Source organism: Haemaphysalis longicornis, unplaced genomic scaffold, assembly GCF_048455015.1.
Source record: "Haemaphysalis longicornis isolate Haplotype H1 unplaced genomic scaffold, Haemaphysalis longicornis Haplotype H1 scaffold_181, whole genome shotgun sequence".
Lineage (NCBI taxonomy): Eukaryota > Metazoa > Arthropoda > Arachnida > Ixodida > Ixodidae > Haemaphysalis > Haemaphysalis longicornis.
This window is the reverse complement of record NW_027526283.1, coordinates 88,413-374,836: the sequence shown is the minus strand read 5'-3', so window position 1 is coordinate 374,836 and position 286,424 is coordinate 88,413. Positions and strand designations below refer to the sequence as shown.

General features: G+C 48.1%; 8 protein-coding genes, 2 long non-coding RNA genes and 1 pseudogene across 15 annotated transcripts; 7 read left to right on the top strand and 4 right to left on the bottom strand.

Annotated features, from left to right (window-relative positions):
• Positions 1-633: 633 nt before the first annotated feature.
• LOC144166673 (uncharacterized) lies at positions 634-2,898 on the top strand. Its single transcript, XR_013321720.1, has 3 exons — positions 634-811; positions 898-1,020; positions 2,760-2,898. It is a non-coding gene; the product is annotated as an uncharacterized LOC144166673 (long non-coding RNA).
• An 11,729-nt stretch (positions 2,899-14,627) lies between these two features.
• On the top strand, positions 14,628-19,292 carry LOC144166690 (uncharacterized). Its single transcript, XR_013321726.1, has 5 exons — positions 14,628-15,091; positions 16,291-16,432; positions 16,621-16,780; positions 16,868-16,990; positions 17,479-19,292. It is a non-coding gene; the product is annotated as an uncharacterized LOC144166690 (long non-coding RNA).
• Positions 19,293-46,825: 27,533 nt separating this feature from the next.
• On the bottom strand, positions 46,826-48,585 carry LOC144166672 (uncharacterized). Its single transcript, XM_077696190.1, has one exon. The coding sequence runs from the start codon at positions 48,167-48,169 to the stop codon at positions 46,826-46,828; it is 1,344 nt and encodes a 447-aa protein (XP_077552316.1). The 5' UTR covers positions 48,170-48,585.
• Positions 48,586-52,308: 3,723 nt separating this feature from the next.
• On the bottom strand, positions 52,309-114,436 carry LOC144166688 (uncharacterized). 2 transcript variants are annotated; one of them, XM_077696204.1, is made up of 19 exons: positions 114,261-114,436; positions 112,871-113,045; positions 111,276-111,503; positions 106,267-106,387; positions 98,324-98,448; positions 97,196-97,343; positions 93,582-93,705; positions 90,048-90,188; positions 83,570-83,732; positions 79,555-81,510; positions 76,603-77,501; positions 72,346-75,733; positions 71,205-71,405; positions 65,758-65,930; positions 60,396-60,755; positions 60,022-60,206; positions 58,905-59,069; positions 56,553-56,602; positions 52,309-53,224 (listed from the first exon to the last, which is right to left on the bottom strand). In XM_077696204.1, the coding sequence occupies exons 2-19, from the start codon at positions 113,030-113,032 to the stop codon at positions 52,997-52,999; spliced, it is 8,817 nt and encodes a 2,938-aa protein (XP_077552330.1). In that variant the 5' UTR covers positions 113,033-113,045; positions 114,261-114,436; the 3' UTR covers positions 52,309-52,996. The 2 variants fall into 2 exon arrangements, with proteins under 2 accessions (XP_077552330.1, XP_077552331.1); XM_077696205.1 differs by lacking the exon at positions 58,905-59,069.
• A 261-nt stretch (positions 114,437-114,697) lies between these two features.
• Positions 114,698-152,550, bottom strand: LOC144166689 (SRSF protein kinase 3-like). Of its 2 annotated transcripts, XM_077696206.1 has the most exons (14): positions 152,395-152,550; positions 152,205-152,289; positions 146,933-147,036; positions 138,446-138,554; positions 134,674-134,761; positions 134,490-134,577; positions 131,960-132,066; positions 131,203-131,365; positions 127,118-127,459; positions 125,157-125,375; positions 122,967-123,061; positions 120,568-120,675; positions 118,547-118,709; positions 114,698-117,253 (listed from the first exon to the last, which is right to left on the bottom strand). In XM_077696206.1, exons 1-14 carry the CDS (start codon positions 152,459-152,461, stop codon positions 116,904-116,906), a joined length of 2,088 nt encoding a protein of 695 aa, XP_077552332.1. In that variant the 5' UTR covers positions 152,462-152,550; the 3' UTR covers positions 114,698-116,903. The 2 variants fall into 2 exon arrangements, with proteins under 2 accessions (XP_077552332.1, XP_077552333.1); XM_077696207.1 differs by lacking the exons at positions 152,205-152,289; positions 152,395-152,550 and adding an exon at positions 151,356-151,408.
• Positions 152,551-154,358: 1,808 nt separating this feature from the next.
• LOC144166686 (B-cell receptor-associated protein 31-like) lies at positions 154,359-168,995 on the top strand. Of its 4 annotated transcripts, none has more exons than XM_077696200.1 (8): positions 154,359-154,492; positions 155,062-155,167; positions 155,342-155,442; positions 159,784-159,943; positions 165,800-165,914; positions 167,232-167,337; positions 167,457-167,560; positions 168,404-168,995. In XM_077696200.1, the coding sequence occupies exons 2-8, from the start codon at positions 155,076-155,078 to the stop codon at positions 168,437-168,439; spliced, it is 714 nt and encodes a 237-aa protein (XP_077552326.1). In that variant the 5' UTR covers positions 154,359-154,492; positions 155,062-155,075; the 3' UTR covers positions 168,440-168,995. The 4 variants fall into 4 exon arrangements, with proteins under 4 accessions (XP_077552326.1, XP_077552327.1, XP_077552329.1 ...); XM_077696201.1 differs by having other exon boundaries at positions 154,415-154,436; XM_077696203.1 differs by lacking the exon at positions 154,359-154,492 and adding an exon at positions 154,697-154,809.
• Positions 168,996-180,067: 11,072 nt separating this feature from the next.
• LOC144166685 (uncharacterized) lies at positions 180,068-186,386 on the top strand. The gene is made up of 5 exons (XM_077696199.1): positions 180,068-180,397; positions 182,857-182,948; positions 183,054-183,116; positions 183,200-183,310; positions 183,470-186,386. Exon 5 carries the CDS (start codon positions 185,238-185,240, stop codon positions 185,754-185,756), a length of 519 nt encoding a protein of 172 aa, XP_077552325.1. The 5' UTR covers positions 180,068-180,397; positions 182,857-182,948; positions 183,054-183,116; positions 183,200-183,310; positions 183,470-185,237; the 3' UTR covers positions 185,757-186,386.
• Positions 186,387-201,420: 15,034 nt separating this feature from the next.
• Positions 201,421-216,129, top strand: LOC144166684 (B-cell receptor-associated protein 31-like). The gene is made up of 8 exons (XM_077696198.1): positions 201,421-201,512; positions 201,648-201,748; positions 202,966-203,048; positions 209,818-209,909; positions 211,178-211,292; positions 211,996-212,101; positions 212,198-212,301; positions 215,737-216,129. The coding sequence occupies exons 1-8, from the start codon at positions 201,421-201,423 to the stop codon at positions 215,773-215,775; spliced, it is 732 nt and encodes a 243-aa protein (XP_077552324.1). The 3' UTR covers positions 215,776-216,129.
• On the bottom strand, positions 208,118-209,222 carry LOC144166683 (uncharacterized; annotated as a pseudogene).
• Positions 216,130-221,245: 5,116 nt separating the features above from the next.
• LOC144166677 (uncharacterized) lies at positions 221,246-236,874 on the top strand. The gene is made up of 8 exons (XM_077696193.1): positions 221,246-221,337; positions 221,511-221,611; positions 228,641-228,794; positions 230,533-230,647; positions 232,229-232,334; positions 232,444-232,547; positions 233,980-234,055; positions 236,717-236,874. Exons 1-8 carry the CDS (start codon positions 221,246-221,248, stop codon positions 236,872-236,874), a joined length of 906 nt encoding a protein of 301 aa, XP_077552319.1.
• Positions 236,875-248,429: 11,555 nt separating this feature from the next.
• On the top strand, positions 248,430-262,244 carry LOC144166682 (B-cell receptor-associated protein 31-like). The gene is made up of 8 exons (XM_077696197.1): positions 248,430-248,611; positions 248,896-249,001; positions 249,153-249,253; positions 254,676-254,805; positions 259,730-259,844; positions 260,440-260,545; positions 260,677-260,780; positions 262,063-262,244. The coding sequence occupies exons 2-8, from the start codon at positions 248,910-248,912 to the stop codon at positions 262,090-262,092; spliced, it is 678 nt and encodes a 225-aa protein (XP_077552323.1). The 5' UTR covers positions 248,430-248,611; positions 248,896-248,909; the 3' UTR covers positions 262,093-262,244.
• The last annotated feature ends 24,180 nt before the right edge of the window (positions 262,245-286,424 follow it).

The following is a 286,424-nucleotide window of genomic DNA, read 5'->3' as shown; positions in this document are numbered from 1 at the left end:
TGTCGCCTCCTTGAGGAATCTTCGGGGGCCCGAAGTTCACCGCCGTCGTCGCTCGGCCTCCCCAGCACAGCCCTCAAGGCCGACGCCGCGTCCCGGCCGTACGTCCGGCCACCACCAGTTCTCAGCCCATTCTCCTCGGAAACCCCGCGCTGCACCACGCACACCGTCCACCGGGCCGCGCGTCTTCCGAGAATTCGCGGGGCGCAGCCTTCAGTAGGCCGCGGCACTCTCGCCCAACTCTCTCCCCGAAACACATGGCCAGCCGACCCGGGTGCGACAATGGCGGCGAGAACATTCCTCCGCTACGCGGTACGGCTCCTCTCGGCGAACGGCAAGAAATGACGCGCGGCAAAAAAAAAAACCCGTCAAGGAGGGACATGAATTTCGCGACACTCATAAGCCACAAAAGAGTACTTTTTGAGTTGTGCATATTGTGCAGATATTCACCAGTTCGCATAGACCAAGGACATGTGAGCTTAAAGTATGTTCAAATATTTTTATATCTCAGATTGTTTAGCAAGGATAGATTATCAGGGCTTCCGCTGTAAAAAAGACATTCTACTTTCGTGGAACAAATCAGACATTGTTCAATATTTTCTCGTGCTCCCTGGGTAAAGCAAGGCATAAATGTATTCTCTGATATTTTTGTACTGTTTATTTTCTTGGCAATAGGGCGAAGATAGACCTAAAACAGTGGTACAAGGAATGCATATGGCCATTTTAATTGTATTTGGACCCCTTCTTGGAAGTGTATCATCAGAAGGCAACACATTAAAGCTCTTGCACGGGATGAAATCATTGCATTCTACAAGTAAGTACGCACTGCCATTTTTGGGTTTTTCATGGCGCGTTTTTAGGCAGTTTCTTTATAACTGATGGTTTGAAACTTCTTTTCAGTGACAGCTTGGCCTGTGGCTCAAGGTGACAGTAGGAGCTTTTCGGAACACGTTAGCGAAACTTTCCTGGAAGTGCACTTTGAGACGGCCCTGGCAGAAACACCCGGGTCTTAATTTTGGTTGGGTAAGCTGGCATTTTGTTTTTGCGATACTCAATTTCTGGGTCTGTTCGTCCTTATAAAATCTCAGTGTTAAGAAGTTATCGTGAACGCCAATATTGGCCATTGTGTTCACATTCCGCCTATTACGGATGCTCCAACAGTGGCCAAAAGAAACACTATTTTGTATTTTAGTTTTGTAAATATTTAGCTTTTACACCTTGAGAGTTGTTGTGATTTGCCAGCACCACGGACACGCCCAACGTGGTTGCTGCTACAACAATACGGTGGCAACTGACGATTTAAATTTCCCGCTTTTAATACGCCCGTAGCACCAATAATACTCCCAAATACAGGCGTAGCATGAGTAAAGCTTGCATTGGATTTTGACAGGTGGTTAAATAAGGGGTATTTTTTTTAAAGGGAATTGTTTAGAGCACAGAAAGTGACGTCTGCAAGAAAATGTGCTATAGTTGCGATTTATAAGAAAATTGTGCAACAGCCTAGTTCAGCATTAGTCAGCTCAACTTCTGCCTCATACCACTATGAACCATGGAGGTAATACATATCGAGAGGGAAATATTTTAGGGGGAACTAATTCCACAAAAAATTTTTGCCACAGTGCTATATTTATGATTTCCTATGCCTGGCCATTTATTTCTTTGTGGTAGAAACATCATTTATACCCGTGCCACACGTACACGAACAATGACATTAAATGCTTAATGCCTTAAGTTTTAATGCCATTAATTTGCTGCTACACGCAAAAATCTAATGCCATTCGCTTTAATGTCATTTTCGTTTAAGGAGTTCCCCACAACTCATTTACCTTCGCGAACACCTTAAATCTGCCTACCCTCGAACGCGATGAGCACGAAATGAAGCCACCGAAACTCTCAGCACCAGAGTGTTGACGCGGAAATGTAGCTAAACTTCGAAATATGACGATTTTTTGTGCACAATTGGTGACGAAGTTTTGAAGAAGACGAAGTTCACTAGAACAGAGGCAAAAGTAAGAACATCGCGTTACTCTTCGTGTTAAATTTTTCGGTTTTGGCTACCGCTGGCCGGCGACGGCATCCTGAAGCCACTTTTAGAAACGGCTCCCACCATTTTTAAGAAAACACTATTTCTCATAAAATTTTCTTTCGCAAAAAACAGTTTTAAAGCTTTTAAGGCGTTTTTCTCTACATTAAAGACTTCTAAAATATGAGTGAATTTCTCTTTTTGGTCATGATCACCATCATGCCTAACACATTTAATGCCTTTGCATTTTCGCGTGTAGCACGGCCCGCCCAATTAATGACATTGGTATCTTAAGGCATTAAACACTTAATGTCATTTTTTGTGTACGTGTGGCACGGGTATTAGCTGTAAGCTATAATAAGCCAGTTTCACTACAGCATTCTAGGGAGCACATTATACAGTACAGAGAACATTTTTTGCAGAGAGAAGGTGTGTAAAATATAATGCCGAAAGGTGATTATAGTAATTATTATTTGATTAATAAACGAAACCTCTCAAGGATAAAAAAAAACCTTATATTCAGGATACCGAGGCAGCAAAGTTAGATACTTTCCAGAATCAGGGCAATTTCATTGATTGTCTGTGGTGATATTGTTTAGCGCACTTTCACCTTTAGCAGCACTCCCAGAAAAAACCCAAGAAATCACTGATTTTAAATCAATTACTGTGTTATGAAAGGGATTAAGCAACTCACTCATTTAAAGCAACCATGTAACAAAATTTTCTTGTTTCCTTGAAGGTACATGAGGTGAGCAGTAAGTCTTCTCGAGGCCCGGTTATTCTGAGAGAAGGGACTGGCGGCATCAATATTGCCCGCAAGAAACACATCACGGATTCGCCGCCTGCATTGTCACTTCAGGATGTGGTCATCCTCTTCTCCGCATGTTTTTTTTTTCATCGTGCAATCATGTTCATATGGTTGTGTGCCTTCGGAGAGTTCTTGGGACTTTTGCGGGGAGTTCTTGGAAATCATGAGAAGTTTGACAGTGGCCTGGTGTCATTTAAGTTGGAGTCTCTGTTGAAATAGTACTTGAAGTGTGCAGCTCTACCCTACTTGGGATTTTAAATTATTGGTAGAGGTTAAAGTATCTCTTGAAAGGCATGAAGGAGGTCAGATGAAAGGCATGAAGGGGGTGAAATCAGATGAAGAGGTTTAAGTTACTTTCACATGCAAGTTTCATGTCAACTGAACACTGAAGTCGTGCCTTATTTTTCATCATTGGCACAATGCGCAGGCTGCCTTTGAATCTATAGTGGGTGTTAATGTAATTCATGGCACCGCATTGTAACGTCCTTATTATTCAAGTGTAGCTCATGATATTTTTTTTCATGGCAGTGCTGCTGCTGATGCAAAAGTGACAGTGGTTATTTACGCAGATGGCTTCCGCCTTCATTGATAAATTTTAGTACCGGATATGAGCTGACACACATGACCTAGAAGAATTGAAAATGTGCGTATTTGGCTTGAACAAGTTTTCTTCTTTGAACAAAGCTGCATTTCTTGCTTGGCAGAAGCAAGGCTTTGGTCACAATTACACTGATAGCAAGACGGGAGGGTTTTTATAACACGCAACTGTGAATTTCACCTAAGGTAAAATGTTGAGGCTGGAAAAAATGCTTTCAAGTCTGCTTTGTACAACTGGTCACCTGTATGATTCAACGCTGGCTTGTATGCTTCTTAAGGATGTCTGACTTGTTCCCGCTTGAATTGATGACGTATATAATTAGTCTGCTTGTTAAATTTTAATATGTGTAACATACTTCCAGCTACCTGGTTTGCAAAATTATATAAGATTCACGCTGGCTTTTGTGAGATTTCTTGGGATGAATTATTTTAAACTACAAATTGTTTCGGCTAGTAACGTGCCTTAAGTCAAAGGCCTTTTCAGGACGCTCATAAAGTCTATTTTGCCTACAAATAGCTTGATGTTACACTTACGTCTGGTGTCAGGAAACTACTATCTTTAATAATCATGTTTTAATGGTGGCATACTGCCACATGTGACCTCTCGTGTCAAAATGTTTTATAGTTAATCTTGGCTCGAGCGTTGTTTTCCTAAACTCTTGCACTGCACTGTTGTAGGTTTGTGATAATACAACCGTGTATGGCTTGTTTTTAGGCCTTTCCCTACAATTTAATAGCCAACTGCATTTTCCCAAACAGTTATGCGTAAACATAGTATGGCAAGCACAATGAGTCATTCCGCCTTTGAATTACCTTGGTTTATCTGATAAGACAGCATATTTGATGCTCACTGTTGTATAATGTCTGTGTCAGTGCCGCGGTAGACGCACACGTTAATTTATTTGTGAAGCAGTTGCCCCTAATACCGTCTTTATAAACCATGTTTTTGAGTAAAGGTGAATATGTGAAAATGCCACTTGGAGCCTAGTGTTATCGTTATGGTATTTATTCGTTGTACGTTGGTCATTTTCTGTGTCATTTAAAATAGACAGCTATTCAAATCTGAAATGTATGCATACTAACACCCAATAAAGTTGTATAGTATATTGAAAAGCAGTGTATGAGTCATAATAGTTGGTTTCGTGCGTATTTTATTGCAAGTATATTGTTTCCTTTACATGCAGCTGAAAGTCAGAAGAGGATTCTGCGGGTGAAGCCTAAGACTGTGTGCCGCTCTAGGTGCCTCAGACCAACTTTTATATAGAACTGTGCTCCGATAGGCAACTGTTGGGAACTGTCAGGGACCACACTGCTGCGGTGGTTTCTGCTTTCCAATTGTTGGTATCACGGCGGGTCATATATCAAGGCTGTGTTAAAATGGTGGTTGGGGTTTCCTGCTGATAACAATGCATCCGCTAGCCTGGCATATGACCTCGGTGTATACCGACAGGAAAGCAGAAATATGGGAAAAGTGGAGTCCCATAGACAGCTTCCCAATGCCTATAGGAACACAGTTTTATATAAACAGCTGGCCTGAAGGTACCTGGAACGGCGCACCGGATAAATTCCATAATCATTTTACATGGATCAATGTTCCAGTAACCTAAACTACCATTTTATTTGGAACAGTGATCCGCATACTCTTATTTGGAACACTGATCCACATAATTTAGTTGCAAAAATATGTGGGGCACTGTTCCACTTAATTTTCAGGATATGTGGAACACGGTTCCAAATATATAACTGGAACTTTTTTGCAAAAAAGTTCCAGTTACTAAGTGGATCTTACGTGGAACCAGATTAAGAGTGTACATACGTGCACGTTCTAGACACCTAAGCATTTCTATGTGAACTCAACATACAAACTCGCCAGTCCGTCTGCAACGCTTAATGTGTCACACTTTTGCCCCATAAGGAAGTGCTATAGCTAAAAGGTCCTAGGGCCTTCATATTTTCATATAGCACTGGTTGTATTGTGTTACATGGGCGAAGGCATACAAGCAGGCTACAGTTCTCCGTCATGCAGTGGTAGAGTGGTGGGCGATCGGCTTTCAGAGGAGTTGCCTCCGCTCCGACGAAGCAGAGACAAGAGCCAAACTTGTTTAATGGATGGCGAGGAGAAAACAGCGATGATACAGGTAGCAGCACACTGGCGTGCGTACAACAAGACAACTCGAACGGGCAGAGAAACGTTCTTCACAGAGGCCCAGGACGCACTAGTCTGCGCTTATAAATATTTATAACCAGAACAACGGTCAACCGAGCGTTACGCATGGCACCGGAAAGTACAAAAAATTGGCCGCGTGTCTGCTACTTTCGTTGCAAATGTCGTCAAAAGACGATAGTCTTTGTAAGCATTTGCCAAGGAAATGCCCCCCTTTGCTTTCCCGCTCACATTTCATGCTGTTCCTGTACCGTCGCGCTCATCCCAAGGTAAACACACTAAAGGTTTGCGCAAGGCGATTTGAATTTACCGCGTTCCACTGCGACAGGCCGGATTCCTCGATGCCAGCGCTGCAGTACGGCGGAGACGCGCGTGAATCGATGCGGCCGACTACAAGGTTTATAGAACCGCGTGGCCGTGCTCCACGTCCGTTCCAAGCAGACGCGGAACCTAGCTAGTGGAACCTTTCGTTGCGGTTGCCGCGTGATTTTTCATATGCCGCCAGGAGGCGGCGTTTTTCTTCAGTAGATGTAGAATATCATTTTTATCGAAAAACCAAGCATTCATGAATTTTTTTTATTATTGCAACAGTGTAAATATCCCTTGTGTACTAATTACCTGTCTTATATTTGCGTAATGTCTTGTTCTTGTTCAACAAAGTTGACAAGTATGAACGTATAAACCAGGATTAGACGTTTACATTTGGCTGTGAGTATATAAGACTATTGCGCAGTAAGCATTTTACTTTGGCCGGGTGGCTGAATCGTGTTACAGACAGACAGACGGGCAGACAGACGTACAGACAGACCAAAATTTCTGGGTTTGAGTAGGTCAAGAAAGACTATCGTCTATAATACACAAGGCACTTCCTATAGGTGATATGATGCGTCCGAAGAAGCCGGAGAACGCTATGCCATAGAGAGGGGGACAAAGAAGGAGGGCCTAGCGCACGGCCGCCGTTTGTTGGAGGCTTGTTGGAACACGCGTCAATGGAACCGAGACGACAACAACTCACCGACTGGGACAAAGTCAGAGCCACCCGCTCGCAAGTCTCAGCAAAAGACATCACAGAGTGGACCGATCAGCTCAAACGGGCGTGGAAAAAATTTACGCAATATCCAGTACAATACGAAGGGGAACCCGCTGCAGACAAACATTTACTTCACTGCTGGCAAGCTCGGCATAGCTTAACGAAACGCTGGAAAAGGAACAAAACGAATCGCTCACTCCGTATTCGTATCAACAAACTGAACAATTACATTCATCAATATACTTCAAAATTATTAGCGCAGCAATGGTCGGATCTATGCGACAGCCTTCAAGGAACGCTTAGTATGAAGAAGACATGGCAGCTACTTAGACACCTGCTCAATCCAGCAATTTCCAAGAGAGTGGGCACTCAGAAAATAGCCCAACTGGTCAATGAACACGAAGAGCCGCAAAAACTCTTTACAGAAATCCGGCAAAAACATATTCCACCAATGGCCTCCCCCAAGTATGTAGACTATAAAGGTCCTGAAAACGAATACATGGACGCACCCTTCATAATGAATGAACTCAAAGCGGCCATCAACACCATGCATCCCCACACAGTCCCCTTAACATCTATACTGACTCACAAGAAGCATGCACCCGCATACTACACAATAACATTCCACTTAGCGCACACAGCCTCTTTCAAAACATCAAAGGAGACGTAAGGATTTACTGGGTGCCTGGTCATGCCGGGCTGCAGGGCAATGAAGGAGTCAACCAGCTCGCCCGTGACACCGCTCTCCGGGCTCCCTGCAGCCGCAGCCAACCCCAGGAACCTACGCCCCCGAAACCCATTACTCTTCAAGAACTCCGCCATCACCCTAACTCGTACGTTCGCCCACACCCACAACTATCGAAACACGAACAAGTACTTTTTAGGCAAGCGCAAATGGGTACCCTCTTAACCCCAGCCAGAGTGGCCCTCTACAACGGAACGCCAACCCCCAGCTGCCCAAAGTGCTCCAAGGCCCTCAACCAGGACCACATCTTCGAAGGATGCAGCCCGTTCCCCGGAGGGAGAGCAGCACTCCAATCACCAGCCCTAAACGACCAACGCCGCCTTGCAGATTTCGTAAAGAAATTTGTTAGAGGTGCCCTGAACTGAGGGTACCTAACCCGGCTGGTAGTTTCTCAATAAAGCTTTATTCATTCATTCAATGGAACCGGGTTCTGTCGGTTCCTGCAGCCGCTGCCAGCGTAATTCATCGGCCCGAGGGCCCGCCCAATGGAGAGGCTCCGACGCGTCGAAACTTTTTTGATGAGCTGGCTTCACCGTCACGCACGGAACTTCCCGTAATGCACAAAACTTGGCCGGCGAGCGCACGCGGGCTAACGCGAAGCACTTGGCGCTGAAACGCAACAATTGCAACTGATGACATCTTCCACGCAACGCATTTGTGTATAAAAGTGAAGCTGGCTTTAAAGATACTCGGTGTGGAGGTGAGGCGTTTAGCGTCTATCCGACATTGCAATTTTTTTCATTTTTTCTCAGGTTATCATCATGGTCGTCATCACGCGTACGGATAGGGTTTTTTTTTTTTTTTTTCAGCTGCTGCACACGTAAAAACACACCGTTAAAATATAAAAACGCCAATGGATCCCCAATATCGGCCAAATAAAAATAACGACTTAAAAGGAAGCACAGTAGAACGGAACACGATCGCTCCGAAAAGGCATTTTCGTCAGAGATGTATCATTTTCGAGGCACGACCGCAACGGAAAGTTGCGCCTCACGGTGCGCCCTCCACTCTTTAAAGATCTTTTTTTTTTTTTTTTTTTAGCGTCTATCATCTGCGAATTCTGTAAGAGCTATCTTTTGTCAAAAGCGGACGGAGGTGCCGCCGCGCACAGCGACGGGATGGTTTGCGGCTCGCCCAACGGCCCGGTGCCACCTTTCCATTAGCGCCTCCGGTTGGAAGCCGGACCCACAGCAATATACCGTATTCACTCGCGCGTTACACGCAAGTACTGTGGCTTTACGTTGCGCGAGGTAACATTACCAGGACATTGTTTCCCTATTTCGCATCGCAAATCGCAAGAAACCACAGCGCCGGACTACACTTAGGCAAAAGATTCGGTGCAGGCTACAAACACGAATGAATGGACGACTAATGGCGACGAAACATATAAGCGATCGCTAGATAAGGCAGGATAAAAAGGCAAAGAATGGACGAATGCATCTCAAGAGAAGAACAGCTGGAGGAAACGTAGGAAGCTTCCGTTCTGAAGTGGACATGATGATGGTGATGATGATGTCAGAAGGCTTGCGTCTGTTCGCTTAAAGTGGCCATGAGGACAAAATGCAAGTTTGGTTCGTTGAAAAGACTGCTTTGTCCGATAACAACGGGGATAACTATATCGCGAACTTCAAAAAAATAATAGAGATATAAAAGAACACACATTATAAAGTGGTAACTCCACAGCCGCTTTCCGGCAATTTCTCTATGAAGTAAAAAAATATTGTTTGTGAGATTGGCGACCACGACCATGCCCAGAAACTTTACTGGGAGATTGTAGTTGGGTCTCTACAGCTACCCTTAACAGCATGACTTGAATACGAACGTGCAGTTACCACAATAACTATTATTTCAGTGCTTGCCTATAATACGTCACCTCTACCCATGTCACTCGGGCGCGAAATTTGAGTTTTCAATATTTCTGACGTTTCCTTTTTAGTTAAAAAAATGTCTTTCGTGGCTGAAATGGAGGTGAGTGAGTAACCAAAAACTAGTGCTTTCAAATTCAACAAACTTGTATTTGTTTTCGTGACCCGTTTAAAGGGACCCTGCAACACTTTAGATAAGCGCTTTCACTCTTTCCTTCGCGTCTGGAACCAATGCGAAAGGTACAGTCATGGCCAGCACGGAGCGGCACTGCGTGATTTGCTCGTCGCACCAGATACGACTCCCATTTCTCGCTTTTTTTTTTGTGGCTTTTTTTTAGGTTGCTATCGAAAACGTTCATTGCCGAAACTGCAGGAAAACCGGCCAACAGCCGCAACATGGCCTTAGTGACGTACTTCGAGCCTTCGAAGAACGTCAATACCGGGAAAGAAAAAAAAATCTTTTGCGCGATTTTCCAAGTTATCTGATGGGTATAGAGCAGTAATTTCTGGCTGAGGTACTTTGCGACCCCCTAATCTAAGTACTACGTGTGTTCGGTGACTACGTTCTGCAAGCATTTAAGATTTCAAAAAAGGTTAAAATAAAGTGTTGCCGGGTCTTCTTATTGCCGCCATATGCACTCTATAAAAGTACCTAGGACAATGAAGAGTTCAGAAAACAGTTCAGATACACATTTACGTCTATTCTGCGCATGAACACGGTACGCAGGATGAACAATAAGCGCCATATATATCTTTTAAAATCAATGTGTGTCCTCTTAAGCAACGTGTCATTTCTTTTCTTCGATAAGCCGAGCTTGCGTGCACCGTGGAGCAAATGACCATGGAAGCCTGACGAAGTGAGATGGTGTCTATAGACCTGCGCACTCGCAATGGCATCCGCCCGTACGCTCCCTCCGAAAGCGGACGCGTAAATAAGGCCAATCGTCCCGGAAGCGAGCTGCTCCTCGAAAACGCGGCGGCGACCGAGGAGGCAGATAACCCTAAATTAGGAACCAAGTGTGCCATAAAGAAGGCGCCGCTTTAGGACGATTGGGAAAGGAAGATGCCGAAGAACGTTGGGCGATGGACCGGTCGACATAAAATAGGAGGGCGTACATTCCGCGGTAAGCGACGGACATTTTCCAAGAAAGTAAAAGTTGAACGAAGCACCAAGCTCACTCTTGATAGTAAAAATAAATAATATAACGAAGATAATAACACTCATAAGAAATAAAAGACAAGAAATAATATGTATGGTCAACGTAATGATAACAACAGTAATGTAAAGTTAGGAAGAGCGTTGAAAGGGTTAATGGGGCGATAAACTAATTACCGGAAAAAAAAACTCTGATTACTGCTTCCGCTGCCCATTCGTTATAGGATATTTCGTAAGCGAAAAATTATCACGTTTAAGAGTCCCCTATTTCTTCTACTTAGAATAAAGGGTCACGCTATTCTGAAGCAGGGTTGTTTCACGCATAATACACCCTTGCAGGCGCAGCTGTATATTCCGAGAGGAATCAGGAATTAAGCTCGACATGCCACACCTCTTTCCGTTGCGCCCGCAGTTGGAGAAGTTGTTGTTAATAAGATCAGAGGATAATTTTTTTCTCGGTTGCTTGAACTACTCACAAGAGAGACACTCACAATAGCTGCGGCTTTACCGAACTTCAAAGGCGTTCGCAATGGCGTTGAGAACTCCTTTAGCCGGAAGGCGCCTGCAAACCGCGGGTGGTTGAAAAGAACGTCGACTTTCCTGCAAACAGGTTCAGGTTGCTTATGCACTGAACGTTTATGCCGATCCACCAGCTATTCCTCATCATATACGTCTTCAAAAGGGGGTGATCGTAGAAAAAAATTAAAGAGATGTTGGTCGCGGAGCACAATAGTCTTGATGGGCGCCAAGTGAACGTACAGTCGTCAAATCTGTTAACAACAACAAAGCACGAGGTTCCTGCCTACGCACGGAGTGGCAGCTCACGATATATCACTCTTAATCTGGTTCCATGTAAGTTCCAGTTAAACGGGGCGATCCACATATTTTTATCTGGATCCAAACGAAGAATAACTGGAATGAGAGATATAAGTGGATCTTATCTGGAACTGTCCATTTGTTTTCTTTAGGTTTGTGTTTATTATGTGGAACCGAATAAATGAGGGGATGCGCTGTCGGCCGTTCCAGTTACTGTTCCACTTATGTCCCAGTAAAAATTTTGGACAGTGCTTTTGTATATTTTTTGCTCGTGTCTTGTTCCACATAACTTGTGCGCTGCAGTGAAGTATGCACTGAATCGTGCATTAACTGTAACAATGAACCACATATATATTTGACGCGCTTTGGCGCACAAGCGCACGCACACGCCCACAGACATAGATACAGACACGAACGCACACCCGCGCACCCACACATACACACACACATGCGTGCAGTCACACACGCACACACGCACGCACCACATAAAATTTAATAAACTTCGTCGATATCTATGGAACTGTCTTAGAGCAGTTTACTTATATAAGACGGCTAAGACGTATTTTTAGTGACGTTATTTGACAGAAAACAATATGTCCACTGCTATAACAACACCGTACAATGCATGAAAGGTGCGAGAAAAGGGTATCTTAGCGAAAATAGAAATTTCACGAACCTCTTTCAGGTTGTCTGCGGCGCTCAGACCGCTTTAGTGAATATCGTCTTTTGCTAATTGCAGACGCGCAGTACGTCTGAAATCACCAATGACTTGAATTTCAGAAGGACCAGATGTCCCCAGGTTCTCCTTCTGCGTTTGGGATAGAGCCGTGGTAGTGCTGAAGAATTCATTGGACTTTTGTGGATACCTCATAAAGAAATATACAGGGTGTCCCAGCTATCGTGCACCAAGATTTAAAAAAAGAGTAAAGGCGTAACTCGAAAGAAACCAGGTGCATAACGTTTGCAGTACTGTGAAGAAGCGGACAGTATTTTTTTCTTTAATGAGACTTAATTAACTAATTGCAATTAATTATCTAACTCGAGAAATACTCTCCTAATCACTAAAGTGTCAATGAGGCACTTGAAGGTAACCACGAGGGGCATCTAACTGCGGTATTTTCAGCGATGAGCTAATTGCGTACACATTTATTCTGACTGATAAAGGAAACCCGCGAAATATGAAAAATACCACGTGACGGCGCCTCCGCGCGCACCGTAAAGCAACGCCCTCAAACAGGCTGCCTCTGAGTTAGCCAGAATGAAACAGACAAAAGAAAGAAAGAAGAAATCGCGACCGAGTTTGTTCCTTATCTACACACGCGTCCCGCGAATCTTGCTGCTGCTGCTCCTTCCATGCATGCTATTATCAAGGTGATGCGCTGTCTCTTCGGGCGGGTAACACGCGAAGCAGTTGCTTTTAATCAGCTTTGTTTGGGGACGCTGCTTTACAATGCGCGCGTAAGCGTCGTCACGTGGTATTTTTCATATTTCGCGGGTTTCCTTTATCAGTCAAAATAAATGAGCACGCAATTAGTTCGTCGCTGAAAATAGCGCAGTTAGATGCCCCTCGTGGTTACCAACAAGTGCCTCATTGACACTTTAGGGATTAGGACAGTATTTCTCGAGTTAGATAATTAATTACAATTAATTAATTAAGTCTCATTAACGAAAAAATTACTCTCCGCTTCTTCACAGTACTGCAAACATTATGCACTAGGTTTTCTTAGAGTTACGCAATTTCTCTTTTTTTAAATCTTGGTGCATGATAGCTGGGACACCCTGTATATAGTTGTTGAGACTATTGCAAGTTCTGCATTTGGTTCACAAAGCGTCGCAGAAACATTGTTTTTTGATCAATGCTCAGCCATCAGCTCGCTGTGTTGTAGTACGTGCACAATTTTAAGTGCTTTACAGGAACGTATGAATGGCTACAATCTGCTGTAAAATAGGTACTTAGTCCACTTTATTTATGGCCTGATGCGGTATATACATAGTGTTAACCGACTGTGCCGCATTTTACACTGCACGCAGCATGTCACGAATGCAGTTATATATGCTTGGATGTTCGTTAGCATTTTTCGTTGTCTCGTGCATGATATATTAAGGGTGACTCACCTGATCCAATTCATATGGGACTCACTAATTCATGACGCAAATTTACTAATTCAAAAGCACCATGTACCGATACAAGAAGTTTTACAAATTCACTGAAATGACACTAACGACCTGGTTTGCTTCTTCTAGAAATACAGTAGACCCTCGTTAAGACGAACTTGGTTAAAACGAACACTGATTAAGAACCACAACATTTTTCTCTTGTAACGTCCACAATGCAATACACCTCCGCTTAAGACGAATTTCGGATAATACGCATATATTTTTACGGTCCGTTCGGGTTCGTCTTAACGGGAGTCTGCTGTATATCATTTCTTTGCAGAGATAAAAAAAAACAAGAAACGCATTTTGGTTTATCTAGTCTTCACTGGAAGGTGCTGGCGGTCTCACCATGCGAGAGTTTTATTTCTTTGTTTCAGTAGAGAAGCGACATATATCTAAAATAAGCAAACTAGGCCGTTGTGAATATCGGTATGTATTTGTAAAACTATTCGTATTGGTGCACGATGGTTTTTAAGTCCGTTGGTCATGACGTAGTAAGTCCGATAGGAATGCTAACATGTGGGTCCCTTTTAATTTCCACAAGCAAAAACAAGAGCCTCTTTGCAAAGAGCGGTTGACTGGGTGAACGGAACTAAACCTAGATATACCACGTGGTACCTGCATTATTTTGTATGTATTAATGCTGAAATGACATTGTAATTCCTAATTATGCTGTGCAGTAACGGCAAAAATACGCAGAGTTAACTTGCTGTTCGATTCGATGGTGGTTTATTTATCACAAAAAAAACAACATACAAAGGGTATATACAGTTGTTGTGTCTTGTCATAGTAATTGAAGTTCATTGAATGACCCGCCTTCTCCAGCTGCTTCCCCAGTTGCTGTTTTCCTGTAGTATTGGTGTTCAGGAGGGAAAAGGGCTGGGAAACGGGCCGTGGTATTATTACTTACTAATTAGCTGTAAGTAGCTTTATATAACGTGGGTATCTAAGAGCGTCGCAGTATATTTTATTGACTACGGAAAGGGTTGTTGTCAAGAAAAGCAGTAAATGAAGCCACGCCCTTTTGCGTTCATTGTAAACAGTAACGGAGAAATTGTCATCCAAAGTTAAGCTCGGATATCGCACGCACTCACGGCCCTCCGCGAGAAACAACTTTGGCCAGTACTAACGCGCTAACGCGGCTATTATCTCAGCTTTGTTTCGGCCTCAGCGGGCGTAAACGTCCGCTTAGACGCATACGCCCGTTTTCCGAATCCAATAAAGCCATCACGTGTGCCGAGTTTGTATGAGTTCTTATGCGGGCGCATCGCCAAAGCCTCCGCGAGAACGAAAGTACGCCGAAGCCATGAGGAAAAGACCGCCACTCCAGTAGCGCATTCAATGCGCATGCGTCAGCAGCAGCACGGCAGAGCTGTTTTTGCGTTGATTCACGGTACAGTGGGGCTGCAACGGGTACGATGACGACGGATGAAAATCGGGACCGCGTCAACACTTTAAACGACAGCAGCGCTCCCATCTTCCAGGATTCCCTCCGCTAATTTTACGGTCTTCCGCATGCAGCGCCACCAGTGGCACTCCCAAGCGGGTTTCTCAATTGCTCGCGCGATGCGCCTGATATTTACTAAAGAAATTCTCGGTCACGCTGGCGAGAACCGAACGCCGTTAGCAGTTTAAATGGGGTTGGTTGCGGCGTGCAACTACGAATTTTTTCATATCCCTGGGCTGTATTTCCTGCTCGACGAAGTGGAGTTTTGCCAGGAGGCGCAAAAAAGGTCAGTGCTGCTTATTTATGTGCTGGTAACGGTTGTTGTTCAGTGACATCCTTGTTAACTGCGTCCGATAAACATACCGCGTCTATGCCCGTTGTTCGTGTGTCGTTCATGCTTGTGGTCGCGGCGTGTAACATTTTGTGTTGGAGAAACGTTTGCAGCCGTAATTTACCAAAACTCCCGTGTTCGTGGGTCAGAGTCGGCTGGACATTTCTGACTGCGTACGTCAGAAGTTCCTGGTTTGCGCGTTTCATGAGTGGATGTTCCCTCACGGTGTGGCTTTGCTTAGTTGTATATTGACGGTAGCTGTGTATGTCTGCGGTAGCGAATCTTCTCGGGTTAGTCGCTCGCGATAATCGCGCGTGCACACGTGTACAACTTCCAAGCAAGTTTGTCGGAGCGTCCGTCCTTAGATTTATTGGTATTTTTAAAACTTGCGTGGTAATTGCGGCGTTGTGTTAGTCTGATGAGTAGAATGCCATTTACTGTGCTTACCAGACCGGGTGTCTTCTACCTTGCCCGTTGCGCGCAAGGTAGACGCTATTTCGAGTTGTGTTGATGTGCTTTCAAGGCGTCAGCTTACGTTTATCTGTGCAGTGTGTTATGCAGTTCCATGTTTCTTCCAATTCCTTTGACCAATTGAGATGATCTATTTTACATTGCCTGAAGTGTAGAGAAATGGAAGGGACAGTGGTTGTCTTAGCCGTACCGCAGTAACAAACGTTTCTTTTGTAGAGGGGAAGAAATATGTGGAAACACGCAGAGGGTATATAGAAAGTGTGCTGCCGTTTCTATGCTGTTAATGTCAGTGGTAACTTGAGACTTCAGGATAATTATCCAATATCCATAATTAGTGGTTGCTACTTCACGAACCGCGTTAGAAATAAGCCACTCTTGCATTTTTATGCCGTCAATGTCGGTGCACCCAACATTAACATCACTATGTGCACCCAACATTAACTCATTTCTGTGCTTCCTTGAACTTAGAAAATATACTGCGAAAGCAGATTGCTACATTCTGTATTCGATCTGTGTAACCTGTCCAGATGCAGACTATGGCTGACTGTGGAGAAATTTGTCTCTACACTGGTAGTTTGCGACAATTGTTTTCTTTTGTCTGAAGAACAGAAATTAAAACGAATTATTTCCATTCCTTACATATACTTGTGAAATCATGGCTGTGGCATTCACTGTGGCTGAAGACATCTTCGGCACGCCGAGGCGTCGTTGTGACAAGTGTGACAGATTGTGAATGCATTGTGGAAGTCATAAAGCCACGAAAGAGTGCCTCTTGAGTGTTGCGTATTATACAGACGTTCACCACTCCGCATGGAGCAATGACAGGTGAGCCTAAAAATGTTCAAATATTTTTATATTTAAAATTGTTTCGCCTGAAAACGTTACCAGGGCTCGTGATGCAAAATAAGTTTTAGCACAACTAATCAGGCCTTGTACGAGATCTTGTAGTACTCCTTTCTTAGAGGGAAGCGTAAATTTATGCTTCGATATTTTTATACTGTTTTTATTTCTAGGAAATAGGGCAGACCGGGACTTAAAACAATGGAACAAGGAATGCATACTGCCATTTTTCTGGTTCTTGAAGGCGTGTGTTCACCGTTCTTGAAGTCGTGTGTTCAAAAAAAGGAAACACGTGAAAGCCGTTGTACGGGATGAAATCATTGCATTCTACAAGTAAGTACGCACTCCCAGTTCTGGAACTTTGATGGTCCCTTTTTAGGTAGTTGCATTATACGTAATGGCTTCGGAACACCATTTCAGTGACAACTTGACCTGTAGGTGAAAACGACAGTAAGAGCTTTTGGGAACACGTTGGCAAAACTTTCCTGGAAAATCACTCCGAGGAGGCCCTGCCAGGAACGCCTGCATCTTAATTTTAGTTGGGTAAGTTGGCATTTTATTTTTGTGGGACTCAATTTATGGTAGTGTTTATTGAAGCTGGCATTTTATTTTTGCGGGACTGAATTTGTGGTAGTTTTCTTTGTAGCAAAATCTTACTGTTAAGAATAAATCGTGAACTCCAAATTGGGAAATACCTTCACATTCAGCCTGTTTCGGATGCTGCAACATGTGGACAAAAAGACTATTATTTTGCATTCAAATTTTGCAAACATTTTGCTTTCACATTGAGAGTTGCTGCTGTGATAATACGGCGCCACGGCCACGCCCAATGCGGTTGCTTTCCAAAATTAGAGAACTGCCATTGACAGTCTGTGCTAATATTTTTTGTACATTGTTAGCAGCATTCCCAGAAAAGAAACCAAGAAATCGCTGATATTTCAATCAATTACTGTGCTATAAAAGGGGTGTCCTAAGCAACTCGCTCATTTAAAGCCACCGTCTAACAAAATTTTCTTGTTCCTTCCTTAAAGGTACATGACGTGGTCCAGTTATTCTCGACGTCCAGTTATTTTGAGAGAAGAGAATGGCAGCGTAAATATTGTCTGCAAGAAACACGTCATGGATTTTCCGCCTGCATTGTCACATCAAGATGTGGTCATCCTCCTCGCCGTATATTTCATCTTAATCTCCTGAAACTTATGCGACTTTGGAGAGTTCTTGGGACTTTTGCAGAGAGTTCTTGGCCATTTAACAGTGGCCTGATGTCATTTAAGTTTAAAGCTCTGTTGAAAGACTCGATGTGGTCACTCTACTTGGGGTTTTAAATTATTGTTAGACGTTTAAGCCTATTCGGAAAGATATGTCGTGGTTCAAATGATTGGTAGATGCAAGCGGCATGTCAACTGCAAAAGTGAAGTGCGTTCCTTTGCAATTTTTCATTATTGGCACAAAGCGCAGGCTGCCTTTGCCGCTACTCTGTTACTCTGTTAATGTAGCTAATGGCACTGCACTGTAACGTTTTTATTATTCAAGTGCAGCTCGAAATTTTTTTTCCATGGCAGTGCTGCTGTTGATGGATGCAAACGTGAGAGTAATTATTTACACAGACGGTTTGGGGTTTTATTACTCAACTTTTGTACTGTATCTTAGCTGACACCTAAGCCCTAGAAGAATGCGAAATATACATATTTGGCTTGAAAAAGTTGTTTACTATGGACAAAGTTGCATTTCTTGCTTGTTAGAGGCAGTGCTTTGGTCACAAGCATACTGTCGTCATGATAGTAGGGTTTGTATAGCACGCAACTGAATTTTACCTCAGATAAATGTTCGGGCTGGAAAAATGCTTCCAAGTTCGCTTGGTAAAATTGGTCACCTGTATGTTTTAACGCTACCTGGCTTGGTTATTTGGGATGTCTGAATTGTTCTTGAGGGAATTAATAACGTCTTTAGAGTTAGGCTGCTTGATAAATTTTAAAATGCGTAACATGCTCCGAGCTATCTGGTTTGTAAAATTTTGTAAGATTCACACTGGGTGTTATGAGCTTTTTTTTGGATAAGTTATTTTAAATAGCTACAAATTGTCGGGGAAAGAACGCGGCTTCAGTGAAAGGCTTTTTCAGGGCGCGTATATAGTCGGTTTTGGCTACAGTTAGCTTGATATTACAGTTAGCTTGATATTGATATATGGTGTATGTTTTAGTTGTGCAATAGTGCCACATGCTTCCGGTAATTTTTTTTGTGCAAATGTTAAATTGTTAGTATTGGCTCCGGTGTTCTTTTCCTACACTCTTGCAGGTCTTGTGATAATCCAACCGTGTATGACTTGTATTTTTGGCTTTTCCCTACAATTTAATAGCAAACTGCATTTTTTGGAACCGGGATGCGTAAACATGGTATGGCAAGCGCTGTGGGTACTTCCGCATTCGCGGTACCTAATTTCATGTCATAAAACAGCATATTTTATGCTCACTGTTGTGTAATGCTTTTTGAGTTACTGCGAGGGTAGATGTACAAGTCTGTTTGTGACGCGGTGGCGCTTAAAGCCATCTTTATTACCCACGTGTTTTTAGCAAAAAAAAGAATGGTAAATATTAGCAAAAATGGGAAAATGCCACTTAGATCGTTTTGGCCACTTGATATCGTTTTGGTATTTGATCCTGTACGCTGGTCATTTTCTGCCCAAGTGGAAACAGATATGTCTCCGTATCTCAAATGTGCGCAATAATACGAGCGAATAAAATTTCCTTAGTGTTTTTAAAAGCATTGTATCAGTGCTAATAGTTGGTTTGGTGTGTATTTTAATGCGAGTCTTGTTTCTTTTACATGCAGCCAAAACCCAGAACAGGATTCGGCGGATGAAGCCAAAGTCTATGTGTGCCGCTCCAGGTATCTCAGACCAACTTTTATATAGAACTGTGCTCCGATAGGCAACTGTTGGGAACTGTCAGGGACCACACTGCTGCGGCGGTTTCTGTTTTCCAATTGTTGGTATCACTGTGGGCCATATGTCAAGGCTGCGTTAGAATGGTGCTTGCGGTTTCTTTCTGATACTAATGCATCCGCCAGCCTGGCAAATGACCTCAGTTTATACCAACAGGAAAGCAGATATGTTGGAAAAGTGGAGTCCCATAGACAGCTTCTTAACGTCTATCGGAGCACCGTTTTATATAAACAGCTGGTCTGAGGGTACCTGGAACGGCGCACCGGATAAATCCATAATCATTTTACGTGGATCAGTGTTCCAGTAACTTACACTACCAGTTTATTTGGAACAGTGGTCCGTATATTTTTATTTGGAACGCCGATCCAGATAATATAGCTGCAAAAATATGTGGTGCACTATTCCACTTACATTTTCAAGATATGTGGAACACGGTTCCAAATATATAAGTGGAACTTTTTTGCAAAAAAGTTCCAGTTACTAAGTGGATCTTATGTGGATCCAGATTAAGAGTGTAGCCACAGCCGCATCTTCGGCGCCTGGTTATCGGCGCTCACAATGCTCACTCGGTTGCTTCAGCGCATGCGCACAGTCAGGCTTAGCAGCCTCAGCGCTATCGTAAGCTGCTGCTCTGTGCATACGCTAGCACATCGTTCTTTGTTGTTGTTAACAGTTTTGGCGACTGTACATGTTTGAATGCACTTCGCTCCCTAGGAGGCACAAAGTAAGGACGCCTGAAAAAAAGACTCAGCACGAACTAACCGTGTTGATTCCCAAGTAGCAAAACGTGTGCAAGCCTTTGTTCAACACGCATACAGTTTTTTCTCAGAAGTTTCTATGCCATTCCAGACGTTAATTCCCCACAAAGAATTCGAAGTGCAAGCTTACGTTTTGAGGGATACTGAGAGCTTTATGCCAGAAAACTGGCAAAGGCGTTTTTCTTTCTTAGTCGTAAAATAATTCACTCACACTTGAATCTTTAGGCTTAATTTTGCTTTAAATTCATTGCTGCCCCGAACCATTTGGCGATTGGCCAAGAAACTTTTGACCAAGACTGCAACAACCATCTCAAAGGAATGCTTTACTGTAGTGCAAATTTATTAGTAGACATCCTGCTATAACTCACGAAGCTGCTATAACACAATAGCCGCCAACACAAGCGGCAAACTGAGCCGACTCTTCCCGGAGGCCCATCACCGACGGCGGGGCGGCCTGCGGTCGCGCGCGCGCGCGCGTTAATGCGGTGACGGCGGACGGCAGCAATTGAATCGGATAGGGCAACGCTTTGCGAAACGACGCGCGCACCCCTGGGGCAGAAGCAGGATTCTTGAGGGTGCCCATCGACGGGCGACGCGGAGGATCCGCCCCCCGCCGCTTCAGGCGCCTTGGCGCTACCGCAGCGCCACATCGTCGTTGCATCCATCAGCAGAAATCAAGTACCCGCTTTCGCTTTTTTTTTTTTTTTCATCGTACACAGAAGCCTTTGAAAGCGTAGCATTAGATCCGCCTCGAAGAATAGCGCCTCCGGTAGGGATATACTGGCGAGAAGTTCGAGGCGACGTTATTCTTTTGAAGCTGTCTCGTAGTGGTGGCAGGGATCGTTTCAAACCCCCGCTCTGTCGTTCGCAGAAGGCGTCGCATAACAGGCGTGATGGAATTTCAAGGGGGCACGGTTGGAGGGAGTGTTAAACGCGCCTTAAAGACAGCCCATCGCCAGGACTAAGACGAAATCTGCAAAAAGACAAATTCTGTAGTTTCATCAATTTGAATTATTTATAGAGGCCCAGAAAAAAAAATGAAATTTCCTTTTGCGAGCCGAGGATGCGCATAGCCTCGTAGTGCGAGGGGATGCATTAATTTCGACCAACAGTGCTTCTTTAGCGCGCGCCGAAAACTCGTGCACGACGAGAGTTTTCAATCTTTCGTTCCACGTGAAGGCGAAAAATAAAACCTGATTCCGTGGTCGGAAAAGAACCAAGCTCTCTGCCAGGCTGACTTCTCATCATTAAAGGCATTCCTCCTCCTCCAAACCTGTGAGCTGGTGCTCAGTATAAAGCGGCGGAGTACGGCGGCTCAGTCATTGGAGCTCTGAGGCACACAGATATAAGTGAGAGCCCGTACTTGAAGGAGCAGGTAATAATAAAACAAACAATAAAGCAAACGATGTTTGCGTGACGGTCTTATTGTTTTAAAACTTCTGTTAGTATTGTTAATTCACTCTATTTTCAGCATTGATGGCTGCAGGAGCGAAATGTTAAAGAAAAGTGAGTAATTGCCTCAAGAGCCCCGTTGTTGAACCCACGAACCAGGAAAAGTAGCGTCGACGTACTTCTTGTTCAAGCTTACTCTTCTCCTCTCTCTTTTTCTTTATTTTGTTACCGAACAAAAACAAACAAACCAAGTCCGGAGTTAATGTTCATACTTTCGACATTGTTAAACAGGAACAAGACACTACGCATATATAAGGCAGAATATCGCTACATGAGTGATATTTGCACTGTTACCTTTATTAAAAATTCATGGATGCTTGGTTTTTGCGATAGCAAATGAAATACTGCATCAACTGCAGAAAAATCGTCGCCTGCTGTTGCCAGCGCTACCTGGCGGCATTTAAAAAAATCAGACGGCGAAAGCAACGAAAGCTTCCTCTAGATAGGTTCCACGTTCCGCTTGGAACACTCGTGAAGTAGGGAAACGTGGTTCTATAAACGCTGTAGTAGGGTGCCTCGATACCCGCACGTCTCCTCCGTAAGGCAGTGCTGGCATCCAGGCACCCGCCTTGGAGCAGTGGAACTCGGTAAATTTAAACTGACTTGATCAAACCTCTAGCGTGCTATCTTGGGAGGAACGAGACGCGAGAGGAACAGCAAAGGGAGGCATTTATTTGCCAGGGGCGGCAGTCGACTATCGTCTTTCGTGGACATCTGCAACGAAAGGAGCAGATACGCGGTAATTTTTTTTTTTTTAGATGCGACTGCATCTCATTCACTCGCCTTGTCCCTCCATACCGCGTTGTTGTTGTCCGTCCACACCCCTCCCCCATTCTCCTCGCCGCGCGAGCTGCGCTCTCCGCCGCTCACCCCTCTCCTCTCCGATAGCGAACACTCTCACGCGAGGGGCATTGGATTGGATTCGATTGGGTTGGGTTGGCTTGGATTGGATTGGTTTTGGATTGGATTGGATTAAAGTGGATTGTGTTGCATTGTGTTGCGTCATAGCCGCGCCACGTTGCGTCATAGCCGCGGCCGTTCCAGCACCGGCGTTCCGGTTTCGGGCACGTGCATAGACTTGATCTTCGCTGCAAATTGCGCGGTGGTCCCGTTACTTCACCATCCACTACCCGTACACTTGAGCGACCACAAGGCCGTCATCGTTAACGTTGCGCCACGTGTTAAATAAAGAATACATCGTACGCGTTCCTCACACGTTTCACGCAATTAGAGAATCAACCCAACTGAAACACCAAGTGAACACCCAAGATGCGTCGCATCTCCACAGGGTTCCCCTCGCGGGAAGGTGGGGTAATTTTTTTTTTTTTTTTGTGCGCAGCACTTAGGCACCCGCTACTGTGGTTTCATGGCGTCGCCGTGCCTCGTAACAGAGCGAACGAAGGGAACAACGAAGCCTCAGAAGGAAAGCGGAGGAGGAAAGTGTGGCGAAACTGTGAGGGGGAGGGGCCGCGCCGCAGAAGACCAGCACGCGCTGCGCGCTGCACGGGCATCAGTCCTTCATCGTCCTCCTTGTTGCGAGGCTCATCCAAACCACGTGACATTTGCGCGGGAGGTTCAAACACGATTTACAACAGCATTCTCGGCGGCGGCGACGCGGTGCGAGATAACGGCAGAGTAGCGCGCGCCACCGTGAGTTCGCTGATCACGCGATCCTTTCCTGAGACGCAGCAGCCATGCGCCGAGACCGAGAAGACTGCAGTTTGCGCTGCGCACGATATTTTTTTATTTAAAACATTTCCGTTTGTTTAACTCGCGTTAATCCATGCACCGATTCATAAACCGGTGTGGAACAACCATCATTGGCTGTTAAGCCCGCGTAAAAGCTACACATGCAGCGTAAAAAAAACGAATTACAACCCTCCTTACCGTTGTAGGGCGGTGCGCAGCTTTACAGTGCTGGACGCAATTTAGCTAGGCTAATATTTTTCTTTTTATTCTTTCTCTACCCACCCGCAACCGCAGCTAAGCAAATGTTCGCCTCATTGTGGGTCTTCGCTCTCGCCACTGGCGTCCAGTTGATCGTCTAAAGTTGTTTCGACTTCATTGACCCCACCCCAGCCGCGTCACTTAGGTCGAGTCGCCACCCTTGTGTTAAACAGCTTCTTCATTCCTTCTTTTTATTCTTTGCGGGTTCGATTCTTTCGGCTACGCTAACACATCCGCGCACTTACACGAAGTTTAGTTGAAAAAGGTATTTATTAGTTACGAATTTGATAAAAAGAGTCAGTTGCATGAGGCGAAATCGCGCATAGAGAAGAAGTCTATAGCAATACCCCACCAAGGTTTAGTCCATGAAACTTGTTTTTCTAGTTCAAGCCAAAAATAAACAGATACCACCTGACAGCAAATACAGTACATAAGATCAAAAAAGAATACAACGACAGATAGATTAAGGGCCATAAAGGGGTGCTCGCGAAACGGCGAAGAGTTCCAACCGGATTCAAGGAGCCCAACCGCATCCATCCATCCATGTGCACCGGACACCATCCATCTCGAAGGGCAAACAAACGGTCGAAGTCACCCTTCCGCGCATGCCGAACCACTGGGCCGGGCATCGAGACGGAAATGAGCGACTCCAGCAGCAGAAGCAGCAGCAGTCATTACTGGTGCGCAGCGCACGGCGGGGCTTGTTTTTTCCTTCCGCTCCGATTTACCCACACGTCAGTTATATCGTTAACCCATCGTTTCTCTCGCCGCTGATAAATTATAGCGGGATCATTTATAACCTGGCATGTCCCGATAAACGAGTCCCCAAACGGTTCTCCCTCCCTGCACTCGGCCGCATTGCTCCGGGCATGGCTTCTTTCTTCCTGGGCGTTGCTTATCTCGCGTGGAGTTTGTGCTCTCGCGCTCCCCTTCCCCGCCCTTATGTCACTTAAACTTCCCGCCATGTTCAAGCGGGTTAAACTGGCCTTGTTTTTCTGCCTTTTTTTGTACCTCTCTCTTTCGAAACGACGATATTGGGTTTCTATTTTGTACAATCGCGTGCGTGATATTTTTTCTTCGTTGAGGAACAAAACTTAATTGTGGTCCTTGATGGTTCAGTCTCTGTCTTAGGCGGTGACGCCTTGGAACTCATTAACAGTGATAAAGTTACCAGACACGCAGAAAAATTATGTCCGAGAACGAAGTAACTTGAGTTGTCGCAGAGCGCGGCCTTGGGGGACCGTATAGCAGTTTAATCTCAGCGCTTTATAAGACTATTAGTTCCTCGTCGTTATTTCTATCTCGCAATCAAGAAGTTAGGATCTTAATGAGGTGGTCCATCTGACTTCGATGTACATGCTGCGTCGAGTATCAGGCCACCTCGAAAGTTGAGACACGCGTTTTTTTTTTTTGTTGTTTTTTTTTTTTTTTTTGTAGCAGTGCAAACGGTTTTGTCGTGCGTTTTCTGACGACGCAAAATATAACGGAACGCATTAGGCCTCGCTCAACAGTATTAAGAGGAAACTGTTGTTCCGTGCGGCAACAACAGCTGCGCGAGCGGCAATCCCGTCGCCAGAAGGTCGTCACACCGCCCGCGTTTCCTTAGAAAAGACGGAGCTCTATCCGAAAACACGGAGAGTGCACTTAGGTAAGACGATACCTTTAAGTGCACTACGCTGAGAATAGAAAGTGTGATTGCATTGAAATGTACGTATATCAGTGTGCAAAAAGTGAAGATTCCACTGCTTACTACATCCTCCGTATGTTTTGAGTGCTTTTTGTTACTGCATTCCTCTGCACTTCCATTTTAGACCATAACGCAGACGTACCGCCGCATAACGGGAGATTGAGCGACTAATGCCGTTACGCGGGAAAGTCGACGACATATGCTCTTTTTGTTGGCGGCCTTTTGCTCGCTGCGAGGGCGGACAAAAGTTGAGAGCGAATGGACCGCAAAGAAGATTCAGAGCCGTTCCGCATGCATTTGAAAGTTACGCAAGGCGAAAAGGCACACCCATATGTATACGTAGAGAAAGCTTTTAAAGGTGAAGGTGACGTTAGTCGAACTTTCGCGCCTAGTTTGCTGCAGCATATGAGAAAAATGAACTATATTTATATATAGATATAACATAAGAAAGAAAAATAAAATAAAAGAAAATAAAATATAAAATAATACAAAGTAAGAAGATGCGCACAAAATTTCAAACACATTCAAGGAGTTTGGACACCACCGCCATCAAAAGAGCTCTCGCAGCCCGTAGGGCCTGGCGTGGGCCTGGCGAAGCACCCAAAACTGACCTCTGTTCAAGATACACGGCATGCGACATACACAGACATGTAGCGAGGGTTTGCCCTGCCACCGTGAATTTTGAGCGTACACAGGCGACATGCTCGATACCTTTTCTTATGTAACATGTAAGGCAAGGTTGTGACAATACCTGCTGAATTTTGAGGAGGAAATGCCTGCAGGATACCCTCAAAGCAAAGTCGAGAGCCGAGGATCGCTTCCAGGCATTATGTATCTTCTACTCAGACATCGTTACTCAAATTTTCAGTTTTTTCCTTCAAATTTTGGAGGTTTAACGCGCCGAAACTAAACCTAGGATATCAGGCGCACTTAGTGGAGTGCCACGGATTAGTTTAAAGCCCCCTATAAGGGATCTTTAACGCAAGCCAAAATCTCAACACACAAGCGGTTTCATTCCTCACTTTGATCCGAGGAATAGTTGTGGTGTAGCTGCAGTGCACTTACACCTCTGCGTGGAATTAGTGCATACTAAAAGTGAAGTTTCAGGCATTTTTCTCTCTCTCTCTCTCTCTCTTTCTGTCTTCTCCGTCTCGCATGAATATGCGCGGAGAGAAGTGCACATGCAGCGAAGCAGAGCGACCTGCTTTCCCAAGCGCAAACACCTGACCAATAAAGCGAAGGCAGGGACCTCACAAGAATCAGCACGCCTCGAGGAGTTTGTTTGCAAAGCTATCCGCAGTAAAGCACGTGGAAAATACCACGCGAAGATGTTTGTCCTCTTAGCGTCCGCCTTCGAGGGGCCGAGTGCTTTCCCGTTGCAAAAAGAAGAAGAATAAAAGACAGGAGGAAAAAAGTGGTTGCAGAACAGCATTGAAAGCGTTTTCCGCGTATTTACAAGGTGGCACGGGGTGGGGGGACACTCCGTAATAACACTGAAAGCAAGCAATGCACGGCATGGGAGCAAGTGCTGCTGCTCCGCTCTCCAAACGGAGGTGTAAGGCAACGGTACGCACGTAGGAATGGCCAGAATAATTCTTCCTTCTTATACTTTCGTTTCCACGTCCGCTGACCTTCTAGACAAACCGCTGGCACCACATATTCGCTTCGAACACCCAAGAATGTAAAAAAAAATTGCGCGCATCAGTCTTCTGTAGATCACGTGATGGGCCTGGCGTTATGTCGAAGGTGACGGATAGGACAGCAGCGGCTTCCCAGAAGGCAGACCGTGGGCCACTCCCTGCTCGCCAGGTGCCTCCTCGTCCTCGTCTTCGTGGAGTGGCATTGTTTGCGCACCGCCAGTAGAGAGAGAGAGAGAGAGAGAGAGAGAGAGACAGACAGACAGACAGACAGACAGATAGACAGACAGACAGAGAGACATACAGAGAGAGAGACATACAGAGAGAGAGTCGCGTGTCTTTAAAGCCTCCTTAAGGTTAGAGGCAGTTTGTAGATAGGATGGATTCTTCGAATAAGCAGGACTACGCCTCGAATATTTGGCATGTATTAAGGCGAAATCCCTATATGGCTCATCAAACGCGAAAAGTGACCGTCGGCGGCGGCGGCGTCGACCCGAGTGGCACTAAAATGGTGCCTCTGGGAAAGGAAATGTTTAAAAGAATTACACCATCCCGCCCTGAGAAAGTGGATGTACAGCAAAGCTGTTATAAACCAGTATACAAGTTGTGATGGAGGAGGGTATGAAACGTTTCTCGTCGTCTCGGCGGGCTTGTCGCTTGCGCTCGGCTAGTGTCACCAGATAAGGATACAGAGTATCGGCGCTCTCGTTCTATTAGTCCGTGCCACCGCCATGATCATTAGTCAGTTCGCATTACGTGACATTTCTTTACACTGCGACGGTTCATGGGCGCCGCCGTTTTGTTGTTTATGCGTTTTGGTCAGTCAACACTGGCAGGCTTAGCTCGTCCCCCCTGCTCTGCGGCTGCACGCGGCCATAGAGTTAATACTACTGACTCACGCGGCTGACGTCGTTCCGCATGCGAATCAAAGATAACGCGTGGAACAGCATTTCAGCAGCAGAAGTGTACCCAAAGATGCTGCAAAGGCTGGGCCCTGCCTAGCCTGACGCACACACTGGGCGTCTTGGGCAAGAACTGCTCTATTTGGTGACGCTAGTCCTGCCTAACCTCCAAAGATAATCCGCAAACATAATCTTTACCGGGAACACATGGTGGGGGGTCCCATTGTTCACAGGCTCCTTATCATCCGTAATATGGTTTCGATGCTTGTTTTGTGGTTTCCTTAAACGAATGCTGTGTGCTCTATGTTGTATGCCTGATTATCCCGACGCATGCGCTCGTCGTCTTAGGCCTTAGCGCCTTGGCGTTTTTGCCCACGGAGATGAAGCCACTGGGGGTAGAGATATACAACTTTCCTGTAAAACGCATATATGCTCGTGCGGGATTTAGCCGAGGTCTACAGAGCAGGAGTGAAGTGTGTTACCACTGGGCTAACCCGACACTCTGCCAAGGGGGTAACAAACGTTAGCCCAGTGCCTGCCGCGTGGCAAGTGAACGTGTCAGCAAGGGAGTAGAACAGCTGCCCGCCAGCCAGGGAGAGCTCGATTCTGGCGAAGCGCTGTCGCATGAAGTGCGCCCAACCTACCTGTCGAAGAAGGCAAAGAAACGAAGGCGCGGAAAGGGACGCAAACACGATAGCAGTAAAGAAGCCTGTAATAATCGCAAGACCTTCGCCTACAAAGCACGTAAGCAAACTTAAGGGCCGAAAAATTTTCCCCGCGCATTTTTATACGTTCCTTTTATGACGGAAAAAGGAGTGCTGTAAAAAAAGTGGAGTCGGAAGATTCGAATTCCTTTATAGAATACTGATACATTCTCGGCCATCTTTAGAACAATTAATCCATTCTCGTACTTACCCAGGAGGCGCCAACGGGAGTTGTCCTTCGCCGCCATTTTGGTGGTAACGCAGTTAAAAGTCGCGTGTGTTCTTCGGTGCGGTCTTCAGCGCTGCTTAGCTAATAGAAGTGAATATCAGGGCGGATAATCGTTGCTCACCCCAAAATCTCACGAGAGCGTGGAGTGCAAGTTTTCAAGCTGAACGTCTCTCATTTTAGAGGACAGCGCCGCGCCTCGACGGGGGAAGCATGACCAGGCCCTCATCCTTGAACACCCCGTACTTAAAACGGAAGATTGAGCGAGTTGGTACATGTTCATGGTAACAGCGCTAACGAGACAAAGAGTGTAGATTCCTAGCGCAGTAAGCCCCACCGTGGTAATCTTTGTCTTGTTTCCAGACTGATCTTGCGATTACAAAATGGGCTTGTGTTTTGTGTTGATTGTACATCTTGCCCCGCAAGTAGATTAACGTGTAAATAAACGTAAAGTCAGTATGATGCCACGCTCGCGCTCTCTCAAATGTTCACATGTTAATTCAATGTTTCCTTCTTTTTTCCTTTTTGTTGTTTTTGCCCATGTGTGTATAAAAGCCACTGGCCTAAGCAATAAAACTCAATTGTTAGTCAGCGCCATGTTTGTGCCCTATTCTCTTTGTCGCGTGTCGTTAGCGCTGTTACTATGAGCCCAGTACTTAATTAGCTAACTTATATGTCTTGTTTCATGAATAGATCTGTTTTGAAGTGTGAAGTTGGGCTATAGTGCGAAGCGCCTGTGTTCTGTCGTTTTCATCTTTCTAGCGTACTATGCTTAGCGTTATTTTTTTTTTTTTCGGTAGCTCCGTTTGTTTCCACCGACGGTTTAGTGCAGCGACACTATTCATTCACATTGTAGACTTTTGCTGAGCTGTTCACCTACCCCACGTTGTTTCTTGCACAGAGAGCGATTGTCTTGCCGCTGGGCCGTTTTTGCAGATACTGAAATTTTTCAGGGCGCACGGGGTATCTTAAAATAAATTAAAAACCAGTCCCGCAGTGTTCGCAACTTGGGAGCCCCTTGGGAAAAGATTTGCCAGAGCACATTTTATCTTGTCAGTGCATCCGGAGCCAGGGTTTCAGTGTCCGATTTCAGGGGCTTGCTTGCTATTTCTACACGCAGCATGCGTGTGCGACGTCACTGACCGGCTGACACAGAAAGCAGCGTTGTTTGCCCCAACATTTAACACTCGCCCAGTCATTTTCAACAAGCCCTTCACGACCATTTAGTGTGTTGCTGTCAACATTCACTTTGTGTCAAAAATGCGCGCCAATCCACCTTGTGAAGGTGGTTGGAAAGCGAATCTGTAAACGACACCCACAACGATTACCCATGCGACGTCACTTGAATTCCCCCACGTGGCGCTACAAAGATCGAAAGCAGAGACAAGTGAAATGCACTTAATTACGCCTTTTATTACTTCAAAGATACATTCTTTGCTAAGGTTTAATAAATGCATGATTCATGAGCGGTGGTTGGTTGAGTTGTATTAGTAAAGCACATGAGTGGAAACTCTTTTTCGTAAAATTAAAGGAAGCTCAAACCCGGTGTTAGACGACCTCACTTCTCCCCCGTCTCTGCCGCCGCCGACGGAGGTGACGAGGTCGGCGGCAGGGACGGAGGAGAAGTGAGATGCAATGCGTTGGTGTAAACTTCCTTTAGTTTTTATAATTGCTAGCGCATGCGTAAGGCGTGCACACGGCTGATACACGTGCCCTGGACGGAGCGCACAGCGGTGCGAGAGGTCGCGTGACGCTATCAAGTGGCATTCAGCGAGAACTCAGGGGGTAAACCCGCAGATGTGCTCGGTGAGTGCACCGTCGGTCTCCCCCGTCTCCGCGTGGGCTCGTAGCTCAATCGGCAAGACAGCGGGCTCTCGTTCCGTTTCACTATTCGTTCCGGGCGGTGCCCGTAACTTTTATTTGTTCGCGGGAGTTTTCTGTTGACACCAACAGTCGCGACAGAACCCTTGGGGGGTAGAGGTAAGAAGCTTCGCTTCAAAAGAGACTCAGAAAAGCAGATGCCTCCCTGCCCTGTCGCTTTCGTACACGTTCAGCCAAGACCACAACTTGGTGATTCAAGGCGCACGTTTCACTGCCGACCCTGTGCTTGTAATGACGCCGTATACATGCAGTCTTACCGAATTAGCTGCACGAAGCACACTGCGAAGCGAACAGCTACATGGACCACTCCTGTGGACCCCGTCGCACTTGGGCCATGCCTATTTCACTGCATTTCTGCGGGACACTATGCACGAGGATATTCCGTGGAGCGGATCAGTTCTGATCAGTAAAGGTTCCTCGAGTGATGCTTTTTTTCTTTTTTTTTCATATTTGTGAAGCTAGAACGCTAGAACCAATCGATGCAGCAGCAGCAAGGGCCACGAATTATTGGTATCTACAGAGATCACAATATTTTGCAACGTTTCGCAATGGGAGCTTGAAGTTAAGAAGTTATGGATTTTACTCAGCGAATCTATAACACGAGTATTCGCGTGCGTTAGAACAGCTGTAAAAGTACATGGGGCCCTATTTTCAATCAAACCCCCCGTGTTCGCCCAAATACACCCGAGAGACGCGAAGTTCTTGCCCGTTATCCTGCAGCCGACTTTCGGGGTGGTCCCATTGCAGGCGAGTTGCATCTGACAAGCCCGCCTATCTGTCGCAGCAGCCAGGCAGGCCGAAGAGCGGTTGTCAGCGTGCTCCGCTTCCCGACCGCGAGGGCCGCTTCTTTCAACAGAGTTAATGGGTAGATCGCATAGCGCCGATACGGCCGGCCCGTATCGGCGTCCATCTTTGACACGTTGTAGTAATTGCGGCCTGGGACGGCGGCGGGGCAAAGATATCTTTGTTTTGGGCGCTGTTGGCACCTCCCTGCAGGCCCCTAATGCACGACGCTGGAGCGCGCGCACTGCCGGGGCGGGGTCGGCGTGATTTATCTCCGCTCGCCCTCCGAGGGCCAGCGCAGAAACAATGATGAATCTTATCGGACACCATCGCGCCTGCCTGTCCGCGGACCACCGGCCGGCCCAATCGACGAGGCGGATGCATTTGCTCAGCGCCCCAGCTCGGCTTGGCTCCGTTCGGCTAGGGGCCCGGAACGCGGCGTCGACACCTTGTTGCCCCGCGCTCTCTTCGGCCCCGAGTGGAGCGGCCGAGCCCTGCTGCAGTAGTGGCGGCGGCGGCCGTGCAGCGGGCGAAGCGTTGCGGCAGGGGGGGAATTAGCCGTGATTAATGCGGGCCCGCGGCAACACCTCCCGCGTCTCGCAGCGTCCGGGAGAGGCGTGTCCGGCGGCCATTTGTGTGCCTTTCAAGCGCGCGGCGGCGGCGGCCCTCGGTCGCTGGAGTCGAGATTAAGGACGTCTGCGTTGTGCCAGCGCCGGCCAGCACGCGGGGCTCATTTCTTTTGTTGCGCGTCCGCCGCTGGAGATTAATTAGAGGCGTAAAAGGCGCTTGTTTTGCTCTCCTAATGAGCCGCAGGCACTGCGGACTCGGTCTCCGGCCCGATTCGTTCCGCCCGCACTACTACCTTCGACGCCGCGGGGCAGGTTGTCGTGAGCGCTCTCACCCTCCCTCCCGAGCGGCCTGGCGGCTTTCTTGGCCCGCTCATGAAGACGCAACGACGCCGCCGAGCCATTCGATATACGAGCCTCCTTCGTGAGTGCCCTTGCTTTATACCGCGCGGTTATTAAACGCGTGCAAATGGGCTCCTACATTCGCGCGCCTGCCTGCCCACTGCATAGTTGCGCGGCACCCAGTGGAAGGTCTCGTGCCTACGCGTTAGCGGGGCTGGCGGAAAGGAGAAAACAGACCTCGTTATTCGAGTTTGCCAGTAGCGTGTGGCCAGTGACTCCGGAAGTACCCCTTGACTCGGGGGAGGGACTTGCGTTGGTCACTTTAAACTGCGATAGCATTTATAGCAGACCCCCACCTCCCCTTACGATCTATTCTAATCTTTGAACGTTATTTAGAGGCGGATGGTGCAGATCCTGATTCTGATGCTATAAGTGCTCAAAGCAAATACCTCTCTTCCGGTTATTGTTACTCCCAGCGCGTACTAAAGATAATTTTCCAGGAGGAAGAAGTTTAGCGCGGAACCCGTTTTGCTCTGTGGTAACTCCGTATTGCGGGCTTCACCGCACCATCATGATGCTTGTTGTAGAGCACCCTCTACAGGCAAACCTTGAGTTTCGAATTACTTCTCCGGCCTTCTACCTCACCTTCCCCACCCGACAACCTTCCTCTGGGCTTACTGCCTCCAGCCTGGCTCGCTTTATTACACGGTATGGGCATGCCGAGGCATCCACGATTTGCCTCCCCTTCACAACCCCCCTTCGATCAGTGGACGGCTTTCCTGGCCAGCCCAAACCCGGATACCGAGAGAGAAAGAGAGAGAGAGAGAGAGAGAGAGAAAGAGAGAGAGAGAGAGAGAGAGAGAGAGTTAACTGTATTAAGAGCATCGTAAAGTGGTGTGGGGTCCAGTCCGGGACTCCATTGGAGACCCCTGCTGCCACGGCCCTTTCCACCAGCCTAAGCTCGGAATCCAGGCCGGAGCACGTCCTCTAATCGTTCAAATCGTTTTTCTAGCACGCGTACTCGTTCCTGTCTGCGTTTGACGTTGTCGATTGGGTTCATGTTTTGGGAAAGTTGGGGAACGTATAGATACGCTCTCCATTCTGGGAAATCTCCGCTTCCGGGCCCGTATCTTATTCTTAGGGAGCGAAGAACGTGTCTTCCGGTCTGGCTGCACGAGTCTTTCGTAATGGGCCGTCCTCTGTGCCTCTACTAATTCGTCGAGCGTGTTGTGAATGTACAACACTTCTAGCCTATCGTTTGCTGTACTGAGGGCCGATCGCTTGTTTGTACGACTTTTACTGGCGGAGCACCTTAGGGGCTCAGGCTGTCGGCGTCTCCTGTCGTCTCATGTGGTCACAGTAATAAAACACTGGGACATTGGCCTTCCAACGCCTCGCGTTACTTCTTAGCATGCTGCCGTATGTGACACAAAGACAGCTTGCGGCCAGTCTGTCTCTGATTTAATTGCTTAAATTCGGTTCAACGCAAGAGACGGCACCACCGCCTTAGCAAGCGCGCGATTGCTCCTCCCACCGGCGTTTCTCCGGCGCCCAATCAGCGCGCGCCGTGAGGTAAGAGAGAGACTTACAATCTTTGAATACATATATACACTACGTGTTTCGCCCCTCCCCAGGCCTCACGTTAGTGGAGACGGCCCGGGACTTTTTTTACTTAGACTGATTTTATCTTTGATTCTCTGATTTTTTCGATTCAAATCTTTTGATTTGATTGTCTTATCCTATCTGAAATGAAGAAAGGGAGTAACAGAAGTTATCAGACTCAGTACGATGGCCTGAATGAGGCGTATTAGGTTTTCTTCTTTCATGCCTCTGTACCTGTTTGCTACCCATGCAATTATTCGCATGTCAGTTGCGTGCTTTCATCTTATTGGTGATTGTTTCCTTCTTGTGGCCCTTATTTTGAATTCTAAGGCCGCGAACTCTAATACTGGGCACAGTGGGAATTAGTTGTTTACTCGCGTAGAGCTCGATGTTTGGCGTAGTAGGGTCACGTTTACGCCCTCTGCTAGTCGGTCTGTATATTAAGAGTTCGAATTTTTGGGGACAGCAGTCAAGACCTCGAGGGCGCACGTAATCCGTTATTGTGTCGATTGCACTCCGTAATGTGTCTTGCACGTGTCCGTCGCTACCGCCAGCAACCCAGAGGGTCACATCGCCAGCGTAGAGGTTGTGATTCAGCGTGGGAATCTTATTTGGTCTCTTGCGTAATCCCATCATGGCGGCATTGAATAGAGGCGGGGAAAGTACCGAGCCTTGCGGCGTCCCTCGGCTGCCGATCTCAAATTCGTTCGATTCGATGTTTCCAAACGCTAGGGTTGCCGCTCTGTCAGAGAAGAAGTTTCTAATGTAATCGCAAACTTTTTTTTTCTGATTCCCGGCCTCTCCAGGCCCTCAAGAATTGCCTCGTGGCGGACATTGTCAAACGCCTTGGTGAGGTCAAGACCGAGAATTGCACTAATGTCGGACGGGAAGCAGCCTTCACCGTCGATTATCTGGTGTTTGATGCGCAACATGACATCTTGAGTCAATAACTTCGTCAATAAGCAGTTGTGATGGACTCATTTCAAGAGTGAAGCTGAAAAGAACTGAACAACGCGTAAATGTGGGCTATTTGGTTCGAACTGTGAAACATGGTTAAGTAGCGCGGTAAGGATAGTCCTGTGTGGTCTCTACTATTGTCCCGTCCTTACCGCGCTACTTAACCATGTTTCAAAGAACTGAACCCTCATAAGAGTGAACAAGAAGCTGCGCAGTGAAATCCAAGAACTGTACTACTGCCCCAGTTCTCTTACTACCCTCTCTCTTTTCCCTTCCCCTGTTTAGACCAGCGGCCTCCCGTTTTAATAAAAATTGTACTACTACTACTACTACTACTACTACTACTACTACTATCATGGTATGGGGGTATAGGCCGCTTTCATGACTTGGAGCTCTGTTCTTTTTGTGCTTGCTCTCATCTCGCACGTACTGCAGCCTTTCTGCACCCTTTTTAACGCGTTTTTTTTTTCTATCGTAAAAACCTTACAAAGTACATGTTGCTAGTAGCGCACCATCCTGTGAGTCTTTACTGTACGTCGTCGTCTATTCCCCCTTTTTTTTACAAGACGCAAAAACCGCTCGCGGTAGCACTATCTTGCTTCAAATGTGCATGATATTTCAATTAAGTTAAATAAAGGGGGCATGTATGACTTACGCCAGCAGTTTTAGTTTTTGTTTTTACATCAGCACACTCGTCCCTGCCAAGGAATGAACTGGCTCACGAGGCAGCCCGAGACTTTGGCAACCAGGTTTACCTCGACGACGACATCGGGCCCACGTTCACGGGGAGCAGGGGCAGGCTGATCATGTGGACGGAGATAACCCCCACTGCAGGCTGAGCCGCCTCAAGTACCCTGCACCACACTCTTCCCTCAACAGATGGCAGTCGGTTGCGTAGAAGCGAATGCAGTCAAACACGTTCCACAAACCCGTCCTCTACAATTGATGCTTCCCAGACATACTCAGACAGATGCAAGTGGTGCTGGTGTGCCGGAAAGCTACCCTACAACACATCATATGGGCATGCCCACAGAAACCTCACCCACGTAATGGATCATTAAACATCAGGACTTAAGGGCACCCGCCGCGGTGGCTCAGTGGCTAAGGCGTTGCGCTGCTGAGCACGAGGTCGCGGGTTCGATTCCCGGCCGCGGCGGCCGCTTTTCTGATGGAGGCGAAAAGCAAAAACGCCCGTGTGTACGAGATTTCGGCGCACGTTAAACATCCCCAGGTGGTCAAAAGTAATCCGGAGCCCTCCACTACGGCGCGCCTCATCGCCTGCGTTGCGTCGGCGCGTTAAAGGGACACTGAAGTGATATGTAAACATTGCGGGGTTACTAGCGCAAATTGTAGTCCGAAGTCCCCAGGCCATGTTTCGACCACTCTAGGCGCGTTTACGCGATTTTATTTAGTAGAAAAACTAATTCGAAAATGATGTCCTCCTCTCTTTACGCTCGCCCATTTTCTGTGGCGTTTTCGTGTGACGTCAGGAGGGGATGAGCTGGCAATTGGCTGCGCCACGGCTGCGCTACTGCACGGCTCCCCGGCCGACAGAATCAGTCGGCCTAGCGTTTCGTCCGCCGGCCGCCGGCGGGTCGTCGCAATCAAGGAGGTTAAAAAAAATTGCTTGGTCGCAATTCGTTCGATTAGTTGAAACGAAGCCAGGACACGTTTGTGAATGGAAGAATGTGCCTTTCTTTACTTGGTTTGTTTGTACACTGTATCTAGCTCCAAGTCAAGGTCGCTTCACACAAGCGCTGCACAAGCGCACATGCGACGCTTCACTGACTGGTACGCCGGTAGGAAAATATAAGGCCTCTTGAAGGCGGGAGAAGAGTCAGCGAAGTCAATATAGGTACTAAGGAAATAAAATCAACTGATAGTTTTACCGTACAGCGTAAAACTAGGGCGCGGGAAGCACTTTTTTGCGCTGGGCGAACAAGCACAGCGGTCAGCAGCACGACTACGCATCTGCGAACGCTTTTCCGTCTACGAAATGCAATGGCTAGACGTGAGCTACTGTGGAAACTCGGGCGACGCTTACTGCACGATCGCAGTACAACAAGTAGTCACCTAAGCTGCTTGAAATGCCAAAACTAAATAAAAGTGTAAACCGGTTGTACAATATATACCCTATATTAGCAACCCCTTCGCGTCCCGCTCCGGGGCTCAGTGTTCTGGGGCGCTAGGTATGTCACCGCAAATGTTTTGCGAGTCACGAGTTCGAATCCCCGCGGGTACGTGCTTTTTTTTTTTTGTAAGTTAACTTTTTTGTTTTCCGCCGATGTTTTCTATATTGAGTTCACCTTTTTTTGGGCCGCAACGTTCATGGCTACACGAACTAGTTCACAAAACGCGCGCAGGCTGGCACTGGCGCGCTAGCGAGTTCTCGTTGGCGTGCTGTTGCCATAAGCACCGACTGCTTGCAGGCAGTGGGCACAGGCCAGAATAAACAGACCCTTTTCCTGGTGCGAACACGCTTTTTACGATACAGGCATGAGGGAGGCAAGCTCCAAATATGGGGGAAAAGCGCATGACATTTGGGCGTCTGCGGGTACGCGGAGGGCGTTCATGCACTGCGTAGTTCTCGGCTAGTGAATGCTACGACTACAAGCCGTCCTGGGAGGCTTATCTTGTGCATTTTACAGCCGACAACATGGCAGAAGCGCGGTACGATGATAACTGAGATATTGAGAATGCCCATCCAACAACGCCATTGGTTATGTTTTACAGAACCGAAACCGAAACTTGTGTGATTGCTAACCTTGGGCATCGTCCAATCACGGCGCCCCTCCTCCAAACGTCACAGCCTTAGTTGGTGCGGCCGCCGCAAACCGCGCATGGTAGTTTTTCTTCTTTCGCGCTTAGTAAAATAATTACCGATTTGTCAACCGGATAAACGATGAAAAGTGTGCTAATTTGAGCCAGTCTACGCAGTGCAAGCAAAAACGGGAGCTTGACAAATTCACTTCAGTGTCCCTTTAAACCCTACAATCAATCAATCAGGACTTAAGGGCAATGGGAGGACGCCTTGCTCAGCTCTCCTCCCGACTCACAGCATCACAACAACTGTCCAAACTATGAGGGAATTTGCCGCTAGGGCCAACAGGCTCATGGCTGCCATATGACGGGGAAGGCCTGCAGGTGGACCCTTCCACCTACCAGCTTGGGCTCAGAGGGTGAATTCGTGGAGCTTCTGCTTTTGTTTGCGGTGCTCAAATAAACACACTTTTCGTCGTTTATCCGGTCGGTAAAGCAGCATTTAATTTATAACGCCTGAAAGAATAAAAAATACCATGCGACATTTGCAGCGGCTGCAACAACAGCAGTGACGCCTGTTCGAGGTGCGACCGTGCGATGCGATTGGACGGTGTCCAAGAGTAGAACTCAAACTAGTTTCGGTTTCGGTTCTGGTAAATACTGATAAATATATACAAGCAGCTCTTTAGTCACTAAATATTTTTAGTGACACTACAGCTCTTCAACCGCTTCTGGCGTAAAGAACAAATCCTGGCCTACTCGGGATGACGTTCCATGAATTGAAGAAAATTTCTTTTGCTCTCCTTAGTACAATTTTACTATAACGCATATCTCAATATGAGGCAGATATGGCTGTGGGAAGTGTACCGTAAATATCCCCCCGATAAGATCGAATAAGATCGCTTTTAAATTGAATGAAAATGACCACGCTGAGAAAACATGTTACGTTGGCACACCTGTAGAAATGATGGACACCGACTAGCACAGCTCGTCTCCGTACTGACTTTTTACATTCCGCACTGACTTTTTATAAGGGCAGAAGAGCAATAGTGAAAAATTGCTGGGCAATTCCTCGGTCTCTATGATTTGGTTTATACCTACAAATATAATGAGGTTAAACCACGATTTCTTTGCGGATGAAGCTGTTATGGCGCCGTGCCCTGTATGCGACGAGCACAGCCTCCGAGCTTGAAATGACCACGTTATTAGTATCGTGCTCAATTGCTAACATTTTGCCTTGGTAAACCTGCATACTGGTTAGAACCAGCAGGCGCCTACACAAACAGTAGGTTATATGAAACAACCTACATTTTTGCGCCCCATAGTGCATGTTGGCAGACAGTCATACCATGACAACGTAAAGTGATGATACAATACTTTCGAGCGTTCGGGAAGGTTACAAAAACTCTTTCACAATATTCTTGCATACGATTACCGAGTATCGTAACGCCTTCTGCCAAAGCCGACAACCCAGAAGGCCTGGAATCGGTTTTCGTCTTGCATTTTCACTGTTGTCGGTTATTGCAGCTGGCTGTTCCGTTTGTTCTACAGATTTCTCGAGACCGAAGCTGACGCCCAGCTCCGACTCTTCGCGCTACGCACAGGACCGGCTTTGCAAAGAATGGGGCGACGCCAGAAATGGTTCTTCCGTGGCGGTATCAAAAACTGTACTTTAAATCACGCCTTGAGCTATATAGTGGATGCGATTTCAAGAATCTTATTATGATGAATAGCTACACCCACGCAACATCTGGTGCGGACAAACATCAGTTAACCGACCACAAGGAAACAGCCGGGAGAGCGAGCCCGAGCGAAGCAGACGACAAATACGAGAATCCCTAAACCGACGTCACGACGACGATGATGATGATGAGGAGGAGGACGAGGAGGAGGATTAGTCGCGCTCCCTTTGAATCGGGGCGTCGGTTGTCAACAACTGACTTGCCTGTTTTATTACGCTTACTTGCCCTACTCCTAACTAACCTAATAGATTTGCTTCCTCCCCCACATCTCCCTCTCACCCGTTTTAAACTCTCATTACCCCCCCTCTCCTTTTTTTCTTTCCCCGCTGTTCTAAATCCTCATCCGTATGATTACTCCGCTTGCGTACCCATCCCTTCCCTACTTTTCTTCCACCGTAGTGAACAAATGTAGCGCAGCAGAACACAAGGGACGGACAGAATACACACGGACTGTCCGTCCCTTCTGTTCTGCTGCGCTACATTTGTTCACTATGAATTACCAACTAGCCCAGTCTACAGCTTTACTTAGTTATATTGCTTCCACCACCACTCCAGTCGCCCCTTCGTCACCTCTATGGCCTTGAAGTTGAGGTTCCCCCTCACCCCGCGGTGGTCGTATTTCTGTGCAGCCCCTGACAATATGGTCTATAGTTTCCCGATCATTGCCGTAGCATGCACATGTTTCATCCTGCTGCCTGTAGATACCCGTGTATGCCCGGGTTCTCAGGCACCCCCCCCCCCCCCCCCTTCCCGTGCTCCGAAGAGCAATACACTGCCTCTCTCGTATTGCCATAGAATCCTTCCTTCCTTCCTTAATTTCCAGTTTCTCTGTCCTATAAGACTCCAGGGTTTTTTTCGCTTCCATTCCCTGTGCCCCCTTTGCCATCTCTGCTGCCTTTACCTGCTTTTTAACTGTTGTGTAAACCCCACTTTCCCCTACCGACTTTCCGTACCGCTTGGTCAGCTGTCTGGTCCTCCTTCTCCACCGCGTGTCCATGCTCCTCATATACAGGTACTTAAGCACCCTCACGGCCCATTTTCGTCCTCCATGTTACGAAGTCGCTCCTCAAACTTTATCTTGCTCTGCCCTCGCCTCGAAAGACGACCAGCCCATATCCCCTTGTACCGCTTCATGTGTAGTTTTGCTGTGGGCCCCTAGGGCCAATCTGCCCACTGCCCTCTGATTTACCTTCAGACCCGCTTGGGTCTCTGGTTTCATGCACAGAACCGAATTTCCGAAATTTAATCCTGGTACCATGACCCCTTTCAAGACTCCCCTTACCACCTCGTATTAGTTGTATCCCCAGACGGCTCTGTGCTTCATTATAGCCGCGTTCCGTCTTCCTTTCGTCTTAAGCTGATCCTCATGCGCGTGCGTGTAATCTTCGCTGTCGTTCAGCCATACTCCTAAATATTTATACTTTTCCACCAATGGTATTTCTACTTGTTGCACTGATACTGTTTTGTGCTCCGCGCCGTCGTTAGAGACCATGATCCCCGATTTTTCGCTGCTAAAGGATAGCCCTAGGTGCGTCGCTTCTTCACCGCATATGTCAATCAAACCCTGCATACTTATCCGGTTGTCCGCGACCAACAATATGTCGTCTGCATACATTAGTCCTGGAACCCGTTGTTCCACCACCTGCCCGTTTTTCATGAATAAGTCGAACCTCAGCGTACTGACTTCTATAGCTTCCTTCCAAACCCCTTTCTAACCTTCGTTTCTAACCCCTTTCTAACAGACTCGCTTCGCAGCGCTGCCCGTGGTCAATAGGCACCGCCAATAGAAAACATTAGATGCAGTACAAAAGAAATCAAATAAAAAAATAATCAAGTCTTATCGGTGGTCTGTAACAGTAATTTGCGAAACAACGCACCTAGGGGTCAGCGCTTCGGACCACTCAGCTAAAGCGGCCCTTTTTTTATTTGTTGCCATACTTTGACACGTCACACGCACCAACAAACAAAACCTTAACGATAACACTGCCAGCCGAAACCTTGCTAGCAGAAGCGGCTGAAATTGCTTGAGGTTCGTTAGCGTCTCCATCACTGGCAGCCACTCTGTAGGGTTGGACTCAGCCCTGCACACCTCAATCATCATTCGCATTGAATCAGCGAATTGGAAAATCAGCAAATCGGGGGTGGTCTTTCGAGCGCTTAGCATCAACGTCACAATGCCGTATGATTACACTGAATTTCTCTTCGAGTCGCCTCCTTGGGCCCTGGCTTACAACCGCGGCATGGCAAGACGCGCAACAAAAGTGCTCTTAACGTTCCTCCGGAGCACTGGACTTGTCAGTGAGCTGTGAACTCTCAGACAAATGACTATATCGCCTGATTGTGTGTGTGCGTCTGTGTGAGTATTCACGTGTTAGTGAGAGTTTTCATATATTTTCATCACACCTTCACCCCCATTTGGTGTAGCAAGTCGGGCGCACAGCCTGGCTGACCTCTTGCCCATTAAAGATGTTTCTCTCTCTCTCTCTCTAGAACTATATATAAAGCTCTGTGCTCAGAACGACGTGGTTTTCTAGCAGCGTCTATATCTTACGCTGAATCATGAATACATATGCCTACATCTCCGGAAACAGAAATACAACTTGTCTTCAACCCTCCTAGAACTACATCCCTCTCTCCAAATGTGCCGATATAGAGTCTTCCCTTTAATAAAAGTAATCCTCCTGATTCTAATTCTCAGATTAGCAGTTCGGAATGCTGCAAGACAAGTAACCAGTAATGCACACCGAGTAGGGCTCTATTTCTAGGTGGACACGTGTTCTCCTAGTTCAGTGTAACGGCACAAAATTTGTACAAACTTGTTAAAACTTACTTGTACCAGTGGCCCGTACGAAGCACTGCATCAGTAGCAACCCACTATATGTGAATTCGGATCCCAGGCAGAGTTTTGTGTTTTCCTTTACAGCGAAGTTGTGTATGTCAATCCCCTTCTCATTCCGGTCATCATCATCACCATAATCATCCTCAGCACCATAATCACCATCATTAGCCTGTCTACGCCCACTGCAGGGCAAAGGCCTCTCACATATATCTCCAATTATCCCGGTCCTGTGCTAGCTGCGACCACTTTATCCACGCAATCTTCTTGACCTCATCTGCCCACCTTACTTTAAATTTCTGCCGCCCCCTGCCACGCTTGCCTTCTCTAGCCCTTTCAGCCCTGGATTTTTTCTTTACACTTAAAATATTTTCTCGTGTTTTCTTTAATATTTGTACCCCATTAGTTTACAAACAAAAAATTGAGCTTGTGATGCATGTAATTAGCGATCTACAGGCATGACAACTAATTAGGTCATTAGGTATTTAAAATTTTAAAGTCGAGTAGAAAAAATATTTTTGCTTGTTTTCCTAAATTTTGGAAAGAACTTAACCCACATACAAAAATTGAAGCCGGTAGTGCAAATATTTTTCGGTTGACAGCCATGTAATCTAACTATGACTTCAGTCCTTGGAGTCACCCTGACGTCAATTTGGTCTTCACTGCAATGCCTTCCTGTTTAATGTGTTCAGCTATAGCAAAAAACGAACAATAGTTATATCAATCGGAAGGGGCATCCCTAAAGAACTATTTCCCTGAGAACTATCTGTTTTCGTTTTGTTCTCAAATTGCTAGAAGACTTTTGGTTAATGTCCTAAATATAGGACACCAGGGCCGAAAGGGCTAGGGATCCACTCTGTCACCCTTTATGCCGGTTATCTTGCCTTCGCATTATATGCCCTGTCCCCACCTTTTTTTCTTAATTTATACCAATACGTCCTTTACACGCGTTCGTTCCCTGACCCACTGCGCTCTCTTCTTGTCCCTTAGCGTTACACCTGTCATCTTTCGTTCTATTGGTCGCTACGCCGTCCTCAATTAAAGTTGAACCCTTTTAGTGAGCCTCCAAGTTTCTGCCCGGTAGGTGACTACTGGAAAGACGCAGCTGCCTGTTATGCACTCTCCTCTTCAGGGACAATGCTAGGCTGCCATTCATTACCTGAGAATGTCTGCCAAATGCACTCCACCCCATTCTTATCCTTCTATACCTCTGCCTGATGGTTTGGATCCGGGGTCACTACTTAGCCGAAGTGGCCATAATCGCTTACGGCTTCTACTCCCTCGCCACCTATCTCAAACCGCTGTGCTCTCCCGATGCTATTGAGCATTACTTTAGTTTCCTGTATATTAATTTTCAGGCCCATGGTTTTACTCTACTTGTCCATAGCTGAAATCAGGCTTTGCAATTCGTCACCCGAGTTACTTAACAAGGCAACGCCATCAGCAAATGTGAGGTTACTGAGGTATTCTCCATAAACCCTTACTCTCACCTGTTCGCAATCCAATGCACTGAATACTTCTTGTAAACATGCTGTTAATGACATTGGAGAGATTGTGTCTCCTTGTCTGACGCCCTTTCTTATAGGTACATTGCTCTCCTTATGGAGGACTATAGTGGACCCATCGTAAATATCCTCTAGTATTCGTACGTAATGCTCATCCACACCCTTATTCTGCAATGCCTGCATGACTGCTGAAGTTTTGAACGAGTCAAATGCTTTCTCGCAATGTATGAAGGCTATAATAAGAGTTCAGTATACTCCGCGCATTTCTCTGTAACCTAATTGATCGTGTGAATATGGCCCATTGTCGAATAGTCTTTACGAAACCCTGCTTGTTCATTATGTTGACAGAAATCTAAGGTGGCAGAAATTCTGTTACCAATTACCTTGGTAAGTCCCTTGCAGACGACTGACCTGATCGGCCTGTAATTTTTCAAGTCCTTCATGTCCCCTTTCTTATGGATTAGGATGATGTTCGCGTTATTCCAAGATTCTGGTACACTCGCGGTCAGTAGGCATTGAGTATACAGGTTTGCCAGTTTTTCTAGTACAATTTGCCCGTTATCCTTCAAGAGGTCTGCTGTCATCTGACCCTCACCAGGTGCTTTGCCCCCTTGCATTTCTTTAAAAGCCTTCTTTACTTTTTCTGTCGTTACTGGTGGGATGTCTATGTCGTCTGAACTACTTTGTTCGGTATTATCCTGGATGTCGCGGCTACTGTTCAGATCTCTATAGAACTCCTCGGCAACTATAACTATTTTATCCTTGTTTGCGATGACACTGCCTTGCTTGTCTTCAAGTGCATACATCTCATTTTTCCTATGCGTAGACGCCTCTTCACTGCTTTCAGGCTGCCTCCGTTCTTTACAGCATGCTCAATCCTCTCCATATTCTACTTCCGTATGTCAGCTGTCTTACGCTTATTGATTAACTTCGAAAGCTCCGCTAGTTCTATTCTGTCAGCTGGGGTGGAGATTGCCATGCTTTACCGTTTCTTAATTTTTTCGCCTCCTGGGAAAGTTTACCAGTATCGTGTCTAGCGATCTTACCTCCGACTTCTATTGCACATTCCGTGATAATGCATGTAAGATTGTCGCTCGCTTCCTGCGTCGTAAAATCTGCTTCCTTGGTTCAAGCTTAACATCGGTTCTGCAGCGCAATCCTGAATCCTTCAAATTTCTGTCTCACTGTTAGCTAATTAATCGGCTTCTTTTGTACTAGCTTGTTACGGTCCCTCCTCAAATCTCGCCTAATTCGAGATCTTACCATACGGTGGTCACTGCACCTTACCCTTCCGAGCCCTTCTACAGGTTTTCCCGCTCAATTTAATCCAATCGCCATCTAATTTATACAGGCGCCAGCCAATTTATTCCAGGTTTTAGCGAATTTAATTAAAGTGCCGACCAATTTAATCCGGGCGTCAATCCAAATTAATCCAGCTGTCAGAATGTTGTTCAGGGGTGCTTTGTGCGAAATTAGGCGCAGCTTTGCGGACTTTGTTGCGCGTGATGTGGTGAAAACGTAATGTTTCTTGATCTATTATGTGCAAAATATCTTATGCGCACAGCTTAATGGATATTTACTAACGCTCGCAGACCAGGAGAGCGGTATTTTTTAATCCGCTGGTGCCGCGCGCTGTGAGCTGATCGTCTGCGAGAGCGCCGTCGATAACTCTCGTCAGAAGAATCATCTGCTCCTTGCGTAACAACGCCGTCGGAAGTTCCTTTGATAAAAACACATTACTTAAATGTCCTTTGCATTCTGATTTTCAACCAATTAATACTTTTCTGCCGTGTTAAGTATTACTTCCAAATTATAACATCGTCTGCTCGCGTCGAAAATATCGCCTGCTCACGTCGAAGTATCGTCTGCTCGCGAAACAATACGCGAGCAGACGACACTTCTGATGACCAGCACACGGCGCCAACGGATCACACAAAACCGCTCTCCTGGTCTGCGAGTGTCGTAAATATCCATTAAGCTGTGCGCATAAGATATTTTGCCTATAACGGATCAAGAAACATCACGCACGCGTAACGAAGTCCGCAAGGCTGCGCCTAATTTCGCGCAAAACACTCCTGTACAACCTTCTGACAGCTGGATTAATTTGTTTGGCGCCCGGATTAAATTGGTTGGCACTTGGATTAAATTCGCTGGCACCTGGATTAAATTAGATGGCGTTTGGATTAAATTAGATGGTACTTGGATTAAATCAGCTGGCGATTGGATTAAATTGAGCGGGAAAACCTGTATGCCCTGCACGACGCCAGGGCCATCGCACAGTATGAAGTGTAGCTATTTCATTTTTATGCTCCCCATTCGGGCTCCTCCACGTCCACTTCCGGCTCTCCCGTTTGCGAAAGTATTCATGACGCGCAGATTATTCCGTTCTGCGATCGTACCCGAGGTCGTACTGCATGAACGCGGCAGTCATACAAAGAGCGACGCAAACACGAAAGTCCTAACCAACCCGCGCACAACGTGCTATATTGCCTAGAATATACTTTTCTAGGCACTGCAAACGCGCTATAAACAGGCGTGCCGTGGTGGTTGCGAACTCTGGATATCGATGCACAGCCCACCCCATGAAGACTAGAGACTCTAAGTCGCTGCTTCTTCTGACATTGTGTACGTGCGTATTCAGAATATTTCCCACAAAATTTCACACAAGATTCGTAAAATCATAAGACCAGTCGAAATTCGTACATTTTATGGAAAATTCTGAAGATGGCAGGTATGCGCTAGCAGAGTCCTTCAATGCTTTACTGGTCACGAAACTGCTCCGTAACTCAATGGGAGAGCTTCATATGCTGCGTTTGGCCGCCGCGCGGTGGCGCCACCCTCTCACTGAGGTCACTCCTCGGGCGGCGTTGCGCTGGCTCGAACGGCGGAGCCGCGGCGAGTTGTGTTTGTTTTGTGCGGAAAAAAAAATGTAACGTGCATATCGCGCTCTTGTGATGCGACTTAAGTAGTGCACCGACGATGCCGCACATGTGTTGCGTTCCGGGATGTCGTTCCTTGTACAACGATACCATAGACAATGTTTTCTTGTTCTGTTGACCGAGCGACGGGAGGAGGAGGAGGAGTGAAACTTTATTTTTGATCAGAATAAAAGAGAGTTAGGGCATGTGGCCCTCCGCACAGGTGCAGTCCCTATTCCGGGACCCCATTGGTCAAGGCCGCCACCCTCACCAGTCGAAATAGAGCCCTTTGAGACTCCAGCCCCGAGCAATTGAGCAGGGCTGCCTCCCATGCCTCTCTGGTAGGGGAAGGGTTGGGTAATAACGCAGGGTTGCGCTGGCATGCCCACACCATGTGGAAGGTGTCGGACACCTCCCCACAGTGCAGACACCGTCCATCTGTTTTCGGGTCGAAATGCTTTGCTACTGCAGGGCACATAAATGTGTTCGTCTGCAGGCGCCGCAGTATTCGCTCATCGGGCTTGCTCAGACCCTGTGCAGGGGCTGGGTAAAGCCGGCGGTTATCGCAGTAATGTTTTACGATTTCTCTAAACCGCAGAAGTGGTTTGCTAATCTCCGAGCCGGGAGAGCATGGGTGAGGCGCCCGGTGGGTAAGCGCTCGGGCAGCCGCGTGCGCGGCCTCGTTACCTCTCAGACCCTGGTGCCCCGGAGACCACACAATTTCTTTAGGAGCGGGGTATACGAACCGCACCACTCGTTTTAAAATTCTGTAGGCCAAGGGTGGTACCGTGCCCGCTAAATACATTTCACAGGCTCGGCGAGAGTCCGTTATTATTGTCCTTGACTTCGGGTCCGAGGCGGCGAGCGCTATGGCAATCGCCTCGGCTTGCGTGGAGTTTGGAGCCCGGTAGGAGAGCCCATCGACTTGCTGGTCCCTGTGAATTACAGCGGCAGTGAAAAACCCTAGAGGCGACGGTCCTGCCACATCAACATAGAACACACCTCGCCCATTTCCGTATTTCCTTTCCAGGGTCTTAGCGCGTGCTTCCCTCCTGCCTTCGTGAGTGTGCTTTTCCATGTTACGCGGAAGTGGATGCACCCAGAGCCTGTGCCGCCACAACTCTGGGAGTTTGCACGTCTCCTCTGTGATGCACTCATGTTTGATTTGTAGGCGATTAAGCAAGTGACGCCCGGACGCCGTTTGTGCGAGTCTAGTGTACTGATTTGTGAGATGAGCCTCTTTCAGCCCTTGATACGAATTGAGCACTCCCAGCGCCGATAACCTGGTGTTGGAGGTAGCCACCGGGAGGTCAAGGGCTCGTTTTGTGGCCTTCCTAATGATGACGTCAATGCGATTCTCGTGTTGTTTGTTCGTACGGAGGTAGGGTACGGAGAAGAGGATCCTACTGGTTACGAAGGCATGGGCGAGCCGGAGCGCGTCTCTGCCCCGTAACCCTCCGCGCTTGTTGGATACGCGTTGTATCATCCGTCCGACCTGTTCACCTGTTCGCTTCAGTTTGGCAATGGTGGTCTCTGGACTAAGTTTGTTGTGAATAAGCAGGCCCAGGATCCTCATCTCTTCCACTTCTCTGATAGAACCACCTGTTAAAGAGATGCAAAGCCTTGTGTTCTCTTTAGGACGGGCAGCTGTGTGAGAAATGGAGGGGCGCCATTCCAAGGCAAGCAACGGGAGATTTCAGCTTCGATTATAAGTGTGCGACAGTGTGTGGAAATGCACTGTGTGTGAGAATGGAAAAAGCAATGTACCCTTTTGAGAGCATCGTGGACCTAGAATTGTACAAGGCTATCTTAAAGCCGGATTTTTGTCATATCAGTCAGGTTGTAGCGGTGCTTCATTACCTGTTTGCAAACTTCTATTACCTTGCGCTCAGGCTCGCGTGTAAAAAAAGCTTTGGGACGTCTTTATGCTTTTACTTTTCATATTTCCGCGAATTATCCCTTAGGGTTCGTTTTGTTTGTTTTGTAACCGCGCGTGGCCGATTCCGGTTTCTTATCTGGCGTTTCAACCTCGCGGAGCGCCCGTTTGCTCTTTTTGTCGTACGTCCCGCCGGGCAATATTGTTTGATATGGAAAGGGTGCCACCTTGTCGCTAACTTGATTTTTTGTTTCTTCGACAATGTTCTCGATTCCATTTCCATGGATCTGAAATTAACGTTCCAAGAGTAATGCATGCATAGAAACGCCGCGCAACTCACTTTATCGACGTTCATCTGTTCACGTCACACTGCGGACTGCTTCTTCGACGTTTGTGTTTCATTCTAGTCTTTTGTAGTGCAGGAGATCGCTAGCTCGCTGCGTTCAGAAAAGCTTTGCGTCGGCTACGTGGCAGTATTCTGTTTCCTCCGTGTGCTGCACATCGCCGCGCGAAAAAATAAATTTTTGTACGCTGGACCACGGTATTTTGTCTCCCTTCGTAACATTGAAATTTTTTGTTGCGTGTGATAAAATCAGTTTCATTGTTCTTTTTTCGCTTCCTGTTTTTGCAAGGATTGCAAAGCGTGGAAGCAGAAAGATATGGTGCAACTTCGTGTTTTGATCCTTCGCGTTTCTGCAGCGTTTTTAGATGTTCTCAAGTATGTACCCACTCATCGAAACGACAATACTATTGGGCTATCTCTTTTAGCGTTCTGTGCATTCCAGAGCAATCAACGAATTCATTAAGCGTAGTCTGAACGACGCGTACTTGGTTTCTTTCAGTTCTTTTTTTGTATTATCGATAGGCCCGCAGCAGTCCGTGACTACACAGCTACCGTATGTGTGGTATTTACAACTTTGCTTTAAGAAAAGAAGCAATATAGATTTAAAATCCGTAAACACGACGGCGCAGCGCTTGTGCCAGAGCACACAGAAGCCGTTGCCGTTCGCGGCCGAAGTCTACGGTAACTTACTTCGAAAAATAAAACCCCATTGAAGGCAGGTGATAAACACAATAACTGGACTATTCATCGCTAACTACTACGAAAAAAAAAACACACTTAATCAGCGCGCACACACCAAAATCAGCGAGCGTTTGCATGCCAAGAGCTAGCCAATACTCCGCACGCGCGGCGGCTGGATGACCTTCGTGCGGCGGTGGCGCCTGTAGTGGCGGGCGCGGTCCCTATATGAAGCGAGGGCCGAAGTTTCGTGACCAGTAAAGCATTGAAGGACTCTGGCGCTAGTCATCCTTCTTCAGAGTGTGGAAGGGCACTTGATTTTTTATGCTGCATTTACTATTTTTCTTGCGTGATACTGCGCAATACCTCACCCAGTTCGCCTGCATCGTATATTTCCAACTCAATACTCTGCTGTATGCCAGTTTTGTTCACAACCCGGAACTCTAGCTCATGTTGTAATACAGTGTGTGTGCAATCCCAAACTTCCACCTCTCCGATCCCCTCTTCCCACCCCTGAGCTGTGGGAGAACCTGGTGACCAGCGACCGTCTGGACGTCCAGCAGCTCCTGGCATCCAGAGCGAAGGCTCTCTGCTCACTTGATGGATTCCCGGACTAGGGAACCACTCCCACTTTAGAAAGCTCAAATAAACGTTTTCTCTCTCTCTCTCTCTCTGCGCTGCAATGTTGAGCTATAGTGCCTAGAATATTCTAGGCACTATAGTTTAGCACTGCAGAAGCGAGTCGGCCAACCACGTGGAGACGCTGACAGTTGCCTGACGGTTGTTGTTGGCATAAATCGCTGACATGGTGCCCAACCAGCTGACTGTCGGTTTGGTGTCATCGCGCCTTACGGCCCAGTAGGTACTACAGAAGAGACTCAACTGCAGGCAAAATGCCCTGCATTTGAGTCTCTGACAGGGCTGCCAGGTCCTCAAAGGAAAATGCTAAAAGTAGCCACAAAATTAGCCACCTTAAAGTGATTGTTCGAAAAGGGGCCACAGAAGTTATTTTTAGCAAGGCGAAGCTAGCAAGTACTTTTGGATTTACTTTGCGGAAAAAATGCAGAAATTCCGAGAAGTAGAATACAGTATCCCAAATTTCACTCGTTTGCTGTGCAGCAGGAAAGCGACAGTGGTTGAAGTCTGCAAAAAGGCTAAAACATGCAGGTTTGGGCAAAGCATTCGAAGAATATAAATGATTAAGAACAGGCCCTTGCTGCACAGCACGTTTTGCCACTTTCGCTGCCTCTTTACATCCCCGTGCCTCTTGTACGTCGTCATACACACTATGCAATGAAATCTCAAGCTCCCGTAAACTGCTACAGCATTACACTTTAAAGCGGCAGTGTTGCTTGAAGGCTTTGACGCTATTCATACAACACTACAGACCAAGGCCAATTTCGATTTGTGCCGGTACGTAGCACTGTGCGGTTGTGTTTGAGTGACTGATCCGTTGGGACCTATTCTAGGCTTTGGCAGATCACCGTCACTGCCTAAAATTTTGTCTTGTTCTGTTGGTTCACTGTGTCTCGACGGCTGAAATGCGCTGAAAGGCCATATAAAACCCTTTTCGTGGAAAGTGGGGTGTGGGAAAGGCCCGGAAGTGAATAAAATCACCAATGCTCAAAGGAGTGAGGAAGTAGCCAAGTCGCCAGTTTGGCGACAAATCGCCAGACCTGGCAACCCTGGTCTTCGAAAACGCGGAGGGCATTCAGCCACTACGTATGCCTCAGCTCACCTTTTGGCATTGAAAGGTATGCTACTTGCCAGTCTCAAGTGCAGTGAGCAGACCTGGCAGGCTTATCTGGCTCATTATGATGTCAAAAACATGCAGAAGAACGGCAAGCCAATTCTTACAGTATCGAGAGAGAGAGAGAGAGAGAGAGAGAGAGAGAGAGAGAGAGAGAGAGAGAGAGAGAGAGAGAGAGAGAGAGAGAGAGAGAGAGAGAGAGAGAGAGAGAGAGATTTTATTTGAAGCTACCCATGTCCAGGTTGCTGAAGGGTTCTGGAAAGCTACAGAGAGGCCTAACATGCTCCGCAGAATTGGGGGCCCTGCACGTGGTCGATGTGCGAAGCGAGACTAGACATAGATTTGGTGGAGGGGTGGTCAAGCTCTCAGAAGTTAGGTGGTCTGTGGGGTGGTACGAGATTTAGACGTAGGAACTAGGACAATCACGTGGCGCGCGGACAAGTCCAAACGCATGTTTCACGTCAGAATAGGCATCACACACATGATGGTGGGTTATTCCGGGTTGGGGTGTGATGGGTAATGAGATCGCAAGAGAAAGAAAGGGTCTGTGCTCGCACCTTCGCGGCGTGCAAGATCAGGGGAAAGTGGGGGAAGGTCGTGGCAGGAAAGGCCCTGAAGGTCCTTTAGAATGGGAGACCAGGGATAATGTTGGAAGGTAAGTATGTTGTTGCAACGCGTTTCTGCGCCTGTGTCCCTCTAAGGGCAGGGCAAGCAGTGTTACATGGAACTAATCAGCTAGGAAAGCACACCGTGATGCAACGCATGGGCAGGCATCCCCAAAGTCACCCAGAGTCTGCTTTCAGAGGTGTGGTGTGCCAAACGCACTTGCTAGAACAAATTTGTCCTAAAATACACCGCTGCAGTAAATATGACTTGGGTTTTTACATGCCTCAATGAAAACTGCAGATTAAATGTGCCTAAAACCACGATTTTCCATGCGTAAATTTCCGGTTCGTATTTATGGCTCTGATCTGTAACAAAAATGACGCTTGAAAAATATGTTGCCACTAATTCTGCCCAAGCTCGTGAGAAAAGCCACCAACACAAGTACACGACACCATTGCAGCGTTTCTTTTCAAAGAGCACGATTACTTTATTCAGATAATAAATAAATGGCCAACTGTGACTGTGGAATACAAACTGGAATGGAGAAACTGGATGATACTAATTTGGACGATGAAATGAACACGAATTCATCATACAAAATGCATGGCATCGAATCCCGATACCTAAAAATGCATAGCCCTCATACAACCGGAGTCACAAACATAAGGCGATTGTCAAGAGCAAAAAGAAAGAAATGCCATCTATGGAAGGCGCGCACGCAGGTGGCAATGACCACCGATGGCAGTAAAAAAAAAACAATTAAGAGACCAATTAATATGATTTTGCTATATTAGATAACGAGACGTTATCCCTGTGTTCAGCTACACCATAGGCAGAATTAAATTTGCACAAAAAAAGACGTTAAATCAGAGATCATTACAGACAACGAAACATTTAGAGGTGTGTTTGCCCCTTGCATACATACTAGGAGCCACTAAATTTGCGAGTGAAAGGCAAAAAATGGTGACGCATAATTTATACACACGAATAATGTAGCCTGGACCCACACACACAGTGACTACACTGAAGTGCCATGTTCAGGGATCGAATGCAGAAAAAGGGGGGGAACCAGGAGAAGGGAGATGGAAAATGGAAGACGCTCTCAAATTGCAGGTAGGCACATTGCGCTCCCAAGGTTCGGCAGCACCCTCTACTGCTGCTTGCAGTTGTCCTCTTTGGGCGCACGCTTGGGTGCCGCGTCCTTGGTGGTGCCGGCACTGGCACGCTTTGACCGTGTCATGACACCCTCGGACTCGGCGGCCTTCGATGACGCCGTGGCCGAGGGGGCGGTGGGATGGGTGCTCGAGCTAGGCTGCTCAGCTGCTGGCTGCGGCTGCATTTGCTGCTGCTGCTGCTGGCGCAGATTTCGCTGAGGACGCTGCAGGGGCAAGAGATGGGGAAAGTGGCCACGTCAGCGTGAACAAGTAGGCTGAAACGTATGCTTCATTTTAAAGCGAACCTTCATTGTCCTCACTGACGCCGTTGTATGGAAATAAGCCCTGCAGGAAAGCCAACTTTCTCGTGATGACGACGAGTGATCGTGGGTGAAGTGAAGGAAAAAAAACGCTTCCCGTGGTTGGAATCAAACCGGGGTCTCTCGATGTCACGAAGCTGGCGTGTATCCGACTGCATCATTTTGACGTGGTCGAAGCAAACGCCAAGCAGCAGGCACAGACTTGCGCCGTACGCCCCAAACCCAAACGTTAGGCCTAGGGAGTGCACACCCGAGAGTTGCTGTGGGTATTCTAGAGAAGTGGTGCGTATACCTCCACAGTAACACGTACCCGTAGCAGTGTGGGATTGGCCAACCAAAGAATCCATCATGAGAAAGCTTCGCGTTCAGCCGATCCATTCTCCAGGTAATTAGCAATAATTGCCCATTTTGCCGAAACAATAGACTGAGAAGTGTTAGTCATAAATGTCTAATCTTCATACTTTCTGATACTATAAACATTGATGAGTACACTACAGTTGAACCTCGTTATAAGAGACATGGATGTAAGAGACAAATGGGTATAAGAGACACTATTCACCCACATGGCTGGCTGCCCTATCTTTCCCATTAAATTGACCTCTTTTATAACAGACATCGGATGTAGAAGATTGGTTATAAGGGACAAGTCATCCTTGAACTTTAATCAATAATCTCGCTTGTAACAGATATTTTAACTTCAGATCCAGTGCCACCAGTCACTAATTGCAGTTGCTTCCATTGGGGAAACACAGGTGGGCGACAGACGCCTGCAGTAGCTATTTATTATAACTTCAGCAAACACACAGTGGTTCAGTCAGCTATGAAATGACGATGAGAAGCCCTGCCAATGGAAATGCAACTTGCAGAAGTGGTTGAAGCTTACTGCCATCCATTGGAGCGCGACCGCACATGCGGGCTCTCCCACTCGCGTAGCTCCCAATCAAGAAGCATCGCAGATGTTGAGTCCTGCTAGCGTAATGAATAGCATGAGCACACAGTGGAAGAAGCTGTGTGCTTTGGCTATTCATCAGGCTTATGAACTCAACATCTACGATTCATCTTCCACAAACAGTGAAAGGAAAAAGATTGTAGAATCGGCTGTAAAAAACAGTGTAAATACAGTCATGAAGCAAACAAAGATTCAGAACTGTTTCATAAATTCTGGGGGCCAAACATAAAGTAGAATGAGCCTTTTGCAGCATGCTGTAGCGTTCTTTTGAGCTTATTTTAGTCATACGGTGCCCACAATATAGTAGGGTCTGATTAGTAAGTGAAAACATGGTACCCTGCTTATAAGAGACATCTTGTATAAGAGACAGAAACTGCTCCCCGGTATGTGTCTCTTATAAAGGGGTTCAACAGTATATTGATGCATCCCTTGGAAGCAATTTTACAGTTCACTAATCTTTGTGGCACCAGTGGCCACTCACCACTTAAGCCACTAATTTCAAACACCCAAGGCAAGGTTCACCCTCACGCAAGTGATTCACATGCCAAAACTACACCCGGCCTTTGAGTCACACCATAGTGAGAGGGGGAAATAGGGATCGGGGGAGGGGGCTATGGATTAAAGGGACCCTGCAACACTCTTACAGTAAACCTGCAAGTAAACCTGCGCGATGTTTAGATTACACTGCCAGGAATACCCGAGGCAAACCTTACACGTGCACGTGAAGTGGTCAGCGTGCAAATCGCTCTGAAAGACTCTCTTCAATTTTCCTCATTTTGAACCCCTGGCATGGCCTAAACGACGACATTGTGGCCACGGCTGTCTTATCGGCTGCTGCTGGTCAACTTTACGGCTTATTTTTCGCGTTTCCTGTGACGATCCGCCGTCAGCAGCGCTGTGTACCAACCTCTTCTATACCTGAACCTGTATGCACAGTTTTGGCGTTTCTTTTGTGCTTTGAGTGTGCGCGGAGTTTGAACGACGAACTCAATACTCCCCTTTCAACGAGACCACTCGACAACAAACGTTTGTTGCTTCAAAAATGCCCTACCAGCCTGAGCGCGCGCTTGCGAGCAGGCAGTGCCTGCTTTTCTGTGGCACCCGAACGGAAATAGACCCCTCCACGTTCCGGAGAAAACGAGAAAACCCCACGGCCCGTGATATATCGGAGGCCGCCGAAGAGAATGCCGCAAGCCGCCCCCCTCTCCGGGAGGGAGCGTGCAGCTTTCGTCTCGTTGTCTGCGGTCGAGTTGAGAGGGAACAATCATGCGCGATTTCTCATCGCGGGTAGTTTCGGTGATAGTGAACGGATTTTCATCATTCTTGCAGGAGGAGATTTCCGGGACAATAGACTTTACCCCAAAATACATTCCGAGTAGTCGATGGTAAGTGCTGCATGCCCCCTTTAATTTAGGGCACCCGGAATTTTTCGAGGCAAGCCAAAATCTTCCACAAATGCGGCATTTCGGTTTCTAACCTCTCCCGGAGAAGCAGGTGCCGCAGCCAAACCGTTAAATGTGGCAAATAAAATGCACCCCATTTAATTTAAGCCACTAGAGACGCAGCACCAAGATGGGCTCAACAGGCACAAAAGCCTGTTAGCCGTGCTCAACCGTACACTTTGGATGGTTCACCAAAACAGCTGTGCTGGCAGCATGGGCTGACGCGGTTACCAGTTTTTTCACAAACAAAATGAGAAAGCTGCCCTCCACACCACATTGTACTCTGGTCAACTGAAACTGCAGTCCTGTCAAGGCCTTCAAAGCAGTGCTAAGGCACTGGTGTTTTACAGCTCGCTGGTACAAAAGGATCAATAAAAATTAAAGGCGTTCCACTCAATGTGAAAGCTGCCGGAAGTGCAGAGCAGTGATCCGCCATAATGGACTGTAGTGCCATTATCTGCTTGCTGCTACCACAGGGTTCGCACGCCCCCTGCCTAAAGCTGCACCAGCGGGAGTTCTGTTCTTTTTGTGCTTGCTTTTCCTCCTGCACGTGCCGGTGTTGCACTGCCACTTTTTTTCTAACTTACAATGGTAAAAACATACCCAACAAGCGTTCCTAACTAAACGAACGTGGGTGCTGCCAGTTATGCAACGGGGAGGTGTATGACAAGCGTCAGCGGTTTACGAGTTTCGAACGCTTATGACTATATAAACCACTTGGCTTTCAAAGCCTCTGGGTTACGCCGCGATGACAGAACACCGTCTGGCCCTACTTGGATCTAGTGAGCGAGCTATGACGACAAGGCGAGCCCCCAAAGTGCTCTGCCCTTAAAAAACTCACCGTTAATGTTGGTGCCGCCGAGTCACCTCTGGGCCGGATGTTTGATGTATCTAAGGGCACGCAAACACTCAGTCAGGAGATCGCCACCACAGTTTAAAAAACCCGTAAAAACTAAGGGACATATAATCACTGCCTTTTGCAAAAACAACATATTCCAATTGCACAATATCAATGTTCACTCCAGTAGTAAGAAATGATAAGAAAACTGCAAAAGCAGAGCACGAATTTCCCATCCATGAGGCACTCCAATAAAGAAGGCGATATTCGAATCTGTAAGAGTTTAGCTATGATGTAGTAATAGTAAAAAGAAGCTGAAACAGCAGAGGCCAGCTGCCACCTGGGTCTGGAAAATATGCCTAACCTTGATATCTTGTATGCACATTGTAACGTGGTTGTCACTTCTAGTTCGCTTTTTTATATCCTGTTCATAGCTTGCACTCTCCATTTGGCTGGGCCACAAGCATCATTCTGTTGTCCGACTGGCATTCTGGAACACTGTAATGTAAGCGAAAATCTCAATCACGCAAATAGTTGGGTTCGTTGCTGTTGGCAAAACAATAACGATGTTAATTGGCATTAGATAACGCCGGTACGACGAATGCTATGCACAAGTGCCAGATGAAAAAGGTTTTATAGGACCTGATTTTGTTTGTTGCTTCCTAGGAGTGCAGCATTTTAATAAAGCTTGTTTCTAACTAACATGCAAAGCAGGTAAAAAAAAAATGAACAGCACAGTTTGCAACGCTTTAATCAAACATTACTACCGCAGACTCTCAACAACACTTTCCTTCCAACCTGTCCCGCTGTCCATGCAAGTACGCTGCCAGGAGCCTCTCGACACTGAACAGAAAAAAAGAAGCTGAGCTCCTGTCTACACCACAATCCTCCCAACGTATTACCTTTGACAAATGCAACCAACAAAAGGAGTAAAGGGAAGAAGTTCTACACAGTTTGGGCAAGGATGCTTTAAGAGGACACTGAAGAGACTTGTAAACGCCAACCCAATCCCTTTACACGCAAGAAGCACGAACTAGACTTCTTTGTCTCCTAGAGATTTTTGCAAGCCAATTTATCCTATATAAATTGTGCCTGAACAACCCTTACAACACCCCTGCACTATTTCAGAAAGAGGACTATAAGGACTAACCCTGACCAGTGAGCTGGAGTTCCCCAGGGATCAGTTTTATTACCTCTGCTGTTCATATGCCACAGTCAAGCACTGAAGCGCACGAGTGCACACGTGAAACCATTGGAGGCGGCTGCAGTCGCTTCAGTGTCCTTTTTAAAGCCTGTGTAAGCCCTTTTACGTCGAAAGCACGATGCTGCAGGTGCAGTAAAGCAGGCAGTGCATAAAAAAAGAAACAGCAACAACACAAAGGTCCGTGGCCTGTGGCACCCAAGCTGCAGACACTGACGCCGAAAGGTCCAGCACCCAGGCCACTTAGCGTCCACTTGTGACAGGCTGCTTGCAGAGATGAGCGCACCACACAAGGCTTGACGACGACGATGCGGCAGCAAGCCCACACACACGGTGCACACACAGAGAGAACTGCCCCAGTGCTGTACGTGGGCAGGCAGCTGAACATTCTAAATGGGACAGGATGGTGAAACAGCCTGCTCCAAGCAGGCCACAATGCAAGAGCCTAGTGACATGCGTGCGATGCAAGTGAAGGGGACCCACAACCGAGTGCTTTCCCTAGTCATTCCTAGGCTGGGGAAATTACATGCTCCAATTAATCTTTGCTGGCATGCAGAAAAAAAAAAGGTATCTCGCAGCACTTTTCCTTAAGAAGCTAGTGCTTCTTCAACGCACGTCTTCTCTACTGAACACAGAGATTCGAGACGAAGGATTAAGAAGCGCATGAATAAAGATGAATCTATGATAGGTGTCAACTTTGAAAGTTACACAAAACGTGTAACTGGCAGAAAAGAAGCTACAATGTACTTGTTGACTGAGTAAGTAATAGAGACGAAACTGCAAGTTTACGACAGTGTTTAAAGGGTTCCATATTGTTAACCCCATCCTCCAACTAAGTCTGCAGAAATTGGCCAGCTTATGATAGTCCTGTCCATGTTTCTCCGCAGTTTCGAGCTTGCCGTACAGATGTGTACAACTTCTAACCACCTGTAACGCACGGCCCAGCAATCAGGCTTTGACCAAGGACTAGCTCGGAATGCAGTGAGTAGAAGAGAACGGGCACAAGGCCAGAAGCAAGCACGAAAGCAGCAGCATCTCCGAGCGGAACCCGTGCCCCACACATGCGAAAAGCAATGCGGAAGCGCGAGGGCTTCGTCGGCTGTGCGCAGTTGTGCCAGCTACAGACACGAAGCCTGGCTAACGAAACAACTGACCCCTGCCGAATGGAGACAGGCCAACAGCCAGAAGCCTCTGGCGCCTAGTCTTGGGCCGAGCGCAAGGTGACGCCTCCTGCGGCTTCAGCTTCGGCTTGGCGTCAGGGTGCTGGGGTGCTTGGCCAACGTTCTCTTTGTCTGCAACAGACGTCTGCACCGAGCATGCTGCACCCGGCAAAAATGGTTAGGCATCGCACCCCTGCAGTCGACCTTGGGCTGAGGAAGTTTCAACGCATGACGCGTGGATTGATTGATTCTCAGCACTTCCCCACTCCCTTTCAAGCCAACCACACACACACACACACACACAAAAAAAAAAAAAAAAAGAAGAAAAAAAAAAAGGAAAGAACAACGGGGGCCGGGAAAGAATAAAACATGCACCGTGCACAAAAATGTAAACAAATTAGAACGCTTGTGTGGTGGCCCCAAACGTCAGCTTGTGATCTTTAGCTGACTGAAAACATACCCACGACTGAAAAATTGTGGCACATTTCAAATTGGGTTGAGTGTACAAGTGGCCACAATTTGGCCACGAGGCACAAGGTGTAATGAAGGGCTGCATTCAACAAAGGCCTCCACTGGTTTCTCACGCACGCACCACCGACCTTTCGTACTGTTCTCCCACTTCACCTTTGCTAAAATGACAGCCCAGAAATGGCTGCCAGCAACAAAGCTGTGCGCTGATGACATTTCTGCTAACACCACGTGTGGAGTGACACTTCAAAAACTCGGATGACAAGAACAGGATGATGGAAATGCGACGAAGTCATAATTAGACCGCGACACACGCATGCCTCAGAGTTTCTACAGGTGCAAACACTCCCAATGATCCAACGAGCAACACCAGAATCAGCAGATAACAAATAAGCATCAGATGAGGAAAACCGAAGAAAACTTCCTGTTCCCAGTACAAAACCCAAGTGTTGTGGAAATACTTTTGCTTACTATCAGGCGAGATAGGGGGCCGAAAGAAAAAACCCACCAGCAGCTTACAGTCCGAGCAAAGGAAAAGCTGTCCACCATAAGAAGCCACGCCAGACACGCAACCTAACAAGACCGCCTCCCAGTCACACTTTACACTTTATAAACGTTTGGAGCAAGCCAGAAAAGTGCTCACAATTGTGGGGACGCGACTGCTTGGGCGTGGCGCTCTTAGTCCTCGGGGCTGGCTCCCGGCAGAGATTGGACTGGGAAGTGGAAGCCGCAGCCCTGCGCGTTCTCACCCCCACCGGAGAAGGCGGTGGAATGCTACTGCTGATGGAGGTCTTGATCTCCTGCACCGGGGTGGACTGGTGGCCCCGCCTGCAGCAATCGCACACGGGCCGTTGACACGTCTCCCTCGCACTCGGCGCACCCTCGCATAACATTGTATTGAATTAACTGACAACTAGCTGCATTAGTTGAAGCATAAGTGAGCAGGCTTGCAAGAAAGGATAACCCCACCCATCTTTACAGCAGTCACTACAACAGGCCTTTTGTTAAATTTCCTACCCCGTCTGCAAGAACAGGGTGCGCTTGGTCGTGGCGCCTGAGGTCTTGAATGCCTTCGTGGCCTCCGTGCCCATTACAGCCTGCTTCACCACTGGCGAAGGCCTGGCAAGGCTGGAGCTGGCCTTGAACAGCTTGGCGGCCGGCGTTCCGGGGGCAGAGTTCGGGTTCTTGGCTGCAGAGACGGTCACGCAGAACTCCGTTTTGGACGGGCTCTGGGTGGTCACGCTCAGCTTGGTCACCACTGGTCCGTGGGGCAAGTCCGGAGCCGCATCAGCTGGCGTGCTCGGCGTGAACCGACCAGCCGGGGCGTCGTTGCTGTCGTCGTCTTCGCCGTCCATCTTGCCGTCTGGCTTCTTCTCCCTGCATTAGGAAATCATTTTTGTTGCGCGCAAAAACATGAAGGAGCCAGAGTCCTTCAATGTACACTACTTGATTAATTAATTGTGGGGTTTAGTGTGCCAAATCTAGACCTGTGCTCGATTAATTTTGACCACCTGGGGATCTTTAACGTGCGCCTAAATCTACCCACACGGGCATTTTTGCTTTTTGCATCCACCTGAAAACCAGCGACCGCGTGCTCAGCAGCACAACGCCTTAGCCATTGGGCCGCCGCAAGAAGTTGAGGGGGAAAGAGAGCCATCGGACCTCCGATAAGTACCAAAGTACCGTGGACATGTTAAAGAACACATTTCCTGCAGCACAAACTAAAGGAAAACACCGGTGTAATCAATATCGTAGTGCCCAAGCTCCAGCATTTACTGAGAGGACGAAGTTTCAGCTTGAATGTAAAAAAAAACATGGACTGTAAGAGCGAAAACAGGAACACGATGCTACTGGGTGGTTTTTAACGTTCAAGCTGAAATTTCCAGTCTTCATAAAGGAGATTATTGCAACCCCAAGCAATTCTACATGAACTGAGCTTTAGCATCCAACAACTTTTAAAGGGGCACTGACACAAAAATTTTGCATCTTGTTTTTTTTGTTGCGATAAGTAGCTAGTGACCTACTTATAACCTGTAGAAACCTCATTTGCTTCAGCGTGCGACGGTTGTTTAATTAGAGGCATTTTCAATGCGGCCAGACGCAGTTTCGGTTTCAGCGAGTGCCGCGAAACGATGGATTTTGTGTGAACAAAGCTGACCACGTGACCGTCGGAGGGATATCACAGAGCAGAGCCGCCGTAGCACTGTCGAATCCGCATCGACAGCAGTTTCTGCGAATGCCCCCACGTACTGATCTCGTGAGGCGCTTAAGGGGGGAGGTGGGTCTTTAGACAATTTTTTTTATTATTAGTGCCAGCTAGATGAAAATTGGCAGTCTTAAGCAGTTTTTTACACTGATTTCAAATATGTAATTAGTTTTAACATAGCTTCACTTGTTCAAGAAATACAACACTTTGAAATTTATTTTTTGAGGCATTTCTTACGGGGGTTTAGAGCAATTTCGCTTTAGCAAACTCAATGATGATTTATACAGACTTAATGCCAAAGGTCTACTCTGGGGGGCTATGCTATTTTTATTCATTTCGAAGACTTTTGCAAAGCATGAAAGAGGTGAACATTTGATATCAACAATTCGTATAAAATTGCCTCATTTTTATTAATTTTTGCAAATAGGTAAACAATGACAGAGCAATAAAAATAGCATCACCCCCTAGATCAATTCAGTACGAATACAATGGTACCAGTCTTGTCATCCTAGCCTAAGAGCAACATTACAAAAACCCCCGTAAGGCAGAGCTTGGTCTTGCAAAAAAAGAAACTGAGAAAAATGCATTTGAAGTTTTCGATCACGGTAACTTTTGCTACAGCATAGCTACAACAATATAAATAGCATCATTTTGTAGCTCTATTCTTCACGAAGAAAAGCATACCAACTATGTGACTGTAACACAAAAATACCTCTGGAAAGATTGACATAAATTTGCACGAATACCGTACAAATTGCGAAGGAAAACTAAATTTTCTACTGTTACACTTCAGAAACTGTATATCCTCATTCACCTTTTCTTTCAGTGTCTTTACAGAATACAGAAAGGCACAAATACCATGTGCTGCTGTTATTTTTGTGCTACCAATGAGACTAAAGCACAGCAGCCACCCAGAACTAGAGATTGTCCTGCTATGCATCTCAAACCTACAGCAAGGCTGTAGGTGAAATGCACTTTGGTGACCAGTGCTTCAGTGATACAAATAGCATCAGCTGCTAGACCAATTCAATACAAATTAAATTATACCAGTCTTGTTATCCTGGCTAAAGAGTAAGATAAGGAAACACCACGCAAGGAAGAGCGTGACCTCACAAAATAAACTGTAGAGCTGCAGGTGGAATTCGATTTGGCGATGGATACCAGAGTGATACAAACAGCATCATACAAACAGCATCACCTGCTAGATCTATTTATTGCAAATAGTGAAACACTCAGTAAGGCAGAGCATGACGTTGCAAACTAAGAAAGGAAAATCTAGTTTCTAACTCTTGCTACAGCATGGCCCAATATAAAAATCGCCATGTCACTCTGTTCCTAAAGAAAAAAAAAAGAAAACAAAGTATGCGACCGTACCCCAAAAATAACCAGGAAGGCTCTATGCAAGTAATGAAAAACTTTTGTAAACAGCGCTGGAAAACTGCACTTTTTGCTGAACCTTCACGTACGGTAGTTCCTTCTTTGCACTTCCTTCAACGTCGATGCAAACTACAGAAAAGCACAAACATGTTGTGCTGCGGACTTTTTTTTTCCCACAAATATAACCAAAGCACAACAGCTAACTAAATCTGGACGTTTCCACGCGGCGCTTCTCGGACCAGGTTCGTACGTGACAGGCGATCTCGGCACCGCCGTCTACGGCGTCTTCCATCGTGTTTTCGTACGCTTGCAGCGCGTAGTTCCTTGAGGTAAAGGTCTCCAGGCATTGCGGCACGAGACATAAAGACGTTGTGACAGAATCGCAGTCACTAACGGCAGAGAAAACGCACCCGAATTGAAAATACTGCGGAAGCAAACGCGCGCCTGCAAAAAAAAAAAAAAAAATGGCGGCTCAACGGCGCCGGCCAATCAGAGACGCGGAACGGGGGGCTCGACTCGAGCGCGCGTGCTCCTGCCAATCAGCGGCTCCGAAACGACCTTCAGTAAATCGGCGGTAGCGCTCGTTCTCCCCATGCGACGCCATTTTGAGATGGCGCAAAATACGCACAAAGAAATCAGCTACAAAGCGAGCCCAAGATGGCCGCCGCCGGCAGTCTGCTTCGAGTGTGGCGCGCGCGCGAAGTTCGAGCTTTTTTAGCCCGGTTTTCGGCGTTTTGCGGCTCCCGCTGCGTCTTCAAAGTCGTTTTTGAGATTATTCCCGATCAAATTCAGCGGTGAAACTTTTAGAGTAGGTGCTTGAAGGTATAAAGACTTCAAAAATGTGTTTTTCCCAAAATGCGTATTTTCGCGATTTTGGACCATTCTAAGACCCGCGTCCCCCCTTAATTAAAAAGCGACTGTGGATGTGACGCAGGCGCTGCGAGTGCAAATGCTACCGTGGCTAAAGAACGACGCGCGACGCTCGAGACGGTGGGTGGCAAGACGCGCGCTGGGAGCAGCCGGCCGGTCTGCCTACAGGTCCGCCTACAGGTCCGCCTACAGATGTGTTCGGCTTAGCACTGCGGCGGATATTCGAGTGCCGCTCTCGTAAGCGGTGCAAATGACAATTTTTAATGCAACCCGCCATCGCATCATTAGCTCCTTTCTCATGTAAGCCACCATGGTCGGGACTTGGCGACAATTTCGTGCAGCGGTAACAAGCTATCACTCGAGCTACCTGCGCCGGCCTGGGCCACTTCGCAGCCGTGGCCGCCGCCTGCAGAGCGACCGTGCGGCTAGCTCAGTGGGCTTTTCGTGCCTCCGGCGCGTTTTCACATCCAATGGTAATACACAGTAATAGAAACAGAGTGCCTGGAATCGCCGTAGAACTTTGGTCGCGGCCAGCTGCCCGATGAGCTTACGAAATCACGGCGCCTCCGCCGCCAACGATCGGGTCGTTCGTTCTCGAGAGCAGAAGCTCCGCCCTCCGGCCCTCCGATTGGAGCGGCGAGCCGGGCGAGCCGGCGAAAAACGCCGGCAGTGCGGAAGCGGCAAACACAAACTCGTGACGTTGTTTATTTACACAATATCCTCCGGATGTCGATTGCGCGTGATCCTCTGCTGGCTGCTCGGTTGCGTTTCGCACACTTTAAAATTGATTTTAAATATGTTCTAGGCTGTATTCGGCGCTGATATTTTGCAGATGATGTATATGTGTTCCCACCAATCTATCTCCGAAGTTATCTCGCCTTCAAAATTTTGTGTCAGTGCCCCTTTAAGCAATCGTTCTTATGGATAACTCACGAGAGTTCAAGTCTAGAACATTGTGCAGGTCATGTCAGGAAAATTACTGATACCTTTGAAACAACTATGCTGCATACTTACAATATTTGCAGTAACACACCAAAAATTTTACTGTTTTTGAACTTAGAGCCGCCATCTAATTTATGTAAGCTAGATTCAGACATTGGGTGTTCCATGCTCCGAAACATCACCCGGGGTATGTAAGTGTGCCCTAGCAGAGGGGCTTCGAATGAATTTTGAACACTTCAGCGTTTTTTGCCTCCATCGAAAATACAGCTACTGCGTCTGGATCAAACCTGTGTCTTTGAGTTCAACAACACAACACCTCATTCGCTGAACCACTGCAGCACTGTTCGCATAATCCAGTAGTATTTAAAGCTCGGGTATCTAGAAATGTCAAAGCAATAGTTTGGCTCAGCAAACTGCAGAGCTTAAAACTTCTGCTGCACGGACAAACTGATAAACTTCACACTCAGCGTGCTAACCCACACAACACCTAAAACCTCAACGAGAGCTGACAAAAGAAGAAAAAAGCAAAACTAATAGCTTGTTCACCTGAACAACAACAGCCTTACCAATAAACACTGCATTTTTCACACTGTCACACGTATAATCCGCACTGATAACTTAAAAGAAATTACGAGAGTAGGCAAGTTTCCCTTCAAAGTGTTCCTACAGCATGGCAAACAGAGGAGCGCGGCACATGCATTGCCCTCAGCTATTATTGCGACCTTTCTCCTGTGATCTTTCCAGCTGGCTTACTGTCAAAAATGCAAAAACAGAATGAAGTTTCACTCTGTTCACAGTGCTGGGCATTCCTTGAACGTTCCTCTCATATAACGATGAAATGTGCTGTATTTGCTCCGTCACCCGTAACGACCCACAACACAGGGCTAACAGTGTGACCAAGTAAATAAATGACGCAAATGGACGGCACAACACCCATTACATGCACTCCCAGCCAACTAGGTGGTCGGTCCCCAGCGGCCTTACATTTCCGAGATGCGCTTCTTGTACACACGCATGCGGGAGCGCAGCCAGTCGACGGTGACCTTCTTCTGCTCCAGCTCCTTCTTGAAGGCCGAGACCTTGTTCCAGGCCTCCACTGCACTGTCCCGCTTTTCGCTCAGCTGCTGCTGGAGAACCTCCACCTCAGCCTCCAGCTCCTAAGAGGGAAGAGGAGCGGAGAGGAGGAACAGCGGTTGACCGATCCTCGCCTAGACTGCAGTGAAGGCTAGCGCTAGAAAAGTGAGAGACGAGGCCATCTAATGGCCTGTTTGCGCAGGCTTGTTCGAGAAGGCAAAACGTTTCAGTGGTGCTAGGTCAACAGAGTTACCTGGCTTAAAAGCCTGGTGGTGTGGGAGTGATGCAATTCGAAGTGATTCATGTGTATAAGGCATGGCACAAAACCTACGTGAAGCAGCTCATGGTACATAACGGACAATGGCACAAAAGAGTGCAAGTGTCCTGAAATACGCGTGTAACAAAATGGTCTGCAAAAATACGATTCTGTACCTCTAACACCCCTACAAATGCCTCCAGGCCTCCACTGCACTGTCCCGCTTTTCGCTCAGCTGCTGCTGGAGAACCTCCACCTCAGCCTCCAGCTCCTAAGAGGGAAGAGGAGCGGAGAGGAGGAACAGCGGTTGACCGATCCTCGCCTAGACTGCAGTGAAGGCTAGCGCTAGAAAAGTGAGAGACGAGGCCATCTAATGGCCTGTTTGCGCAGGCTTGTTCGAGAAGGCAAAACGTTTCAGTGGTGCTAGGTCAACAGAGTTACCTGGCTTAAAAGCCTGGTGGTGTGGGAGTGATGCAATTCGAAGTGATTCATGTGTATAAGGCATGGCACAAAACCTACGTGAAGCAGCTCATGGTACATAACGGACAATGGCACAAAAGAGCGCAAGTGTCCTGAAATACGCGTGTAACAGAATGGTCTGCAAAAATACGATTCTGTACCTCTAACACCCCTACAAATGCGTTTAAGTGAAAACACAGGCTCATTTGCCAACGACTGGGCTGGACGTAGTGGAATGTAATGTGTCGAGAGTTCTAAAAAATGCTTGTGCCGTTCACAGTCATCGTGCAGTTTGGTAGTCTGTGTCCTGCAGTAGGCATGTGTGTCCCATGCATGTGCCCTATTCCGAGAATTTCACAATTTTTTTTTTTGTTGTGCATTTTCGGTTTTATTGTGTGAAGCTTATTCTCCACAAGTGGATCCCATTATTCTCATTCATTTTTAATAAGTGGCCTGAGCTCACAATAGGGAACACAAGTTACACCCACAAAGCTATGAAGGGCAGCCGACACTGCATTCCTGGCTGCTATTGTAAGTACTTCATTTTCTGAAGACCTCAGTGAATCGGAACTCAGCAGATGGTAGTTTCTGGACAAAGTGCATACAAAAACCGTCTATGTAATGAGACAGGTAGAAATCCTCATTTTTGCAGGGCTTGCTTATTTAAAGGGGCCCTGCAACACTCTTTGAGCAGTGCAAGTAAACCTGCGTGACGTTTAGATTACACGGCCAGGAGTACCCGAGCCAAATATTACACGTGCACATGAAGCAGTGAGCGCGCAAATCGCTGTGAAAGAAGCGGAAAAGCCAACCGCACTCTCTTCAGTTCTCCGCATTATGCACCCCTGGCATGGCCTAAGCGACGTCATTGAGGCCATGGCTGCCTGATCGGCTGTCACTGGTCAACTTCGCGGCTAATTTCTCCCATTTCCGCCGTCGTCATCGCTGTGTACGAATCCCTCTACGCCTGAATCTGTAGACACAGTTTTGCCGTTTCTTTTGTGTTTTGAGTGCGCGCGGAGTTTGAGTGATGAGCTCGATACTTCCCTTTCAACGGGACCACTCGACTACAAACGTTTAATGCTTCACAAACGCCCTACCAGCCCGAGCGCGCGCATGCGAGCAGGCACCCATGCCTGCTTTTTTGTTGCACCAGACTGGAAATAGGCGCCTGCACGTTGCGGAGAAAAGGCGAAAATTCCCCAGCCTGTGATATATCGAAGGCCGCCGAAAAGAACGTCGCGAGTCGCCCCCATCTCCGAGAGAGAGCGCGCAGCTTTCGTCGCGTTGTCCACGGTCGAGTTGAGAGGAAACGATTATGCGCGATTTCTCATCGCGCGTAGTTTCGGTGATCGTGAACGGATTTTCATAATTTTTGCGGGAGGAGATTGCTGGAACAATAGACTTTACCCCACAATACATTCCTAACTGTTGATGGTAACTGTTGCAGGGACCCTTTAAGACAGTGCTACTACTAATGCTAAGAAATTTCGTGCATGTGGATGCTCTGGGTGTTTGCATTGTGTATTCAACGGCGAAGCTGATACAACCCCTGCTCGTGTAAATACGGTCACACATCAGAATTCAGCGTTTTTTAATCTCGACAAAAATTTGGCCGTGAGCAGCACAAGATGCCGCGCAAAGTTGTTTCAGAAGCGTCTGTGAAAGATTCATTTGTTACATCTGTGTTTAAGAGCATAAGACGTGTTGGCGTACAAGGGTAGTAGTGGACATTCGGTTCTTCATAAACGAGTCCCACAACACTGAAAAAGTTTCCATGGAGCAATGCGACGAGAGGAAGCCGTTGTTATTGTTGCTAAAGGCAACTGCCCCGTCAGATGTGACAGTATCCACAGCTATTGCATTCTGGTTGGGAACCACAATTACAGATTCAGGGACGCTTAGAACAAACCTCCAGGTAAGCGCCATTTAGTAATGTGTTTGAAGAATGTTGTGCCAGAGGTGTTTTTACTGCACGCATAGTGGCTATGAAATGGCCACACTTCAGACTCTGCATACAATCTTTGGGCCGAACTCGTTTTCCGAAAGGGCCAGTACACAGCGCCACATTCCGCTCCAAGATAGGGTGCAAGCCCAGCACTTCCTCTATGCCCCAAATGCCACCTACTGATCCACTTGGAACATTCCTATTCTATTGAACAACTGCCAAACGTGCTCCACTGTTCGGAGTTCGTGGCCATGAATTCGAGCCCCGGCATAGCAAATTTTTTTCCCAGACACCCGTGATTTTTTTTTTTTAAGGGGGGACACTGGTCTTGAAGACTTTGTTATTTTTAAACCGACCTCCTTGAAATTTGCACATTAAGTGTGTTTTAACATCCTGAGCACACACATGCAGCCAGTTTTCGTCTACATAGTCTAAGTTCAGAGTTGTGCAACATGTTATGTCATTCCATTTCGGGCAATTTTTAATTATCTGCTTATCATATACTTGAATACTTTTTGTTCCTTTGTGCTCTAGCAGGACCAGGGAGTGCAACTATACCACAGCAGTAATTTTATCACTGCTTCTGCAATTGCTGTAGTACACTTCATAAACGTCAGGTCATCAATTATCAGTGTTTTCGTAAAACGAAATGCATAAAAATTATACTAGTATAAAGAAATTCCACATTTTTGTGGTTTTATTGCACTCTTCAGTTCTTAAGCTTGCGAATGCAGCAAGAATGACGCAAATCTGACCAGTACATCCCAAGATATCGTACCCAACAGTTGACCGCGTGGGAAAAAACTGGTTTTGAGAAAACAAGGCACGAAGTTCGGAAATGCAGGGGAAAATGGCCATTTAGCCAACTTCAAATGGCAACAGCTTTGTAAATACTGATAGTACAGCCATAATATTTTGCAGGTACATGCTTTGTGACCTATAGACAGCAAATAAAATTAATACAAAAAATTGATTTTTTGGCAAATTTTTTGTCCTAAGACCAGTGTCCCCCCTTAATTAAAACGTCCTCTTATTCCAATGTTACGCATTTTTTTTTTTTTTGCAAATAAGGATGATTGGATACGTTTCAGGTGAGTTTAGCCACAAGGTGGAACAATGTTTTGCACCACAATGGAAGCACTGGGACTGAATGGAATATTGGCAGTCTCGCGCGTCTCAAGTGTCTCATGTTCAGGAACGTGCTTAGACACTGGGAAGCGCCGTTCCATTCACCGAAAAGCAACCACGCCTTTTTTATTTCTTTCTCTAGCAGCAGTTGGCTGCCATGAGACAAATTCAACCAAGCTTTTTTTGTTGGAAAGCTGTTACCAAAGACAATCCCATGGCCTGCGTCGAAAATATCGCGACTGTGCGACAGCTGTTTACTAGTTAAACGGGAGCTCTGGCTTAATTTCTTGTAGTATTAGCATGATGGGGGTCATCTGCAAGATCGGTATGCGATGAACAAACGTTATCGCGACCAGAATATCTGAAAAACGATAAAAACAACCCCCGCACATAGACACTCGTTGATGCCCAGGCATTGTACGCCAGGTTCTCGCACCTTCTTCGTTGCTAAAATGGCCGAGTGGTTAACGCACCAGGCTTTGCTTTTTAAGGTCAGTAATTCAACCCCGCGGCGGCCTAGACTTTTTTTTTTTTTTTTTTTTCTTTGAGCATCTCCCAAGTTCTTTTTTGAAAAACAAGTGTATGCAACTCTTTCTCGCCCCTCTGTGAATCTACAAGCAAAAGGTGCCTATGTCAAGTCTCAGTAGCAAGGCAGCGCACACCCTCCCCCCTTTCAATTACTTGGGGCCTTCAAGGTAGGTCTTGTTACGAACAGCTTGAAGAGTATGGCAGGGATCAGAAAAGTTAGCCTAGCAACACACATCAACGCAGCGACAGGAAGGTGACTTCGGCGGTGTCCGCTTTCTACTCATTGGCACTGCATCAACATGGTTGTCGCGGTGCCGCTGAACAACGCCGTCAAAAAGCGCAGAAAGGGGCTTCCAAGGTCAGACAACCTCCGGAAAGCGGCGTTTTTCACTGCCCTCACTGGTCCTGCCATTCGTTGTCATCAGGGAGAGTGGGAAGCGAGCAGCAGCCCCCTGGTTTTCAAGAAACGGGGATTGCGATCATCTGCACGACCGATAGCCGTTTTACAGTTGGGCACAAAACACGCGGTGCACTCGTCTCGCCATTGTTCCGCTATCCCCCTGGTTCACGTCACCACTGCACCGGCACATTACTGGTTGAAGGTTCTAAAAAGGGGTAGAAATTTTAACCCCTATGCACCTACAACAAAACTTCCGAGCGCCACAGCAATGTAAGGTTAGGCTGGCCACCGTAGATGCTGCAGCCGCCGTAGCATTCCTCTTGCTGGTGGCGCCCCTACCGGCCCACCGTGATTTTCTTCACAGCAGTGACCCCTCCACTCCCATTGTTTGGCCCTGTGGACGACACACCTCCCAATTATAGTACACTATGGCGAGGCGTAAAGTGAGCGTCCCAGTGTGTTCTTTTAGTACGTGTTACGTTCTAGCGTAAGCGTTACAAAATGAGTGTCCTGATGTTTTAGTGCCGCGACTACATAAAACGACGACAGGAGACATCGACAGCTCGAGCCCCTAAGGGGATTTGTCCCTAAAAGTGCCCTCCCGTGCTCGTTTAAACGAGTGGGTGAAGGGTGCATACCTGGATCCGTTGAGGACCACCCAACTGGTCGAGCTGAGTTTTGGCCTGTGCCAGGTCGTCGCGCAGGCGTGCGTTCTCCGCGTCCAGCGTCCGCCACTCCCGCTCCTGATTCCGCATTCCCGCCAGGGCAGTGGCGGCCTTGCGCTCCATCGTCGTGCACTTGGCCTGCGACGCCTCCAGTTGGGCTTGCAGGGACGAAACCTGCATGCGGCCAGTGGCCCACCCCCTTTAGCAGCAGAGGCCACAATCGGGCCGCGGAGGACAGTTCCGTTGGGAACTGCCACGAGGCGAGGTAAACAAGCGGACGTGAAGATAATGGCGCCGTCGCTTTGTCCCTCAAGAACCCCAAAAGAATGTGAGCCAAGCAAACAAGTGTTCTGCGCACGTTGTAAGATGAGCAACCTGATCCTGCATCCACACAACACGCCATTAAACGTGCATTATCTCCTTCCTACAACAAGTGCTTCCTCCCTGTGCTGTTGGATGTGTTCGTGGAGCGCACTGACGCTCACATGCAAAGGTGGTGCACGCTTCTGTAGTGTGCGGCAGCCAAGGAGCTGCAAATAATTCCACTTCCTTCTACAAGACCATAAAACCTTCAGGCCAAAAGCTTTAGGTGTGAGGCCACCAGGAAGAAAGGAGCGTCCCCCAACGCAGCGAAGGTCTCGAAGTACACAAGCACTTAAGGGGGTTAACGTTCCCTGTTAACGTTCCCATGGGACTTACTAATTCATGACTTACAGGCTTAAAAACCATTGTGCACCTGTACGAAAACTTTTGCTGGGCCATGAAGATGCTCCAAATGCACCAGCTTGTTTATTTCGTAAATATGTGACTTCTGTACTGAAATAAATAAAACGCTCCCTTGCTTGACAGCTAGTGGCCATCTAGTGAAAACGTTTTTTTTTCTCCTTATTTTTAATTTCTGTAAAGAAATTATGTATTTCTAAACAAAGCAAACTACCATCAGGAATATTTTGATGCATCTGTAAAACTTTTTAGATCAGTACACGGCGGTTTTTAGGCCGGTGGGTCATGAATTTGCCAGTCCCATAGGAACGTGATCGGGCGACTGCCCCCTTAAAACGGCAAAAACAAGGGATTCAATGTTTTGCAACACCGCATTTTGCGCAAATCTCACCTTTGCTGTCAGCTCATCTCGCTGCTCCGTTGCGGCCTGCAGCTCGGCACTGAGCTGCTTCTGCTTGCTGAGCAGTTCTTCATGACTCTTTTCCTTCTCTCGCAGTCTCCCTGTGGCAGTCTCGATTTCATTCTGCAACGAAGCCTGGATTTCAGCGGCTTTCTCCTGGTGGGCGACATGAGCACTCTGCGCGCGCTCAAGCTCCTCTTGCGCCCTCCGCACTTCACTGCGACACTCCTCCACTTCCGTGCTTTTGGCCTCTAGCAAGCTGTTCGCAGCGTGCACTTGCTCCTCGGCAAGGCGCTGTGCCCTTTCTGCCGCTTCGGCACGTTTGGTCCACTGCGTCACCTGCTGTTCCAGGGACGACTCAGTTTCCAACAGTTTTTTAATTTCCTTTTGGGTCTGCTCGAGGCGCTCTTGCTGCTGTGTTTGTCGTTGTGCTTGGTCTGCCGCCATTTCTTTCAGCTCTTGCAGCTGGCGGCAAATTATGTCGTAGTCGCTCTGCAGGCATTCTGCTTCGGACGTCTTCTCCTTGAGCGATTTCTGTGCTGACTTCGCCTCGCTCTCCGCCCGAGCGCAGTTTTCCTTCGCGGCGGCTAAATCCTGTGACAATGCAGAGACAGTGGCCTCCAGGGTTGACTTCGAAGCCGACAGCTTGCCAACTTCCTCTCGTTCCAGCTCCAGAAGTTGTTGGTGCTCGCGCTGTTTTGTAGCCAGCTGCGCCTTCGACTCTTCGAGCTCTCGTGCAACATCCTCAAGTTCGGCGCACGTGCGCTCGACCAGCGCCGTCTTCTGCTCCAAAAGAGATGTTAGCGACTTATTCTCTTCGATGACAGACTCAAGTTGTCTTGAGATGGCTTCTTTCTCGTCGGTCAACTGCCGAAGGTCATCCTCTAGGGAAGCCAGGCGTGAAGACTGCATTCCAATCTCTTCTTTCAGAGATGCCAGATCCCGCTGCAGTTCTTGCTCGGTTGCTGCATGACGAGCCACGTCAGCCTCGAGGGCATTGGTCCTGTCTTTCTCGTTTGAAAGTTGGTCCCTCAAGGCCTGAAGCGCCCCGTTGGACACTTCGGCGGTAGCCTGTAGGCACTCGATCTCCCTCGTCAGCTGCTCAAGCTCCTTCGCCTGGCCTTCGTTGCGTTCCTTCAATGTCTCTGCGCGCTCCTTCAACTTGGCCTCCGACGCCTCGAGACTCTGGATCTTGGCATGAGCGGCAGACAGTGCCAACAGCTCCTTCTGGGCCGCTTCGTGCTGCAGTTTGAGGTCGGCCAATTCATCCTGCAGCTTGGAAGCGAGCGGCTTGACTGTTTGAAGTTCCTGTTCCTTCAGTCTCAGCAGCTGAAGCTCCTCTTCCAGTGCACCGAGCTGCTTCCCCTTCTCAACCAGATCCAGCTGAGCCTGCTTGGCAGAAGCCTGTGCAGACAGGAGAGAGGCAATCTGCTCCTCCTTCGACGCCTTCTCTTCCTCGAGGGAAACTACGCGTGATCGGAGTTCCTCCATTTCTTCGAGCTTGGACATTAGGCGCTCGACGTCGGCTTGCATGGCCCGGTTCTCTTCGATCAGCTGGTCCGACTTCAACAGCTCCTGTTCCTGTTCCTCCGCCTGCCTCAAGACCGCGCGCTTCTCCTCTTCAAGCCGGTCCCTTTCGGCGTGCGCCTGGGAGCACTTCTCGCGATACTCAGCCGCCTCCAACAGCGCGGCGTTCTTCTCCTCTCCGAGCTGTTCCAGTTGGCTGCTGAACTCCCGCTGCCTCGTGCTCAAGGCCTCTCGCAGAACCCCCAGGTCAACCCCCGTATCTCCAGTCGCAGATAGCTCCGTAAAAGCCACGTCCATGGCTATGCAGATGCTCCGAATCTCGGCGACCTGGTTTTCCTGCACGGCTCGCACGTGCTCCAACTCTTCTTTCAGCGCTTCGGCAGATGCTTCGAGGGTGCCGTTGGACGAAAGCAGCTCTTCAATCGTCACCTTTAAGGCGGCCAGCTGTTTGCTTTCTTCTTCGAGCCTTTCTTCGATTTCTTTCTTCCCACGCCTCGCTTCGAGCAGTTCTTTGTCGAGTTCGTCCACTCGTGCAGCCAACTTCAGGTTCTCCCCTTCCAGGGCTGCCTTGGCTCCCGTCACATCGGCGAGTAGTTTGCTCTTCTCGGCGAGAGCCTCCTCGGAGGCATCCTTCCCCTGTGAGAGCTCGGCACAAAGTAGGGCACGCTCCTCGTCCGCTTTGGAGCACCGATCCTGCAGCGCCGCAACCTTGTCTTCACACTCCTTTTTCTCTGCGAATGTGGACTGCAGCGTCTCCTCAACTTCCTCCAGAGCCCCATTGAGCTGCTTGATTGTCAAATCGCTGGATTCCACTTTCTTCAGCAGGTTCTGATTTTCATCCTCGACAATCTCGTTTCTCTGCTGCAACGATGACAGGCCAGCACGCAATCGATCCAACTCCTGCTCTCGCTCTTCCATTCCTCCTCGCAGCGTCTCCGTTGCAGCTTGCTCATCCAGAAGGTTCTGGCGAAGGGCACTTGCGTCCTTCTCAAGTTGGTCCGTTCGCTGAACGGCAGCTTCCACAAACTGGCGGAGCAATGCGAGGTTTGTCTTGAAGACAGGATTCGGCTCACTCGCCGGCTCCACAACAGACGCGTCTTCAGACAGAATCCGCCTGGCTTCCGTCGACGTTTCTTTCACCTCCTTCAGAAAGTCGTTCAAGTTCGAGGCCCACATTTCAATGCAGTCAAAGAGCTGCGCGTAGTTGCCACTCTGTTCATCACCGCCTTCTTCGGGCAAAGTTTCCCTGCTCTCAAATCCAGCCAGGGCCGCCAGGAAGACATTCAGCCTCGCTTCAAGCTCCACCAGCCTCACTCGCAAGGTCTCGCTTCTGCCAACAGCAGGAGCGGGGTGCGAAGACTCCACATCCTGGAGGCTGGTGCCTGTTGCGTCGGCAGAGCTCGTCTCTTCATCGACGGTGGTGAAAGAACAGAAGCCGTCCTCTTCATCTTCGCCAGGCGGAGATGAGAAAGAAACTGAGGCCGCCGCTTCAACAGTGCCGTCGCTCTGCACGCGAAGCTCCGACCGAAGATTGACGGTGCGTGGGGGAAGAAGCTCTTGCTGGTCTGCCGGTAACAGCCTGCCTTTGAGGAGCTCCACCAGTTCTTGCAGTCCATCGAATTCGTCCTGAACTTGCTGGGTGTACTGCGACAGCAGTGGTGTGCAGGGCGGCGGAGGCGTTTGGCTGAGCATGCCTTGCAGAGACCTGCGCTGGGCTCCCAGCAGGTTGCACACCTGAGCCATCCTCTCAACGAGCTCGTCGCCGCTGCTGTTGCTTCCGCTTGACGAGAGCGTCAGCTGGCACGTGGAAGCGTTTGTAAGGTCTGTGCCACCGATGGTCAAGTCGGTTACACTGGGGTTGAGTGGGGGGAGAGAGCAAAGCATACTTTCAGACAGTGAGAACAGGATGTCAAGAGCTGGTGATAGATAGCGAGAGGTACCTGCAATCTTCCTGATCTGCCTGAAAATGGACTATGTTAAAAGCACGGAAGCCTATAGCTCTGAACTACAAAGTTTGAGCTGTCAAGGAGCACAAGTGGACCTTTTATGGATTCCTGTAAACACAGATTAAGCCTCGCCTTTCACTGCTTTTTGGAAAGGAAGAACGCCAACTGTGCTGCAAAGCTCATGCCATGTCAGGGAGAAACTGTCATTAAAGCCTGTAGTTCCCCCTAATGCTGGTGCATATATTATCTTTTGAAATGCTTCCGTAGGTCACCTTGTTTACTGGTCACCCCTTGCGATAAACTGTGTTGTTGACATCTCTTATTTTAGCATTAGTGCCCTACTTCTGTACATCCTAATGTTCTGTGCTGTACACACCCATACATTAGCCGTTTGTGTACCTCAATGCGATGGGTTGCTTCCATCATCGCAAATGCATTCTGCAAACAAGCTTCACTGCCAAGCCTCACACACTGCAATAGTGTGGCATACCTTTAGACCGTCATACATAAGCAACTGCAGCTATGTTAAATATCTGGTCTAACTATTAAACTCTGATCTTTTACCCACTTTCTGGCCGTTCCGGTCCGGGAAGTGGGTAAAAAGTTGAATGGCCGGACCTTTTACTCACTTGTAAGAAAAAAACGAGGAAAAACCGCGAAATTTAACCTTGAACACCCAAGTTGCACGTACCCTGACAGCGGACCACAGAGGGTTAAAGAACCTTAAATTTGACTGAAGCAGAACACTTGCTAGGCATGGAAAAAAGAAACTTACTCTTCAGGCTCGAAACTGGAGAACTCGCCCGCCGACTCCACGTCATTTTGCGATACTTCCGGCTTGCCGCCACTCTCCAGGAGGGAGACATTCTCCTCTCTGACGCTGTCCATTTGGTCTGCAGCGGCAGGCATGGATTCCGCCCAGCGTGTCGCGGCTTCACCCATCTCCTTTACCCTGTTCATCCTCTCCGCCATCAACTGTCTCAGAGCCGGAGCCTCCTCGGACTCAGAATCTGTCTCTCCGTCTCCAACTTGCGGCTCTAAAGCAGCTAGGCACCGCCACTCTTCCTCAAACAAACCAGCGGCGATGCGGTACATCTCCAAAAGCATCGAGACAATGGCAAGAAGGTCCCCAGATGACCCCGCCTGTCGCGTGGCAAGCAGCTCGCTGCTCCGGATACGCTCCACCACAGTCAGCGCACCCACCGCTTCCCTCTCCAAAGCTTCCAGCAGGGCCAACTTTCCCTGCCGCTCCCTGGCCGCAGCTTCCTTCCGGACTCGCATCAGCGTCAGGCACAGCTCGTCCCTCTCCCCGTTGGCCTCCACCAGCTGCTGCCTCAGCTCCGGAAGCTCCCCCAAGCTCGCCTCCACGTCGGCCAGCCGCTCCGACAACTGCTCCGCGTTCTCCGAGTTCCGGTGCAGCTGCATGCTGATGGCGGCCACGGCGGAGTCCTTGTCCTCGAGCTGCTCTTCGAGCTTGCGCCGCCTGTCCTCAACTTGTCGCGTCTTGTCGTCCGCGGCCTTGACAGCTGCGGTCAGCGACCGGAGTTCCCCGTTGCACGTCTCGATCGTCTCTGCCCTGGCATCGGCGAGCTGTTCAAGCTCGAGCCTTGCCGCGAGGGCCTGCTCCAAGCGGTCACGTGCAGATGTCAGTTCCAACAAGGCCTCGTCCCTCTCCTGAAAAGCAAAGAGAGAGAAAAGACTGCTGCATCTGCATACAGTTATACCTTATTATAACGAGATAATGAATGCAATGAATAAGTTCCTTGAGAGTCCCTGTAGAAATTATGTATTCAGCAACTCGCTTCAATGGAGTAAAATTTGTCTAGCATACACTGTGACAATCAGTTCTGTTTGCACGCTGTAATTAGGTTGTGGCAAAATCGTGGCAGCCTAATTTTTAATCGTGGTTTTCACTTTGGAGTGCCTTTTTTTCCATCTACGCATGACACGCCACAGCAGCACATAAGCCTTATATGAAGTGCAAGATGATTGCACCAAATTGAGACCATTCAAGGAGTATGCAGTCAAGGAGTTTACATTGCAGATGCAGCAAGGAGTCTATTGCAGTTGCTTTCACGCATGCCGTGAAAGCAGGCACAGAAAGATTAGCTTCTGCCTTTGAAGTTGTAGGAAGGGCTGCCTATGACCAGTCCTGCCACGTCTTGCGATGCCAGTCCGGCGCACACAAGGATGGCAAAGATGGCGTAAATTTAAATAAGCGCCACCATTTCCTCTAGGAACATGTAAGATGCATTCACCAACTTTTCAGAAACATTTGCCTGAAAGACAAGCTGGTTGTGGGTTCAACAAAGAAGGCACATGCAATGCAAGTCTGGAAACAATGTAAGTGGGAAGAGGGCAAAGTTATTATTTTGCCCAATGATTGCTAGGGGCATGTACAGAACACACAGCGCACATCTGTTAAACATGTCCACTCCGGCTATAGAAAAATAACGGTTATAACAAAATGTTGCGCCCCTTTGATTTTGTCATAACAAGACTTGACTTTACATCATTACAATCACCACCACCATCACCCATGCTAGCCACGGCAGTCCAAATGTTCTCCGTTCCCCATTTATCTGGCCCAACACAATTTTTTTTTGTTCTAGTCTGAGTTAGGATGTTTTCCACGAGAATTTGTTCTCTAATCCATGGCACTCATCCTTTGTCCTTAAGCATTAGACCTACCACCCCCACATATGCCTCTCTCAGCTGATCAGGTTCTCGTTTAGTGCTGCTTGATCAAACTCTGTTTCAACCTCTTAGGTCACACCAAAAGTGTGCGGTGGCTGTCACATCACACACTAATCCTGAGCCTCTCTTCCAGGAGTAGAACCCCGTCACGAAAAAAACAGATGCAAGAAAGGATGATTTAATAGAGTAGTCCTCCCCGCATCTCTTGCCTGCCAACCTAACAAAAACACCCCCAAATCTTTCTCTAAAACCCTTCAACCTAACATTTTTACCCAGCGGGAGTTGGTGCACACCCAGAGGGGTTCACATTTTCTTTCAGTCACTTCTACCTCCAAGCAACGAAAGTCTGAATAGAGTAACTGCGACACCGCTTTTAAGGGGGCACATGGGTCTTTGATCAAAAACTTTATTTTAATAGTTATGATCGTTAAAATTGGAGGACATATGTAGTGTTTCATTGTGATTGCAGATATAAAATTTGTTTTTGTGCAAAAGGAATATATTGGAATTTATTCGGGTTCTATTTGGTTTTTTTGACAGCTTTTGTAAAAAACTGCTGGAGTGCAGCTGAATAAGGTACCAGTTAACAGTGCACAAGCAAAGGAGTGCAGTAAGACTAACACTACCATTCTATCTAGTCTGTAGCAGAAGTTACAAACGTTTGAAGTTTGGGCTTGGAAGGCAAAACCAGTTTTTCTGGTTCCTACCTTCCAAGCCCAAATTTGAAACAGTCGTTACTTGTACTACCAACCAGATAGAACGATACTGTTAGTCTTACTGCACTCCTTTGCTTGTGCACAGTTCACCGGTACTTTTCTCGGCTGCAATACTCCAGCAGTTTTTTTTTACAAAAGCTGTGAAAAAAATCAAATATGTATATCTGAATAAATTTGAATGTGGTCGTTTTACACAAAAACAAATTTTATATCTACAACCAGAATGAGAAACTACATATATCCTCCAATTTTTGTCATCATAACTGTAAAAATAAAGTTTTTGATTGAAGACCCTTTGATCCACCAGGGCTTACCGCGTTCCGAGCCACCAGTTCATGCTCCAGCGCCTGCCGCTCAGCGGCCGTGCGTTCGCACTCAGCCTTCCGGGCCTCACACTCTTGCCGCAAGGCATCGCACTGCTGCTCGAACTCTGAGCACTGCTCCGAGACACGTGCCACCTGCTCCCGCATCACCTTGCTCTCCTGCTCCTTCTTGTACAAGTCCTCAATCTGCCGCTCGAGCTCCTCGATCTTCGTCACCTTCTCGCGCAGCTCGTGCAGGATCAGGTTGTCCACCTGCCTCTGCAGGTCCTCCGCCTCCTCCCGTTTGATCGAAACCTGCTCCTCAAGCGTGGAGCACTTCTGCTGCAGGCTCGCAACGGCGCACTTTTTATCCTCCAGCTCTTCTCGCGCGGCGAGCTGTGCAGACACGGCTGCCGCCTTCTCGCGAAGCGCAGCCTCCATCGACGCCTCCATCTCCGCCAGCTTCGCATTCAGCGCCTCGATCTTGTCGAGGGAGGTGGCGTGCAGCTTGAGCTGCTCGCCCAGCTCGAACTTCAAACTGGCCTCGCTCAGTTCAAACATCGACAGCTTCTCCTCCAACGCTTCCTTCTCCTCGCGCGCCTTGGCCTGCTCTTTCGAGTCCCGCTCCTTGGCCCGGACGAGCTCCCTTTCAAGCTCGGCCGCCTTCGCGTGCTTCTCCCTCAAGGCGGCACCCAGAGAGACAATGCTGGCATCCTTCGTCTCCATGAGGTAAGTCAACCGTTCGCGTTCTTCCCTGAGAGCGTCGCACTTCTCCGTCATGGCCGCCAGCTCGAGCTCGACAGCGTTCTTGGAGGTCTCGATCTCCGCCATGCTCTGGGAGGTCTGCTGCTCGAGCAGCCGGGAGAGCTCCTTTTCGGCCGAGATGTCGTTCTTCAAGGCGACGATTTCGGCTTCCTTTTCTTCCGCAACCCGTCGCATGTGTTCCTCAGCTTCTTCCAGGCTCCGCTGCTTCTGCACGGCGTCGCCAAGCTCCTGCTTCATCCTTTCAAGCATGGTCTCTTGCTCTCTGAGCGCCGTCTCGCGCTCCTTCAGCGCCTCGCTGTTCTGCAGCAAGCGATCGCTGCTTGCCTTGAGGTCCACCTCGGCCTGGTCCACCTTCTTCCGCAGTTCTTGGGCTTCATTCTCGAAATCTTTCAGGGCTGCTTCCTTCTCGGAGAGGTCTTTGAGCAACTTCGTCTTCTCGCTCTCCCTCTCGGACAGCAGCTCCTCGAGTTGCCGAACGAGAGCCTCGCTCTTGGCACGAGCACTCTCAAGCTCCGGTATCTTCTCACATTCGACATCTTGCCTGGCACATTTCGCCTTCAACTCCTCCCTCTCACGCTCGCTCGCTTCCAAGCTGGCCTTGATTTCATCGCAGCGGCGCAACGCTTCCTGAAGATCGTCCCGCAGCCTGCCAGCACTGGAAACGAGGTCCTTGCCGTCTGCAATCTCCTTCTCGAGACACCCAACGCTCTCTTGCTTCTGCTCCAACTCCCTGGTCAACTCCTCGATGCTCTTCGAGAGTTGCTGGACAGTGCCTTCAAGGGCCCGCTTCGAATCCAACAGTGCAGCCACCTCTGCTTCTCTCTCCCGCAACGTCTTAGCTATGGCTTGGCTTTCTTCGGCCTGCTTGCGAAGCGCCTGGATTTCCTGCTCCAGGGTGCAGGCCTTCTGAGAAGCCTCTCGCTCGAGTCGCTCGGTCGCCTCCAACTTGGCCTCCAGCTTCTGCACCTTCACAGCGGACTCTGTGACGGACCTCTGAGACTTGTCCAGCTCTCCCCTGAGGTGGTCAGAGGATCCGGACTTCTCCTTGACCACCTGCAGCAGTTCTTGGATCTTTTCTTCAGCCTTGCATAGGCGATTCTCCAAGTCCTGGCAGCGCGCAGCCTCACGTTTCAGCTCCGAGCGGCTCTGGTTGAGTTCTTTATCCAGGCTCTGCTTTTGTTGCTCTAAGGACAGAAGTTGGTTCTGCAATAAAGCAACAAAGGCCACACAAAAGAGCCAGTTCAAAATTGTAAAAATAAGAAAGGAACAGTTTTCGAATGGTATCACACCTATGGTTCGGCATACACATGACGAACGATAGAAAAGTTAACACCTGAAGCTGTTTTCTTTTCATAAATCAGTAAAAAACACTCAGAACAAAAACAGAATAGAGCCATCGACGAATAGGAAAAGCCGCCCACATCGCGAAAATCCAGCATCTTTACACTGAATGAAATACAGTCTAGTCCACTTATAACAATATCCAAGTGCCAATGAAATCCCACCGTTATAACCGATAATTGTTATAAGCGGGTTGCGAAATAAAAAGAGGGAGCAGAGCTCAAAACATTTCATTCGCATGCCAGAAAAGTCGTACTACTACTAATTTGCGGAAAAGGAGCCACAGCCGGTCACCTTTGTTTGCCGCGTGTGAAGCTAGCACAAATCTTTTCCAAGAGCATCTACAGGTGCTTCACCTAGCTGAGGTTAATGTCCTTGGCGGAAACAAAGTCCCCGAGGGACTGTGTCACGCATTGGGCCTCCTACGAAGACACTACCTGAGTGGGCTGTGCAAGCGCGTCATTAGAGTCATCACTGTTGCACTTTTGGTGCACATTATAACTGGATGTTTGAAAACTGCGCTTGAGGTTACTAAGGACACATTTGAAAGGAATACAAACGGACAACGTGGACAGCACGAGCGCATTGCACTCATGCTGTCATTGCGCTTGGCTACAGCACAGCATTGCGCTCGTGCTGTCCACATCGTCCGTTTGTATTCCTTTCAAATGTGTCCTTAGTAACCTCAAGCGCAGTTTTCAAACATGCAGAACCAATCAGCCCAATTCATCACCTTACTGATTATAACTGGACTCAATCGTTATATCCGATATCGTGGCACTGGAGCATTGTAATAAGCGGTTTACGTTACCATAGAGAGATTACAAAAGTTGACGGTGCCATAGCTGTTCATCGTTATATTCGATATATTGTTATAAACGGTATCGTTATAAATGGACTCGACTGTAGCAGTTTTCGCTGGTCTGTCACTCAAAAAAATTAACTCGAAATATTCATCAAATAGTTTTTTTCTGCTCAAGTCTGCTTTTGGCAGCTTCAGTGTTCATAGCAAGGGTTGATTGACCTAGACAACATCACTTGATTCGTTGCAGCACCAAGGGTGAACATGCAACAACCAAGCTTCGGTTTGCATTTCCCAAGCAGCCACTTAGCACAGGTGACAGAAACGCATGCAGTGAACACCTTTACATTATTTCAAAATGTTAGGAACGGAGTTACTTTAGTTTACTTGGTGCATATTTTGTACACGCATTGCACGCGTACGGTGAGAGCGTTCGAAAATTTGGGCAATGTGAGTTGCTGTTAGATTTTCTGCGGCAACGATGCTCACAGGTGCAGTCGTAAAACAACGCAAGCCTCGACAAACGCCGATTTTTTTCAAGCATCGGTCTCAATTGCCAAAAAACGCCAATTTGAAAGGAAGGCGAAAATAAACTTGAACAACACAGAATCCTAATCATAATAACAGCAACCATTAGCTTGAGATAAAAGGCTGCCACTTCAGCTCAAGTTATTCTTGACTGAAATGACAGACTGACCGAGTGAACTTGTTACCCGACTGAAGCGACAAAAATACTGCTTCACTTGGCACCCTCCTACTCTCTTATGCAGCTGCTAAAGGACCTCCTCTGTTCTGCTTCAGAAGCCTTGGGGCAGAATCGTGGGTTTTCGAACGAACGTCCCAGGTTCGAATCCGTGCCCTTCCAATATTTTTTCCCGAGACTCGTCAATTTTTCATTGTGAAATGTCCTACCTCAATTTTGCGCATTCTTTTCGTAAATAAGTGATTTGGTATGTTTTAGGTCAGTTTGGCAGTGCAGAGTCACATTCTGCATTGCACCGAAAGGACCGGGCTTGTACGCCTGTTGGAACAGAATGTCGCCCCAGTACAAAACAAAACACGATTTGTTACAATCGACCCTCACAGCGCTTGCGCAGAAATAAGAGGTGCCGCGCACACCTTGGTGTTTGCCAGCTGGCTCTGCAGTTGAGCCACCTCCTGCGCCTGCTGCTCCAGGCTGCACCCGGACTTGTGCAGCTCCGTCTCCAGCCGACGGACCTCCCGGTTGGCCGCATCACCAGCCGCCCCCAGCTCGCGGACCTTGGCCTCCGCGCTGGCGTTCCTGGAGGCAAGGCAAACAACCACACTCGGTTTTCCTGAGCAACCTTTCCAATTGGCAACCGTCAGTGGGGAGAGGTTGGCGTCAATAACCCTGAATGACCGGCCACGGACCTCAAGGGCACTCGGTCGCACTTGCAGGATTTATTCGCACAGAAGAAAACCATCTCCCCGCGAGGGGGACTCGAGTAAATGCGTCGCATAGGGGGTGAGTGTGTTGTGTTAATGTTTAGTGTTTGGGGGGTGGTGCTATCACGTGTACACCACGCAGCTATCACGCCGCTAGCACGCCGCTGAGTCGCCAACGCACGCCGCTGACGACGTAGTTTGAATGAGTCAAGGATATAAGGTGCATTCGTAGCCTTTCATTCTGTGTCGGTTTTGTGGCGCAGTGGGAAGAGCACCATGTACCTCGCGTTCCGCCCACAGGTAGTGAATGCGTTGTATCAGCAGCTTCTTGACGTAGTTTGAATGAGTCAAGGATATAAGGCGCGCTCGTAGCCTTTCATTCTGTGTCGGCTTTGTGGCGCAGTGGGTAGAGCACCATGTACCTTGCCTTCCGCCCGCAGGGTCGTGGGATCGAAACCAGGCGCCGGTAACTGTTATTTCTTTTTACAGTGTAGGGGGAGGCTGGCTGCTGCGGACGCCGACGCACGGGTGACATCGTGAGTTATACAAATGTTCTGCATTTAAAACGAAAAGCATCATGCAGGGTGCATTCAGAATATTTAAGAGAAAATTTGAGAAGACTTTATTAATAGACCAAGCTCAAATTGAACAAACCATTCAAAAAACTGATTTTGCAACAGAGTTCACAAAGTCACCTTCACTTTAGAGAGGTTCCTTCACCATACAGCAGCCATTTTAGCTTCCTTTTCTTATCTGCTTTCGACGAATGCTGTTGCCTTTGCCAAGAAATGTAGCCAGTTCTCATCTGAGTGTGTAACACCTCGTACACCTTTAAACCTTTAAAACCATGTTTTTCTTGTACACAGAGCCGCTCACTTTTCTAAGCTCCACTCAAGCTCGACCTCAGCCGATGTTTTAGACGGTCACCACTACTTCCTCCCAGTCTTCGAGGTAGGTATACAGGATACGTTGCCTCACCAAGCACTCAGAAAACAGCCGCATCTTCAGATGGCCCCACAGACCATAAAGTTTCATACCAATATAATCTAAACGGAAATCTGTCGCCACAGTTCTCGCCAGAGCATGCCGTCATGGCAGCCTCCATAGCAGCTGACATTCCTTACCTGGCCTCACAGAGATTCATACAAAAATAACTGGACAGGAATCTCGCGCTGTGATCATCCACCTTGATGGATATGACGGCTAGTTGTGGATTCGGATTGGCTATCAATGGCTTCGCGGAAAGTACCATGGATTAGATTGTGCAACCAGTTTCGTTTTCGTCGCGGTCTTGCATGAACGACTTTGCTTATGCAGGGGTCGGGAAGAAGCATTCAAAACCATGTTTCCCCTTGAAATCTATGTCACTCGCGCACTGATGCCGAGTGGAAATGTTCTATAACCAAATTCAATACAAATTCAAATTTCGGTACTTTCCGAGCGCTTCTGGACCTCTAACGCCATTCAAATAGTCAAAGAAAAATTATTTCGATTCATCAGAATTTCCTACGGTCAGCAAAAGTGCGCCAAGTCACCCCAGACCATCACCAGAGTGAACCCTTGAGTTTTGCTTTGTTCTCCGGTCGCTCTATCGCCGGCGCGAGCTGTTGTAAACAGATCCGGCCCTGTTCTAAAGACCCCAGCTTTCATCTGCAGCGTGTTGACGACGTTCGGGCGAAACTGTTTGGCGCCAGCTGCAGAGAGGGCAGAGTTTTCTCCACGAAGACTGCCAGCTGTTGAACTTGGCGCAGCGCTCCGGAGCAGCGCGCAGCTGTTTGTTGATATTTTTGTCTGTATATAACTTTTGCACTTACACTGTTCCTATTTGCAATATTATTCTACAACCCTTTTTTTGTTCAAAGCGTATATTTCCAATTCTTTTTATGTATACTGTGAGCAAAATAGCTTTGAGGTTATAATCAATTTTTTTGTTAGTTTTTTTTTGTTTTAACAATTTTTTGATAAAATTCGTAATACATCTTTTGTTTGAAATTATTACTGTTGGAAAGCCCCATTCTTCCTCTATCATTTCATAACTTACACTTTAGCATCCATAATTTTCTGTAGCAAGAAAAAAAAATATTTCCTAGACTACCCGAAAACAACCGGTAGGCACTAGTGTTTACATAATTGTATGTATGTAAATAACTTTTGTACTTATAGAGCTAATTTCTGCAGTGTTACTTTATATGGGTCTTATGCTCAAATTGCACATCTCAGATTTTTTTTATGTGTACCCTCTGAAAAGTGGCATTGATGTTTTCTTCATTTTTTTTTCTTTTTGTTGCTTTTTCTTGTTTTGAACTGTTGTTTATAAAATGTGTAACAAATATGTTTTTTGAAATTATTACTGTTGCAAAGCCCTATTCTTTCTCTATCATTTCATATCTCACACTTCAGCATCAGTGATTTCCTGTGGCAAGAAAAAAATATTTCCTGGAACACCCAAAAACAACCGATTTTTCTGCAGTCACGAAAGTGTCCACGTCCCGCTGCAGTTGGCGGCAAATGGCAAACGTACTCCACCAGCCTCCTTAACACTTTCGTGATCGCGCCTATTCCCATGGATAGTATGCTACCGATGAATACAAATTCAAATTTTGGCACTCTCCGGCACAGAGAGTCGAAGTTTTCTCCCCGAAAACGGCCCGGAGTTTGCCTTGCATAGCGCTTCGGAGCAGCATGTGGCTCTTCGTGTATATATTTATGTTTTTGTATGTAAATAACTTTTGGACTTACACCGCTCATATTTGCAGCATTATTCTGCAAGCGTTTTATGTTTAAAGTGTATATTTCCAACTCTTTTTACGTCCACCATGTGCGAAGAAGCATTGAGGTTATCAATTTTTTTCTTTATGTTTTCACAATTTGATAAAATTTGGAACACATCTGTTTGAAATTATTACTGTAGGAAAGCCCCATTCTTCCTCTATCACAATTTCTGTGGCAAGAAAAAAAAAAAATATTTTCTGGACTACCCTAAAACAACCGATAGGCACTGTTTATATAATTGTATGTATGTAAATAACTTTTGTACTCACAGAGCTCATTTTTGCAGAATTACTTTATAAGGGCCTTATGTTAAAATTGCATATTTTCAATTTTTTTAGGTGTACCCTGTGAAAAGTGGCATTGAGGTCGTCATCTTTTGTAACTTTTTTGTTTTGATATTTCATTAAATAAAATGTGTAATAAATTTGTTGTTTGAAATTATTACTGCTAGAAAGCCCTATTCTTTCTCTATCATTTCGTATCTTACACTTCAGCATCAGTCATTTTTCTTGGCAAGAAAAAAATATTTCCTGGAACACCCAAAAACAACCGATTCTTTTGCGGTCACGAAAGTGCATTTTATCTAATGCGCTAGTTTATTTTGTTCAGCACCAGTTTTTAGGAACTAAATTTCCTGTGCACAAAGTAATTTCTAAATAGCGAACCATGCAGTACTAAACAATTTCTAGTAAAAAAATGGCCGCGTATCTACCGTAAAATTCCGAGCAAGCGCCCCCCCTCAGCAAGTCGGAATTACCGGCAAAGTGGAGGGGGGGCGCTATCCCGGAACGGCACCGAAATTCAAGATGGCGGCGACAATTGTTTTTACGAAAAAAAAACGCATCGCGCGTAGTTTTAAACTTTCATTAGGAAGATCAACTTTATTACGCAAAAGATGTTACTGTTAGTTACTGTGGAAACCATTGCAAAACTTAGCAGCAAAAAAAAAAAAAAAGTTCACAGCACTCTGTTGCCCCAGTCTTCGGGTGCCACGGCTTGATCATACTGCTGTTCGTCACTTTCGAAACCATCGAAAGACTCCTCAGAGTCTGTAGCAAAAAAAAAAGTTCGGCGCATTCGTCTTCCAGTCCGCCCCGGTCTTCTGGCACCACGGCTCCGACATCTGCCAGCCCGCCGTGCAGGTCGCCGTCCTCGGAGCCATCGAGTGCGTTTGCAATGCCGCACCCCTTGAAGCAGCGCGCCAGCAGCCCACGCCTCGGCAACAAAATCAAGGACCTCCTGCCGCGACGGCTTCTTAAAGTTGCCTTTTCGCGTCGTTTCGCCATCGCAGGGAGTTCGCGGAAGTCCGGAAGGTGCTTACTGCTTCCGCAGATTCCTCGGGCGTCCTCTGGCTCTCGTTCATGGCGCGGCGCATTGCAACGCCGAACCGCTGCTTCCAAACCTGCTTATGTAGTGGCTGGAAGCTACAAAGTTACCTAACTGCATGCTGTTTGCTATTTTCACAGCCTCTTCAGACAGCAGCCGGTTGCTAACGGCGCGTCCCGCGCTTCTTTCGAGCTCTAAGAACTCGAACAGCGCATCGTTCACGTACTCGCTGAACACTGGGACGCCGTTGCGTAGCTTCTGTCGAAGTTTTGCTTTTCCGAAGTTTTGCTGCAGGAGATTGTCGAAATTCTTCACCCATTCTCCCGTATGCGCTTTCGGTCGAGCTTGAACTGTCGAGAGGTCTGGTGCACGTTTTTCCCGTGCTTTCGGCGCCATCGGATCACCTCGATTTTCTTTGCAACTGTGTAGGAATGCATGACCTACCACCGCCAAAACAAAGTAACAAATGGCGCGTAGCGTTCGGTTGAAGCAGGATTGGATTGGATTCTTAGACTGGCTCCGGCAAGCCAGTGTTGCCTGCACGCGGTGCGCGATAACTGCGCGGAGGGAGGGGGGGGGGGGGCGCTTTCCCGGAACGGCGCGGAAATTTGAAATTAGCACTGAAGTGGTGGGGGGGCGCTTGCACGGGTGGGGGCGCTTGCTCGGAATTTTACGGTACTCCTTTCGTTGCAAATGTCGACAAAATACGATAGTCGACTGGCGCTCCTGGCCAGTAAATGCCTCCCTTCTCTTTCCCGCTCACCTCTCATGCTGTTCCTCTCTCGTCTCGTTCCTCCCAAGAAAACACGCCAGGTCAATTTAAATTTACCGCATACCACTGCTCCAAGTCGGGTGCCTCGATGCCAGCGCTGCCGTACAACGGAGACGCGCGTTAATCGAGGCACCCTACTACACCGTTTATAGAACCGCATTGCCCTACTCCAAGAGCGTTCCAAGCCGAACGTGGAACCTATCTAGTGGAACCTTCTGTTGCTGTTCCCGTTTGATTTTTTTTATATGCCACTAGGTAGCGCAAGCAACAGCAGGCAACGGTTTTTCGCAGTTGATGTAGTATTTTATTTGCTATCGCAAATACCAAGCACTATTGAATTTTTTAATGAAGTAACACTGCAAATATCACTTATGCATTAATTTGCTGCCTCATATTGGTGTAATGTGTTGTTCTTGTTCAACAATGTTGACAAGTATGAATATTGCCACCGGACTTGGACGTTTCGATTTATCTGTGAGTATGTAAGACTATTGCACAGATTCAGTTTCACTTTGACCAGGTGGTTGAATAGAGTCGCAGACAGACAGATTGCGTCTGTCTGTCTAAGTAGCCCAAGAAGGACTTTTGTCTTTAAAAAAAACTTAACATGTTTAGCTGTAACAACACTTCGATCCTAAGCAATCCAGTTCCACTACTACTACCCCTTGTCCCCATCGAAGCATAAGCGCCGTTTTGGAGATCACAATGACACTGCGCCAGATTCCTCCCTAGTTATTAGAGTATGAAACTTATTCCTGGCCTAGCTTGCAACCTGCCTTCTTGTGGAACCTGATGACAAGGATATTTGAACTGTTTCATACTTGAAGCCCCTTGACACGCCAGCTGTTCATCTCGGGCAATCAATGTTCAATGATTGAATAGACGTTCAATCAATATTTGAAACATTGAACATGAATTGAAAACACCTTATTATCAGGTTCAACAATCGAGTAATTGTCATCCACAAATTTTCGGTTTGGGCTCATTATTAGGGCACATACCAAATATTCACGCTAGCGTGGGCTGCTAAACACGCTGCAGCCTCAAAGCTCAGAATCCAAGAACGAATGACACTAGTGTAGCAACGCTGCCAAACGTGAAACAAATGAACAGCCCTGCATGCTTTTGAACAAACGACAGCACAATGCAAAATCAACTTGAATGAACATTCAGTTTGGAAAATTTCTCGCAGCAAACGCCCCTCATACGCAACTTCAAACAACTCCCACTTTGAAGTGCAATCGCAAGAGCTAACCGCTCTGCAACAACATTCCCCGCTAGTGAGGAGTGTTCTCGTTCGAAATTCGCCGCAGCACTCACTTGGCCTCCAGAGCCTTGGCAGCCTGCTCTTGGTTTTTGAGAGCCCGATTCAGGTCGGCCAGCTGGCTCGAAGATTGACGGTCCAGCTGCTCCAGGCTGGCAACTTGCTTGCGCAGGTCGGCCAACAGGTTCTCCTGGGCCCTGCCAAGCAAGAAAGGGGACCCGAGAAACTATCAGCATCTCGCTTCCATTTCCTCGGACGTGCGACAGCAATGCCTGTGAGACGGTGATTGAAGACCAGGCAGTAGTGGCCTGGAATGGAACGGCAAGTTTGGCTAGTTAGTTCAGGTCCAAATTCAAAATGAGAAACAGCACAAGAAACACAGGGACAAAAGACGAGGGGACGACGCACAGCACTGTGCATCGTCCCCTCTTTCTTTGTCCCTGCGTTTCTTGCGCTGTTTTCCACCACGAGTGGCCTGGAACCAAGGAATGGTATCATTAAGGAGGCCATGCAGACAAAATATAAGTCTGTTTTAATCGAACGTTTTCGTGTTTTGTGGTGCCCCCATCGCTTGTCCGGAAGCAAACGATGCTTTATTCACTGCCAAATTCATCAACTTAAATTAAAATTTTGATTCTCCTGCCACATCGTGTGTTTTCGCGATGTCTGCAATGATGTCATGTGCTGGGGAGCCTTGTTTACCGTTAGTCAACCTAGATGGCGCCACCATATTGCGGTGGCCCGTTTTCTGCCTTTGTTTTTGACTGTATTTGCACCTGGCTTGTTTTAGTTGAGGTAAAAAATACTCGTTTCGTGTAACATGGTGTTCGCTCGACAAATTTGGTCACGTAAGACTCCTCCGCTTACGCCAATTGGCCAGTGTCATCTGAGACAACCCCACAGTGCCACAGGGCTGTGCAGCTAAAAAAAGCATAGTGTATGCAGTACCGACAGCGTTGCGGGAAATGAGCTAGTGGGTCGCATAGCCATTCCTTTTTTTCTTAACTATGTAGCTTATTTGAGCGTAGTTTACGTTAAAAGTGGTGTCAATATGATTCTAATGAGGCAATCTTCCAAATGAACCAAACTTGTGTTTTGTCTGCATGACCCCTTTAAGGGGGGACGCGGCTTTCAACTTCGGAAAAATGACCAAAACATCGTTTTTTTGAAACCCACATATTCGGCTTCTATGTTTCCTATTCTGTGCGCCTGCAAAGTTTTTACGCTGAAAAGCGTCGCAAAGTGGCATAAAAAAATACTTTTGTCAGGCGCGGTGACAAACTATCAGCGCAAAAGGGCGAAAAAACGGCAATTTTCGGAGCGCTCTATCTCCGCAACGGTGCCACCGGGCGCGGCCATTTTGATATGGTTAGATCGGCCGAGCGATCGTCTTTCCGGTTCCGCTCGTCTCTTGTATCTTCGTTTATTCACAAACGCACAAACGGCAGAAAAGAAACGACGCACAAACGAAACTAGAAATAGATGCTGAAGCGCTATTGGTCCTCCGGTCGGGGCGCAGAACATAGACCCTCCTGATTGGATGTCGCGGGCGCAACGCAAGATGGCGGCCGCCTGAGCTGCATAGCGAGCGGATGGAGTTCATTTTCGCCGCTTCGCTCGGCCGAGTTTCTGTTCAATCTGTGGTATTCAACACGCACGTTATCGCGATGGGAATGCCAGAGATAACGAGCCAGATTACGGGAAGTTGTGTGGCTCGAAAGGCGGAGGTCATCGAACGCTTCGTGGTGCGCGTGACTCTACAGTCGCCAGACCTTGGAGGGTGACGCGGTGTGCGCGCTTGCGATAGCGGTTCGTGAAGTGAACTTTTAGTCGGATTTGCGATGTTTACACGCTTAGTTATTGCTGTGTTTTGACTGTGGGCTCGCTAGCCTTGAGAAAGAAACGGTCGACGCGTCAAACGCTGCGGCGCGCACGGCATAGCCGACGCGCATTGGAGCATCACATGACTGGGCAACCGGTTACGATTGAATGCCAGTAGTTGTAATTAATGCCTGCGACGTTAGATTTAATCTTAAAAGCGACCGGACAAGCCATATCAGGGATCATCAAAGTACGATATGTCGCGGTAAGCGTGCGCTGCGATGCGCGCGAGCCATATCGCCTTTCTTGCGCTACGTTTTTTTTTTCCTGTGCACTTGTAATTTTCATGCAAACAGGTTTGAGTTAGTAATATAGGAATAAAAATATGCTCTGTGCGTTAAAAATGTACGTTACTGTGGCAGCATTTAACAGTGATTTTTTTTAAGGAAATTATTGATACCATTGCTTAGGGCATACTGGCTGTGCTGCGAGAAATATTGGATGCCTTGAATGTCAAAAGTAGTAAAAAAATATGCTCTTGCATTGAAGTTGGGAGTTATGCAGAATACTCTACCAAGCTTCAAAGTAGCTCATTTTCATCCTTGTGGTATGCAAACTTTTGGCAATGAACACCTGCATGTATGAGTACTAAGTTGCTGTGCCAGGCAAGATAAAACATAAAAAAAGCCAAAAATGTTCAAATTTAAGTAAAAAAAATGCTTAACTTGTTGCCATGGTGACAACACTGCAAAAGGAGGTTGTCCACTGCGATACAGCCAACCAGCTAACCTACTTTGCATTGAAAGCCCATTGAAACCCATCTTCCCCTCCGTTTGGTTTGCAAAGGGGGTATGTACTCTTCACGGAGGAGCTGAAAATGATGTTTTCTGGAAAGAGAAAGGCTGTAAAAGGCACTCCAATTTCAAGGCAAGGCCTTCCAGAAGCCCCATGTTCAAAAGGACATGAAAGGCTGCAACCGTGGCGACTTTTGATAAGTGAAACCTATGTTGCAACTTCGAAAGCCGTTTTCTCAAAACAGTTTTTTTTTGCCACCTCTGTCGCTTGTACCAGGGATTTCTTCGTGACCACTGGGTCTATTTTGATTCCGTTTCTTGCATGACATTCCTTGATGAACAGTTCAGGTCGTGACACTTTTGGTTTTCCAGATTTGTTTTTTGTGACTTTTTTATTCAAATAGTCGTTCACAGTCGACATGCCTGTTGCACATTAACCTCTAAAAAAATGAAAACTAAAAAATATTGTTTTGTAAAAAAAAAATTCTAAAACTGTCACGACCTCGCCCATTCATTTGGGAATGCAAAGCACTTCGAACAAGTTTTCTATCGTGTTTTATAAGTCGCTCAAGCTCGGTACAAGCGGAACAGAAAGAAAATTTAATAAATAAAAAAGTTATCAAAATATTATCTTGAAATTTTTATGGTGTTATCACAGAAGCATTTCCAGTTGCTGTGCCAATTTTCATCAAAATCCACTCAGAAATAAAAAAGTTGATTTTGAAAGCCACGTCCCCCCTTAAGGAGAAGGATGCATCTTGAACCCACCGTTCGCCATACTATCCGTTAGTTACCTATACCTCCGAAAAAGAAACCAAGTTCCCCCCCCCACCCCCAACTTCTCCAGATTCCTTGCACACAGACAGGCTGTGCGGCAGCATCCCAGGCCCTAAATCAAAGATGCGTCCCCAGAGCTGTGGAGGACATCACCGAGGACTGCACAAATGCAGACGAGTGAGGGACAACGTCACTCACAGCAACTTGGCCTCTCCCCGTTCCAGCTGGGCCTTGGTGGCATCCAGGGCCTTGGTGGAAGCCGTCAGTTCCTGCTGAAGGCGCGTCTGCGTCTCGTTGAGCTCCTTGCGAAGCTGGGCGCTCTCTGAGGAGAGAGGAGGGAGGAGAGGGCACAGCCACAGTGAATGTCAGGCAGCTGCGAGAGGAGGCAGCAAAGAACCAAGGCCAAGGAGAAAAACAACCCTTTTCACAACCACGTCGCACAAGAGTAACGCTACAGGTACTCCCAGTGCACCCAATAAGCTGCTATGAAACGTCTCAAACTCTTCTTCTAACTGTTACACATTGTGCTTTAAAAGAAGGCACCGGGGGAAAGGCATCAGGTCTTCCTCTTAATACAAATTATAACGGGCCCTGGTTGTCAAGACAGTAAATGCGAATTAACACCAGTCCTGAAAACAGCCGTCAAAAATTTCTTGATGCACCCGCCCTTGCAAGCTATACAGCACTCACCTTTCACGACTTACATCAATGATCGCGGAACGCACAATAGTTCGGGGTTGTAAATATCAGTCTGTGCTTTTTTTTGCTGTTATTAACTAAAGAAAGAGCTGACGGAGCGTGCACAATGCATTTGGAAGTCGAGCAAGCTAAGGAGCACTTGCGCAAAGTTTTTGCGATTTGCTTTTTCTTTTCTTCCACTACTACTGGTACCTATGGGCTCTTTTGCGCATTGTAAAGATTAAAATTTATTTAAATGAGGCCACACTGAACAGTTACAGCCTGAACTTCCTGAAAGATCTTCACATACACAAAAAGATACATACTTGCTTGGAAATTTCACATTAGCACTTCTTTAACCTACCCAGATAACGAAGGCAAAAAGTTGAGATAGTTGGTTATAACTTGAATACATTTCACTAACGAAAAAAAGACGAGGACAAAAAAAGAAGCACACAGGATGCTCAGCAAGCGTCCTGCGTCATTCCAGCAAGCGTTTAGTGTGCTTCTTCCTTCAGCCTCGTATATTTCCACTAGGGAAATCCATCCAGCTAGTTGAAAAACTACTAGAAAAAGACATCCCCCTCGCGAGGGGCACGATCAAATGCACAGCATTTCCGAGGGGGTGCACCGGCAAATCGTATCTCTCGATCGCGGGACCCGTGTCGCCATCTTTCGGAGGCGCGGGACAACTTGTGGCGCTTTCGAAACAAACCAGAAATGAGTGAAGGATATAAGGCACGTTCGGTGCATCGAAATCTGTGTCTGTTTCGTGGCTCAATCGGTAGTGCACCGGGCACCTTGCGTTCCGCCCGCGGCGTCATGGGTTCGAAACCGGGCGCCGGAAACTGTCATTTCTTTTATAGTGTAGTGGCCTGGCTGCGGACTACGACAAGGCGCGCCTGCAGACTACGACAAGGAGCGCCTGCGGACTACGACAAGGCACGCCAACGCCGCGTGACATTATGAGTTACTAAAATGCTATGCATTTAAAAGAAGAAAAAATATCCAGTTTCACATGCATCAAGTAGGTTCTCTTGCTTGCATTAGTAACTGGAATTCACTCCATAATTTCAATCGCTTGCCTAATGCTACAGTGGGAATAACTTCAACTTGCACGCAGGAGCCCTGTTTGTTTCTCAAGAAAATATACAAATGCTCCAAAGCTACAACCCTTAATCAAACTTTTACCAAAGTGCAAGAAGGAGCCAAGTGCCCTAGTTGAAAATTGTCTGCACAACACAAACACAGAGCTGCTCGTCACGTGACAAGAATGCGATTGGACTGTGTTGTACGGCAACACTACAGCTATCACAATACACTTATCAGCTACCAGGGGTGAGACAGCTGAACCAGATTTGGGAGCAGCTTTTGGAGCAGCGAAATTTCGATTTTGGAGCAGAAGAACCTTGATTTGGACCAGAAGAACGACATTTATTATGTCACCTTAGGAGCCTAAAAAATCAAATTTTTGCCCACTCAGGTGGGGGGAGGAGGAGGAGGAGGAGGAGTGCACTGTTTAATCGGTTTTGAACGTACATAACACTGAAACAGCCTTTCAATAAAGTTTTTTCTACCTGAGTATCACAAGGAACGAACTACACTACCTTTTTCAAGCCACATTCTTGGGCTCTATGCATAGATAACGCGGAGTCCCGTTGAAAATATCGAATTAAAAAACTAAGCAATTTTAAGGAATTTTTGATTATCCCGTGAATGCTGAAGTTTTCATTTTTGTAATCCCAGACTCAGCGTTACGCACAACTGAGAGCCACGGCAAAAGTTGCGCAAAGCAAGGTGACAGTCGTCGCACCCCACCAGCCCTCGTAATTAGAGTATTGGTGTGTTTTGGCATTAAATTTCAATTCAGATAGATGAACCATTATTGCTAGCGTGCAATAATAGCCCGTCCCGCTATTGGACACTGCTTGAACATTTGGCGGTGATGCAGCCTGCGCCGCCACTTCTGCAGTGTCCATTGTCCCACTCCCGCCGCTCGCAAGCTCACTGTCAATAGCAACAATAACTCGGCGTAATAATGCCGTAATGAGTGCAAAATTTCACTTCAAGCATGCACCGCGCCTCACACTCAATGCCGAAACACGGCGATATCGCGGGTACCCCGTTGTTTTTGATGAACCCCCGTCTTTCGAGTCACGTAACTTCCTGCAATAGGTGAAACGACTAAATGTAAACCCGGCCACCCCCATAACCAAAACCGCAATAGAAATCGGCGAAGAGCACTCTGCCTGAACCACGAGATACTGCTTCGCCCAGCGGCCATGTTTTCCAATCTTCACCGCACCAAGATGACGGCACCCAGTAATGTCGTTTGGAGATGCGGCGCTCCCAAAATTGCCATTTTAAAATCAACTTGCACAAGTAGTTTGTGAAAACTTTATATGGGAAAACTTTAAAAATTCGCACAATATAACATGTGCAACCTGACACTGACTTTCGAAAATACTATCCCGTGGGCAATTTTATGCGGGTTTTTTATTGAATGATCAATCAATTCAACCTTTGCAAACAGCATCACCTTCAAGGTGCTGGAAAATTGTGCCGTCAGTAAGCATTTTCCCCGACTGAAATTGACGGGAGCGTTAAAATCCTTGGCTCTCATACTCTTTCGGAGCAGTTTGGTGCAATTTTTGCAATTTTCCAGCTTTTGGAGCAGCCTGGCGCAGGAAAACGAATTTGTATCAAATCTGCGCAATATGCACAGCTGTCTCACCCCTGAGCTACTGATTACCACCCCTAATGTGACCCCTAATACTGCACACAACTTGCAACCTGTCATAACTGTCAACGCTTGTTTGTGCACCTTTTCCCCCCATTTCTCTGACCTTCAGGCCACATTTGTAGTTCTCGGCTTGAATTCTGGCTACTGTGGATGAACTTGCAGTAGGGAATGATTTATCCAAACACGAAAGGGCAACCAGTGCTAATTGAGGTACAATCACTGACAGAAGAGATCACTTGTGCTTTAATTGTTTCTCAGGGTAATGTAAGGCTGCACTGTTTGCACTTACAGAAGAACTTTACTGTTAAACCTTCCCTAGAGGCTCAGTGAAATAGCTTTCATTCCAGTGAGCGCTGGGAACAAGTGGGGAGAAGTTGTGATCACCACAGACCCTGGGCCTGCAGGCGGATCTCTTCTTTCAGCTCGAGCTCCTTCTCTCGCGAGCGCTGCTCCAGAGCCTTGCGGGCAGCCTCACTGTTGTGCAGTTGACAGTCTACCTGCTGGCTCACCTGGCGACTGCGCTGTTCGAGCTCTTCCACCTACGAAAAAGGGAAGAGCGGGAGCAGGAGAGGAGAAGAGATGGTCGACAACAGGAACGCTGAGAGAAATGGAAACTTTGTCCACGCATGCGCTTGCTTATGGCAAAAAAATTTTGACTCGGGGTTCAACGCACCCAAGCTACACCTTGGCAATATGGCGAGCCATAGCGGAAGGCTCCGGATTAGATTTGGACCACCTGGGGAACATGCGCTAAAGTCTCAATACAGAGGAGTTTGCACTTTTCGCCTCCATTAGAAAAGCAGAGATCGAACCTGTGCTCTTGGGCTCGACAGCACAATGCCTTAGCCGCCGAGCCACCACAGCAGGTGTGTACACGAAGAAAAGCCCCTCAGCAGTGCCTTCCATTTCAAAAGTCCACTGACTGAACATTCCTCGGCTCAAGACGACAGTTCCACAGTGCTCTTTTGCTTTAAAGGAGCCATGAAGACAAAATACAAGTTTGGTTTATTAGAAAGACTGCATAGTCCCGATAACAGTGATACCAATATCATCACAATCTTCCAACGAATAACGGAGATATTGAAGAAAACGTGCGAAGCAGTCGCGACCCCCTAGCCAATTTCCTGCAACTTTTCTACGACGTCACGGAACCTTGTTTGTGCGATTGGCGGCCGCCTAACTGACCTGTCGCGACCACACATGACTGGACGTCTGTAATGGGGCCTCTAGTTCCATTTGACCGCATCACTCGAATGCTAACGTGCAGTTAGCGCACTGAAATCCTGTTTTATTGTTGGCCCGTATGACGTCATTCTTGCTCATAACACGTCACTGTGGCGCAAAATTTTAAAGTTTTTAAATCCTTCTTGCTTTTTTTTCATTAAAAAAACATCTTTTGTGGCTGTAATGGAGCTGAGTGAGATACTGAATCCTAGTTCTTTCAAATTAAACGAAGTTGTGTTTTCTCTTCATGGCTCCTTTAAACCACGCGGGTAGAAACAAGGCGAGGAGGACTTGCCTTCGCCTGAAGCTGCGCCTTTTCGTTGCGCAGCCTGTCAACCTCTTGAACGCCACCACGGTCAAGGGACTGGGCCCGCAGAGGGGTGGTCGGTGCAGTGGACACACCACCTCGATCCTGGGTCTCTGCAACCATCATTGCCGTCATAATCATCATCATCGCCAGCCTATCTACGCCCACGGCAGGGCAAAGGCCTCTCCCATTAATTAATCTCCAATTATCCCGGTCCTGTGCTAAATGCGACCAATTTATCCCCGCAAACTTCTTGATCTCATCTGCCCGTCTAACTTTCTGCCGCCCCCTCACACGCTTGCCTTCGCTAGGGATCCACTCTGTTGCTTTTAATGACCAGCGGTGATCTTGCCTTTGCAGTGCATGCCCTGCCCACGCCCATTTCTTCTTCTTAAGTTCTTCTAATATGTCCTTCACATGCGTTTGTTCCCTGACCCATTCCGCTCTCTTCTTGTCGCTTAATGTTACACTTATCAAGGTGAAACCACACTCTGCAATCAAGGCGAAATCGAATCTTTCAAGTGACGGGACCCCGCAACACATCCAGCATGTTTTCTTTGGTAGGGAGAGGACAACGTCCTGCTATCCAGTGGATGTTAGTGGGCAGCGAGATCATTTTCATGCAGTTCAGTTTCAAAGGGCACTGACACAAAAATTTGGCATCATGTTTTTTTTTGTTGTTGTTGTGATAGGTAGCTAATGACCTGTTCATAGACGCTAAAAATGCAGCCACGATCCTCCAAAACACAAACACAACAGAAGTTAAAGTCGTGCTCGCTCTTTGTAAGACCGCGCTTGCAATGTGTAAGACCCTGCAGCAGCGGCTGATGTGAAGAAAAAAATACAATATAAACACTAGGCCTTCGCTTTTAAGTTCCGCACATTTGAGTGATGATAAATAAAGGATGACTTCAGAGGTAGGTTGTTGCGATGTGGTTGGATTTGCGCATGTTTTGGTCATAGTGCGATACCGCTTATAGTGTGGAATTCTTGTGGCTCCCGCAACATACGTTATAAGCAGTCTATACTGTACAGTGTATATACCGCTCATAGCATTGTGGGAATCGTGGAGAAGAGTGACCCACGATCCCAAAACGGCGCGCACTTCAGGGAGAGACGCACTGAGCTGAAACCGGTCCGGCACTCCGCTGATTCGTCGGCACCCCCTACAGATGGCACCACTGGTCCATGTGCGGCATAGGCGTGCTGGTTGCACGAATAGGACCGCGCGGAAGACAGAGAGATAGTCTGATCAGAGGTCCAGGCTGGGAAACATGGGCGGAGCATGGCTGCGGCGTACCAAGTATCTCAGGTGGGGACTTTGTTGTAGCGTGCCGCGAGTGCCTGCCTCGTGTTCGAGATCACAACCAGGACGGCATGATTCGTGGCCGCCGTCGAGCCTCGTGCTCGCACGCTGTGGTAGTTCCCAAATAAACGGCTGTGCTTCGCACTACTGTCTACCGTGTTCTCGTATTAGCGAACCTCGCCGGGCTGCTGTAGGTGCAGAAGCCCCTGTGGTTGACACGCCGGAAGCTAGCGTGGTGGCCTACGCCGGAGTGCTGGCTAGGTTAGGTCGCCCCTAAGAATCCCACATTATTCCACAACATATTTCGCGGGAGCCGCAGAGTACGCTAAACAGTGCAGACCATTTTTTATGTAACCACTTTCAGTGCGGGACCGGACATAACGCGGGTTTTTGTGACCACCGGTTTTCCTCCCATAACTCAATGCATATATAAGCATACCGCTTAAAATGCGGTTGGCCGAAGCTTTAATAGTGCGGGTTTCTGGTGGGTCTGCCGATCGACTGGTGCAGCTGGGGCATCATTTTAGGGTAGCAAAAGAAAAAAGAAAGGATGAAATCGGTCATCTGACGCAGCGTGCACCGCTTGCTCTCCTCTAACTTCGACACACAAGACAAAAATAGGCACCCTTTAGTTCACGCGTATACATGACAACCACAACTATCCTTGCTTGACGCGATAGCGACCCCCTTCCCTGTCCGCGCTCGGCAAGTTGTTTGTATTAAGTGTGAACAGCATGGCCCATTTTCATGCACGATTCGTGCATGTCGACACTGCGCGTGCATTTTTTTCATGCTCCTGTCGACAATTTGGCACTTGCGGTGACTTGTGCACGTGGCAGTGGGAGGAGCCTGACGACTTGCCCTAATGGGGAGACGTGCATCTAATGGCGGGAGACTCGAAGTGCTCCGAGCAGCTGGCTGGCCGCACCAAAGATGTTTAGGCTTATCACCGCAGTATTTTTTGATGAGCACTTTCACAAGCAACGTGAATGCCAGTTTACGTTCCACTTTTCGCCCAGACTATCAGCCCTTTCCTTGAATGAGTATCTTGCCTCATGCGGCATATCAGCGAGCGGTTAGAAGCGGTCACAGGAGCTTCCTGCACCACTTCGCGGCCAGTGCCGACGCCATGTTGCCGCCCGTTACCGCGGTGCACACACACCAGTTGTATCTGTGCCAGACTCACGGCGCCTGCGGCGTGCACTGCACGTTTTCACGAGGAGAAATTGCTCCATGCAATTCATGCTTTACAACGTTGTGCAGATAAGCCACCGCTCTTTCCCTTTCCGAACAAGCGAGCCGCGCGAAGCCGAAGATTTCAACCATCAGTACACTGTGCTGATAAGCAGTTGCCTTTGGCATCGCGAACACAAGGCGGGGTAAAAAAAAAAAAATCCCGCTGGCGGTCTTATCACATCCCGCGGCATCTGTTCATAGACGCTAAAAACGCAGCCATGGCCCTTCAAAACACAAACACAACGGTTGTTAAAGCCGCGCTCCCCGTTTGTAAGACCGCGCTTGCAATGTGTAAGTGCCTGCAGCAGCGGCCAATGTAAAAAAAAAAAAAATACAGACAGTGCCGTTGTTTTTAAGTGCTGTGCGTTTGGGTGATGATAAACATAGGATGGCTTGAAAAGTATGTTGTGATGCGATTGGATCCGCGCATCTTTTGGTTATAGTTGCGGGACCACTTATAGTGCGAATTTTTGCAGTTCCCGCAACATACGTTAAGGGGGGACGTGGCTTTCAAAATCAACTTTTTTATTTCTTTGTGGATTTTGATGAAAATTGGCACAGCAACTGGAAATGCTTCTGTGATAACACCATAAAAATTTGAAGTTAATATTTTGATAACTTTTTTATGTATGAAATTTTCTTTCTGTTCCGCTTGTACCGAGCTTGAGCGGCTTATAAAACACGATAGAAAACTTGTTCGAAGTGCTTTGCATTCCCAAATGAATGGACGAGGTCGTGACAGTTTTAGAATTTTTTTTTTACAACACAATGTTTTTTAGTTTTCATTTTTTTAGAGGTTAATGTGCAACAGGCATGTCAACTGTGAACGATTATTTGAATAAAAAAATCACAAAAAACAAATCTGGAAAACTAAAAGTGTCACGACCTGAACAGTTCATCAAGGAATGTAATGCAAGAAACGGAATCAAAATAGACCCAGCGGTCACGAAGAAATCCCTGGGACAAGCGACACAGGTGGCAAAAAAAACTGTTTTGAGAAAACGGCTTCCGAAGTTGCAACATAGGTTTCACATATCAAAAGTCATCACGGTTGTAGCCTTTCATGTCCTTTTGAACATGGGGCTTCTGGAAGGCCTTGCCTTGAAATTGGAGTGCCTTTTCAGCCTTTCTCTTTCCAGAAAACATCATTTTCAGCTCCTCCGTGAAGAGTACATACCCCCCTTTGCAAACCAAACGGAGGGGAGATGGGTTTCAATGGGCTTTCAATGCAAAGTAGGTTAGTTGGTTGGCTGTATCGCACTGGACAACCTCCTTTTGCAGTGTTGTCACCATGGCAACAAGTTAAGCATTTTTTTAACTTAAATTTGAACATTTTTGGCTTTTTTTTCATGTTTTATCTTGCCTGGCACAGCAACTTAGTACTCATAGTGCAGGTGTTCATTGCCAAAAGTTTGCATACCACAAGGTTGAAAATGAGCTACTTTGAAGCTTGGTAGAGTATTCTGCATAACTCCCAACTTCAATGCAAGAGCATATTTTTTTTTACTACTTCTGACATTCAAGGCATCCAATATTTCTCGCAGCACAGCTAGTATGCCCTGAGCAATGGTATCAATAATTTCCCTAAAAAAATCACTGTTAAATGCTGCCACAGTAACGTACATTTTTAACGCAGAGAGCATATTTTTATTCCTATATTACTAACTCAAACCTGTTTGCATGAAAATTACAAGTGCACGGGAAACGTTGCGCAAGAAAGGCGATATGGCTCGCGCGCATCGCAGCGCACGCTTACCGCGACATATCGAGCTTTGATTATACCTGATATGGCTGGTCAGGTCGCTTTTAAGATTAAAACTAACGTCGCAGGCATTAATTACAACTACTGGCGTTCAATCGTAACCGGTTGCCCAGTCATGTGATGCTCCAGTGCGCGTCGGCTATGCCGTGCGCGCCGCAGCGTTTGACGCGTCGACCGTTTCTTTCTCAAGGCTAGCGAGCCCACAGTCAAAACACAGCAATAACTAAGCATGTAAACATCCCAAATCCGACTAAAAGTTCACTTCACGAACCGCTATCGCAAGCGCGCACACCGCGTCACCCTCCGGGGTCTAGCGACGGTAGAGTCACGCGCACCACGAAGCGTTCGATGACCTCCGCCTTTCGAGCCACACAACTTACCGTAATCTGGCTCGTTATCTCTGGCATTCCCATCGCGATAACGTCCGTGTTGAATACCACAGATTGAACAGAAACTCGGCCGAGCGAAGCGGCGAAAATGAACTCAATCCGCTCGCTACGCAGCTCAGGCGGCCGCCATCTTGCGTTGCGCCCGCGACATCCAATCAGGAGGGTCGCTGCTCTGCGCCCCGACCGGAGGACCAATAGCGCTTCAGCATCTATTTCTAGCTTCGTTTGTGCGTCGTTTCTTTTCTGCCGTTTGTGCGTTTGTGAATGAACGAAGATAAAAGAGACGAGCGGAACGGGAAAGACGATCGCTCGGCCGATCTAACCATATCAAAATGGCCGCGCCCGGTGGCACCGTTGCGGAGATAGAGCGCTCCGAAAATTGCCGTTTTTTCGCCCTTTTGCGCTGATAGTTTGTCACCGCGCCTGACAAAAGTATTTTTTTATGCCACTTTGCGACGCTTTTCAGCGTAAAAACTTTGCAGACGCACAGAATAGGAAACATAGAAGCCGAATATGTGGGTTTCAAAAAAACGATGTTTTGGTCATTTTTCCGAAGTTGAAAGCCGCGTCCCCCCTTAAAAGCGGTCTACACTGTAAACGGTCTCTACCAGGGGCTCAAACTCGGCCTGCGGCAGAGTTTGAGACCCCTGGGACGCATGACGCGTGCGGACTGTGGAACTTACAATTGCAGCCCGGCCCACCCATGAGACTCTTCATTCAGCTACCGTATAAACTGGTATATAGGTAAAGTTTTTTTTCAAAAAAAATCCTCAAAAGTCATCCCTCATCTTATATGGCGGTCATTGGCAGAATGTAAATTGTTGCCTGGCAACAATGTGCAAGCGAAGTCCGTTGCCATCGCCATTCGAATGTCGGACTGCTCTCTTGCACTATCAGGACTTTATTTGCTTTTCGCTTTTCTCTAGTTTTTCATCTTTTACTCGTCTATTGTGTGTGCGTGCGCACATTTCTGTACGTGTCTGTTCCGAGACGAGTTGCGGCAGTCGACGCCAGTTCACTGCAGCGTTTAGGCTGAAGGCGATTGAGTCGCCGAGCAGAATGGGAATATGGCAGCACAATGCCAGTTTGGCGTGCAGTACTGGCGGAGCCAGAAAGCCAAGCTGTGCGCGTGCAACCCGCAGAACAGATCGTTCCGTGGACGTCAAGCGGTGCAACCCGAGTTGGAGAACAAAGTGGCGGACTTCACCCGGGAACTTCGCTCACGATCGCTCCCGGTTACAGCGGAGGCCATCCGTGGACCGGCTCCGCGAACTGTACAATAAGTGGATAGCTGGCAACAACAAAAAGCCCCATACGGGCCGGCTGTGAAGACCATCCCTCGCGACCGTGTCAAGCTGGGTGTCCTTCTCTTGGCAGTCGCTGCCCGACGACATGGTCGCACGAGGGTTTGGGAAGTGCTCCATCAGCAACGCGCCTGACGGCACGGAAGATGACAGTGAGAAGCAGTCATCCTTGGACGACTCTGAGAGCTCGGACGAGTGACTTCGGCAGGCATAGTGAGTGGCAGTGACTGACGGGCGTCGGAAATAAATATAAACATTGTGTGTGTGCTTCTGTGACAAATTTTTTTTGTCAACTTTTCCCACCTCAAGGTAGGGGGTCAACCTATGATCCGGTTTATCCGGTATACAGTTTACGCCCGTTACAACGGACCCTCTTAATTCGAAAAAAAAAAAAAAAAAAAACGTCCGATGTAGCCGAAGTATGCAGTATCCGACGGGGTTGGGGGGTGGTGGGGGAGTATGAGCCCTAATGTGGGTACTTTGACCGATATTGTATATACATACTACATGCACTTTGTTCTTTCTACACGCCTGCAGCACCTCTGCACAATGTTCGCGCAAGGGCAAAGAACCACGTAAACACCGCTTCCAAAGCTTAGCACTGGCACTTGGAAAAGGCCTAGCGCATGTGGTCAAGTGTGTAAAGACGCATGATAAGCTGAGCAAATAAAGCAAGAATATAACTAGGCTCAATTATTAACCAGCTACAAAACATCAGTCTTGGTCATCAGAATTAGCTAGGCTCTTGTAAATCCCTTCACGACGAGGCAGGTTTTCCCAAAGCCGTTCGTCAAACAAATTGGATCGCTGCCTGACGTTCCCCCCAAAATCTGATGACGGACAGCTGTGAAATCGAAAGTTAGACCAGTTGGACTGCACATGGTTATTGGCACATTGCACACAATGGATGGGAACTTGAGGCATTTCTTACCTTTTTCCCCAAACGAAACGGGAACGATACATGCGTGGGAACAACAAGACTGAACTCCACTAAACCCGAGTTTTTAATTACATAAAAAAAAAAAAAAAAACTGACGAGGGCAGACTCGCCTCCGGGTGCACCACATTGTGTATTTTGATAGCGCTGTTAATCTCACCGGAGTTTATCGGCAGCGGCCTTGTTCTTGACGGTAGAGCGGACCATCTGCTTAGACAGGCCTGTACTTCTGGCGATGTCAGCCTGTTTTTCCCCATCTTCGACATCATTAATGACGCTTAATTTACCCGACAGTGAAATTGGCTACCCTGCCGCCCATGCCGCTGGCTTGGCTGTGCCTACGACCCGACTGCCAGCAATGTTGCCAGACATAACAGTTTTCTTGCCAAACTAAACAAAGAAAATGCATATCGGGTGCCGGCCCCGCAGAAGTCCACAATAAACATTCAGTCAAAACAATTTTCACCTAAAATTTAGTCTGCTGTAGCCGATGTCTGCTCTAGCCGGGTCCGTTATGAGTGGAGTGAACTCCATTTAAAATACATGGGGACCAGACAAAGCAACAGAAATGGTCTGTTGTAACCGAAAGTCCGTTGTTGCCAGATCCGCTCAACGAGCGTAGACTCTGTTTTTTTATAGCATGCTGAATGTGGTCACCATGTGTTGATGCATCACCCTGGAACAATATTTTATATTAACGTTTCTCGAATCCGGAAGCCAAATTCCATTCAGAAATGACCTGGCATGTTCACAACACGTGGGAAAGGACTTGTGTCTTTCAAATGGCAGCATTAGCTGACATTTTGTGATCCCCCCCCCCCCCCCCCCCCTCCACTTCCTTCGTTTCAACCTTCTTTGTCGTCCCAGCCCTTGCGGAACTAAATTTCATGACTGCGAATGTGCTCACTGATGCGAGCTTGAGGCCCCTGGTCCACACCGTACATTTTTTCATACTTGGCCAACGTCGGTGATTCCCTTCTTCAAGAAGGTCACTCACCCTTCAACTTGGCCTCCAGTTCAGCAACTTTGGCCTGCAGGGCTGTGTAGCTGGCAGGGGCAGACGGACTCTCCTGATGCAGCAACCGGCTTGACGGAGTGTCGCCGTACGACCCGAACATCTGCGAAACACAAGGGACAACAGGTAAGCAAGGCTTAATGCACAAGAGCAACAAACCCCAAAAACTCGAAGACGGCTACGCCTCAACCAAGCAATGAAAAAGAAGGCAGCTGAACCCCCTATGGTGGAACCGTGATCATCCATTCTGTTTTATGCGATGAACGACATTTCATGGCAGTGTGGTGCGGTTCCATACAGATGTATTATATACATTTAGATCATACGATGTGCAGATATGCCTTTTGCCTCGTACTATGGCTCAAAGTAACGCTGACAGCCATACAACATGGAGTTGATGCAGACAAAGTGTTTCTGCCACATCGTTATTCTGTTCCGTCATTCATTACCCTTTTATCTCACAAGCAAGCACGTCGACGCCTCAGCGCTTCTTTTTTCTGTCTCCATCACAGATGGCCGCAGTTCCACCTTCTGCTGCAAGCGCAAACCTCACCTCTATTGATTGATTGATTATTGGGTTTAATTTTGACCACCTGGGGATCTTTAACGTGCCCCGAATGCTCGAACACACGGGCGTTTTTGCTTCCCGCCTCCATCAGAAAAGCAGCCGTCGCGGCCGGGAATCGAACCCGCGGTTTTGGGCCTAGCAGCACAATGCCATAGCCACTGAGCCACCGCGGCAGGTCAGCCCTCACCTCTGGCTTCACAACTCCCCAGTATAAACTAGAATTGCCGCCACAGCCTACAACGCAATGATGGCATCACTCGGTGGAGCGCAAAGCAATACTACCGACTAACTGCTGGATTCAGCTTACCTCAACGTTCCCTCGTATCTACAAACTCAGTATAAAAGCTGAACTCGGCCTAACCGCTTACACATTCCCTTTGCCAAGCAGCCCAATACACCTGTCCCCAGGTCGACCGGGTTCACTCCGATTGCTTCTCAACTGAGCCTAAATGCTGAACTGCTTTTTATTTTAAAGGAAATATTCTACTGTTCAAACCTGCGTTATGTGGCAGCCATTACAGCTTGAGCTGTGATGAACGAATTGTAAACAGATTCCTTATTTTTGTAAATAGATCAACCATCCCTCGTCTTACTTGTCCTGCTGCCACATAACACCTGTTTCGGCCCTTTGTTTGAGAACAAACAATGCTTTGCTTGCTTAGAAAACCAAAAACACTAAAGCTGTCATTTCTCAACTGTTTCCCTTCCATTTTTGTGACAACAGATGACGTCACACACCACAGGAAGGGAGTGCCTACAAGTTCATTCAAGGGCGGTGCTGAGGCCTAGCAGAAACCGTAGAAACTACTTGCGCAATCTCCCAGCTTAGTGGCTAACAGCCGGAAACACTGTTTAGTCACTGGCTTTAAAAATCTAGGAGCACTGCCACTGGTTGTCACATATAAACAAACATGGACAGTAAAGAGGACGTTAGCTCTCCCTTTCACTCGTAAGACAGAACTTACAACTACGAAAGCATCAGGCCAAAATTTTAACTAAAAACAATCCTACCAGCAGTTATAGTAAAAGAACCTGCTTGATGATGTTTTAGAGCTGAAGTTTGTGCCTCTTTCAAGGACACATGCTTAGCATGAGCTTCTGCATACAATAGTTTTATACTTACATGTACCCTGCTTGTATGTTTCCTTCAGCAGGGGTGAGACAGCATAAACAGATTAGGGAGCAGTTTCTGGAGCAGCGAAATCTCAATTTTGCAGCAGAAAAACCTTGATTTGTAGCAGTTAAAGGAGCCATGAAGACAAAACACAAGTTTGGTTCATTCGAAAGATTGCCTCGTTAGAATCATACTGACACCACTTTTACACACACTTCACTCAATTAAGCTATATAATTAGGAAAAAAATGGAATGGCCATGCGACCCACTAGCTCATTTCCCGCAACAGAACCTATGATGTCATATCAGTCAGCTCTCTGATTGGCGGAGGTCGGCGAAAGCAAGCGCAAATTAGGCAGAGCTTATATATAAGCTTGCCGGACGAGCTATTTGCGCTTAAATTTAGGGCACATACTCTTTATAGCAGTAAGAATGGGGGGATAAACAGTGGAAGTAACGAAAGCACACGTAAACATAGAAGTACCGATACGTACTGTTGTTGGTACTGCGCGTACTATGCTTGTATTAGCTGCACAGCAGCCCGCCGCTTTCGAGTTGTCTTACACGCACTGGCTGGCTGGCGTAAGCGACGATGTCTGACGTGACCCTGCTTGTCGAGGATATTTATTCCATGTTTCATGAAACGATTACTTTATACGGTAACAAAAACAAGCCAGGTGCAAATACGGTAAAAAAAACAAAGCAACGGCAGGCAAGGTGCATGAGTATGGTAGCGCCATCTGGGAAAACTGATGGCAAGCAGCGCTGCAGCCGAATCACGCAGTGCAAGCTCATTTGCATACGGGCACTTATGACTTCATAGCTGACGTCCCGAAAATGCACGATTTGGCGGGAGAATCAAAATTTTAACCTAAATCGATTAATTTCTCAGTGAATACGGCATCGTTTGCTGCCGGACAAGCGCTAGGAGCTCTACAAAACAAGAAATCTTTAGAATAAAACAAACTCGCATTTTTCCCTCATGGCTCCTTTAACAACATTTTTATGTCATCTTAAGAGCCAAAAAATTGTTGTTGTAAAATTTATTATGAATAGGACGGCACTAGGCCTGTTGCGGTGGGAGGGGGATGAGGGAAGGGGGTTACGTGCGTTGCACTATAGAGGCTTCACATGCAAATGCCAAAAAAACAAAATTTTTGGCAAGTCGGGGTGACAAGTGCGCTTTTAATTTGCTTTTGAAGCTACATAACACTGCAACAGCATTTAAAATTGAAAAACTCAGCAACCATAAGGTGTTTTTATTATCATTTGAATGCTGAAACTTTTATTTTTGTAATCCCCGGCTGCGCTGTATGCGCAAGTGCAGAGCCACGGCAAAAGTTGTGAAAAGCAAGGTGACGGTTGTGCCACTAACAGCCCCCTTCCATTTCAATCCCCGAGGGGCAAGTTCACCACGATCGTAATTCAAGTAAGTACGGCGGCCACTTTTCTGATGGACGCGAAAAGCAGAAACACTCGTATGTTCGAGATTTCAGCGCACGTTAAAGATTCCCAGGTGGTCAAATTTAATGCTGAGCCGTCCACTATGGCGTGCGTCATCACCGGAATAGCGTCGGTGCACTAAACCTCATAATTAATCAATCAATTCAAGTAACATTGCTATGTTTAGCCACCTCGCTTTTGCCAATAAATTTCCCTTCAGAGAGGAAAATTATTATACTAGTGTCCAGTAATACCCAGTCTTGCTACCGGACGCTGCTTGAACATTTCACGGCGATGTAGCCTGTGCCGCAACTTCTGTAGTAGTGTCGATCGTACCATTCCCACTGCTCGCGAGTTCGCTGTCAAACGCAGCAATAACTCGGCATTTTATAACACCGCAATGAGTCCAAAAGTTTCTTTCATGCACGCACCACGCCTCACACAAGGACAAACTACGGCGAAGCGTGGGCCGCCCATCTTTCGAGCTGTGCAACTTCTTGAAACAGATCATCTGACAAATGAAAACCCAACCACCCGCACAATCTAAACCAGAGTAGAGAACGGTGAAACGAACCGAGTGCCTGAACAATGAGCGGCCACTTCGCCCTACACAATGCTTTCCATTCTCCATACCAAAATGGCGGAGCCCAGTGGGGCCGTTTCGGAGATACGGCGCTCTGAAAATTGCCCTTTTTTCATCAACTTGCACAAATAGTTTGTCGCCTCAGCTGACGCAAGTATTTTTCTACAGCACTTTTCAGTGGTTTTCGATAAGAAAACTTCAGAAACGCACAGAATATAACATGTGCAACTCGCCAATGCAAGTGAGGTCGGAAAAAAACTATCGCTGGCACATTTTTTTCTCGATTTTTTTTTGACTCATTGATCAATCAATCAAACCACTAAAAACAGTGTCACCTTGGGTGTGCTCGAGAGTTATGCTGTGAAGTTGGCATTTTTCCCCACTCAAACTGACATGTACGTCAAAATTGTTGTTCTTAGACTGTTTTGGGGCAGTTTGGCGCAATATTTTTAATTTTCAAGCTTCTGGAGCAGCTTGGAGCAGGAAAACTGATTTGTATCAAAGCTGCGTAATATGTGCAGTTGTCCCACCCCGCTTCAGGAAACTGCTCGCACAAGCTCCACTATCCCATTTCAAGATTCAGGATTTGTGATGTAACAAATCCTAGAGCAGAAAAACGAAGGTGGCGACACCTGTTTTCAGGTTTTTGGCAATTCCTGCATTACTACTGCAAAACCTTCTTACAAGAGACACTCAAGAAACCCGGAAAACGTGTCTCTCGTAGCCGAAAATTCTAAAAGCACCGTGTAATTGGATCTGACCACTTTGTTATACACCAGCATCAAAGTGTATTTTATTCAGAGTGGTCAAAAATAAAATGCTCAGCATGACTTATGGAATCCATCAAATGGTAATTTTAATGGGCTGCAAACTGTGTAGGCCTCCTTCCCAATATTTGTAGGTCAAGCCCTTCATTTTGCAATCCTTCCTGTTCTTACAATACCACTGAAGTGCTCTTAAACGTTTCTCAGCCTCAACTGCTGACACTTTCTGCCCTGCAATATCATCCTCGCCATCCTGCTCTGGTTCATCCCGTAGGGAACGCGAGGATCACGTGATCCGCAAGCTCCTCGGAACACACGAGGTCTACATCTGCAGGCACAAACTTCTCTAAAGGCCCTGGAACTTCAGCGGCCGCTTGGATGCAGGCCCAATCGTCAAGGCAGTTTTCCACAAGGAGTTTCATATAAGAGCCCTCTTCCATCGTGTCTCCTCTAAATAGTGAAGCATGTACCCTAGGGACCAAACAGAAGAAGCGAGGAGGCCCGAGCTGGGAACCCACCTGGAATCGGCTGCGCCCGCCAACGGGCGTGCTGAAGATGCCGGTGGTCTCCATCTGCGACTGGCTGGTAGAGGCCCTGGACTGGGTCTCCAGCTGCCGCAGCTGGTTCTCCTTGGTGGCCAGCTCCTGCTGCAGCCTGGCGTGCTTCGACTTGAGGTCACTCAGCTCCGCCTCCTTGGACTGCAGGTCTCGCATGAGCCCGCTGCTCTCGCCCTTCTCCTCCTCATGCTGCACAGGGAAGAGCAGGTGCCAAGGCGTGGGGGGGAGGGGTAAGTGAAACCTGGCGTCCGAATGCCATTCGAACCGAATGTATGTTGACTCAAATGAGAGGCTTCGAACGCCATTCAGAATCTGCCATGCTCCACTACAATTTTGACCACATTTGAAAGCTTTAACAATGGCTCGTTGTGCTGCGTGGCACAGCTGCTGTCGAGTTCTGTTTTTACACGATAATTCAACAATCATATTTAGCAGCCGTCTTTGGCAGTAAAATACCAAACTATAAATAATGTTAAGCTCTGACACAGTTTTTGCTTAATTCTGAATTGCTATCGAGGTTTTTTGTGCTGTCTGGCCACACTGGTTTGTCGCTTGCTCGGACTGGTGCTGAGGGTATGGAATTATTACATCTTGATTTCATGATTTAAATGAATTACAAGTAAACAAAGTCCCACAATTAAGAATACTTTGTTTGTTTTAAGTACGCCAGTAATGTGTTTGTTTATGCTGACTCTCGAGTGCTAGAAATGGCATTCGAGAGCCCCACATGTCTCTCTGGGTGCTCATTCGGCTCGGCTGTCATTTGAGCCAAATGGCATTTCAAAACCCAATGGGCCAGTGCAACTTTGCATTTGAGTTGAATGACATTCGGACGCTAGTGTAGCAGAGGTATAACTTTGTTATTTATGCTCCACGTCTAATCAGACTTAGTGCACCAGTGGACTATGAACAGTGTATGGTGTACAGTGGACTATGAAAAAGTCAAAACAAAAATCAGTTTGCAGCTATCTTGTGTAGTTTTCAAGCTGTGAAGACCTCCTGCCAAATAAATTCATCTTTTAATTCAAGAAGTAATTCAGCCTAAATCCAGATTTTTGCACCACTGTGTCGCAAATATTCAATTTGCACTGGGTAGCAGCAAACACGGTGGAACTTTGCAGAGGCGTTTTTTAAAATGTGAATAAGTAGAAATCGCAAGCAAGCAATCAATTTGCACTGGCTAGCAGCAAATGTCGTGGAGCTTTGCAAACGCGTTGTTTGCCTTCTTTTTTAAATACAAACAACATGCAGCAGAAAATATAATTTACTGATAGCTTTCAGACGCAGTGCTCTTTAGCATATATTGAACTTTAGTTTAGTTGCACACAACTGCTGTCAAGGCTAATCAATGTGGTTCGGAAGCTAATGCGAATGTTCCCCAAACTGAATGCCACTTGCCCCAAAGGTCATTTGATGACCTCACACAGCGCCTAACTAGCGGCACTAACTGGGGATGTCATTTGCTGTAAATGTCGTTAGATTTGATGCGTGACAGGGGTGTAGATGTGCTTCTCACTTCAAGCCTTGACATCAAGTGATGATACCGTACAACATACCTTTCTCTTTTCCTTGTCCAGCTGCTGCTGAAGATAATCTATTTTTATCTGTCGCTGCTGCAGATCTTTTTGCAGCCGCGCCGCTAGTTGTTCTTGAGATTCGACTTTTTGTAGTTGGAGGGCCGAGAGGCCCTCTTTCCAGCTGGAACCAGCCCAGCTCATGGCGACAGGGAGTCTGCATAAAAATGAGAGAAGCAAAAAAGGCAACTCTGAAGAAACTGCTCACACAAACCCGGTGCTAGCAACCGATTGTTAAAGAACACGTAAACGTTTAAAAGTATGACTCAGTGCTAAAGGAAAAGTCAGAAAAGGCGACCCTATAGTGAGTTTCGAGGAACGAAAGCAATAGTGTGTCAGACGGAACGGAGAACAGACAAACATATGAAGATACACTGTCTACAGTGCGACAGACATTTAACAAACTTAAACTCTCCCTGTCACATCTGACGCGCTGTTGCTTGCATCCCGAATTCTCAGGACAAGTTCAGATTCCTTTAAATCTAAAAGTTACGGACAAAAACACTTGAAATTCGAGGCTCGAAACAGACAGGCTCAAAAAGACCATTGCGCGCACCCTGGGTGGTTCTTCAACGTTCCGAAGCCTTCTCACGTCAGGATCGACATAAACATGTCGAGTGGAACTGGTAAACAGTGTCACTAAACCCTTTAAAGGCCACATGAAATTTAAATGCAACGGCGTAAAACGCTGTCAGGTTTTTTCAAACGATTGCAGCATTGTATTGTTCACGGGACATCCATGGTGTTTTCAACGCCGAAGCGTAATGAATTTGCTCGTACTAGTTAAACCCTGGTGGACCTATTGTTCGCTGTCCTGATGTTTACACCACGCAGCAGTGCAAAAGCTCGACGCCGACACACTGCCCCACGCAGTCAGCTAATTCCAAACCGTGCCGGATTTTGCACTGCCTACTGACATAGCCCTTAGCAAAACTGCGCAGAAATAGAATGCTATCGTTTCGTGCCGTGACACGAAGTACCGGAAATGTCTACACATCAGCATAACGCAAAGCTATACGCCGACTTCAGCACACGGAGTCACGAAATTTCGACGAATGACAGCAATTGCACAGCGCGCGACTGCGTTTGAACGTCTAGTTGACAAACTTCCCAACAGTGGCAGCGCTTGCGTAGCGCGCTGCGCCGTTGACAACGGAGTTTACTCCATTGCTTGGTTTCACTAACATGTTTACACAGCCACACCAGAACAACGAAATGCAACACGTTTACTAAATGACTGCGTGTAACGTACGCTGTACGTGCGAACAAAGAGTTCAACTCTTCGACTGCGTCTCAACGACTGGGTTACCAGTTACTCGGTACTGCTAGACAAGCCAAAAAGTAACGATAAATAATGGCAACGCGCACTTACCACCTATGCGTCCATGAGCAGAAGATGAACGGGTTTTGCCACGTTTACAGTAGGAAGTCGCAATCAAACGGGCAGAGTGTCAAAGTGTTCCGGACGTCCACTCGCAAATCTGCGTCGCGCGAGCGCCGGCTGACAACGGAAAACTGTTCGAACGGCGCGTTTCAAATTGCGCAAGCGCAGTGCGCAGCTCTGCCATTGGCCGGTGATGTTTTTCAACCGCCACTGACACGCACCACGAGCCACGCGACAAGCCACTACAAGCCGCTCCCGAATCCAGTTTCGGTTTCGATTTTGTTCGTACTGCGCGGGTTCGTGGGACACGTGTTTACGACGCGAATTTTTTTTTCACGAACGGTTGGTTACCAGCTTATCTTTTGCCCGACCTTGATTAGCAGTCCCGGTTCGAAATGCTGAGTAAGGCACAAAGAACCACCAGGTTACTCTTTGGCGGGTTTTATTAGCATAACTTAAAAAGCACTTTTCGAAACGAATAAAAAAAAAACGAAGTGCAACCCCTAACTTTTTTTTTTCAGTATCTGACGCAAGCATACAGCATACACACTTTAATACATATACTGAAGCATCAACTCTCGGGAATAAAAATGCACGCGCGGCCCTCGTAACGCAGCTTATTCCACACAAATGTGCAAGGACACATTGAGAGGTATACACTGCACGTGAACTACAAATTAAATGTCCGACACTACCAGGGCACGTCTACGCTTTTCGTCCACAGTGCACAGACAATGGGCCTTGCACCGCATACATTCAGATCGCCCAACTCTCGTCGCAAAAATACAAAACCTGTGTCGCTAGGAGCGAATCACTTGCGCCTATATGACCATACACGTCGCCCGTGGCCCTGCTTTTGTGACGTCCATTTTGAGAACAAGTCACTAGGGAGTAATTTGTAAACTCTGATGTGGCACTAACCCCCCTAACCCTGGAAACTTCATGGAAAGATTGAACGACAAAATTTATAGTCACATTCTCATCAAATCCATCCCTACCTCGACGAAGCTGCAAGCACCCTAAGATGCAAAGGCATGACGATTCGGCGATTTTGCCGCTGTACAGTATTTCATCCAGCATCTTTCACAATTTTGACAGCGGAAAAAAAAAAAAAAAAATACACGCCCCAGGTTTTCTACAGCTCGACACAGACCAGCAAAAGATAAGGTGAGCACTTTCTTACTCATGGTATGCTTCAACGAGTCGATTTTCAGCACGGCCACATATCGCGCTAGTAAATCGCGCAGCAGGAATTCACATTTCAAGGAACCACTTTTTGCACAGGCTTGCAAGTGTAGACATCTCTTGAAAGAAAGCCACTGCAGGAACAGATGAAAATTAAATAGCGGGTTTTCATATTAAAAAAAAAAAATACAACCCCATCCTGAGCTTTACATACTGTTCGGTTACATTTCTCCACCAAGCAAACACTGAGCTTCAATTCTGCAGATACAAAACCTAGAGGCTACACATCAGCACATAGGCACAAAGCCGATAGCTTCTACTTACCCCAAGCCTTCCGGAAAAGATGACAATCATTGAAGACAACGAATGTGTTGTATTGCCAGAAAAGAAAACAAAAATACACTGCTGGCAACAAACAAAAGCAGGCAACATTTTTTTTATTAGCCTGCCAGACATTATTTCATTCTCCTTGATCTGCAAGGCTCTTATCAGAAAATGTACACAGGAAAAAAAAAGGAACGCAAGGAGCCAGCATTGTAGAATGCCCACTTCGCAATAGCAGCAGCCAACTTCCCTTCCAAATGCCTGTTCATGTCGTCTTTTGTTAACACAAATGCCAACACACATTCGAGGCACCTGTTGCACCAATTTTGCGTTCAATTACACAAGGTCCGGGTATAATTTCATTCACACTTCGTAACACGACCAAAGAAAAAAGAACTCGCTGGATTTCTCCCTCCCCCAAAGCTGGCCAAAGACATAAGCACCAAGACAACTGATGAGGCCCCAATTTTTCAGACAATTTTTCTCGGCACAGTCCAGAGTGCATGCACACGCAAAATTCGCGACGCTCATTGCATCCATGCCCAACCCCACCAAGTTTGGTACATTTTCACGCCATCGAAAAAGCGACAGCATACACCACAGTCATTTCGCCTCCTCCTCCTCCTACCTTCCTGGTGATGCACATCAAGATGCACACGACAAAAACAACTGAACACACCAATGCACTCCAAACACAAAACAAATTTGTTTCAGCCAGAATTTATCTTTCTCAGATGCAAACACCGAGAGGCGGGATGATTGGGGAGCGGAGGAAAAAAAAAGAAGAGCCAGGGGGGTAGTGCGCAATCGGCACGGTCTACCAGATATGAAGCCCAGACCAGACCAGCGGCAGCGCAGCAATCGTGCCCAAGCACGGGTCGGGGGTGAGGGGGAGGACAGAGACGTGGCCGGGCCTTTCTACTTCGAAGAGGTTCCAGATAGAGACGCGACGCATCTCTCGCCGCGTGCGCGCGCGCACACACCACACAGTACATGCTCCCGTTGTTTCCGCCCCGCAAGCGAGTGTTGTTGGTTGTTGCGGGGCACATGTAGCAGCTTCTTCTTCTTCGACGCACAGAGAAGATGACGGTGACGGGCTGGGAAGGAGACGACGCCCGACTCTCAGGAAGAGGACGAGGAGGAGGAAGTGGAGGATGAGGACTGCGGCCGGCACTGGCTCGAGGGGAAGGAGGAGGGGCGCCCGACGAGCGGAGGGGCCTCTTCCGTTCCCCCTGCCCCTCCCCCTCGAACAGAGGAGGCGCTGGGAGACTGCCCCGACTGGCCTCCGCCGTTGGCCAGCCACGGGTGGCGCAGGCAGTCGGAGGCCCGGGCCCTGGCGGCGGGGTCGTAGGCCAGCATGGGCAGGAGGAAGTCAGCGAAGGCGCGCGCCTCAGAGGGGCTCCAGTCGTACTTCTCGGTCAGCACTTCGTACAGTCCCCAGGGCTTTAGGTTGCTGATGTGCCGCAGGTCACCTGCACAGAGGACACGAGAGAGAGAGAGAAAATGACATTTATTTGTGTCCAGCGTGCAGGGGCGGGTCAGGCCACGCAGGGCTTCACCGCCCCCTATCGGGAGGCTAGACCTCGGCACCCCTACTAAGACTCGGACAACGAGCAGGGCGCGACACCACTCGGCTGAGAGCGCACGTGCGGGAGCCAAAACCACGCAGTAAGAACAAGACAGGAGGGAAAATGCCGCTTTCTAGGACAGCCAGATAACGTCCCAAGTGCTTGGACTAGGTTAAGCTTGCAGAAGGAACAGCGCAGCCACCGTGATTGGAATTTCACTGTGCAGTTATGGAATCACTTATGGCCGATATCATTTCATCCATCAGGTGTCGCTACCCCCTCCTTTGTCATCGCAGCTACGAATCTTCGTAGGACGTGTTCGTTTTTTACTGTGACATTACCCGGTACCCCGGCCGTGACCGTCAGAATGGGCTGTTCCGTCTCATACATACATTCTTGCTTCGTGGCCAAAACCAATGCTGAAGCGAGGTGTAAACATTGGCATCTCACGAGATTATGTAAAAGCGTGTGCTGACAATTTACGACCAGTTCGCTTGCATTCTTCAAAGAGAAAATTCCTGTCAGTTAAACGGCATCAGCTATGGCGATGCAGAGGCAAGCCAGCGGGGGTAAATTTTGCAAATTGGAAATGTGTGCCTGTACAACCGTGCACGCGAATGCTTATCTTGAAAAGGTTGAAAATGGGTGAAAGTTTGCAAAGCAGATACAAATAAGGCAAGTGCCCTTCAGTGTCCTTCAAGGGGCCCAAGGCGCCATCGAAGACCTGACGTCCAGCAATGGTTGCCGCAGACAGACTGGGCTCTCTCCTCCCAACAATGCCCTCTACAATTACAACCCACAAGTGGACCCAGCTACAGAAGTGCAGCAGAGCTACCCCCACTGATCAAATTTCTAATTTGGGGGCTTTGAGACATGGTTTATCACAGAGGAGGAATATGATTTCATTTAGACCACCTGGGGATCTATGGTGGGCACATCAAAACCTCAGCATGCGCGCATTTTCGTCCATCGAGGCCAGAATTAAAGCCCCATCCTTCGGCCCAGTAACCCATCTTGGACTGTTCCGCTGCACCAACCCGTGTGTTCCCTTGCCACAGCCAAACTGCCCGCAGCAGTCCCCAGCGGCCAAGCACATGTCAACAGCGTGTGCCTGGCCTAAGGGGACTACGGTGGGCAGTCTGTCTCAGCAGCATGCTAACCAGCAACACTTCTCTCGAAACGCGACAGCGCACTGACCTCGCCTGTTGAAGAACTCCCTGGAGTATCTGCCCGAAAAGGCGATGTTCCGGGGGATGACCCCGAGGAGTTCTATGATGTGGGCGAGGTGGTCTTCGTCGCGGCTGTAGTCCTCCCCCGAGTGCGGCTCAAACAGGTAGTCGCCCGTGGCCAGCTCAAACGCCTGCAATGAATGACAGTCGTCTCGTCCGAAAAAGGCGACACTTTTTACGCCCCCTCTTGACTCCTGTTACGCAAACAGACTTATGGTCAAGTGAAACCCTCGATGAATACACCACTTCACCACCTTCAACGACATGTGCACAAGTACCGTATTTAAAACAAGTACTGTACATAAAAACAAATGGCAAGTAAACTGGCTTATATAAGCCAGTTTACTCGTCATTTGTTTTTATTTGACGAAGGCTAGCGCGAAGCCGAAACGTTAATGAACTTTCATTCATTACCTGTTAGTCTTCTCGTTTACAGTATATATCAATATACAGTCGAATGCCGTTACAACAAAATTGAAGGGACGTGAGAAAAATTTTGTTGAAGCGGAAATTCGTTGAGGCGAAATCTACCCCAAGACCATCCCCCGGAAGGGCAACAAAAATAGCCCCGTGTATTATCAGAATCATTGCCCGCATCATGCAATGTTTAGAAAAAGGAGCGACGCCAAATTATGCCGTTTATTCCACAAACGTACCAACGGTTATCTGTTTTTATACTTGCACATTTTTTAACTTGCGCATTACCCCGGAGGAGAAGAGGGGGGGAGAGGCAGTCTCTGGGGGGGAGAGGCAGTCGCAAAACATATTGCTTACAAGGCGCGTCTACCAAGCTGATTACTTGCAGATGGCTGCTAGGCGGTCAGAAGCCCCTGTCTAGCTTGTGGCAGGAGCGGGGTCCGTTATCATATCTCCCAACTGGGACCGGCTGCTGCTGACCTTGGCAGGCAAGCCCCACAGCGCTAGTAATTAAGATAGGATGTCATCGGATACGACAAAATTATTTTTGCTTTTTGACTTTGCAGAATGTTAGTTAGGAGAAAAATTGCAATGACAGCTGCTCACGGTGCATTACATGACGGCACAGCGCCTTAGCGCGAGCAGGGCACATTCACGCGGCGAGATTTCAACTGGATACGGATTGGTTGTAGGTCCGGCTTAGTGAACCGGCCCTGCGCCTCGTGCAAGGACGGCCAGCCGCATCGTCCTCACCAGCAAACAATGGCATCCATCTATGTGTTTGTTTTCGTTAACGAGTGGTAGTGTAGCCCCACGGTGCACGTTTTAAATAAAACTAAGCGCCCTGAACGTATAAAAAGCTACAGACGGCTAGCGTTACGCTTATTTTATCTTAAAACAAATCATCAACTCCTGCCTCACTGAGCGGAAATTTCGTTGAAGCGAAAGCAAGCCTGACAAATGGTTCGTTGTGGCGAGGACTTTGTTGCATTGACTTCTATGGCTAGCTGACGAAGGATTGGAAATATTTCGTTGAAGCGGAGTTTGTTGTAGCGGGGTCCGACTGTATATATATATATATATATATATATATATATATATATATATATATATATATATATATATATATATATATATATATATATATATATATATATATATATATATATATATGTGGCAATTTCTTTACCCTCGAAAGTGCACCCTCACCTCCTCACCTTATATTCGAATAAATATGGTAGTGGTGCCCTTGAGAAGGAGTTTTACACGACAAAAGTTTCACCAAAGCCCACTAGGAAGATCAACGACTCGCACACATTTAAGCCTACTCGTACGTAGTGAACTCAATGCTCAACATCCCTCTGCACATCACAATTAGGGTTGACAATGGTTGTGCGAAGTTCAGTCGTCGTAAGTTGAGAGTTTCTTCGTAGACGTTACATAGTACAGCTTCTTTGTGCATCTAGTGCTCTGACAGTAAAAAGAGGGGAAAAAAAAAAAAAAAAAAAAAAAAAACGGAAGAAGAATTGAGGAGAGAACGGAAGGAGAGAAAGAAAAAGCGCGATCACGCACCATGCAGGCTGTGCTCCATATGTCCGCTGGCGTGCCGTACCCAGACCCCAGCAGGACCTCAAGGCACCGGTACTGCCTCGTCTGAATGTCTTCCGTAAAGTGGTGGCTCTGGTGATGACCAAACATGGCCCAGGTGGGGGGGAGAAGAGAGAAAAGAAAACTTGACATCCTGAAATCAAGGGGCACTAGAATGCACATCCACATGCACACTGCAACCCGTGACGCAAACAGTTCGGGCCGCAGTTTCCCAACACTGACTGGCTGCCAGAGAGGAGGTATATGCACTGGCAATCTAAAACTACTGCCACATTCTTTCAAATTTTACTCAGTACTACTCATTAAAAAATTAAAGCCGTTCCACTTGATGTGAACGCTGTCGGAAGTGCAGAGCAGTGATCTGCCATAATGGGCTGTAGCGCCGTTATCCGCTCACTGCTACCACCCAGTGCATTTCAAGTTTCCCGCCTCCACAGTGCTAGCGCACCCCCTGCCTGAAACTGTGCCAGTGGGAGTTCTGTTCTTTTAAGTGCAGAGCACTTTAGGCGCTCGCCTTGTCGTCTTAGCTCGCTCACTCGACCCAAGTATATAGAGCACCAAGGCGGCGTCCCGGGGTAATGCTGCTGTTCACGGCGTACCACAGAGGCTTCGAAAGCCAAGCAGTTTATATAGTCATAAGCGTTCGAAACTCGTGAAACACTGGCGCTTGTCATATGTCTTCCCATTGTTTAGCGCAAAGAAAACTATAGGTACATTTGAGGAAAAATATACGTTATTCACCGGCAGCACCCGTGTTCCTTTAGTTAGGAACGCCCGTTGGGTTGGTTTTTTAAACACAAAATGTGGCAGTGCAACGCCGCACGTGCGGGAAGAAAAGCACAAAGAGAACAGAACTCCCGCTGGCGCAGTTTCAGGCAGGGGGCGCACGAGCACTGCGAAGGCGGGAAATTTGAATCGCATGGGGTAGTAGCAGTAAGCAGATAACGGCGGTAGAGCCCATTATGCCGAATCACTACTCTGCACTTCCGACAGCTTTCAGATTGGGTGGAACGGCTTTTATTTTCGCGCTTCCTTTTCCTCCCGCACGTGCCGGCATTGCACTTCCACTTTTTTTTCCGCTTACTATCGTAAAAACCAACCCAACGAGCGTTCCTAACTAAATGAATGCGGGCGCCGCCGGTTAATTACGTATATTTTGCCTCAAGTGTACCCACAGTTTTCTTTGCGCTAAACAATGGGGAGATGTATGACAAGCACCAGCGGTTCACGAGTTTCGAACGCTTATATAAACCGCTTGGCTTTCGAAGCCTATGGCTTACGCTGCGAAGACAGCTGCTATGATGCAACGCCGTGTGGCTGTACTTGGGTCCAGCGAGCGAGCTATGACGACAAGGCTAAAGTGCTCTGTACTTAAGGGGGCAGTTGGGTCTTTGGGGCCGAAAAACGGTAAAAAAAAAGCTTTTTCTGAAAAATGGCATTTTTGGCCTCCATGGCCATTTTTCTATCAGTCTGTAAATTTCCTCATCAAAAGCCACCATATTTTGTTGTTATTATATTATAATAGCATTTTAAAGTGCACTCTACAGCTCAGTAAGCGCAGAATTCGATGGTGAAACGGCACTTTTCTTGCAATGCAAAGCTAGCATTTCATCCTCAGATATCTTGGCACCCAGAGCAGGTTCAACTTTAATTCTTTTTGCTTCTGATACCCAAATGTGTGGGGAATACAATGTTGGAAACAAATTTTTCATATGGAGGCTTTGGAAAATTATTATTGTGTTCAATTGGCACCACATGCGAGCAATTTCTGGCAGAGCACGGGAGAAGTGAAGTTCCCTGTGTTGTAGAACAACCAAAAATTGCTGAATCAAAAAATTTCTTCCTATGTTGTATTCTTTAGCCACTTGTCTGCCTAGCCACGTGGTAATTGCCATTCTGTATGGAGTGGTTATTTTGTAACTGTGACCCAAAATAATGGCAATTAATCATTAATTACCTCAAAATATAATCAACTTACAAAAAATCTAATGGCAGATTTGAAATCAGCACAAAAAACTCTAACGCAGTGCAGTTTCATTAAAATTGGTTGGTAAATAAAAAAAATAGCTCTAAGACCAGTCTGCCCCCTTAAAACAAAACTGTGTTTAAGCAGGTTTTTCAAGTATGCTGCACTGCCCCATCTCCATGCCGGTAGATGCGCTTATGCCTACACAGCTCCATTAGGTTAGATTTCATTTTTCTTTGAAAAGGAGGGGACAGGACTAAAAGCCATGCTAGCAGCTGGATTAGAGGCATCCGAGTTGAACAGTACAGCTTCAACCACACCTCCAGAAGATATGCTTTCTTCTTTTCTTTTTTTTTTTAAGGGGGTGGAACTGAGGGAAAGGGAAAAGTCCACTCACCACCCAGCAGGCATTTCCAAGGTCGGCTATTTTTACAGATATATTACAAACTTCGTGGACAGGGTCCGCCATCTTCTCCGGAGCTTTCTGGCTCTCTGCACAAGAACAAAACGAAACAGGCATGAACGACCACACCAACCGAACAATGGCCAACCCTTACAGGCACAATACAGCGATGACATTTGCTTCCTGCAGCAACAACTTCTACGTAAGGAGGAGGGCTGTCTGCGGAGCCAAATTATTGAAAATTTTATCGCATGAAACATCCAACCCAGGCTTGACAACTGCACATAGTAAGGACAAGAAAATAGATGCAAGTTATCAGGCTTTATTATGCAGCTGCATTGACTGCGTATAGTGAAGGCAAAACAAACACCGCCTTGTTTAATAATCGTTCCTGGAACCCAAGATGCACATTATTTTTTTTTTTTTGCCTTGTTTTCTTTTGCTGGCTGCGATCAGCCTTCAAATCGGATTGGAGGGCCGCATGGTACATCTGAAGCTCCACAAGCGCAAAACTCCAGTTTTCGAAGTTCTGTCCAGAACCACACAACACCGATGGGCACTCGCTGCAACCATGCGACTCCATTGCACACACAGTGTATTGTAACAGTCATGCCACATATACTCAACGCAACCACACATTCATTGTAGCTGCAGCTATTGCAAGTGGGCTCAACTGCGGTGAAACATGTCCCCATTAACAATGCCAACTACGCAAACCTCTGCACAGCAATATTGGACACCTTAACTCTAAAATACTTCCCTTTTTCTTTTCACCGTGTTCACCAGGAACCCTCGATAAGCCGGGAGCACTACATACCTCTTTTCTCCCCATTCCCACCTCCCCACCCCTGCATGTCAAACTTCTTTCACCTGTTAGCCAATAAGCGGCAAGCCCCCAACCCTTGCTAATCTCCTCCCCAGGCTTTGCTTTCTCTGGCTTCAGACAGAGTTTCGTACTAATATATACTAGAGGGAAATCTGTTGCTGCCGTCGCGGGCGGTGCCATTGCTGCTAGCGACGTTCCTCGCCTGCTTGGCTTAGCTAGCCACACGGCTTCTTTTTTGTCTCGAAGCCAAAATAAACGAAAAAAAAAAAAAATTTTTTTCTTGTTCATTGTACACTAAGCTTTAAAAAAACTACTGACATTTGGAGGTTCAATTTTATAACAAAACAAATTTCATGAACCATCTATGGTAATATTGTTGCTTTTTTGCAGCCATAGCCAACATTTCAGCCTGTTCATGAGCCATGCCAAGGACAAGTGGAACGTACCTGCCGGGCACATGACGGAACGCCCGCTGAAGCACGGCTCCCCTAGACAGTGGTGCCAGATTTCCCACTAGTATATATTAGTATGAAACTCTATGGCTTCAGAAAACATTTGACGCTATAAAATTTTTTTCAAGGGGCCATGAAGCCAAAAACAAGTTTGGTACAGACTGCTCTGCCCCGATAACCATAATACCAATATTATACTATAACAATGATACCAATACCATGATACTAAACTTCAAACAGACAATCTAGATTAAAAGAAACAGATAAAGCATAACCCTGCTTGTACGACAACAGCCTGCGACAACAGCGGATGTACCGTATCTGCACGATTCTAATGCGCACACTTATTTACTGAAATTACTTTTCAAGTTTGTGAGCGTGCTACAAATGGGCTCAAAGCTGAAATCGGCTTCAAAGGGGGCCAGCAGCACTGCCACGGGCACAAACTCCTCCAAGATCGAATTCCAAATCTGCGCGGTAAAATCCGGTGAAGTAATTTTATCATTTCGTACGTAAACTTACCTGCGGGTTAAAATTGGGGGCGCATTAGAATCGTGCAAATACGACAAGCCACCACCAAGAAGTGCAAATGAGCTATTGTGGTGGGAGTTCCGTTTGGTCGTACCACCTGAATGCCCACGTGCAGTCAACACACTCATAAGTATGCTTTTAGTGCTTGCCCATATTATGCCACTGCAGCGCAAAATTTCAATGTTTCTCAGCGCTTCTTGAGACTTTCGTTTAAAAAAAGAGCCATTTGTGGCTGGTATGGAGCAGAGTGAGTTGCCAGAGCCTGGTTCTTCCAAATTAAACAAAGCTGTATGTTTTGTCTTTACAGTTACCTTAAGGGTGCACTAATAAGGCAGGTGGAACGAGCCACTGGCGGCCGCCGCCACCGGTACTCACCGGGGCAGGAGGCCACCCTGCGGAGCTGCGCGGTGGGCATGGGCGGTGCCAGGGTGCTCTCGGAGCGCTCCAGGCGCCCCGTCGTCCCCCTCTGGGCCGCCCCGTCTCCCCTGTGACCGTTGCAGACGTCGCCCGCCTCGGCGCCCGTCAGGGACCACGCGGGCTCCCCGCCTTCCGCACCCCGCGCCCACTCCATGCTCCCCTCCATCAGGGCACCCTCTGAAAGGGGGAGAAGAGGGAGAAAGGAGACACTCGAGCATCTCCACACCACCACTTGCCACTGCTCCGCAAAATGCAAGGTTTTCCAGGGTGTCAGTGTTATTTGATCCTTGGTCCAGCTGCAATACGCGGACCCCTCTTTTCGGGTGCCGGCAGGCCCACAGGTTATGACGCCAAAGTCTATCTGATTCCCTCATTCCAACCCAGCCAAAGCAGTTTGGATTTGGAGAGGGGTGCATGGACGTGCAAAATCAGAACGAAAAATCATGCAACTCTCCGTCTAACGACAGCGGTAAGTTAACACTAAACGTTCTTCAGGCAAAATCAAATGGCCCATATACTGACGACAGGCTTCTCATCTGGGCAAAAATGGGGCAAGAATGCATCCTTTGTTGAAACTTTCCAATCACCAAGCGACGAAATACTATTATCTTCCCACTGGTACCTACAATCCAAGGCTGCTTGCTGCTCATCACAGGGCATGAAAGCTGCATAATGCAAGTAGTGGCAGCCAACATAGTATTGTCAGTAGAGTCCACCGTATGTGCCGTAACACACATCCGGAAATTCTAACCCTCTCGAAATGAAGTGGCACATGCAAAAATTCCCCAACGTTGATCCAACCTTTCAGACTTCTCAAATTTCCCAGATTTATTCCCGGTTTTCCCAAATGGCAGACAGTCAGCAAATGCCACAAAATCCCCGTCAATAGCCCGATACAAAAGGGAGTGCGGCACCAACTCCTAATCTTTTTTTTTTTCCCCCCCCTGAATGTTTTCCATATGCCACAAACAACTGTACACACAGTGCACTCCAGATTCCCAAAAGAACCAGCTGAAGTAGTAAAAGTGTAGGCATTGCAGGGCCTGCCAGTCCCACACAAGGGCCCACTTGCTCAAAGCCCAATAAGACCAACTAGTTGGCAGTATAATCTAGCTTGCACAATACTTCGGGGTCTAAACTTCCCTTAAGCTCCTAGACACTTTCCGAAAACAAGCAAATGAGAATCTCAATAAGAATGCGCTAGGACCGCAAACTGCCTGGTCCGAACAGTCTAGTTCACAGACTTATGATGACTTGGTTGGCCATTTCACCGCAAGTCAATGGAAGTGGAGTCTTTATGGAAGGGGAGCGCCCACGTGTGTACGAGATCGTCTGCCACACCAGCTGTCGGCGCTGTGCACAGAATGATGAACAGGTGGCACAGAAACGACGAAATAGAAGTTTTTCATAGAATCCCGCTCATCAACTCTGAAACAACAATTCGGCATTCATAATGTAGGTGCAGTGTGATACCAAAATTATACATTACAGCATACTAACAGCCTGCAATGGCTCTGCCCGTGAGGGTGAAATAAAATCCCGTTTTTGGATGAAAAACTGCGCAGCTTTCGCCGCATCCACTCCCCTCGAAAGTGGTGGTTACGTCGCTCGGCTGTTTGGGTTTGCGCTACAATTGTGCATTTTGCTTGAGAAGTGAGGGCTTTTCTTTGTACAAGCACGCGTGATATCAACATTCGGCTGAACTACCGAGCGGTTTCTAACAGCTCAGCCCTCGCTACTGATGCGCAAGACTGCACGCAGCTATCCTTCCCACCAGCTGTGATTGCAGACCGACCCTTAGAGGATGGTACGGAATTTTTCAGCGCATGTGCTAGTTTGAACAGAGCAATCGCCAGCCTTCAATCACATCCCACGCGTCAGCCCTAGACAAACGGGACAAGGAAGAAAGGTGGCCTTGCCTTGTGGGGGCATGACCGAAGGGGGGCTGGTGGGCGAGGGCCCTCCCCCGTTGAGGGCCCCTGCCCCCTCCTGCTGCTCCCCCTGCCCCCCTCCCCCTGCGTCCTCGTCGTCCTCCTCCATGTCCAGCTCTTCCAGCTGCTGCATCTGCCGCTCCAGAAGCTCCTGCTGCCGCTTGGCCCGCCTGCGCAGCTTCTTCTTCTTGTTCCTCGACATCTTGGCCATGGCCGCCGCTCCGCCCCCACCCCCGGCCGCTCCCCCGCCGCCCCCCGCAGGGTTGCCGCCCATGCCCCCCTCCACCACCAGGGGGGCCACCGTGCGGAGCTCCTTGGGCGCTGTGCTCACTGCGACAGAGAGAGAGGGGGGAGGAGAGAGCTCAGAAGGCACCACAACGCACTCGAAACAACCCACTGGCTATGGGTCACCCTTATGTAGGGGCGACGTTTGGTGTTGCTCTGCAATGAGCACACGTACAATTGGAAAAAATAGATTTATTGCATCCACTTTAAGATTTCAGTCCATGCAATTGAATAATGGCCTAGGTGGGTGACTATACGAATCTCAGTCTGTTCTCAGCAAGGTAAACGCTTTATTAAACTTTTCTGGAGAAAAGGCTTTCTGTCCACGATAGCGCAGCAATGACACTGTGCATGCATTTGCAAAGTTACAAGTGTACAATTTTAAGGTTTTAGCTGTCCTGTATACAAAAAAGAGAAAGTTGTTTGTTGACAAAGAAAAACATTGTAGATTATCTCCTGTAGGCAACTGGTGGGGAATCGAAAGTAGAGGAAATCTTGTTGATGCGGACTTTCAGCTGCCTCATGACGAGGATTAAAATATTTGCTACGAGTGCAATCTTCTACACTGGGTGTTTTGTACCTGACATATAACACAGCTGCAAGCTCAACACAACAACCATACAAGCAGCTTCAGACAAAACCTTCCAATTAGTGTGACAGCAAAGCTTGTCAATATTTTTGTTCCCAAAGCGGCAACACCGCTTTCAAAAAGCCCCGACAAGACCTATTTCGTGCAAACTGCAAGTCATTCACAAAACACACAAAATGTTAGTCCCCCCTCTCTCCCTCTCTCTCTCACACACACACACACACACACACACACACACACACACACACACACACACACACACACAAAAAAAAAACCTCCTTCAGAGCACAAAATGTGTGCAGTGGTGGAACAAACAATTGGCTACTTGGAGCAGAGCTTGGAGCAGCCAAAAGATTACACCATCTTCCCGTGGGGAATCCTGATGAGGATGCGAAGCATCGTGGCGGTTCCGTGTGGTTCCATTGTGTTGCCGTTATGTTGAGTGATCTGGTTTTTACTAGCGCCAGAGGGAATTCCGCGCCCGGGTCCACACCGGTGGCAAAGGCACGCAAGTGCTGTTGTGTTATGATGAGTAGGTGGTGGTTCTCGAGGCACCGAAACTCGTCCATCGTGTTCTTGTCGATGTTGTCTCTGTGGTAGAATCGGTAGTCTCCGTCAGCTTTGGTGAGGTAAAGGTTGTTGACATTGGTACACCGGCTGAAAGCAATGCACACGCCCTCCTCTTCGCAGCTTTGTCTTCTCGTTCTTCTGCTTCTTCGGCGGTTCCCCTACGGGAAGATGACGACGGTGGTTGAACGCGAACCTATCTCGTGATGGATTCTTTGGTTGGCCAATCCCTTGGGGCATCCTGCCACAATCAGCATCAGAGGCGCTGCGGACGGGGCTGGTTGAGCTGCAAGGCGCGTGGCGCTTCCCGCCACAGCTTTCCCACGGGAAATTCAGCATCCCCCTCTAATGTTTTCAGTTTGCCGTTTCCGTTGACGTTCAGCTTCGCGTGCCTTCGTTGTATCAGTAGCTTCTTGACGTAGTTCGAATGAGTCAAGGACATAAGGCGCATTCGTAGCACTTGCTCCTGTCCCGGATTTGTAGCGTAGTGGGAAGAGCACCGCGTACCTCCCGTTGCGGCCAGAGAGTCGTGGGATCGAAACCGGGCGCCGCTAACTATTTCTTTTTTTTATAGTGTAGTATCGCGGAGCTGTGGGTGTAAGGAGGAGAGTTACGCATGCGCAGTGAGCGTGTGGACGGTGCCGCCATCAACGACGGAGGACCAGGCGAGCCTAAGAAATGCTCCGCATTTAAAATAAGGATTCGGGGCACATTTTCCAGCTTTTGGAGCAGGTTGTTCTGGATAACTTAAATTATTTCATAAGGGCTACTACTCAGAGCCATGCAATACCTCAACTTGCAATTAGACTGAAAAAAGAGAGAACCACACAGACCATAAAAAGCACTAAAAGAAGCTTTTAGCTGGTTTTTCCAAAAAAATTATTTCGAGCACAAAAACACTAGTTCAAAAATACCAACATTGTACAAGCAATATATGCGCCTAATTATTGACATGATAGGTTTTGATAGGTTTAGGACTTCTTTTTCTGCAAAGAATGCAGGCTAATCTGGCCCTCCTTCAGAAGACTCTAGCCACTTTGCACACGAGCGAAGCACTTTTTGCTCATGCCTCTTGAGATGAGGAGATCAGCACTGCAAAACATCTTAGCAGAATCAATTTCGGCCTGCAATTCTTGCTCTTCGCCAGCCTTGCTTGTAGTGCTAGAATCACCCGGCTTTGATTTCTTGTCACGTGGTTCTTCCGATGATTGGCCTCTGGCCTTCAAGCCGCTGCATCTGATGTTTCCGAGAGCCCTTCACAGCTCTGATGAGCTCTCCACTCAGGGGCACTGCTGCTGCATTGCGGCCAAACCTTAGCGAACGGCCTTAGCGATCAACCCTTAGTTCCATAGACACAAAGTTACGTGCTTTAAGCACGGAGGCTCGCTAGTTTTCGACGTCTTAAAAAATTCTAGCGCGCAGCCTCCCAGCGCACGCATCTTATCTCCCAATCTTCCCAACGCAGGCATGACCAAAGACGTCAGCAGCCCTACACGGCCGTCTACAGTCGGTCAGTCAAACCCGTGGTCAAATGCATAGCATGTGCGCACGTCACAGCCAAACAGGAAATAGAAAAACGGAAACTCTCAGGCGTCATTTCATGGAAAACGGCAGTACGACATTCAGTTTCGTTTTCGTTCCTTGGTAGAAACTGCCATTACCCTGCAGCTGTTTTGGATCAGACACAGAGCAATTATTCAAATTAATACGCTTTCGGAGCATAGAGGAGCAGGATGACCCTCTTGGCGCAGCTTGGCGCAACTGGCGCAGCAGTTTTGCTTCTGTGTGTGCTCTCCACGACATGTTTAGGGCACTTTCCCAAACTTGACAGATGTTGCACAAGTTGAGGCAGCGTGCGCAAAAATAGAAGTTACAAGCCACTGCTAGGGATCAGATGTCGCAGCAGAGCCAGAGAACCTGGTTCCCACTGACACTGATACATTGCAAGCAAAAGGAACCCAACCAAGGAAACGCACGCAAGAGAAGGGAACCAGAAAAAGGAGAACCCAAACAAATGAACCCAATCAAACAAAAAGAACCCATCCCATAAAAACACATGCAAAAAAAAGGAAAAAAAAAATGGCAGCATCTCCACTCCGTGGATGATGGCGAGGGTGCGGAGTACGCGGACTGGAAATGACATCGAAATAGCACCCCGAGTGACATCCAATTTGCTCCCCGACCGTCACTCGATTTGAGCCGTGAGTTGCACCTTCGTTATTCCCCAAATGAAACTGCAACTCACAGCTCAAATCGAATTTCGCTTGATTCTCGCTTGATGGTGGTGTGTATGCAGATGGACGCGGACGGACACTGGGAGGTCCTAAGGTACTCCGCACCGTCACAGACAAAGGAGTAAGTCATTTGACTCTCGGGCACTAACTCACCGTCTTAGCCCAATGGGTAAGACAACTGACACTAACTCTGTCTGGTCTACCAGACACAGGCTCGAATACTGCCGGTGCCTGTGTGATTTTTTGCAATTGTAAGTGCTATGCGCACGGACGCGGACGGACATTGTGCGGTCCTAAGGTACTCCGCAACTAAAAGAGAACCCAGCCAAGAAAACCCAACTCCAGAAAAGGGAACCCGCCTGACGGAACGAACCCATTTCAAGGAAAGGAGCACCCACCCAGAGATCCCGGCAGGCGCAGCCCCATCTTCTGCCACTGGGTGGCCTCGTAAGCCAGCTTGCGCACGTAGGCCTCATCAACAGCGATCAGGATGTTCTCCGGCTTGATGTCTGTGTGGATGATCTGGCACTTGGAGTGCAGGTACTCCAGGCCCTCCAGCACCTGTGAGAACACCACACACAGGGCCCCAATGACACTGGAGGAGGAGAAAGTACGGGAGCGTCCCATCACACGAGTATATTTAAAACTGCATGAAAAAAGAGCATACGTAAGCTCTCGTAAGAACCTAACTCCACAGGGGAAAAAGTTGTTTGCAAAATAGTGGTCCAGTTCTTCAATTATCCTGCATTACTCAAATGGCAATACCAAAAATTTGAAATGCACAATTCTGACAGTTGACAAGAAACTTGACATGCCACCAAGGTCTGACAAGGTTTAACTGTATCTGTACCAGAGGAGGAGTAGCTACAGTAACGCTGGACTAGAGGACCACCATTAGAAATTGCAATGAAACAACAAACTTTTGTGAAAACACACAACATTTTGCCCTGGAGCTATATTTCTTTCTGGTTACAATTATAATACATTATATATGCAGTAAAGATTTCGAAAAAGGTACTTAAATATTCCAAATCTTCGTTGTTGACTTTGGCAATGATTGCTTATATTTGCTAACAATGTACTTTATACCCAAACGTGACTGCCAAAACACACCACGAACACGAGAACACAGGCATAATGAGGCCGTCAGCTCACCTGTCTGATGATGGTTCGCACATTGGGGAGTGGAATGCCCTGGTAATTTGACCGAATGATCAGCTTGAGAAGGTTGTGTCCCAGAACTTCAAAAACCATGCACATATCTGGAAGCAGCAGCAGCAGCGCTAAGGAAAAACACACCATACGCAACGGTTCACAAGAAACCACATAGTACAGCCAAACTCATTCACGCAAGAAACCAGGGCCACAATTTTACTTCAAAGCCACACTGCTTGAACGCAACAGCTTTGATGACCCCAAGTTTATTTTACCGTAGTTATTTTCTAAAAAAAACAAATTACTTTAGGTACAAATGAGCTACAGTCTAATCCTGCTACAACAAAGTCCGCTTCAACAAAATATTTCCAATTCCCCGTCGGCTAGCCATAGAAGTCAATGCAACAAAGTCCTCGCCACAACAACCATTTGTCCGGCTTGCTTTCGCTTCAACGAAATTTTCGATGATTTGGGCTGGGTTAGAACAATTATTTTACAATAAAATAAGCATAGCACCAGCCATCTATAACTTTTTATACATTCAGGACGCTTAGTTTCACTGAAAAAATGCGTAGTGCACCCACACTGCCACCGAAAACAAAAAAGCAGAAACGGAAGGCGCATCTGGTGCGACGAGCAAATCACGCAGTGCCGCTCCGTGCTGGCGATAACTATAGCTTTCGCAGCGCATCCAGACGAGAAGGAAAGAGTGAAAGCGTTTATCAACCGCATCTTCCCACGGGGGGAACTCGAGTAAATGCGTCGCATCTACTCGAGTCAAGCAAAGCGTCACGTCAAGCGAAAGCCAAGCAAAGACACCCTTGACTGAATTCGGAACGCGTGCTCCGCCGCTTATATACGTTGAGGGGACTGCGTAAGCCGGTCCCAGTCGACGACGTTGGCGTACTTGTAAAGCGAACGGCACACCGGTTATATGCGCAGCGCGCCCGAAGGAGAGGAAACCGCGGAAGAGAGAGTACTGCACATGCGCCGGCCCCAGCGCGTGTGTCGCGGCTATGACGCAACACAATCCAACACAATCCACTTTAATCCAATCCAATCTAATTCAAATCCAATCCAAGCCAATCCAATCCAAAGCAATCCAATCGAATCCAAACCAATGCCCCTTGCGAGAGAGTGTTCGAATCCAATCCAATGCCCCTCGCGAGAGAGTTCGCTATCGCCTCGACTCGACGCGCATGCGCAGGGAGCGTGCGGACTACGGATGCCAACGCGGGTGACATCGTGAGTTACTGAAATGCTCTGCATTTAAAACAAACACATAGGCGGACGCCATTGTTTGCTGGTGATAACGATGTGGCTGGCTATCTCTGCGCGAGGCACAGCTCCAGTTCGCCAAGACAGAGCTATAGTCAATCCGTATCCAGTTGAAATCGCATGAAAGTGCTCTGCTGCTGGCGCAGCGCCGTCATGTATGTATTGTGAGCAGCTGTCCTTGCAGTTTTCCTTATACAATTCTTTGAAGTCAAAACTGTTTTAGTCTTGATCCCGCGTCATCCTATCTTAGTCGCAAGCGCGCAGTCGCTAGCGCGCACGCGGCTTGCCCGCCCAGGTCAGTTGCTGCGGTGCCTAGTAAGAGGATAAGATAACGGCGTCGTTCCTACCACAAGCTTCCTTCCAACCACCTAGCAGCTATCTGCAAGTAATCAGCTTGGTGGAAACGGCTTGTACAGCAATACGCTTTGCGCCTGCATTTCTTCATTTCTTCACCTCTCCCCTTCTCCTCAGTACCGCGCTCTTTGCGTGCTGGTAAAAAAAAAAAAAAAACAGATAGCCATTGGTATGTTTGTTATCTGAATAAAGACGTTACTGCGCATCACTCCTTTTTCGAAAACTTTGTATTATGCTGCCAATGATGCAGAAATATCTGGGGCTATTTTTCTTGCCCTTCCGTACTGTGTTGGGGCAGATTTCGCCTCAACAAATTTTCGCTTCAACAAAATTTTTTGCATGTCGCGTCATTTTTGTTGTAGCGGGATTCGACTGTATAAAGTTTCACAGCAGACAAGAAAACATTCTTTCTATCCAATCACAATGGCTTGTGAACAATGCCACCTCACACACTTAATGTGCCGCCCGCACTCGTAACTACCAATGCTCTCAATTCTTTCAGTAAATTATAACTCCAAATATCTAGTGTCCTTAGCGGTATACAACAAATGTAAATGGCTTTCCCCAAAGATTTTTTTTTATTCTGTGCTCACTGAAATAATGCTATAGTAAACAGAGAAATATTGCACCACCTGGAGTGAGGAGATATCAATGCCAGCACCCACGCTTTTCCATCTCCAAAAATTGTGCCAACTTAGCCGAACTCTCGAGTGTGCTCACCTACTTCACCAACATTCAGCATCTTCCACAAACTGCTCAGCAAAATGCTACTGTACAGCACAGCCAGTTAAATGTTGTTCTCGTAGAGTTCAACCTCAACTTAAGATTTGTGCAAAGATTTGCACGAAAGTTCGCAAGAAAGAAGGGGGGGAAAAAAACCCAGGCAGGAGAAGGATACGGGTCCCATTGACTCCCGAGATCTTGAAGTCGTCGAGCAGCTGCACCACCCGCTCTCTACATGTGTCGCCTGTGTCGCTGTCTCGAACCTGAAAGGAAAGGGGAGGGCGAGAGAGAGAGAGGTTGAGACCGAGCCCCCCTGCTGTTGCGCTGCCTCTCAAAGGAGAGCACAGCCCTGCACTCACCGCCTTGAGAAGCTTGATCTCGTCCAGGGCAGTGTCTGTGTAATGCGAGGCACTCTTGACCACCTTCAGGGCCACAAACCGCTTGCCCCTGCAACCAACCGACACAGAGGGGAACGTTTCTCACATCACCACTGAAGAGACACGGCCAAACGAGAAACGCTTCTACAGTAAAAGCTCGTTAATTCCAACTGACGCCCTGGTCCCGGCACAGCCCTGTATATTTTAATGGGGGAAAACTCTAGACAATTTGAACGCATCGCTATCCAGAGCACTTAATTCGAACTGGGATCCACCTGTAGAAGTCGGTCCACAGTGATTACAATGTGTTGCAAATCTAATCCAAACCAAATTCTAGCACCCACCCTCTAATATGAACTTTGCTTAATTCGAACAATTTTATGGGCCCCTTCGAGGTCGAACTGGCGAGCTTTTACCGTACTTGCAAAGCCAAGCAAGAAGTTCTCAGGACAACATGAAGGTAATAATAAACAAGACAATAGATGTCAGCTGAATCTGCTACAATGCACTGCATCGATACTACAGTTAAACCTCGTTATAACGAGACGGGCTATAACGAAATAATGGATATAACGAACAAAGTCCCCATAGAAACTAATGTATTTAAAACCTCGTTTTAACGAGGTAAAATTTCCCAGTTACGGGATATAACGAACAAATTTCGTTGAGAAATCAGATTTTGAGCTAATTTTACAACAGGGCGCAACGCGGATTTGAGACAGTGCGCGACGCGGCAGCTGTATTAGCAGTTCAAAAACGCCCGCCACACGCGCGAAGCTGCATGGCGCGCCATGCGGACGCTGCGCCCGCGAAGCCCCCACCCTCCTCTCGCTGCACACGGCATGCAGACAATGGGGCCCTTCGATTTACAGTCTCGGACTCGCCGCGGGCTTCCCGAGAAGCAGTCGGACGTTCCGATTTTTCCATGTATCCCTATCCGTGGTGAGTCCGAGAAGAACCCCAATGCGCACGGCGCGCACAGTTGCGTCGGTTGCTGCGTCTTCTTCCCCCCCTGTTCGTATCGCCGACGTCGCTGGGTAGTTGTGTGTACGTGGGTTTTGGCAGTCTTCAGCCTTATCTTTGATCGTACTGCCCGCGTGATTCGAACAACGCGAGTGCGACAGGCGGGAAGCGAAAGCGAAAGACTATCACACTTGAACAGAAGACGGCAATGATAAAAGCCGTCGCATCGGGCGCGAAGGAAGGAAAGGTGCACTCCGTGGTAAGGTGGCAAGACTGATGTGTGGACGAGTACGCTGTCCACCGTCATGAGCAACCGAGAGTCCATCATCAGCGCTGTTGCACGTGGCATGAAAAGAAGCGCTAAGGACGGCATCGGGGGCACTAGATGCGGTGGACGTGCTGCGCCGCTACTTCAGCGCGCACGAGGGCGGCGAAGATGGCGTGAACATAGCGGCCGCAGCTGAGGGAGCCATCGCTCGCATCAGGAAGGTGCATCAACGTCCAATTACGGACTTCTTCGTAGCCAAGTCTGTTTGAAATACGAGTTTTGAACTGCAATAAAGTAGGTTCGTGAGTTTTCATTTTTACCTCCGGAATGTGTTTATTTTACTGACTACCGCTGTGCGGCAAGATGCTATTTCGCCCGCTTTTTGTTTTAGGTAACTACAATGCATATTATTTGCAGTAAATGTCGGCTACAGCTATAACGAAATATTGGCTATAACGAGCAAATCGCGGCGCCCCTTCAATTTCGTTATAACGAGGTTTAACTGTACATTTACAACGGGCTACTACAAACAATTTCGCCAGTGCAGAGCACCGCATCACCATCTCAACTCTGCATACATCACATCACGCCACCTGCCAAGGTCACCACAGAAACCGACCGTGGCTTCCTGGAGCGGTAACACACAGCTCAGCACAAGTCTCCTGTTAATTGCAGAAATTGCGCAATAAAAGGCTGCTACGGCAAGCAAATCTAGGAATGCACGCAGTTTTTTCAAGTGCGCAGCACATGAATCTTGCATTCACACAACGGGCACGTTTCATCTCCACGCACAAACCTGACTGCTGGAACAAGAGCACCAGCCATGATTATAGAACCTTCCCCAGTGCCACAGGTTGAACCAAAACAGCAATGCAGACGGTAATGGCACAGCAAAGGCACACACGAGAAAGCAATGAAACAAAATTGCACCTATCAAAAATACGCACAGCCTCCAAAGTCCCTCGGCTCGAGACGGAAACACAAATGTGAGGTTAGCGCCCTCAGTGACAAAAAGAAAATGAGCATGCACCAGGGAAGCTAACAACAGCACAAAAATGCGCAAGTTCTCGGCATATCTCGCAAGGTCTCGAACTAAGCAAAACCCAAAATTCAAGTTAAAATTCAAGCTGGGGCTTTGCATGCCAAAGCTATACACGCGGGTTACGAAGCCAGCAGTGGGGGAGGGCTAGAAACTAATTGAGGCCACCTCTAGCGCGAGCCTTTTAAAATCTCAATGCACAGCTGTCGTGTTCAAAATGCAAACCAAAAAATTGAAGAGCAAGTTTCACTTGCAAAAACTACACCAGGGCTGCAAGGCGTGCCCCGGTGGATAATAGTGCACTACTAATTAGGCAACCTGGAGACAATTACAATGGACATGGTTCCCCCCTTCCCAGCAGAACATCCTGCATATCACACCCGCAATGGCTCCGGCCACCGTGCCACCCACGGCGGTAGGTACAAGAACAAGAGATGAGAGCTCAGACAGACACGCTTATAAGGGGGCACGCTGCTCTTAAAACAGCTCCTTAATTTTCAAGTAGACTCTGAAACTTGCCAGTCTTGCTGCTTTTGCTCCACTGATTCCAAATATGCCACTATTTTTTCAGTTGGTCAATTAGTTCAAAGATAATTAGTTATTTTGGAGGAACAATAGACAAAACCGTCTTGGCCATAGAACTGTAATCTTTATATTTTCCAGTGCTATGAACCCTGGTGAATGCAATAGGAGTATTGGCTTTTTGATGCACCGCTTGGAACTAATTTTACAGCTCATTAAATTTGGTGGCACCAGTGGCAAGAAACCATTTCGAACACCCATCTCAAACACCAAAGTTTAATGAGCTGTAAAATTAGTTCCAAGCAGTGCCTAAAAAAAAAAAAAAATTCTGTTATTGCATTCACCAGGGTTCATAGCATTGGAAAATATAAACATTACACTTCTATGACTAACTCCGTTTTTTCTTTCTATTGTTCCTCCAAAAATGGCTAAGTATCTCTCGTTAGGAACTGACTGACTGACTCAAAAAATAATGGCATATTTGAAATCAGTGAGGAAAAAGCAGCAAGACCGGCAAGTTTCACCAAGTTTACTTAGAGATTAAAAGAAATAGTTTAAAAAGATAATCAAAATGCAAAGCTTTCTCTTGTGCAACCCGAGTGACAGTACAAAATCCAAAACTGCTATAACCGTGCCAGAATGGCGCAATAGGGTACATGTTTGCTTCACAATGCAAGGGAGCCAGGTTCGATTCCGGCCACAGCAAGTGCTGTTCTTTTGAGGCACTTGATGCGCCTCTGCGGAAACCCATTGTCTAAATTGGCTTTCCTGCATTGCGTTTCGACCATAACAATTTGGATTTAGGACTCTGAAGACATCGGCCTTGGACCAGAGAAAGCATTGCGTTGCGACCACCTTTCCCTTCACCCCCGTCGCCATCAGCGAGGCGTAGAAAGCTTCACTTCCAAACAAAACAACAACAAACTCCTGCAGGCAAGGTAAGCGGGGAGGGCGCTACTCACATGAGGTCCCAGCAGAGCCAGACGGTGGAAAAATGGCCCCATCCGAGCTTCCGGACCACGTGGTAACGGCTGTAGAAGAGGTCCCCAATTTTGACTGGATGGTAGCCCCCTGCACACACAGAGAGAGGCATCCACACAGGGTGTCGTCAGCCAGCGCTTGCAGAGGGAACCTACAAGATTGCAAGCGGCCGACCAGGGGCCTTGCGAAGAACCAAAAAATTCATCATGTAACCCAGTTTTCCCTTCCCTTACACAAGACTCCTTATAAAGCAGTGGAATCGAACAAACACACAACTTGTCACCCAGTTAACTAAGCATGTTGTCCAAGCAACTGGTCTCATCAAAAGGACTGCCAACCGCCGGTTGTGAGTTTGAGATAGCGTGAGGCCTTCGCGATCAGCAGAATGTACTCCCTCCTCCCCTAACATTCATCATGCCAGTGCTACTGAGTTACAGAGAATCAATTGCCTCATCAGAAAAGCCTACAAAGCGGCACTGTGGATACCCCCTGTGCTCGTCCACTGCCAGATTTGACCATCTGGGCATCCATAATGCCGAGGAGCTTGTGGAGGCACACCTGACCGGACAAATGCTTGCTTATAGACCACCTCAACCGGTCTGCACATTCTAGACCAACTCAGGGTTTGTGCCCCTACTTTGCCCATTCAGAAATCCTTTCATTCACTGCGCTATTCACGCTCAACTAGTCGTCAGCCCTACACCAAGCCCCCTTTGTGCCATGCGAGTCGCAGAATGCAACGAGTGCAAGCTCTTGAGCAACGCCTACCTGTGAGACTGGATATCTTGATTGATTGTAGGGTTTTAATGCGCCAACGTAACGCAGGCGATGAGACACGGCGTAGTGGAGGGCTCCGGATTAATTTTGACCACCTGAGAATCTTTAACACGAGCCAAAATCTCGCGCACACGGGCATTTTTGCTTTTCGTCTTCATCGGAAAAGTGGGCACCGCGGCCGGGAATCGAACCCGCGTCCTCGTGCTCCGCAGCGCAACGCCTCAGCCACTGAGCCACCGCGGCGGGTCCTAAGGCCAAAAAGTGCCAACTACGTTGTTATAGGTAATCATTCAGTGTGTATCACATGTGATTAAAATATGCATGACATCAGTATGACATCAATGTGACATTATCAAAGGGGCTTAATAGACAGGTGCAGAGAGCGCTTAATCTAAAATGTGAAGATGGTCATAATGATAGGCGACGTTGACAACTGTAAACGGCACCTGGCACCTTAAGCCACACTCCACAAGCAATGCTTTAGTGCCCTCACGACCTACCCCAAACCAAGAGCGTCGAGAGCTACATGCCGTAAGAGGTGAACAGTCCAATATCAGCGAGAGAGGTTAAAAGACATTCGTCTGTGACCAGTGGTAGGTCTGCTGAAAATAGCGAGGGGTGCAGTGCAGTTCTGTCTTTTCAAGTGCATTGCTCAGGAAAGCGTCCCCATCAGGCAATGCCCCAAAACATACACTAAGTTCAAATGCTAAGCACTGACAGCCTTCCTCCACATTTGTGGAAGTATTTCATTTAAATGAATGTGCAGCATATTTGCAGTCTGCATACAGACCATTCTGTTCATCTGTTTTGTGTGTCTGCAATGTATGTACCCACTTCTGGCTTTATAATGTGCAGTTTGCTACATTTGCGCATCCTATAATTTGCATCCCAAAAATATCCTCCAGATAAGTGGTGCCACTGCCTGAAAATAGTTTCAGCGAGTGTTTTTATTAGGGTGCCCCGAGTAAAGAGCATAGACTACACTCAAGAGTCAGTAAAAATAATGTTTACGTTTTGGGTAGTGTTATGCGTTGTTTTCAAAATTATGGGGTTAAAATTAACACACCAGGGTTCTGGAATAATTCTGACCACGTGAGGTTTTTTTTATTATCTGCGTGTTACGTGTTGTACTGTAACCAAAACTGCATATGCTCCAGTTTTAAAAATACTCATCTGTTCACTGTTTTCGGAAACAATAAAATAAATATAGTGCAACAATAAGCTTTCCACATCAACAGCCCAACACAAAGGGGACGAATAAATAAAACCATACAGTGAGGTTAAAAAAAAAAAGTATGTGTCTTGCGACAAAGCCAACATTTATTGCTTTTTCACACCCTACTTCCGAAACTTACAATAGTAGAAGAGCATTGTTCGTCAAATGAAATAGAGAACGCTCGTTGGGAAGCACTAGAAGTCTCAAATATTCACTTACCTCTAATTAAAACCTAGAATTTACTCATGAAAATGAAATTAAGAAGGTATGCTCATGTAATTCCATTGTTATTCATTGAATATCATTAAAGCTGTATAATGGCTGAATTTAAAAAAGGAGCCTAAGCAAACAGGAAATGGGCATTTTCGTTGCGGCATTGAAGGGGTAATACCGTATTTATTCGAATCTAAGCCGATAGTTTTTTTGAAATACTGATATATCAAACTCCAGGGTCGGCTTAGATTCGAGGATTTTGAAATACACGCCAATTTCCAAGTGAAGTAGCGCGCAGCTAGCGCCACCTAGAAAAGAAAGTATTGTAGCCATTACTAGACGAGCCAGTAGCCACTTAAGGGCCATAGGCTGCCATTTTGAATTGTGCGGACAGTGGCCTGCGTGCGGTGTGGCGTTTGGTTTTGACAGCGCAAAAAGAAGCGGTGCCATTATAGTGCCGCTTTTAAAAGAAAAGTTGTTTTAGCCGCGGAGTTGTCGTCGAACGTTCAAGCCGGGCGGGACTTCGGCGTGGATGAAAAAAATGTCCGTCGTTGGAGGACGCAACGGGAGAGGATATTTGCGTGCGCCGCAATGAGGTTGGCAATCACCGAACCACGAGAATGCCGTCACCATGAAATGGAGATGGCATTGGCTGACTTCGTTCAGACGCAGCGAGCAGCTGCCCTTCCAGTAACGACGGAAGTGCTCCAGGCAAAAGCAAGGGAGCTTTTAAGGGAACGAGGCTTATCGCACTTATCGCGGGCACACTTCAAAGCCAGTCGGGGCTGGCTACAGAAATTCATCAAGCACTTCGGCTTTAGCCTCCGTCGTCGAACCTCAATCGTCCAGAAGTTGCCCGGTGATTTTCAAGAGAAACTGATTGAGTTCCAGCACCACATCTTCCTGTTCAATAAACGTGTTTTCTTTTTGTGAACGCTGACCTCGCCTTTTTGTTCGGCCTACATTCGAGGTAAGTTTTTTTTTTTTTTTTTTTCGCGCCTTCGGACTTTCGGGGGTCGGCTTAGAATCGGGGCCGGCCTACATTCGAATAAATACGGTATTCCAAAAGCAATTAAAAAAATGCAATCCCTATTGGTTAGCACCCTACAGTAAAACCGCGTTACAAGAGACACTCGAGGGACCCAGGAAACATGTCTCTTATAACCAAGGTCTCTTGTAACCAAAAATTCTAAGAACAGCGCGGAGCCGAACATGACCGCTTTGTTACAAATCAGCATCGAAGTGTATTCAGACAGGTCGACAAGCAAATTCTCACTATGGCTTATTAAGAAAGTCATTTGAAGTAGTTTTAGGGAATGCAGACTGTATTAGCTTCCTTCCCAACTCTGGTACGTAAAGCACTCCGCCTTGCAAGTGTCGCTGTTCTCACAATACCGTTAAAGTGCTCTTAGACAAATGTCAGCCTTAACTGCCAACACCTTCTGTCCTAAAATACCCTCGTCACCGTACTCCTCTCGTTCATCCTCTAAAGGCACCATTAACTTGCGCCAGGATCACATGATCTGTAGGGTCTTCGAACGCACAAGGTCCAGATCTGCAGACACAAACTCCTCGAAAAGTCTCTCAGATACAGGCCCAAGCTTCATGTTCAGGGCAGTTTTCCACAAGGTCCTTCATATAAGGTCCCCCTGTCATCGCGCCTTTTCTAAATAATTAAGAATTTACTCTAAGGACTCACGACCCTCCCCCCAAATTCGTACCGAATTTTCCAGGAAAAAAGTGGGTTCATTACGCGAGTAAATACGGTATCAATCCCAAGCTGAGTGCGGGTGTGTAGCGTTAACTTTACTGCCGGAGCATTCAAAGTACGTATAGTGGGAAATAATGCTCATGCCTGACATGTGTAAGCGACATTATTTACGGCTGCCATGACGCTATCACGGCTGCTGCAACGTGAATCAACAATGTGTAATTTTAGGTAAGGCAGGCAGGCATTACTCGCAAAAGAAAGTTCGGTGTTTCGCTTCCTCAAGGGTACAGGGTAAGCCCTATACTTCCCCATGCATTTTTGGCCATTTTGAGGAACATTTTTCTCGGCGTCTACTAAAAATATATACACAATCATATGATCATTTTCTTTCAAATTTTGGGCTCTTTTAAGTGTACCAGAATTATTTAAATCAGACAAATTTGAAATATTCCTATATTTTGGCCTAATTTTCATACTGAAAATTCTGCACCAAAAAAGCCATTACGTGCACATTTTCAATCCTGGCACAGTAGATGTGACAACTTATGTAGACGACAGGAAAAAAGAATCAACCAAAGAAGAAGCCCTGGAAGATATATGAAATAATGGTACCTATGTAATAAAAAAAACATTGTTTTGAGATAATTGAGTTTTTAAGGCAAGAAATGAATAAAAACACTTTTTTTGCTACAAACACTATTTGAGTCACTTATTTAGTAAGCACCAGCTTCGTAATCACTGTCGAAGCCATTTTTTCGCTTTTCAGCCTGTCGTCTGTCCTGCCTTGCCTCTTTTCTGAGCTGTCGTGCAGCTCTGTTCGCTAAGTATCTTTGCTTGTGGTCAACCTCTTTCAGCCACTTGATGTTGGTGTTGCGCCCAGGGTTCAATACAACTTATTTCGAAATGCTGGCTCGTGCAATGCTACCATCACTGAATGAAAGAACAGCATCCAATGTTGCAATCTTGAGAGAATGAAGTCCAACAAGGTCATATTTGGCGTGCGGCTCCGAAGCACAAATGTGGAACAAACATGCACAGCGTCTTTGCATTGCCTTGGCTGAAAAATCAGCTATGCAGTGGCTGCAGCTATGCAGAATTTCTTAATACAGCTGCTTCCAGACTAGCGTTTTGATCTGGAGCTGGGAGTTTATTGATTGAAGAAATGAAAATAAACGCGGAGCACATTCCAAAACGGGACGTGACCGCTTACTGCTTGCTTATGAAAAAACTGTTTTTGGGCCAGAAATACAACCTTGTAAGATAAGTGTGATTACGGAAAATGTGCACAGGGAGGTGAAATTCCGTTAATTATGAAGAAAAAGGATCAAAAGCTCGCCCCCCACCCCCCTTTTTTTTTCCAAATTTCGCCTTACCCCGTGCCCTTAAAGATGTGCGTGAAAAAGCACTGCAGTCTCTCACAGCTCCAGCTATTTAGCTGACACTGCAAAATTGCACTGTCAGTGCAATTATTGCCTGCGAATTGTCATTGACGGACGCCATGCCCTAAATTCATACCAGGCCGCACTCATGCACATCATCAAGAGCCAAAATATCAGTGGCACAGTCCTGCCCACGTACAATGTTTCAGTCAACGAATGAGGCAATAGGTAAAGCCGGACGACACGTGGCCGTAACCCACCAAGACGTGGTGCGATGTAAATAAGCCTGTACAATTATTCAAGTTCAGGATTCACTCATAGCAGATGCAAATTATGGCAAATTTTCTTCAACTACCACTGAAACAGGCCTTGCGCTGCAACCACATGCCCGCAAGATCAAATTTGGACCTGGTTGCATCATTTTGTTAAAAAAAAAACGTTATCAAAAGACAAAAAAAGTATAGAATGATGGATATTTGATCTAATAAAACTCGTTATCTGAGCAGGCATTGTAATGGGTCCGAGAATTGACGACACCTCAACCACTCAAAAAACATCCGAGGAATCATGACGAAAGAGAAACGGCGGGGAAGGATCTCGACAACACTAAAAAGGATGTGAGAAGGCGTCAAAGCTGCGTCACCCCCCCCAGTGCAACATCCTTGAAACTTTCTTTTCCTCCAAGCCCTTGTGTCGTGTCAGACAGACAAAAATCAGTTCAGTTCTCACTTTATACGACACCGGCGGCACGTCAAATGGCCAAATTGATATCACACAACTAGAATTCGCTACACAAAAGGCAAGGACACGGACAGGCCGCACAATGCCGTGTCACGTCCTGTGCCTCCACTCGTCCTTTCCTTCTGTTTCACCATGGATCGACTGGCTGGCATTCAGTCGTCCATTTACCCTTCAATTTTAGCAATCGCAACGGTCCAACTGGCATTATTATGGTCATAACCAGGGGTGAGACAGCTGAATCAAATTTGGGAGCAGTTTTTGGAGCAGCGAAATCTTCAATTTGGAGCAGAAGAAGCTTGATTAGGAGCAGAACGGCATTTATTATGCCACCTCAGGAGCCTAAAAAATCAAATTTTTGGCAACTCGGGGGGAGGGGTGGTATGTGCACTTTTTAATCGGTTTTGAATGTACATGACACTGAAACAGCCTTTCAATAAAGTTTTTTCTACCAGGGTATCACAAGGTACGAACTGCACTACCTTTTACAAACCATTTTTAAATTTTTAGGCTCAATGCATAGACAGCGTGGAGGGCCATTGAAAATATGGAACTGAAAAAAATCAGCAATCGTAAGGCATTTTTATTATGTGAATGACGAAATTATTATTTTTGTAATCCCTGATTCAGCTTTACGCACAAGTGTAGAGTTGCGTAAAGCGAGGCGACAGTCGCACCCCACCAGCTTTCCCATTTCAATCCCCAATGTGCACTTTTACTACGATTGTTATTTGAGTAACGTGGCATGTTTAGCCACCTCCCTTTTGGCATTTAATTTCACTTCAGTTAGATGAACCATTATTACTAGAGTGAGATAATAGCCTGTCCCGCTATCAGACACTGCTTGAATATTTTGCGACGATGTAGTCTGCGCCGCCACTTCTGCAGTGTTGATCGTCCCATTCCCGCCGCTCGCAAGATCGCTGTTAAAGGCAGTAACAGCTCGGTGTTTTATAACACCGCAATAAGTCCACAACTTCCCGCAACAGATCAACTATTGTAAACCCAGCCACCCCCATAACCAAAACCACGGTAGAAATCAGCGAAGAGTACTCGGCCTGAACCACGAGCAAGTACTTCGCCCGGCAGCCATGTTTTCCAATCTTCACCACACCAAGGTGGCAGAACCCAGTCATGGCATTTCGGAGATACAGCGCTCCAAAAATTGCCATTTTTTTTTCATCAACTTGCACAAGTTAGTTTGTCACCTCAGTACACACGTATTTTTCTACTAGACTTTGCAATGGTTTTCAATGAGAAAACTTCAAAAACGCACAGATTATAACATGTGCAACCCGACATTGTGAATTTCGGAAGAACCATCTCGGGGACAATTTTATGAGGGTTTTTTACTGAATGATCAATCAATTACACCTTTACAAACACATACCTGCCAACCTGGTGACATAGAAATTCGTAATATCTGCGGACTGGGAGAAGTGGTGGGCAGCACACTTTAATTTTTAAGTCTAAAATGATTCACGTTTTCTTCACGCGTTGTCATGTTTTCAGAACCATACGTGAAAACCGTCAGTGTTGAAGAGTAATGAGCAGCAACTTCATTGGGAAGGGCAGCAAATTCGGATATCTACGATTTCGAGAACACTTGGTCGTGCTTTCGCAGCTTCCAGCCCGCCTTTGCACTGCGAAGCGACTACCGCAGTCGTACCACGCACCGGACGCGACAGTCGTACAAAGAGCGCCACGAACACAGAAGTCGTAACCGGCCCGTGAACAACATGCTATAAGCAGGCTTGCCGAGGTAGCAGCGAGTTCACCTTGCTGCGTAGCCCACCCCGAGAAGACGACAGAAATCGCAGCTTCACAGATGGTGATAACAAGACTACGTATTGCTTTCTCGTGGCGGCGCAGGTTCCACAGTGTCGTTTAAATAGATGGTCCCAGTTTTTTCGAAAATTCGTAAAATTTCAGGCAGGATTCGTAAAATCGTAAGACGCGTCAAAATTCGTACATTTTATGGAAAATTCGGAAGAGTTGGCAGATATGAAAACAGCATCACATTGGAGATGCTGGAAAAGTATGCTGTCAGTTAGCATTTTCCCCCACTGAAACTTACGGGAGCGTTAAAATCCTTGGCTCTCAGACTGTTTTGGAGCAGTTTGGCACAATTTTTGCAAATTTCAAGCTTTTGGAGCAGGCTGGCGCAGGAAAACCAATTTGTATCAAAACTGCGCAACATGCGCACCTGTCTCACCCCTGCATAACCCCTGACCTTCACACACAACCACTGCAAGGTATCTCTAGTGGAACCCAGCCCTCCTACTTGTCTTCCACATCTAACTCTGCCATCCACAAAGCCTTTCCATTCAGCAGTTTCAAACGGACCAACCAGTGGAACTAAGCCGCTACAAATGGATCACCGGTCCGCGCTCCCTCAGCCCCGAACACTCAAGCGAGAGAGATGAGAACAAACCTTTGCAATAGTCCCTCGGGTCCTCTTGCTCGTCGTCGTCCGATCCGAGAATCTCTTCCTCCTCCTCCTCATCCTCCCCAGCGTAGTCGTACTGGGACTCAATCCTGCAGAAAAAAGAGCACGCCGTCGAGATGATTTGAAACAAAAGAACCATGCAGAACTCCACAGCAGTAGGGTTTTCACCACACTACTACATCAGACACAACAGACAAGCCCAGTTCCATCAACCTCTCGACTCAGACAGAAAGCACATGAAAGAAAAAAAATGGCAAATGATTCCTCGTGTCAGTTCTTTCCACCCACAATGGCTCAAGCACACGTGCACCGCAGCATTTTGTAAGATCAGTTGCTCATATAACATAAGTGATTCGGAAGACCGTGCATCAACCCTCTGCATTGTATAGATCTTCGATTTAAGCTTCCACGGACAGATACACCCTCTGCACGTAGCGGTTTTTTTCTTTTCAGTGCAAAGCTCGAGCAACATTTTGACACATCAGCAATATCCGCAGGATGAGGAAGTTCTACTTCAAAACCAAGCAAACAAGCAAAGCAGGCTACACCACAAACAATAAACAAAGATCTTCATTGGAATTCATTTGTTTTTTTCTACCACCAGTTCTACGTTCTGAACACTTTGACCAAATTTTGCAGCCCCGCGTGAAAATGATTGATGATGATGATGATTGTGGGGTTTAACGCGCCGACGCAACGCAGGCGATGAGGCGCGCCGTAGTGGAGGGCTCCGGATTATTTTTTGACCACCTGGGGATCTTTAACGTGCGCCGAAATCTCGTACACACGGGCGTTTTTGCTTTTCGCCTCCATCAGAAAAGTGGCCGCCGCGGCCGGGAATCGAACCCGCGACCTCGTGCTCAGCAGCGCAACGCCTTAGCCACTGAGCCACCGCAGCGGGTCCGCGTGAAAATGAATGCATTGGTCTTGAGAACCAAAAAATCCCCAAATCAATTTTTTTTGCATTAATTTGATTTCCGGTCTACAAGCCCGGGGCCAAGCATGTGCCTGCAAAATGTTAGAACCATAGCTTGAGTATTTACAAAACAGTTGCACCTTTAGGTCCTCTAAATGACCATTTGCACATATATCCAAGCTTCTTGTTTTCCCAGGAGCAATTTGTCGCCACAACGTCATGGGATGTACCGGTCAGATTCATAAATTCTGCAGTACTGGCAACTTGCGAATCGGATGGTGTGATAAAGCCACAAAGAAACTTTTTGCTCTTGCTAGTGTGATAGTGCAGTTCATTTTATGAAAACAGCACTTTTTGACCTGATATTTTGTACGGTGATCGCTTTTGCAGTAACAGTGCTGAAACTACAACAGTGGGCAGAATACATGAAGCGTTTAAGTATTTCGAGAATAGACCACAAAAAAATAACGGCACATGGAACCGTGTAATGCAGTATGTAAATTCAAACTTAAGTCCCAAAGTCCGGATTAGACGGAAGTTTATCTTGTCAGGTTGTGAGTTCATAGCAAAGTTGCAGACACTGACCGTGTCAAATGAACGCTTTTTGCTGTTTGTGAGCAAGCATCCCTTACGGGATCTGAGAAGTCAAAAATTGTGCGTTTGACTTGGTCAATGATCGCTGCTTTGCTACAATCACACTCAGGTCACAGAGACAAAAACTAACAACATAAATGAGCTCAAAATGACAAAATACACCACACATAAGAATAGGACACACAATGCGTATGTCCTCAAGACTGGTGTGCCCCCCCCACCTACAGTAAACGAGAACACAGAGTGGTCCAAACGCCTATACTTCTCATACATCAAAAGTGAAGCCAAAAGCGGTTAAAGTTCGTTAATGGCGCTGCGATTGCAAGACATCAAAATGTGGCGCAGTGGTAGAATACTCGGTTCACACGCGAAATGGCGAGGTTCGATTCCCACCAGCACCGTACTGTTACTGTTATGTCTTTTTTTTTAGTTTTTCTTTTTTGATGTCTGCGGAAATTTAGGTAACTACGCTTTAAGGGGTACATTACCGACCTTTACTACTTATTTTCTGTTCGGCGCGACGTGCAGTAGTCAAACTCGGACACTGAAATCAATATTTACGCTTCCTTGGAAAAAAGACACTCACGAACAAATTTGTAGCTTGCGATTATAAGAAAAAAACAGCGCCGCAATTTTCTTAGCACCGAATACGTCGTATACATATTTAAGCCTACCTACACAGAAGGAGTTTCGTACAAATATTATGGTATGAAACTCTATGCCTTATACAGGCTTTCATTTTATGCGACGTCCCGTTTGCTCAATCTTCGCCTGATGAGTGTGTGTTCATGCGGCAAGGTGCTAGTCTGAGCTCGGCAGCCCATTTCACCAAACGTGGAAAATCGAGGGTAGATTAGGAGAAGAAACTTATTTGGCGAACTGCTGTGCCACGGGTACATATTCTAGCCCAGAGGACTACTTGCTTCAAGCCCGGTTTTGAACAGTTATGCACCGTCTTCAAGCCACAGGGTGCATTATCTTCCATGCAACGGCATCGTGTCGCAGAAGTTCATGTAGCAGACGACGCGAAAGTTTTTTCCGGCCGCCGCAAGAGTACCGGGAATTCCTCTTGCACATTCCCAGTAGTAATAATAAAGTGCATTTATTTATGTAAATGATTATGTGATTGTTTATATTTTTATATATTTTTATAATTTTGATTTGTTTGTTTGTTTGTTTTTAAATTATTCGCGCAGAAGCTGGAGTTGCCACTGACCACCGCGTGGCGGCGAGATGATCGCAAGACTTCAGAGGATTCCCCTTTTGTTAACCTGTTTTTGCTTCATTTTTGGCAGCTCGTTTGGAGTTCACTCTATCCCACCGAAACCAGCAAAGCCTGAGATGTCTGCTAGAATGTGCTATAATCACACAAGCATAAAAATAGGTCAGAAAGTAAAGATGACCCTGCAAGCATACACAGCCCCATGGGTGCGATATCTTTGGAAACGAAGTATCTTTGACACAACGTAAAGTTTCAATTACTAAACTGGAGAAGGAATAGTTGGGCAGTGACGTTCTGTAAACAAATTTCTCCATTTAACGGCTCACAAACGAACTTGCTTCCAAAGGCCATCAAAGGGTGCAAGTTGAACCAGAATGGAACAGCTTGGAGGGCAGCAGGCACTTTCCAATTCCTGTTTTTAGTATGGTCAGATTTGCAAAGACGGCTATTGAGACTATAGTCACAAGTGTGGCTAGAGTGTTATCACATAATAAAGCATCCATTACAAACGTGGTGAAATTTCGTTTTTTTTTTACCTCCAAAACAATATTCCAAACATTGCACATCTCCTCATACCACAGACAACAACACTCCAAAAACATTACACACACCCACACACAGGAAAAGACCAGGCAGAGAAATTAAGATTGCCTCAGTACATTATATTAAACAATACGAAAGCCAAAAACGAATATAAAAACGAGATAGCGCTCAAACGAACGTGCTGTCAGTTTCCGGCAAAGGCCGCAATTGCGATAAGCGCGGGGAACGGCTTCACCGCAGAGCACGGCAGCTCGCACCATCAGCGAGCTGACGCCCACCGCGGCCACAAAGTTCATCGACCACAAGGCAAAGGGCCCCCGTCGTCGGTGACCTCAGTGCCCCATGGCGACGTGAAAGGACGCATTATGCGCCAGGTACTACGAGCACGAACAAACGATACCCCCCACGCCGAAAAAAACGAAAAGAACCGGCCGAGATCCCCACCAAATTAGCTGCCGATACATGCGCCAGTAGTACCGAAGAAACCTCTATTCGCGAACCTAGAACCCCACACCGTCGACACTCATTTCGATTTCCGCTATTTGTATTCAGCGCCACACGTCAGAGTCGAACCGCTCTGCGATATGGGAGCAGCGGTGACGAAAGATCGCCGGAAATTCACGCCGAGAACAGTCGCACTCGCAAGCGCCGGCCGCAGCTCCAAGCACTACCAATTGCGTGTCGCGCGACGCTAATCCACGCACGACGCAGCCGAAGAAATTTCAGTGACCAGTGCATCAATTACATTTCTACCAGACACAAACGACGCTAGCAGGCGGTGTTTCCCCTGCGGAACATCCACCGCATTTCCAACAAACACTCATACCCCCCACCCAAGACCGAGCTCCAGCGTAGCGTAGGTGTCTTTCCCCGTGACGACATAAGCAAATCGATTCGACCAATCGGGACTGACCAGCGACGCTTGGTCGCACAAAATTGTCATGACAATGAATGAAACCCCCACTTCGCATGACAATTGAGGGAATTTCAGCGCACGTCCCGAGAGGTGCGTATTCCACGAACAAACGCGCCGCTACTGGGGCGAGCCGGCGCAACTGCAGCGAAAACACACAATCAGCCATTAAGCGGCCCTTTCAATTTCAAAGTTGCTAAACGTTAAAAAGAGTACTGACGTAATCCTGACGCGATGAACCGGCGCAGGAGGGAACATAGTTGAACAGGATGACCGCGTTGGATGGAAGTCTCTCGGTGGCCAGGGGTCGGTTCGCAATTAGGTAGCGTGCTGCGCGTGGCCCCGGGGCGCCCCCGATGAAGCAATGATGTGAAGAAGAAAAACGCGGGAACAGATACTGCCGAGCATCGAAGGCGACGAAGTTACGAACAAACAACGAAAAAAAAGCGCGGAAGAAAAAAACGAAGCGTCATTATTGTTGTCACGCAGCCGGTGCGCACGAGCAAGTTTCGTCCGCTTTTTCTTTCCGTGGAAGCGAGACCGTACACACGCAACCTTCACGGCACTTCCGTCGAACATTTTTACGCGTCTAACAGTAAGCTACGTTCACTGTAGTCACCATCATTCCAGCAAACAAGAAATACCGTTCTCTTTTCCCTTCGGACACCTCGGAAACCCAGATTTATTTTATTTAGGCTTACATTCAGCTACGAGACGACCACTTTTCGCATCACCACTGACCCGATCGTGCCGACACTATTCTCAACACGGAGAGGCGACGGGTAATTCTTTAAAAGCACGTCAACTCGTTGGCGTCGCATCTGAGGCGAGGTTGCGGACGGTGATTTCAGTTCGTACGTGCGTACGGCAAACGCAGCCGCGGACCTGTCACAAAACCATCCGGAGTAAAGGCGGTGACGCAGCTACGAACTTTGGTCGTCCGCGAAGTTCGTACGGCTGCTGCGTAAAAACACGACACCGAACGGAACTAAGTGTTCAAAACGTGTGAGCCGCCGCTGGCAGCCAACAATCGCGCAATAAAGCGGCGTAAGCCAATGCCTAGGCCTACCGCTTCTTGTCAGATGTATCGGAGCGACCCTTGAGTTTGGACTTGGGACCCTTGGACCGTTTCTTTTTCGCCTGGATGGCCATAACTGCAACAAAAATAAATTTTCGAATGTATCCGGAACGTAACTGTAACACGTAAACAGCAGAGAAACTCCATAAAGCAGTTTTGTTTCGTATAAAACTATTCATACCTTTTCGGTTCACATCGGCGTTCATCTTGCAGCGGGGGTCTACAGCTTCAGCTGCGGCCTTAATCATAACTTCATCGGTGAGCTTGAGAGGACGCTAGTAATGGGTCAAAAATCTTGCAGTAATACGGTTAGGATATTTATGCTACGTCATTTGTCATGGAGCAATCTCATCATAATAAAGTGTAAAGTTTGAAAGAATATTTGGCATTTTTTTATACTGTCACGATTTTCAGCTGCCAACTACGCCAACTTTGCCTAGCTGGTCACGTGTATGCATAGGTTTGTCCTCCGGCTGTCTGAAGCCTGCTCGACTGCTGGAACTCCCGCCGATTGCTTCTTTTTTTATTTGAAAAAGGGAGGAGGGCAGGTTTTTGTAAGTTTGTATCTATTCTGGGGATACTACGGTGGCTAGAAGGAAAAGTGAGACGTTGGAGGGTACCCCACGGAATGCGAGCGATGAAAAACTTGGCCGCCGCTAGGGCCGCTGTCGTGGACAGATGCGCCTTTTGATGTGCTTTTTCAGGCCCGAGCTGATCCTTCTGAGCACGGAACAAGTGCTTGTTCGTGGAAAAGATGGTCGTGAAAAGGATACGGAAGCACTCTAGCGTTACGTAAGAACTATTAGAGTATTAATGAAGAAAGAAAGGGCAAGGAAATGGGAGGTTCAGGGCCGTCTTTAGCGAGCAAATATGACCCATATAGCTGAAAAAGATAACACTATAATACGCAGGCAAAATAAGTTCACACAAAAAGCCTTTCGTTATCATTTTGTCATATGATATCATGGGGTCAGACGGAAGACGGAAGACAAGTGCAGAGATCGCTTCCAGTTAGAATTGTTCCCCATCTTCACGGCCAGATCATTATCAAATATTATTGTCATTTTGCTGAATTATTTCTCTTTGCCTGCAAGCCCCCCCCCCCCTTCCCCCCCCTTCACTCCATTGGCCGTCCGGCCCTCCGCTAGCGCCGCTAGGGTGGCTAGCCCTACCTCCGCCATGTCGGCTTCATGGAACTCGGCCCTCCACCTCAAAAGATAATGAATGAAAATACTACCCCATGGCCGTAAATAACTACGCGGCATTACGCTACAGGCTACAGTTATTTACGGCCATGGGCAACGTTACTAGATCTAGTAACGTTGGGCCATGGGGTAGTAGATCCGCTTAGAGGAGGCACGATGATTGATAATTGATAGTGGTATCCCCTTTGTAGCGGGGTGATGGCGCGTCATCTTATTAAAAAAAAACTAAAAGTAATTATTATACCTATATATGTTTTACCCAGCGCTGCTCTTAGGAGGCACAAAAAACTTATTAGGCACAAAATACTTATTTTTTCTGTTACGGGTGGTAGCTGTCCTAGACAATATTCCCCTCTCTGCTTTTCGTACACCAGCATTCTAATCTTATTCTCGTCGCCTTGACAGCCTTAAATCCTGTGGCCTCTGAAAACCGAATATTTTCCACTAGATTTAGATAGATACCCTCGCATTCTAACATGCCGCATAGTTTCTGTTTCTTTCCCGCAGACCACGCATACTCCATCATTTTATGTATGCTTCCGAACAAAGTTCTTAGTTCGCAAGCAACCTACTATGGCCTCAAAAAGCAAAGCACTGTCTTTGGAATTATCGTAGCAATTTTCCTTTCTGATGTCTGATTCCTCAGCCTTGTACATCTCTAACGAAGTTTTAGCTTCCATTTTTTTTTTCCCTCCATTTATTCATTTCTATCTGCCTTGACCACCTTGACTCTTTCTTTGGTTACCCCTTGGCTGTCTTGGATTCTCCACTGTTCTTTTCTTCCTTAGCTATCCACCCACGTTGATCCATTGCTCTCAACCTCCTCTCAAAACATATTTTACTCTGCAAATCTGGCGCAGGGAGCGCCACCTAGAACGACCGCCTTTTTTCAGTGCAACCTTGGGCCACGGCTAACGCGGTTATCCCGTCTGCCGCACTTATTTGTTTTACCACAAAATCCTCCCTGTTCGCCTGTTCTGTGATACGGTCTGTTGTAGCTTCAGATTCTGCGAGGAAGGTAAGCAGACAGGCGTGAGTCACTCTATCGTAGTCGTCATTGGTGGTTTGCAAAACGTGAGTTTTGTTAACTCTGGTATTTCAGTGGCTCTTGTAGGAATTGTAGTTGCAGTTTAGAACGGTCGTACTGTTCTACTTCTACTAGCGTCTACTGACTGCGCACGTACGTTCGCTCTTGAAACATCGCAGGCTTTAGCGGGTAATGACCCGTATTCTTATCACGGTGATGTCAAGATATAACCAATGTAATTTTTGTATTTCCAATTACGTTTACTCCCAAAAGAACTCGCCGTATTGAACCGCCTGCCTTCGGAACCTCTCGATGTTTGGCTAGGAGTTTCCTCGTCTGGCTGCGCGCCTGCCGGTCACGCTAGGTCATGAAATTTCCTGCGTAATTTTGTTTTAGTTCGTCGTTGCCGTACTGCGACGGGTTCACATAACTTAGTTGTAGCATTCCGCTGTCCGTGGACGCCCCTGAGCGACGTGTCACTTGCTTGTCGCGCTTTTTTTTTCGGACTTAGTGCTAGGAATCTTGCCGGCAGCGGTGCGTAAGGAATGCACTGCTTATCGCAGTGGCGCACTAAGTGTCCAACCGGTGTGCGTTTTCCTTTCCTGATATTTTTCAGACTTCAAGAGAACAATGAGTATTCAGTGGACCATCGTCGCGGCCTTCCTTTACGCGGAAATCGCCGTGGTCCTGCTCCTCATGATTCCGTTCATCTCGCCGAAGTCGTAAGTTTCGTTTTTGAAACACACATACGATTATTTCGCCGAACACTTTATATAAGTTGTGTTCTCACGTAAGTTGCGTTCTCACGTAAAATTGGCACCGATGGGCCGTGTGTGTTCTGCTGCAAGCTACACGACCGATTGCGTTTGCTTTTTCCTTCTTTCTTGCCGTCAAAGATGGAACAAGGTATTCAAGTCACGGTTCTTCAAAAGCCTCGGCGCCCAAGCGGACATCTACTTTACTGTGATGATAGTAGTCCTCGTGCTGTTCTTCTTCGGTAAGCCCTTTTACCCTGAAACAAACGTGTCCTTAGTGTTAGTCACGCTGGCTGAGGTAATAATGAGAGTCGAGGTGCAACGTCCCCCGTGAAAATGGAACGAGCATTTCTAGCAAGAAATCATAATTTCCGGCTTCATTTCTGACTAGACTATTAGATTCTAGCTGGAATCGACGGTTTCTAACTAGAAAAATTCTTAGTCTAACTAGAGACGATTATTTCCAGCTTGCGGGGCTTTTTTCTTCTAGCTGGACTGACAAATGCTAGCTGGAAGTAAATCTCAATCTAGCTAGAAATGAGCTAGAAACTGAGTTTCTAGCTAGAAATTCTGCTATTTCTTGCTGGAATATTTCTAGCTAGGGGAAATTTCTGGTTCAATAATCCAGCTAGAAAAAAACATTTTCACCAGGGACGGTTGGAACAGAAACGCTTTCGTTTCCTTGGCAATTAATGCAGTAGCGTTTTTTGCGCGCGCTTTACGCATATTGCAAAATTTGTCTGCGTAGACGTAATTGGAATATAAGCAGATCGCCCAGCTTATCAACTCGGGTAGCCAAAGAACCCAGTGGCGGTACTTTCCCATCGTACCGTCACCGCAATACAACCGCCTAGAGAATTGATTTTTCGCTCCCAGAGATTCCCAACACTACTACTTCCTTCTAGGTGGCTTTAGAATATCTGCAATTTCTTAAGGTGCCTGAGGCATTTGACACTAGCTTTTGAGTTGCGTCATGGTTTAGTAACCTCCACTCACAAACTTGTCATATTCAACACACAGACATTTTAGAAACTCTGCCGGTATAAAATGAATTGTTTAATCTGCCAGTGATGTAATATTAGGGGACAAATAATTGTATACCTCAGGAGAGAGTGGCAAACTGTGTCAAAGTGGCACCCAACAGTGCCTCGCCTGGTATTGAGACCGACTCCTGGTATCTTGCCGGAGCAGAATTTTCGGAGATCATTTCATGATCTCCGAAAATTCCCGTTGCTCCCAAATTTCTGTCACGATTGCTTACTCCAGAGCACTCGCTTTGTAAAGCATAACTGTTTTTAGCGAACCGGCCAACAGTGCAGGACTTGCTGCCATCTGAAAAAAGGCTCATTGCCGTGGAAGGCTCAACGTCGTGCTTTTTGCATATCTAGTTTTTGTGTGGCCATTACACTGCCTCCTCTTCCAGTATTTGTCCTAAGGGAAAGGCAGATGGTGAAGCAATTGTGCTTGTTGCTCGACTACAGTCGAAAGTGTTATGACAGCAAACACAGGAGCACATGCCACTCTGTACTTGCAGAGCGGTCTAGTTGCTGGTTGGCGCACTGCAGAAGCTCGTACGTTTCGCGAACCCTCCCCCTACTAGTGCCTGATCGCTTGGCTGTCTACCGTGGTAGTTGCATGACGATATCCGCATATGTTTGCAGCGAAGGCACGTGCAGATCAAGCAGTGAAAGCCTGTCAATACTGTCAAACGTTTTGTTTTTTTGCGGCCTCATTGGGTGAAGAAAAAAAGGTTTATTGTCACGCCCTCATATCTCCTTGTGTGTGACGTAACTACCGCAGCTGGCATAAACTACTGCATAATCAAATGCTCCGGGCAGTCTGTCCGGTACACATACAAACTGTGAACGCTCTGCAGGTACGGAGCAGAACGCACTCTTGTGTTTACTGTTGGTAGGCTTTTGACTGTACAAATTAAAAATGGAACTCTAGAGTGTAGAAACAAACAAAAACGTGACTGAACCTTTATTGGAATGAAATGTTCACTCGCTGTTAGACGTCCTTAGTGTGCAGTTAACAGTGGCATCTTGTGAAGTATTTAGCAGCAGCAATGGCCAGCTGTAGTCAGCGTGGTGTTGGGGCCTACAGAGATGCTGCCAACATGATACATTTTCTGAGTGATTCTCAGTTGTCTTTTATAGCAATTCAAATGATAGGTCTGCAGGATGAAAGTTCCCCCTTCATACATCCGTACACATTTTCTGTAGTATAGAGATTGGCCACTGCAAGGATGTTCTCTAATTGTTTTCAAATGCAAGTGTTCCAGTGGTTTTACCTAATTTTTGCAGAAAAATTTGGTTACGGCGAACAGCAAGAATGGTTTCACATTGAATTACCTTTGACCAAGGAAAAAAAATGGACGTTCTGTAATGCGATAGCAGTATCTATGCAGAGGTTTCTCTGTGTAGCAAATGGCGTCCATTCATGAAAACCCACTGATATGGGGGATAGGCTAAGTAGCGGTTTGCTTGCTGGGAAAAATCCCACTTTCGGTACACCGTTGCACCTTTACAGTCTCATTGCAGCAGAAGGCATTCAACCGCCTTGGGCACTGTTGTGTGGGCAGAATTGCTCCAAAAATTGCCAGATAGAGAAAGAATGCCCAAAACCACCACCACATCTTGTGAAAGCCGCGGGGATGGGCTGTCTCTTGATACACAGCCCATGCATACTTAAAGAAATGGAAGGAAAAGGAAAAGGGAGGGTGAGATATCTTTCAGCAATGGGGCATTTCTCAGGATTTCAATGGTACACAAATAAATTCTCTGGAAAATCTTCCCTTCTACGTGCAGTGGGGCATTCAGCAACCAAACGGCGCTGCACATATGGGATACTGCAATTGAATTCTGTGCCAAATACCTGTCTCTCCTATCCCCCCTTCAGTGCACCACCCACATGAGTCATTTAAAGGAGCCATGAAGAGAAAATGCAAGTTTGTTTTATTCGAAAGATTTTGTTTTATAGTGCCCCCAGCGCTTGTCTAGATACAAACGATGCTTTATTCACTGAGAAATTCATCAATTTAAGTTAAAATTTTTATTTTCCCGCTAAATCGTTTGTTTTCGGGGTCTGCAATGACATCACAGGAACCGACCGCTCTGCAGCCTAGAGTACCTTCATTCATGCGTCCGCCGTTCAGGGTAGAGACACGTATACGCTGGCGCCGCCATTTTGGGTCGCTCGCTCACTGGCGAAACAAGTCATTGTGTCAAAACCGCGCTAACATTATTGCCGCAACGTGGTTTAGTGGCGAAGTTTGAATCATATTACCTGTTTCGCGTTGCCAGGTCTTGTGGGAAACGAAAAGAACAACGCGTTGAGCACGTTGGCCCAAAGCACGTTGGACCGTTCAAAGGGTGTCTCCACCCTGTACGGCGGTGCTGGTGCGTTGCCGCGTTTCTTTACGTTACCCGAACCTAGATGGTGCCACCATACCGTGGCAAGCCTTTGGTTTGTTTTTGACCGTATTTAAACCTGGTTTGTTTTTATTTTGGGAGAAAATAATCGTTCCCTGAAACAGTGCTAGCTCGACAAATATGGTCACGTAAGACACCGCTGCTTTCGTCAATCGGCCAGTGTCGTCTGAGACAACCCCAAGCTCTGTAGTGCTGTGCAGCTAAACCAAGCATAATGCGCGCAGTACAACAGCAGTACAACAGCAGTACGCATCAGTACTTCTATGTTTACATGTGCTTTCGTAACTTCCACTGTTTGTCCCACCATTCTTATTGCTTTGTGAAGAATGTGTCCTAAATTTAAGCGCAAATCGCTCGTTCGGCTAGCTTCTAAGCTCTACCTAATTTGCGTCTGCTTTTGCCGGCCTCCACCAATCGCAGAGCTGGCTCGAATAACATCATAGGTTCTGTTGCGGAAAATGAGCTGGGGGGTCGCATTCCCTTTTTTCTTAATTATGTAGCTTATTTGAGTGAAGTCTACGTTAAAAGTGGTGTCAGTAGGATTCTAACGAGGCAATCTTTTGAATGAACCAAACTTGTGTTTTCTCTTCATGGCTGCTTTAACTATGCAGGCGTTGTGCTTTGACGAGATTACCTTTCAATTTTGAGCCAAATTGTCTTTGTCCACATGTCGCGTTATTGGCTGGGAAACACTCAATAAATGCTGATGCATTTATTTTTAGGGGCGAAGCCCATTAGGGGCTGGGGCTTTGGCGTCTCCTGTCGTCGTCGTAATCGTCGTTTGTCTCATGTAGTCACGGTACCAAAACATTTGGAAACTCTTTTACGACTCGTGCTATAACGTAATGCATACTAAAAAAACACCGGGACACTCGTTTACGTCTTGTGCTAGAGAGTTCCGTGCTTCAAAGACCAGAGACTTTTACAGCAATGCTGTATGTATACCTGTACCCCCCATTGATTTCATCTTCAGTGGCAAAAACACCAAGGTGCCAAGAATGCACTTATGCACTGCATGCTTTGCCCCTCCCCAGGTGTCACGTTAGTGGAGATGGCCTCAGATTTTTTTCGAATGCCTTTCCACAGCTTGAAAGTGTTGTCCGAGAAGCAGTTGCTGAGTGGGTGGAATGCCTCTCAATGCGCTTGCAGACTCTGTGCGCGAGATGCGCAAGTACGGGGCCCACCGGGAGGAGGCCCAGTCTGAGTACCACCACCATGGCAACCTGGACGTGGAGATGCAGCAGAGCATGAAGATGTTCCGGGCCCAGCGCAACTTCTACATCGCCGGATTCTCGCTCTTCCTCTGGCTGTGAGTGGAGAACCTCTTCGTGGCCCGTCTTCATGAGCAGTGCAACTCCTAAACTCCTTCACTGGTGCGGGAAATCGACAGTTTCGTGGGGGACCAAAACAAGACGGCGCTTGGGATGGGACGAAGAAAGAGGTTGCACACACATGGCATGTAATCTCTTTCTCGTCCCGTCTTGAGCGCTGTTTAGTTCAGTGATACGAACCAACAGGCCCAAAAGCCCCCATTGCCTCTTGGGGGAGTCTCGAAAAAGTTATTTTTGTCACACTTGATCTTTCGACATTTTTTTGTCAGGATTCGGTAAAGCAGATAGTTAAGCAGCATTTTTAATGGTACAGTCGAACCTCGTTATAATGAAGTAGTATCGGGGCAGCAAATTAGTTCGTTACATCCTATATTCGTTGCAACCGTGGAGGTAAAAATCTGCTCTAATAAATCGACGATCGAGCTCGCGCAACAATCCTAGATAAAAAACGCATTGCTCTAGGCTTCAAACCCATTATAAATGAGGTAATCCTTATCTCTCTCCTTGCGGCATTTCGAACAAAGCAGACCGGGATGTGAGATTGTGAAATTACAACAGAACAAAGTTCATCTGGCAGAACAGGCCTGCGTTCTTATTTACTTGAAGGACGGTGTGGCCATCACCTGGTGGCTTGGCACAGTCTGTGCGAAATGAAATTTTTCACACGCAATAAAGGGCCTTTTCTACTTGGGCAGTTTTTCAAGCTACTAAAAAATTGTTCTTTTGTCCGAATTTTCCTTAAACTTTGCTTTTAACTCTTTCGGGACCGCTCCATAGGCCATCGATCGCATATGATCAATGGTTTCGCGAGCCTGCAGAATACAAATTTTCGCTCGATGGAACACCTAGCGACATTTAGGAGATAGTTTGAAAAGTGGAGTTTCCTCTTTTGTGAAGTTTCTTTTTTTATCGCCAGGCGGCAACGCATCAGATATTTTATTCTGACGGGCAGTGGTTTCGAATGTAAACAAACATGGCGTCATACTCACGTGAGCGCGATAAGAAATCCGCCTCGTCTCGTCTCGCATATCTTCGCCTTCTACTCTGGATTTTAACGATGAGAGTGGCAGTGAAGAGTCGGAATGCGGCTTTAGAGATCGGATTTCAGCTCGAGTGAGGATTCGGGTGTCGATCAGCCAGGTACATCAAATTGCGCTCGAAGGTGGGTGTTGGTTTCGGTTTCAATTGGCTCTGGAGTAGATGTGTGCGCTCGAAATATGTTCTGGCTGGTTTATATTTGTTCGCTAGGGTGTTAACTACCTATGCTGGTGATCTCCTGCCACCAGCACAGAAACGGATCAAGTTTTCGCCAAGACAAGAGCCCGGCGTGTACCTGGGCGACGACGTAGCCATGGCCCTAGTGCCAAAGAGATCACACACAAAACAATAAACCGGTTACACCTAGCCGCATCAAACTTTCGCGATGAAGAAACAAAGCATTGTGTTAGATTTTGTATATCCTGAAATAATTTTATTCTTTGTTAATATTTTTATATTTACGATTTTTTCTATCTTTTTCTGTAGTTTTTTTACGAAATTATTACTTTCAGATTTTTTCATGCTTCTATCACCAGTGTTGAATTAAAACTTGGTATTTCATGTCAAAGAACATATAATTAGCTGCATTTTGGTATATGCTAAGGCAGGATGGTGCCTTTGCTTTATGTAATAAAAAATTTGTACCGAGACCTCCCTTTTTTATCACTTTTTCCAGCGGTCCCGAAAGAGTTAATATGCTAGCTGTCGAGTTTTGAGTCTGGCGGAAACCAAATATTTCTTCACTATAGCCGATATCTCGAGGTCCTATAGCGGCTCTCGAGGTTTTGGTTTTGTTATCAAAAGAGTAGGTGTCATTGAAATGAAGCGTGACTAAGCAAACTTCTTATTTAATTAGTTTTATAAGATAAATTTGCTCAGTGTTCGCCGTAACGAGATTTGACCGTATCAGTCAAAGCGCTGCAGTAAAGTAATATGTATGCACAAAAAAAACATGAAAAACTTAATTTTTTGTGGCGACTTAAAAATTTAGGAGTTGCTTTGCTCTGTGATAGACCATGATAAAAAGGAATCTGCAATGTCCTCTTCGTATGTATGTGTCTCAAGAATACATACTGAAAAAAAAACAAAAAGTGATAATCGGCATACGCCAGCTTTTCTCGTACAAAAGAACGGGACGTGATTGCTCTCTTGATTTCAAATAGCTCATTTTCAAAGGGTCTTAAAAAATGACGTAAATACTTACTTGCATAAAAACCTTGGCAATGCCCAATGTTGCATTTGCATCATGCACGTGATGCCTAAAGCTGGTGGCAAGAAATTCACTTGGGGCTGAAACTGAAACGAGGTGGTTAACACGTCCTGCCATGCAGTGCCAGTTTATTGTCATTCAGCTGTCAGAACTCTTATCTGAAAATTTGCTTTGACCTTTCGATTCGCTGTCACGCTCTAATGGGTGGCGTCAGTTGTGCATGTGGTACTAGTGCCCGGTATGCTTTACCAAAGAGCTGTCACGTGACAAAGGTGACTCGGTCACTAAAGCCTCCTGCACCTCAGACCATGTAGTGTTTCCTTTTAAGAAACAGCTATGAAACTGTTGCAAACTCTGTGAGAATAAACAGTTGTAGTACTTACAATGGCATTGGACTGTCAGCAAAATTGATGAGGTTGAAATCAGGTGAGACTTGCTGGCAAACGTCCGGTGCCATTCCATAGCAATTTGGAATGCTGTAGCTGTCGTATCTGATGTTCAAAGACTGTCTGTTATCTTCTGACTTGCAGCTATAACAGTTATTGCAGAAATCAAGCATAGAGACATACCTTTTTCCGAGCACAAGTAACATGTGACAAGGGCATGGCCAACTTGGCTCACAGTTAGGTGACTGCCTATTAGCGCCAAATGTTAATTGTATATCTCTGCGAAAATGAGCCAGAAGTGATAACTTCCTGAGAGCTGTCCTAATTGTACTTAAGAGACCTCCAGCAGTGCGAGCAACAGCAAAGAAGCAAGTTAGAATCAAAAACGAGCTTTACCCAAACGGACACCTGTCAATATTTTTGGTCATTTATTCCTTCGTCAGTTCATAATATGACAATAGAATGCCCTCTTACAAATATCAATCCGAGACTACAAGCACTGCAATATTTTCTACTTCGTTAGTTTTACCGTAAAGTTGCAAGAGAACGCCCTCCCCCGAAACATCGCTCCACCCCCCCATGTGGGTGAAGTATTTAATTTACGAAAAGACCACAAAGATCGCCTACCCCCTAAAATCGATGGCTTTAGCGCCGATGTCACTTGAACAGAATAAACGCGCATCATTTGTTCATGTGTTGATGCGGTCACTTGTTTGTCCTTTCCGCAATTGACCCGAAAGTTAGCCCATCTCACATTTTTTCTTGATATCTCGGCAGTTTTGGTTGGCCGTACGTCCACTTAATTTTTCGCTCCTTACCCAAAAGTTCACCCATCCGGTGTTTTTCACTTGATGTCAGAGCACTTGGGGTGGGCGTCTTTTTGGAACTTTACGGTAGTTCCGTCATTTCCGAAACCTGGTCAGCGTTGTCTATGTGAAGGTTCACCGAAATTGGACAGGTCGGCAAAGTATTGGGAAACTGAAAGGAGGGTAGAGGGGGAGATGAGGGGGCAAGGGGAAGGATGGATGAAGTGGGCAAAGGGAATTCAATTTACCAGCGCAAATTTGCTTCACAGCCAGAATGGAGCTGCCTCGTCCACGTCCCATTCTCACCACTCTGGTCAACACTGGCATTTTTGTCATTCTAACAAAACTGAACATGGCCCTCAAAGGTCTTTTCCGGAGCTAACTACTTAGTAGCGCAGGGCAAGAGCTAAGGGAAAGCCCTTTCGCCAGTGGCAGACAACAGTGGATTGGTTAGCAATGCTGACCCGAGAATTAAATACATGTTCATAACCTTACACTTGGTGATGGTGCTTGTCCATTCTAAGTACTCAAATACACAGCTATACGGTGTATGGTGCGGTGAACATCTTGAGCTCGTGTGATTCTTGCGAAGATGGCAAGGGACGACTTTTAAGACATCAAATGTCAGCGGGCGGGCATTTCCAACTACTTCAGAAGTGCAATCGTAGTGGCCCCTTTGTGCAGGATATTTCAGTGACTGCGTTTGGTTGCTTTTGCAGGTGCTGCAAATCCCGTATTTAAATTTATGTTTTGCAAAACACTGGCTCACACTGGTTGGCATGTATGCTGAGGCATTTTTGTCCATAAAGGGCACCAATGCACTGTTTCATTCTCGTTGCTTTGACACGTACTTAGTAGATGCCTAAATACTTGCGTTAACTCTATACAGCAGTGGTGGTTGAACTGCGCCACAACTGCGCCGAATTGTGCTAATGTCTACAGAATGTTCCTTACAATGGATTTGTTTTTTATCTAGCAATGTCCTCAAAGTGCGAATACGGTTGGCTCACATGTGCCCATTGGTTTTCTGCGCACATATATGGAGCAGAGGAAGTTTTCCCTTCACTTTGGCAGCACTCATGTGACAGCACACTTCTGATCACGAGTACAGAATTTGTAGTTCGGCAGACAAGCTGGCGAGGAATAAAAGCAAATTTTTTTAGTGCATGCACATGCATAGTGCATAGTAATTGAACGCTCTGATGCTAATAATCTCAGTTGCATTATAGACCTCGACTTCCTTATCGGCTTGGTCGGCTGAGTTCCACACAGTTTAAATATTTTGGTATTTGAACTTGCTTTTGTAAGAGAATGATGAGCCGCAGTCATTGACAAAGCTGTAATGACCGAGTGACGACCATTGTTACCCGTGATGCTTTATGATGAGCCGCAGTCATTGACAAAGCTGTAATGACCGAGTGACGACCATTGTTACCCGTGATGTAGCCCCTACGAATGAACAGGTGCAGTACCATACAGGATGCCACTTGAAGTGAATGCGTTCTTTTAAAGTAATGAATGGTAATCATATTAATTATTCAAGGCCAGCTCGGGGTTTTCATACAAGCACGAGTCGAAAGATATTTTTAGGGGCTCTCCCAAGCAGAGAAGAGCGTGGTGTCTTGTATATTGAGATGGCACTTTGTCTGGAGCCTTCAATCTGATTGAAGGTTGAAGATCCCAGGTGTCAGCATGGTGTAGTGTGTGTATTCTATAGCAACATTTTATGGTAGTGTAGCAATATTGTGAGGGCTACAAAATTGCCTTTGTACAGCTCCAACGGTTATCAACAACTAATTTTGCTGCTCTAAAATGGCTAAAAAACTGCTTTTTTGTGCTTCAACCCTGCTCCAGAACTGCACCCAGTCTGTGTTTTATGTTTACGAGTGGAAACGTACAACGTGCCCATTCAAGATCCGTGGTGTTTGCCTGGTCGTTTTTTTTTCACTGGCCAGCCAGTGCGGGTCAGAAGAACTTGCGAAACTGTATCTTCAGTTTCGTGACAGTGGATGCTCTAATTACAGACCGTTTTGCTCATGCACCATATTTCATGAGAAATGCAACCTTTGTTATTGCTCATTCATTCATGCCCGTCAGGCTTGGTTGATTTTGTGTCCTTGGCAGCTACCAAGATTCTTCAGCAGTACCACCGAGGAAGCAAGTTAGTTGATTTAAAAGGAGAAACTTAAACAGTTGACCTTTGATCTTTGAAAGAGTTGACCTGTGACCTTTCAGCACGGTTTTGGGATTTCTCAAAAAGGATCCTGACGGGTGTTTTGAGCAGGGCGAATAAACCCACAGACCTACTGTTAGGATATGCGTGTCGAGGAACATCTGGAGCAAATATCGGTCTCGTGCGTGCAGCAGAACTGACGTCGCCTACTTGTGTTTCAGGGTGATTCGCCGGCTGGTGACGCTAATCTGCGCCCAGGCCGTCCTGCTTGCCGTCAACGAGGCCTCCATGAAGCAGGCTCAGTCCGCCACTGAGGCTGCCCAATCTCTCCTCAAGGTTCGTTGTTTCCCAGTCCTGATTCCTTTTTTAGACCACGCAGTAGCGTCTTTCGTTTTGGCGCTGCATTCATTATGTACTGCATACCTCTTGGCTACAATCTGTGATACTTGTAGGTAGTCGTTTTTCCTTTTACTCCTCATGGTTGAGGAACTTCCAATGATTGCATGCTTGCTTGCGTGACCTCTTGTGATATTTTTTTAACAATTTGATGCCCAGTGTTGCTCAGGAGCAACAACTCAATTTTTTTTTCTCTCGCACTTTGTGGTTTTTTCGACATTTATCACCATCTATCGACAAACAAAGGATCCTGGACCTTCCAATTCAAAAAGAGGAGAGGGCGTACTTCCGTGTGCTAAAAAATTTATTCTTTACACATGTCAACCCGCAGCAAGCCTGGGTGGCTCAATAGGCTAGTGACAGGTAACCAAAATTGTGCAATTTCGTTGTCATTACAAGTTATGGCAATACAAAATTTACGTTACTGTCTCCACTTGAACCACAAATCATATAGATCAAGGTAGCTCTCTTGTTCAAGTGATATATGGGCAGCCAGTGCCCAGTGTTTTCCAGTGTGTCCTAGTGTCCGTCCTATTGAACCAATTTTTTTTCTGGCTCTGTGTTTGTGATGTCTGAAGTCCTTATAGATCATAAAAAGCTTCTCGCACGCTTAAAGGGTCCATGAAGAGAAAATACAACTTTGTTTAACTTTAAAGAGCTAGGCTTCAGTACCTCTCTCAGCTCCATTCCGTTTTTCAGTACCTCTCTCAGCTCCATTCCAAGACGTTTTTTAACCGATAAAAACGCAAGAAATACTTAAGAACTTTCAAATTTTGCACCACAGTGACGTGTTATCAGCGTGAGTGACGTCATATGGGCCAGCACTAAAAACCTAATTTTCAGTGGGTTAGGTGCACGTTAGCATTCAAGTGATTCGATCAAACGGAACTAGCGGCCCCACTACAATCGTCCAGTCATGTGTCCTGGTGATTGATTAGTTTGGCCGCCGTCAATCGCCCAAACAAGATCCTATGACATCATAGAAAAGTTGCCGAAAACTGGCTAGCGAGTCGCCACAGCTCCACACGTTTTCTTAATATCTCCGTTATTTTTCGGAAGTTTGCGATGAAAGCGGTATCATTTTGATCAGGACAAAGCAGCCTTTCTAATGAACCAAACCTGTATTTTGTCTTCATGGCTTCTTTAAGCAAAATAGTGAAGTTTTGGGCATCAAAGGGTTAACGTGTGATCGCTAATTGGCACCCTGTTTCATGTCTCGTGTGTGATCGTTCCCCATTGCTGCTTCCCACACCACAGAAGAGCGGCGAGAGTGCCAAGCAGAACAACGAGGGCAACGTGAAGGCTGAGGCTCTCGAGAAGGAGATCAAGGAGCTGAAGACCCAGCTGGAGAAGGCCCGCAAAGGTGGGTACCTTGGCTGCGCAGACAGACCGGCTGTGTCCAAGCTTGCTTGTTGGGTTAGCTCGCAGGAATTGAGATACCTACCTGCATCTCAAAGTGGCGCTCTTTCCACCTACCTGCAGATGTGGACCACCTGACCTCAGACCGCAACGCCTTGAAGGTTCAGGCCGAGAACCTGAGCAAGGAGTACGACAGACTCTGCGACGAACATGCCAAGGTCCAACAGGTAATTTCGAAAATGACCTCACTCTGAGTGGACTGAAAGCTGTGTGACTAGCACGCAAAGGTTTGCCAGTGGCGTCAAACTTGTATCCATAGGCCACTACAATTTCTCTTGTCGCCAGGCGGTTCAAGCGTCTTTTTAGCTTTTAGAATAGCCAGCTCAAAGTGTCGGGTGATATTTTCCCCTTAATCTGACCAGGAACAGACTCCACGCAAGGTCATCTACAAGGTATTTCAAAAGTTGGCTGTCTCAGGTCTGAGTGATTGGCATTGATTTTGTTGGGGCAAGGTGTACTAAAGTATTTATCCTCTCACACACACTTGTTGTTATGCTTATGCATGAAAGCAAGATAGCATGAACTCTAATCCAAAGGGAATATTGTTTTAGATGTGCTATTTGTAAGAATATGGCTACAACTTTGCGTTCTACGGAAACTGCATTGCAAGTCCACACTGAGTTTCAGATCTGCAATTCTGCCTCCCAGTGTTCTATTGCCCCCCTCTTTTTCTGCTGTCCCATTTTAATTGAATTTTTTCCCCTTTGTGTTACAAATGTAGTAATAGCGGGAAAAGAATTTTGAGTGTGCTTTATTGCGCTTTTAGACTGGTGCTGAAAGGGGAGAGGTGACCAGAATCGTGTCAATATTTTAAATTCATTGTCAGAAAGGTCAGTGTAACCGGGGGATGAAGGTGTTTCATGAAAATTGGGACCTTAAAGAATTTCTTTCATTTTTTTTTTCTCACACATACAGTCTTACAGGGTAAAGAATTGCATATTTTATACCCCTATAAAATTTATTGCATGCCTAAGTTGAATTGACTTTTTTTTTTTTAATTTTTCTTGCAGAAGGTGGAAGCTGGGGGCGATAAGAAAGGCAACTAGAGACCGCCGAAAGTCAGCATGCGAGTGTGTGACTGCTTTACGTGGACTGAGGTTGTGCGAATGATGCTATTTTTTCTCCTCACTGTACAAAACTTGTCTTCGCCATGGTTGGGAGTTGGAGATGCGGACTCTAGAGAAGCGTTCGTGTAACAAGCGTGATATTTAACACATACAGCACGTGTCACATCGGTGTTATGTATCCTTTCAGCGAGTGTGTTCTATTTTGATGCATTGCTTTACCGCACAATGAGGCATTATTAAGTGCTGTGGTCTGTTTTGTAGCTTTACTTTTCGCGGCCATGCAGTGCATATAGCTTAAACGCCGCACAGTTCAGGCTACCAGCTTTTTCTGCTGCTAGAATTGGGGGAGGGGAGATATTGAACGATCTGTACAGTGGCAAGCCACTCCACGCGCAAGCAACACTGCAGTGTTCGTCTTGGACTTCGTACCTGGTGGTGGAAAAAATGTCCGCTTCTCATTGTTCTAAATGCGTTTATTAAAGTGTTTGTTTCGTGCTCTTTTTTTAACCTGAAATAAAGACGGTATAGGCGTGAATTGGTTGTCTTGGATAGTTGCATGTCCACTGGAACAAAACTGTTGCAATAATTAAGGCTTACTCTAATTCTGTGCAATGCATGTGGCTGTACTTTCATCAGAGTAAGGTACAAATACCCCAAGCAGTTGTCGCCTAAACAACTTTTAAGTGCGAATGCACTTTATAAGCGACCCCAAACCTTCCACCGCCGGCGGCGGCGGCGTCGGCGGCGGCGTCCGCAGTCCTCCTCTCTCTATATAAAAAAAAAACAGCATCCGGCGCCAGGTTCCGATCCGAGGACCTTGCGGCCGCAGCGCGACGCTCTACCGACTGAGCCACGGACGCGACGCTGATATCAGTGTTAGTAACGCGCCTTATATCTTTAACGCAGTCCTCCTCTCTATATAAAAAAAAAACAGCATCCGGCGCCAGGTTTCGATCCGAGGACTTTGCGGCCGCAGCGCGACGCTCTACCGACTAAGCCACGGACGCGACGGTGATATCAGTGTTAGACGCGCCTTATATCTTTAACGCATTCAAACTACGTCGTCAGCGGCGTGCGTTGGCGACTCAGCGGCGTTATAGCGGCTTGATAACTGCGTGGTGTACACGTGATACTACAAACCCGATGGAAGAGATGGAAGAGAAGGCGGCGAGGCGGTGGGCTGCGGGGGCCGAGCGCAAGCGCCGCAAGCGGGCCGACAACCGTGCATTCGCACTTTCACATTCTCCCCCTCGGGGAAATGCGGGGGAATTTTTTCTCCTAACAGTTGGTATGCTGCTTGGATACTTGTTTATAAAAAAAAGCTGCAAATGGTTCGTATTTTAGTACGAGTCGGCATAAGGTCACTAGGTGTGTAACTAGCTTGGCTTGAGCTCTACACTCTCGCTACATCGATCATTCTGTGGGTAAGAAGGATCTTGCAATAAGACACTGGAAGTTCGATACTCGGTGAAACTTCGGCAGTTCCAGTTGAGCTGGTGGGGGCCTGCTAATGTGATGGCTTCACAGATGAAGGGAGAGCGACCCTAAACTAGTCTGCAGTTGAGGTTGTACTTATCAACAAAGATTTTTTCTGCACGCAAGAGTGGGGTAATCCTGAAAAAGAATCTTGAAGCGATGTCATTGTAGTGCCGATTTTTGGCATTTTTGTGCCAGATGAGTCGCAGGACTAGGGGTAGCGGGGGAGGAGTCGATTCCGTGGGAACCATTGGTGGGGCGCATTTGAGTTGTTCTGTTATGCGGCGTGTGCATCATAAAAGTATGGCAAGCCGGTTGGTTCAAGCTTCGTAACTTATTGCTCAAAATATCGCTCAAGAGAAGAGCTAACCAATTCTCTTGCAGTGAATTAGGTGGGATATAGAATGTGGACCTTTAATGCTAGAAGCAACACTCAAGCATCTGCAGAAGAACAATGTCGAATCTCGGTGGCATCAAAACAACTCGTTGACCGGGGTAGCGAAAAACATGCTGCCGTGAACATCATCATTTCATTCATTTTTCTCGAGTACTTACGGAGGTGGTGTGCAGTGGGGTTACAGATGACTAGGAATAAAAAATAAACACGATTAGCAGAGAAATGGAATTCGCGTAAGTGACAGTAAACATGTTTATTGTGAACAGCAATGGGGCCAGTCTCCGTGCAACCAAAGACACCTTGAGTTCTTCCACCTCGACGGGCCTCAACAGCAGGTGCTGATCATTTAGGTTGAAGGTGGTCAGAGTTGTCTGGCAAAGCTTGGTAGAAGACGAACAGATTGTGTGAATGTGGTGCGGCACGGTCGCAACTCCCTTGCCATATGAAAGAGCGACTCGAGGGCCTCGCACAAACGGCAAAGCGGGGAACATGCATTGGGGTGCAATATGTGGCATTAAGTGTCCTGAGGAAAGGTAATTGTCGAAGTGCGCGCAGCTGCCATTCCTTTTCTAAACTGCACACTTCCAGCAGACCTTTAGACACGCCTTCTTACAGCAAACATACAAGACCTGCAGATCTGTGCTAACAAAAAAAAAAAAAGCTTTCACAATAAACACTGAATGTAAAAGGGCGAATATGAAGACAGGTGAAATGAAGTATTGCTGCGTGTTAAAATGTATGGCGTGCGAGGTCATTGTGATGGATTTTTAATGTGCTGGTGTAACGTTTCCAGAATCCGAGATTTAAGCAAGTTGGTTACATAGTACTAGTATGATTACTATGGCACTAGTACCACAGCTCCTTTGTTCTAATAGTGTCAAGATTAGTTCTTGTTACCAGTTCTGCCAGTATTAGAGAGTTTTAGCTGACCGTTTTCGACGGTCCGCTCCGGTATCGGTGGCCCGCTCGGCAAAACCGGAGCCAATGCCGTTCGCGGCCAAGCGCGCCACACATGCGCAATGGCGCTCCCGCTTGCTATCGGAGCGTAGCGGAACGTGAAAGACGGTTAGCTAAAATTCGCTATTATGGAAAATCCTTTGCTGGTTGGTTTAAATGGCAAAGTCCAGCGGTAGTATGGTACGGATGCATTCGTGTTTCATAATATATAGACGTACTCCTATATCTGTACTGACAATTTTTGAGGGCATCAGTGATGATGGTTGGTGGAAGCCGCTACCCCAGGCTGCTTGGGGAACCCATATTTCCCAAGAAATCCAAGCTGGTTAGCGCTAAAAAACATTGCCCACATTAGATCGCGAAGCTGGCTAGTATCGCAGTAACACGACTGATGCACAGGGAAGAACCAAAACACCATGAATTTTTTTAAGGTGGAGCTTTTTTTTACCTCGCTGATGCTGACCATTCACTCCCAAACACACTGCAAGAAACCCAACTTTCTCAGACGCTGGTGGTGATCGGTGGTGACGTGAAGATGGTTGCAAGATCTTTGTCGTTAGACGAAGGGGCATTGATGATGATGATCATGGATGAAGTGAACTGCTAGCGATCAAAGTCCAAATTCAGACGACATCGAACGAATCGTGCACGAGATGGGACTTTGATTCGGCTCGGTTTGCGGTGGCAGAAACCTCATTTCAACCATCTTTGACGTTAGACGGAAAGGCATGTGAACTTTTTATTGATACTTCTGGCTTTGCTGCGCTGCCGAGGGACACATTGCGATGGAAGGCTGTCTCGACAAATGCTTCATATATTGTCCCGAAGCCAAAGATGACGCAGTTGTTGCTGTACGGCCGGCCGCCGTGGCGCTGCTACCGCGCGCCTGGAGAAAGAAGAAGAAAACACTGAGTGGTAATAAACCGTGTTCGCTGTAGCTGGAGTCTTGTACTACCCTAACAACTCAAAGAATACAGAGGCGACGAAGCAGCAGTCAACAAAGTGACGTGCGCAGGCGAGTGTCGGTGAATCGAATATCGCAGCGTACGCTCTGCGGGCATTTATCTCTCGGCGCGAGTGGTTCTCGAACCGTCGAATTGCGCCTGGAACACTGCAGATCAAAAAAGATCATTCTAGGCTGGTGATGTTAGTTGGGAAAGCACGCCGTCCCGCCGTCGCGCCCGCCGATGCAAGGAGGCACCTGCGCGGTGGGAACGCTGGGTAACCATTCGCCGCGCCATCTACACTGTGCTCCGTGAGTGAAAACCGCTCTCCCCCTCATCAGCCGAGTCGGGAGTTTCTTGTCCCGCACGCCACGAAAGAACCGTTGGCTGGTAGAGGTAGAAAGCTTCGCTTTAAAATTCCCAACGATCATTAGACGTTTCCCCGCATTGCACATGGCACCAAAAGTATAAACACACAAAACACCCTTCACAGGTGGTCGCGGGTTCGATTCCCGGCCGCGGCGGCCGCTTTTCTGATGGAGGCGAAAAGCAAAAACGCCCGTGTGTACGAGATTTCGGTGCACGTTAAAGATCCTCAGGTGGTCAAAATTAATCCGGAGCCCTCCACTACGGCGCGCCTCATCGCCTGCGTTGCGTCGGCGCGTTGAACCCCACAATCAATCAATCAACCCTTCACAGGTCCTGTGATAGAAGCCGGCAACACTGTGCCAAAGAGAGGGCGGGAAAGGAGGAGTACAGCGGACGTTCGCCCATTGCAGAGACAATTCCGGAACATGCCGCCGCTGAAATACGTCCGTTCAAGATCGTAGCTTCGGCAACAGACGTGACTTACACGCTTCGGGCCGCTGCACGGCCGCCAGGCTCCGACTTGTCGACACATGACCTAGCTCGTAATGAGCTGGCTTCACTGCCACACACATAACTTCCCCGCAGTGCATAAAACGTTTATCACGCGCTCAGTGTAACAGCGTAGCAGTTCGCGCTGATTCGTAACAGTTAACAGAAAAGAAGACACGGCGCGCGCTGTATAATGCGGCCCTGTACACAATTGGCACTGGTCCAGCTCGGCCGTGCACTCAATCTCACTCCCCGTTATTCGCGGTTTTACTGCGAAGCAATATTACCTCTACCAGCCGAGGAAATGTTTGTGTCCGCGTCAGCAGAAAACGCCAGGCCAAATGAAAGAAATTACAGGCATCGCCAGGAATCGAAGCATGACCCGCATAGAGAAACAGAGCGAGAGCCCGTAGTCTTACCGACTGAGCTACGTTCACACGTGGATGCGGCGAGACAGACGGTGTAGTCAACGAGCACAGCGGCGGGTACACCACCTGCGCCCATTAGAAGCCCTCGTGTGAAGTGCAAGGCAAACCGCATAATTTATGACAGCGGCGTTCATGTGGTTTAGATTAGTGGCGAACGGAACAGCGTCTGGGAAGGGGGAGGGCGCTCTTTGGTGGCGATGCACTGAGAAAGTGTGATAAGGAGGCAGTGAGATAGATGGCGCCATAGCCGCACGTGCCGCCCTTCTCACCCTTCGCCATACGCTCCTCTCCGTTTTAAGTGCGAATGCACTTCTTAAGCGACCCTGAACCTGCGTCCACCGGCGATGTCCGCGCACGTGGAGATGGGCGCGCGCAGCCTGGCAGCTGACATAGCACATACCCACGTGGGGGATTGGCCAGGAATCTCCTCGTCTTCCTTGGCAACGGGGGGAGATGGGCGCGCGCTGCCTGGCCGCTGACATGGCACGTACCCACGTGGGGGATTGGCCAAGAATCGGGCGTGAGAAGGGCTAATGCACCCGCTTAAAGGAGTACTGACACGAAATTTCAAAGCTGAGATCCGCTCTAGCAATCAAGTACAACGACAACACAAATAGGTGTCTGTGAATAAATGCATCTTTCTTTCTTTGTAGTTCTGTGTGTGTGTGTGTGATCTCTCTTTCGCGAACATTACCGAACCGCGCAAATTCAACTCGTGCATTCGCACTTTCACATTCTTCCCCTCGGGGAAATGCGGGGAATTTTTTCTTTCTGCCGTCGCTGTTTCGTTCGGTCACTCGTTTACGCAGACGCCGCCCCAGCGAAACCCAGGTAGGAGGGTTGCAAGCTGGGATAGTTTTAAAGACATTCTATAGGATAAAACCAGCGCGAACTCAGACAAAGACGAAGGAAGTGCGGCTGTCCTTGTGTTGCACTTCCTTCGTCTTTGTCCGAGTTCGCGCTGGTTTTATTCAAGAAACCAAGGTAACCGCGGCCGGAGCCTCTTTGTAGAGCCACGTGTGTGAATTCAAGTGACGTCGTATGGGTAATCATTGTGGGTGTCGTTTACAAATTCGCAGTCCAACCACCTACACAGCGCAGATTGGAGCCACATTTTTTTCTGTGCGTTTTTCTACGAGTGGTACGAGAATGCCGAGACTACGTTACGTAAAGGCAACGCTGTTCGTCGTTGCCTTTGCAAGATTCGTTCGAAACATATGATCAGTACCCATCTGGTCATTTGTGCAAAAGGGGCAGAACGAGTAAAAACTAGGGCTTACGTATTACTGTCGCGAAAATCCCATTGATGGCCCTTCCATTCTAATGCCAAGCAACTAGATAGCTCGGCAGAATTAGGTATCCCGGCAAAGAGATGGCTGCTGTATGGCCAATAGCTCAAAGAATAAACTATCTGAAAGTACTCTCGGTCCTTTCCGAACTCCTCTAACTGTTGCCATGGCGCATTACATGCGTGTTCCCACGTCAATCATAGCGAAGTACACATCATCCGTACGCACTTGAGGCATAAGTACATAACCGAGAGTATCAATATTGCATTGCTTTTTACAATAGGAAATAAAAAAACACCGGGCCAAAGAGGTCATCGAAGAAATGCGAGATGAAAGAGAGAGAGAGGGAGAATAAAAAAAATAAATAAATTTAACTGCGAGATGTTTGGTGCAGGATGGTGTGAAAGCAAACACAAAAGTAAAAAAGTAAGATATGTTGGCTCAAGCTGGTCCGAACACAAACATCGCGGGTCAGCTCTACTAACGTGAAACCTGGGGAGGGGCTAGGCATGCAGTGTATAAGTGTATTATTGACGCCTTGGTGTTTTTGACCGCGGTGATGAAACCGGCGGGGGGTAGACGTATACAGCTGCTGTAAAAGACTGGTGTCTTTGAAGCACGAAGTCTTCAAATGAAGTCTTCAAAGGCACGAATTGTCTTTGAAAACGTGTGTCCCGGTGTGTTGTTTTAGTACGCGTTACGTTCTAGCGCGCGGTGTTGGGAAACGAGTGTTTTAGTACCGTGACTACATGGAACGACGACGACGACAGGAGGCGCCGATAGCCCGAGAGAGAGAGGGAGATGAAACGTTTATTTGAACTGAAAGGTCTTGATTGAACTAGGGTAGGTTCCCTCCTTCCAGGGCCCCTGTTTCCTCTGCCCCAGTCTTGGCCCTAAAGATCAGATACTTCTGAACCCCAGGGTCAGAGCTGGCCAGAGCTGCCTCCCATAGCTCATATAACTTGGTGTTGGTGTTTACTGAGGGCCATATAGTACGACAACCCCAGGATGCATGGAATAGGGTGGATATTTCACCGCACTTATTACATGCGTTTGTGAATTTCTCGGGGAACATCTTCGATAGCCTGAGGATGTTGGGATAGGTGTTCGTCTGTATTTGTCTAAGAGACTGATGCTCTGCAGCTGTTAAGCTTTTATCTGGTGGAGGAAAGAGAGCTCTGGCTTTTCTTTGAATGTTGAGTCGCTCACCGAAGGTATTTGGGAGAGGGGTGAGTAAGCTAAGACTACTGGCTGAGCGGTTAGTAAGTTCTCGCGCAGCTTGGTCTGCTCTCTCATTACCCTCAAAGCCCCAAAAGGGTTTCGCCCCTAAACCAAATTAGGCGCGTGCTGTCCCAACCAACGGCCGATCATCGCGAGCGCGGGAAAACCAAATGGCATAAACTTCGCTGCAAAAAGGATGGCCTGAGTGGGGGAAAAAAGTGGAACAAAAAGGTGCAAAGCTGGAAAGGGAAATGGATGGGTACGATGAGGAGAGAACACGTTCGGCAACTTGACGCTAATGCTCTTGTATTCCCTACGTCATTAAAAGTGCACATAGGCGACCTCCTAATTTTTCCCCATTGCTTTCGGGAAATCTATGAAATTCTGGGATTATAGCTTGGGGAACATGTGGCTGTGTAAATGCCAGAACTGCGATCATTTCATCCTCAGCTGCAATCGCCGCTGTTCATTCCCTGTGAGTGTGCATGAGCGGGGTGACCGCCGAATGTTGGCGCCTGTGCGCGATTCACCCGCTCCCTCGCAGTAGTCGTTGCCGATCACTGCATGAGTTCCATTACCTCTAGCTGCTAAATCGATGGCTCTTGCAGAAATTTCACTACTTCGAAAAATTGGCGCAGCTTGCACTATTGGAGCAAGGTTGGAGAAACAGCAGAGCTGGCGGCCCCTTTCCTTTCGTCGGAGACCCGGCTGCTGCACCTCACATGGATTTCCGAACTTCTCGCTGAAAGTTCTCCATGACTGGCAGGCCCGGATCGTTTTTACCCCAGGCTTTCACATCTTTCCCAAAGTGGACCGCGTTCGCACGCACTAGAACCTGCGGAAACCGGCTTCGCGAACTCAGCGTCTGTAGCACGAGCTCTTCTGTGCTTCCTACTTGAGGAGCAGGGACGCCGGAACCGGGGGGGCAAGGGGGGCCAGAGCCCCCCCAAGCATTTTTATGTCAGGGCTCGGCCCCCCCTACTTCCTGCCTCATTGACATTTTTTTGCGCAACTTACGGTCTCCAAGTTTCTATAAATTTGGCTCCATCACTGACGTGAGAGTAGCCAATTTTGCGTTGATAATACTCGCAAAACGTGACAGCTGCAGCCACGGATTACCGAACCGACACGCTGACACTGGTCTGCGTGGCTGCAACTTGCGCTGAGGTAAAAAAAAGCGGGAGCTGTTTTCTCGTCTCCCTAGGCCTGCAGTCTCAGACGTTTCTTGTGCGGGGTTACAATAGGTATTGTACTGACTCAGCATCGCGACGTGGAATAATTGCCACCACCACCACTACCAACAACATCATCATCATCATCATCGGCCTATTTAAGTCCACTGCAGGACGAAGGCTTCTCCCATTGACTTCCATCCGCTCCTGTCCTGCGCTGTTCGAGTCCATTCTTTGCTTCCGAACTTTCGTATTTCGTCCCTCCATCGAGTTACCGGCCTTCCCCTCCTTCTGGTCCCGTCTCTTGGTAGCCACTCAGTTACCCTGGTGGTCCACCGGTTGTCATTTCGTCTCATTACATGGCCTGCCCAAGTCCATTTCTTCTTATTTTGAATTATGATATCTTCTACTCGAGCGTGTTCCCTGATCCAGGAGGCTTCGTTTCCTGTCCCTAAGTGTTACTCCTATCATTATTCGTTCCATGGCTCGTTGAGCCGACCTAAGTTTTCTTTCCAATTGTTTAGTAAGGCGCCAAGTTTCCGCCCCATATGTCAACACCGGTAGTACGCATTGGTTGTATACTATTCTTTTTAGTGATAGAGGTAGCTTAATTTTGAATATTTGGGGGTGCTTGCCGAATGCACCCCGTCCCATTCCTATCTGGGCCAGATTTCTTTCTCGTGGTTAGGGTCAGCACTGACAACCTGTCCAAGATGGATATAATCTTCTACTTCTTCTAGTATTTCGGTACCTAGGCGGAAGAGAGTGCTTCCAGCATGTTTATTTAGCATTACTTTAGACGTATTCATGTTTATCTTTAATCCGATGGCCCAGCTTTCTGACTAGGTCTTGAAGCATTTTTTACAGGTGTTCTGCAGTCTCACTGAACAAGACTATGTCGTCCGCAAACCTCAAATGGCTCAAGAATTCTCCGTTTGCCCGTAATCCCACCTCTTCCCAGTTAAGCTTCCTAAATATATTTTCCAGACATGCTGTGAACAATTTTGGTGCTCCCTTTCTGATCGTAAACTTTTCGCTTTTCGTGTGGAGGATTTTCCTGCCCGTACACCCCTTATATATGTCGTCTAGGAGTCTTATGTAAGTCTCCTCGATTCCCTGGTCTTTTAATGCTTCCAGCACTGCTGCGGTGTCTAGCGAATCGAACGCTTTTTCATAGTCTATGAATGCCATGTGAAGGGGTTTATTATACTCCGCTGATTTTTCAATTGCTTCATTGATGACATGGATGTGATCTGTCGTCCTTTTCTAAAGCCGGCTTGTTCCCTCGGTTGTTGGAAATCTAGGCTGTCGCTTATGCGGTTAACTATTACCTTGGTAAACAACCAACACACCACCGAGAGGAGGCTGATCTCCCTTCTTGTGGATAAGAACCCCCCCCCCCCCCCGTAGGTGCGCTGCGCCACTGCTAATGGTGCTTTACATTACCTGCTTGTAGGGAGGCGGCGGCAGCAACGAGACGAGTGCATTGAACCTTCGGGTCGGGTTATAACTATGCGAACTGACCCCTTCTTCTGGCGGCTTTTCTGTTTTAATCCGGTATTCAAATCCATCCACGCTCTTTCTCCGTATTTTTCCACGAACAAGCGCCCTCCCGTTCCCCAACGGCGTGTCGAGGGAAAACATGAAGTACAATGGCTAATTGTGTCTTACTTTACCTGCCAGTGGCGAGGCTGCGGTAGCGCAGACACAGGCGGCGGCAGCAGAGAGAGGAGACGAGCCGTTTGAACCTTTGGGTCGCGAACTGACCCCTTCTTCTGGCGGCTTTTCTGTTTTAATCGGGTATTTAAATCCATCCGGGCTCTTTCTCTGTATTTTTCCACGAAGAAGCACTCACCGTTCCCCATCGGCGTGTTGCGGGAAACGCATGAAATACAATAGCTAATGGTGTCTTACTTTAACTGCCAGTGGCGAGGTTACGGTAGCGCAGACACAGGAGGCGGCAGCAAAGAGACGATAATTGCCTGGTGGGGTCATTCTCCCCGCGCGAGAAAGCGGCAGAGGGGCGCGCAGCTCCAAGTCAGTCTGGTCGGAAAAGGGGATTGACTCGTCACGCCGTGGCGGGGGAAGCAAGGCTTGAGAGTGAGTGGAGGAGACAAACTAGAAACGACTGCTATTGATCCTTGAGGAGTGCTACCGAGGCTGAAAGGCGACGCCGAGCTTTTTCTGTCTTATCAGTAATGCTTGTCAGTAAGTGACGGCGGCAAGCGAGGTACACCAGCTTTTGATGGGTGAAACTGAAGAGAAACCGGCGAGCAGGATTTCGTATTTGTGTTGCACCGGAAGGGGCGACGGAGCGGACAATGTTACCATGCACCAGAAGCCGAGGCGGCAGACAGACGACCATTCTTGCGATGGATGACCATAGCTCTCGAAAGTACGGAGAATTCGGCGCGTCATCGTAAAAGCCACGTGGAAGACCTTAGGTTAACGCACCCACCGGCATGTGTGGTGGTTTGGCGGCAAGATAAGCCGCCAAACGATGCCGCGCCGCCGTGCAGAAGCGCCAACAACAGTTGTTCTGTGCCACCCGTTTCTCCCCTCTATTCCACGTCTTTGTCGAAACCGCAGGAGCGTTCTGTGTACATTATAGGTGTGCAGTCCTCACGTTCGTGCACGGCGTGTTAGCTCTCTGAAATGGGGAGGAACGGAGTGTTTCTATGTAAAACGCGTATGGCGGCACTTTAGCTCAACGCATCCAGCGGCATGCGTATTGTGGCGGCGGAAGGGCTCGCACGTGGGCCAGGTCCTTTAGCTTTAAAGAATAGCGCGAAAATAGCACCAACGATGCCGCGGCGGCGTTGAACATCCTGTAAGGTGCTGCAGTGTGTCCCCCCCTTTCTCACCTATTTCCTGCGTTTTTTTCTAACCGGCAAGGGCATTGAGCGTAAGTTTGTTGTGGGTATGCAGTCTTGCAGTGCGCCCAAGGCGTGTCCCTCTTTTGAGGGTGGTGCAGCAGAGAGGGGACCTGTCACTTTTCCGATGGGACAGCATTGTTTGCGGAGACTTTCTGACGTTGGAAACCACGAAACGATGGGCAGATTAAAAGGCCCTGCGGCGGGTCACAAGGTGTTTAAATAAGCAAGTTCAGCTTGTGCGAAGCTGCACTAGTCCTTCGCACAGGAGGCACGACGGCGACCGGCCCTACTACCGGACCGGCAGACTGCGCTCGCTACGGTATGTACCGTCCTTTACAATTATTATCAGTTCGGTAGGCCTGTTTAGTCTTCCTTTTTTGGACATAGACAATCAGTCACTTATACACGCTACGCTACAAATTCACTAGGCCCGTTGGCGCAGTTTGTGAGCAAAATAGTCGTCATTTTCCATTTAGGCGTTGGAAAGGACGTTCTTATGAATTTATCCACATGTTGCCCTTAATTCTTGAGACGCGACAGCCTGTTCTGATCTTATGTTCTACTTCCTCCAATCAGCATGTAACGGCTTTGGCAGTACTTTTAGACCGAGTTTACTACATAAAGATCGGTGAGATACTGTAGGCTTTTAGAAGCAAGATGCATCCGCGCTAATACCTTGATGGACGTGAACGGAGAACGAAAAGAAGTTATGATATAAAGTTCTCATTAAAGAGCATTGCTGGTACCCGGTAAGAAAGTCGAACGTTATTTAGCTAGGTCATGAATTTTACTTGATGTTTGTTTTTATTTCTTTTGACGATTTGATATTTACGCTTGATGTAGAAAAAGAAGACTGTTTCCTTTTGATCGTAAATCTTGATCGTAATCTTCTTGCACATGAACTGGAATTCTATGCTATTCGAGGTATGGCTTTCAGCCTTATTACATTATAATTTAGTCATCGTTCCCAGTTTGTGACAATAATACAATTGCAAGTCGGATATTCAGGAAACATGTTCTGGTGTTCCCCAGGGCAGTATTCTAGGACTGCTCTTATTTCATATTTATATTAATGACATTGTGCAGATAGACCCGTCAGTGAAGTTCGTAATTTACGCCGACGACACGAGTTTGTTTATCGCAGAAGAGGCTAGCGAGAGATTACTCCAAACGAGGTAATGAGGTCGTTGAAAAATTAGCCGTATGGGCTTGTTGCAGTGGGTTCAAGAATAACACTGAAAAATCTAAGGCAGTTATTTTTGGTGCAAAAGGTGAATATGTCAATAAAAACCAATATTTAGTTTTAAATGCGTGTCCTGTAGAGATTGTAGCCAGCTTTAAAAATCTTAGGAGTAGTTTGGGAACACATGCTTTGGGAATTGCACGTTGACCAAGTTGTCAACAAACTGTCGAGAGTAACGAGATTGCTTTACAAAAATAGTGACCTATTGCGGACGAATACAAAGCTACTCATTTATTATTGGCTGTTCCTGTCGTACTTAAACTGTTGTTTTCTTGTTTGGGGCCCAACAACGGTTACAAATATTCCTACAATATCTAGGTGCAAAATAAAGCTGTTCGATTTATACCCAACGTTGCAGCAGACAAGCCAACTAGATCTTTGTTCAAATAGTTTGGTTTAGTCAACACGAACAATTACTATAATTACCGTTTATGGAAGGCGTGGGTTGCTGAGAGAATAAGGGAAACGTTTTCTAATTGTACTATGTCCAACCTAACCGTTAAAGAGCATTCCTACAACACGAGACGACCTGATTATTAGACTCTCCGTCCCACTAGAACAAATTATGACGACCACTTGATGCAAAACATTGTCCCGAAACTTTGGATGAGCAGTGGAAATCGACTTACATTCAAAGATGGGCTTGATTTGTATGTATAGCGTAGTGTTTGAGCGCCATTGTCGCTAATGTAGCGTTTGTTTTTAACTTTACCACCTTTCTTATTTTTTTCCGTTTCCATTGTTTGCGAGTTGTACATCTCCCATGCAAGTGTTGTATAGGTGTTTGTAGCATGCAAATTTTGGTTTTTCTCTGATGTGAATAGCTTTGCTTGAATTATTTATGATTTCACTGTTGTACGCCATTTTCTTTTCTCCGAGTGGGAGAACTTTAACAGTTTGGTTTGTCACCGAAGCATCCCGTGATTTTCTCACATATGTGTTTTTATGTTAATGTTTTTAATACGTTTTCTCATGTGGTATTACAACTATGTAGCTGCTGACCTCGTAATCGGGCGGGGGGAGGGGAGCAATGTCAAGCTACGAATGTTTCTATTTGCAAACATTAAATAACGTTTCTATGACGACGTCTATGACAGCCACTACTTGGGGGGTCTCGGGGCCTTTGGGCTGTCTTTCAGATTTTTTTAAATAGGCCATAAAATATCCCGAACCCGAATTACCGAATTAAAAATACTTCCTAGCTCTCATATTATAACAGCCACATGCTGCTCGACATTTCCTAATACAAATGCAATTTAAGTTCCCATTATTCAAATTGATATAGCCCTCGGATTACGGATCACCGCTTTTCTATACAATAAAATATTTGGCCTCTATATTTTCTTTCGTACTGGTCACAAACTGTTCAAAACAGAAAAAGAAACAGGACAGAGGTCTATCAACGCTGAGTTTTGTTCAGCTCGATCCATGTTGCACTGTTAGTGCAACCAAACCAAACGAACTGGGGCATTGATCATGCCGACGTGTGTTAGGTGTGGGCAGCGTCAACTAACGGCTTTTTTATTTGATCCCAGCCCTCACGCAATGCCCGGCTCCCAAAGAAAGATCAGTGGTTTCTTTCTACCAGCTCCAAAGCGTGCATGCCTTGGAAGCAGAGATTGTCAAGGTATAATAATGCACAGATTTTTGTATATAATCACGAGTTCTGTTTGTGTGAATGCCTCCGTTCAACAATTCTCTTTGCTTCTACGCTTTTCTCTGTCGCTACCAGATATTTCTTCTGAAAGACCCGGCCTACAGTGTCATCGCGCAGAGCAAGGCACAGGCCATGATGGTAATAATTGATATTTCATTGATACATTTTTGCATTTTAAAAGTGGCATTTTGAGACAGTTAAGGACGGTGCGAATTTTGCAGAAATTGGTCCATCCCGTACCGACAACACGAACGCCGTTGTTGCACAACCATTACCTGACGACAGCGCCCGTCCTCCGGACCTGTCACCACTGTCGACTGATTGCTCAGCGGGTAAGTAGTTTCAGTATATCCAAATTAAGGTCATGCCTATCGGTTATGCCAATAATACTTTTTTGTTAGACATAGGCTAGGGAAAATAGTGTAAACTTGATTTAAAAACCGAATAGGAACAGAAGAAGCAATGAATGCCTTTTATTTCATTTGTACAAGCCCAAACATCGCGGCCTGCTAGCCGGACGGAAGAAGCAACCAGCTCGGACGAAATGAGCAATCTGCAATCGCTCGCCTTCAAGAATTCGAGAGAGAGTTCAAGCGAGGACGAGTCAGCGCTGAACGACCATCCGTCACTTCCGGCAAAAAACTACAGGTTCCCAAAAAACCAAGGAGGTAGATCATGTCAACGTGGCTGGTTTGAGCGATTTTCTTGGCTGTCCTACCAAAGCAAGAGCGACTTAGTCTTTTGTCAAGAGTGCCGTCGACATTTCAAGAAAAAAGGGGACAACACTAGAAATGTGGAGCGAGCTTTTGTTAAGACTGGTTTTAACAACTGGAAAAAGGCTATCGAAAGGTTCAAATCGCACGAAAAGAGCCAATTTCACGTTGACTCCGTGAGCCTAAACTTGTCATACCAGAGAGGCATTCCTGTTTTGAGTCTCCTTTCGCAGCAATGCAACAAACATCAGGAGGATGCCAGGGCAGTACTTCGCGTCATAGTTAGCTCTGTGCGCTATCTCTGCCGCACAGGGCAAGCTCTTAGAGGACAAGGTAAACTGGATGGAAATTTTCTCGGTTTGCTTCATGAGAGATCAGAGGATGTCCCGGTCCTTAAGACGTGGATGGCTAAGAGGGACAAATGGGTGAGCGGGGACGTGCAGAATGAGCTTATAGAAATTATGGCGCATACCGTACAGCGAGAGATTGTGGAGGACGTGAAATCCAGCCCGTTCTACGGTATCATCGCTGATGGAACAACGGATGTGAATGGTGACGAGCAGTTCACCTTTTGCGTGCGGTGGGTGCAGAGCAAGACGCTTGAGCTTCGGGAAGAGTATATTGGCATGTACAACGCGCCCGACAGCAGAGCTGAAACTCTATACTCTGCCATCAAGGACATGCTTTTGCGCCTGGGCCTAGACTTTCACTGCGTCCGTGGCCACTGCTTTGATGGGGCGGCAAATATGTCCGGTCGTTTTTCGGGTGTACAAAAAAGAATTAGCGATTGCGAACCGCGTTCTTTGTATGTCCACTGCAGTAATCACTGTTTAGATCTTGTACTGCAGGAGGCTAGCAGGAGCTGCGACATAATTGGAGACGCTCTTAGCACTGTTAAAGATATTTCCAACGTAATCCTCGACTCCAAAAAGCGCAAAAGTGCTTACGCCAACATAGTAGTTTCTACAGGGGGCGAAGTAGATTTGGAGAACGGTTCCAGGCCAAACAATTCACTGCCGCTTTACCCTACGCGATGGACCGTTAGAGTTAAGTCCATGCAAAGGTTTCTTGACAACTACGCTAGGGTACAGGAGACGCTCAAGGAGCTTTTGGAGACACCAGGTTCAGTGACAGATGGCAGCAAGGCCATTTTCAGGGGTTACTACACCCTTTTGCAGAAATTTGAAACGTTGTTAGGGATCAACATTTCCATAGCTTTTTTCGGCCCTTGTGAAGAATTGGCAAGGGCTTTCCAGAGCTCAACATGTCGAGCGGCGGGTGCAAAAGAGGCTGCAGAGGCTCTCCGCGAGGCGATCTCTCGGCTGCGCTCTGATGCCGCGTTTGAGGAGCTGTGGCACGGCCGCGGCCGTGGCTGTGGCAGCACACGAGCACAACTGCAGCACGCCTATGCCTGAAAGAGCCTCGAGTGTCCAGGCCGGCAAAACCGCCTAGGCGGTACGAGGCGACTGACAGGCCTGTTCAGCCAGTTACACTCGACGTTAAAGCAGCACTGCGCAAGGAGTATTTCGCTGCTGCCGATCGGATTATGAATGAAACGCAACGACGTTTTGAGCAGCCGGGCATGTTACAGCTCGTAAAACTGGAAGGCATTTTAGCCAGCGCTGCAAGGGGAACTCAGTTCACAGCTGATGGGCTAAAGGCGTCTTTGGGAGTGCATGCAGTAGATTTTGACCTGTGCAGACTCTCGGCGCAGTTTCTGCTTCTACCAACTCTTCTACACGATGCCGATTCCACCACATCCCTGGGCATTTTGAAGATGCTGCAAAGCAAACCGGAAAACATTCGCGAGCTAATGGACCAGGTCGTGCGGTATGTTCAGCTTTTGCTGTCCATACCTGCATCGTTCGCTTCTGGGGAGCGCTCTTTTAGTGCTCTGCGCCGAGTAAAAACTTATTTGCGCAACCGAATTACCCAGAAGAGGTTGTCGCATCTTCTGATTTTGAACATTCATAAGGAAAGAACGGCGGCCCTCAGGTTAGAGGACATCATCAAAGAATTTGTGAGCAGAACAGCGGAGCGAGTAGCAACCTTTGGTCCCGTCTAGCTGTCCGAAATGCCTGCTGCTTTTGTGCATTTTTGACATTCATGTACAGTCATGGTCACATGAAGTGCGAACACAAAATTATGAACAAGAACACGCAAAATTGAAAAATGCTGTTCTTGGAGGTCCAAAAATGGCGCACTGTTGGTATATTTTGAAAGCCACATTTTCCATCTTTGTTATTGTTATTAGGCCACACATCAATGTGACTTGCATGGAGAGAAATCGCGCTATTTATGTGTTCTGGTTTATATTATCCTGGTCGCGTTTCATTTGTCCGTGACTATACATACATGTATTATAGCGTGCTTGTTCGTATTGTTGCATTTCCATTATTTTTATGTCATGTTTTTATATGCGTCAATATACAAATAGAAACAGACCTAACTTTACAGGATGGCATCAAAGAACTTTGGAGATAGCAGCAACCTTTGGTTCCACCTAAGCCCCTATAGCAATAACACCACTGACTGATAAGTGTGATGCTTGTGTGCAATATTTCCAATTGTATGTATGTATTATAGCGTGGCTGTTTGTACTGTGGTATTGCAATTTTTGTATTTGTATTACGCTTGTTTTCTGCGCCATTGTATAAACGTACCAAACATTCTGTTGCTTAAATAATATGTCAAATGCGAATAGATATGTGGTCACTGAAAATTCACTCTATTTTCTGCTTAATAGTACGCGGCCTATCTTGACTAAGATGGCCACTCGCAACACATTCTCTTTCTTCCCCCTTCCCCATCCCGTTTATTTTTTATTCAATGAACGTATAATAAGCACAATTTAAAGTTAAGAATAACCAGTGGGTAAAAAAAGATTTTTGCACGTGGTTAATAGAAAAGAAGTCGATTTTTTTTCTTTCTAGCGAAACTCTGATTTTAATCGCGTAAAAATTTCGAAGTACATAAAAAAATAAAAAAATTGCTTCAGCCCCCCCACTGAAAATATAGTTCCGGCGTCACTGTTGAGGAGGCAACGCACGCGAACTGGCGAGAAGAACAGGGCTGCCAACCTGCGAAGCCACTTTTCCCCTAGCTCAGGTGAAAAAAATTCCCTAGATTTCCCTAGATTTTTGCTGAATGCGGTTATCAGATGTTTTCTCTCAGATATTGGTTCTAGTTACGCGATATGAGTGCCGAATTTACTTTCAAGGCATAAGTATGAATTCGTTTGAAAGCATTTTTGAAGTAGCGGAGATGAAGGTGAAAAAAATGTTGAGGCACAATTTTTAATGCTTTAAATATTTCATTTCATCAATCCACAAAAGCAATAGAGGGTCATTACGTGGAGGGGCGGACATGTAATAGTGAATAATACATATAAAAATTACCTAGAAAGTAAAAGCAATCGCTCGGCGCACACACAACGATACGACATTCCAAGAAGCACTACGTGTTACAGCGCCCTGTATATAAGCCGAAGACCTGTTAAATTCTAAAAATAACATAATCAAGAACGCCGCAATTCAATGCAAAACACAAAAAATGAATTCAATGCAAACCACACAAAAAAAGGGCCACAATGAAAATCAATGTGATTGCAAAGCTTCGTAGCTGTGACGACGAAGGAGAGGGTAGCGGCACCTGATGGAAAAAGTGATACCGGCCTCGCTTATTCCGGGGCTAAGCAGTGAAATGCTGATTGCGACGGCCGCGCCGTTTCTTCACCCGCGGCAGATACCGCTAGCTTAGCCTACGACGAGCGCTTGTGACATTATCTGATCGCTCTATGAAGCCTAGTTTCGCCTCCTATCTTAATCTTGCGGCGTGACTACGACACAGGGCACTTGTAATAGCATCCAAATATATATGAAAAAAGGATAATAGGAACAAGCACAGACGATGCGCAGTGCATAAGATATTCGAGCGAGCAAGTTTTTGAACTTCATCAGTCATGTTCTTTTGCTATTTAAACCAGCAGTGTCAAACGTAGGATCGATAGCTTCGCTCGATGCCCATTAATGGAAAATAGACATCTGCGCTTCATTGAGAAACTGAAATGCAAAGGGTACATAAAAAATAATAAATGTTGAAGTCAACAAAGGACACCATTACACGACTGAAGGCATAAGTCCATGTGGACGCAAAAATTTCCTTAGATTTTGACAAATTTCCCCTTTTCCCTAAAGACAACCCTAATCCCCTAGATGTAGGGAAATTTCCCTAGAGTTGGCAGCCCTGGAGGAGGAGAGCACGTGAGAGATTGCGCCGCGAACGCTGGGCAGAGTGTTCTCGAAGATCGAGCGGTGCCGGCGCGATCGATGACGTCATAGCTAGGCGAGGCTTGGCTCCGCCTACGCGGCTGGGCGAAGGTCCTGCCGGGCGGCGCGCGCTAGGGGAGTTTTTTTCTTGGTATTTTTTTGGGAGTGCCAACGGACCAACCTCAAGCTTTAAGAGCTCTGCTGTTAAAAGGCCGTACCACTACCGTGTACCGATGCGGGTACCGACATGGATGCTTATCTCTGTGATGGGAAATCACACTACGTAAGTCTTGTCTCCGAAGAGGGTCTGCACACGTTGTTATGGCATGCAAGGATGACTCCAGACCAGAGTAACAACGGTTATATTTGTGGAAATCAGAATACAGCAGCTGCTGGTGGTGGTAACACGGATTTATTTTATGTAGGGATACAAAGACGCCATGTCACGCTTTAGCGAATATTGGTGTCTATGGGAGAGAGATTAGGATATTGTAGTTGGGGAAAAAGTATGATACATCCAATGGGGTATGAAATCAAAGGAAATGGTGAAGGCTAGAGTTCTCGACGAAGTTTCGTAGAGCGGCGAGCAGGCGCCGTTCTTCGCTCTGATTGGAACGACTTGGATAAAGCCAGTCATTAAGGCTCGTTGGGATTGCCAATCCTACGTTTTTGAAGGCTTGTTGTCGACAGTCGGGAAATCGAGGGCAGTCCCACAGGATGTGTGCAATGTCGCTACTGGCTGAGCACCGTGAACACTCGGGATCATCTAGGCTGCCGTATCTTGTAGTGCGAAAGTGTGGTGTCCTTGCCGATCCAGTTCTAATCCTGTGAACGACAGTGTGCCATTTCCTAGGCCAATGCTGAGGAATGACTGGACGCTTCACTCCTAGAGCCGCTCGTAGCTCGAAGTAGGTGGAGGTTCCTCCGCTGTATTTTCACAGTTCTCATCCGTCTGCTCATCCTGAGAAGCAGATGCTGGCACTATAACAGAAGGAAGCTCAGGAGAATGTCCATGCTCAGAAGAGAACGGGTGAGCCCGGGTGATGCAGCTTTCCCAGTCTATGTGTCCCTTGCGGCTTGTTGCGCAAGCGCGTGGGCCTTGCCATTGCCTGAGATTCCCGCGTCAGCCGGTATCCAGAAAAAAGGTCACAAGACGTCCGCGGGTCCGCAGCGTGCTGACTCGTTGCCGGATATTTAAGACGACCTCTGAGGTTTCATCTGGTCATTTTAGAAGACGTAGGACGCTGGTCGCAGACAGCGGAGTAACACCTGGACCTAACGCTTGGAGTGCCAGGGCTGTGATCCCTCGTGTCTCGACGCTCCGGCACGCGCCTGGACCGCGAGGCGGCTGCTTCTGCACCGTAACCCACTGTCCGGTACTTCCTCTTCTTCAGCGCTGCTGTTACGCGTGACAACACACGCCCATTTTTATCGCAGAATTTCTAGTGACAGCTCTCGTTCTATGTAAAGTACCGCAACACGTATCAGAAGTCATCGTATTATCCTATTCGATGTCCGTTATATCAGCACTAACTTCCTCTTCCGACTCTCCATTGTACCGTACATTATTGTTTTTCGTCCCGAGGCACGTGAAGAAGGTACGTTTGGCACGGGTCCCTGGCCATACGGGGGGGGGTTGTGGTTTGCGACCGGAAAATGAAAGGAAATTCACTGGGGATATTTTGAGCTCGGCCGGGAGCTCACCTGCATACAACCCAGTGCAGGGGAAGGGAAGTAGAGGGGGAGTGATAGGATAAAGTAGAAAGAGAGAGAGAAGGAGAGAAAGGTATAAAGAGAGCTGTCAGTCCGGGCACACCAGTCAATCACTGCTCTCCGGGCTACAGCCGCTGCGTGAGGCCGGTCGTCTCCAGGAAGTGAAGCAGATAAGTGAACACTTCCCGTTGGGTTGCCGCAGGTCCCTTCGGGAACAGAAGGTCCTCCATGTCGGCGCTGGGAAGGCCTCGACGCTGGAGCGCTCGGTGGAGCTCTGCTCTCGGGCCTGCGTGGTGGGGGCAGAAGCAGAGTAGGTGCTCGAGCGTCTCCAGTTCGGAACAGTCCGCACATGTAGGGGAGTCCTTGCGGCCGTGTCGGTGCAGACGCTCCGCCACATTGCAGCAGTTCAGCCGCATGCGGAGAAGCAGGCAGCGGGCGTCCCTGCTGATGCGTGCGGGCAACGGTCTGGGCGCCAGGCCGCTCACGACCCGAGGGTCGGGGTGCATCGTCTGCACCATGCGGGCCAGGGCAGTGCGGGCCTCGTCGAACGCGGTGACGTCTTCGGAGACTGGGGTGCCCTCCTGGTGGGCCTCCCTGGCGAGGGCGTCGGCGTCTTCGTTGCCCCGGATGCCACTGTGGCCCGGCAGCCAGTGGAGCCGCAGGTCGCAGCCTCGAGAGGCCACAGTGCGCAACTTGATTGCAAGGGAGCGCTCCGGGTAGCCGCTGCTGTTGGTGGGTTGATCGGCCGCGTGCAACCGCAGCAGGGCAGTCCTGGAGTCCGTGAGGATGACCGCCCCGAGGTGGTTATGGGGCCCCCTTTCGAGGAGGAGGTCGGCGGCCAGGTGCAGCGCTGCCAGCTCCGCCCGTGTGGAGGAAGTGGGGAAGGGCAGGCGGCAGCTCCGGCTGGCTCCCAGCTCAGGCACCACGCACGCAGCCGCCCCCTTGCACGTGCTGTGCTTGACGGAGCCGTCCGTGAAGAGATGCAGGTAGCTGCTCAGCTCGTCCTGCAGCAGGACGGCCGCCTCTTGGCGGATGGCCTGGGGTGGTGTGGTCCGCTTGTTGCGGACCCCGCGGAGGGTCGTGGTGATCTGCAGGACCTCCCCGGTGTCTGGTTGTGGCGGCTCCAGACAGGGTCAGTTCGGAACCTCGATGCCCTCCTCGAAGATAGTGAGCAGCGCTCCCATGTGCGAGTTGGGCCGGCTACGGAACCTCTGCAGGAGCGGAGCCCCGTCACGTACGGCCAGCAGACGCTGGATGTGCCGCCGCCCCGTCCGCAAGGCCCGCATCTCGATGGGCCAGGTGCCCGCCTCGGTGTAAGTTCCCGCAATCGGCGACGTGGAGGGGAGGCCCAGGCAGAGGCGGATGGCGCGGCGTTGGTCGATCTCCAGCTCCTGCCAGCGTCGTGGTCCCAGGTAGGCGAGTGGAAGCGCGTACAGCACAGCTGCGGAGGCCATGCCGTGGAACACGCGCTGCGCCACTTGGTGTGAGCAGCCCTTGCCTCGTGACAGAAGCTGCCGCACCCCTTGGAGCACCTGTGCGCTGCGTGCCCGGAGGGCCTTGACAACGGGCAGCCATGTGAGCCGGCAGTCAATGAGCAGCCCCAGGTAATTCACGGTCAGCCGCCAGGGAAGAGGTCGCCCGTTGAGTGTGATGGGCGGTGTTGCCTGTCGAGCCCTCCATCCTCCCGGGTGCAGCATAAGGGCCTGCGTTTTGGCCTCCGAGAGCTGCAGGCCACGGCTCTCGAGGAAGACCGCAACTGCGCCCAGAGCCTCCTGGAGGCACGCCTTGACTATATGGCAGTCTTTGGTGGGGCCATGGGTCCAGAGTGCCACGTCGTCAGCATACACCGCCACCTCTACTGGGTGTCGCAAGCCTGGAGGGATGCAGTCGGGGAGAGGAGCCAGCACCAAGTTGAAAAGAAACGGGCTCAGCACGCTTCCCTGGGGCACCCCGGAGCGGACGTCTCGAGGACTGCTGGTCGCCCGGCCTACCTTCACCCGCAGGGTCCGGTCACGCAGGAACGCCCGGATGTAGCCTCCTAGGCGCCCCACAACGCCCATGCCGTCCAGGGCCTCCAGGATGGCCCCGTGGGCAACCGTATCGAATGCCGACCGCATGTACAGCAGGAGCAGGAAGGCCACCTCCTTGTCATGGCGGGCCTGTTCCAGCATGGAGATGACGTCCCCCAGGGAGTCAGCCGTGCAGCGGTGCCGCCTGAAGCCGCTTTGCTGCTCCCGGAAGACGCCGCTGTGGTCGGCAATCCACTCGAGACGGGCAAGGGCTGCACTCTCCATGACCTTCCCAGCAGCCGACGTCAGGGACACGGGACGGTAGGACTCTGGCTCCGTCGGGGGCTTGCCGACCTTGAGAATTGGCGATATGAGCCCCACGAGCCAGGGTGGAGGGAGGACACCAGTCCGCCAGACCCGATTGAACAGTCGCAGAAGCGGCTCTAACTGAGTCATGTCCAGGTTCCGCAGCATCTGGTACGTAATCCCGTCCATACCAGGAGCGCTCCGCCGCTTGGAGCATCGATTCAGGGCGGCCTGCAGCTCACGGAGCGTGATGTCCGTGGAGCACAGGGACACCACTTTCTGGTCGTGTGGGGCGGCTGGCTCCGCGTCGGGTGAGGCCGCAGGAACTGGAGGCGGGGTTTGAGCGGCCTTGGCAAACTGGTCGGCGAACAGCTCCGCCAGGGCCCCTTCTGTGATGCCCAGGGATATGGCGACCGCATGCAGGGGACGCCGGCTGGTGGTGGTAGGCCCCAGCAGAGCCTTAAAGATACGCCAGGCTCTGCCCGAGTCCTTACGAGAGTCCATGGACGAACACAGCGACTCCCAGCCCTGCCTGCGACGCTGCCGTGTCCGTCGGCGGCATTGGGCGTCCGCCCGCCGGTACTCCGTCCAATCATCTGGGCGCTTGCTTCGCAAAGCCTTCCTCTGTAGCTGGTTGCGGCGGGCCCGAAGCCGTAGCAGCTGCATGTCCGGGAGTGGCGTGCAGAGAGGTACCTCTCCCCGTACCGTTGCCTTGTCGGCGCTCCGCACGACTGCTGCGAGCAAGTCGACTTTAGGATCCTCGGTGCATTTGATCATTTCCTTGCGGAAGTCGACCCAGCTAGTGACTGCGTAAGCCCTTGTGTCGGCTCGCTTGCGGTGATTCCCGGGGGTGACCAGTATGGGGTAGTGGTCAGAACCCCACGTGCTGGCGGCGGTCTCCCAGGAATAGGCGCACCGCTGCGTCACCAGGGTTAGGTCGATGCATGACTGCTGGACCGTGCCACTGCGACGACATGGGCGGACGAAAGTAGGGCTGCCGGTGTTGGCCACGTGCAGTCCACAGCTGGTGATGGCGTCTAACAGCTCTCGTCCCCTTCGGGTGGCTCGATGACTTCCCCAGGCAGGGTGATGTGCATTGAAGTCGCCGCACAGTACAGCGTCCGAGCCCAGGTTTGCGCGCAGCCGGCACAGCGCCACGGCGTCCCATGGTTTCTGCGGCCGGATGTAGACGCTGGCCACGGTAGTGTCCGTTGTCCCCATGCGTACTGTCACGGCGGCACACTCCATTGGGCCGTCAGCAACTGGGGCCAGGTCAACAGGAGCACTGTTGAGGGTGGCGCGCACATAGACCGCTGCCCGCGACTTTCCCGGTGGGTGGCTGGCGTCGCGGCACGGTGTGCTGCTGCAAGACCTCAGGCGGCAGCTCGTGGCGCTGAGATGGCACACGTAGCCCGGCTGACGCGGCGTGTCGCTATAGATGTACACTTCCTGCAGTGCCAGCACGTCGAAGGACTCCCGCAATAGGTGCTCATTCAGCTCCGCGCTGCGACGGCCTAGGCCGTTGCAGTTCCACTGCAGGATGCGTGGCCGCTGGCCTTTCCCACTGGGTCTGCTAGCCATGGTGTAGGTGGGCGGGGGGGCTAAGTAGGGCCAAGGCGTATGTGGCCGCCATCCTTGCCGGGTCATCGGTAGGCAGTCGGCCCACCAAGCTGTGCGTCAGGGCCAGGAGGATGGGCATCAGCTGCTCTGGGCCGGGGGCTGCAAGCGCAACGATTGGGGCTGCGGGCGGGGCGGGCTGCTGGGCAGTGGCGCGCCTGGCTGCCTTCCGCTGGGCTGCAGACCGGGGCTGCTGTCGTCCCTGGGGAGTCTGTGGGCCAAGCCGTGACTGCTGCTGGGTGCTGCACCGCCTGACCATCTCGGCGTAGCTGGGCTGCGCTGATCGAACCGACGCCTCGACCTCAGCACGGGGCACTGGCTTTAGCGCCTGGGCCATGGCTGTGGCCACACGGCGCTCGTGCTGCCAGCGTGGGCAACGGGGGTCCGTCACACTGTGGCGGCCACTACAGTTGGAGCAGCGGGCAACACCTGCGGTGCACTGTTGTGAGTTATGTCCTCCCCACAACGCGCACACCTCACGGTACCCTTGCAGCCGGCCGTCACATGATCAAGTCTCCCACATCGGCCGCACTAGCGCTCGTCCGTGTCCCCTTCGTCCTGTGTCTTGCCTACTGCGCTATACGGTGTTTAGACGCACTGGACAGGTCTGGGACGGCAGGCTCTCACGGGGAGCAGCAGCTTGTAGACAGCGACGAAGGCGGGTGGGACCGGTCCCGCAAAGTGCATCACCACTGCACCATTGCGCTGCCGGGACGCTTCACTTATCGGCACATCGGATTTAACGTTGGCCATTATCTCGTCCGACGTGAGTTGCGGGTCCACGCCGAAGATCAGGCCACGACTTGTGCCGCATTCGACGGGTCGATAGGCTCGTACGGGTATACCGCATATTTCCTCCGTTGCCAGCAGAGAAGAGAGACACTCCGCAGTCTCGGCATCGGCGGCAACAACGTTTAAGCGAGTGTTCATTCTCACTTGGGAGACACCGGCGACAGCGGCCAATTCACGGGCGACTGCCTCCCTCGATACCGCAAGGAAGGAGGCAGAGCGGTCAGTGGGACGAAATAGGCAGGTGCCGACAGCAGGCTGGTGTATCGGTCGCGTGGCAGCAAGCTTCCGCGCTTTGCGACGGTGTGCCTTTGAGATCTTCTGCGTCCACTGGCCCTCCACGTCGTCCGAAGAAGGTTCGGCATTGGATCGCCCTTCTGTGGGGACGCCTGTGGCGGCAAAATCCATCGGCGTGACCACGCACTGCGCCGCATCACCATCTTCTTCCTCGGCCAGAAGAGCGGACGCGGCCGCCGCTCTGTCACGCAGCTCTGCGGCGCGCCGCGCAAAGCGCACAAGCTCGTTGGCGAGCTCGGCGCCACTCGGCGAGGTAGCGGGGGCACCATTCGACTAGGCAGCGGGACGCTGAGGAAGCTCCCTCGCAGAAGCCGCCATCGCAACCTGTCCAGTGGAGGTAGCAAGGGGCCGGTAATGCGCAGGAGAGCTCACGTGAGAGCGTGACCTGGCCTTTCGTGTTTTGCCGATCTGCGCAGCCTGGGACATTTTCACCCCTTGCGGAGCATCGCTGGTCTGGTTGCGGCGCTTGGGGATGGGGGCGCGCGCATTGGCCGCCGTCCCTGGGTCCACTGTTGAAATGTCACCAGCTCTATCCTCGGCGTACTCTTGTTCTTCTCCCGAACCATCGGCGGGGTCTCGGCCGCGTTTTTTTGGCGGCGCAGAGTCCATGCTGACCACCTGGTCGTCTGCATCGGCGTTGAGAGGGCTGTGCTGCGCTTCGACGCCTGCACAGTGGCCGCCAGACGTAACCAGGGAGGGCGTGGTGGTCGATGATACAGCGCCGAGAGGGAGAGGTCTCCTGCCCCGAGCTTGCAGCAGCTCAGTGGCGCGTGCATGGCTGGCCAGGATATCGCTGCACCTGGCTAAGAGAAGTTCTAAGCTGCGTGCACAGTCGATGCTGCTGGTTCGGCGGTGCCGCGTCACTTGGCGGCGTACCTCAGCTGGCACGAATGTCGTTAACGGCAGGCTGTCTTGAGGCAGACTGTGGCTGGGCGGGCTTGCTCCTTGCGTGGGCATGCCGATGCACCGAAGATGAGCTTCTTCGGTGGCACGAGGGGTTTCCTCGGTGGTGAGAGCGCGTGCTTCAGCTGGAGATGCATCGGCGGCACGTGGGGACAGCGGCGATCGCGCCGTTGCCATGACACCGAATTCGAACTCCTTGGTTAGGCTTGGCGAGTCCCGGGCATGACTACGCCTTCGGAGACGGGGTTCCCAACGTGTATGCGGTCAAATGCGACAAATGATGGATCAGAATGATCCTGGAGACTTGCCGAAGAGGGTAGACCGGGTGGTTCAGGTCCCAGGATCGATGGCCTGGAGCGATGAGCATAGATTGCAGAGCTCAGTGTTGCGCCGTCTTTCAAGCGAGCGACGCACGTGCGAAAACCCCTGGCCATACGGACATCAGGAACAACGAGTTAACGGACCATATAGTTAATCTCGCTGTCACAGTTCCCGTTAAATTCGGCATATCTAATGTGGCTCTTCTTGCATCTTCAAGATTAAAAAAGATAGTAACATCTAGACGCTACTCGTTCAGGTGCGCTCCTATATTAATTGAAGAGTACAAACATTTAAAGTTCGGGTGGAATCTTCGTTTTTGTGGCCCGTGGTAATGCGAAGTGACCTTCACCGAGCTGCGCTGCAGGATTCCAAGACTAAATTTCTATCTGTTTAGAACAGGGATTTCACCTACGGAACTATGTGTGCGGTGCCAGGTCGCGCTGAAACAGTCGAACATTTTTTTCTCGCCTCCGCTTCTCGGCAGCTAGAAAGCTATTTTTGAAGGACCCAATTGAGCGTTTGGGGTTGACTTTATCAGCTCCCCTTATATTATCTATTGGGGCCACAGATTTGGGGTATGAAAAAAGGGATATTTGTATTCAAGCTTAGCTTTCTGCTCCAGGCCGCTTGAATTGCTGAAGGCTCAGTGGCTAAGGCGTCGCGCTGCTGAGCACAAGGTGGCGGGCCCCGATTCCCGGCCGCGGCGGCCGCTTTTCTGATGGAGGCGAAAAGCAAAAACGCCCGTGTGTACGACATTTCGGCGCACGTTAAAGGGGCACTGACACAAAAATTTTGCATCTTGTTTTTTTTTTGTTGCGATAAGTAGCTAGTGACCTACTTATAACCTGTAGAAACCTCATTTGCTTCAGCGGGCGACGGTTGTTTAATTAGAGGCATTTTCAATGCGACCAGTCGCAGTTTCGGTTTCAGCGAGTGCCGCGAAACGATGGATTTTGTGGATTTTGTGTGAACAAGGCTGACCACGTGACCGTCGGAGGGATATCACAGAGCAGAGCCTCCGTAGCACTGTCGAATCCGCATCGACGGCAGTTTCTGCGAATGCCCCCACGTACTGATCTCGTGAGGCGCTTAATTAAAAAGCGACCGTGGAAGTGACGCAGGCGCTGCGAGTGCAAATGCTACCGCGGCTAAAGAACGACGCGCGACGCTCGAGACGGTGGGTGGCAAGACGCGCGCTGGGAGCAGCCGGCCGGTCTGCCTACAGGTCCGCCTACAGATGTGTTCGGCTTAGCACTGCGGCGGATATTCGAGTGCCGCTCTTGTAAGTGGTGCAGATGACAATTTTTAATGCAACCCGCCATCGCATCATTAACTTCTTTCTCATGTAAGCCACCATTGGTCGGGACTTGGGGACAATTTCGTGCAGCGGTAACAAGCTATCACTCGAGCTACCTGCAGTGCCGGATTAAAAAAAAATCCCTCGCACTTCCCCGAGGGGGAGAGTGTGTAAGTGCGAATGCACGGTTGTTGATTGCGCGATTACGGTGGATATCGTGATCTTGGAGTGGAGAGGAGGCGCCCAACACCCGCAGTCACTCAGCGGAGAGAGGAGGAGGAGAGTAGCGCCCGCCGTTACGGCGAGGGCTACACGAGCGCCCTCACGCGTCGGAATGCGGAGCGCCCGCTACGCGAGCGAGAGCTCTCCCGCCCGAAGTGGAGAGGAGGCGCCCAACACCCGCAGTCACTGAGCGGAGAGAGGAGGAGGAGAGTAGCGCGCGCCCATCTCCCCCCGTTGCTAGGGAAGACGAGGAGGAAGACGAGGAGCGCGCGCACCCGCAGCTGTTGCTATGCGGACGACGGCGGCGGACGATTCAGGCTCGCTTAAGAAGTGCATTCGCACTTAAAACTTTGGGGCCCGGGGCTACTGCATCCTTGGGGGCCCTAATGATGATGATGATTATGATGGTGACGACGGTGATGATAATGATTGCGCTTTCATATGCGAAAATTTTCGAAGCCCATGTTATTTATTTATTTATTTATTTATTTATTTATTTATTTATTTACATACCCTAAAGGCCCGAATGGGCATTACATAGGGGGGGATACAGTGGGGTTATGATCAAAAGTACAGTACATTTTTCCAGCAGAACATAAATGAAGGCAGAGATGGTGTACATGACTATTGCAAAGTACAATCCAGAAACAACGCCAAACAAAAATACATTTTTGTTCTCTGCTCTCTGATCAATGATAAATTATACATAGTTTTACGCTTTCCGGAAACTAATTTCTTGGCTTGATGTCCATTATTATAAACGGATTTTATCAGGTGTAAAAGTTTTTTGATTGCCGGTCCATCACAGATTCCCAATTAATCGAAGCGCCGTGTCGGCCTGCACACAACATGGTACAGAATAGTATTTTCTTACAAGAAGCATATTTTATTTAGCCTGTAAGGTTTTAATTTTTTTGTAAGTTCTCCACCTGCATATATGGGAGGGCTCAAAGTCCGCGCAGGCAGCTGTCACTCACAGACATCTGCCAAACAGTTAGCCGCCACGGCTTACGAACCAAAATCCGGTAGGTTAGCCGCGCAGACGCGAAAACACGCGGCGGTTAGAACATGCGCAACCTTCCTATCGCAGCACGATTAGCACAAAAAAAATTTCGCTTTTTGGGCTGGGAAGCGGTCGACTTCGTGCGTGAGTTTGCGCATGGCTGTCGAACTTTCAGCGGCGAGGAACTCCTGATGCACAGCTTTGATAGTCTTGCTAGTCGGCAAGCCGTTACACACGGGTCCCCTTTGGGTTGGAGAGCGACGGGTGAGTGCGGGAGATGGCATCAGACAACAGTTTAATAGGGATAGAATGTCTCTGCTCACCCCCGCGCTGCTGCTCCCGTCGGTGCCGCGCAACAGTTCCAGTAGTCAGTAGTTCGTTGCCGATCGGTCGGATGGTTGTTCGGTCGTAACTGGCAGTGGAAACACGCTGAAGCTTTTCGTCTAGATTCGGGGTCTACGACGGAGGCGAGTATGCGTGGACCTCTCGTTTTCGAGTCCTCAACACGTCTGCCGCGTCCACTATTTTTCCCGCGCTCCTTCGGGGGTTCCTCTCCTTCTGCCGCCACGCCCAAGCCGGACCAGAACTGCGGGCCGCCCTTTGGTCCGCGCCGCGCCGTCCGGCGGCTCATTCCAAAGCAAAAAGCGCCCACGGGGACAAGCAGCTTAACGTCCCCGAGTCGCGGCGGAGGTCCGTTTTCAAGACGGCATCGAAGGGACCGCACGCAGGATGTGTTTTTAAGTGGACACAGCTTTCGTCATCGCGAAAGGAAACAGATGTTGTTGTTGCTTTGTTTGGCGTCCACGCCTGAGCTCTTCACACCGCCTAGGCCTGCTGATTTCCCAGCCCGAAGGGAGCCGGGTCGGGCAGGCCCGGCGACCTCTGCGTCCACACGGAGTGGCGCTACGAATGGAGTCGCACGGACGTATAGCTTCCGTAACGCTTGTTGCTCAGACAGCCTGAAGAGGCTACAGCACAAAGGCATGGGCTGAAGCCGAACGACCCCACGATTTGGCCTACACAACTTTTGAACATTTAAATAATCATATATACGCTGACCATTCAGCTTGTAATATCGAGTCGATATCGCGCTTATGCGATTCAACTGATCCACTAGCTATATTTAACGGGTCGTCATCGCTATGAACTTTCTTATCAAGCGCTGTACATTGAAATTTCTGGCAGAAACTATGTATGATCCCGTAGAGCAGTGCTTAAGTGGTCAATAATGACATATAACGACCCTCAGGTTTAAACTATTTACAATGTTCTTCAGAGATTATTTCATTATTCGTATGTCTGGCCCTTTATTATACCGAAACGTGCGTGCGCCGAAACGTCCGCGTACTTCGATGTGCGTGTACCAAAAAGACTACCGAAACGACCTGTGCCGAAAAAGACCGAAGCTGAGCTCGGGGCCTGTTTTATGTGGCTTCTTAGGCCCGGTCAAGCTGTGTACCCACGACTTTTGGTCCAAGACGTCGTCTCATAAACATCGGGAAAACAATGAAGAGGAGTAGGAATAACTAAATTAAATTGAAATGGACTCAAAGGTCAACCTTAAGATGAGGGGCCCCCACACGTCTCTACCTGTCACGAATTAGTCAGCTTCGGTGTGAAGGTGAGGTTGAAGCTTCTGCCTTCAACTTGCAATGCGGGCAGCGAGCACACTCAATAACTTTTTTATATGGTCGAGCGGGCCCCTGACAGCTGGGGGCCCGGGGCTGCAGCCCCCGTAGCCCCCACCTTAATCCAGCCCTGGCTACCTGCGCCGGCCTGGGCCACTTCGCGGCCGTGGCCGCCGTCTGCACAGCGACCGTGCGGCTAGCTCAGTGGGCTTTTCGTGCTTCCGGCGCGTTTTCGCATCCAATGGTAATGAACAGTAATAGAAACAGAGTGCCTGGAATCTCTGTAGAACTTTGGTCACGGCCAGCTGCCCGATGAGCTGACGAAATCACGGCGCCTCCGCCGCCAACGATCGGGTCGTTCGTTCTCGAGAGCAGAAGCTCCGCCCTCCGGCCCTCCGATTGGAGCGGCGAGTCGGGCGAGCCGGCGAAAAACGCCGGCAGTGCGGAAGCGGCAAACACAAACTCGTCACGTGTTTGGATGTTGTTTATTTACACAATATCCTCGGGATGTCGATTGCGCGTGGTCCTCTGCTGGCTGCTCGGTTGCGTTTCGCACACTTTAAAATTGATTTTAAATATGTTCTAGGCTGTATTCGCCGCTGATATTTTGCAGATGATGTAAATGTGTTCCCACCAATCTATCTCCGAAGTTATCTTGCCTTCAAAATTTTGTGTCAGTGCCCCTTTAAAGATCCCCAGGTGGTCAAAATTAATCCGGAGCCCTCCACTACGGCGCGCCTCATCGCCTGCGTTGCGTCGGCGCGTTAAACCCTACAATCAATCAATTGAATTGCTGAAGGATACGTGATTAATAGATAATTGGGGTTTTAACCACAGCGAACTTTCCTTTGATGGCCTCTAACCAATTACAACAAGTAATTTATCCCTGGCCAAATCCCCCGTGTGGGTACGTGCCAAAAGCATTGAGGGCATCATCATCATCATCATCGTCGTCGTCGTCGTCATCATCATCGTCATCAAAAAAGGAATGCGCCGTTCTGAACCGCTTGTCTTCGGAACCACTGTCAACTTGGCTCGGCGTTACCCCGTCTGCGTCTGCTCCCGCCGGCCACGGTAGGTCATCAAATTTCGTGTAGCCCTATGTGATCTACTGCGTCAGTTACGCAAAATATCGTTGAAGCATTCCGCTGTCAGTGGAATGCCTTCGCCCCCCCCCCCCCCTTCTCCCCCCCCCTACCTCCACCGGCAACGCGTCACTCTGTTTATTCGATTTTGTGCTAAGAAGCTGGCGTGATGCATTCGAATATATAGCTTCTTAGAGTGGTTCCTCCCAAGGTGCTGCAAAATATTGCACGTTGTGCTTTGTCTGACATTTTTTCAGAGAACAAAATTACAATGGGCATTCAGTGGACTCTCGTGGCCACCTTCCTTTACGCCGAAATTGCCGTGATCATTCTTCTCTTAATTCCGGGCATCTCCCCGAAATCGTAAGTCTCGTTCTGATACACCGTTTAGTCCACTGACGTCCGCATATAGGCACCTTTTCCCGCGTAAGATTTTCCCCAGTACTGCTGCAACCTGCCTGTTATCTTGTCTGTTTTCATCCTTTTCTGTCATTGAAGATGGAACAAGGTATTCCAGTCACGGTACTTCAAAGGCCTCAGAGCCCACGCGGAAAGCTACTTCAAAGTGACGATGGTAGTCCTTGGGCTCGTCTTCTTCGGTAAGACTTCACTCTCAAACGTCTATGTGACAGTTACACTGGCTGAATCGCGTGCACGAGGCGCGACGCTGAGCAAGATGATTATCTTTGTTGGGGTACACCCGAACGCGAAAATGTGTGTCTGCTATATTTCAATACACATTATACCAGTCTCAATCCCCTTTAATACCACCTTACTAGTGATTAGCATCAATCACTAATTAATCATTGACGTTGGTATAATGCACTCCTATACACGGCTGGAATGCTTCGGTTCTCTCCTTGCCTTCCTTGAGTTTTGGTACCGTTCGTGCCAGCGCCGCGGTCATTCAAGGTCACATTGCAATGCGACATTTAAAGCTTCCGCCTTGAAAAACTTCTGCTTGCAGCCGCGCATTATAACAGCGTAGCGCTAGCCAGCCACGAACACAAAATCGTCAAGGGAAGAGTGAAGTGTCAATGGCAAGCATCAAGCGCTAAGTCGCAGGTTAGGCCAAGGCCAGAATTGAACGGAGTTCTATAAGGGGCGGCATTTCGCCGCCGGATTTCCTTGAAATTCCATGAGTGCATGCCTCATGCCTCATAGCGCTTGAAATCTGAATTTGACGTTTTTAGTTCACAGCACCTAAGCGCCCGCTACTGTAGTTTGGCGGCGGCGTTGTCCTCGTTACCGAGCGAACGAAGGGAGAACCGAAGACAGAAAGAGCACGGAGAAGGAAAGTGTGGCGAAAGAGTGAGGGGGAGGGCGGTATGCCGATCCGGAGCGATACGCTCCTCAGCGGCGACACATGGCGAAAGTGCGAGGGGGAGGCATTGAGACATGCTGGGTGGTGGCGACGCGCGGCGAGATGACGCCATAGCAGCGCGTGCCGTCTTTCGCTCGACGATAATGTGCATTCATTTCCTGAGACGCAGTTCGCGGCACCGACGCTAGGCTTACCTCGCTGACTTTTGCGCGGGAGGTTCAAACACGATTTACAACATGCTCGGTGGCGGCGACGCGCTTCGAGACAACGGCAGGGTAGCTCGCGCTGTCGTGCCTTCGCTCATCACGCGATCACTTCCTGAGACGCAGCAGCCTTGCTCCGTGACTGAGAAGACTGCAGTTCGCACGGCGCACAAATTTCGCATTGCGGAGTATATATTTTTTTGCAACCTCATTCGAAGAGTTGTGAATGGAAATGGGGCCGACCAATTTAGAAGGCATTGGTGATGGTTGAACTACTGTCCGCTTGCAGATTCGCTGCGAGAGATGCTCAAGAGCACCACTCAGCGCCAAGAGGCCAAGTCGGAGTCCCACGACGATGGCAACGTGTACATTGTTGCGACTGGCCACCCGAGCGCAGTCAGCGGTGTAGCGATGTTGCCTTGCTCCGTCCGCTATCGACGCGGCGCAGAGCAGAGCGACGAAGTCCTCGAGCCGACGAAGAGTTGAAGTAACATTTATATACAGTATTTACAGGGAAAGCAAACGTTACATCATTCGCACAAAGGCGACAGCACCCTTTCACTCGGTGCTTCCGAAGAGACTGGTGCCGGAGAGAAGCCGCCGAGAAAAAGCCGGCGATGAGAGCCTCCGAGCTTCTTTTATAGCCCGGGAAGTTCGTTGTGGCCCCGAGAAGTTTGAAAAGCTCCAATCAGGGCTCTCGCTGCCTAAAGTTTGAATTCCGACGAATGGTAGCGAAGCGGTGAGTCAGATGCGCCGCCAATGGGGAAAGGGAGAGCGATGCCGCCGCCGTCTCCGTGACCTCGCCTCCGGGCGTAGCGACATGCCCTTGTTTGGGTCGTTCTCCGCTGAGAGATTCAGCCGCGCCGCAGCGTTTCGAGATGCAGGATTCGGCCGCGCCGCAGCGACAAAAGGGAGAGGCGTGACTCAGCCTCGCTGTCGGCGCGTCGCCTCGTGCAACGCCTTTGGGCCAGGCGCTCTGGCACAACAGCACCCCCGCCGCCAGACAATGCGCCGTGAAGACGAGCTGCCTCCACGTGGCTCGGATGCCGGGCGCGCTCGTTCGCCAGGCTCATCCCGGTACACCTCCAGTGCCCCAGGAAAAGGGCGACTCCACCAGGTCCCTCTCCATGAACGGGTACCGCCTGCCAGGTCTGGATCGCAGGTACCTCGCCGTGCTGCCCAGGTGTCTCGACCAGCTTCGTCCGGCCCTTTCGGTTCTGTCCTCGGCCCCGGTGCTCATCGTTCTGGAGCTTGCAAAGAACCGACCGACAACAAGCAACACCCAGCGCAAGCAAGCACCCTCTGTCCTCCGTCAGAACACCAGACTCTAAAGCGTGACAAACTCTCCTAGCTAAGTATCTATCCCAAATTTGGACCCTCTACACCAAGAGGCCCATGCGGGACGTAAAACTCTTAAAAGAAGAACTCACACTAAGTGTCAAACGTAACACACGACATTAAATGATAACTAAGGTTGATTACTTGAAATCACGCGGTGCGGAAATAATCAACTGAGGCAGCAAATGAGGGCAATAATTTTGCTCCCATCTACCTGCTAAGATAAAAGCTGCTCACGAAGAGGCGAAATGAAAGACACTGGGAGGATGAACGCAGCCTTACTTAGAACGCACGGCTTAGTGCGTCTGCGTTAGCGTTCAACTTTCCTTTCTTGTAGCGAACGACAAGATTGTGCTGCTGGAGTATCATACTCCACCTTAGCAAACGACCGCTTTTAGAGGACATGTTATTCAGCCAGGTTAGCGGGCAATGATCAGTTTCCACAACAAACTGGGAACCGGCTACGTAGCACGCCAGCTTCTGTATTGCCCACACGACGCAGCCACATTCCTTTTCGGATGTGCTGTACGCCTCTTCTCTGCAAGTTAGCTTGCGGCTTAAGTACAAAACTGGTCGTTCCCGGCCATTCGCATCCTCTTGGCATAGTACAGCTCCCATGCCACGATCGCTCGCATCGCACTGAATCACGAAACCCTTCGAAAAGTCGGGGGCCATTAGGACTGGCTCCTCGCTCAGTGCTCGTTTGAGCGTTTGAAAGGCGTCCTCCTTCTTGGTGTCCCATGCCACCTTTACTGGCTCAGTCTTTCTGAGAGCGTCAGTTAAAGGACTAGCGAGTGTGGAGTAATCTCTCACATAATGCTGGTAATATCCAGCCAAACCCAAAAAAGCCCTTATCTCGGACTTAGTCGTTGGTCGGCGATAGTTTAGAACCGCGGCTACTTTGATTTCCGACGGTCTGCGTCGGCCGCGCCCCACTACATGTCCTAGGTACGTCACTTCGGCGCAACCTAGGTGACATTTCGACGGTTTGACTGTTAGGCCGGCTTCTTTGAGCCTGCTCAGCACGACTCGTAAGTGCTCTACATGCTCCTCCCATGTGTTCGAAAAGATGGCGACATCATCGAGGTAAGGGAGCGCGTACTCTGAGAGGCCGCGAAGTACATGATCCATTAGTTTCGAAAAGCAATACGGCGCGTTCTTGAGACCGAAGCTCAACATGACGGGACGGAAGGTTCCGAACGGGGAAACGAACGCAGCGTATCTGCTGGCACGCTCAGAGAGGGGCACTTGCCAATAGCCTCGTACGAGGTCTAGTGTGGAAATGTAATTCGCCTTGGATACGGTCTCCACCCGCTCCTCGAGGTTCGGAATCGGATACGTCTGGTCTCGGGTTATCGCGTTGAGGCGTCGGTAATCGACGCACGGCCTGGGGTCCTTTCCAGGTACTTGAACTAGTATTAGAGGGGAGGTGCAATCGCTCTCACTCGGGACAATGACCCCAAGGTCACACATGCGCTTGATCTCGTCCGCCATAATCTGTTTCTGTACGGGAGAACATCGGTACGGCTTGCTACGAACCGGCTCGTCCCGCGTTAACTCAATGTCATGCTCGATTATCGTAGTCTTTCCGGGCCGATCAGAGAAAACATCCTCAAACTCGAAAATTATCTTCTCCAAGTCCTTCTTTTGCGCTTCGCTTAGAGAGGGTTCTAACCTCACTTGCTCCCGCAGGAGATCCGAAGTGCCTTCCTTCAGGTCCGCAGAGGTCAGAATATCTGCGCCTTCCTCATCCTCGGCATTCAAAGCTATGTTCACCACAGCATGACGCTGAATGTAGGGTTTCATCAAATTGCTGTGGTAGATTTTGTTCTGCCGTTTGCCTAGCTTTACTTCGTAGTTTGTGTCAGATAGCTTCGACACTACTTTCGCTGGCCCCTCCCAATGAACTTCTAGCTTATTTTTCTTCGAAGGGCGCAGCAGCATCACTAGGTTACCCACTTCGAACGTACGCTTCCTAGCCGACTTGTCGTAGTACGCCTTCGACAATGCTTGTGCCGCCTTCATGTGGCTCTCAACAAGGTCTTTACTTTTCCCGAGCCTCTGCAGTAGATTAAGAACGTACTCCACCACGTTTGGATCCTCACTGTAACCTTCCCAAGACTCGCGCAGCATTCGCAGCGGGGTTCTGAGACTCCGGCCGTACACCAGCTCCGCAGGGCTAAACCCCGTACTTTCGTGTGGAGCAGACCTCAAAGCGAACATAGCGGCAGGTACGCATGCTTCCCAATCGCGTTTTCGCTCAAAGCAGAGGGCTCGCAGTATTCGCTTTAACACTGAGTGCATTCGCTCCACTGGGTTGGATTGCGGGTGATAGATAGAGCTGTGCACCACTTTGATCCCGCACCTTTCAAAAAAAGTCGAGGTTAGGCAGCTAGTGAAGACGCTACCGTTGTCGCACTGAATTTCAGCCGGAAATCCGACTCGAGCGAATATTGAAAGGAGCGCGTCAACCACTTGAGGAGAATTGAGCTCTCTGAGTGGCACTGCTTCCGGGAACTTTGTCGCGACACAAAGGGCGGTTAGAATGTACCTACAACCGTTCTCGGACTCGGGCAGAGGCCCAACAATGTCGATCACCAGCCGACGGAATGGTTCAGTTATGACTGGTACCAACTTCATAGGCGCCTTCCACTTATCCGTACTCTTGCCGACCCTTTGGCATGTGTCGCAAGAGCGCACAAAGCCTTCGATGTCTTTCCAGCATTTAGGCCAGTAGTACTCTAGCGCAAGTCGAGCTTTTGTCTTTTTCAGACCGAGGTGCCCTGCCCACGCGTTTTCGTGCGCGAGTTCCAGTAGCTGACGGCGATACTTTTCCGGGATCAAGAGCTGCTCGTACTTCTGACCCTTTGCATCCGTGTAACTGCGGTGCCACAAGCCGGACTTCTCATGAAATGAAACGTTCTTTTTCTTTGCGCCCCGTTTCACATTCTCAAGCAAGGCTTTTATCGAGCTATCATTTTGCTGTTCTCGAATGAACGTTGCTCGATCCACCTTGATTAACTCATGCCAGCTGTCGGAGACTGGGGACAACGTATCGTTCGCCTCGCACGGCGGCGCCGCTTCGGTTTCTCCGCCGAAAGGGGTGACGCAATCCGCTTCGGCCGCTGGCGGTTCAACCAACCTATCGCGAGAGTGTGCGGTCGGCTCGCAGCTCGGGCTACATTTCTCCCCCTCCTTAACCGTTTCGCTCGCTGGGGTAGTGTCAAGTTCCTGGGAGAGCTTCCGCGCCTGCGATCTCGTGAGTGCCATGCACGCCAAACTGGTAAAGAACGATTTTCCCTGTTCTTTGAGCAGTTGCTCCGAGCTGTTAGAGAAGAGATAAGGAAAATGCTCGGGGAGCGCTGCGGACACGGCCGCCTCGGTGTTAAGCTTACCAAAACCGCCTTCAATGACGACCCTCGCAATCGGCAAGCAAACGCTCTGCTCCTCGGCAACTTGCCTTATCCACGCGCATTCTCCTGTGCAGTCGTTTGGAGAAACAAGTGACGGGTGGACTACGTCCATAGTTGCTGCTGAGTCTCGGAGTGCTCTGCACTTCTTGCCGTTCACGTTTATCTCCTGCATGTAGGGCTCGAGCAACCGCATGTTCTTTTCGGTTTCTCGGATTGTAGCGAATGCAACCTTCTGTTTACAGTTTGCCGCGATGCGCCCTTCCTTTTTGCAGTTGTAGCAGATTATCTGCTTCCGCGACTCAAATGCCCGGGCGGCATCCGCGCGCTGCTTAGCATCGCTGTTCGATTTTCGAGACTCATCTATGCCTTCCCCAACCGTTTCTTTCGTAGGAGGTGAGTCTTTTCGAAAACTGCGACGCGCTAGCTGTTTCCCTTCCTCAGGCTTCTTCCTAAAAGCGTCCTTACCGTCCGCTTTTTCAATGCGCACCGCCTTATAATGCAACTTTCGGCGGGTGTAGTACTCCTCAGCTAACTCTGCTGCCTTGTTAAGCTTTACTTCTTGGAGCTTATCCTGCAGCCACAACCTGACGTCGTCTTCGACGCAGCGGTAGAATTGCTCAAGCGCTATGCACTCAACCACTTTGTCGCGGTTGTCATAGGCGTCCTCGCCTTTGAGCCACTCAATTAGGTCAGCCTTCAGACGAAATGCGAAGTCTATATGCGACTCATTGCCCTTTTTCGCAAACCGAAACCTCTGCCGGAAAGCCTCAGGCGACAACCTGTATTTCCTCAAAAGAGCCTCTTTGACCTCGTCGTAGCTCTCAAAGGCCTCCTTCGACAGGCACGTTATCACGTCCGATGCCTCTCCAGGAAGCAGGGCTAACAAGTTTTGCGCCCACAGAGACCGTTCGATATCGTTTCGCTCACAAACGTGCTCAAACTTAACGAGGTACTTCGCCATGTCCTCGCCAATAACGAACGGAGGCAGTTGGTCCCGAATTCTCGGACCGTTCGCAGGAGCCGTTGCAGAAGCTACGCTAGGCGCCGGCGAGCCCTGCTGGAACTCTAACTGCTTCAACTCGAACTGCCTTATGGCTTCCCGTTCCTGCCTTTCGGCTTCCTCCCTGCGTTCCTGTCTTTCCGCCTCCTCGCGCTCACGGCGCTCTTTCTTTTCGGCTTCCTCGCGCTCCCGGCGCTCTCTCTTTTCGGCTTCCTCGCGCTCGCGGCGCTCTCTCTTTTCGGCTTCCTCGCGCTCGCGGCGCTCTCTCTTTTCGGCTTCCTCGCGCTCCCGGCGCTCTCTCTTTTCGGCTTCCTCGCGCTCGCGGCGCTCTTTGATTTCAGCCCTGGCCTCATTGACTTCCTCAGCCGTTACGTTCTCCTTCCGCAAGACCTCAAGAATTGCTTGCTTCCGTTTCGCACGGCCTAAGTCAAGGCCCAGCTCCTGGCAAATTTCGATGAGTTCCTTCACTGTAAGGTCCTCCATCGTTTGCACTGGCCTCTTGCTGCTTACCCGCTTTAGAATTCCCTTGCCGTTCCTGTACTATCGAGCTACTAGTAAGGCACGCGCAAGTAATTCTCTACGCTCCTTTGTTTACCTCTCGGCACTAGCTTTGGTTTCAAACACTTTCTCTAGGCTTGAAACACTCAAAGCTATACACAGTGCTTCACCCAGCCCTTCTCTAAACTACCATAACCTGTGCTAGAGAAGTCTGGTGAACTGAGAGAAAACGTCGAGCGCTTACCACACCAGGTAGTAGCCGTTGCCGGTCGATCCCGCAGCTGCCATCCACTGTTGCGACTGGCCACCCGAGCGCAGTCAGCGGTGTAGCGATGTTGCCTTGCTCCGTCCGCTATCGACGCGGCGCAGAGCAGAGCGACGAAGTCCTCGAGCCGACGAAGAGTTGAAGTAACATTTATATACAGTATTTACAGGGAAAGCAAACGTTACATCATTCGCACAAAGGCGACAGCACCCTTTCACTCGGTGCTTCCGAAGAGACTGGTGCCGGAGAGAAGCCGCCGAGAAAAAGCCGGCGATGAGAGCCTCCGAGCTTCTTTTATAGCCCGGGAAGTTCGTTGTGGCCCCGAGAAGTTTGAAAAGCTCCAATCAGGGCTCTCGCTGCCTGAAGTTTGAATTCCGACGAATGGTAGCGAAGCGGTGAGTCAGATGCGCCGCCAATGGGGAAAGGGAGAGCGATGCCGCCGCCGTCTCCGTGACCTCGCCTCCGGGCGTAGCGACATGCCCTTGTTTGGGTCGTTCTCCGCTGAGAGATTCAGCCGCGCCGCAGCGTTTCGAGATGCAGGATTCGGCCGCGCCGCAGCGACAAAAGGGAGAGGCGTGACTCAGCCTCGCTGTCGGCGCGTCGCCTCGTGCAACGCCTTTGGGCCAGGCGCTCTGGCACAACAACATGCAGCTGAGCATTCAGATGTTCAGGGCCCAGAGGAACGTCTACATCGCCGGTTTCTCCCTCTTCCTCTGGCTGTTAGTAGAGGAAATCTTCCCAGTATGTGTGCGAATATTCAAAAGGACATACAAACAATTTTTGTGGAGTTTGTGCCCTCTATCCCAAATGAAAGGACATCACTTGAAACATTTTGAACCGAAACGGTTTTTCTGATAGGGCCCTAAACGTTTGGAAGCGGAATTGTTTAGATCAACCAAACTTAGGTATGCTGCCAAAAGGAACACTGGCAACTGTGACAGCCGTGCGGCAACGAAATTTTGCTGTACGTGAGATGAAAGGGGGTTTTAAAAAGTTGTGCTCAGCTAAAACAACAGCAAAGTGAAGCCTTTCTTTTTCCTTTATGCGGTTTTCGAATCACGCATTGAAAGCGACGGAACTATTTGTATGCATGCGGTAATGTCACGTTTAGACAGTATACAAGGCGCCACCTTTTCAGACTTCAGAAAGTTTCAAGCCAAATTGAAATTATTTCGGTCTGTTTGTTTAGAAATTCCCTGTGCTTACCCACTGTATAAAACTCTGGCTTTCGTATGACCTGGAGGACATGTCCGCCACAAACATCGGTTGTCTGACCCTTTAAGGCTTTAACCATTTCGTTTTCTGTGGTTCATCTCAACTCAGCCACCGCAAATTATTCGCGGCATCAATTTAACGTTAAGTCCTAAAATACGTAAATTGTATACTCTCGGAAACACATATTATAGAAGAGCCAGAACAATATTTTTGTCAGTGTCGCAAATGATAGTGATCAACTTTATTTAAAAGACCATGGCCCCGTAAATACGAGGTGGGCATGGGAGGCGAAAGGGTTCACAGCCTGTGGTGAACGCTGGTGGAGCGCGCAAGTGGTTTAGCTGTATAAAACAACTGCATCGTGGTTTACGCACTGGTGACTTTTTAAGGCCGTTGAAATGTGATTTTCTTTAAAAAAAAAAAAACCTTGAAACGTGCCTCTGGCACGGTTATTAAATCCGCCCATGCATTGGAATATGCATGTTCAGGAACATCTGAAAGAAATAGCGGAATGTTGCTTGCGCCAGGAAAATCACTACCTTGCGGTGGAAAGAAAAATGTCATAAAAAAACTTAGGGGCTCAACAGTCCTCTTCTGCAGCAGTCTTGAAATATCCGAAAAAATGCAAAATCATGGGAAATTCTTCTGTAAGAGGAATTGAACAGCAGTTGTTATAGGTGATGGCTGTGTTCAAACATTCGCGAGCGCGAAATTTTGCGCATCGCGAATTTTGCGCATTAACAGGTGAGCTGATGTAGTCTTCTTGTTTCAGGGTTATCCACCGGTTGGTGACGTTAATTCGCGATCAGGCCAGCCTCCTTGCCGTCAATGAGGCAGCCGTGGCTCAAGCTCGGCCTGCCGCTGAGGCTGCCAGGTCTCCCCTGAAGGTTTGCTGCTTGGCCGTCCTCATTTCTTTTTTTTTCCTGCTTCGCTCGCACCTGCAGTCGAAGAGATCCTTGAAAGCGAATTTCGCATGAAAGACCTCTGGATGTTTTAAAGGCAAAAAAAAAAAATTGCAGAAGCGTAACAGTGTCATTTTTTTTCTCGTTAATGGGTTCTGTTGCGTTGGTCTTTTAAAATATGTGTATGAGATGCAGGGTACCATGCATTGTTCTTGATATTTTTATTTCCTATGTCTCTTCCGTACTCGTCTCATTACTATGTTTTGTAAAGCCCCCCCCCCCTACTTTGGTCAAAGTTTTGACTCGCAGTATCTAGATAAATAAATAAATAAATAAATAAATAAATAAATAAATAAATAAATAAATAAATAAATAAATAAATAAATAAATAAATATGGTATCCTCCACAGAGCCGAGATGAAGAAAAACTCAGAATAGTCATGAACCTTCTTTCGTTGTGATGCGCTGATGCGTTGATATGCACTGATAATGTAGTATACCTCTTAATGCATGATTTAATACCTGTATTTTTCCTTCTCGTGGAAAAGCAACTCCCATCGGATGAGGGCCTGTTTCCCTTATTGTCCGATCCATTATGATGCCTCCAATCTGACATTTAATTCCGAATTTACAATCTGACACTACTTGTGAGTGGGATAATTGGTCCATGCTGTTTTCCATTTCACAGAAGGGCTCCGAAACTGCCAAGCAGAAGAAGACGGTCAGAATACAGACCAAGACCGTCGAAAAGCCAAAGGAGGAGCCGCAGGCTGCGTATGAAAAAGCCTGCAAAGGTACCTCAGGCAGACCGGCCACGTTCGAACTTGTTTCTGGCGCGAGCCAGATGGCTATTCGGACACTTCTGTAATACCCTTACCGTGTACACGCAGATGTGGACTACATGACTTCGAACCTTGACGCCCTGAAAATGCACGCCGAGGACCTGTGCAAGAAATACGACCGACTCTTCGACGAACACGCGCAGGTCGAACAGGTGACGAATGCCGTCAAACGTCTCGCTAGAAACGGGCAATGTGCTACAGAACAATTATCCTTGTAACCAGTGTTGAAACGTCCCTTGAGATTAGGTGGAATATACCAACAATTTCGTAACGTGATTTTTCATGCGTAAGCATTCCTAGGCGACTCGACCCTGAAATGTGTCCATTTGTTAGTCAGTAACGTGTGACACGATGCCCTCAATAGGAGTGCATGAACCATGTGGTGTATTTTTTAAAGGGGCCCTGAAAGGCATTTTGAGCACACTAAATGAAGTAGCGCAATCGTTAGATTGGGTCGTCAAGGTCATCTGGGCCAAGTATTACTCTTTTACGCGCAGCGGAAAGCTCACACTTTTGTTGCAAAGTTTGTCGTTTTTTTCTCACCCTTTCCTTCGTGTTTTTGGACGCCGCCATCTTCACATGTCTACATCATCGATTCCCCGATGTTCGTCATGAGCTAGACATCCTGCTATTGGGCGGCTTTTTCACGCACTTCCGGCAAAGAGATGAGTCGTCTGCTCAGCGTCGACTCGCCGGCTGATCTGCCAGCGTAGTGCCGGAGTGCGTGGACATTTTACAACAAACAAAACAAGTGTAAACAAACGCTTAACCGTTCGTATTGAATGCAACACGGCCATAACACGACATGGATATTCTCTTACCGGAGTACGCCCCATAAAGAAAGCCCCGTGGCACTTCTTTCGTGAAATCGCAGAGAACGCCCTGAGCCGAATGCCCGGGTTTGACGGATACATTTTTTTCCACTTCAAAACAATCCAGAGATGCGTTTCGAACGAACACAACGTCACAACATGCGTTGCAAGTCTGAACCGCGATTGACAGACGATGGGCTGCCTCCTCCTGCCCCTCGTAAATTCGGCACTCACCTCGCGCGCGGTTTGCGGGGACGAACAGCAAGTCACTAAACTCTGGCGCGCAAGCCGAGATGGCTTTTAGCCACGCACACTGCACATACCCCATGCGAGGTTGAGTCGTACGTCGCTCGAGAAAGATAATCCAGGCCATGGGAAGCACTATCCACCCGCAGAAGCACAACGTCGCATTTCATCGCGAAACAAAGGCGTCCACAACACACACACCATCGCCTCCTGTAATGCCAAACGCATCTCGCACTTCCAAATGAGAGTGAGTAGTATGCCTGCAGTGCCCATATGCCGCGAGGTGGGGCCCCAAGCTGAACCGGGATCACGCAACCGTAATTGACCTCTGGGGCGGTTTGTGCCTTGTTGCCAAGGCAACCGATGTTTGAGATCGTCAAAGAAAGGCGCTCGCTCCAGCGCTAGAAAGCTCAGAGCCGCGCCGGAGCATGTTAACGTTGCCGCTCTCCACCACGCGTCGCCCCAAGCTGAACTGGTCACATGATGGAAGCGTTTTGTGCACGGGTTCTGTATCGGCTTAAAATGTCGTTTTCACATGGCGCCGGCAGGAATTACCACCACCGCAAAATAAGACCCGGCACCAGCGGGGCCACATCTGATACGGCGCTTTTTGGATAAACAGTGCGCGGTGCATGAAAGGGACCGAGCGCAAGATCCTCCCCAGCGGCTGCGAGTTCGCCGCCGATTAAAAGTCACGTGCTGCACTGCAGCAACGCACACCGCGAAAGGGCAAGGCCAGGCCACCGCACACATGCGGCCAGATTTTTCGTTCGCTTATCCATCCTTGAGCGGAGTGCGGAATTCATGGTGTCAACAAAACTTGCCCGTAGCAGACGGCAGTCGGAGGAGCGTAATGCGGAAGTACGTCACCGCTGACTAGCGCAGCATCATGGGAGGCAGTGCTCGCGCGCCGTCAACAGTTGAAAAGAGGAGGAAACGCGGCGCGACGATAATGCGCGGTTTTTGATTTACGATTTCTCAGCTACTACTCATCGCTTTAACAAAATTCTTGCGGGAGGAGATTGCTAATACATTGTCTTATTTGGTTACATGTAGATCCATGCATCGGCGGAAGGTATTTCAGGACCCCTTTAAAATAGTTCTGGAGTAGCAAGCCCTACCATTAGTGGGGCTGACCTCTTCAGCTTTCATTAAAGGTTTTCTCTCTCTCTCTCTATTAAAAGGGCGTTTACTCAATAAACAGGCATTTTAATAGGAGTATACCTTGAGTTGAACAGAAATAATAGGCTTAATGAATGGAGTACCTTCAGTACAACTTGGCAACTCTGTCACCCAGAGTTCACTTCGTTGCCTTCATCACCTTTCCGTTGCTCCGCGTTGGTAGAACTTAGCTCCTGATGTACTATTCCGTAGAAAGCGTTTCGGGTGTGTTTTTGCACATGTAGACTGATGCCAAAAAAGAAGAGCCTGCCAGAATTGTAGCTTATTATATTTTCTGTGCATTGTTAGACAGATCAATTTAATGTGTGTTTCAATTTCATAAAAACTGGGGAATTGATCTTTCGCTTTTTTAAAACGACAGTCCTTAAAGGGACCCTGCAACACTTACCATCGACTAATCGGAATGTATTTTGGGGTAAAGTCTATTGTCCCAGCAATCTCCTCCCGCAAGAATTATGAAAATCCGTTCCCTATCACCGAAACTACGCGCGATGAAAAATCGCGCATAAATGTTCCCTCTCAACTCAGCCGCGGACAACGCGACGAAAGCTGCGCGCTCTCTCCCGGAGAGGGGGGCGGCGCGCGGCGTTCTGTTCGACGGCCTTCGATATGTCACAGGCCGGGGAGTTTCGTCCTTTTCCCCGCAACGTGGACGGGCCTATTTCCGGTCTGGTGCCACAAAAGAGCAGGTATAGTGCCTAGAATATACTGTATATTCTAGGCACTATATATTCTAGGCACCAGTATATTCTAGGCACTATAGAGCAGGCATGGCTGCCTGCTCACAAGCAAGCGCTCAGGCTGGTAGGGCGTTTTTGGAGCAGTAAACGTTTGTTGTGGAGTGGGCTCGTTGAAAGTGGAATATTTAGTTCGTCACTCAAACTCCGCGCTCACTCAAAACAAAAGAAACACCAAAAGCATGCGGACAGGTTCAGACACAAAAGAGGTTCATACACAGCGCCGACGACGGCTGATCGTCACAGGGAATGCCAGAATTTAGCCGATAAGTTGACCTGCGACAGCCAATAGGACAGCCAGGACAGCCATGGCCCGATTGACGTTGCAGAGGCCATGCCAGGGGTGCATAATGAGGAGAATTGAAGAGAGAGCGGTTGGTTTTTCCGCGTCTTTCACGGCGATTTGCGCCCTTACCGTTTCACGTGCACGTGTAGTATTTGGCTCGGGTGTTGCTGGAAGTCTAATCTAAACGTCGCGCAGGTTTACTTGCACTGCACGAAGAGTGTTGCAGGGTCCCTTTAAGTATAGGTATGCGCACTTTTCATCTTTTCGTAATTTTTTGGGTTACTTCAGTAGCAATTGTTTCCTTTTTCTTTGTTTTTCCTGCAGACGGTGGCTGCCGGTGCCGAGACCAAGAAGGACGACTAGAGATGGTCTAAACTCAGCATGCCAGTCTGTGGCTGCTTTGTGTGGACTGAGTCTGTGCTCAAGGATGCCATTGTTCTCTTTTCGCAATACGGAACGCGTGTTCGCCATGGTTTGATATTCAACACATACGGAACATTGCACATCAGCGTTTATAGTGTACCTTTTTCTGCAAGTATTTATCTGTGATGCATTTTCGCGTAATTAGACGGCGTATATGTTTCCCTGTTAGTGATGTAATTCTGGAATATATTCGACCGATATATATAGCGCTAGCCACGTCCACGCACGACACTGGAGTGTGCTTCGTGGACTTCGTACCTGCGGACGAAAATCGTGTCTGTATGTTGTCATATAAATGCGGCTTTACTAAGTTATTGGTTTTGCAACTATTTTTCTGAACTAAAATAAATACAAAGGAAATTGACGTGCCTTGGTTGTTTTTTGGGGGACGGATGCACGTCAAGAGAAGCAAAAACAAACAAAAAAAACTGGCGTAGTGTTAAGGATCTACTACATTATACGAGACTCTGGTTTGTACTTTGCTGGTAGCAACGTATAGTAACCCCAAGCTATCGTTGTTAGCCTAAGAGCTTTCGGTTTTTAAGAGCGGGAATGTTGCATGTGGACACACATATAATGAGAACTAGTGCGTTGATCATCCAGTAACTGTGTTGAATTACACTAAAATACAAACCACCCGAAGTCAGTTTCACATACATGAAACAGACGGCGAATGATGTCGATTTTAGCGTCGTTCAACTCAACGTTACTAGTTGGTCAGCACACCGGTCTTCATTTTACGCTGACCCTGTTGCTCCCTTGATCAGAGTAAACCAGAAGCAGCTTGTGAAAATTTAGAAAAGGGCTATCAGAGCTAACAGAAGCATGTGGATAGTTGAATCCTCTGCATTATTCCGAGCGCATATTGATAAAATTTCTGCACTTTTACTGTAAGCACAATGCACCACATTCCACATATTTCACATTACATGGAATAACAAGGCAGGCAAGGTTCCTACAGGCCGTTGCTTTGAAACACTTCTTCTCATAAAAATGGCAGCAGGATCATCACAGCATGATTTTCAATTCCTGCATCTGCAGTAAAGCTTCGTATTGGGTTATAGTTGGCAAACTTAAACGCTGTCCGTTTAGACATCCTGTGTGTTTCCTTTCTTAGGGGCCGACATCGCCAATGTGTTCCGCGCTTCCCGTTGCGACAACGTCTGGATTGTGCCCATAAATGATGCACCACTCTTTGAAACCTTACAGACAACGAAACCAAACTTTAATCCCGCATAATTATAAGGTCTAGTGCAGTTATTACAGGTAGGCGTGCAGGTAGTACAGGTTTCGTAGAGGTAGAATTGTTAGTACAGGTAGCAGGTAGTATTATAAGGTATAGTACAGGTAGTACAGGTAGGCGTGCGCTGCTGTCGCGAGGTGCACGTTATATAGATCGCATACGTGTTTGGACAATGCAAAGGTAGGCAGGGCCTTCCCAGAGAAAAGTATCGCCTGGGCAGTTTGGTAAGCCAGTTCATTGCCTCAGTATCATCTGCACTGTAACGTACCCATTCGAAATATATGTATAGATAAAAGCTTTATTGGTCGTGGGATGGTGGGGACGAATCAGCCGCCTCGGTCCAGGCAGCCGCTGAGGGCCCTGATGATCTGGTCCGACAGCTGCCGCTGCTCTTGGAGACTGGCCGCAACAGCCAGCCACCCTCCGGTGCAATGGTGTGGTTCGGTAGGGTTGTAAGGGCACTGCCAGAGGATGTGGCCCTGGGTTGGGGGAATAAGGCAGTGGGGACAAAGTGGGACAGGGGCGCCTGGCGTGCGTTGGAATAGATGGAGCCGAGTGGGCGTGTGCACTGTATATGTTAGCGCCTGCCGAATGACTACTTGCTCGCGACGGGTAAGCCCTGCCGCGAGCAAGTAGTCGTATTATTTCTCGAATTATTGTTCCTCCAGCTCTGGTTCCCTCGAGACGCATTATCTCTGTCAGTAACCTCTGCGACGCCATCAAGCGGGGTGTAGAAGACTGGCTCTCCCGTATGACCTTCTTATTCGCCGCTCCGTGAGGAACCGCAGTTGCTGTCCTCAGCCCTTTCCTGTGCAACGCTTCGAGGCTCTCATACTGGGATTCTGAAGGAGAGATCAGAGGCAAGTGGTAAACAATACGACTCAAAATCAGTGCTGAGGGCAGTTTAATTATAGACGCCGGGTTATTACACCCCCCCCCCCTCCATAGCTCCAGCAATCCTCCTCAAAATGCTCTCACAGGGAAGCAGAGCCGAAATAGTCATGTCATGTCCACTGCCCGTCGCCATTACAGTCTGCTGTACAGGGTTACACCAACTAACCGCACTTGAGTGGCTTGACGGATAGACAGGCTGCACAGTGTTAAATTAACACGGGTGGACCGGCGCCGGTTTCCTGGGAAACGAACAAAACAGTACTTCTCGACCGAGAGCGTCAGTCCGACGGAGGGCAGATATTTCTGAATGGTGTGAACACTTCGCTGAGCCATCACTGTCAGTCGCTTATGTTGATATCCGGACAACCAGACACACATAGTCAGCGTACACAGATACGTGAGCTCGTTGTCGAACTTCTTCTAGTGCTCCATAAAAAAAAAAAGGCAACGGCATTATGCAACTTGTTTCAAACTTGTTTCAACTTGTTTCAAAGACCTGTTTCCAACCTTTAATCAGTGTCCGTCTGATTATTCCACACACGAGGGGCGGAAAGAGGGAAAACTAACGCTGTCGCATTACTGTCCCGATGATCCCATCGGCTGTTCTTCCAATATTGTTTGTGGGTGTCTGTAAACCATTTTACGCATATCTAAAGAATTCTTCGATGAAACTAGACAATTAGTGGCCACTGCGGTTGGAGGCACAACAATCATTATTTCCATCGTCAAGTGTCATCGTCATGTTTAGCGGATATGAGCGGGCTGACCGGCAAAGGGGCGCATGTGGGCCATTTACCCAGTCCTTGTACTCCTCATTGCCCGCTTTTACAACAGGAAGTTCAATAATCCAATTAACCATGTGATCGCTGCAGGAATTTAAGCAGTTTATTTCAGATGGTTGAACCATGCACTTTCACTATACCGTGAACTGATGCGAGCAGAGTCTACGTTAGAAACATTGTAAGGTAGTAGTAAAGCACTGAATTCTTATCTCGGTGGTGGTGTGCTGCGCAAGTTTTACAACAAGCTGTATATGGGTCTGATCTCGGGATATTTCGTGTCCGTGGACAGAAAATCCCTTTAGCGTGAGCGCCGAAAGCGCGAGCACAGGGATTTTCTCTATGGAGGACATTCCTCCATGCCGGCGCAGGGAAGGCCTTGATGCTGAAGCGCTCGGCGGAGCTCTCCTCTCGGCGCCGCGTGGTGGGAGCAGAAGCAGAGCAGATGCTCCAGCGTCTCTGGTTGCGAACAGTCCGCACATATCAGCTAGGCATGGCTCCGCCGAGCGTCACCGGCGCCCCTCAAGACGCGACGCAACACTTAGTATAAAGGCTTGCGTAAAGCGGTATCGCCCACTCTTGCGTGCGGGCTTGTGCAACGTGACGAGGTCGCCGCAAAAATACAAAGGAAAAAAAAAAACTCCCACCTCCCTCGCGGGGGCGAAGGGACCGCGTTTTATAGCGCGCATAACGTTGAGGGGACTGCGTAAGCCGGTCCCAGTCGATGACGACGTTGGCGTACTTGTAAAGCGGCGTGGACTCTAGGTGTTTGAGCCAAGCGTGGACGTTGCTTCGCCGGAGAACGGCACACCGGTTATATGCGCAGCGCGCCCGAAGGAGAGGAAACCGCGGAAGAGAGAGTACTGCACATGCGCCGGCCCCAGCGCGTCTGCCGCGACTATGACGCAACACAATCCAACACAATCCACTTTAATCCAATCCAAGCCAAGCCAAGCCAATCGAATTGAATCCAATCCAATGCCCCTCGCGAGAGAGTGTTCGCTATCGGAGAGGAGAGGGGGGTGAGCGGCGGAGAGCGCAGCTGGCGCGGCGAGGAGAATGGGGGAGGGGTGGACAACGCCGACGACGACGACAACGACGACGACGCCGGAGGGACAAGGCGATGCATCTAAAATACCGAACGCACGTTAGCGTGCGCCTCGCGAAGAGCGAAGGGACCCGGCCATCTCGCCACCTTCGAGAACGCTCTGCCCAGCGTTCGTGGCGTTATATTGGCGTGCTGCTCTTGCCAGTTCACATGCGTTCGCGTTTGAAGTGGGGAGCACAGACGCCGAGTTCGCAAAGCCAATTGCCGCTGGTTCTAGATCATGCTAACGCGGGCCACTTTGCGGACAAGGCTATCCGGTCCTGCAGTCATGAAGAACTTTCAGCGGCAAGTTCGGAAATAAATGTTAGGTGATGACATATGAAGAAGAAACTTGGGGGCCTTACTGAACAACTTGAAAGCAGACTTGGGACGGCTCAACGGGCCATAGAATGAATAATGATCGGAGTAACGCTGAGAGACAGGAAACGAGCTTCCTGTATCCAAGAACTAGAAAACTGTTGCAGTGCCAGGGCCTTGACGTTTCGTGTCTCGAGGCCCTGGCACGTTCCCGGTTCGCCAGGTGGCTGCTACTGCGCAGTAAGCTTGTCTGGTTGGTGCTTCGTATTCTTAAGACGGTGCTGCAGCGTGTAACAACTTTTGGTCTTTTTTATTTGAGTGCCCGAAACTTCTCGGAATAGTTCGTGGGCAGTCCAGGACTTCTCCCGGAATAGAGATTCTACGTGCAAAAACGAATGCGGAGCTGATTAAAAAATGACAAATCAAAACAACTGTGTGGGCCATTATCATTGTTGTTATTAACATCATCAAAGGAACGCGCCGCACTGAACCGCTTGTCTAAATTGGAACACCGTTCAGCTTGACTTGGTGTTTGCTCCCCTGCGTACGGCCATCCCAGCAACGGTGGGTGATACAATTTTCTGTAGCATTGCGTGTCACTTCCTTGTCGTACTGCGTCGGGTCCGAAAAATTTCGCTGAAGCATTCGTCTGTTAGTGAAGGTCCCTGGGGCATGTGCCACTCTTCGTTCCATTTAGTCGTAGTGATCTTGATTGATTGTACGGTTTAACGCGCCGACGCAACGCAGGTAGTAGTGGAGGGCTCCGGATTAATTTTGACCACCTGGGGATCTTTAACGTGCACCGAAATCTCGTACACACTGGCGTTTTTGCTTCCGCCTCCGTCAGAAAAGCGGCCGCCGCGGCCGGGAATTGAACCCGCGACCTTCGTGCTCAGCAGCACAACGCCTTAGCCACTGAGCCACCGATGCGGGTAGTCATAGTGATCTTACCGGCAGTGATGCATGCTAACGTATAGCGCTTGAGCCCAATGGTGTATTCTCAGAATCCCAGAAAAATGTCTTCCCAAGTGCTGCAAATTTTTTCACGGTGTGCTCCACTTCTAAGATTTTTCAGAGAACAAAATTACAATGGGGATCCAGTGGACGCTTGCGGCGGGCTTCCTTTACGCAGAAATCGCCGTGGCCATTCTTCTCATGATTCCGTACATCTCCCCGAAAGCGTAAGTTTTTTTTTTTTTTTTCTGATACATATACATTCCCTTCCGTGGACCGATGATCGGATATAGGCAGACTTTTTCCTGCGTAAGGTTTGCCCCAGTACGTGTGCCGTGTGTATACTGCTGCAACCTGTCTGATCTTTTATGTTTGTCTTCACCCTTTTTTGTCATCAAAGGTGGAACAAGTTATTCCAGTCAGGGCTCGTCAAATGCCTTGGGACCCACGGTGAAAGCTACTTCAAATTGATTACGGTAGTCCTTGGCCTCGTCTTCTTCGGTAAGGAGTTACCCTTATACGTTTCCGTAGCAGTCGCACTGGCCGAATCGCGACCACACGGGCGCGACGCTGAAACAGAAACGTTCATTGTTGCCTTTCGCAAAGCACACGCATTTTATGAAACAAACAAACCATTAAACAAACCACCATTCACATGCGAACATTCGGCATACATAACGGGAATATAAGTCAATCACTGTTTTTTTGAAGTTGTATAACCCGTCGTACAATTCACCACTTCCGTTGTACAACCATGAGGCGGACCCACCACCAAAAAGTGTGCACTATTTACATTTTCCCACCTCATGTTGGCTTTAGAATATCAGCGGTGTTAATTTTCTGAAGAAAAAAACGCAGTTCATTTACACTAGCCATGAAATAGTGCCGATTTAGCAACATATGCACCCGCAAGCTTCCTTTAGAAGTATGTAACATATTCAGCTTCTTGAGAGTTTAGGAACCAGTTAAAATGCAATGATTCGTGGCACTTGCCAATTGATTAAATATTGGGAAACGAAGTTTTAGATACTTCGGAAGTCAGCTGGGAACGGTGTCATACAGCGCCCAAAGGTGGCTCGCATGGCGTCGAGGTCCAATGTTCTGCGCGATCCCTCGCACTTACAGACCAATTAGTTTTTAAATGCGATTAATGTAATATTTGAAAAAAGTTCAGGCAAGACTCATTAATTTATTTCTCAACAAATATCACATCTTTTTTTTACCAGAACAGCATGTGTTTTGTAACTTTTGTTAAATTACTTAAAATCGTCCGCTGCATAGTCATAATTAATTAAAACAATCAATACAGTCCGAAATGATAAAAACTTGCTACAGTTTTATTTATATATTTAAAGCCTTCGATACTGTCGACCACCGAAGTTTGCTTACAAATTACATGTTATGGATTTACAGTTAAACTGTGTGACTTCTTTTCAAGCTACCGCGATTATCGCCGACAATGGCTGTGGTTGACCATGTCAGCCCCTCCCGATTCCTCCGCACGGGCGTTCCAAAGGGGTCGCTGCTATGACCGATGCTGTTTTCAATATATGTAACTGACTTTCACAAATTCTTAACCTACGCGGAACTAAATATGTACGCTAATGACACGGCTCTCGTTGTCACTGGCTATAACATAAAGGACATGCAGACCAGGATTAACACGGAACAAGGAAAGATTTCTCTGTTCCAACTGAAGAGACTCACAATCAACACAAAAAACTGTGGTTGATTTCTCTGTCATAGGAATCGGTAATACACGAAAGTGAAATGTGCAGCGAAATCTGCAGCTGAGCATGATTCACGGGTAGGCGGCTGTCCTGTGGGTGTGCTTGGCGAGCTACGTCCTGCTGCCGGGTCGCTTCTGCAAAGGTGTACTAGCGTCATTTCCATGACGGATATGACGTCAGTGATTAATCTTAGTGCATACCGGCATAAAACACTGTCGTGTTAAAATGTAATACCCGAAAACGAACAACCATAAGTCGAACGTACTCTTTAGTACTAAAGGTTGCTTCCCCGCAAGCAGACCCTGTGTGCAGTGGTGCAGCCTTTACAGGCCGCTTGCTCCGTTGCACTGGCGTCACTTCCGTGACGGACATGAGGTCAGCGAAATCTTTGTGTTTCCGGGAATAAAACATTTTCGTGTTAATAAAACAAAATATACTCTATTTCATTCCCGGAACAAGCTAATCTAACAACGGCTTTTCAGAGAATTTGTTTACTGCTTACTTGAACAGGTACTCAATTAAATACCTGGGAGATGTTATATGAATACGTGGATTGGCTATGCAAGGTCGCTGCCGTCTGTGCAAACGCACAACATCTGTTTGCTATTTACTACAAGCCCGAGGCATGTTTCATGATTTTTTCAGCAGCGTTCCACCACATTGAGTAATGTCATGGGGCTGGGCTGATACCTATCTTAATCCCGTTCCTTGGTTAGAAAATCGGGATTTGAGAATACTGATCCACCGAAGACGAAACGCACATCGCGAACCGCTCTTTAATGCACTTCAAGTTATATTTTTTAAATTACCTTTACAAAACCACTGTTCTTGTACACAGCTTAAAAATAGTCATCATTTCCACACATCAATCTCTCTTCATTGCGCACAAAAGCATTGATGCTGTAGGTAACCTGAACCTAGCACCCATAAAAATGTGTACGAATTCTATGGGCAGGGTCGGCAACAATTCACTGGTCCCAAAACGTAGGACGATATGCCCCGTGAAATAAAGCCATCAAATAATTTGCCTGCAACGTGAAAATACGTCCCCTTAAAGAAACACTCGGGAGACGAATGCGAGTCTACACCAGTGGCGGTCCCAAGGGGGGGGGGGGGGCGAAGGGGGCGATCGCCCCCCCCCCCCCCCCACCCAAAGAGGTCCTCAGCTTCTTACTTTTTTGTTTTTTCTAAGCATTACACTTGCGCGAGGTTAAATCCCACTTGCGCGAGGTCGCAAACGTGTTGCGACCGTCAGAAATGAGGACTCGAGACAGCCGTTACACCGCCCAAGGGGCGCCAAAAACCACTGTGTCGCTAAGTGATTTGTGCACAAGCGGGTTACACCGCATACGCGCACACTCCTGCATGGTTATCACCTCCTCCGCAGAACTGGCCAAGGAGGGGAGCGGTTCTTTATCGCCCCCCCCCCCCCTAAAAAAAAAATCGCCCCCCCCCCCCCAAACCCAATCTCTGGGACCGCTACTGGTCTACACTAGCATATTTCACTTTAACATTTTATTTATAATTGCATATTCTTCTTGCGCCTATATTGATTTTGGTTGTACTTTGTAATGCATAAGAAGTGGCAGTTTACTGTAACTGAAAGTATTTTCTAAAAGTGCCCATGTATTTTGTCTATGGACCCTAAACCAGCTTTTGTTAATTCGGTCCAACACTGTTCTTTCATATTTTTCAGCACAAAGGGTAAAAAATAATGCGTCAATCAACCAATTAGGCAATCCAATACATAAGGTCCTTCTCGAAACTCTTGATAGATCTGCATACTTAGGTATCAGGAAGATGCCAGCGGGCACATAAAATCCTAGAGGATTACCTGCTGCTTTGTGGCTATAATGGAAATAGAAGAAACTGGTCAATAAGCATCCCGTAACAGTACTGTCCTTCAGAGATCCTCTACCACGGTGACTCGGCGGCCATAGCATGTCGCTAGGTCGAAGACTCGATGCCGATTCTCGGCCACTGGGACTGTCTTTTTCTTTCTTTCTTTTTTTTTCGAGGCGAAAGACTGGATACGTGTTTTTCAAGATTCCAGCGCATGTTAAATATTACCGGAGGGTTTGAATTTTCGTGCATCCGTGCACTACAGCAGGAATAGAGAATAATAAAAGATAAACTTATAGGGAAACCTGGCATTATCTCGGCGTACTACACCTTGACCAGCATAGAAACGCAGGTATCGGTTAGCTTCTTGCTTGGCTTGGCTGGCAAATGAGCTCGAATGATGCCTGTGGCTGTTCAGATGAGTTTAAGTTACGTTGCAAATACGTCTACAGAGACTTCCCTGGCAGGAATTTTTTGAAAGGACCGTGAAGACAAAATACAAGTTTCGTTCATTAAAAGGCTGCTTTGTCCCACCAACAACGACACAAATATTATTGCAAACTTCACACAAGTCGTCGTGATATTAAAGAAAACAGATGAAAGGTGGCTACTCCCCAGCCGCTGTCTGGCGATTTCTCTATGATGTCACAGAATCTAATTTACGCAACTGGCAGCCGCCGACCTCTGTCACCGTCAAATAACATGGTCGATATTGGGGCCTGCAGTTTCCTCTTGATTGAATCATTCATATTCCGTCTAACAGTTTGCACCCCAGTAACTATGTTTTAGTGCTGGCCCCTTACTACGTGACTGTCACGCGAAATTTGGAACTTTTTAAGTGCAGAGCACACTAGGCGCTCGCCTAGTCGTCCCAGCTCGCTCGCTCGACTCCAAGGCGGCGTCACGGGGTAACGCTGTTGTTCGCGGCGTACCCCAAAGGCTTCGAAAGCCAAACGGCTTATATAGTCATACGCTTTCAAAACTCGTGAAACGCTGGCGCTTGTCATATATCTTCCCGTTGTATAGCGCAAAGAATTTAGTTAAGGATGACCGTTTGGTTGGTTTTTACGATAGTAGACGCAAAATGTGTCAGTGCGGCGCCGACACGTGCGGGGAGAAAAGCACAAAGAGAACAGAAGTCCTGCTGGCGCAGTTTCAGGCAGGGGGCTGCGCGAGTACTGCGAAGGCGGGAAATTTGAATTCCATAGGGTGGTAGCAGTAAGCGGATAACGGCGGTACAGCCCATTATGGCGAATCACTGCTCTGCACTTCCGTCAGCTTTCACATTGAGTGGAACGGATTTAATTTTTAAATGCAGAGCACTTCTTTAACTCACGATGTCACCCGGCGTTGTCGGCGTTGGCGTGCCTCGTCGTCCGCAACAGCCGTTCCAAGTGCGCCCTCTCTCCCACTCCTCCTCTCCCGCATCACGCTACCCTCCTCGCTCTCAACAACAGGTCCGCACCCCTCCCCCTACACTATATAAAAAAATAATACTTACCGGCGCCTGGTTTCGATCCCACGACCCTGCGGGCGGAACGCAAGGTACATGGCGCTCTACCCACTGCGCCGCAAAGCCGACACAGAATGGAAGGCTACGAATGCACCTTATATCCTTGACTCATTCAAACTACGTCAAGAAGCTGCTGATACAACGCATTCACTACCTGTGGGCGGAACGCGAGGTACATGGTGCTCTTCCCACTGCGCCACAAAACCGACACAGAATTAAAGGCTACGAACGCGCCTTATATCCTTGACTCATTCAAACTACGTCAAGAAGCTGCTGATACAACGCATTCACTACCACCAACTCCCCAAACACTAAACGTTAACGCAATACACCCACCCCCTATGCGACGCATTTACTCGAGTCCCCCTCGCGGGGAGATGGGCCCAATTTTTCAATATTTTTTGCGTTTGTTGAGTTAAAAAAAAGTCTTCCGTGTCTTCAATGAATCTGAGTGAGCTAGCAAAGGATGTCATCATAACAGAGGTTAGCGCTTCAAGAAACAAAACACACGACAGAAAACGAACAGGACGGGGGGACGCTCTCTGTCGTTTTCTGTCGTCTGTCTTGTTTCTTGAAGCGGTAACCTCCATTATGATGACCTTGAACCAACCAGCCCAGCAGCAAGGTTTATTTAGCGAAGGATGGTTATTCCGCACTGAACAAAGCTGTATTTTGACTTCATCACACCTTTAAACATGGCATGGAATACGCAATAAAAAAAAAGTTATTTCTTTTGCAGTGCGCAGCCAGAAGTGGCGAAGACCGGAGATGCCGAGCGGAACGCGTTCCGCTCCCCGCTAGCAGACGACGCTCGCTTTCCTAGTGCAACTCGCAACCGCAGCGCCGCGGTGGCGAGAGTCGTGGCCGGCCGCCTTCTCTCCACGGCCGCGGCGGGGAGATACGGAACTGAAACTAAAGCGTGGCAAACTGTTCGCATGGCGACGCAGTGAAACATCCCCCTCGCGAGGGGCACGATCAAATGCAGAGCATTTCCGGGGGCGCACGACGTTGCATGTTGCACTTGTGGCAACTGCTGACGAGAGAGCGCTCGTCAGCAGTAAAATTGGCAGCCTCGGCGCACGTTGAGTCCGAGAGAGGGGAGAGAGTGTCCTTGAAACGTGCCTGGGTGCGCTATCGAATGTTGATCGCGCCGATAGCGAAACGTCTGAGCCGGGCATGTCGAGGCGAGCGATGCGGACAACTACGGACGCCAAGAACGGGTGACATCGTGAGTTAAAGAAATGCTCTGCATTTAAAAATAATTGCGTCCTTCCATGTTTCCTGCTGTCTGTTTCTTCGTCGTCTGCCTGCCACCGTATTCACAGCCCCTTTTATGATGTGCGTTATGTTTACCGGTATCGCCAGATCGTATACTAACTGGAAACAATGTCATATCACATCACAAGTAAGCTAATAATCCTTCCGGGACAAAGCAGGTCTTTGGGGACAGCTTCCTGTTAGTGAGTCACACACACACACACACACACACACACACACACACACACACACACACACACACACACACACACACACACACACACACAAAATCGCCGGGGGAAGAGTTGAGTGCCAATTGCAAGCCACAAGCTGAATAGGAGGCGAGGCCAACTAAGAATGGAACACTTCCCATAATCCCAAGTAGGCGTCATATTGCAGTGCCGTATTTTTTATTTTATTTATTACATACTGCAGGCCCAGTTTGGGCCCAAGCAGGAGTGGCGATACAGCGCATACAACACACGCAAATAAACAGCACAAAAATGTAGCCGCACATAATGGCAAACAAAATATCAAACATGGAAACAACAATACATAAAAAAAACAATTCACTGCACAAATCAAGCAATCGCTAGTTAAAGAAAAAGAACTATACATGGAAACAAGAATACGTAAAAACAGTTCACTACACAAATCAAGTAACCGCTAGTAAAAAACAAAATCACTAAATTAGATGTATGCTATGAGTAAACTGTAGTGATGACAAAGGCAAGCTGTTCCAATCCGTTATCGTACGGGGCAAGAAGGAGTTTTTTAAAAGATTAGTTCTAACATTTTAAGGTGTTTACGATTTTTCATGTCGATGTCGTGTTAGTCGTGTCACCAAAGGTTGTATAAATGGCTCAGGATCCAACGAAAGCTGCCTGTAATGCAGCTTAAAAAGAAACTTAAGTCTGATAATTTTTCTCCGCTTTTCAAGGGATTGAATGCCAAGTTCCGTCATTAATTTTGTGGGCGAGTCGCCGTGGACGAGTCGCTGTATGTTCTCGTATATACTGTGCACTCCAATGACTGTACACGCATAATAGTCTACATGTATGTTCATAGCGTTACATCCGAATTTTAACTTTTTTGCAACCTCATGTGGGCGAATAAAAATGGTTCGGAGCGGGTTAGTGCTCACCTAGAAGGCAGTGCTGGTTTCGGAGCTACTGTGTCCGATTTCAGACTCGTTGCGAGAGATGCTCAAGTACAGTGCCCAACGCTCAGAGGCCAAGTTGAAGCACCACGGCCATGGCAATGTGTACATGCAGCTGAGCATTCAGATGTTCAGATCCCAGAGAAACGTCTACATCGCTGGTTTCTCCCTCATCCTCTGGCTGTGAGTATAGAGAACACCTTCTGTCGGTCTGCGTGTGTCAACATTTTGGCCGCTTGATCTTCTCTCTACTGCGGGTTTCTCAAGAAAACCGGCACCAATAATTCGTATATTACCGTATACGGAGCAAAAGATGACGCAACGTTCTTTTCTAGGTATCATTTGTTGAAAGCAAAAGTCACCCGCAAGAAAAAAAATAGAGATATAAGTTTTTGTTTAGGCGTAAAATACAGTCGACACAGCTCGGTGGCCCAAATAATAAAAGAGATTCGCTACTCGTTTTGTAGGAATCAAGAATCATAATGACACATTTTATTGAAAGAAGAATGGAATAATAGCCTCTCAACAACGAAGTGGTTATGGAAGGAGAAAGGATTCACAGCCTGCGGTTAACGCCGGAGGAACGCGCAAGACAAACACCTCTTATCGTAGGCTCTGAGAATCATGCGTTCTTGGAAAATTCAAACTCTGGATCTAAATGTGCTCCAATCGTTCAGCTTAAACGTCACAGCCGTCCCACGCAGGTGTTTTATCGTGGGCCTGACGCCGGCCGTGCACAGAGTGCAAACTGGAAGCTCCGACTCTCCCTCGCTTTCTGAGCTGCTCCAGTACCGACCGTCTAATAAACACTTGCGCCCCCTCATGTAAGCCCTTCCCTTACTAAAGCTTGATCAGGATCTTTGTCTACCCGACATTTATTATGCGTTTGTCGTAACTACGAGTCATATTGGTGTTCGAAACACTACCGAATTAGCGTACGAGGGAACGGTATCCCTATTGCTTGTAGTCCGCGGCTCGGATTGTGCTTGGATGTCTGTCATGATCCCGTAGGACATAAGGGCTTTTCTTCCTCATGTCGTCTTCGCGCGTCGGCTTTCTCCCTTTGTCTAGCGCGCTGAACGAATCGAGCTGGGCAAGAATTATCAGCGGCCAAGTGCACTGCCTTCTTTTAATTGTGAAAATACTTGCACATGCGGACACGTATACGGCGGCTGTTGATGTTGCTTTCCATACCTGCTGCAGACCGAAGTTTCGATCAGGCAGACTCAAGGTTATGTACGGACGGTGACAGCACGCAAGAGACCGCTCTTCGTAGCGTTGCAGCCTCTTTGAAAATTTTTATACACAACTTTGCGTGGCTCAAAATTTAGCCCGAATCGGGGCACGTAGAAACGTTAAATTTTTTGGGGGTTTGTTCAACTTTTCATGTATCTGTCAGGCCTGATGCTTGTGGCGTCTTTCGACATACCCTCGGTAAATGACGAGATCCTTCGAATATGGAGCATCAAACAAGCGGATTAGATAACCAAAAAAGCAAAAAAAGCGGCACTGTGTTTTATGTCCTGGTGACATTTCCAAGCTTTTAAGGGCCCTTTTAAAAAGACCCTAGAACGGGTTTTGAGCACTGTTATATAACCCACTCGGCCTTTAGAATGCATGTCTAGGGACACCTGAAACAAATATCAAATTCTGCGTGAGATGGAACATCACAATCCTTCCGTGGAAAGAAAAAGTATCAAGTAAACACTGATCGCGATTGAACATTCTCACTGTGCAATAGTCGTCAAAAATGAAAAAAAAAAATATTCAGCGGGAGTTCCTCCGTCGAAGGAATTCGTAAGATATAAGGCTATAGGTGATGGGTATGCCCAGATGTACGTACATGCGTTTTTGCCGGGGCGTGCGCGCGTTTTCGACGCTGCGTATCAACAGCCGAGCTTGTGTGACCTACTTGTTGCAGGGTAATCCACAAGCTGGTGATTCTGATCCGCGATCAGGCCGTCCTCCTCGCCGTTAGTGAGGCTGCCACGGCGCAAGCTCGGCGTGCCCCCGAAGCTTCGCAGTCTCCCCTGAAGGTTTGTTGTTTCACTGCCCTGATTTCCTTCTCAATTCTCACTGGATCTCATTCTTCCCTGAAAAGGTGACTCCGCAGCGAGCTCATTCGCAGAGGCTCTGCATGTTGTGAAGCTAGATCAGCGAAATGCAACGTACTATTTTATGCCACTGAAGCATAGTTCTACGAAAGTGCGTTGCGGCCGAATCACCGCTGCGCATGCGCACGTGCCACGGGGGGAAAACCACGGAAAACTCCACCGTTGCTAGTGCATCAGTCGGAGTTTAGTTTGTGTGGGCTTGATATTGGTTGTAAAACTTCGAGTTGAGGTATGCTTAAAGCGACCATATTCTTCAAACCCCAAAGCGGGACGGGGGAAGCGGGGAGGGGTAAGGAAGAACATGGCCCATAGCTTGAAGGGAGACTAGGGCTCACCGCAATTTTGTTTGAACTGAAAGATCGTGTAGTTCTCGCGGCCTTTGTCTGACGAGCAACGATGAGTTATTTGCTGAATAAGCAAATAAGTACTAAAGCACATCCACCCACTGTTCGTCAAACGCAGAAGGGTGTGCTGAACGGATTGTTGGTATACACCGTAACATAAAGAAAACAGCTCAGACATGGGGACTAAGCAAGGAACACAACAGTTTCTTGCTCAGTCCTATCGTGTGCGCTCTTTTCTTGAAGTTCCTCAAACGGTTTCCTGTTTCGTTCCTCCAGATTTTTTTTAGTGCCACTGGGGTTGATAACCGTTTTCCATATTTCCGGCCGAAAGCGGGACAAAACACCGTCCCACAAGCACGCTGTGGGACAGCAGGACCACAGGCGGAAAAGCGGGACTTGTCCCGCCTAAATTCGGGCGTCTAGTGCCTTTAGGTATGCTTAACAATAGGAAAAATTGTAACAAAGTGTTCGACGGTGGGCTAGTTGAGTCGGTGCGTATCGGGACAGAGTTCGAGGACATCACTCTGCTTATTTTAGTTGTCATGTTGTCACACCCCCTGTGCTGTATCGTCGCTCATTTCTCCTCACCATTGATTAAACGGTTTTAAGTTTGGTCTTTGGGTCTTCATCGTTGGAATGGAGGCAGCTCTCCTACAAGCTGCTCGCCAGTCGCGCTATCTCGATGACCCCGGACGTATTATACTCGCACGCCGAGTCCGGTCCGTAACAACGCGTAACAAATGCAGGTTTGCATGTGATATCGACCGGTTACTTATAATGCCTTTTCATTGGCATCCTGTTCCGTCCGTCCGTCCGTCCGTCCGTGCGCGTGCGCGCGCGCGTGTGCGTCCGTCCGTGCGTGTGTGCGTCCGTCCGTGCGTGTGTGCGTCCGTCCGTGCGTGTGCGTGTGCGTGTGCGTGCGCGCGTGTGCGTGCGTGCGTGCGTGAGTGCGTGCGTGCGTGTGTGTGTGTGTGCGTGCGTGTGTGCGCGCGCGCGCGCGCGCGTGTGTGTGTGTGTGTGTGTGTGTGTGTGTGTGTGTGTGTGTGTGTGTGTGTGTGTGTGTGTGCGTGCGTGTGTGTGTGTGTGCGTGCGTGTGTGTGTGTGTGTGGAAAGGCATTGGGACAGACAATTCTTTCATGCTGTTTTTTGCACACCACAGAAGACCAGTGAATGGGCCCAGCAGAGTAACCAGGGCCGCATCAAGGTGGAGACGCTTGCGAAGGAAGCCAAGGAGCTGGCGACCGAGTACGAGAAAGCCCGCAAAGGTATTCCGGCTGCGCAGACATGCCGGCTACATTCGAGCACGCTTCTCCCGCCAGCCAAGTTTACATACAAGAACTTCGTTGCATCGTGGGTCTTTCCGTGCACCCGCAGACGTGGACCGCCTGACCTCGGACCGTGACGCCCTGAAGATGCAGGCCGCAAAAGCGAGCAAGGAGTTCAACCGACTGTACGGCGATCGCGCGAAGCCCGAACAGGTTACGAGTGACTTCAGATCTCTCCCTGGGCAAATACGGACTATGCACGACGAAACAACTACACTTGTCACGCGACAGCTAAAACGTTACTTTATGTTTAGGAGAAATCAGCAAAAATTTTCGGAACGTGATTTCTAATGCCCAAGCATTCCTAGGCGACTTCCCCCAGAAATCTGTCCTATGCGACCTGTCACGATGCTCTCAAAAATATACACGGGCCATATTGGATATTTGATTATTTAAAGGGGCCTTTAAAGATAAAGGGTACCGTTGTAATAAAAGACCCCTTGATAGAGTTACCTACGCACTGAGTATCAACTTGGCGATTCAACCAGGCTTCACATAATTGCTTTCCTCTCGCTCTGTTGCCCCACTTAGGTAGACTTTTCCCCTTCTTTTCGTTGCCGCTATACTTGTGTGGAAAGCATTTAGCTTTTAATTTTGCACATTTACACTTATGCCAACAGCAGAGGAGCCTACCACATTTCTTCGATTTTTTAAAGAGATCAACTTAACGCGTGTGGCAGGCATTTCCTGAAAGTTGGAGGCTCAAAAAACTTACCTTATCTCAACCCCCTTCTCCATTTTTTTTTTTGCATGCACAGTCCAGAAGAATAGATATGTACATGTTTTATTTACCTTAAAATTTCATTATGGGGTTTCAGTTTCATTGATTCCTGTTCTTCTTTTTTTCTTTTTTCCTGCAGGCGACGGCTACCGGTTCCGATACCAAGAAAGACAACTAGAGATCGTCGAAGCTCGGCAAGCCGCTGTTTGAACGCTTTACGTGGACGGACGTTGTGCGAATCATCTTATCGCTAGCCGCTCCACGTACCCCACCAAAATATCTGTCATGGAATTCGCACACGGTGACGAATTGATGCGTGTTTCTCGTCGCAGTAATGTCGGTTTAATAAATTTGTGTTTCATACTCGTTTTTAGCACTTATTAAAGGAAAATAAGATGGATGTGTTTTGACTCTTTGACATCGTTGCATGTCACTCGGCACACAGCTACTGCAGTGGCTAAGGTCTACTTTAATATGCGAGGCCTTTAGCTATACTTCGGTGGGAGCAGGAGACGGAAGCCCCGAGCATTCGGTAGTCTCGGCCCTTTGCTCCTTGATAGTCGGCATGCTTCTTGAGGGCACCAGCGTGATACAGGCTGCCCGTTGTTTATCTTTTAGTGCCTTTCCTTCAGCACAAAATGCTACAAGGTTACGAGTTTGGTTTTATTTTATCATGACCTTGTTGCTCCTTCGTCCAGGCTGTAAACAACGAGCAGATTGTGCGAGCCTGAAAAAGGGCTAGCAAAGTTGCTAGCGGAAGTAAAAAAAAAAAAAAAAACTGAAACCTCTCTTTGTCCTGAGCCCGAATTAATTTTAAAAAATTACTGAGAATTAAGGAAAAGGGGATTGTGGTCAACCCCCCAGGTGCTGGAGGCCGTGAGCCCGCGCCCAGTGCAGTGCCTGGCCAACCAGGGTTTGGTAATGCAGCGGTTCCGAGACGGTCAGTATTGACTCCTATTGCTTAGTCATTGGGCTGCATAGGTAGTTTCGGTGGTCACGGTAAGAATGCGGCACCAGGTGGTAAGTGCTGAGAGGAACGTTACAGGTAAGGCAGTTACATTGAAAGATGGAAGGACATAGGTGAGGGGAGTGTGTAGCTAGTATGTGAACCGGGCTGAAGCCTCCGCCAGAAATCAGTTGGTGAGGGAGGGGTGAGCAGGACAATGTGCTATTGTATGATGATTATGGGCGAAAGAAGCAGTGTAGGTCCGGTGTACACTTGTATATTGGAACCCGAGTCACTCGAGTCGGCTTGTCTCATCAGGGTAAAATGACCGGAGGTGAAGTCCACGGGGGGCAGCGTGTGCTGCCTCGCTCCTGGAAAGTTCCGAGTGGCCTGAAGTGCACACGATGGTAATTTTAACGCGAAGCTTTGTATTAATAGGTGAAAGGAAAAACTGGCGGTCCCTTCTAAGCAGAAAACTGCTCCAGTGCAACCCAATGCGCACGCGCGAAAAAAAAAAAAAACAGCTTAGAGAGGAGCTAGAAATAAAGGGAGAGAGATTTACTGTGTGTATAAATGTTGTAGCTACGCTCTGTCATGCATAGCGATACTGGTGAGTGGGAACGACGCATTGGAGAGGGCGAAAGGGCGGCTCTCGCAGCAGAGCACGCGCACAGCGAGCTGCTGCGTGAAGCACAGCTCAAGCGACAATGGAGGGCAGGTGCGGGGCGGTGCAGCGTCAAAGCGTCAACGGCGAACACCGGCCTCACGTTACTTCAAAATGGGTAGGACACGCGACGTACGTAAAACACTGACCGCACATTCACCATCATCATCATCATCACCAGCCTATCTACGCCCACTGAAGGGCAAAGGCCTCTCCCAGTAATCTCCAATTATCCCGGTCCTGTGCTAACTGCGACCAATTTTTCCCCGCAAACTTCTTGATCTCATCTGCCCATCTAACTTTCTCCCACCCCCTGCAACGCTTGCCTTCTCTGGGGATCCACTCTGTTACCCTTGATGACCAACGGTTATCCTGCCTGCGCATTACATGCCCTGCCCACGTCCATTTCTTCTTCTTAATTTCTACTAACATGTCCTTAACAGGCGTTTGTTCCCTGACCAACTCCCCTCTATTCTTGTCCCTTAATGTTACACCTATCATCTTCCGTTCCATTGCCCGCTGAGTCACTCTCCATTATAGTTGGACCCTCTTACTGAACCTTGTTACGATTCGGCCAGCGCCGCCGTACTTTCCCGCAGCACTCCACGGCTGTGCGGCAAAACAACCTCGTGCGCCTTTCTGCCGTCAGGCGCCACCATGTCGGTGACAAGTTGCGACAAGCCGCGTCAGACGCTTCGCTTTGAGCGCATTTCAAAACTTCGGCAGCTGCCAGCGAGGCCCGGCTCCACGCTCTTCAAGAACACAGAGGCCCCGTCGATCGCAACAGAGTCCTCCTCTCTCCCATCTCTCGAACGTGCGCGAGGCTATGAACGGTTAACGAACTCTGGAAAAAGCGTTGTGTGTCTGTGACGTTCGCGGCGTGTTGCCGCTTGTTGCGTTTTGACCGTTACCACTTTTGGGTATAAATAGACCACCGCAAGCGCTGTAAACCATTCCTGTTAGAGCAGCGAATCGATGCTGTCGCTCTGCTCGAGTCCTGTATTGTAACCTCGCCCGTCGGGGCATTGTTCTTTGGCTTCGGCTCACCTCTCGCTATGAAGTACAGTTACGTTGGCCTATCAGCTCTGGACCTCTTCCCGGCTGCGGCTCGGCCCGCCCGGTCGCAACAACTGGTGGCAGCGGTGGGATGGCAACTTCGTAACACCTGAAGCCAGCGGTGCGAGACCCAACACCACGGACGTCAAGGCGGCTTCGGACTTCGCAGAATTCACGGCGGTCAAGGGTGAGTGCGGGACTTTTCTTCACTGAGTTTTACCAGGCTTCTGAGGATAGCTGGTAGGGCGTGTGTTTTTGTCGCGTGGGTTATTCGCGCAAAACATTTTTGGAGCAGTGGGAAAGCAGTACTCTAGACCGGCCATGAATTTGAAAGCGTTGAAAAAACCGCAGTTGTTGGAGCTTGCAAAAGAGTTGCGCTTGGATGTTACGGACGCGCTGAGAAAGCCAGAGCTGATACAGGCTATACTCGCGGTTGGGGCTGACGATGAGGAGCTGTCGGAATGCATTGAGCTGATCAATGGCAGGGAGACCGCGAAATGTCAGGCTGCAGAGGCAGAGCTCCAGCGCGAGGAAAGAGAGCGAGTACAGGAGTTCGAGTGGCAGAAAGAGGAACGAGAGCACAAGCTTCTACTTGAGCAAGAAAGACAAGAACACGAGGAAAAGATGCGAGAGTACGACCTCGAGCTCCAGCGCCTTGAACGGGAAAGAAAGGAGCTCGAGGGAGAGAGACTCCAACGGGAGAACAAGAACCTAGAGCATGATATTCAACTCGAGCAGGAAGAAGTGGGCACGGGCGCAGTCCAGCCGACATGGCTAATCGCCCTCCTTGCTTGTTGCAGGCTTTGCTTGCAATCATCAGCTGTTTATTACCGCGCCCCTCCCCTGGATTTTCTTCTCCTGGACCACTCCGGCACCTGCGCGATGGCATCTTCGTTTGCTGCTCGCCTCCTCCCCCGCTGGATGGGCCGCTGCAGCTGTCCTGGCCGTGCGCTCCGCGTGTGGTGGCGCCAGTGAAGTTCTGTGTCGTACCACCTTCCTCATCGACATCGACAGCCTGGGAAAAGGATATAAGAAGACTTCCCACCGCTCCAATCTTCACTGGGCACGGGCGCAGTCCAGCCGACATGGCTAATCGCCCTCCTTGCTTGTTGCAAGTGTGTATGCCGTATTCACTGTATGCTAGAAAGTCCGATGACAGGTTTCTATTAGTTTTCCCGTGCCCACAAGTGCTCTGTGATTCTGTTTGCAATTGTGTTTCTATGGTGGTTTTTCTATTGCTACGTTCAGGCGATATAAAAAGCAACCCCGGTCCGTCTACACGTTCCCAGTCCGTACTAGACCTAGATACCCTACCTGATGACCCCACAGAACAAACAAAAGTCATGTTTCACCTCCTCAAGGATTTACACTCTCGAGCTCTGCAAAGTTCTGCGTGGCAAACCGAAGTTGTGGCTGAAATGAAGTCTGTTAAGGATGGACAGAAAGCCATTGAATCCCAAATGTCAAATTTCCAAATTAAACTCAATAAAGTAGAACAAAAATCGGAGCAGATTGAAAGCCAACAGCAGTAACTTTTGAGCTTGCAGAGCACAACCCACGAACTAACAAGTCAAAACTATGAACTCGCATCTCGTTTAGACGAACTAGAAGACCGATCTCGCAGAAACAACTTGATTTTTTACGGCATGCCAGACACAAAAGAAACGTGGGAAGAAACAGAAACCAAAATAGTGACCGAGCTAACATCGGTTCTTGATGGGTTTTCGCCTAATGAAATTGAGCGCGCACACAGACTGGGTAGTTTTTCAAACGGCAAAGTCCGGCCAATCATTGTTAAATTCAGCAACTTCAAAACAAAAGATAAATTCCTCGGTTTGAGGAAAGAACTGAAAGAAAAAGACCTCACTGTCGGTGAGGATTTTTCACCCAGTACCCGTCTGATACACAAAAAACTGATTGAATTCGGCAAAAAACAACCTGGATCACCCAAATTTCAGCTAAGGTACAAAAAAATGAAGCTCAACAACAAATGGTACACCTACGATCTTATCTCGAATTCCATACGCGAAATGTAGGCAGAGGATCGAAGACGCTTCTTCCAGCCGTCAACCACAGGCCCTAACATAGGAACGCGTGAGGGGCAGTGGCTCGTCACTTTCGCCCACGTGTCCATCTGTCGTATCCATTTTGTTTGGCAACGTTCGAAGCACAGTTAACAAACGCGACGCACTGTCATCAGTCATCGACACCTGCAACGCTCATATTATCGCCCTAATCGAAACGTGGCTATCAACTAATATCCGGGACTCCGAAATCTTTCATGATGCCTCTAACTTTTCCCTTTATCGCTGCGATAGAACCATACGACGAGGCGGTGGCGTAATGCTAGCCATTTCAAAAGATCTTCCGTCATTATGCGTGCACATTAAAAACACCCTCGAGATGGTTTGGGCTTCAGTCACAATCAATCATCAAAAAGTAGTAATAGGTGTTTGCTACAGGTCTCCTTCTTCACCACCCGGTTTTGTTAACGACTTACATGACGCAATTAACAATATTCGAAACCGTTTTTCTTTGTCGCCTGTTTTCTTACTCGGCGATTTTAATTTTCCTAACATAGATTGGCACGCCGAGCAGCCTCACCTTACCTCGTTTTCTCAGGAATCCAGCGACTTTCTTGAAATGTGTTCTTTATTCTCTTTAACACAATTAGTTTCTGAACCGACTAGAATTGCGGATAACTGTGCAAATACCCTCGACCTTATCTTAACTAATCGCCCTGATTTCGTTTCCCCAATCACTTACTTGCCTGGAATAACCGACCATTGTCTTCTCACTCTCGATATTCACGCACCGATATTAAAATCAAGACGAGTTAGAAAAACTGTACACAACTACAGCAGAGCTGACTTCGCTTCCATAAATAACGCCTTGTCACAATTTATTGAAGTTTTTTTTGCAAAATTTTGATGATCGTTCGGTAGAAGAAAACTGGGACATTTTTGCGCGTAAAGTTCATGAACTAACCGAAAAGCACATTCCACAACGTACAATCACCACTAACACGCATGCACCTTGGTACAGTATTCATATCAAACGTCTAGCTAACAAAAAGAAGCGTCTTTATCGCCAGGCCAAACGAAATCCTACAAACACGCGCTGGTCCACCTATAATATTGCTTCAAATATTTATGTTTCAGCTATTAAAAATGCAAAATTGTACTTTTTAACCAATACACTACCAGCCATGCTAAAAAACAACCCTAGACAGTTCTGGCGAGCTATTAATCCGTCATATTCTGACAAAATTAGCTTGGTTGACCCGTCAAATAACCCGATCCCTGAAGATCAAAGTGCTACTGTCTTGCAAGAGGTATTCGTTAACATTTTTTCGGATGCAAAACACAACGCCCTTCCTGTGACAAATCACTATAACTACACCATCATGCCTCAAATATTTTTCGACATAGCTGGTGTATATAAATTAATTAGTGGTCTTTGTAATCATTCCTCCCCTGGTTATGACAACATCACAACAAAATTTCTAAAAAAACACGTCCACCTACAGTGCCATCCTACTAACAAAAATTTTTCAACAATCATTAGATATGTCCACTCTTCCCACATCATGGAAAATCGGAAAGGTGGTTCCAGTTCACAAATCGGGGAACAAATCTAATCCAGCTAACTACCGTCCTATTTCTCTTACAAGTACTTGTTGCAAGCTTTTAGAACACGTCATTTACTCCAACTTGGTAAAATTCCTAGAATCAAACTCATTTTTCACATCGGCACAACATGGATTTCGCAAATCATACTCATGTCAAACTCAGCTTGCATTGCTAACTCATAAGCTGCATCAAATCCTAGATCGCTCATCACACGCCGACTGTATTTTTCTGGATTTTTCAAAAGCATTCGATAAGGTATCACATAAACTACTACTCCATAAACTAGGAAAACTAAACATATATCGGAATGTCCTTAGATGGATTGAGTATTTTCTAACTAATCGTACCCAATTTGTTTCAGCTAACGGCCATAACTCCAAACTAAGTAATGTTGATTCTGGTGTACCCCAAGGATCCGTCCTTGGTCCGCTTTTATTTCTTATCTATATTAACGACCTTCATAATGTCGTGACTTCTAATTTACACCTTTTCGCAGATGACTGTGTTATATTTCGGGAAATAACCAGCGAAATTGATAGTCGAATACTTCAATCTGATCTCTCTGCTATTAATAACTGGTGTAATACCTGGCTAATGGAACTGAATACAAATAAATGTAAAGTCATGCATGTTTTTAGGATTAACGTAACTCGATGTTCCTACTACCTCAATAACGTATGCTTGCAATCCGTTGACTCTTACAAATACTTAGGTGTCCATATTACTTTTAACCTAGCGTGGGATGCTCACGTGGAATATGTTGCTAATAACGCTAACAGAATGCTGGGCTACTTGCGTAGGAACTTCCATAACGCACCATCATCATTCAAACTACTACTGTATAAAACATTAGTGCGCTCTAAATTAGAATATGCTTCATCAGTATGGGACCCCAGTCACGATAAACTAACCTACCGTCTTGGAATGGTCCAGAATAACTCTGCACGCTTCATTCTTTCCAATTATAACCGTACAGCCAGCATAACTACTATGAAGTCCAGTCTTGACCTGCCGTTGCTACAGACTCGTCGTAAAATTTCTCGCCTCAGCTTATTTCACAAACTATATCATCATAATGAGCTACGCGATAAATTAATTCCCTCTCCGTCCTACCTTTCCCATCGCATTGATCACGCTCACAAAGTAGGTCTCAATTCATGTCTTACGAGAACGTTCGCGCAATCATTTATACCCCGTACATCACGAGACTGGAACCACCTTCCTGCAGAAGTTGTATCGATTACTGATAACCATTTTTTTCACAATACCCTACCTAACATTGTATAATAAGGTGAACTAATCTTTACATAACAAACTGATTGCTTTATTTGCGTTTGTATTATATCTGACTGCTTTTGTTATTTACCTGAATTGTTTATTTACTTGAACTGAATGTATCTTTATATAACAAACTGATTGCTTTATTTGCGTTTGTATTGTAACGGACTGCTTTTTTATTATGTTTGTATTGTAGATTGTAACCACTCCCCTCTGTAATGCCTTCCGGCCCTGAGGGTACATAAATAAATAAATAAATAAATAAAATAAAATAAGTGAAGCTCGAGTTAGAATTGCTGCTCGAGAAAGACCTCGTTGTCGAGGGAAGCACCGTGCCAGCGCTGCCAGTAGCAGACGCTCGGGAGCGCGAGTCGGAGGCGACGGTTGCGGCCCAGCAGCGCGGCAAGGTTGCTGAAAGAGATAACGACGGCGCATTAGCTCTGACTGTCGGCAGAGGCGGCAGAGGGCAATGTGAGTCCACTGAGTGCGATAATGTGTCGGCGGTTGTTTTGGAGATCTCGGCGGAGTGTTTGGACGGTTCAAATTCGCGGGAGGCCTTGGGAACGGCTACCTACTTGAACGTGAACATTTCGCGAGATAGCGACGTTTCGCAGGAATGCGTAAACGATGAGGTTACCGAGAGGCCGCAGGAGTCCGCTGAAACGGAAGTTGTTCCTTCGGACGGTAGTGCGGAAGCGAGCGACGTGGTGGGAAAGCCTGCAGCCGAGGCAGCAAACGGTTTGCACGGTTCAGTTGGGAGTCATGACGATCTCGCCACTGAGCAAGCTGATTCCGTCCTAGCACCAGCTCAGGTAGCTGACCTCGAGGAACGGGCAGCCGAGCTCGTAGAGATTCAGGTGTCTGGGACGGCTGAGCCGTCTTTCGAGACAGGGCAGCCTGGCTGTAGTGTAGTTCTGGCAGTGAGGAAGGAGAACGGGAGCACGCTTCGGTCTTCGCGTGCCGAGGCTGTCGCTGAAAGCGCGAGGGACGACGAGGTAGTGGCTGTTGGGAACTACAAGGTGTCTAAAGAGCTCTTCGTGCCCGTTTCACTCCCAGCTGATGCTCCCAACGTTAGGCCAACATCGGCTTAGCTAGTTGAGGTTCCGGTGTCGCCTGTGGCTGAGCCAAAGTCGGGAACCGACCAGCATAGAGGAGAGAACGCAAACGCGTTCCGGCGTTTGCTTGCTGGACGCGTACGGGAAAAGGTGAGCAACGAGGAAAGAGGGAAAACTTCTGCGCGTACTTGCGGCACGTGTTTCAGTGCGGTCACGCCCAGGGGTAAAACCGTGAGCTCGCATCGCGCCAAGGGAACGCCGCCTAGAAGCAGTTCGCGCCTAACGTACGAACGCTGGAAAATCTCGCTCGCTCCTCCGCGCGCTCGACCTTTGTCGAACAAGACGACAGGTGTGATTTCACGCGGTCGCAGCAGTCTTTCAGAGAACGGGCGCACCTAAAGTGCGATACAAATTGGAAAAAGCTCAGGGCATTGACGAGGGCTCAAATCGCAGCTCTCCGCGCGAGAAGTGGCCTGTAGACGCCTGACTTTCTCAATATCATTGTTTTTCCTGGAGCAGGTTTCGCCCTTTACGATTGCATTTTTTTTGTGTGTGTGGGACATTTCTAATCACGCGAAATGTCACCTTTCAAGTTTGTCACTTGTCTAAAGTACTGCTGGGCAAAAATATAACTAGTGTAGTTAGTTAATAGCGTTTTTTTATCGCAACTAAAAGTCTGGTAGATCTTCAGCGTGGATTTGTCTTCGCACTTGCCGGCGATGCGGTTCTGTCTTCCTGTTGTTCTGTTGCTTGCCTGACCAAGCCAGAGACGTTCTCGGGGAGCCACTACTCGTCCAGTGACCCGCCCGGTGAAGCTCCAGCACGGTGTCGCACAGCCCAGGCCTGGAGTCGAGCGTCTGCCGAACACTTCACTTCGACAGCATCCCTCCGGACAACGGTTGAAGACCCTTATCCATTGGGATCTCGGACCCCCGGCGGAGAAGCTGTTACGAATCGGCCAGCGCCGACGTACTTTCCCGCAGCACTCCACGGCTGTGCGGCGAAGCAACCTCGTGCACCTTTCTGCCGTCAGGCGCCACCATGTCGGTGACAAGTTGCGACAAGCCGCGTCAGACGCTTCGCTTTGGGCGCATTTCAAAACTTCGGCGGCTGCCAGCGAGGCCCGTCTCCACGCTCTTCAAGGACACAGAGGCGCCGTCGATCGCAACGGAGTCCTCCTCTCTCCCCTCTCTCGGACTCAACGTGCGCGAGGCTATGAACGGCTTACGAACTCTGGAAAGAGCGTTGTGTGCGTCTGTGACGTTCGCGGCGTGTTGCCGCTTGTTGCGTTTTGACCGTTACCGCTTTTGAGTATAAATAGACCCCCGCAAGCGTTGTAAAGCATTCCTGTTAGAGCAGCGAATCGATGCTGTCGCTCCGCTCGAGTCCTGTATTGTAACCTCGCCCGTCGCGGCATTGTTCTTTGGCTTCGGCTCACCTCTCGCTATGAAGTAAACAGTTACGTTGGCCTATCAGCTCTGGACCTCTTCCCGGCTGCGGCTCGGCCCGCCCGGTCGCAACAGCCTCCAAGTTTCTGCCCCATAGGTGAGTACCGGTGAGATGCAGCTGTGATACACTTTCTTCTTAAGGGACAATGGTAGGCTGCCATTCATTATTTGAGAATGCCTGCCATATGCCCTCCACCCCATCCTTATCCTTATCTCTGCCTCATGGTTGTGATCCGGCGTGACAACTTGGCCTAAGTAGATATATCCGCTTACCACTTCCACTGCCTCGCCATCTATCTCAAACCGCTGTGCTGTCCCGCTGTGCTGGCCGCACATTAGAGAAGGTTAACCATCGACACGGAGTGCACGGGCGCATTTAAAGCAAAGCTTTACCAGAGTCCTGCTTTACTGTCATCACTGATGTCGTTGTACGCTAATACGCCCTGCAGGAAAGCCAACTTCTCTGACGATTATGCCAGGTAGATTGAAGCAAGGCAGATTGAAACGAATAAATGGAGGGAAAAAATGGAAGCTAAAACGTCGTTAGAGATGTACAGGGCTGAGAAATTGAACAACAGAAAGGAAAATTTCTACGATAATTCCCAGGGCAGTGCTTTGCTATTTGAGGCTAGAGCAGGTTGCCTGCGAAATAAGAGTTTTGTTGGGAAGTATTCACAAAATGATGGGGTATGCGTTGTCTGCGGAAAAGAAACAAACTATGCGGCACATAGTGTTAGAATGTGAGGGTATCCATCCAAATCTACATGAAGGGAATATTCGGCTTCCAGAAGACCTAGGATTTAAGGGTAGCACAGAGGAAGGTAACTTCAAGATTGTCGAGGGACGAAAAGATTAGAATGCTGTTGGACGAAAAGCAGAGAGGGGAATATTGCCTAGGACAGTTACCACCTGTTACAGGGAAAAAAAGTATTTTGTGCCTACCCTAAGCAGCGCTAGTATTAAACCAAGAGTGTAAAACATGAGTGTATTAGTCCTTTTTGGTAAGATGACGTCACCACCCCGCTACAAAGGGGAAACCAATAGTAATCATCATCATAATTATGATGAACGATTGTGGGTGAAGGGAACGAAAAAATTAGCAGTGGCTTAGCTCGGCTATACCAGGATATACGTAGCGTGAGCTAAGGTTTAGCTGGTTATTCTTAGGTTTCCTGGTTGTCTAGGATAAGCTTATTATCATGCTTACTGCTGCTAAAACGATTTCTAAACCAATCCAGTCCAATCCAGTCCAGTCCGGTCCGGTCCAGTCCAGTCACTGCTTCTCGCGCATGCGTAGCACGGCTCTTGAGGAGCCACGCGAAACGGCTATCAAGCGGCTCCGGCGCAGCGTCAGACTTGGCTACTGAGCAACGGAGGCGCACAGCTGGGCACGCGCCGGCGCCAGTGCGGCTGCCGCGGATATGCCGTCAGTCCTCTGGAATGCGCAGACCGGCGAATGTGTAGACCTAATTCTCTACACACCCGCAGTCCAATTGGATTGGATTTCCAATCTAATCAAATGCAATGCAATGCAATGCTCCTCGCTCTTGCGCAGCACGGCCCTTCAAGGTCCACGCGAAACTGCTCAACCTCGGCCGGTGTAGCTTACGCTACAAAACGCTTCCGCTGGCCGGAATAGAACCCGGGTCGCTCGCGTTCTCAAGCTGGCGTCTATGTCATTGCTCTATTTCGACATGGTCGAAGCGAACGCCAAGCAGGAGGTACCGATTCGCGCCGTCAATTTTTTTTTAACCTCCTTGCGTGCCGTACACCCCAAGCCCAAGCATTAGGGCTACAGAATGCACACCCGAGCGTCGCCTTCGGGTGTTCTGGAAAATTGGTGCGTACCTTCACAGTAACACATACTCACTGTGTGGGATATTGGCCAACCAAAGAATTCATCACGAGAAAGCTTCGCGTTCAACCATCGTCGTTGCTTAACGCTAGGGGTGCATGATGTACTTTTCTTAACTCAAAAAATGTGCACACATTACTCTAAGTGCAATGCACCACATTCCGCTTCGGGCTGCTTGGAATAACCCGGCCTACAATATTTCTGCATATCCATGTGTTGCAAGACTTATCTTTTTTACGAGAGAAAGTTCTTTCAGCGATCAATGCATCGGCTTCGTCCTTCTCAGCAAGTTTAACCCAGTTATTTTAGGGGCGAAGCTCCTAAAGCCATGGGTCTGTCCATCCCTTGTGTCTCGTGGTACGTGACCGTCGCATGCTTTCGGAGATGTCGCAAAGTGGGCCGCAAGAACCGGCTGCAACCGGCAGCGCGAAACCGGGAGCGCGAGCTTGTCTGTGTTCGCCAACGGAGGCGCGAGCGCACGTGCACTGCGAGGGGGAGATCACGCAAGAGATCACGCCACGAACGCAGGCAGTCGTTCTCGGAGATCGAACGAGACGCAAGGACCTTTGCTCGTTTCCTCTCGTCTTGTTCGGGCACAAGTTCGCCCTAAATAACAGTTCTTTCTTTACCGTTGTGTCCCATCCTACGTGACAAATTGTGGTGGAGGTGCGGGGTAGTCCTCGATGGCGCGGGGTCTTTCACCAGGTCTGGGCCTGGGAGCATTGACTCCGAAAATAAAAGTTGATTTGTACAATGTACGCACACAGTCTTACGTCTTTCTTAATGATGTAATGGGCGAACTTTCACGGGAGAGTTACGGTTACCGATGATCTCCCCCTCTCGAGCTTCGCCCCACTTATTATCATTCATTCCGTGGATATGGTGTGATTTTTTTAAGTGCAGAGCACTTTAGGCGCTCGCCTAGTCGTCCTAGCTCGCTCGCTCGACCCAAATATATAGAGCACCAAGGCGGCGTCCCGGGGTAACGCTGTTGTTTGCGGCGTACCCCAGAGGCTTCGAAATACTCATAAGCGTTCGCAACTCGGGAAACGCTGGCGCTTGTCATGCATCTTCCCGTTGTTAGGCGCAAAGAAAACTGCAGGTATATTTGAGGCAAAATATACGTAATTAACCGGCAGCGCCAGTGTTCCTTTATTTAAGGACGCCCGCTAAGTTGGTTTTTACGATAGTAAACGCAAAATGTGGCAGTGCAACGCCGGCACGTGCGCGGAGAAAAGCACAAAGAGAGCAGAACTCCCGCTAGCGCAGTTTGAGGCAGGAGGAGCGCGAGAATGTGGCAGTGCAACGAGGGCACGTGCGCGGAGAAAAGCACAAAGAGAACAGAACTCCCGCTAGCGCAGTTTGAGGCAGGAGGAGCGCGAGCACTGCGAAGGCTGGAAATTTGAATTGCATGGGGTGGTACCAGTGAGCGGATAACGGCGGTACAGCCCATTATGGTGAAGTACTGCTATGCACTTCCGACAGGTTTCACATTAAATGGAACGGCTTTAATTTTTTTTATTCTACGTGCCTATTAAAGGAGCCATGAAGACAAAATACAAGTTGGGTTTATTAGAAGGACTGTTTAGTCCCGATAACAATGATACCAATATCATCGCAATCTTCGAACAAATAACGGTGATATTAAAGAAAACGTGTGAAGCAATCGCGACCCCCTAGCCGATTCCCAGAAACTTTTCTATGATGTCACGGAACCTTGTTTGTGCGATTGGCGGCCGCCTAACTCACCTGTCGCGACGTCACATGACTGGACGTCTGTAATGGGGCCTCTAGTTCCATTTGACCGCATCACTTGAGTGCTAACGTGCAGTTAACGCATTAAAAATTGTTTTATTGTTGGCCCGTATGACGTCATTCTTGCTCATAACACGTCACTGTGGCGCAAAATTTGAAAGTTTTTAAATAAATAAAATTGCTTTTTTTGTTAAAAAACATCTTTTGTGGCTGTAATGGAGCTGAGTGAGCTACTGAATCCTAGTTCTTTCAAATTATACGGAGTTGTATTTTCTCTTCATGGCTCCTTTAATGCTCCAGGTATTACGACGAGCATTAAACAATTTTGGTGATCTTCTGTCGGTCGGCTTGACTGTTAGGTCGTTCTCAACTGAGGCGCACCCTTCGGTCAGCACCGGCCTTCCAGACCGCCCCTTCATAAGATATGGCTGGACCCCAAACATGCCTCATTATCAAAACTGCTGGAACCATCCTGTCACTCGATACTGCAAGTCCCTCCTCTTAGACAAGTCACCCTCCTCTTACTCTTGGTGACTTATCTTGTAAAGTGCCACCTTAATCTCGCAAAGCACGACCCTTGCGAATTCGTCATCTGCAACAAGATGTTGCCTTACCCCCTCCGACGTTGCTAAGCTTATAATTTGTGTGAGAAATGCCAAGAAACTTGTATTTAAAGTCTATACGTGTAGACTCATATCAGCAAACAACTCCAGCAAATAGCCAGCATCTAATTTCACGCCACGTCACCATCTATCTTGCAACTTCGCGTGTACCTGTAAGGGCGTTGTGCAAAACATTACAGCTGGCACATGCCCCAACCATTCCGCTTCAACAAGGAATTACTATTCTCGCTGCCCGTACGATGGGCCGCTCGGCAACGGCTCTGATCACCTTCGAAGGAACGCACATTTACCGCGAGATCAGCCATGCCATTGGCATCTTTCGTCTCGGCCCAAGGTCCGTCACTGACATCGGTGCCAGCAGGTTGGGCATCGCGCTGACATCTGCACTTATAGACCACGCTGCCCCAACTGCGGTCAGGTGCTGCCCGAAGACGCCAGCCAGACCTGCCTAGTGACAAAAGGAAATGTTTAAGCTGACACCTCGTTTCACTGCGCTACGACGCTCTGTAGGAGTGTTTCATTTTTACAAGATGACCACCGGCTCTGTCAAAACTGTTTTTGCTAGATTTTCTAGTAAGCAGGTAATCGCTTTTCTTCGAGTTAAAAAAATAAACCATAAAATGCTACTTTAGTGTAAAAACAACACATCTACTTCTGCATTGTAAGACGCAGTTAGTTGAGAGCAGTTTCCTATTCGTCAGGCGACATTGCGCTACCATGTAGGTATAATACCGGCATTTCCGGGGCGATGCAGCACTTAAATTTAACGTAGTGATTGGCTGCAACCCGCACCTATTCCAACGTGAAATAACCAACCCCCTCAGATTTACGAAAACTGCGTAATATTGATGTAAAAACACTTTTAAAATAAAAAAATAGAAGCAAAGGATTGGCGGAATTGATGGGGATCGAACCCAGGCCGCAGGTCGTTAACGTCAGAAGAACAGCACATGAATAGCGTGAGTGTTCAAAGCGAGCCAGCAGATGGCACTAGACGTAATTGTACCCATATGGGAACGGAATATCGTCTTCGTCAGCGCTGCTTCACGTTGCAATTTTGTTAAGGCCATCCCAATCGTCATCATCATTCTAGAAACGCGCCCAACTAAGTCCTCTTGTATCCGGAACCTCACTCGGTTTGCCTCGGCGTTTGCTCATCAACGACTACGCTCCTGCAAGCCAGGGTAGGTCACGAAATTTCCCGTACCGTTTTGTGCTAGTTCTTTGTTGCTGTACTGCGTCAGGCGGCTTCGCCAAATTACCCCGAACCATTTCGCTGTTTGTGCTGCCAACGTGCCACTCTTTTCCTTCCCTTCCCTCTCAAAAAAAGTGCTTCTAAAAATCTTGAGGGCATGATGCATAGTACGGCAGTTTAGTGCAATGGCGTGCTCAGAAAAAGATGTTTTCACTTTCACAACTGCTCCAGATTCTTTCGCCGTGTTATTTATATAGGAATTTTTTTTTTCAGGGAACAAAAGAACAATGGGCATTCAGTGGACATTCGTGGCGGCTTTCCTCTACTCCGAAATCGCCGTGGTCATTCTTCTTCTGGTTCCGTGCATCTCCCCGAAATCGTAGGTTTTGTTGTTCTGATAAACGTACACTGTTCAGTGCACCGATGACCGGATATAGGCTCACTTTTGCCAATGTTAAATTGTCTCAGGTATGGGTGGCTACCTGACATCTAACTAATGGTCTTTTCCTCTTCTTTGTGTATGATCAAAGATGGAACAAGGTATATCAGTCGCGGTTCCTTAAATCCCTTGGGGCCCAAGCGGACAACTACTTCAAACTAATGATCCTAGCCCTCGGCTTCCTCTTCTTCGGTAAGTCTTCACCCCAAAACTGAAGCAATCGACATTCCCGGGTCGCGGCGCTGAAACAAACGCTCATTTTTTAAAGACGATAGTCTTTCTTGGGCTACTTAAATGCAGAAATTTTGGTATGTCTGTATGTCTGTCTGTCTGCCTGTGACTCGATCTAGCCACCAGGCCAAAGGGAAACAAAAGCTGCGCAATACTCTTATATCATCATCGCCGTCGTCGTCGTCGTCGTCATCATCATCATCATTTTATCTACGCCCACGGCACGGCAAAGGCCTCTCCTATTAATCTCCAATTATCCCGGTCCTGCACTAACTGCGACCAATTTATTCCCGCAGCCTTCTTGATCCCATCTGCCCATCTAACTTTCTGTCACCCCCTGCCACCCTTGCTTCTCTAGGCATTTACTCTGTTACCCTTAATGAACAACGGTTATCAATTGCCTTCGCATTGCATGCCCTGCCCACACCCATTTCTTCTTCATAATTTCTACTAATATGTCCTTAACATGCGTTTGTTCCCTGACCCACTCCGCTCTCTTCTTGTCGCCTAATGTTGCACCTATCATCTTCCGTTCCATTGCTCGCCTCAGTTTAAGTTGAACCCTTTTAGTGAGCCTCCAAGCTTCTGCCCCGTAGGTGAGTACCGGTAAGATGCAGCTGTCATACACTTTCTTCTTCAGAGACAATGGTAGGCTGCCATTCATTATCTGAGAACACCTGGCGAATGCACTCTACCCCATTCTTATCCGTGTCATAATCTGTGCCTCATTGTTGAGATCCGGGGTCACTACTAGGCCTAAGTAGATATATTGGCTCACCACTTCCACTGCCTCGCTACCTAGCTCAAACCGCCGTGCACTCCCGAGGTTACATGACACGAAGTTACAAGAAAGGTGGCATGAAGGACTTGAAAAATTACAGGCCGATCAGCTTTCTGTCAGTCGTAAAGGTACTTACCAAGGTAATTGCTAACAGGATTTCTACCACCTTATATTTCAATCAGCCTAAGAAACAGCCAGGGTTTCGTACAGGCTATTCAACAATGGACCATATTCACACGGTCAGTCAGGTGATAGAGAAGTGCGCTGAGTATACTGAACCCCTATATATAGCCTTCATAGATTATGAGAAAGCATTTGACTCGGTCGAAACCCTAGCAGTCATTCAGGCATTACGGAACCAGGGGGTAGATGAGCATTATGTAAGAATACTAGAGGATATCTACAATGGGTCTACAGCTACCATCACCCTACATAAGGAGAGCAGTAAAATATCTATAAGGAAGGGCGTCAGGAAAGGGGGCACAATCTCTCCAACGTTATTCACAGCATGCTTACAAGAAGTATTCAGAACATTGGATTGGGAACAGGTGGGCGTAAGGGTTAATGGAAAATACCTCAGTAACCTCAGATTTGCTGATGACGTTGCCTTGCTAAGTAACTCGGGGGTTCGACGAATTGAAAAGCGTATTACTGCATTGGACAAGCAGAGTAGAACCGTGGGCCTGAAAAGTAATATGCAGAAAACTAAAGTAATGCTTAGTAATACTCTTATATACCCACATACGAATCTAAACGTCTGAATCCGGTGTAAATGTTCATACTTGTCAACATTGTTGAGCAAGAACAAGGCATTACGCAAATATAAGTTCGAAAATCAATGCAGGAGTGATATTTGCAGTGTTCCTTTATTACAAAATTTACGGATTCTTGCTTTTTCGAAATAAAATACTACATCAACTGCAGAAAACGGTCGCCTGCTTTTCCCCGCGCTATCTTGTGGAATCCTAAAAATCAAACGGCAACAGCAACGAAAGGTTCCACTAGATTGGATGCATGTTCCGCTGTGAACGCTCGTGTAGTAGGGCAACATAGTTCTATAAACGTTGTAGTAGAGTGCCTCAATTCACGCGCGTCTCCGCCGTACGGCAGCGCTGGCAACGAGACACCCGACTTGGAACAGTGGAACGCGGTAACTTTAAATTGACTTGAGCAAACCTCTAGCGTGTTATCTTGGGAGGAACGAGACGCGAGAGGAACAACATGAGAAATGAGCGGGAAAGAGAAGGGAGGCATTTACTTGGCAGGGGGCCAGTCACCTAAAGTCTTTCGTAGATATCTGGAACGAAATGAGCAGATACGCGGACATTTTTTTTTACTATAGCAAAGAGTACGCATTTTACGAAAGCTGTTTAAATAAATCACTGGTCACGTGCGCACTCCACACAGACCTAGCGGAAACATAGGCTTATCATTATTCTATCAAGTCATAGAACCCGCTGTTAAATTTACCACTATTGTAAAAGAGAGTGCACCGGCCTTGAAAGCTGCTATTAAATCGAAAGCTTTTTTAGGGGGAGCGATGACGTCCCATCACAAAAATAACGCATGTCGTCAGAGACCGGTGGGTCTACCGAGAAGCTCTGATAAGATCTCTGGACCCTCGGTACGTGCGTAAAACCGGGCTTTCATAGTGCCGAAACTAAAAAGCGGGAAGAAGGAACGCTTCCTGATAAGACAGTATACGCATCGATCATGAAGAATGGGTACAATAGTATACATTGATCTCATAAACCACGTATCGGTATGCATTTAGATCGTTCGTAGATGCGTTTACTTGGTGCGCAAGAAATCGTCGCGTGGGTTCGTTCTTGGTTTGCGGTTTGAGACTTTGAAGGTTTGACCATTGATTGGACGCACTTTCCTCGGATTGGACGATGCTTTCGAGCTTCTCCCAGCTTTCTTCACGAATGGATGGTAAAGATTTTTGCCCCCAAATTACAGACAAGGTACATCAATACAGAAGCATTAGTTGACTCGGTAGGCTCAAAATACGGCGTCCTGCATGCGATAGAAAAGATGGCCTCCAAGATGGCCGACTGCATAAGGAGAATGAAATTTGGTGACGTATCAGCTTGCTTCGATGCAAATGTCATCGGAAGACATGTGCCGCCCCTGCCACATACTTCCTTTTCTCTCTCTCCCTCCAGCTCTGGCGCTCTCCTTCCCCTCTCACTTGTTCCATAATGAATACAGTGGAGGTTTCTACAATTTAGTTCAATTTTCCCGCCTTCTCGCAGTGCTCACGCGCCATCTCTTCGGACATCGAGATTTTGTCTCGCTTCTCTTCGACACCGCTTTAAACGCCTTTTTTTATTTACTACCATAAAATCCCCTTCAACGTCTATTTTTGTTTAAGAGGATCACGCTGGTACTTTTGGTTGTGTACTCATTATTTGCCTCAAATTCGCGTGTGGTTTCCTCAGCGCTGAATATTGCAAACAACTACGAGGCAGCAGTTCATTTTCAGCGAAACACCCGACGCGGTGGCTCAGTGGCTAAGGCGTTGCGATGCTGAGCACGAGGTCGCGGATTCGATTCCCGGCCGCGGCGGCCGCTTTTCTGATGGAGGCGAAAAGCAAAAACGCCCGTGTGTACGAGCTTTCGGCGCACGTTAAAGATCCCCAGGTGGTCGAAATTATTTCGGAGCCCTCCACTACGGCGCGCCTCATCGTCTGCGTTGCGTCGGCACGTTAAACCCTACAATAATTTCCAGCGAAACGGGCAAGAAAGCGGCCAATTTTATTAGCCGGGCGTCAAGTAGTAGACCACATTGACAGACAGTTAAAATCTTTCGCGTTTAGGGAGCCGAATGAGGCCTATCGTCTCCAAAAAAAAAAAAAAGTTATCGAGTAAAATTTTGGGTCTGTTTCGGAGTGTTTTAAGCTGGGCTATTTGGTACTGTTCCATGGCGGGAAACAGCGCAAAGTGGACGAAAGCACGAAAAGGAAGAAACAGCTGCTGACACCTAGCTGCCGGTGTCAGCAGCTAGGGTGTTTCTTTCTCCCTCTTTTCTTTCCGCGCATGCTCCGTGAGGATGTGACATGTATATAAAGCGTGATTTTTTTTCGAAAAAAATCGGTTGAAAAAACGTGATTTTTTTTCGAAAAAAATCGGTTGAAAAAACAGCGCTTGTTTGTGTCCCTCCCTTTTCGTGTTTTCGTCCAGTTTGCGCTGTTTCCCGCCGTGGATCTGTTTGGTAATCGAACCAAAGGGCCTCAATGCGAGACAAGCCCGCATCCTCTACGCCACCATGGTGGATCTGGTGAGTGCACGGTGCTCTACGGGTAATTCCACCATGCACTTATTTATTTATTTATTTATTTATTTATTTATTTATTTATTTATTTATTTATTTATTTATTTATTTATTTATTTATTTATTTATTTATTTATTTATTTATTTATTTATTTATTTATTTATTTATTTATTCAAATTACTTCTAAAGGCCATCTAGAAGAGGGTATTACATGGGGGGGTGGGTAATACAACATGGTGTGAAAACAAAAAACAAAAAAGCAGTACAACAAGATACAATGCAACGTGACAACCGCTACAAAACGCAAACCATGAATACGAGCAGCAATCGCATGGCGTTATACAATAGTTAAAAAGAGAGAAACAAAAACAAAACAAGAAAAGCAAAAAAAAAATTAATTAGGTAGTCACCGTAGCGCGCATGAGCTCTAAAAACTTAGCCGTGTCTTTCACGGTGGCAATATGTGCGTGTAAACTGTTCCACTCAATAATAGTGCAAAAAATATCAATTAGGCCAGGCTGTCGTTACGGCCGACGTTACGTTTTGAGGTCTAGCAATGTCAACAGGTACCTGCAGCTTGGGGTACAATGATCAGTGCTTTTGCTATGTTGTCGGCCTCGACTTTAGGGCCGGAGTTCTTCAACAGTAGCGAAACTACGTTTAAGAAACGCGGTGGCGCAAGCACCCCTGCTTTGTTCAAGCTTAGGGGCAAGTGAACTGGTGCGGTACTTAGGGGACACAAAAACGGAACTTTGCTAAGCATGCGCTTCATAACGCATTTGAACTTTTCTGCAAACTCATGTCGTCAGCATGATCATCACCACCAGCCTATCTACGACCACTGCAGGGCAATGGCCTCTCCCATTATTCTCCAATCATCCAGGTCCTGCGCTAACCGCGACCAAATTATCCCCGCAAAACTTCTTGATCTCATATGCCCATCTAACTTTCGGCCGCCCCCGGCAACGCTTGCCTTCTCTAGGGATCAACTCTGTTGCCCTTAATGGCCAACGGTTATCTTGCCTTCGCATTACATGCCCTGCCCACGTCCATTTCTTCTTAATTTCTACTAATATGTCCTTAACACGCGTTTGTTCCCGAACCCACTCCGCTCTCTTCTTGTCACTTAATGCTACACCTATCATCTTCCATTCCATTGCGCGGTGAGTCGTTCTCAATTTAAGTTGAACCCTCTTAGTGAGCCTCCAAGTTTCTGTCCCGTGGGCAAATTCATGTGGGCGCATACAAATTATTGCGAATGGAGGGTGGGCACAAAGTTCGTCTCGAAGGCAGTACTTACGAAGTTACGACTTTCCGCTTACAGATTCGATCCGAGAAATGCGCAAGGACAGCACCCATCGTGTAAATAAGTACGTGGATATGCAGCAGCCACTTACGATGTTCAAGGCCCAGCGAAACTTCTACATCACCGGTTTTTCGCTCCTCCTTTTCCTGTAAGTATAAGCAGCTCTTCACTGTCTGTGTAGCGGGCGCCAACATTTCAAGTCCTTGATAATTTAGTTATTATGCCGATAAGGCCGTTTTTGAAGGGTCCCTAAAAATCTTCCGCAGCGAATAATTTATATTCATCTTCGTAGTTCAGTACGTGACTAAGGAAAGGAAGCGACAGGAAGAACGCTTAACTTCAACTAAAATTCTATTGAAGCAACCTAAAATATACAGCCATGGAGCCAATTGCATACAAAACAACGCGAAATTTGACCCGAAAGCATTTACGCAGGCGCACAGCCTTACAAAGCACACTCATATTTCGTAATTTTATACTTACACGAATAATTCATATTTAACAGCCTGATAAACAAAAGAATGTTGAAATCCCTTTCTCATGGTACGATTCACTAAACGAAATGGCCGCGCGTCAGCTTACTTTGCAAATGTCGTTGAAACACGATAGCCCCTGCCACCCCTGCCACGTAAATGCCACTCTTCTCTTTCGCACCCACCTACGGCGCTCTCCCCCTCCCGTCTCTTTCTCCCACGATAAACACGGTGTAGGTCTGATCAAGTGAATTCAATTTTTCCGCGTTCCACTGCTTCTTCTTGGAATGCCGGCACGAGGTCTAGGCTGGAGCGTGAGCACTTCTTGCATTTTTGGGCCAAAACAGTGCCGTTGATTCTGCAACGTTTACAACATCATTGCGAACTGACCGTCCCCAAGGAGGAGAGATGCTGATGTCTGGGCACCCGCATGGTTGGGGATCAGTCCGGGACACCGTGGCCTGCGCGGGACGTTCCCGTTTAAACCCATTCCCATTCCAACCTTCCCGCTTGATCCCTCCCGCTTCAACCCGGCGCAAAACGTCCTCCCGTTTCCCCCTTTCCCATTTCGCCTGTTTCCATTTGAACCCGTTCCCATTTTAAAGGAGTACTGACACGAAATTTCTCGCTTTCAGTTTTTATGTTGTAAAGAATACCTATTGGCCCAGTAATTACGAAAATCGAACCGAAAGCCGTCATCCGCCAACACAGAATTAATTATAGCAGGTTTATTGCAACCAATTTCAAATTTGGTCGCCGCACGGGAAAATGGCCGTTCGAAGGCCAGCCTGCAAGCGGGCCAGCCTTACGTCACGGTCTCACCCGTGACGTCAGGGATGTTTTTCTTTCCTCCGTGTGTTCGCCGCATAGTCTGCTGATTGCACATGGTCCGCACTCGCCCGCGCAGTTGACATGTCGTCTGAATCGTCAGACTCGGATGAGTCGCTGCCACCCGACAGACAGAACAACTTTATTTGGCCAGGCGATTAGGCCGGCGATGTCTTCGCCGTCGTCCGTTTTTTAATATCACTGCGGCTCGAACTGGCGCAGACCGTGATAGCAACAGCTTGTCACGACTCTTCTAATCAATCTGATCGCGAAAAAGAAGTTCCACATGCGGGAAAGTAGATGTTAGTGTGTTGAAAAATTGTTCTAGGGGTTGTTATTTGCGCTGAATTTAAAAGTGGCGTTCAGATATTTGCCGCGATGGTAAGCCTATGCTGACCGGAAGCGGAGGTTCGGAGCTCCGGCCCAGCACAGCCGGCACCGTGGTGCGGCGAGCGGCCGAAAGATGGCGCCACCTGTGCGCTAAAATCAAAGTCCGCGGCAGGTGTCTTGGTCACCGATTGCTGAAACGGAAATTATTGCCAAAATAAAGCTCCATATGCGAAAAAGGGGATGATAGTGTGGTGAAAAGTTGTGTAAGGGATGGTCATTCGCAGTTGTACAGATACCAGCGATCAATAAGCCTTAAGTTCCCAACACCCAAGGTGACCCGTGCAACCCCGAGCCCGCTGGCTTGGGTGACAGTTCTTGCGGCCGCCGCCGCGCACGAACTCAGTCCACGTTTACCGCTGCATGTCATCGCGTTGAAAATAATGCATCTTGGCGGCGTCGTCGATTTGCTCGGACAGGCTTCCACGAGCAGTACTTCGCATACCGCGAGCTTGCCATAGCACAACTTGGGTGAGCTCGGCGACGCGCACCGCCGCGTCGCCGCGGTGCCCGTCGACATCGCGCACCGCGCGGTGCCGGCACCATGGCAAGGGAACACCATGCGCCGGCCACGAACTCAAGAGCAAAGACGTCGAACACGCAACGTTTACAAGCATTGCTCACACAGCTACGCCCACGTCTCCTGTACAAACGAATACCACCGACAACAGCAGCGCAGGATATCGTTTCCGGTTCCGAAAACGACTATATGACGTCACCCTGAACCGGCCAGACACGCAGGTCCATGCGCAGGCCGATGTTTCGTCATGCCGAAAGCAATTTCGCTAGTGTTGCCCATTTGTGGAAGCTCGCGGCCTGGACAATCAAAATCGATTTTAGATGTGATTCCGGCCTCGGATCGCTGCAAAAATTTCTGTGAGGCATCTGTACAAGCTACTGAAGCCAATTATATCATTTTTTAGGCGTCAAAATTTGGTGTCAGTACTCCTTTAACCTTCTCGTTTGTTCCCTGCCGCTTCAACCCGGCACGAAACGGCTCCCCGTTTCGTCTTTTCCCATTTAGTCCCTACCCGGAATAACATACCCAGTTCGACTCGGGTGACTCGGACCGAGGCGTGCGATTTTCGAAATTAAAGTTACGTCCAACTCTATTTTAACCACGTGTTTTGAGTTACGTCCAACGTAACCAAAAGTCAAAAATTACTTGCGTCCGCCGTAACCGGAAAATTAAATTGAAGTTGCGTCAAACGTATTACACCGTAAAAAAAGCGTTAGGGCTGGCGGAGCCAAAGTATGGAGACGCCCTGTTAACCTGCAACCTTATTGCAATGGTCCGCGGCACCAATTAAAACACAAGTTGCTGCGTTACGGCTGACCCGGTACAGCGTTCATGAATTGCAGCTGAAACCGCACCCTTCCGTGTGGTTCCGCGTTGGTCGAACGGTCTGGAACCTGTTGCTCGCAAGCGTACTCCGGCAGCGGTGTGGGTGCTAGTCCCGACGATTGCATATCTCAGTTTTTTGAAGTATTGAATTGTTTTATTTACGAATGAACATGCGATTCTTTCTATATGCAACGCACACACACAAAAAAAGGAAAAGACGAGAATTAACGAAATAGGACCTTTCCGTGGTCGCAGCCAGTTCGTAGCGTCCGTAGCTCTTGCAGGGAACGAAGTTGGGTCTTTTAAAAAGTACAATCAATAATTTATTAGAGCTATTGCAGGGCCACTGCTTTATTTCTACGCACGAAAAAAAGGTTTTTTGACAGTGAAATCCCTGACTGATTAGTTCGCCGGGGTGGCCGCCAGGAGCAGTGGTGCGAGAAAAAAAAGTCTTCCAAGAGCATAATTTAATTTGTTTCAGCGCGATTGTTTCTTTTCTGACGAGAGTCATGAATGAAGGAACAAACTTTTTTTTTTGATTCCGTGAAGAATCCTGACAAACGGGAGATGCGGGAGCATTTCCTCCTTCAAAAAGCTTCAAGAGCACAGAACCGGCCTCAGACACTCACGAACTTTATCGGTCGGAAATATCGGTCGTATGCTCAATTCCAGACGACTTGCTACGTAGAAGTATTTACAGTAATGCATGGCCCGTTGCTCGGATGAACATTTTTGGGAACACTTTTAAAAACAGTAACGCATATTTTCAGAAATTCCAATGGGCTGAAACGATACGGGTTGAAATGGGAAGGGTGTTTTGGGAGCGGGTTGAAACGGGAAAGGGCGTTTTGGGAACGGGCGCACACGAGACGGGCCAAATGGGAAGGGTGTTCCGGGAATTGGTTCAAACGGGACGGGTTCAAACGGGAACGGGTTGTTTCTGGCTATACACCCGCCTGTGCTGGCTACCCGGGCCCTCTCCACCAGACTACGCTTGGATGAGAAGTCGGAGCTGGCTCGTATGTGGGTTGGCAAGTAGGAGTATAAAACGGGATTCGTTGGCACTCTTATGCCAAATGGTCCAGATGATATAGGGTACCAGGGAGGGGGGGGGGGGGGGGGGGACGCAAAGTTTGCAAAAGGCGGGGTAGAGGGTAAGGTACAGCACGGCATGGAGTAGGGCATTGTGGGGGTACGAGTTTGTTTGCAGTCGTGGGAATATGGTAGCGCTGGTTCTGAAGAGGTATGGGTGGGTTGGCGCCCGTGCCAGTAGTGGGCGAGTATGTGGGCGCATTTTCGCAGGGGCATGGGCTTGAGGATGTCATCAGCTTGTAGGCTTAATTGATTGACCGCAGGGTTTAACGCGCCGACGCAACGCTGGCGATGAGGCGCGCCGCAGCGGAGGGCTCGGGATTAATTTTGACCACCTGGGGATCTTTAACGTGCTCCGAAATCTCGTACACACGGGCGTTTTTGCTTTTCGCCTCCATCAGAAAAGTGGCCGCCGCGGCTGGGAATCGAACCCGCGACCTCGTGCTCAGCAGCGCAACGCCTTAGCCATTGAGCCACCGCGGCGGGTAGCTTGTAGGTTTACTCCCGCTTCGGAGATGGCCTGGCGTGTATGGGCGCAGGCAGCAGCATGTGCCGAGTAATTTTCTTTGAGGGATTCGTGCCCAGGTGACCATTCTGGAAGTTGATTAAGGTATTTTAGAATACGGATATTCGGCCGATCAGGAAACTGCGGCATGCAGCTTGGGAGTCGGTGAGTATAACTGCATATTTCTCGCAAGTAGTGGCGGCTATGGTGATATAGCAACTTATTCGGCTGTTTCTATGACTGCAATCATTCTTTTTCATTGGCGTCGATCCCACTGTCCCCAAAGATATAAAAAAGATCCGGGCGAAATCCCTCCCCAAAGGAATTGGTAAGATGTGATGACAAGTATCGGCTACTATAGTGAATGTTTGTAAGCATTTACTATTGCGGACAAGTGCAGCACACTAACAGCAGAGCTGACGTTACCTTACTTGCGTTTCAGGATAATCCGCAAACTGGTGACTCTAATCCGCACTCAGGCCGTCCTCCTTGCAGGCAACGAGGCTGCCCTTAAGCAAGCTCAGTCTGCTACCGAAGCTGCTCAGTCTCTCCTGAAGGTTGGTTGCTTAACAGTCCCGATTAAACCACACTGTGTCACCTTTCTTTCTGATGAAGCTTTTATGCCTTCTTTTAATGTAAATAAAATAGCTTTAAACAGTCTGAAATAATGGTACAGGTGAAATGAACGTGCGTAATTCACTAGACTAATATGTACAGTCTCTGTCAAAATTTTCTAGGCCACGCCAAAAATTTCTGGCCCACAAAGAATTCAAAGCAAAAGCTTAGCGTTCAGATGTGACCTAACTATTTCATGACAGTAAAAAGAAAGGTGTTTTCTCCAGATTTCTGCCATAAAACGTTTCCACCTCGCTCGAGAGGTAAGCTTGCACGTTGAATTTTTGTGAGCTATGAACCTTTGGCATGGCCTAAAAAAATTGAGACCGTACATTGCCTCTTACAACTCAGTCTTTGAACTTCATAATGTGAAATCACTGCCTCGGTATTTCTCTTTCTCATAAAAAACGGACTTCTATGCCTTCGGCTTGCTTGCCCTGATTGTCATATACCTTTTCTGATGCCTTCAAACTGACATCCTGTATCATGGCGTGAGCGCTGCGGGAGCATTCTTCAATGCTGTTCTTCGCACCACAGATGAGCGGCGAAAATGCCAAGCAGAATAACGAGGGCAACGCCAAGGTGGCTGCACTCGAGAAGGAACTCAAGGAGCTGAAGACTCAACTGGAAAAGACCCACGAAGGTATCTCGACCGCGCAGACAGACCGGCTACGTCCGAGCTTCATTCTCACACTACCCAAACGGAAATTCAGACACTCTGATTCAGACACTCAGACAACAAATTAAACAATTAAACTTTTTGTATACCCGCAGCCGTGCACCACCTGATCTCGGACCGCGACGTCCTGAAGGAGCACGCCCAGAATCTGCACAGGGAGTACCACCTGCTATTTGACGAGCACGAAAGGATTCGACAGGTGACGAGCGGCTTCAGACCACTCCCCAAAGCCGGACCACACACTATATGACAATTAATTTTGTCACCGCGGCTGTTGAAATACATTCTTAGCTTTGAAAGAAATTGGCTAAGAATGTCTCGCGGCTATTTTTTTCCTTCTCTTGTGCGACCAGGTTTGTCTAACTCAATCGTGCTCCATTGATTGACATTGAGATTTCCAAAGTGAGATAGAGAACATTCGAGAGTGGGATAGAGAAAACTTTTATCTGGACAGGAAAAGTCTAAGCTAAGTGGGATAAGAGGCTGTCGGAATTAGGGGATGTTTGTGGGCTTGGGCACCCCGTAGCCTGTTGGTGTCCTAGACCTAAGTTATGTCCTAGACCTAGTTGGTGTCCTAGACCTAGCACTACAGCATTACTCCGATAATGAAGGAAACATTCAATAGAGTAATGTGCAGTGAGAGAACGTAGGGCAGGGGAATCCAGTTGATTGGGATTTTGTTGCGGAGTTGTATACTGCGAAAAATTTTCAGCTTGCACAAATGCGCGTTTCCGGAACCCCCACAGGTTCAGTACACGCGTATACATTGCGCGAAATTCGTATTTGCACTAATTCATGCATCGATTCCAGAGGCACGTGCACAGGCATGTAGGCTTAGATGTGCCGCGATTCACTCTGGCCAGAAGCTTGGTCAAAACATCGCACGGTAGGGGGCAATGCACTGCATAAATTCCCTCCATAAATGCGCTGCAATTCATGCAACAGCCTTCAACCCCTGGATGCTTGATGGCTTACCCGAACGGTCGTTATCCGAACATAATAGCATGAATTGCATAATTTGGAGCAAAAAGTTTAGTTAATATTGCTTTAGACAAGCGATTTGTGGGAATACAGTAGTCACATTTCTTTCCACATTACAGCATTACAAGTCCACACATTTTCAAGTTAGCCATTCTGCTCTCCAGGGTTGGCATTGCTCTCGATCTTACATCTCATGTTGTTGCCCTTTTCGTCGATATTTTCCTGCTTGGTGTTTAACTTTAGCATACATACAAGTGTGTGTTGCACACCCAGACTGGTGACGAACAGGGGAGAATTTAATTACCATGATCATTGGTATTTACATTGTGCCCGAATTGTTGAATCAACTGCACATGACTCAAGCATAAGAAATAAGTTACACGATTTTTGTTCTTTCTTTCCATATACAGTCCCAAAGGATAGATATGTGCACTTATCATTTTCCTAAATTTTTTGATAAATACTTTAGTTGCATTGCTTTTTCCTCGCTTTTCCTGCAGGCAGTGGCTGATACGAAGAAAGGAAAATGAAGAATATCAGGACAAGGGCAAGCCAGTGTGACTGCTTTATTCCGACCAAGGCAGTTCCAATGATGTCGTTGTTTCCTTCGTGCTGTACAATATTGCCATGTGGATGCAGACTCTGACGAGAAGTTCGTATAATATGTACAATATTTAATACACACGCCCTGTCTCGCATCTTCCTTATAGATTGTGCAGTAAGTTATGCATTAGAGGAGAACACACTGGCTGCATTGGTCTGACAGACTGTCCCGGATGGACCAGACCTATGCAGCCAGTGTGTTCTCTTCCAGCGCGTAACTTACTGCACATTGAAGAATTAAGCGCTCTGGTGTATTCTTCAAAGCTTAAAGGAGTACGGACACGAAATTTCGAAGATGGGTTAACTATATATGTAAAAATCTTTCTTTGCATATTGAGATATCTCCCAGGAAGTTTAAACCGTAACCGTACAGTGTAACATATACCAAATATATTTTAATATTTTCGTGCACCAGAGCGTTTAGCACAGATACCATTTCGGAAGCGGCATCAGCATGACGCGTTGAGCGCCTTGCCCCAAACTGCATACATCGGGGTTCCCGTGACGTAGCCACGGTGCTGGATGCTGTTGTCTCCCGCTGCTCCGCCTTGCGCATGCCGTCACAGTTTTGGGACTGACGTCATGCTTCCCGGGTGCATGCGGCCGCTGCATGGAGTGAATAAAAGCTTAGGAGAGACCCTGGTGTCACGTCACGTGTACTGACGCCGGAAGAACCATTTTGAAGCGTAAGCTACACTGGCCGAGGTTGAGCAGTTTCGCGTGGACCTTGAAGGGCCGTGCTGCGCAAGCGCGAGGAGCATTGGATTGGATTGGATTTGGATTTGATTAAATTCGATTGTATTGGAAATTCAATCCAATTGGAGTACGGGTGTGTAGAGAATTGGGTCTGCACATTCGCCGGTCTGCGCATTCCAGAGGAGTGGCGTCATAGCCGCGGCAGACGCATTGGCGCCAGCGCGTGCCCAGCTGTGCGCCTCCGTTGCGCAGTAGCCAAGTCTGACGGTGCGCCGAAGCCACTTGATAGCCGTTTCGTGTGGCTCCTGGAAAGCCGTGCTGCCCATGCGCGAGGAGCAGCGACTGCACTGGACTGGACTTGACTGGATTGGAAACCGTTTTAGCAGCAGATATGATAATCAGCTAATCCTAGACAACCAGGACACCTAAGAATACCCAGCTGAACCTTAGCTCACGCTACGTACATCGTGGCATAGTCGAGCTAAGCCACTGCTAGTTTTTTTTGGAGATCGCCACATTTTGCTGGTGTCTCGCGCGTACATGCGAGCTTCTCCGCCATCGCTCGCTCCACTGTCGTGTGCTTCGTCTCTTCCTGCCGACCATTGGCTATTACATTAGCCTGGCCGCGCAGTGACGTCGATCCCCGGTGACCCGGCCTTCGGCGCCATTTCTAGGACACTCAAGTTTCAAGTTTGAAGTTTATTTAGCACCACACACTTGTAGAGGAAGCAGTGACGCGAGGGCGCTGGTAAAGTCTTTTTCCAGACCTGACAATCGCCTACACCCCCGGTACATTGGTAGAGCGAAGAACGGCGCGCGGTGACTTATTACACCTTCTTAGATCTCGGTGAACGTGAAAAAAACACGTGACTTCCTCCCCACTTCTCCCAATGCGCCGATGACCGCCGGGGCCTCTCGTAAGCGTTTCTATCCACCATGGTCCACGGCCTGTGTGGACGCAAGGGCGCGCGCGCGTGCAGACCGGCCATGGCCGCACGCACGCGTGCTGCATGACTGGCCGTGGTGCGACGAGAACAGCGACGTAATGAGCGCCGTCCTGTCAGTGCGGCCGCCTCGTTCATTTCGTCGAAACTGAAACTGACACGAGTAAATGGGGCTCTAAATAATTATTATGCTGCAATCGACCATATAATGTGCCATATACTATGATTAGTGGGCTGGTAGGCACCCATAGCAGTGGGAAAAAAAACGTAGCTCGAGAAGTTCGTGTCAGTACTCCTGCATGACTAGGCAGGGCACAGTCGTCTCAATGCAAACTACAAAGTAGAATTGTGAGAGATTATATTCACGATCTAGCTCAAGTCGCTTGACACAGAACACTGGAATGTCGTGTGTACCATTGTGGGATTAGCACCTGGTGATAGAACATACACACGTGTCTTATTGTGCAAAATGAAGATTTGAGGTTGTACTCTTGTATGTTAATAAAATCTTGAACTTTGTTCAATGGTTCAACTATGAAATTAACTAGCTAAGTTTAATTTTACCTCGAACCTCTTGCTGTCTTGATCAGCCACAAGCAGCTCATCAGAATAGGACAGGGCTAGCAAACCTAACGGAAACTAAGAGCAGTTCGCGCCTTTATTGATAAAATTTGTACACCACTGTATACTCACGTACAGGGTACCACATGGTGATTCCTACTATTGGGAATAACCAGGACTGCAACACTTCTGCAGATTTGTGTTGCCCTTACTTTTTCTGCACAGAAATGCCATCAGTTCTAATACCTGACCAACTGAACGTTAATTTCCATATTAACTTGTTTGAGTGCTGACTACGCGTGGTGGGCACTTTTTCTTTTATTCTCGCATAGTTGCTTCCCTGATTCGGGGTCTATTTGTCCCCATGTCGCCATATTACTTTAGCTTACTCTCTTGCCCTCAGCATAATTCTTACTCCTTCAAAGATGAATCGGTGTACAAAATGCTATTACTGAGTCGTTGGAACAGTTTAAGTCTGATGAATCGCATTATCCGCTTCCTGGTGGCACAATGCATGATCTCCTACGGATAGTGTTAAGTCAATGTGGGCGTAGAGGCTTCTGCGAGAGACGTGCCGTGCGTGCAAGTCGGTACATGAGCCCATAGAGTTTCATACATAACAACTATAAAAAGTTATAGAGGGAAATCTGGTGCTACAATTGTCCGCCGCGATGGACGTGATGGGTAGTTCTGGATTCGAACTGGCGCTCAATGGCTTCACGGAAAGTGCTATGGATTAGATTGTGCAGCCAGTTTCGTTTTCGTTTTGAACTTGCATGAACGCATTTGCCTATGTTGGAAGAAGCGTTAAAAAAATGCGTTTCTCCTTGAACTGAATGCCGCACGCGCACTGACACCGCGCTGAATGGAAATGTTTTATAACCAGAGTTGCGAATCGGGTGAGTTACCAAATCATAGCCGGCACAGCGAGCACGAAAACACAAATTAAGGCGCTGTGTGCGGCGAAGGTGCCTGTGAATTAGGAGTTGCGGCGCTTTTCGTTCGGAAGTGCAATGAATGTTCGAAGCTGATGACGGTTACGAACTGCTTGGAACATGCACACTTTTCGTGCGAACGCCTGTTCCTACGGCGTAGACAAGCAGTACCGGCGGCTGATAGGACCGCAGCTCGATGACTGTCACTAATTCAGGCTAGAATAGCTTCTCCAAAGATAATAGGTTTCTTTTTTATTAGCACAAAAACTTTTCTTTATATGGAAAACTACCAGCGCCGAAACTTCTACAAATAGTTTGTAGCGGCCACTTCGTCATCAACAGCAAGCGCCCACCATCATCATCATTGCTCCGCTGCCTCCATCGTCAGCAGCGCGTGGCCTCGACACACGGCGAGCCACGCGCCACAGAACGTCTACTAACCGGTTTGTTGAACGACTATCTGTCTAGCTTGGATACATACGTGGTTGTAGCGACTGGTGCGTCTCAACTTGAGGAGAGAGCGGGTGTCGGGATTTTCAGTCCACAACTCAACTGGTCGTTTTCGATTTGCCTACCGGACTTCACCCCAATATTCTATGCTGAGTTTATGGCAATAGTCATAGCATTAAAAAAATTACCTCCCCAGATATTAAATGTCGTAATTGTGTCTGATTCATTAGCTGTTTGCTCCTCTTTGATATCCCCCAAAAATTCTGCTCTTCTTCGCACATTTGGTTATTTAGTTCCTTCCCACTTAAGAGAAATCCGCTTGATATGGGTGCCTGGGCATAAAGGTTTATATCTGAATGAAGAAGCAGACTCTTTAGCGAGGTTAGCACTAGACGGCCCTCCGTTCGACGTCTGTCCATTTCCCTCTATACTGGCCGGAGCACGGATCCGACGGCATCAACATCTGGCGAGGAGGCAGGAGGATGCCATCACCTCCCTCGATGATTACGCCCATTTGGCATATGCGTGGTACTCCCGATGTTGCGAATCTCGCCAATGCGAGGTTACTTTAACTAGCTTACGTTGTAGAGTTCCGCAGCTCAACTTCTACATGCACCGCGCTGGGCTCACCTCCTCTCGTCATTGTGCTCTTTGTGATGAACCCGAAACCCTAGAGCATTTTTTCTTACATTGCCGCGGCTTCTCTTCAATGAGAAGAAAATACCTGGTGGAGCCAATTCACCACCTTGGACTTACCCTTTCAATGCCGGTCTTACTGTCGTTCGGTGCCATTTCGCTTGGGTCTCCCCACAGGAATTTGGTTACGGCCGTCCACACCTACGTCTCAGAGACTAGGCGCCTACCCTGTTAGCCGCTCTTCTTGTACACAGACGAAATAAGAGCCTATTGCAAAATCCCGCATAGTCTTCTCTTGCAAATTCCTGCATAGTGCACACTTTCATTCTACAAATTCCTGTATTTGTTGTGCAATTATTCTGATCAACAATTTTTTATTTATTTTTTTTTCTCCAAAATTTAGTCTCCTAAATTGGGCACATTAGCCCCCATATATCTCCCGATCCTGGCCAATCCCCCGAGGGGGTACGCGCCACAATCAGAAAGGAACAACAATAACAACAACAATCATGGCCTCCGCGCTGCTCGGCCGCACTCCACGGGCTGCTCCCTGATTCTCGGCCCATGTTGTCGTCCCCACGCAACTCTAAATAAATGTAGGCCCTGCCGCACCGCCTCATTGGCCGCCTACATAATTGGTGACCCGGACGTCGGCAGCATGGAGCCCCACTTAGCTTGCCCTCTGCCACCCTACCCGGCCTTCGAGCGCCTCTACCCCCGAGCCTGGTTCTTAAAAATGGAAGCGCACTTCTTCATCCGCCGCATCGACTCACAGACCGAGCTCTACCGCATCAGCACCGCCCTGCTTCCGGCCGACCTACGCTGTGAGCCGCTAAAACACTGTGAGTGGCCCTACGATATAGTGAACTAGACTATTCTAGTTCACTGTACCTACGACACGCTACAGGCTTACGTGATGGCGCGCCTCGGCTCGAGTCTTTCCCGCCACAAGGACGCTGCATCGCCCCCTTCCACGGTTACCTCGCGCGACGCACCGCACGATGGAATGGGAACCGTGCTGACCGGCTTGCAACCTCCCTCGCGCCCTGAAGACGACTCTCGAACCCAAGAGCGACGAGACGTTCTACCACCACCCGGCTTCACTGAACGTCGTTCTACGGGCCACAACAAGCCGGCTGCGCCCATCCACTCCACTCCAAGTGCCTTCGCCACGGCACTCAGTGTAGCGACCTTGCCACCCAGCCCACCGCTCTACCCCAAGAACCCCGAGGTGTGGCTTATACAGATGGAATGCTTTTTCGACCTGTACTACGTCACAGCCCAGGAGGACCGTTACTCCTTAATGTACGAGCTCCTACCATCCAGCTTGGGCTCCACCTTGCCGGAGCCTAAAGCCCAACCGTACGACGAGCTCAGGGCAGTCCTCCTCACGCGCTATGGTCGGTACCTAAAACCACCCGCGCCAGCCACCGAGCCTCCTACCTCGCCTATGGAGGATCACCTGCCTCACACCACCATGCTGGCATCGACGGTGCCGCTCTGTGACAACCCTACGACTACTACGGCCACGCTTTGCCCCGCGGATGCCAGCCCAACAGCACCGACAATGGACTGTACGTCACACCCTAGGAGTTCGTCACCCTGTGTATCGGCGCTGCTTCCCCGCAGCACTCAAGCCCCGGGGTGGGCCCTGATGCAACCTCGTTTACCACCTTTCCTGGCGGCTTCTGTCGACCCTAGTGCAATTTCGGCAACCACTACCCCTCCACTGCACTCTTTGCGAAGCACGCACGACACGCACACTGAGTTGCTCGTAACCAACCCCGAGGAAAGCGCATCCTCCGACGAACTCCCACAGCCCCGTACTGCCTTCCGTTACCAGAACACCGATGGGAAGGATGGTGTGACCGGCAACCCTATAGTCCACTCTATGAACCCCCGCCAGAAGAATCTAGGGGGCAGCTTTGCCTTGCCAAGCAATGTTACGTGGCCGCCGAGCTTTCGAGACACAACTCCCGCACGTCCACAGGGTGAGCCACAAGATCCACCTGACGAAAACGAACACTCTCCAGTCTTGAAGCGGCACCCACCAGCTCGCATGAACGCCGTCGTGCTTAAGCGTCCCCGCCGACGTCGCAAGCGCCGACCACGAAGGCGGTCTTCTGCGCTGGCACAACAGCAAGAATTTTACGTCAACCGCCTGCTTCAGCGATGCAAACGACGAACACGCGTGCGCTGGATCCATCGTGGTTGTCACGCTCATCAAGACCTGCTTTCGACTTCCGCAACACGTAGACGCCGTAGTCATCATCCGCGTCACCTCCCGGTCCCGCGTAAAGCGTGCCTGTATATGCTTCGCCCGACTGTATCCTCCCCACCTCAACTTCGACGAATCAGGCGTGCTGCTACTACACGGGCACACGCACGTCGCGGGACGATACCTTTACTGCGCCCGCCCTTCCAGACCCGTCCCATCACCTGCGTGAATGTGGACACCCGCGACAGCCTGACATCGGACCAGCCGATTCGTGCTCAAGCTCGACCGGTACTCTACTCTCAGCCTAGGCCACCGGAGGTTATAATGTGCACCGGAAGCCCTCAAGACGACGACTTGGACTGCCAGCGGACGCTATTTCGGGCCTGACCCGAACGACAGTATGATCTTAGATCCCTTTTCGCTTGGACTACTTAAGGAACTCTGACCGCGGACACACCCTGTACATAGCTTTCATTGCTAGTTAGTTGTTCCTGTTCTTTTCTTTTGTCGCGCTCCGCGCTAGGGGGGGAGCCCTGTAGCGGCCACTTCGTCATCAACAGCAAGCGCCCACCATCATCATCATCGGCCGCTGCCTCCATCGTCAGCAGCGCGTGGCCTCGACACACGGCGAGCCACGCGCCACAGAGAACATCATGACTTCCGCGCTGCTCGGCCGCACTCCACGGGCGCTCCCTGGATTCTCGGCCCATGTTGTCGTCCCCACGCAACTCTAAATAAATGTGGGCTAGGCATCACCACTTCATTCGGCCGCCTACAAGTTTATGAAGAAGTCCGCCTCCCACTGTAGTTGGTGACAAGTAGCAAACCTAGTCCGCAAACCTCTTCCACTCCGCTACACTGTAACTCCGCGTCTGCTTTTTATTTTATACGCGCCCTTTTATTTCGTGCAAAACCAGTTTTTGGTTACTAACTTTTTCGTTCGCCATGTAATTTGTTAACACCGAACCGGGCAATAACAGTTTTTTTTGTCAAAAACACAATTTGCGCAGCCATAGGCCCGCTTCGATCCTACGCAAGCCGGTTCCAGAACTCATTAATAATGGTAGCGTCCTGGGCACGTTGGTACTCCATTGCTAAATAAATTAATTGCGCTAAAAAGGGGGACATGGACGAAGTGAGGACAGACACACGCGGCGCAACAATTGCGCCGTGTGTGTCGGTCCTCACTTCATCCGTGTCCCCCTTTGTAGCGCAATTAATTTATTTAGTACCCACCATTCCCATCGAAGCGTAAGCGTTGCGCAGTTGGCGCTGACACTAGCGCCAATTTCCCCTCTAGTTATTATTGTATGAAACTCTATGCATGAGCCCCCTCATTGCCTCATATCTCCTCATGTGCCAAGAACCATTCAGGCGAAGGGATATTTCTCGGGACTGGGTAAGAATGTCAACAGCGGTATTTATGTTGAGGATAATGGTGTTATTGATCATTCCTTTGATGGCACTCCGTGTGGATATGAGGAGTTCAAGAGAGTAGGGATAAATTTCCACTGCTTTGATGACTGCTACGTTATGAGCAAGGCAGCCCCAAAGACAGTTGGTGTGCCCTTACATGTGCCTTTCTGTCTAGAAAATTCGACAGTGGGAATTACGTAGTACGCCGAGCGAGTCGAAAGCCTCACTGCAAGTTTGCAAACTGCCGGTAGCAGCCCGTACCCAAGTAGATCCGCACAGCGTTCTGTCGTCGCGGCGTCCCACAGAGGCTTCGAAAGCCAAGCGGTTTGTATAGTCATAAGCGTTCGAATTTCGTGAACCGCTGACGCTTCGCCCCTTGTTTAGCGCAACGAAAACTGTAGGTACATTTAAGGCAAAATATACGTAACTGACCGGCCGCGTCCGCGTTCATTTACTTAGGAACGCTCGTTGGGTTGGTTTTTACGATAGCAAGCGAAAAAAAAGTGGCAGTGCAACGCCGGCACGTGCAGGAGAAAAAGCAAGAACAAAAAGAACAGAACTCCCACTGGCGCTGTTTCAGACAGGAAGCGCGCGAGCACTGCGGAGGCGGGAAACTTGAATTGCATTGGGTGGCAGCAGTGAGCGGATAACGGAACGGCGCTACAGCCCATTATGACGAATCAATGCTCTGCATATCCGGCGGAACGGCCTATTTTTTTTATTATTAAACAATCTCCGATCAGGAGTCACCGCCGCATAGTTCAACTTCCACTGGATTTGAAAAACCTGCTCCTTTCCACGTCCGTCCTCCATGTTTTGTTTGCTTTTAGCAAGAACACTCACGGGCGGCATACGCGTGCATCCATGTGCACTTTCCAAATGCTCTTTGGCTGGCTATGCCGGCTTTGTGGGCTGAAAAATCCCAATGTCTCTACCGGCACACCGCAATAACAATGTTGGAGAGGTAAGTGATAGCAGCGGCGGATTCGCTGGCAGAAATACCCTGCAGGCACTTTTGCTTCTGAAGAAGATCATGAGGAAAAGGATAAGGCCCCCCATCAGGCCTGCGGTGCGGTGGTCAGAAGCAGTACGGAAAGCTTCGTACTCCATAGCTTGTGAAACAAAATATCAATGAAGCTCTGTCTAATGCACGAATCAGCTTATCGCGATAGTGGAACCAGCGGCGGAAACCCTGGCAACAAAAACCCTATGGCGGCACATTAGGCCTACTCAATATGTACTGCAGGGAAAAGTACTCATTGCAAGGGCTACTCACTGCAAGCTTAGACAACTGGCAGCAACTACTCATCCCTCCCTCATACCATTTACTGCCTACAGATTTTTTTTCTGCAAATTTCATGAGTGAACAGCGCTTTACTTCTCCTAACATCCGCCAGCGTCAGCCCGACACTGGTTGTGAATGGTTCACGCATGCTCGGCTTTCCTGTGCAGCATCAGTGTCATGCAGAAAAACCGACCCTAAAAATGTGTGCCAATTGATGAAGCTCGCGAAATTTGCACGTCGAGTGGATGAGCTAGCTTGTATCTGTCGTCGTTGTTTTCAACAGCGGAGTTGTTTAAAGGCCAACTTAACTCAAAATTACCACCTCTTGACAACCTTATTTTCGTAGTCTGCCTAAAAAGACTTCAGGGTGCAAAATATGACAGCTCAAATACGCGTATCTACGGCGCAAACGGCAGTCGAAAATCGGCAATCTTGAAACAGAAACTGAGAAGAGCGCAGCCATTGCAAGTGACGTTGCAGCTAGCCCAGGCGGCAACCGAGCGGCCGCAAGCGGCCGGCCTGCTGGAGGCTACCTGCACGCAACGTTTCCCACTCGCAGCAGCCTATAAGAGGAAAGCGCCCATCGGAGCTCGACCAGTTGTCGTGGCTGGCCGAAGGAAAACGCACTCGGCCGGCCTCATTGCCTTTTCCACTTTATAGAGGTTTGCACGTTTCGCCGGCAGGTGCCGTATCACCTGCGACGGAGCTATTTTGAACGTTTATAACTTATTGGCAACGCGTTTCACTGGTCTAGCTGTTATGTCCCAGTCGGTTTGGGGGTAGGCACTTTCTTGATTACAGTTAAGGTGAACACGGGAGCACGTGTCATTCCGTGCGCGGGAACCGCCTGGCGCCGTTCCGGGTAACTTGGCACGCGCATCACATAGCCTCGTTGCAAACGAACTGCACATGCGCGCGAAGTTACCCGGAACGCCGACAGGCGGCTCCCCCGCATGGAATGACACGCGATTCCGTATTCCCCCTAACTGTAATCAAGTATGTATGTATGTATGTATGTATGTATGTATGTATGTATGTATGTATGTATGTATGTATGTATGTATGTATGTATGTATGTATGTATGTATGCATGTATGTATGTATGCATGTATGTATGTATGTATGTATGTATGGATGTATGTATTCCGTGCGCGGCTCCCGCGCACGGAATGACACGCGCTCCCGTGTTCACCCTAACTTTGATCAACATAGTACTACACGTTCACAGTGAATTTGGCCGAGGTGAAATTTGAGTGCAGTTGGCCTTTTGGCCTTTAAGGCTCAGTTCCATCGGTACCTGGCGTCGCTCAAAACTCGGCGCTGGAAAGTGGAGAGGGGGAAAATGCTAGGATGAGAAGTGTGATAGAAAGTCGCGAGAAGGCAAGGGTGTGGGGAGTGCATGTTCGGGTGGTGTTGCGACCGGGAGGGCCGAGCCGAGCCGAGCTCTGTCGCCTCCGGCATACGTGTGGTAGCCAAGTTTGATGCGCGCGGCCAGCCGCTGTTGCAGCCGTGAATAAGTCCAGAAGCCGTAGGCTAACGTAACTATTTACTTCATAGCGAGAGGTGAGCGAAGCCAAAGAACAATGCCCCGACGGGCGAGGTTGCAATACAGGACTCGAGCAGAGCGACAGCGGTGATTCGCTGCTCAAACAGGAATGGGTCACAGCGCTTGCGGGGCCTCGTATTTACACCCAAGAGCGCAGTGGTCAAAACAGCGTTCCCTCTAGATTGTGCACGAACGTCACAGACACACACAACACTCTTTCCAGAGTTCGTGAGCGGTCGGTAGTATCGACGCACGTTGAGTCCGAGAGAGGGGAGAGAGGAGGACTCCGCTGCGATCGCGGGGCCGCTGTGTCCTTGGGGCAGGTCTGGGCCTGTTGCGTCGGCACGCCATCTAATGTTGATCGGGCCGATAGCGAAGCGTCTGACCCGGGCTTGTCGAGGCTTGAAAGTAAGAGTCACCGACACGATGGGGCCTGTTTCAAAGGCGCACGGAGTGGCTTTGCCGCACAGCCTAGCAGTGATGCGGGAAAGTACGGCGGCGGGCCGATTCATAACAGCTTCTCCGCCGGGGGTCCGACATCCCGATGGATAAGGGTCTTCAACCGTTGTCCGGAGGGATGCTTTCGAAGTGAAGTGCTCGGCAGACGCTCGACTCCAGGCCTGGGCTGTACGACACCGTGCTGGAGCTTCACCGGGCCGATCACTGAACGAATAGTGGCTCGTTAAGAACGTCTCTGGATTGGTCAGGAAAGTACACAGGAAGACACAACCGCATCGCCTGCAAGAGCGAAGACAAATCTACACTGAAGCTCTACCAGGTTTTAGTTGTGAAAAAATACGCTGATAACTAACTACTCTTGTTATATTTTAGCCCAGCAGTACTTTAGATAAGTGCACAAACTAGAAAGGTGACATTTCGCGTGATTGGAAATGTCCCACACAAAAAGAAATGCTATCGTAAAGGGCGAAACCTGCTTCAGGAAAAACAATGAAATTGAGAAAGTAAGGCGTCTACAAGCCACTTCCTGCCTTAAGGACTCCGACTTAAGCCGTCAGCATTGCCTTTCAGTTTCCCCTTTTTGTACCTCACTTCAAACGTATACTGCTGCAGAGACAGACTCCAGCGTAGGAGGCGACCGTTCTTTGAGGACATCGTGTGCAGCCACGTGAGAGGGCAGTGGTCGGTCTCTACTGTAAACTTCGAGCCGGCGAGGTAACAGGCCAGTTTTTGCACCGCCCAGACGAGACAAGCACACTCCTTTTCGGAGGTGCTGTACGCTTCTTCACGAATCGTCAGCTTACGACTTTCGTACAATACTTGGTGCTCCACATTGTCGTCAGCTTTCTGACACAAAACTACGCCCCTTTCACAGTCACTAGCATCACACTGGACCACGAAGGGCTTTGAGTAGTCTGGCGAGTTCAGTGCAGGGTGGCTAGTTGGAGCATTTTTCAGGTCGGCGAACGCCTGCTCTTTTGTTTCGTCCCACGCGACTGTTAGCGGTTCGTTTTTTCGAAGCGCATCGGTTAGAGGGCTAGCCAGCTCAGAGTACCTCGGAATGTACATCTGATAGTAACCTGCGATTACCAAGAACGACCGAATGTCTGTCTTGGTTCGGGCCTGCGGGAAGTCTCAGATTGCCGCTACCTTAACTTCAGAAGGTCGGCGATGACCCCTACCTATAACGTGACCAAGGTAAATGACTTCAGCGCGCGCCATTTGGCATTTAGGTGCCTTGATCGTGAAAGCACGGAGCGCCGGGGTTCCAGATGCTCCGGCCACGAGGCGGAATAGATAGTCACGTCGTCTAAATAGGGCAACGCAAAGTCATCGAACCCCCGTAACACTTTGTCCATGAGACTTGAAAAACAGTATGGCCCGTGTTCCCCCTAACTGTAATCAAGATAGTATGTATGTATGTATGTATGTATGTATGTATGTATGTATGTATGTATGTATGTATGTATGTATGTATGTATGTATGTATGTATGTATGTATGTAAGAAATGAAAACTTTGAACAAGGTAAAAGCACGATTGTTGCCAACGTTTCAGCTAAGAGACTTGCTTTCGTCAGGGCAATCTCTCGCCTGGCTGGCACGCTTTATATAGGGGTAGGTCCCCAGGTGAGAGGGGAGAAGGAAAGAAGGAAGTGAAATTTAGAAAGCGGATTGGTTTGGGAGTATGTCGGGGGAGATATTGAGGGGCAAAGAAGGTTGTATGGTTTACGCCGCGAAGTAGGTCACAGGAAGTCAGCCGGTGGTTGATATTCAGGGAATTTTTGGAGAGAAAGGATGAGAGGGTGTTTGTTGACCCGCCGCGGGGCATACGGAAAGGTTCTCAGAACCTCCGGAAGCAGACCAGGCGGTGAGAGTGGGGTCCTTATCAGAAACTATCTGCAAGCCTCAGGTCAAAAGAAAAGATAGAGAAGGGGGGAAATAACTAGGTCAAGGAAAAAAGAAAAAAAAACACGGAGGGAAACCACTCAAACCCACACACAAAAGAAAAAGCAATAACTCGGCAACTGAAATGGCACGTGTCACCCACGGCAACATTCCTGGAACAGGCCTGTCCTGAAACCCCAAAACGAAAAGATAAAGTTAGAGTGACGTACGGGGCACAAGACCACGCGGAGTAAAATAAAAGAGAGAAATAAAATAAATAAAATGGAATTCCAAAAGCAAAGGTTGGAGGGATGCGGTCGAGTATTAAGCTAGACGCTAAGGAATGAAAAAAAAAAAAGAAATTAGGTGACCAGGTAAGAACCAGAGGGAGCGGTAATAGTCTTTGGATAAGGTATACGCAAGACATTGTCTATTTCTGTATTCCCGGTGAATATCGCAAGGATTCCAAGTTGCCCCTAGACGCATTAATTCCAGTAGATTCCATGGAATTGAATTTGTGAATTAAATAGGATTCTCGGTATTTCCTGTCCCCAGGAGACCTGAAGTTTGACTAAAGTATATACAACTTAAGGTCATCAAAATTGTGGTCCGGTTGGTTGAAATGCTGCGCTACAGCTATGGAGGATTTGCTAAGACGATCTGCCCGGTGACCATTAAGACGTAGGCTCATAGGTTGACTCGTTTCGCCTATATACTGTTTGTGGCACATTGAGCATTCCAACATATACGCAATGTTGGATGAAGTGCACGTAAAACTTGAATTAATCTTGTGGACATAATTACTGGCTGTGCTTTTTACAATGCAGTCGGTCTGCAGGTGCCTGCAAGTCTTGCATCTGGGGCGGGAGCAGCTGGCTATGACTGGTTACTTTGAAGGCCCTGTTTTAGCATGCACTAAAATATCTTTTAGATTCCTGTTTCTCCGGTAGGTAACCCTTGGGGCTTCCGGAAAAGTCTTTCTAAGTCGGTCGTTACTGGCTAAAATGGGGTAGTACTTGCGCATTATATTGTTTAAGTTTGGGAGGGCGTTTGAAAATTTAGTTATTAGGGCAGGCGGCCTCCAACCTTTGCTTTTGGAATTTCATTTTATTTATTTTATTTCTCTCTTTTATTTTACTCCGCGTGGTCTTGTGCCCCGTACGTCACTCTAACTTTATTTTTTCGTTTTGGAGGTTCAGGACAGGCCTGTTCCAGGAATGTTGCCGTGGGTGACACGTGCCATTTCACTTGCCGAGTTATTGCTTTTTCTTTTGTGTGTGGGTTTGAGTGGTTTCCCTCCGTGTTTTTTTTTTTTCTTTTTTCCTTGACCTAGTTATTTCCCCCCCTTCTCTATCTTTTCTTTTGACCTGAGGCTTGCAGATAGTTTCTGATAAGGACCCCACCCTCACCGCCTGGTCTGCTTCCGGCGGTTCTGAGAACCTTTCCGTATGCCCCGCGGCGGGTCAACAAACACCCTCTCATCCTTTCTCTCCAAAAATTCCCCGAATATCAACCACCGGCTGACTTCCCTGTGACCTACTTTGCGTCTTAAACTATACAACCTTCTTTGCCCCTCAATATCTCCCCCGACATAGTCCAAAACAATCCGCTTTCTCAATTTCACTTCCTTCTTTCCTTCTCCCCTCTCACCTGGTGCCAGGCGAGAGATTGCCCTGACGAAAGCAAGTCTCTTTGCTGAAACGTTGTCAACAATCGTGCTTTTACCTTGTTCAAAGTTTTCTTTTCTTGTGTTCTCTACCATCTTCAAAAATTCAACTTCTCCCTGTATGTATGTACGTATGTATGTATGTCTGTATGTAGGTGTTCTAGCTGATAAAGACGGCGTGCGCTCGGCTACGGCCGGACTGGAGGAGCGGCGAGCGCGCACTTTCATACGGCCTGCGCACCCAAGAAGGAAACGACACAGCATATTCTTGACAGACTGAGGGCGCTTCGAACCAACCCTCTACCCTACCAACCCTCCTTAATCTTAGTCGAGGCATCGCCCCTGGCCGAGTGAGCCGACGACGCTCTCCGCATGTTGTGGATCTGCCGCGGGTCATCACCGGTACCAATGAATACCTTCGCTGCTATATATCATCAAAAAGAAGACTCGTTGTGCACTTCAGTTTAATGATGAAGAGCTTTAGCTCTTTGTTTATTACAGTGCGCTCCGCTGCTGGCGGCCCGCTCAGCGCAACCGGAGCGTGAGCAGCAGAAAATCTTTTAGCTAAGCGATAACCGTATCTTCCCCGACGGGAAATCATTCGCCTCACTGGTAGTGCACTGTACGTGTGCAGACCAAAACGTCAACCTGAAATCCGAAAGGAAAAAAGAGAAGGGATATTTCAGTGATGGAAAATGCCGTGTTTATTTTTTGTCTCACCATTTTCATACAATCGCTGATAAGATAACAAGGCCTCGCATATTTTTCTTCATGTGCCCCGCGTTAAAACGTTTCTTTGAAATGTTCCATTCGGCGCTTCCGCATGATAATGTTATTCTGTTTGACCCTACTAGACCGAAAATTCAGAAGAGGGAAGGAATGGCCTATTTTAAGGACGCCCATGTCAATTAACGTGCAGACAGGTATCACCAGCAGCCACGGCAGGGCTAGGGCCGCGGCAAATGCGGGCAAGCCACTCTTCTACTCCGCCTGTGCTGTAGGTCAACATAGGCTCATGGGTACATTGTCTGCTCCCGCGGAGCGCCGCCACTTCCGGTTCGAGAGCTCTCCTGGCCTCCGGACCCCTAGGCTGGCGGCTTTCACGCGCGCGTGTGCTTGTTGTTTATCTGTTTCCACCTCACAAAGAAACGCTCATGCATCGCTCATTCAATTAATAACAACGATAAATCCTACTAGGGACTCCTCTGAAAGGTAAGCACTCTGTGACAAATAAACAACACGCACACACGCACGTGAAAGCCGCCGGCGTACAGGAGGCAAGGCGAGATCTCGAACCGGAAGCTGTGGGAGCAGACGACGTACCCATAGGCATTTGCGCTTTTTACTGGTCACCTACTGGCGATGGTTGGGCCGCAGCGCCACGAAATAGCCGCGATGAAAGGTGGGAACTATACCCGAAGTGCAGGCCCCATGAAACTGCGGGCTCGCCGCTCCTCCAGTCTGGCCGTTGCTCGGCAGCGTAAGTGTCGGATGTACCGATAAGATGGGCAGACCTAATTACAGCCAAGTTAAAGCCAGTGAAGACCGCCAGGAACACGTGTTCAGGCCTAAGGAAATCTCGGAAAATTCCTGGCCAGACATTACGGACCCCTGCAGTACCAGGCGCTACGTTCCCCGTCAACCCACCCGCCGAAGACACCCCAACATTCCATTTTTTCTTTCTCAGAAAAAAAAAAAAAAAAGTTTATTCTCTCTCTCCACCTCCCCGCCAACCGCGTACATTGCGTGGGAGCTTCTCTGACGACTCCACTGCAGCGTTGGCAGTAATGAAATTACAGTAATTAAATTACTTTTTGCTGTAATGAGTAATGTAATGAATTACTTTTGAGTGCTGGTAATTTAGTAATGTAATAAATTACTTCAGGCCAGTAATTTCATGGAACTTACTAATTATTGTCCCAATTACTTTTGACTACAATATAGCCTGTCCGCTTCTCTTAAGGCAGAAGAAAATGGACTTCTTTAAGATCAGGAGGACCGGGCCCATTCAGTCGTCAAGCAATGAACTCGAGTCTTGGAGGAGCAGCGGCATTGCCGATCTTACTGTTTTCGAAGGGTACCCGAGAATTAAAAAGTTCTTCATCGTGTTCAACACAACCCGGCACTCATCCGCACCAGCGGAGCATCTTTTTAACATGGCAAACCACACTCTGTCATACCAACAGAGATACCTTTGCGATGCCCGCTTTGAATCGCAGCTTCTTCTGAGATGTAATAAAGATATCTAACATATCAATGTATAGCGCTGTAAATAAACTGTACGCAAGTTGGCGCATAATGAAATCTTTTTTTTTTTTTTTTGAGATTGCAGTGTATATGTATATGAGAGTAAATAAAGTGTATATGAGTTGGTAGTGTATGAGTGAAGATTTTTTTTGTGGTAATTCCAAAGTAATTTCATTACTTTTGAAAAGTAATAGTAATGTAATGTCATTACCTTCGGCCACCTGTAATTTGTAATGTAATTTATTACATTTTAGAAAATTATAGAAAAGTGATGAATAGTGTAATTTAATTACTTTTTAGGGGTAACATTGCCATCTCTGCTCCACTGTGGCGCTTAGGTGGTACCTAAACAGCATATTTATTTCGGTTTGTTTTTGTTTTCTGGCACGGAATTAAGTAATTTTTAACACACGCAGGATTGCCATTGTAAAATACAAGACAGTGTGACGAGGAGCACAGAAAAACAGTACGAAGAAGTCCTTGGACAACAATATCGTTGTGCAGAAACAGAAACGCTATTTTATGCAGAAACCCGCGTTTTTGTAAAGCAAGTGTATATATTATTGACGGAAATGATGTGAAGACAGCCAGCGTGACAGCGAAGATTTCGTTCAAAACACGAAACTTCTGAGCCCCTTCGCGTACACGCATGGTGCAAATTTACGTAGGAATGCGGTAGGCAATGCGGCGCCAATCGTCCTACGGAGAGCATATAAACCTTCAGGCACTATATAGGCGTTCAAAGTACGAGTAACAAACAAAAGATAAGTAGTTAATGAGTAGCTCCATTTTCCGACTGCCACAAACTGCCGGGTGGAGGGCACAAACTCTTCCACGGAACAAACATTTCCACAAAATTTCGTTTGTGTTGTTGTTGTCATAAATTTGCTTGTACGCTCGAAAAATAAACATTCGGTAGACAGCGCCCGTTCGTGTTCTGCGTGTATCTATTCCTCTGGGCGGTTTGTTGGCGCTGTTACGATTTTTCGTGACCAAACATGAGGCAAACGTTTACCTCGCGTTGAAGTCCGTGTGCTGACAGCAGACAAGGATTACACAACATTTACAACTTCAGTGGGAATTTTAATTACGAAAAGTGGATGAAACTCGGCGAATATATGATAGGGTCGTCTTATCAGCAATTTGTCGCCTAATTAGTTTCGGGAAAGGTTCGGTGTAACATGAGTTGCAGCAGTTTTCTATGACCAGACTGCCCCCATAGATGGCCGTGCATTTCTTACAGCAGCCGCGAATTTTCTTACGGTTACAGCTTCACTGGAACTAACTACAAATATGTGTAACGTGCCGTAATGATAGTGTGTCCGTAGCGGCCATTTTTTCCCCTAAAATACCTGCATTAGATTCAGAAATACGCAGCATTTTAAACTTGCTCTGGAGACGAACTGACAACGGTTTGTTTGGTACATAGCCGTATCTGCGGCTTCGCTGGAAAAACGCATGTAGCACCCCCCCCCCCCTTTTTTTTTTAAACCTTCTTTTCGATGCTTTTAAAGCCAGGAATTCCGCTCACCCATTAAGCCCGAACTACATGGTGCGGTCTTCACACGCACAAAGCCGCCGCTGCGATTATTCGCCATTCCTAAATTCACACGGTTTCGTGGAATGTTAAAGCACTGACACGAAAATTTTATGTTACACTTTTATTGCTTTTATCGATGCTTAATGGCCTGACTAACCTGAAACAGCACTTCAAATACTTTAGCGCGCGATAGTTAGTTAATTACATTGAACGGCCTGAAAATCGTTTGTTTCAAATTCCCGCGCTTTCTTCCCGAACGGCGCATATGACAGACTCCCTGCCTGACCTCACCGCTTTGTGCGGACGTCACCGGCGCCCGCTTGAGAGGGTGTTGCGCCCGCTCGCCGCTAGTGGGGCCGCGCGCATGAAGTGACGTCACGAGCTTTTGACGAGCGCTGCCGCGTCACTTCTTTTGGCTCTCCCTGGATGATGTCACGGTGATGTCCAGTTGCTGAGTGCCGCTCCGCGCGGTGCTCTGTCGGCGCGATAAATGAGATCCAATTAAACTATGTTGTTCGCGTCGCAGGCCGCTGATATCTCACCCAGGGTATTGTGTTGAGTGAAGGAAGCGAACTGTGCAATAATATTAACGCCGAAAATTGGTGCCAGTGCTCCTTTAAGCGTGAACCGCATGGGGCGTTTTTTTCTCGCGAAAACGCACCGTGCGCGCCGCAGGCATGCTGACGCTGCCGCGAAACCATCCGCACGCTGCGCGCGGCGCGGCCGGCGGCGGCAACATGGCGGCGGCTTCCACCGCGAAGTGGTGTAGGCAGCTCGAGCGACCGCTTCGAAGCGCTCTCTAAAATGCCGCTCAAGGCACGCACGAAGTTGCTTGTGCGGTAACGGAGCTTAAGGCGTAAACGGTACTATATCGGCGCAAGTCGTCAGGCTCATCCCACTGCCGCGCGATTAGGCAGTTTTAGCATATTGTTACCGTGTTTGCATTACCGTTTACCGTGTTACGGGACGCGCTGGTTACCGTTCGCGGTAACTCTCGCGCTGCGCAGTGTACTCCCGCAAACACGGTAAACGGTAACGTAAACACGGTAACGATATGCTAAAACTGCCTATTTTCTGAAGGCAGAAGCTGCCGCGCGCCCGAAATCGTCGACGCGGACGTCAAAAAATCGCACGCAGAATACCGACGCGCACGAATCGGGTGCAAAAACGCGCCATGCGGTTCACGCTTTGTGACCAGTGCGATTTCCGCGTTTACAAAGCGCGTTGTTTCCCATCCGAGTCGCCGCACGAGTAGAAATAGTGACAAAGCGGGTCCCGACAGTTCGTGAAACACCGTTTTATCGAAGCACTTTGATTTACGGACGTTTTATCAAAAACGTTTTTTTATCAGCCTCTTCATTTACCAGAATTTTCGGCGCGTTTTTTTTTTAATTTCCTTTATGCTATGTTATTAGAAAATAGTTTGTTTCCATAGCGCGTCTTCATATTTACCAATATTCGTATCATTTATACTAGGTGCCTTTTATTTCCTGAGTTTTCTTTTTATTTTTGTCATGCGTGAAGTTTGCGCCCTGTAAATTTTGATTGTACGGTTTAATGCGCAGACGCAACGCAGACGATGAGGCGCGCCATAGTGGAGGGCTCCGGATTAATTTTGACCACCTGGGGATCTTTAACGCGCGCCGAAATCTCGTACACACGAGCGTTCTTGCTTTTCGCCTCCATCAGAAAATCGGCTGCCGCGGCCGGAAATGGTACCCGTGACCTCGTGCTCATCAGCGCAACGCCATAGCCACTGAGCCACCGCGACGATTGTCCCTACAAATTTCCATGTTCTCTTCATTGCATAGCTGAAACTTACATTACGAATCTCTTCGTTCCTCCAGCCCTCCTTCTGATTCGTACCATATCATGGCGTTGTAACGTATAGGCTGGGATGCTGTGGTATGCTTCATACATTTCTTTATACTACGCTTTTGTTTCGGCACTGGGCACATGATTCTAATCATTTTGCCGCGTCTGTTGTACATCAGCAAGGCACTTTTTTGGCGCTCGGGGGCCCAATGTAAAAAATCCAACCGCACCATGGCCAACAAAATTTCTCCCACCTCCCCTCGCGGGAACCCCTGTGTAGAGGCGACGCATGGGGAGTTCCGTTGTTGTTTCCGTTAGGTTGATTCTCCCATCGCGTGAAACGGGCCGTGAACCCCCTGCCGCGGCTATGACGCGACACAATCCAACACAATCCACTTTAATCCAATCCAAGCCAATCGAATCCAATCCAATGCCCCTCGCGAGAGAGCGTTCGCTATCGGAGAGGAGAGGGGGTGAGCGGCGGAGAGCGCAGCTCGCACGGCGAGGAGAATGGGGTAGGGGTGTGGACGGACAACGACAGCGCCGTATGGAGGAACAAGGCGAGTGAATGAGATGCAGTCGCATCTAAAAGTCTCCTCCGATTTCGGCATTCAAAATTCCTTATCCGCATGGTGATTAATTACTCCACATGGCGGTTACCCAGCCTTGTCCTTCTCGCCTCGCTTAGAACTAAACACGCACAAAAAAGTTGGTTACAAAGTTAGTCACCATACTGAAGGCTGCTTCCACGCTTCCGTGTTCTAGTTTTATTTATTTATTATTTTTGGCTCGGTCTATACTCGGTTGCAACTTAAGAACTAGAACGGCAACGAAAGTTGCCGCTGTTCCTCATCACCGCGGCCGGATGTTACTCCGCGCGGCGCAAGTATAGTGCGGTACTGGGAATATTGTGAACATCGCACGAGCCGTTTTCGTGATTTTTCGGACTTAATGTGCTTATAAACTACTGCAGCGACAACAAACAAACTACGTGAGAACAGGCAGACGACGTCGCGCATTCATAGCGATCTCCTTTCAAAACGCGCGCGCCCGTTGACATCCGGGTCCGTCGCTTGGGCGGAGTGATACCGTACATGAGCTATTGCCGTTCTTAACTTGTTTCCAATTATACCTGTCTTTTTTTTTTTAACTGAAATCACTATTCTGCGGTGCTGTTGCCGCCGAACGCCTGCATCTCGGAAGTGTGGTTCCAGGGAGGGCAAGATATCCTCCTGTCCTTGCGACCTCGCTTCCTGCAACTCGCGTTTGGTTCCGCTTATTCTACCATTTCGAGACATTTTCACGCTGGAGGAGGGAACTAAGATGGTTCGAGATATGCCGCACAACAGCGCCGTCTGATTAGAGAGTTCTGCTAAAAGGTCCATCTTTGGTCAGGCAGCATTCGCCTGCGACAGTTCGGCGTAGCCGGGAGCAACGTTTATAGACCTTGGTTCTATAAACGTTGGCCGGGAGGGCGGATGCAGAACTCAGGTTGAATTCCAATGGCAGATCCGGAGCGGTCACCGTGCTCTACCGCGGAGCGCGCCGACTCCGCGGAGAGCAGGTACTCCTAAGCTGCTTTTGGAATGCAGCCACTCCCGCCGGAGCTATGGTTGCTTAATGGGAACTGAAAGCGCAAATTAGACACGGACAAAGAAAGAGGACAACAAGATAGCGGGACAACAAGATAGCGCTCGTCCTGTTGTCCCTTTCTTTGTCCGTGTCTAATTTGGCTTTCAGTTGCCATTACTCATCACCAACAGGCCCAAACCATGACCCTTTTGAACTATGGTGGCTAGAAGGGCCACCATACCGGAGCAAAGTGCCCAGCCGTGACGGGAACAGGAAATCCCCAGCATCCTTTACGTTAAATATTGAACACGGTGTTAGGGTTGGCAATGTATGAATAATCTTGTCATATAAAACGCAGAAACACGCATGCTTGAAAGCTATCCATGAACACAAGAGCATTAAAAAATTGGTAATAAAGCAAAAAGGTGCTCGGAAACAACGAAAAGTAGAGAAACAATCGTCAGCGTATAAAGGCGGGTTCTTGCACGCAATGCACGACACATACAATATCGAATAAAACTATCTGCAGATTAGGTTAGTGCAATAGAAACCTTGAAATTAATGGTGAAAGCAGTAAAACCACACTTTCGAAAAACCGGCATTCGATAAAACGGTGCTGATTAAAAAGGGCAAGGCTTCGATTAAACGGCGTGCGATTCTGAAATCGTGAAGAGTTTGTTCGTGCCCACCGCCCGGCAATTTGCCGCAGTCGCGAAATGGAGCTACTAATTAACTACTTTTCTTTTGTTTTCTTACTCGTCCGTTGTTCGCGTACAGTGCCCGATGGTTTATATGCTCTCCGTAGCACGATCGGCGCCGCATTGCCTACAGCATTCGTACGTAAATTCGCACCATGCGTGTAAGCGGAGGGGCTCAAAAGTGTCGCGTTTTGAACGAAATTTTCTGTCATGCTGGCTGCCTCCACATCATTTCTGAAACGCCCTCCTAAAACGCCCGTTTCGGACATCGTCCGTATATCTCACACTCGCCCCTTGGCAGCGATAAAGTGCCGCACGACGGCGACGAGCAGCTCATTCTTCCCCCACACAGTCACGCTTTGGAACGCGATCCAGGATATCATTGCTTCGTGCAGCGATCGCAAAAAAATTTCGTGAGAAACTAACCTATACCAGCAACCAAAACGATGCCACCTAAAAACCACACTTGCGTTCTTCGTCTCTTTTTTTTTTTTTTTTATGGGCGAAGCTCCTAAAGCCATGGGTCTGTCCATCCCTTGTGTCTCGTGGTTCGTGACCGCCGCATGCTTTCGGAGATGTCGCAAAGTGGGCCGCGTTGCACGCGCAAGAACCGGCTGCAACCGGCAGTGCAAACTCGGCACCGGGAGCGCGAGCTTGTCTGTGTTCGCCAACGGAGGCGCGAGCGCACGTGCACTGCGAGGGGGAGATCACGCAAGAGATCACGCCACGAACGCAGGCAGTCGTTCTGGGAGATCGAACGAGACGCAAGGACCTTTGCTCGTTTCCTCTCGTCTTGTTCGGGCACAAGTTCACCCTAAATAAAAGTTATTTCTTCGATGTATCCATATGAACCCTACCACGGTCCGATGAATGTGTATAGACTTAGTGTTTGCAAACTTCCCATTGCAGCCAGTACAAGAACCTCTCTCGCTTCATTTCACAGATCATAAAGCCGTCGTAATGAAGGGACCTCGCAATCCAGTCATGACAACGACGAAATGAAAAGAACAAACGAAGAAACGAAACAACAAACGAACAAGAACAAAATAAAAGAACAAAATAAAAGTTGATTTGTACAATGTACGCACACAGTCTTACGTCTTTCTTAATGATGTAATGGGCGAACTTTCACGGGAGAGTTACGGTTACCGATGATCTCCCCCTTTCGAGCTTCGCCCCACTTATCATCATTCATTCCGTGGATATGGCGTGATTTTTTTTTTAGTCTTCTTTGTTTGTCTTGTTATTAACACTGCTGTAAAATTTATTCTTAGTCTTGTTGTTGTCACTGGAGTGGTCAGTCCTTCTTTTTATTTCCTTTTCGTGTTGTTTCGTGTTAAAATGTGTGATCATTGTCACTTTTTTACACGTTACAACCTCGACGTACGCCTTGTCCCTTTAGTGTTAATTCCCTTCATTTTAGCAGCGAAGCATCTCATGCTCGGGGCTGTGTCCCTCCCTCCATCGTTGTCGTTGTTGACCGCCGTCCGCACTCTACTGCGCATGCGCGTCTCTTCAGCCCCGTCAGCGTTTGGCCTGACGTCAGCGCAGTCCACCATAAAAAGAAATAGTTAGGCGGCGCCCGGTTTCCATCCCATGGCTCTCTGGCCCGCAACGGGAGGTACGTGGCGCTCTTCGCACTGCGCTAAAAACCGAGACGGGAACACGTGCTACGAACGCGCCTTATGTC

Bases quoted from the DNA above. Each gene is read 5' to 3' on its own strand.
- LOC144166689 (XM_077696206.1), bottom strand. From the start codon at position 152,461: ATGATTAAGGCCGCAGCTGAAGCTGTAGACCCCCGCTGCAAGATGAAC. The intron at 134,762-138,445 runs GTGAGTAGCGCC...GGTTGGTTGCAG, and splicing joins TGGCTCTGCTGGGACCTCAT to GGGCAAGCGGTTTGTGGCCC. The intron at 131,366-131,959 runs GTGAGCTGACGG...GTGTTCTCACAG, and splicing joins TGCGAACCATCATCAGACAG to GTGCTGGAGGGCCTGGAGTA.
- LOC144166682 (XM_077696197.1), top strand. From the start codon at position 248,910: ATGGGCATTCAGTGGACATTCGTGGCGGCTTTCCTCTACTCCGAAATC. The intron at 259,845-260,439 runs GTTGGTTGCTTA...TTCGCACCACAG, and splicing joins CTGCTCAGTCTCTCCTGAAG to ATGAGCGGCGAAAATGCCAA. The intron at 260,546-260,676 runs GTATCTCGACCG...GTATACCCGCAG, and splicing joins ACTGGAAAAGACCCACGAAG to CCGTGCACCACCTGATCTCG.
- LOC144166684 (XM_077696198.1), top strand. From the start codon at position 201,421: ATGGGCATTCAGTGGACTCTCGTGGCCACCTTCCTTTACGCCGAAATT. The intron at 201,513-201,647 runs GTAAGTCTCGTT...CTGTCATTGAAG, and splicing joins CCGGGCATCTCCCCGAAATC to ATGGAACAAGGTATTCCAGT. The intron at 201,749-202,965 runs GTAAGACTTCAC...GTCCGCTTGCAG, and splicing joins CCTTGGGCTCGTCTTCTTCG to ATTCGCTGCGAGAGATGCTC.
- LOC144166688 (XM_077696204.1), bottom strand. From the start codon at position 113,032: ATGAGCTGGGCTGGTTCCAGCTGGAAAGAGGGCCTCTCGGCCCTCCAA. The intron at 71,406-72,345 runs GTGAGATTTGCG...GGCCGCATGCAG, and splicing joins GAGATGAGCTGACAGCAAAG to GTTTCGTCCCTGCAAGCCCA. The intron at 60,756-65,757 runs GTAAGGCCGCTG...TTCCTAATGCAG, and splicing joins AAGAAGCGCATCTCGGAAAT to GGAGAAGAAGCCAGACGGCA.
- LOC144166677 (XM_077696193.1), top strand. From the start codon at position 221,246: ATGGGGATCCAGTGGACGCTTGCGGCGGGCTTCCTTTACGCAGAAATC. The intron at 232,548-233,979 runs GTTACGAGTGAC...TCAACCCCCCAG, and splicing joins ATCGCGCGAAGCCCGAACAG to GTGCTGGAGGCCGTGAGCCC. The intron at 234,056-236,716 runs GTCAGTATTGAC...GGGCCGCTGCAG, and splicing joins AATGCAGCGGTTCCGAGACG to CTGTCCTGGCCGTGCGCTCC.
- LOC144166685 (XM_077696199.1), top strand. From the start codon at position 185,238: ATGAATGAAACGCAACGACGTTTTGAGCAGCCGGGCATGTTACAGCTC.
- LOC144166672 (XM_077696190.1), bottom strand. From the start codon at position 48,169: ATGAGGATCCTGGGCCTGCTTATTCACAACAAACTTAGTCCAGAGACC.
- LOC144166686 (XM_077696200.1), top strand. From the start codon at position 155,076: ATGAGTATTCAGTGGACCATCGTCGCGGCCTTCCTTTACGCGGAAATC. The intron at 159,944-165,799 runs GTGAGTGGAGAA...CTTGTGTTTCAG, and splicing joins TTCTCGCTCTTCCTCTGGCT to GGTGATTCGCCGGCTGGTGA. The intron at 167,338-167,456 runs GTGGGTACCTTG...ACCTACCTGCAG, and splicing joins GCTGGAGAAGGCCCGCAAAG to ATGTGGACCACCTGACCTCA.